General features: G+C 55.3%; 3 protein-coding genes and 6 long non-coding RNA genes across 17 annotated transcripts; 5 read left to right on the top strand and 4 right to left on the bottom strand.

The window, feature by feature from the left end:
* Positions 1–5,647: 5,647 nt before the first annotated feature.
* Positions 5,648–57,235, bottom strand: C2CD2 (C2 calcium dependent domain containing 2). The gene is made up of 14 exons (XM_045501308.1): positions 56,539–57,235; positions 47,389–47,487; positions 36,265–36,384; positions 32,317–32,425; positions 30,416–30,540; positions 28,883–29,006; positions 27,100–27,205; positions 24,682–24,746; positions 22,795–22,919; positions 22,122–22,296; positions 21,056–21,169; positions 18,922–19,049; positions 17,022–17,331; positions 5,648–9,431 (listed from the first exon to the last, which is right to left on the bottom strand). Exons 1-14 carry the CDS (start codon positions 56,809–56,811, stop codon positions 9,169–9,171), a joined length of 2,136 nt encoding a protein of 711 aa, XP_045357264.1. The 5' UTR covers positions 56,812–57,235; the 3' UTR covers positions 5,648–9,168.
* On the top strand, positions 9,986–12,194 carry LOC123610541. Of its 2 annotated transcripts, none has more exons than XR_006718183.1 (2): positions 9,986–11,029; positions 11,654–12,194. It is a non-coding gene; the product is annotated as an uncharacterized LOC123610541 (long non-coding RNA). The 2 variants fall into 2 exon arrangements; XR_006718182.1 differs by having other exon boundaries at positions 11,622–12,194.
* Positions 57,236–63,668: 6,433 nt separating the features above from the next.
* Positions 63,669–65,402, top strand: LOC123575990. Its single transcript, XR_006701120.1, has 2 exons — positions 63,669–64,530; positions 64,604–65,402. It is a non-coding gene; the product is annotated as an uncharacterized LOC123575990 (long non-coding RNA).
* Positions 65,403–83,730: 18,328 nt separating this feature from the next.
* ZBTB21 (zinc finger and BTB domain containing 21) lies at positions 83,731–107,248 on the bottom strand. Of its 7 annotated transcripts, none has more exons than XM_045501307.1 (3): positions 102,764–103,055; positions 89,727–91,327; positions 83,731–89,126 (listed from the first exon to the last, which is right to left on the bottom strand). In XM_045501307.1, exons 2-3 carry the CDS (start codon positions 91,312–91,314, stop codon positions 88,132–88,134), a joined length of 2,583 nt encoding a protein of 860 aa, XP_045357263.1. In that variant the 5' UTR covers positions 91,315–91,327; positions 102,764–103,055; the 3' UTR covers positions 83,731–88,131. The 7 variants fall into 7 exon arrangements, with proteins under 7 accessions (XP_045357263.1, XP_045357262.1, XP_045357259.1 ...); XM_045501306.1 differs by having other exon boundaries at positions 102,864–103,054; XM_045501303.1 differs by adding an exon at positions 97,726–97,793 and having other exon boundaries at positions 83,731–91,327; positions 102,864–103,053.
* Positions 103,455–120,065, top strand: LOC123610539. The gene is made up of 3 exons (XR_006718181.1): positions 103,455–103,650; positions 107,053–107,238; positions 119,500–120,065. It is a non-coding gene; the product is annotated as an uncharacterized LOC123610539 (long non-coding RNA).
* Positions 120,066–147,720: 27,655 nt separating this feature from the next.
* On the bottom strand, positions 147,721–150,164 carry LOC123575989. The gene is made up of 2 exons (XR_006701119.1): positions 148,791–150,164; positions 147,721–148,322 (listed from the first exon to the last, which is right to left on the bottom strand). It is a non-coding gene; the product is annotated as an uncharacterized LOC123575989 (long non-coding RNA).
* Positions 150,165–150,387: 223 nt separating this feature from the next.
* On the top strand, positions 150,388–224,719 carry UMODL1 (uromodulin like 1). The gene is made up of 26 exons (XM_045501300.1): positions 150,388–152,596; positions 152,794–153,154; positions 153,815–153,956; positions 154,629–158,168; positions 158,245–158,446; positions 158,715–158,883; positions 162,399–162,641; positions 169,563–169,724; positions 170,577–170,698; positions 172,733–172,919; positions 188,205–188,459; positions 190,197–190,309; positions 191,797–192,016; positions 196,212–196,349; positions 196,865–197,437; positions 197,951–198,208; positions 199,830–199,942; positions 202,633–202,846; positions 204,929–205,066; positions 206,100–206,437; positions 211,731–211,876; positions 212,629–212,865; positions 213,068–213,227; positions 215,417–215,501; positions 220,727–220,929; positions 224,401–224,719. Exons 6-25 carry the CDS (start codon positions 158,808–158,810, stop codon positions 220,906–220,908), a joined length of 3,960 nt encoding a protein of 1,319 aa, XP_045357256.1. The 5' UTR covers positions 150,388–152,596; positions 152,794–153,154; positions 153,815–153,956; positions 154,629–158,168; positions 158,245–158,446; positions 158,715–158,807; the 3' UTR covers positions 220,909–220,929; positions 224,401–224,719.
* LOC123610536 lies at positions 164,828–166,939 on the bottom strand. Of its 2 annotated transcripts, none has more exons than XR_006718178.1 (3): positions 166,620–166,939; positions 166,306–166,361; positions 164,828–165,501 (listed from the first exon to the last, which is right to left on the bottom strand). It is a non-coding gene; the product is annotated as an uncharacterized LOC123610536 (long non-coding RNA). The 2 variants fall into 2 exon arrangements; XR_006718179.1 differs by having other exon boundaries at positions 166,732–166,939.
* On the top strand, positions 165,510–166,568 carry LOC123610535. The gene is made up of 2 exons (XR_006718177.1): positions 165,510–165,928; positions 166,264–166,568. It is a non-coding gene; the product is annotated as an uncharacterized LOC123610535 (long non-coding RNA).
* Positions 224,720–248,859: the final 24,140 nt, after the last annotated feature.

The raw sequence follows: 248,859 nt of genomic DNA, 5'->3' as shown, positions 1-248,859 counted from the left end.
TCCCGGGGGCCCCTGTAAGTCTCTTCTGGTGGCTGCTGGAGCCATAATTTCTTTTCGGGGCGGGGAGACTTGGAAGAAAGGGTCGAATTTTTCTTTAAAACCTGTCTGAGATTTGCTGCCAGGTGGTAGTTCTGAAAAGAGCCAATAGTGTGCCCCAGTCCTCCTGGTCCACTCAGGGAACCCGCCCCGGAGCGCTTACAGTGGCCCAACAAGCTGGGGCAGTACCAGGAGGGAGCGTCTGGACCCGGCAGGGTGGGCTCTTGAAATACACACCTTGACCCGTGTGATGCTGGAAGGTTTGGGAATACCACCACCCTGGCCAGGGCAACTGAGGCCAGACTGCTCCCTGACTCCCCACCCTGGGGGCTCAGTGGCCTGCTGACTGACCTCCATCAAAAGTGCATGCGGGCGGGCGGGTGGGCACCTGGGTAGATCAGTCGGTTAAGCCTCCGACTCTTGATTTTGGCTCAGGTCATGCCCCCCCAGGGTGGTGAGATCCAGCCACACTTTGAGCTCCGTGCTGGGCTTGGAGTCTGCTTAAGATTCTCTCTCGCTCTCCTTTTGTCCCTCTCCCCCACTCGCCGGCTCGCTTGCTCTCTCTCTCAAAACAAAACCCCAAAACGTGTGGCCACAGAATGTTAGAAGGGACTAGAGGAGTCTTTTAGTCTCCGGAGCAGAGCAGTAAAACTGTCTTCTTCATTTCTGCCTGGCAGAAAGTTCCACTGATAAAGTGCAAGAAGGGACAAGCAGATGGAAAAAGGATTTGAAATTGACATCAGACAGGACTCATTTGCCTCCTACACGGGAAGCTCCTAGGAATCAACAGGAAAAAGATAAAGAACCCAATAGAAAAACGGACAGTTCCCAGGAGAGGAAATACAACGGCTCAGGGCGCCTGGGCGGCTCAGTGGTTAAGCCTCCAATGTCAGCTCAGGTCATGATCTCTCGGTCGTGGGTTCCAGCCCCGCGTCGGGCGCTGTGCTGAACATTCGGAGCCTGGAGCCTGCTTCAGATTCTGTGTATGTGTGTGTGTCTCTCTCAAAAACAAACAAACATTAAAAAAGTTTAAAAAAGGCAAGCAAGCAGGCATAGTGGCTCTTAAGCTTAAGCAAAGCTCTTCAACTGTACAAAGCAAAGTGGCAGCACAATCGTTTTCACCTGTTACATTTGCAGATTTGGCTTTTTTTTTTAAAAGCTTAATAGCATTATTTTGAAGAGAGTGTATAAAATGAGCTGTCTCATCCTTTCCTGGTGGGAGAATACTTTGGTATAACCCCCATGGGGGCCCTTGGTTAATATGGAAATTCTAAATGCATAGCGCCTACGGCACGGCAGTCCCACGAGCAGAAATGTGTTCTCAGCTAGACTCACTTGTATGAATGGGTATGTGTGCAAGCTTGGTGATAAGTGAGGGCCCATCGAAACGGCGTGGCAGGAGGGTAGAAGGCTGAGCGGCTGCCCAGGGAGCAAGCTGAGTGTGGCCGGGTGCCCCGAGCTTCTGTCTCCGCCCCTCCCTGACAATCTGCAGTGGCTCCCTGATGGCTTGTACTGTGGGGCTGAACCTCAGCCTGCCACACCTTTCTTTTTTTTTTTTTTTTTTTTTTTTTTTCAACATTTATTTATTTTTGGGACAGAGAGAGACAGAGCATGAACAGGGGAGGGTCAGAGAGAGAGGGAGACACAGAATCGGAAACAGGCTCCAGGCTCTGAGCCATCAGCCCAGAGCCCGACGCGGGGCTCGAACTCACGGACCGCGAGATCGTGACCTGGCTGAAGTCGGACGCTTAACCGACTGCGCCACCCAGGCGCCCCTGCCACACCTTTCTTGATCATCACCTCCACACCCTTCCCCTGTTCACAACTGCCCCCGCTGTGGAATCCCAACCTCCCTCCAGCCCTCTGTTCCTCAGTCACATCTTCAGGGTCTTTTGTACATATTCCCTCTACCTTGGAATGCTCTCTGGGGGCTTTCCGCCACCGTCTATCTCTTCAGCATTCGGGTCTCTGTTCAGTCCCCGAGAGCCGTAGACTGACCCCTGCAGCCTGCAGCTAACGCACACCCCTCCCCTCCCCCCGCCCCTCTAGTGACCTCACAGCTCTCGAATGCCCAGGTGGCTGGCCGCCGAGGCGTCTGCACATCAAACACAGATAGGACAGCAGAAGCAGAAGACCTGACCCCGTCTAAAGCCATTTCTTGTGTCGGTTTGTACAGCACAGGGTGGAATCGATATTTGCAATGGTCATCGCATCTTCAAGAGAATTCCCAACGGGTTCAGTATATTCCTTCCGTGAAAGGTGGAAGGAATAAAGCTGCCTTTTTTTTTTTTTCAACGTTTATTTATTTTTGGGACAGAGAGAGACACAGCATGAACGGGGGAGGGGCAGAGAGAGAGGGAGACACAGAATCGGAAACAGGCTCCAGGCTCTGAGCCATCAGCCCAGAGCCTGACGCGGGGCTCGAACTCACGGACCGCGAGATCGTGACCTGGCTGAAGTCGGACGCTCAACCGACTGCGCCACCCAGGCGCCCCTAAAGCTGCCTTTTAAGGCAGATTTATATCCAAGTTTTTTTAAGTGTTTATTTATTTGGGGGGCGGGAGGGGCAGAGAAAGGGGAGCAGAACGCAGAATCCGAAGCAGATTCCAGGCTCTGAGCTGTCAGCACAAGAGCCCAACGCGGGGCTCGAACCCAGGAACCGCGAGATCCTGACCTGAGCTGAAGTCCAACGCTTAACCGACTGAGCCGCCCAGGTGCCCCTATATCCAGAATTTTAAAGTTTTTTTTTAAAAACTTAAAAAAAAAACATTGTTTCTGAAAGTGTCAAATTTTATTAGTTTTTAAAACGTCTATTTGTTTTGAAAGAGAGAGAGTGAGTGAGCAGGGAAAGGGGGAGGGAGAAGATCCCAAGCAGGCTCCGTGCCACCAGCTCAGAGCCTGACATGTGGCTCAAACTCCCAAAACCACGAGATCACAACCTGAGCCAAAATCAAGAGTCAGACACTTAACCAACTGAGCCACCCTCAAATTTTACTCTTAAGAACAAAACAGTGCGGAAGCCTTGCCTAAAAAAAAAAGAAAAGAAAAGAAAAACCACGTGTAGAAGATATTCCTTGGGCAGCTTGTGGCCTCTGACTCTGGATAGCGGTATCGCATCAGCGTCCTGTTTCCCAAGCACGACAGCTACGGGGTGTGTGATGTGGAGACGCCGTCCTTCTTGGAAAATGCACTCTGAAGAAGTCAGGATGGAACACGATGTGTCCGCAATCGATCAGTTGATCGCTAGATGATAGGTAGGTAGGTAAAGCAACTATGCAAAGTCGGTGAATCTAGTTGAAGGCTATGTGGGTTATTCTGTAGGTGTGAAATTTTACAAAATAAGTCGGGGGAATTAAAAATAAGTAAGCAATAGAATTTCCGTTACATAATTTTCCTAGGGCATAATCACCATGCCCTGTCGTCACTCCTCCCGCCCTCCCCCCCCCCCCCCCGCCTCCACCCCTGCCCTGGGACGATGGTCTCAGCCCAGACACTGGCTGCCTTCCACGTGGACTAACATGGCTCATCAGCCCTGGTTTTTTGTTCGTTGACTCCCTTCATACTGGACTTCATACAACTAAATATCCTAAGTCACTTCTCTACACTACCTCTAGCTTTTCAGTCTGGCTAAGTGTTGCTCTCCAGATAAAGACAGCAATCTAATCAGCAAGTGACTTAATTCTCACTGCGTGCAAAGCATGGGATGTCACTTGATAGTTTTCTCGCCCATCGCAGGGAGCTGAAAGTTTAGAAAAAGCCGACATCAGGCCGTAAGTCCTTGGTCTCTGCTTTTGACACAAGGTAGCAGGGACTCTCCAGCCAGACAGCCTGGGCTCACGTTCTGTTTTCTGCCACTTATCCACTGTGGAATCTTGGGCAAGTTACTTAACCTGTCTGTGCCTCGGTTTCCTAATCTGTAAAACTGAGGTAGGTCATAACTCACGGGGTTTTCTCAAAGAGTGTAAGAGTCACTAACCAGCTCTGGCACATAGTAAGAGCTCAGTCAATACACTTACCACCATTGTGATTCCGAGTCTCTGTCCCGCGTCCGCGTAAAATACCACGCAGCCCAAGGCACCCCAGCATCCAACTTGATAAACGCTGATATCAGCGGTTGAATGCTTGGCACACGCAGGACACAACGGGACAGTTCGCAGCGTGGAGGGGTGGTGCGGAGCCGGGGCGGGCTGCGCTGTGCCCGTGGAAGTTGGTGCCTCTGGGGCGCCGTGGGAAGGGGTCTGGTCTGGCAGCGTTCCCTTCAGCGCGGGCACCATGCGAGGCCATCCATCCTGGTATCCGGGCCTCTGTGGTGAGCAGCTTGCCTTTTCTTTTTTTATGAACCATTTGCTGATGCGTATGTCGGGCACTCAGTACTGGTAGGCGACCAAGGTCACAACGGCATGGTTTTGTCATAGCCGTGCCCTCCTTGGCGGGCTCTGTCCCCTGACCCTGCGCCCGGATGAGGGGGGCAGGATGGGCGTAAGCAAACCTGCCAGATGTGCTTATATGGGGCTGGCTGCTGACCCTGGTCCTTGCTCCCTAGGTGTGCTGTCCTGAGCCCTGGGGATACGCCCAGGAGCCAGCGTAGGAGGCCGTGATCTGGGGTCAAGTGACAGGCACTTGGAAGAGGTGCCCCGTGCTCTGCGTCATCCTTGGTGGCCGAAGCTGCTTCACGGAGCAGGTGGGGTTTGTGTTCGGTTAGGTCATTAGAGCAGGGAGGGGTGCGTGCTGGGGACGAGGGGTGCACATTCACAGCCTGCAGGTGGTTGACATGAATTAATGTGGGCAGTGTGGACGGGATTGGTAAGAATACAGCATGTACCTCAAGGTGACCTGGTAAATCAGGGCAAGGCTGGCCTTCCAGCAAGCACATTTGGTCCAGCGTCAGCACAGAAAGGGCCGTGGTCTCAGACCCCCGGACGCCTCCATCCCCAACAAGACACGTGGCCACCACCTCGCCACGAGCAGAGCTGAGAATCCGAATCCGAGCCCCGGGACGGCTGGGGCTCTGCACAGGTAGACTGTCCCCCTCGACGGCAGAGGTATCAATCATCTGGGCCCCCACTCGGTACCCAGGAGGGCCACCCTGAGAAAAGGTCGGGGTCTGTGCAGCAGTTTCCCAAATGCCGCAGCACCCCGGGCACAGCGGGGAAGCAGCCCAGCTGCCTGCAGGGTTCGTGTGGGATCCGTCCATCTGTCTGTGCCCGGCTCCGGCCCCCGCCCCACCCGGTAACCACCACGGGCCCCAAGCCAGTGTGACACCATCCGTACTCTGAGCCCCACGCAGGAGCCTGCCCCACGCTCTCCCGGATGGGCCTCCGCTGGGGCAGCGAGGACCACAGGAGCCGAGGGATGTACACAAGACTGCGCCCAGAAGGCTGCGGGGCGTCCTGCAGGGTCACCTCATGCCAGCTTCCGCCCCTGGAGCACCCAGGCCGAGCCGACCCTGACGGGTAGCACCCACAACTGGCCAAGAGCAAAGCAAGGGGCGGCAGCAACGAGCGAAGGGCCCACGTCTTCTTTCACGCGGCCGACCGCGACGGGCGTGCACACAGATGGCCGAGCCCCCGACGGAACGTGACCCGGGGCGCAGCAAACACAACTCGGTGTCAGTGTTCCATGTGCACGTTTATTTCTCTCAAAGACCGTTCGTGTTCCAGCCACACCTTCCGCGGTTTGGTGCGGGACAGTGACGTGTTTTTATTTTTTTTTTTTTTAACGTTTATTTTTGAGACAGAGAGAGACAGAGCATGAACGGGGGAGGGTCAGAGAGAGGGAGACACAGAATCTGAAGCAGGTCCAGGCTCTGAGCGGTCAGCACAGAGCCCGACGCGGGGCTCGAACTCACGGACCGCGAGATCATGACCTGAGCCGAAGTCGGCTGCTTAACCAACTGAGCCACCCAGGCGCCCCAGTGACGTGTTTTTAAAGTGCTACTGCGGAATACGATCGCCGTCGGGCAGAACCATCACCACGCTCGATCGTCAAGCCAGACCCGGCCACGTGCCTGGAAAACCATGTGTTTTCTTGTTTTAAAAGAAAAATCTAGCTTTGGTGGGACACTGGGGTGAAACACCACAAGCCTAAATCACAAATGGTACGTTCCCGACCAGCTGGGAGCGGGGTGGGCGGGGCAGGGGGGCGCATTCCGGACGCCTCCTCATGCATCCAATGGGAGTGCTGAAGAAAGGGACCCGGAGGGAACCTGAGTGCTCTGCAGGAAGTGGCAGTGTGAGTGTGCCCGTGCCACATGCTTTGGTAATCAGGCCTGAGCAGGTTTGGGACAGTGGAGACGGGGGCCTGGCATCCGGGTCCACACCAGCACGAGACCCGTTTCCCACCCGGCAGAAACGTCCTGACTTGCAGCGGCTGCCGGCTTGTGCCGCGAGGCTTCGAGACTGTTACATGCGAGACTATTATGCGGAACCCACCCACCCCCCCCCCCCCCCCCAGCTGGTGGCAGGGACAGAAGTTAATCTGTCCCTTTCTGCTCCAGAAGAGAATGTGCCAGGCCTCTCCGGCAAAACCCATCAGAAATCTAGACGGGCAGCGACTGGCCAGGTAGCCACCAGCAGGAATCAAGGGCTGGTCTCCAACTTAAACTGGAGGGTCGGTTTACGTAAAGTGCTCTGTCCAAACCTCCTCCTTCACAGCCGGTTTTCAGCCGGGACAATGCGATCGCTGCTTTTGTTCTCGCTGCGCTAGTCACACGCGCGCGAGGCTTCCCTGCGTGCCTCTGCAAAGGTCACGGGCCCAGCCCCGGACCGGGCAGTGCCACCAGCGTGCCAGAACCAACGTGAGCACCCCAGTCCTGATGCACAGGTGCCCCACTCAGACCTTAGCGTCCAGAAGAAACCGCTTTGGACACGCCAGTCTGCAAAACAGCCCGGAGGCCAGCAAAACAAAAGTCCTCCAGCCGCTAACGCACAAGGGAAGGGAGGAAGGCTTTACGAACTCGTATGCGTAGTCCTCAGTGTGTGACCTTAATCGGTGTTTAAGTTCACAGCGTTCGCATTCGCATGAATCCCTACTCGGGAAAGCGCAGGCCTGGATAAGCAGCCACGGAAGAAGCGTTCACAGTATCCACAGGACCCGTTTTCCCACTGCCCGACCCTCACGCACGCTCCCGCCCCCTATTTTCTCTTAAACTCCCTGCTAAGTCCCTGTCCTCTGTGACTTCAGGAAGGGCCCTCGGCTGGAGAAGACGTGAGTGCGTCTTGAGGAGGGGCTTCTGGGCCTTGATCAAGTATACGGGGCGCTTGTGTGCCGGACGGACACACGGACCTCCCGGACGCCACGCTCCCCCTGTTGTGTGCCGGTCCCGCTTCACACACGGGACAGAAGCAGCCCGCCTGTCACTTGCCCGCGACCCGGGAGCGGCTTCAAGTCACCAGGAAGTGGAAAACGCAGAGCCCTTAAAAGTTAAAACGGTGAACAAAACCCTCGTGGGGTCAGTCAGGAATGGGACGTTTTCTTGTTTTGAGCGAGAAAGCTCCCGTGTAAAGCTCGGAGCCCATCGCGTGGCAAAGAGTTCATCTGAACTGCAAAATCAGACAGAAAACCGAGGACCGGAACATCGTCTTTAAAAACAGCATATGGTGAAGAAAGCCATTTTACAGTCCCTTGATTAATTCCTGGGACACGGAAAAAAATTTTTAAATATGTATTTTTAAGTAAAATTCTTAACGTAGTCTTCTAATCTCTCTCCCTCGAGAAAAGGGGGGGGGGAGTTCTATAATTTTGGTTTTCGAAGAGGTTTCTGCGTGTCAGTAGCTCTCTTACCCCTGAAACACCAGTGTCAGGAGAAACAAAAATGTAGGAAGGAGTCCCCCCAATTTCCTATCTGTGACAGAAGTCTAGGCTTCATAAATGGCCTTTTAAATCTTATTGGAACAAAGTGAATCTTATTGAACCATCAAAGCCTTCCACACAGATGACCACGGCCCTGACAAGCTCGTCCCCGCGAAGCGTGCATTCAGGAGGCACCGGCCAGCGTGCAGGCCCGTGGACAGACGCACGGGCGAGGAACGTGGTCTGAAGGGCACCCGGGGATACGGACACCGGGGGCCACGCTGATCTTTTCTTCCCACTGGAAATCAAAGCAGGTGTGCGTCCCCTCCAACACGCGTCAAGCACTGTTCACAGAATTCTGGAGAGCTCCCGGAAGCACGCGAGGCAAGTTTGGCCCATTTGTTACTATTCAACTTAACTTCCATCCCTAAGCCTCACACCTGAGACCTAGAATGATTTTTCTCTTTTGTCCCAGAAGTACTTTGTTTCAGCTATTGGCAACATTTGGCAAACTAACCTTGGACTAAAGAAAAAAAAAAAAAAACCTGGTTGTGGGTGGTCACCGTGTTCCGTTAGCGGTCACTTACTGCCCCGACTTCATTCCAGAGGCCCCTCCCTGCACTCCCGTGTGGCAAGTACCCCAGCAGGGCAGTGGGAAAAAAAGCCAGGAGTTGACGGCCCCGTGGGAATCCTGAGCGCTTCTGAAACCACAGAGGAGGCTGGACAAACCACGCGGAAACTCACAGGCCTCCCATTTGCGAAGGAAACACAAGAGTGCGCAGGACAGATCTAGTGTTGGCATACGTTTCAAGTTATATGGCTAATATCAAAGGCAACTATGCTCCTACCTTTGTCACAGTGTCCCCATCACCACCACGATGTCTCTACTGACCCCCAATCCCGCCTCCGTCCCACCTGCCCGCACTCGGGGCCAGCCGCACTGTGTTACTCTGAGCAGCCAGTCAGGACAGGTGACCCATCCGTTCCAGTCACAGTGACAGCACAGAGGGGGCACCTCCTCTTTGCGACGCGGTCCGGGCATGGACCCAAGGTAACACGCGTCAGAGCACAGAGGGGGTGAGGTGGAGTCCCCCTCACCGGCCCCGTCACTGTCCATCATTGGAGGTTCTCCAGTCCGCTATGCAAGTCTCCTAACGTTTGACTTCAGCTCTTTGACCTGAGCGCAGCCCTTTGGCATCTGACTTGGTGAGTTTTCTCTGGGGAAAGCCTCCTGGCTGGAGACGCGGATCTTCGTCCCCCTTTACAGGATGGCAGTACGACCCGGCCGGACGGGGCGGCCGGCTGACAGCTTGCAGCTCTCTTGCTGCGTCCCGGGGGTGCTTAGGGGGGCACGCGTCTTCCCGCGTCCTGGTGGGGGAGGCCGCCGGCCGCGGGGTCCGCCGGGGCCCCGTTCATGGCGCTCTTCCTTCTGTGCCTGGAGAGGAGCTTCTTGTTGAGGATCCTGGTGAGCGTCGCCCCCTTCCTCCGGGCCCCCTCCGGCTGCTGCAGGAACACGAGGTCGTTGTGCGACTGGCTCATGCCAGGGTCCTTCTGTTGATGTCGCCGGCGGAAGAACAGCTTTGCGCCCTTCCTTAAAATCCCTCCTGGAAGGGGAAAGCAGAGGGGGGCGGTCAGGTGGGCTGAGGAGGAAACGCCAGGGCCACTAATCCAAGTGGAAAAGACAAGCAGGGAGGTTCGAACTAGTCTAATGAGCAGTTTCTTCCTGTCACTATCCACACGGGAGGGAAACGGCCAGAATCTGGCCCGGACCATACATCAGAGTTTTCAGGATGAAAAGGCTTGGAGGGGCGCCCGGGCGGCTCAGTCGGTAAAGCGTCCGACTCTGGATTCCGGCTCAGGTCATGATCTCACAGATTGTGAGTTCGAGCCCCACACTGGGCTCTGTGCTGACAGCACGGAGCCGGCTGGAGATCCTCTCTCCCTCTCCCTCTCCCTCTCTCTGTCTGCCCCTCCCCTGCTCGTGCTCCTGTAGATCTCCCTTTCTTTCAAAATAAATAAGTAAACTTTATTTAAAAAAAAAAAAAAAAAAAAAAAAAGACTTTGAGCCGAGAAGCAGTGAGCTGGCCTGTCCTGTGCATCCCAGGGCAGGGACGTCCGTCACCCCCTTCCTAGTCAAAGCAGACGGCGGCAGGCTGTCCCTACCTCGGGTCCCCTGGCCACTCACTCTCCTGCATTAGGAAGGGTGTAAATGGTGAATGTGCCCCCGAAAAGAGGGTCCCGCTATTAAAACACAAAAACGGTCTCTGAGAACAAGGGTATCCGCTGTCTTAGGAGAGTTAAGGTCTCTTCTTTCAGGGAGTAAGATGTCGTTTCACTGCAGACCCCACCGTACGTGCCTCGGGCTGTCGTGAAATGTCTGTTTCGGGCTTGTTTCTGACTCACGAGGCCTCAACTTTGTGCGCCTCGACCTGCCTGCAGGATGTCAGCTAGCGGAACACGGAATACAAAAACGGCAACGGCAAGGACTCTTCAAAGACCCAGGGCGAGCTCGCGTAGCAACGGGGCCCGGAACCCACTACACGAACTGCCTCCAGCATGCTGCTGCCCGGGCCCCCCCCCCCCCCCCCCCCCAGCAGGGTCCGGGAGCCTTTCGGGCCAGCCTGTGGCGCTCCTCGCCTGTGCGTGTAGGCGTGGAGGGCTTCTGGAGGAGGAGCCTCGTGGCTCTTTGGCAGTCGACTATTTTCCTGACCGAGCCCGTGGATGCTTCGGTAGCCGTGACATAGACCAAAGCCACCGGTGTCTGTCCAGAGGGGACGAAGGGCGCCTGCTGGCTCTCCCACGTGAAACGCGTGTGGACGGCGGTGGAGTCTGGCCCCGCCCTGTCTGTGGACAAAGCAGCACGCCCGTGACTTTAAGGGATCTTAATTGGATCTGGGGCCAAGGGAGAACTTGCCCTTGGCTCTGTCCAGGCTCAGCCGCAGAACAAGGCTCGAGAGCCCCAAGGTATAGGCTGAATGTCATCTGATCGGAGCTGCCGGAAAGATCTTTTGGTTTTTTTCCATTTTCTCTTTGGATATAGTCAAACGGCCTATTGGGAAGAATCATGGGGACGTTTCTACAACTGTCTAACGCGGAGAGGCTGCGTGCGGGGGTCTCCCGGACCGCGGGAAGGGGAGTACAGACGTGTGAGCGGCTTCACTCCTGCCGCGAGCCTGAGGTGCCGCATCTGGGAACCACGAAGGTCCGTTCCCAGAGCTCTTCAAGTCCCCCTAAGAATGCAGCGTATCGCGAGAAGTCACCAGTTAGGGCGTGTTATTGCACCAACCGCGGCCACCAACCGGACTGGACTTTGGCCAGCGGGGGGCATTACACTGGTACCTGCTGATTAATTACCCCGGCATGGTGACAGGCTCCAGCCGGAGGGTCGCAGGGGCCGAGGAAGTGTTTCTGATACGGGGACCTGCTTTAGGTTAAGCGTGGGGTCCCTGAAGGGCATATTAATGTGAGCTCTCACCTGGAACAGAGGAGGGGAAGGCGGGATCTGTTCTGTTAGAGTGCTCTGACCCGGTCTCCCCAGGGGAATGGAAGCCCGAGGGGGGCCGGCTGGCCCCATCCCCGGGTCAGCTGGAGGCCAGCAGTAACAGGTGCTGTCCTGGAGGGCCCCGTCTCCTAAGCCCGTCCTAGGTGTCCCCATACTGGAATTTGGTCTGGGGTCTGGAGCCAGGGTCTGAGGTGTGAGCAGGGGTGCTGTTATGGGTGGGGTCGCGTCCCTCCAAAATTCCTGTGTTGGGGTCCTAATCCCCAGCACCTCAGAATGTGGCCTTATCTTATAGACGGGGTCCTTACAGAGGTGATTAATCCACAGGGCGTCAAGGCAGGTACTACACCAGCGTGGCCGTGCCCCTACAGAAAGAAGAGATGCAGACAGGCACACTCACGGGGAGAGTGCCAGGTGGAGGCAGGGATGGGGTGACGCTTCGATAAGCCAAGGAAGGCCAGAGACACTGACAAACACCAGAGGCCTGGCGAGAGCATCCTGGCCCACAGGAGCCACCAGCCCTGCCCACGCCTCGACCTCGGGCTTCTGGCCTCCAGAGCTGGGGGGACTGTCCATTGCTAAGCACAAGGCTGTGTGGATCGCAGGAGGCCAGCCCGCCCCGCAGGGCACAGCGTCTGGTTCTCGAGAAGCGTGGGTTTGCACCAGATTCCGAGGGAAACCTGAGCGCGGGGAGAGGCAAGAGGTAGGTGTTCAGATTCCCTCAAAAGGGAATCGGCACGCTGTCAAGCAACCCCTTTAACTCGTTTCAACGAAATCGCACTTGAAATAACTAAAATTCGAATTCCTGCCATATCACGATGGCATATCAAGGACCCCCAACCTGTGAATAAAACTGGAAAAGCAGAAACATCTGTGTGCCGTAGTCACTTTGAACGGTCCTGCCGGCCGTGGTCTGTCCCACCAGCGAAGGTCTGCTCCCGTGCGTCCCACAGATGGGGCCCATCACGGGGTGTTTTCTGTCCTTCCGGTCCCCAGGCAAGCTCCCAGAACAGGGCTGCTGTTTTGTTAAACAGGACTGTTCCAAATCAATACCAGAACCGATGATGTCCTGGGTCCCCTGGTAAAGTCACTTGGGGGACTCACCAAACCTGTGTCTTCTCTAGCTTGATAGGACTTGTCACGGCTTTATGGGGACGATACCTCCTGCTTGGATGGAAGGGTCATGTGAAAGGAGGGACTGAGGTTTGCACATCTATAGGCTGGAGCCCCGCTTCTGTCTCCCAGAGACCTCTGAGAGAGATCTCCTCCCCAGCGGTGACGTGCTCTGCCTCACTAAATGGGCCCCAGTGCAGAAAGCCTGTGTTCTCACACCCAGCTCCTCTGTGCTCCTAAGGACAGTGTCTGAGCTGGCCGGGGGGGGGGGGGGGGGGGGGGGGGGGGTCACACCGCCCAGCAGTGATCAGCACGTGTTTGGTAGAGGGCGCATCCGTGGCAGTCACCAGGGGGGCCTCCAGAGAGTGAGATAAGTCTCAGCTCCCAGAGGCGTCACAGAGCACAGCCCTGCGCTCCAACGCGGGCGTGGACAGGCTTTCTGGAACCACACAGATCCCGAGAGGCGTGCTGGTAGCGTGTGTCGGGCAGGACGTTTTACGGACACACGGCCGTCTCCAGACCCGCGGTTTAACTCCTCAAACGTGAGGAGAAACCAGAGTAAGCAGAGATCATCTCCTCTGCATTTCCAAATAAAAACGTCAAAGCCTGTTGAGCCTTGGGCACACATCACAGTTACCCTCGGGGTAAATAATGACAGAGGAACAAGGCCACACGTGTGGCACTGACTCCCGCACTCCGCGGTGGCTCAAGGGGCACCGGACTCTCCCGTCAGCTGAGAAGTCACGCCGTCTGGAGCTCCCTCACCTCACCACGGCCGTGCGGCTGTGTCTTCTGTGTCAAGGTGGCCAGCGTGCCCAGGGATTCAGTCAGACCCTCATCTGTTAGGTGAATGCACTCGGGAGATGTGGGGGTAACACCTGCATTCAGCTATCCCGGACTAAAGCACATTACCCCGGATGATGTGGACGGGCCTCCTCCAATCACCTGAATGCCTTAGGAGCCAACCCCGAAGGGCTCTGGGAGAAGAAGGGATGGTCCCCTGCCCGCCGGCCCCGCCCACAGATTTCAGACGGTCAGAGCCCATAATCGCGTGAGCCAGTTCCTTGAAATGTAGAACTGATTGGTGCCGTTCCTCTAGAGAACTCTGGCTGAGACAGTAACTAATAGTTTGGTATGTGACGCTTGCCTCTGGGCCCCCAGAACCCGTCCCCTTTGCTGATGGGGAAGCTCACAGTGCCCAGGCCAGAGGACCTGGAGAAGTCTGGATTTCATAAGCCCCTTTTTTCCAGGTTAGCTCAGCCACACCAGCAGTCAGGAGGCAAGACTCAGACCTCACCCACACTTTAAAGATCCCTTAAGAACAAAATCTGGAGAGAAGATGTACAATGTGAAACAAATAGCCAAACGCTTAAAGGGGGGGCAGAGAGGAGAAAAATCTTTCCCTGGTTCTAACAAGGTTAAAAAAAAAAAAAAAAATCACAAAAACACTGAAAAGTAAATAGGAAGAAATTTGAAAACGATTATTCCAAATTATAGCTTTACTAGAGCAAATGTTTGCAAATCTATGCTTGTCTGTCTGCACAGACCCTAACAGGCACAAATAGCTCCGTGAAGAATCCATCTCAAAATCTCATACGTAGGAAAGCAATGACCAAAAGCCACCTTACACATTGTAGTTTGCTGCCCAAAGAACAGCTTCTGAGTTCGAGCTAAACCCCACATAGTCTGTTTATAAGCAACTGCTTGTTAGAACCAGAGCTCCGCTAAGGGAAGGGGCGTATGCAAATCACAGCGAGCGAGGCTGTGTGCCCCCCATCTAGGGGCACAGCGCCCGCGCCCCACCCGCGTAAAGTGCTGTACCAACCCAACCAGGCCACTTCTACGGAGGCGACTGCGAACACACACTGGAGAGGGACAGGAAAATAAAAAGGAAGGGAAGGGAAGGGGGAGGGGGTCAGCTTCCAGCTGTTACAAAATATGCTACTCTCGTGGCGAAACCGCACCTGATTTAAAAATCCGTATATAAGACAAAAGTAACTTACTGTGTAGGCAATCAATTCTGGTTGGCATAGCGATCCTCTTAAGTTAGAGGGAATGAGCGCGAGGTGACGAGAAGGAAGAGGTCAGAGGTCAAAAGCAAAGTGCGCGGGAGCAAAACAAGAAGGACAGACAGTGAGTTCCAAAGCGCTGTGCCCCACGTGCGCGTGAAGTGACTGGGAAGGACGTCTGGCAAGAGTCTGGGGGCTTGGATTGCTTTTTTTTTTTTTTCTTTTTTTACTTCTTAATATTTATTTGTCAAAGTCTCCATCGATACTTTGGTTCTTACTCATGGGGGAATACACATGGTGTAACCTTGGCCATCTTGACCGTCTCTAAACACGCGGCCACGTTAAGTAAATTCACATCGTGCAGCACGGCCACATCGACACCGTTAAGCTAGAAACAAGCCCACGTGTGGGGATAAACTGGCTGCGACCTCACAAGATGGACATTTCCAACCTGCGGGGTTCCAGAACTCGAAATATGCTGGCAGTCTTAAAAATCTGTGCAAACCCACACAGGTGGTTCTTGGGCCAGAAACTAACCTTCAGTTATTTAATGTAGAAACGAGAGGAAACCCCACAGAGCCACTCCCTGGATCCCCAGTGCTGAAAACTGGTGCAACACAAAAGCTATTTGGCATCCGTTAACACATAACTGTCCAACGTCTCACGGAGATGCTGTGTCCAAGTCGCTGGCACTTAGGTCCCCAAGAGTGCCCTTCTTGAGGGGTGCCATCAACCTGGCCAGTGGCGGGCAAGGAGAAGGGCGGCCATGGAAGGGATCCCATGGGAAAGAACCTTCTGGAGGGAAAAGCAGAGGAAGGAGGAAGCGACGGGTGAGGGTAGGGTGGTCTCTGAATGGACTCGGGGTCGGCGAGGCGCGGCTGCCGGGGTTGACGCGGGAGGGCAGGAGGGCAGGCTGGGAGGTTGGGGCTCCGTGAGAACAGGCAGCAGACTGCTGGCCACCGGGAGAGGAAGGGGCGCCCCACCCTGCACTCGCGGCCTTCCTCCGGTCCAGGGGGGCTCCCTCGGGCCGTGCTGGCCCCAAGAGCAGGCGAGAGGGGTGTGTACGCGCCTGGCAGACCGACAGCCCGGAACCTGGGCTGCGCCTTCTGAACAGGAGCGAGGGAGCCGCCAGAGGGCAACGCACAGGTCACCCAGGCTCAGCGCAGGGGTCACTTAGCGGCCCGGGGGCCGATCTTCATCCCGTGGCTTAGAAATCCTGTCCTCCTTCCCTCTTTCCTTCTCCTGGCTTCCAGCCGCTCCCCACGTGTGCCCACCCTGCTTCGGCAAGCAGGGGCCTCGTGGGGACGCACGAGAAGCAGACGGGAGGGAGTGGGTAGGGATGAACGCAGAGGCCTCCAGCCGGGTTCTCAGCCCCGAGAGCACGGACACGGGGCCACGCACCGCCACGAGGCGGCCCATCCTGCACCCCACGGGGCTCCGAGCTGCACCCCGCCCGCTGCCTGCAGCACCCCACTCCCAGCTGTCTCGGGACGCTTGCCGGTGTCCCCTGAGTGGGGGGCACAACCACCGGGTCTGAGAACCACCGGTCCCGGCGGCAAGAACGGGGTGGGGGGGGGGAGCGGGGGCAGTGGGAGACAGCCACGGAGCAGCTCACCGGGGTCCCCGACCTCAGGAGTGACTGGGACGTCTGCGTTCTCAGCGGGGCAGGACTTGGCGCTGAGGTGCACCCACGACTCCCAGCTCGGATCGGGCACCTGCTCCCATCCTGTCTCTGCACCGGGGGCCCCTTACCACTGCCCGGGGGGTGGGCCCACCCTCGTGCACCGAGGAGAAGCTGAGCGCAGGAGGCGTGACGCCTCCCGTGGAGAACGGACCTCAAGCCCCCAGACTGCGTTCGCTCAGAAGGAACCTTTACGTCACCATCGTGCCGAAGCGCTAAGTACAACTGAGCACGCTGGAGAAACGTACAAGCTAAAGCCCCGATTTAGGGCTAATGGAAAACAACGGATTATTCTAATGATGTGATTCCTCGGCCCTACACACACGTTAAGTTGATGGTCGTCAACTTACAACTGACCCCAGTTTCTGGGGTATTCCTCTCGCCCTGGGCCCTAGCAGGTCCGAGAGGTGGGGTCTGCCCTGGTTTTAGCGAAGGGAAGGGATTGAGACGCAATGAACAGGTGCGCATCTGCACAGCCGAGGGAAGCCGGGTCTCTGGCGGCTACGTGTGGAGTCTCTTTGGCCCCACTGTGGGATATGACCCCCTCTAAATGCTCTAGATAGTTCTACTGGGCGGGGGTGGGGGGCAGAGAGAGAGAGGAAGGGGGCCTCTAGGCATGACCACAAGCTGTTCCCCCCAACCCCCCAATGCGGAGAGATGGAAGGATTCTTAGTGTGGCCCCTGCCCAGAGGCTCTAGTCAGGCCCCAACCTCCTGCACAGGGGTGCTCGCTGGGGTGGGGTGCTGAGGAGGGGGTGGGTTTGCGCAGGGGAAGGGAAGCGGGTGATGGGAACCGAAAGTCAGCTCAGAAACTGGCAGGAGAGATCAGCCGTTGGGTGGGGCGGGCGGCGGGGGGGGGGGGGGGGGGGGCGGGGAGGGGTGGGCGCAGGTACCTTTATGCTTCTTGGCAGCATCCGGCTCTGAGACACTCAGGGAGCTCTCCGACAGCTCGTCCCCATCGGGGTCCAGCGGGGCCTGGCTGTCCCACGCTGGGGCCTGTGACTCCTGGTCCAAGTCCCAGGAGCCTAGCTCGCGCTCCTGGGGCTCTGGGGCCGGCGGGGCCGGGGCCGGGGCCTCTTCCTCCTGCGGGGCAGAGACGGCTGCCGCCCCCGGAAGGGACGGGGGGTCCTCCTGCGGGGTGCCGTCCACGGAGGCCGCGTAGTCCAGCATGAGGGCGGCAGCATTGTCCTGAGATAGCGAGGTCTGTCCCGGGACAAGAGAAAAAAGCCAGCATGAGGGACAACGGCAAGGACACATGGAAGGAGGGCTGGCACGGAAAAGCCCGGAAACCTCTGTCCAAATATGCTGGGGGTGATTCCAAAGAGTCAGAAGACGCCCACGGCTTGTCTTCCAAGGGGGCGGCAACTGGGTCTCCAAGGGACTGAAGTGCGGTGACTATGGGTCTCCGCTCACAGCAGAGGGTCGGGGCCCCTGGTGCCAGGGGCCCTTCACACGTGGAGGGGCATCGAGGAAGCAGACACCCTTCTCCAGCCTGCGGGAGGGAGAGCACTTCCTTCTAGGAGGCGGACAGCCCGCTGGAGGGGGCGGTCACGGGACGTGGGCTACAGATTCCGTCTTTTCACACTTATCCTACAGGATTTGGTTTTCTGCCGGCAGAAATTGCTCAGCATACATGTCGTAGCCTGAGAATCCGGGGTGCTCCTCTCAGCCGCGGGGCTGGGTGGCTGCAGGGCGGGAAGGTGGTTGCCAGGGGCCTGGGGCGGGCCGCTGTCTGACGTCCACACCCTGCCGGCTTGCGGCGTGCCCACTGGCTCAAGATGGGACAACCTAAGCGTCCGTAAAAAAATCGTAACTGCAGGGGGTTGGATATGTTAAACGTGCAGACCCTTGGGCTCCTAAAGAGCCACAGAAAGCATAGAAGACATGGTCAGGAGACCCCGTGGGTCCCTCACATCCGGCCGGGACTCGGGAGAACGCAGCCTTTGGGCCTTGGCCCTTCTGGGGACGCCGTCGCCCCCTGCTGGCTGAGGCCGGAAGTGCACCTAGGAAGCCCAGAGAGGCCCCCACCTGGGACCTGGGGCCTCGGGGGCCATGTCAAGGCTGCCCAGCAGGCGTGGCAGCTGGTACGTGAGCACCAGCCACCGAGGCCCCAAGTACAACGTCAACACTGGTGACGCACCTCTGGCACCTGCCACGACCCACTGCAGCACGACTTCTAGACCCGTCACGCTCATGGCCTCCGAGCACCCCCCTCCGTGTTCAGAACGTCGTCTTCCTCGTCCCCCATGACTTCCTGGTCTCCCAAACGCCCCTCCGTGGCACACATTTTCCTGGCCCATCTGAGATGTCAAACTCGAGTACGGGGCTGTAGCGTGGCTCCCTGCCCTGAGGGGCCGGCCCCTCTGGCACCCAGCAGGGCAGGAGAAGGGAGGGAGTGGAGACCGGGGTATGTTTTAGACAATCTGCACGTCTCTCTGGTTGCAAAAGGCATAAACACTCGCTGCAAAAAAACTTAAATGGTTTGGAGGCGTGCGACGTGGGAAGTGGACGCTCCCCGTCATCGACCAGCGACAGGGCGGAGGCTCGGTCCCAAAGGGGCCCCCCCGGCCAGAGACCTTCGAGCTGCCTCATCAACGGGACAAGCTGCATCCACACGATGCCGTGAACGACGCACTCGCTGGGTCAGAAAGAGAACCTGCCATTTGCAGGCCCGGAACTTTCCGGACGTCGTCAAGAGCTCAGGCTACCTTCCCCAAGGAGGAAACCAGCCCGCTGACAGACGCAATCCGCCCATCCCCCCCCTCCCCGCCCCCCACCAGCGCATGGCCGCACCTTGGAGATCCCTGATATGATGATGGTGCTTTTCTTCCGAGGAGACTTGACCCTCAGCTTCGAAGACTCGCTGAGCTGACGGATGGCGACTTCTGCCACGGGGTCCGAGCCATTCAGAACCAGGAGCTCTGCGGGAGGGAAGGCAGCACTGAGCATGTGCACACACGCCCCCTGGAGACTGCCAGGCCTGACGGAAATGGTCCCCAGGCAGAGATCGGCAGATACCTTCTGGAAGGGGCCAGAGCCTAAATGGTTTAAGGTTTGTGGGCCGGCGGGTCACCGGGTCCCGGCCACTCACCGCTGCCTCTGTAGGGTGAGAGCAGCCAGAGCCCTGCCAGGCTGGGCTCTGAGGCAATTTATGAGCAGAACCAGGGCCAGATTTGGCTCACAGACCACCCTCGGTCCAGGGCTGCTTCTGGAAGGTTCCACGTACTCACTGACGCACGCTTCCTCAGATCCCTGCGTTTTCTTACACGCCAGTCATACCTCCGCAGGGTTGACGAGAAACAAGTCAAGGAGGTAGGCTGACAGACAAAAACACCTCTAACCTTGTGGAAGATTTGAACTCCGGGAGGCAATGAGGCTGCCCCTTTTCCCTCCCGAGGGACTCAGCAGCTAGCATTCACGTGAGCCAGTGGGCCAAGGCAGCTCCGTCCCGTGGTTCCTACCAACCCCACGGCCGGCCGTTGTCTGTGGGATGCTTAGCACCTAGCAGGTGCGGTACAAAGGGCTCCTTGCACATTGTTTCGTACAGCCATCCCGCGAACCCCAAGAGAGATGCCTTTTTTATCCCCACTGGAGACACGGGGGACCGTCAGGGAGCCAGGGAGGTGGCAGAACCGAGAGGCTCAGCAGGTCTCGGGCGCAAAGCCGGAACGCGTAACCTGACTGAAGCAGCTCCCCTGACGCCAGAGTCAAACGACGAGGCCATTAAAGGGGCAGGAACGTGTTCACAGGAACACCTGCCACCTCAGTTTCGGCTGTGGCCCGAGGACAATTCCAGAGGAAGAAGCAAAGGGCCAATGAGGCCAAGAGCGGCCTGGCCACGGACCCACACTGAGAAGGGAGAGGGTGACAAGAAGGGGTGGGGCGAGGATCCCCCCCACCCCACCCCAGGAGAGGGCTTCACTGTCCCGCCCAACACCCCACGCCAAGCCCGGAGGTCCTGAGCTGCCCTCCGAAGTCCCATCAAAGTGCCAGGGGCGCCCGAGAAAGTTACTAGGGCACCGGCGGCACAGGGAGCTGACCTCGGGGCCGGCCCCACGGCCCACGCACCAGATGGGGAGCCCACCATGGAAACGTCAGCCCGGGCTCCTTTAAAAAGGGACCCCCGTGCAGGTGAAGGTGTCCCCGCGGTCGCTGGAGCACACTGCCAGGGGCAGGGAAGGGGGCATCAGGAGCGGCCAGCACGGCAGGGACACTGCGTGCGTCTAGGAAGCTGCATTGGGGGAGCCCAGCGGTTTGCAGAGATCCACGGAAACAGGGACGGGGCTGAGGGACAACGAAGAGCTCCCTGCCCCTGTCCCCTCCTCCCTGTCCCCTCCTTGACCTCGGCAAGATCAGACACAGGACTCAGGGAATGGGGACAGGTGCCCACCTGCCCCTTCTCTGATGGCAGGTCACACCCGAGCCAAGGGAGAAAGCCTCATCCCCAGAGTTAGATCGCGCTTTGATCTAGGGAGACGGTGAAACCCACCTCTCCAAAGACGCCGATTACCTGAAAGTGACCATAAAAATGGGAAATTTGCAGGCAGGGGTCTGGGGGAAACCACTCCTAACAAACAGCTTTTCGGGGACAGCAGGAGACAAAAACAAAGCTGCCTTTACGCTTTCGCCCCTGCGACCTGCTTATTTTATGATGTTCACAGCACTGGCCCACGGGGCAACAGAAAAATAACGCTCGAAAGTTTTATAAACTGGGTTTTTACGTTTATTTTGTTAAAGCATCTGCTAAAACTAAATGCCACTCCTGGTCTCTGGCTGGCTTCCCTTTCCGCTTTCTCCTAGTTTTTCTCCTTTTACTGGAAAAAGCTCCTCCCAAACTCTGAAAAGGAAATGCTGACCTCGGGGCAGATGCGAAAGGCGTGAGGGAAGAGGCCAGGAGGAAGGAAAAGGCGGTGAGCGCGCCCGTTACCTGTGTCCGAAGAAGAGAACGTCTTACTGACAGGGGCGCCGTGACAGGAGACGGCTTGGACAGAGATGTCCTTCTCAATGACCTTCACCTTGACAGGTGTCTTCAGGGGAGACTCTGCCAGAGGAACATCCTGGTCATAAGAGGGCCCCCAAAGCCGTCTGAACCTACAGTTTCCGGAAAGTGAAATCACATCTCTCGCGCCAACGCCGTCCGGGCGGTTGGAAACGGCCAGGGCAAACCTTCAGATCGTTGCACGATCTCATTCTTTTTTGGGGGGGTGGGGGTGGGGTGGGGAGGGAGAACCCAGGTTTCAGTACAATTTCAGAAATTAAGCCAGAATTTCACATTCTGTTTTGTATTCACGAATGGGGCCAGGAAACCGATTCTGGGATGATAACACATCTGTGCGAACAGACGTACAGCCCGAATAAAAGTTAGTGACCCATGTATACAGAAGTTGTCCCTACGGCGGAGGCTGCGGGGACCGGTGCAGGATCCAGCTGGATCTAAAATGATGGCACATCAAGCCTGCGAAAAAACGATTTTTGGGGCGCCTGGGTGGCTCAGTCGGTCAAGCATCCGACTCTCGGTTTCGGCTCAGGTCGTGATCTCACGGTTCGTGAGTTCAAGCCCCGTGTCGGGCTCTGAGCTGACAGCATGGAGCCTACTGTTTTTTTATTTGTAATGTTTATTTATTCTATTTTTAAGACAAAGAGAGGGAGAGACAGAGTGCGAGCAGGGGAGGGGCAGAGAGAGGGGGAGACACGGAATCCGAAGCGGGCTCCAGGCTCCGAGCTGTCAGCACAGAGCCTGCTTGGGACTCTCTCCCCCTCTCTCTCTGCCTCTCGCCCGCTCACATGCATGCACGCGCACGCTCTCTCTCTCTCAAAAAATAAATGGATAAACTTAAAGACAAAAAAGCTAAGCAGAAGCCCTGCCAGTTCCCGCCCCTTCTGTGCCACGAGAGTGTCTTAACCTCGCTCCCTGCGGCACGCTGCTGGCCAGGGGGCCACGGCGCCCGTGGGGCAGCGTGACTCCAGGCCGGGGGCCTACTCTTCATTCTCACCCGAGCTCAGCGGGGACGCCCTCCCCGTGTCGACACGCGGCTTGGTTTTCACGGCAGTGACGGTAGTGACCACGGTCCCACAGGGCATCACCATGCGGTCTTTTTCCACCTTCGCAGCAGGAGCGGGCGGAGCGGTCTGCCAGGATTTTGCTTCGCCGGGCTCTACGTAAGAGAACTGCAGAGAAAGCTGGTTACGCGCTCCCTACGGCACCCGGCCCGGCGCCTGGATGGGGGTGGGGGTGGGGGGCTGCCTTCCTCTGCCATGACCTCTGCCTTCTTCGATGAATGTCACCTAGTCTCGGAACCGTCTGACGATTGACCCGGGGTTCCCCACAATGGACAGAAGGCGGTAAGACCCGCGCTCAAACCCACCCACTCGCCATGCAACAGCAGAACAGAGGCTGGAGAACCCAATGCAACCAAGTGGCCCTTTCCGGGGCCGGCCCACGTGACACGGCGTCGTGGACCACTCCCCACGTGGCAGGCGACTCGACGCGACCGTGGGCGGGACGTGGCCCGTCCGAGTCTGGAAACGCGCAGCGCGCAACGGGCTCTCGGGAGAGCGTCCTGCTTCAGGCAAGAGGGAGCCTGACGGGTGAAGACGTTCCTTATCTCAAGTGGGTCTCGAGCGGCTCAAGCCGGAGCGCGGCCACGGCGGGCAATGTCGTCGTACCTCTGCGGTGACCGAACCCAGCACCGAGCTGCCGAAGGAGGGGCCGCTGGTCAGCGTAAAACTCTGTGGCCCCGCAGGCTGCTTCTTGAATAAATCTAAGGGAATGGTCGTCACCGCCGACAGAGCTAGGGAAACAGGACACAAGTAAGGAACACCGTGGGCGTGCCTCCACGGGGTGCCACGGAAGCCACCACACCCAGGACGAGTCTCCGAGGCACTGCTCCAGACCACCGCAGGAGGAAAAGCCTGTGCGGGAGTCGAGAGTGACAGCCCTGAGGGCCAGGACGCCCGACCTGCAAGGCTGGGATGCAGACCCACCGATGCAGATCCAGGAAGCCGAGAGCTGGGCAGCGGACGTCAGGAGAACATCCTCATTCTCGGGAAGGACACGCCAAGGAGAGGGGGTGTGAAGGGCCCGCGCGTGTGTGTGTGTGTGCGCGCGTGCAGAAACAGCGTGTGCAAAACCGAGAGCGGCCACCCAGCGCGAGCACAGGTAACAGAGGCAATGGGGCAACATGTCAAAACCGTGTGGGTGTGAGTAAAGGTTATATGGTTGTTCTTCGTTCTGTTTTGTGTTTTTCACACGAAATTTCGTAGACCCCGCGAGGCTGGACAGGACTGAACCGCCAGCGGAGCAAACGAGCCGTGCGTCAGGGGTGGATTCGGAGGGGCTTCTCCGCAGGCGAACACCTGCCCAGTCTGGGGTCAAACCACACGCCTGCCCTTGGCACGTCGGGAGCGCCTCACTGCCTCCCCCCAAGACAGCAGAATCCGGGAAATGGGCTCCGAATTCTTGCTCATATAGAGCTTAAATGGCTTTTTCCTGGGTCTTGGTAACTTTAGGAGACATCCAAACGGCCCGGGTTTGTGGCAGGAGAAGCCAGGAGAGGGTCCCCCTCTCCGAGTTTGGTAAGTCTAAGGGCATCTCTAGAAACCTAATAAACGTTGATACTCCTGACCCAAGCACGTGTGCACTCACACCGGTCCGAGCTCGCTGTCGTGATTTTTACCTTTAATTGTCGCTTTCTCATCTCTAAAGCATGTGCCCAGTACAAGCAGCTGTGGATTATTTTACAAGGAAGAGCCGGTTGAAATCCACAGAGACAGAGAGTAGAATGGCGGGGGAGGGCGCCAGGGGCTGGGGGGAGGAGGGGACAGGGAGTTGTCCCAGGGGGACAGAGTCTCGGCTTGGGGAGATGGAGAAGTTCTGGAGACGGACAGTGGTGAGGGTTGCACACGGTGCGAATGTACTTAATGGCACTGAATGTTACCCTCAGAAATGGTTAAGATGGTCATTTGCATGTCACAAGCGTTTTACCCCAAGTTGAAACAAAACAAAACGGGTCAATTAAGGCTAAGAAGATTGAGAAGTGCATCTCTGAACCAAGAATTACTGAATAAAAAATTTTTGATATTTGTTTTAAAAAAGAGAGAGAGAGAAAGAAAGAAAGGTAAAAACCAGCTGAGTATATTCTTTTCCAAAATGTATGACCTTGGGGGCCCCAGGTGGCTCTGTCGGTTAAGCGTCCGACGTCGGCTCAGGGCATGATCTCACGGTTCGTGGGTTTGAGCCCTGCGTCGGGCTCTGTGCTGACAGCCTGGAGCCTGCTTCCGATTCTGTGTCTCCCTCTCTCTCTGCCCCTCCCCTGCTCATGCTCTGTCTCTCTCTCTCTCAAAAAAAAATAAACATTTAAAAAAAAAATGTATGACCTTGTCAAAAACTGAAATGGACTTTCGAGCCAACATTGCCTTCGGAACTCCAGCATGCTCTGTGGGGTCTCCCGCCCGCGCCTCCCAGCTTCTCCGGGTCCCTGTCAAGGCGGCTGGAGCACCACCCCTCCCCCCCTCCCCGGAGAGCAGGGCCTCCATCTACCTGCTGACACCCACCTCCTGATGACTGTTCTTCCTCTGAAATCTCCAAGTACAGCTCCTTCGACTTGGCATTCAACTCGCTGCAGGAAAGACAAAGAATTTTTAAACAAGCTCCATTAACTTTTTGAAACGGTGTTTTTTTTCTGGCTGTACGAAGAGATACAAATCACCATCAGTATAAAGATTATCTGCAACCAAACGGTTGCCGTTCATATTTGGTTGCTGGTCTCCCAGAATTCTCCGCGACTTCCTGGCTGATGACAGAAACGTTGTACACAGCCGCTCTCTGATACGGGGGCCACTGGCCGCAGATGGCCACCGAGAGCTCAAGGTAAGGCCAGGGCAAACGGAGGGCCTGAACTTAACTTTGTTTAAGTTTCACTAGTTGAAATTTCAAGAGCGACATGTAGCGAGTCGTTGCTGTATCAAAAAGTGTAGCTATATGGGCACCAGGTGGCTGAGTTGGTTGAGCATCCGACTCTTGCTTTCGGCTCAAGTCATGATCTCACGGTTCGTGGGATCGAGCCCCGAGTCGGGCTCTGTGCTGACAGTGCGGAGCCCACGTGGGATCCTCCGCCGCTCGCACGTGCGAGCTCTCCCTCCCTCCCCAAATAAACATGTTTTTAAAAAGTGTAGCTATGTAATTATCTAAAAACAAAATTATAGAACATGATAGACCTCTCTCTTTTTTTTTTCAATTAAGATACAGGACATCTTTCCATGTCAGACACTACAGAACAACGTCATTTCACTATGTGGCCTTTTATTTTGTCCGTTCCTTAATAACCAACCCTTAATAATTGTTGGTTGTGGTCAACGTTCCGTAATTATAAACAAGCGAAGAGAAACATCCTTATCCATACATCTTTGTAAACACTGTGCGATTATTTCCTTAGGGAAACTGTAGATCCCAGCCAAAAGGTATGTGCATTTAAGAGATTTTCTCTCCCTCTCTCTCTTTTTTTTTTTAAATTTATTTTTAACAGAGAGAGACAGAGCATGAGCAGGGGAGGGGCAGAGAGAGGGAGACACAGAATCCGAAGCAGGCTCCAGGCTCTGAGCCGTCAGCACAGAGCCCGATGCAGGGCTCGAACTCACAGATCGCAAGATCATGACCTGAGCTGAAGTCAGACGCTCAACCGGCTGAGCCACCCAGGCGCCCCATCTCCCTCTCTTTTTTATAATACGCCTGGAGGACTTCCAGAATGGCTATTCCAATCCACACTTCCACTGGCTGTTCTCACTCCCCTACTCTCTACCACCCCGTAAGGTGAAAAAATTCTCCCTTTTGTCTACACACGTGTATTGAACTACTTGTGAGACTGAACATCTTTTCAAAAGTTTCTAGCTACCTATAGTTCTTGCTTTCATATTTCCAGCTCATCTTCCCCCCGTTTTCCAAGGGAGCGCTCCTATTTTCATTGAGGATTTATAAAAGCTCTTCATATTATACGTGGGACGTCCGCGGTCAGTACTTTTTCCTAATGGTTCCTCGTGCAAGCATCAGAAAGCAATTGACTTCTGCAGAGTTAGCCACTTGACTGGAGTATTATTTATACCGGTTTCCTAATATTCTTTCTATCCTGTATCTATTGTTATTTCTGATAGTTTTAACTGATTTTCGCAAGTAGTCTAGACACGTAACCGTATCACCTCCAGGTAACGATTCGTGTTGTCTCTTCCTTTCCAATCCTTGAACATTATCTCCTTTCCTCATCTCACTGTACTACCCATACTTTTCGAACAAAAACAGTGGGTATGAGCCCAGCTGGTCTTGCTGTATCATCCTTAACGTGCCGCGGGGGTGCTGCTCGACAATACCTTGCTTGGGTTTCCCACACCATTTCTTAGAATTTCCCTTCGTCTGCTCCCTGCCAGCCTCTGGTATCAGCCTGAAGTTTCCTCCATCCTGCTCCAGATGGCGTGTGTATTTCTTTTTTTTTTTTTTTAATTTTTTAATGTTTATTTATTTTTGAGACAGAGAGAGACAGAGCATGAACGGGGGAGGGTCAGAGAGAGAGGGAGGCACAGAATCTGAAGCAGGCTCTGGGCTGTCAGCACAGAGCCTGACGCGGGGCTCAAACTCACGGACCGTGAGATCATGACCTGAGCCGAAGTCGGACGCTTAACCGACTGAGCCACCCAGGCGCCCCAAAGCGTGTGTATATCTAAAGAAAAGGGAGCCGGACCACAGTGCTCTCTGGTCACAGCAGGACGTGGGCAAGGAGGAAACCCACGCCCAGAGCCGCCTTCAGAAAGAAATCCACATTCAACGTAAAACTACCTCGGATGTTGGCGACACATTTAAGCGAAATTTATTTTTTAGTTTTAGTTTTTGGCGTGAACGGTGCTGCAAACCGACTGCCGGGTTGGGCAGCCTTGGACAGGTGTGGCTGTTCAAACCCCAGCCCAAGATAGCCAGGCTGTACGCACAAGGTGAATTCTTCTTCCCAGGTGAGGTCCGTAGCGTTTTTCGCGAGGGCGCTGAACTTCTGAACGGGATCGTTCAGCCAAACTACACACTGTGGGTTCACGTAGCCTGTAATCGAACAAAGGGGCATTTTTAGTTTTTAACCGCATTACACGTATACACATTTTGCATCTAACAGGCGGAATTAAATGCCTGAGCTCTTGGCTCACCCACTTCTGGGGGGACAGTTCTTTGTTTCCTTTGCCATTAGCAAACTCTCGAAGCACCTCATTGGAGGTTTAAGATTTTCTATCCCCAACTTGGTATCTATTGACCTTGGACAGACCCCAAGTGCCCCTGCTCCCTGCCCCGGGCGGGAGGGGGAGGGGGGACACTCCCCAGGGGCGACATCACTACAGAAGATGCGGCCCCCACTTTTGGACAAGACTAACTGCTTGCAGAAGGCAAGTCCTCTGGAACGACCCCCAAGTGTGGGGGGGTACCCCACAGGGAAGCCATGTCCCTACTTACAAGGGGTGTCTTTTTACACCTGACTCGGCTCAGTCAGACTCCTGTCTGGGGATCACTGATCCCCGTAACGGGACATCTCACTGGTGAACAGTTGTCGTCCCACGGCATGAAGGTGTGGACACACGGCGTAGTCAATCATCACCGGCACGCACGGACGCTTTACCACGTACCCCACGGTGCCAGGTGTTCTATCACATTATCTTATGAATCTTCACCATCACCGTGGAGGGGAGACACAGACCCAGATGTGCACTGCTGGCAGAGCTGAGGAACGGGGACCCCAGCCCTGGCCGACTGAGTCCAGAGAGAGATGCCCCTCGGCGGCTAAACACTGCAGCCCCAGACGGCAACATCCAAGTGCTTTTACCCGAACAATCACCTAGGACGAGCTTGGCACAGACTCTCACTTGTTAAATGCGGGCAGTCTGCGCTTTGGGGACCGGAAGGAAGTCCCTGCAGAGAAACAACCCCTAGTGTTCTCGGACAATAAAGAGGAATTCATTCCTGGTCTCAGCAAAATCAGATCACGGTGGAAAGATGTGTCCTGTCCCAGGCTGCTGTGCCTGTGGGGGCTCAGCAAACGTTCGGGAACACCTAAAAAGAATCATCTGTTTGGGGCGTCTGGGCGGCTCAGTCAGTTAAGCATCTTGACTCCTGATCTCAGCTCAGGTCACGATCTCACGGTCTGTGAGCTCGAGCCCCACGTCGGGCTCTGTGCTGACAGTGTGGAGCCTGCTTGGGATTCTCTCTCTCGTCCCCGCTCTCTGCCCCTTCCCGGCTTGCACTCTCTCTCTCGAAATAAGTAAACTTAAAAAAAAAAAAAAAAAGAATGGTCTGCAATACTTTTCACTCCGATAACAGCCCCTCCCAGCAGCGAAGCGTCCCCGATGGGCCAAAGCCCTTCTGACGCTCCCTAAACTGCCCCCGTGGCACCTCGGCTTCTAGAAAAGAAGGTGCCTATCGCCTATCAGTCAGGGATGCTTAACATGGGTTTACGCGTTCAACAGTTCAAAAAAAAAAAAGGATGTGCCTTCCAGACTCAAGAGAAGGACAAGGTTACACACGACCGCATTCCTTTCTGCCCTCAGCCTTCACGTATGAAAACCGGGACCGTTTTTTAACTGCCCCTCTTTGCCGTTATGCCTCTCAGGGGCTCTTTCTGCTCAAAGGCGGGGGTCACGCCGCAGACCCAACTGGAGGGTGCCACAGCGAAACCACAAATCACCCTGCGGGGCGGTCCCTTCTGGAACCAGCGGGGCTCCCTGCGCCACCTGCCTGAAGCACCAGGGTCGTGCAGCAGCGAGGCCCGGATGTTATTCACCGACAGCTTGAGTTCGTGGGCCCTTGGAGGTTTGGGAGGGCAGGATTCCTGAAGGCTGGGTGCAGTGTGCTGCAGGTTCTGTGAACAGAAGCACACAGGACAGTGACCTGCGGGGAAGAAGGGGCGGCCGCCCAACACCTCGACACCTGTCACCGGGGGCGGGGGGCGTCTTCAGGACCGTCTGCACGGGGCGCCTGACCCTGGGGTCTGCTCTGCGACGATTTTTCCCTTCTCGTGGGAAGGGAGGGTCCCAATCAACCAAAACCTCTTCCCTTGCAAGGGAGCCTTTTATGCCCAAATAAAGCAGGTGCGGGGGCGCCTGGGCGGCTCAGCCAGTTAAGCATCCGACCCACGGTTCCTGAGATCGAGCCCCACGTCAGGCTCTGGGCTGATGGCACGGAGCCTGCTTGGGATTCCGTCTCTCCTCTCTGTCCCTCCCTCACTCGTGCTCTCTCCCTCCCTCAAAAATAAATAAATAAACTTTTAAAAAAGTTTGTGAACCAGGACCCTGCTGATTGTGACCTGTAAGAAGTAGTCACAAAAGTCCTTAGGATCCAAGTCCATGAGCACTGGGGCCAGAGCAATCACAGGGCTGGGATGGAGGTAAAATATTTCAATCACATGTGCGTGACGGTTAATTTTATGTGTCAACTTGACGGGGCCATGGGACACGCAAGTATTTGCTCATTGTCCTGGGTGTTGCTATGAGGGTATTTTTGCACGAGGGTAACAGTTCAATCAAAAGACCAAGTAAAGAAGGTTGCTCTCCCTAATGTGGGTGGGCCTCGTCCAATCAGTTGAAGGCCTGAACAGAACCTTCCCTGGAAAAGAGAAGATTCCTCCAGCCTGACTGCTTTAAGCCAGGATATCAGTTTTTTTTCCTGCCTTTAGACTTGAATGGAAGTTCTTCATGTCTGCTGGCCTTCCGACGGGAAGTGCCCCCAGGGTTCTCCTGGGTCTCCGGCTCGCTGACTCACCCTGCAGATCCTGGGACTGTCGGCCTCTGTGATCACGTGAGCCCATTCCTTACAATAAGTTTTTGTGCATGTGAACAAATGTACATTTATATAAATACACAACTGGCTCGTGCAGTTACGGAGGGTATTAGATAAAGCCTCCTTGCTTCGAGGGCATGTTCTCATTGCTGACTGGGTTTCCCAGGTCCCACAGTCCTGGAAGGATGAGATCCGAGACCACAGGCTCTGAGGGGACAGCCAACACAGAAAAAGCAGAGGGTCAAGGCCAATTAGGGCTGGACCGTGCGGAGAGGCCCAGACACCTGTTCCTTCCATCCCACGGGGCTTTGGAACCCTGTGCCCTGAACTCGAAGCTCGTCCCTGACACGGTCAAGATCACCAGCAAGCAGCCGTTCACTCTGGCTCTCCCACGGGGGGTGGAGGGACAAGGGCAGCACGTGCAGATTCTCCAGGAGGGGGAACCCTGGTCCCAAAGGGTCGGGAAGCTCCGCCCTCCGTGGACTGACTTACCTGAACTTCCCTCACATCCACAGGCTTGGTGCTGAGAACCACCGACGGCGAGGCAGAACCAACCAGATGCTTCAAGATATCCTTGAGGGTTTCAGACACTGCTTCCGTCTCAGCCGCCCGCTCCTGCCGGAAGAAGACAAGCCACCCAATCATTTCATAACCGTCGCCGTGCAGCCGGACGGGCAGGTGACTGCTCTCCCCGAGGCAAAGCCCGCTGGGTGCGGCCTGGGCTCCCGGGAGGTCAGATTAGGACAGGTGACGTCTGGGAGACGGGGTCCTCCGATCTCACAGGTCATCAGGCCCCCTATTTCTAAAAACGGCAAAAGTAAAGACACGCGGCATACAGAAACATGCTGCTATTTCTGCGTAGACCCTTTCCGACAGATGGGTTTTTTCTGTCTCGCGTGACATTTTTTTTTTGAAGTTAAAAAGTATTCAAGTAAGTGAAAAGGCCCAAGAAGAAAAGCTTGTAGAGGAACAAAACTGGATGATTTGTGTTACCAGGGGTCAGCTCCATAGAGCTGTAATAATTCGCACCCAACAGAAACGTGTTCCTGCGTTCCAGAATGCACACAGCACCACTGTTCATAAAGCCCCAAACTGGAAACTCCCTAAGTATCCGTCAGTCGCTAAATAGATACGTAAACTGTGGGGCAGTCACACGGAGGGAGTGCCACACCAGCCCTCTGGTGTCCCTTGTCACCTCTGGGGTAAATGCCCTCGCTGTGGGGCTCCAGCTACCCCCACCTGCTCAGGGGACAGGACGTTTGCAGGAAAGACCTCCCCCAGGACCACAGACCCATGGAAAACCTCTGACTTGCAGGGTTGGAGGGATCTCAGGGATCGGTCTGCAGACGGCCGGCCAGGTCCTGCTCTGGCCAACTTAGTCCCAACGTGCCCATTAGTGAACATCTACTCTCTGCTAGAAACTCTAATAAGTATCAAAACAGCAAATACCCACGTCACTCTTAGGATAAGTCAGGCTCGATCCTAGGCGCTTCTATGTACTAGCTCATTTAGTCTTCGTGACCACCTTGACTATCATTGTTCCCACTCGAGCGACGAGGACACTAACGCACAGAGAAGTGAATTACCACGCGTAGGGTCACCCGGCGCGTGAGCGGCAGAGCCGAGAGCCAAACCCAGGCGTTAAGGCTCCGCGGTCTGTACTTAACATGTCGTCCCTTCCCTTCAACACGTCCTCGATGCACCGATTTTCTTCAAGTGAGGTGAAATCCGCAGGACATAAAATTCACCATTTTAAAGCAGACATTCCAGTAGCTTTGGGACGCTCTGCTCTGAGCATTGGGACACTCAGTGCTGTGCAATGACCCTCGCTCTGTCACCCGTACCCTGATCTCTCGCTCCCCGTGGCCACTCCCCCCCCCAACCAACTGCCCCTGCCGGCCACTGCTCTGCCTTCCGCGTCTACGGTTTGCCCGCTGCGACAGCTCCTAGAAATGGGATCGTAAACACGTGTTTTCGTGTCGGCTTGCCTCGCTCTGCTTGACCTTTTCGAGGTTCCTCCAGGTGGCAGCAGGTGGCAGAACCTCATTCCTTGTTTGCGGCTGAAAAAATACTCCATCGTACGGACGGACGGACCTCGTTCTGCTCACGTACTTGAGTCTTTTTTTAACCCCGCCCCCAATTTCTTGTCGCTTCACAGAGGAGGAGATGGGGTGCTCAGATGCCAGAGTTCATGCCCAGATGAGCAGCTGGGTCGGGCCGGCGTCAGATTCATCCAACGCCCTGCCGCGGCCGCCCCGTTCTCTGGGACGAGGGGAGAAGCCTGCCCAGGGAGGCGCTGGTCCGAGCCTCTGCTCCCCAGATCGGGCGCTGGCGACCTGTGAGCACGTTCACACACACCGATGGGGGGGGGGGGATCATAAAAACTCACGGACTGACCTCCACCGGTGCTTTGGGCTGGACGGTAACGGCCGTTTCTGGAGTGCTGACGAAGGACCACTTGATCTGGATGTCGTCTCTCTTGTCCTTCATGTGGAGCTCCAGCTACGAAGAAACACGGTTGTTGGGGAGCTGCCCTTCCCACCAAAACCCCAAGCGCACCCGTGCGCGCGTAGGTCTGTGTGTGCACGCGTGTGCGCGAGTTCATTTACGTTCTTAGACACCGCCTGGCCTCCCCTTGCCTTCTCAAAACGGTAAGGAAAACTCTAGCCACCCCCGGACCTCCCTGCGGCCCGGCCCCATCCCCTCCAGCGCCTTCCTCCGCCTCAACCTGCCACTCAGGGCCCTCAGCGCTGGCGGCTGAAGGCCAGATATCCCTCAACTCTGTAGTCTATCACATGAATAATTCCCTGGGCCCTGCATTTCTCCTCGGCAGCGTCACCAAGGCGCGAAGGAGAGGGAGGAACGGAAGGAAGCCAGAGCTCAGCCCAACCCCACACCCGTGCACTCTCCGCGGGCTGTGCACCTCCTCTCTTGCCTGGGCCAACACCCACCCTCTAACCGGACTCTGAGCTCTGGCAGCCATCCGTCGAACCCGCCCCATCTGTGGCGGCAGAATAATGCCCCCCCCATAGAGATGTCCTTGCGAAGATTCTCGTGACCTGTGACTACGTGGCCTGATATGGCAAAAGGGGGCTTCGCGGGAGAGACTAGGGTAAGGGCTACCCCCGTGAGCCCCGGGGAATCAGGTGAGCCCTTAGAGACGGGAGAGGAAGGCAGGAGAGCAGGCCAGCGAGGGGCCTTCACGACGGAGGGAGGATGCCAGGAGCTCGGGAATGAGGGGGCCCGTCCAAGCTGCCGACAGCCTCCAGCTGACCTCCGGCAAGGACACAGGCTCTCGGCCCTCCAGCCGTAAGGACCCGAATCACGCCGACAGCCCAGTGAGCAAGGAAAGGGGTCCCCCCAGAGCTTCCAGACCGACGGGCCTCTGGAACGGGGACGTGGGACGTTGGTGGCATGTTAAGCTAAGACTGCGAGGCCAATGCAGGCCCCCCGATGCACTTGTAACGGCCACAACAGAGCGCCCGGAGTATCTCCCGCCTCGGTCGTTAATAACCCAGCCACCTCCAGCAGCCCCCTGTGCTCCGAGGGGGAATCCACAGAGTGGATTCAAAGTGCGTTAAGAGATCGAAGATACAACTGTGCTCCTTGTGTCTGAGCTGCACGAAATGGCACGTGAACCATCTCGGAAAATGCCATTTCCTCGCCGGAGGTGGATGGGTGTGGCCGGACTCCGTCTGTTCCGGAACAGGCGGTGAACGTCGGGTAAGGGCATCCCAGACGTTGGAGGTGTTTTCCAGTTACACTGTCCAAAATCTCGGGGGCGAGCGAGAGGGCATTAGCCTCTGACGAGCGCGTGTTGTGACGCTCACCCCCCCTCACCTCTCAGAAAGGAAGGGTTGGCGGCTGGATCTCAGAAAAAGGCCATTTAGGTAGCCAGAAAATCTGGTTTGCCCTGGGTATGCAAAACCACGTCTGTGCAGGAAAAGCATGTGGACAGTGTCCTCCCTTGTGGCTGGGGGCGCTGGATGACTTGGGCTCATTCCCCACTTAGGCAGCCAAGCACAAGGACAGAGGAAAGGAAACCCACAGTTGCATCAGCAGGGACCCCTAGAACAGACCCAGAAATTTACAGCGTTCACACGCTAGCCGAATGGGGCGCCCGTGGACCCCCACTTCGCGGGAGAGACACACAGTTACTGACGCTTTGGGCACCCGGAGCTTGACCAATAAGCCTCTTATAATTACTATACGTGTCTCTACGTAACTTCTATACGTATCATCGTTAACGGTATGCAAAATATATACCAGCACACCTCACAGACACTGCAGGTTCGGTCCAGACCACGACAGAGCAGGTGTCACGAGAAAGAAAGTCAAATGAATTTGCCTGGCTTCCCCCGCCCCCCCCCCCCCCCCCCCGGCGCATAAAAGTTACGCCGACACGACACTCTCAGCGTGCGACAGCGTCACGTCTAATAGGTGACGGCGTATGTGCGTTGACTTAATCAAAACATACTGTATTGCTAAAAGTTGGTAACCATCATCTGAGCTCTCAGTGAGCTGTAATCACTGATCACAGATCTCCGTGAGAAACAGATTAAGGACAAAGTAGGACGTGTTACAGAATCACCCAACTGTGACGGAGAAACACGCAGAGGCCACCGCAAACCTTCGGTTGGTAAACGTAGTATCTACGAAGCACAATAAAACGAGGGAGGCCTGTACGAGTCTGTAATTATCATAATAATAAGCCTGTAATCAGAAAAACTACAGGAACACTCATCTTTTTTTTTTTTTTTAATTTTTTTTTTTTTCAACATTTATTTATTTTTGGGACAGAGAGAGACAGAGCATGAACGGGGGAGGGGCAGAGAGAGAGGGAGACACAGAATCGGAAACAGGCTCCAGGCTCTGAGCCATCAGCCCAGAGCCTGACGCGGGGCTCGAACTCACGGACCGTGAGATCGTGACCTGGCTGAAGTCGGACGCTTAACCGACTGCGCCACCCAGGCGCCCCAGGAACACTCATCTTTTAACTTGTAAAACATACTAAGAGTTCTTTTAAAGATCTTTCTCTTTTTTTTAAGTTTATTTATTTATTTTTGAAAGACAGAGCGCGTGCATGGGAGGGGCAGAGAGACAGAAGGGGAGAGAAGATCCCAAGCAGGCTCCGTGCGGTCAGCGTAGAGCCCAACTCGGGGTCCTAGCTCACAAAGCACAAGATCATGACCGGAGCCGAAATCAAGGGTCGGGACACTTAACCAACCGAGCCATTTTAAAGTTGATTTTTCCATGGGGCGCCTGGGTGGCTCAGTCGGTGGAGCGTCCGACTTCGGCTCAGGTCATGAATTAGCGGTTTGTGAGTTCGAGCCCAGCATCGGGCTCTGTCCTGACAGCTCAGAGCCTGGAGCCTGCTTCAGATTCTGTGTCCCCCTCTCTCTCTCTGCCCCTCCCCTGCTCTCTCTCTCTCTCTCACAAACATAAACATTAATAAACAAATAAATAAAGCCGACTCTTTCCGAAAGAGTCCGGCACTGGGTCCTGAAGCAGCACAGCTGTCCTCCACCTCAGATGCCACTTGCCTTGTCCTACCTGCCAACGACATCCCGGATTTGTGGACATGCCTTGAGAAATATCACATCTCCCAATTTCGGTGAATGGGCAACCTCTGAATTCATCGTGTGTGTGTGTGTGTGTGTGTGTGTGTGTGTGCGCGCGCGCGCACATGTCTGTGTGTAGATGTGTGCGTGCACATGTACATGCGTAAGTGTGTGCGTATATCTTTGCATCCATGTATTGTGCACGTGAGTGCATACACGTGCGCATGTCTGTGTGTGTACATGTGTGTGTACATATGTACGTGTGAGCATGCCGTACATGTATGTGCACGTGTGGATGTGTGTGTGCATGTCTGTGTGTAGATGTGTGCGCGCGTATGTGCGCGTGTGTGCATGTGCACATGTCTTTGTGCATGCATGTATGTGCACGTGTGTGCATGTGTGTATGTGCATACGTGTGGGCATGACTGTGTGTGCACGTCGTACATGTGTGTGCACATATATGTGTGTGCTACGTGTGCACATATCTGTGTGTAGATGTGTGTGTGTGCGTGCACGTGTCTTTATGCATACGTGTACATGTGCATGTGTGTGCGTGCATGTGCACACGTGTGCGCGTGTCATGCGTGTGCGCATGTGTGCGCATATACACAATACGCACGCTTTATTTCCTGCAGGTACAATATAATACAGAAGGTCTGGAAACCATGAAATGAATGATTAATAAAATCAGGGAATCACAGCCCCACGGTCACGCCACGCTTACCCCACAGGTTTACGAGCACTGTCTCCCCACGACTCACTCGATCTACCCACGCTTACCTGTAAATGAACCGGGGACAGCCTGACACCGTACAGCTGGCGCCCCGTGTCTCCCGGGGATGCGGGCCCCGCACTGACCAGGAACTGCATGGCCTCGCCCACCACGTGACAGGACACCACCTGGTGGAGGGACAAGGTATGACAGGAGAATTCGTTCCGTGTACCTCTTTTAGTTCATCGACTACAATACTCAGGACGTTAAAAGTTAGCAAGGACGAGAATTTAGAGTTCCAGACTTGGATAAATACCCAGACCCACACATTTTCTATTACTTAGTTTGAAAACTGGGAAGAGTGTCGCAAATCTCTTCTTCCCGATGCGTTTCTCCAGAGCTAACACTCTGTTTCGCCCAGCAGTTGTTATATTCTTTCCCCACAGGAAGTTTTCCCTTGACACTGTGTTCCATTTCTCCCCACCAGCCGATTTAAAATTCCCCAGACATTTCCATGTGCCTATGGAGTAAAAGCCATTAGCCGTCTCCGCTCACTAAAAATGAGCCTCAAAACAACACAAGTGATAGATGTTACAAGCACAACATTTAAAAATATACCCAGGACACAAGAAGTTGTTTCCATCTGAATAATTTTAAACCTATTATGGTTTTCAAAGACGCGGGGATAATTCAAAGGACATATAAAATATTAAACGCTTAGGAAATCATATGGCCTCAACAAAAATAGAATCATAGAGTGAGTTCGCTGAAGGACCTACACGACAAAGACAAGTAATCACACCAGGAATAAGCCAGACCGTATCCCCGATAAAAATCACAAAGCATTTCAGAGAGAGCTGTTACCGAACAGAGAAATACCGAGTTTCTGCCACAGATTCCCGCCACGGGAGAGGATCTTCTAGAATGGAGGGTCACCCCCACCCCGGAAGACTGCCGAGCAAGCCCCTGGGGATGACTGGGACCCATCAGGAGGCCGGGCGTAAGGCAGGAGGTTACCCCCCACATTCCCAAGGCAACACCGCAGGCTGTCACTTGGGAAGGAAAAGAAAATTCTTTAATTCTCTGGTGGATTTATCAGAATCTAAAATAAAATACCAAGCGGAAAGATTATCAAAACAGTTACTCTGTCAGGCCCGCTGTTTCACAAAGTTCAGGCTGGGACATCTGCCCCCTTCCTCTTTCCCAACCCCAGCTAGCTCCTCCCTCCCCAACCCAACGCCACCCCCCCCCCCCCCCCCAGCCAGGGCCTCTCCACCCCGGGCTCATCTGCCCCTCCCGCAAAGACCCGACCTGGACGCTAACCCTCCCCCCCACCCCCCAGCACAGGGTCCATTTCCAGCATCCACTGCGGAAGGCCTCGATGGCACAGAATGACAAAACCTCGCCTTTTCTCAATACTGCAGGCAACCCATGGCACCCACTCCGGTGGGTCGCTCTCGGAAGCCCGGTCTACACGGAGGAGTTTACGTATCCCCAGCCTGTTTTTGCCTCTCCCGAGTTCACAAAAGGTTGGAACAAAAAAATGTTTGTGCAAGAAATGTCGTCTATTCATTTCAAAAATAAATGCTCTGTAAACAATCCTTTCTGGAGGAACATAGCTTCGTGCCAGAGGAGTTACGTGCACAGATGACATGACGCGGAGAACATTCACTGTCCTTTGTCACAACAGCCCGGGCCTCCACGCGGCTTCGAGCAAAACACCGCAGGGTGAGAGCTTGACTCCTGTTATGTGTTTGGACCCGTCTCCACTAAGCTCACTGGAATTTTACCAATAAAACCCCATGGCTTCGGGTGCCATGAGTGGTTTAGTTGGTGGAGGATGTGATTCTTGATCCCAGGGTTGTGAGTTCAAGCCCCACACTGGATATAGAAATTGCCTAAAATAAAAAAAAAAATTTAGGGCCACCTGGGTGACTCAGTTGGTGGAGCGTCCGACTTCGACTCAGGTTATGATCTCGCGGTCTGTGGGTTCGAGCCCCGCGTCGAGCTCTGTGCTGACAGAGCCTGGAGCCTGTTTCGGATTCTGTGTCTCCCCCTCTCTCTGCCCCTCCCCTGCTCACATTCTGTCTCTCTCTCTCTCTCTCTCTCTCAAAAATTAAAAAAAAAAAAGAACAAATAAATCAACAAGCAGATTTAAGAAGACTTTAAAACTTCTCGAATACAAGGCTCCGACGGTCCCATTTACTATTCAAGTCACATCAAGAAAGTAAGTGTGATATTATAAACATGGGGTATCTGTAGGTCCCAAATGTCTTTGACCCAGACCAAGTGCAGTCTTGCCAGACCTATGGGTTCCGACCCCCTAAATAAAACCTGTCACACAGACAGGTGTCCCTGCCATATTACAGGTGGAAAAGCTAACGAAAGCAACAGTCTGAACCTGCCTCAACACTTCAGCATGGCCCAACAAAACGCGACTGGAGCTGGGGCTGCTGGGAGCCCAGCCGGAGGGACAATGAGCAGGGCCAAACCCTCGTCTGGGCCAGCTCCGCCCCTGCCACCCTGGGAATAATAATGCCCCATTTGTCAAATGGACAAGAACAAAATGGAAAGGCTTTCACAATAAGTAATCTTCTTTGAGTGCATTAAGGTGTTATCCACAATGGAGATTAAATTCTCTCAACCCCGGCGAATGGTGGCGAGCCTTCACCACCGCACAGGGGACCCCTTCCGGAGCAGCAGAAGGCAGGGTCGCCTGACCCGAGGTTCCAGAAACCCTTCCACCCGGTCAGCTTCCCCAGGGGCCAGAACGTCCAGGGTTGACATCCGCCTAAATAAGGACGAACAGGTAGAGACCCTGATCTTAACCCGGAGTCTCCCCACCCCCAAGCACACCCACGTTTACGAGGATCCCTTCGCAAGTTTTACAGTCTCGGTGCTCGGGCTGCTCACTGAGGTAGTCTGATATTGACGGTGGACTTACAAAGTTAGGGAGAAACTGGGGGCGCCTGGGTGGCTCAGTCAGCTAAGCATCCGACTTTGGCTCAGGTCACGATCTCACCGTGAGTGGGTTCGAGCCCTGCGTCGGGCTCTGTGCGGATGGCTCGGACCCTGGAGCCTGCTTTGGATCCTGTGTCTCCCTCTCTCTCTGCCCCTCCCCTGCTCGTGCTCTGTCTCTCTCTCTCCCTGTCAAATATAAACATTAAAAAAAATTTTTTTAAATAAACATACATTAAAAAAAAATATTTTAAGTTAGGGAGAAACAGTATCTAGTATCTGCGATGGGACCAAGCACTTCTCCGAGAACAGACATGAGCCTCCAGCCCCAGACCAGGACTCCACGAAGCCCTGATCTGGGAGCACAGGGAGGGGCTCCCTTGGACGCAGCCAGCCGCCAGCCCACCCGCTTTATGCCTGAGACATTTTTTCAAAGGCAGCAGACAACTCCTCGATTACATAAACCGTTTCAAAATCGCACCAACGAAAAGCTGCACCGTGTACCCCAGATAAAGCCCCCTCTTCTGCAGAAGAGAGCGTTTATGGGGGATGGACCTTCACGTAGTGAGGGTCCCAAAGGTAAAGGCCTGGTCCACTCCCATAGATCGAGGGAGAAGCCTGGGAGGGATGCATCACGGGAACGTGAGGGCGAGCTCACATCACCGTAATCTGCTCGGACAGAACAGACTGGGCGGGGGGGGGGGGGGGGGGGGGGGGGGGGGGCGGGGGGGGGTTTCATTCACTTTCCTGTGCTCTCTCTCTCCAGCTTCAAGACCACAAGCTCCAACAGTCACACGCCTCTGCAAATAGGTTCTTATCTTGAAACCGTATTCCTTTGTTTAGACTCGGGGCCAAAGGATCCCAGGCCTAGGCACCCCTGAGTTTTGCCAACGCTTGCCAGAGAAAGGCCTGTAATAGCTTCACATCTCAGGGCACTCTTCCCACGTTCCTTTCCAATTAAGCTTCCTGTATAGCTGCCTCAGCTCCTTCTTCTCTTAGAACACTCCAGAGAACTGGAAATAATGTAATTACTTCTGTCCCCACAAGAACCGGGAACACAGCCGTGAAAACGCAACGGGAAGGGCCGATGTCACTGGATCTTTCTCGCTGTGATCACGCTTTACAACAGCCTGAGGAATGAGCTGTAAATGAAATGCACGTAAAGCCCCTTCACCAACTTCACCAATCACTCGGAGCTCCCAACGCGGCTCTCCAGACTCCCCTCTGTAAATATTCTTTACGACGGCACCAGGCCGACGCGAACAATTATTTCGACCCTGGGGTAGAGACTCAATTTAAAAAGTAAAGTCCGTGAGGGGCGCGCCTGGATGGCTCAGTGGGTTCAACGTCCGACTCGTGCTTTTGGCTCAGGTCGTGATCTCGCGGTTCATGAGATGGATCGGGCCCTGTGCTGACGACGCGGAGCCTGCTTGGGACTCTGTCTCCCCCCCTCTCTGCCCTTCCCCCCACCTCAAAATACAGAAATCCACTTTAAAAAACAAAACCAGACCAAGCAAAACCCATTAGAGGTCAATATCATCAGAGTATCTATGAAGTTAATCCTGTTCACCCGGGGGAAAGACGAAAGACGCTGGAAACAAGATGGCAACCCAACCCGTGGAATGCTGGGCCCATGTCCTACTTGATGGTACTGATGGGCGTGCCCCGGGCCACACGGGCTCTGACACCCTACCCCAGGAGTACTCCCATGCCTCCTCTCGTTGGGACGCTTTCCGATGAACAAGGCTTTGCAGGAAGAATACGCCCCCAGGAAGTACTGTTACTACGTAACGCGGTCACCGTGGGCATCCCTTAGCTTAAAACTCTGTCCGGGAACATGCCATTCTCTTTCATCACCCCTGTGTATTACATGACACGTACAGGACACTCCCTTTAGAACGAAGGCAGGAGGCGGGCACCTGGGGGGCTCAGGAGGCTAAGCGTCCGACTCTCGGTTTCGGCTCAGGTCATGATCTCACCGGTTCGTGAGATCGAGCCCCGCATCAGGCCCTGCGCCGACAGTGTGGAGCCTGCTTGGGATTCTCTCTCCCTCTCTCTCTCTCTCCGCCTCTCCCCACTCGTGCACGGACTCTCTCTCTCTCAGAATAAATAAATCTTCTAAACAAACAAATAAAATGAAGGCCGGAGGGAATCGGGTCTTTTCTCAGCTGGCAGCCATGCTCCCTGTCTAGAGCAGCCCTGCTATCACACCTACCCCGAACGCTGCTTCCCAGAACTCCAACACGCCAACCAAGCTGCAGCTGGTCTGCGGGTCCTTTACCCGGAACCCCCGGGCTGGCTCAGCCCGGAACTCGGTAGGCGCGAACCCACACAGGTGCAGCTCCCAGGAGGCACGGCTCCCCGTTTCCAGGGTGGCGTCCACACTGGGTCTCAGAGGGTGGGGCCTCCGCTGAGGAATCTCCATGCCTGCCTTTGGAAAGACGTCGGTTCAAAACAATTTCACAACCTGCCAGCATTGTTGCGTGCATACGAGGCTAATGGGGAACCTGGAACTTCAAGTCACACGAAGCAAAATAATAATAATAATCATCATCATCATCATCATCATCATCAACCAGGCTTCTTACTTGCAGCCAGGGAGAGAACCACGGACAACCCGGACCGTGCCACCCTTGCAAACCGAGGGGCCCGCTGAGGTCTGGGAAGAGCACGGGGACCCCGGATGCTCTCAGAGTAGGTCTCAGTACACACACCGGTGACAGCCTCAGGTAGAAAGCACGGGCACGCACAGTGCACGACACACACCCCGGGCCGGCTGTGGGGTTGCCCGGCATGCAACGCGGAACAAGATCCTGGGGGAGAGTCCGCGCAGTTGTCTCAGTTCTGTTTGTTCTGTTTTCCAGAAGCAGAGGTGAGTTCTTGCCCTTCCCTCTCGCCCCCCTTGCCACCGTCTCTTTCGCGGCCGGGTGGGGGCGGGAGCGGGTGAGGGACGATGGCGTGCCGTGCTCCAGCCTGCTTCTGGAGGCTGACTGGGCTTCAACTCTAGCCTCTACTATTCGTAGCTCAGAGTCAAGTTGGCCAAGTGATTGAGCCTCTCTGTGCCTCGGTTTCCTCCTCTGGACAACGGGCGTGATTCTTGTTCCGGCAGAGAAGTATGGTGAACGCGAAGAGGCCGGGCCCGTGGCCCCGAGCGGGTGGCAGCTGATAGCATCGGGGGCCAGGGCACAGGCTGGCCCTCGCTCGTCCCACAGCCCTGCCGGGGAAGGATGCGTCCTTCGCCGACCCTACCTGCCTACGGCTCAGAGCGAGAAGGAGGCACCCAAACGAGCCCAGATCCAGCCGGTGTCTCCCGGGCTTCTGAGCTGGGCTTTCCTCCACGCTGGGTGGGTGATTACGTCGATTCTAAACTGGAACCTACAGATGATCATTATACCATTAGAAGCCTCTATTTATTTACGGATGGCGCTGCAGACAGGGATAATTAAGGCTTTCCACAGGACACCTGGCCTCACACCAAGAAAGCCAACGTGGCTCACAGCCTCCGAAGACGGCTTCCAGCACCAAGCGTGACCCTCGTTCTCAGCCGCAAGCCCCCCGAGCGGTTGTGTCCAAAGAGATACGCCACGCTCCCGGCAGGAATGCACGGCTCCGTCACTGGGTACCTGTCACGGCACGACTCTCAAAGCCTGACTCACACCGGAGGAGTGGCCACACGGCCCTCGCAGACCTCGTACCTCCACGGAACCCGGCGCGGCATTTCTAAATCCACGGACACGCCGTGAAAGGGCTATCGGGACGTCTCGCGGGGGAAGAACTCGCTCTCGGGCCACGTGCGCTGCAGAAACAAAGGCTCTCCTTTTCTGGGTCAGACGTTCTGCAGCAAAACTCTCCCAGGATGTGTGCAGAAAGAGAACGTAGGTAGAAACTCGTCGCTCTTGTGTAAGAGGGTAATTACAGTCTGGGAGAAATAAATATATTCAGTGCGTGTTGGGACTGGAAGAGAAGGCAGAGAGAGTCCCGGGAGAAAAGTTCAAAGGTGATGCCTTTGGTGCAGAGGGCCCCACGGGGAACGCCTGGGTCCGGCCTCCCGCCGGGGCCAGCCGAGCCCGCACACAGGGAGCCACAGCGACAGGGATGTGACAGAAAGATGTCCCGCCAGGCGAGCACAGGCTCCCTGAAAGGACAGAATTCCTGCAGGAAATTCAAAACCCCCGCAGGGCTTGGTGCTTGGGATAAACGTCTGGCCTTTGTCCCCGGCTCCCGGCTCCCAAAACCACTGCAGTCTCCCAAACGACGACGGTGTTTTGTGTGTGCCATGGAGATGACTGGTGGCGGGAGGTCCATGCGTCGCTGCGGGACGGGGGCCGGTTACCAGCAACGCCAGCCACGATCAGGGGGTTGGAACCTTCGGCCCCACTCCTGGCCTCCAGGGAGTTCAACCGTGATTTGCTAGTGATTTACTCAATCCCGCCTGAGTAACGGAACCTCCAGAAAAACTCCAAACGGTGCGATTTGGAGAGCTCTGGGTCCGCCCACACGACAGGGTGCTAGGAGGGTGGTGTGCCCGGAGAGGGGCCCCTTGCCCCAGCCCTCGCCCTGTGCATCTGTCCCCTCTGGCTGTCCTTTCCCCGTGATGTGAATACTAGGAAGTCAGCTGGTTTCCCGGAGGCCGTGAGTTGTGGCAGCAAATGATCAAACCCGAGGAGGAGTGGGAATCCCCGACTTTATGGCCCAGACTGGAGACTGGCATCTAAAGGGGGTAGTCGTGTGGGGCTGCGCCCTTCCCCTGGGGCCCTTTGTGGAATTCGGCTCAGAATGGAACCCAGCTACAAACACCCAGTTGGTTGTTGCGGGTTGGAAAAAGCCCACACCCCTGGCGTCCGGCCGCTGCAGGCATGAGGCGCACCTGCTGAGCCAAGGCCGGCCAGGGTGAGCGTTCGGCACCCATCACGGGCTGTGCAAGACGACTCACACCTCCCTAAGCTGAGCGAGACCTCACTCTCGGCGTGGGACGTGGCGGTGGGGCATTTGCCGATGAGCAAGACATCTGCCAAGGCGATTAGTTTGGTGCCCGGGGGTCTCCAGGGGTTGCAGGAAAAAGTCCAGCACCGGGCACCCTGAGAGCGGGTGCTCCTTGGTTCCTTGGTGGCCCGCAGGGACTCAGGGCCAAACACGAGTCGGGAAGGTGCTCACAAAGGGAGATCAGAGTCCCCGTTCGCATCTGGACCACCAGAGATGTGACTGCACGCTCGACCCGCTTGGTCCAGCCTGGACGTGTCCTTGTCATTAACTCAGGTGCCATCCCACATGTCCCTCATCAGGGCTGGGTCGGGGAGATGGGAAAGACACAGGCCGATCACACAGGGCGAGCTCAGGAAGGGGAGGGTGACACCCGCGAAACCACGCGTCTGGATTTCTTTCTAACCTTTGTTGGTGGGTCCCAAGTGCTGTCACAGCTTCTTCCTTCTCAAGAACCACGCGGGGCACGGAAGATACGTAGCGAAGCTGACAGAGGCTTCGGTACGTGTGAACATGTTGGGGGTTGGGGGGCGGGCAGATCCTAAGAGGAGGAGGACCCCATTGCTGTGAGCGTCCTGCCCGATGCAGCGGTCCAAGCACACAAGGTTCGAGGTCCCAGAGGGTGAGGAGAGACAGGCTCTGGCGTGTTCCCACCTCCCCTGGCACACAGGTGTCAAGAGACCTCCCTCCAAGGTCACAGCACAACAGAGACTCTGATGAACCTGCCTTCGTGACTTCAAACGCACCGTGGTCAGCCAGAAGGCTCGTCCGCCCGTCCGTCCGTCCATGAATGGGGAAGGCGGTGCGCAGGACCCTCGAACTGGGGGGTTTCCTACACCCAACCTCCCAGGGGCCAGGCAGATGCCAACAGGGCGCCCCCCCCCCCACTGGTCTGGGGGGGTCTGGGGGCCTGACACCTGACTGGCCGGCCAGCTGGCCCGAGGACAGCACCACCCGTAGCCTTGACAAGGCAATGACAGACTCCCATTTCCTCATCTGGCCACGAACACGTGGAAGTCAAAAGCTCGGAAGAAACTCGTAAGACGAAACAAGATCCTGTATGTGGTCTGCCACCTGTCTACAGTGCGTAAGACCCTTCAGAGAGTTCACTGGGGGCGGGGTGGGAGGCAGCGGCCCCTTCCCGGGGGGAGCAGAGGAAGAGGGCTACGTGCAGGGGACAAGAGGGCAGGTGTCTCTATTTTTTCAACCTTTTTTTTTTTTTTTAAAAAGAGAGAGACGGAGGGCAAGCAGGGGAGGGGCAGAGAGAGGGGGAGACACAGAATCCGGAACAGGCTCCAGGCCCCGAGCCGTCGGCACAGAGCCCCACGCGGGGCTCGAACTCACGGACCGCGAGATCATGACCCGAGCTGAAGTCGAATGCTTAACCGACAGAGCCACCCAGGCGCCCCATACACTGTTCCCAACGTTTTCATGAGCGTGCGCCATTTCTGTCGCTGTATTAAAATAAACATGGTTTCACCATCCGCTTCCTGAGGTTGCTTTTCTGGCACTAAACGTGAAGACCTTCGAAAATGCTCGATCGCTAGGTCCACCTGTCGGTTCCCTCCTCTACACCTCCGGGCCAGGCCTGAACTCTTCCTCCCCGACTGGGACAGTGTTAGATAGCACCAAGCAGAAACTGCCACCACGAAGGGCTTCGGTCCCTATCGGCCAATGACAGGGAGGGGGCTCCCAGAGTGAACTGCCCTCAGCCCCCCAGTGTCGTAAAAGCACCAGGCGCCTGCTTGCCCAGCCCCTTCAGCCCTCACGGGCCATGCTGGTCTCAGCACCCCGGCATCGTTACCACCAGCCTCCTCCTGTAACCCCGATATCTTCCAGAGACTTCCCCACCGTCGTTACAGGGAGAACACAGCACGAGACTCCAGCACCGGCAAGGGGGAGGGGGGTGGAGAGCCCTCCTGGGCCGCCAGGACGCAGCAGGCGGGGAACGGCGCTCTGGTGGCCAATCCTGGAACCCTTGGTCAAGGTGCAGCGGGCACGCCTACAACCCTGCAGCTCATCTGCTCGTTAGCTGTCCCCCTGCTGGCGCCTGAGGACTCGGGACAGTAACCCTGCCAAGCGCTACACGGGTTTGCTGTGCTTGTGGAAGACAGAACACAACTCGCTTATCCACCGACAGAAGATGAACACAGGGGCTGTGGTCCAGCCAGAAGCCTGAGCTGTAAAGAGAAGCAACCAGGCGCGCCCGGGGGGGCTCAGGCGGTTGAGCGTCCGACTTCGACTCAGGTCGCGGTCTCACGGTTTGTGGGTTCGAGCCCCGCGTCGGGCTCTGCGCTGACAGCCTGCTTCGGATTTTCTCTCTCTCCCCCTCCCCCGCTTGCTCTCTCTGTCTCTAAACAAACCAACCAACAAACCAACAGAAAGGGAACCCGAGCGGCAAACAATACTCTACAGCGGGGACGGGGAGCAGAATCCAAGGGGCAGGGCTCGGGGTCCGGCGATGCTCTCCTTCTCCAGCCACCTGGGCTCACGCAGCTGCCCCCCACTGTCTGCTAAATGGCGCGTGTGCAACTTGGCAGGAAAAGGTAGACAGACACGGGGGCGTAACCCTTCCATGTAAGAGAAAGCGTCTGAGGACTTTTTGCAGATACTTGCCACGAAAAAACAAAATTTCTGTTTTCACCGTTCACAGCATTCGACCCGTCTAATAAGTAATTTTAACGTGTGAACGATCACGGGCTGGAAGATGAACTCTCCGTAGCATCGAAATGGCTCAAATCTATGCCACCTGTATTTACGCACACGCCTAAATATATGCATTTTGTTGAGATGTTAATTCACGGGTCGTTTAACTTACCCGTCACCCCATAAAGACACTCTGCGCCTGTGGGCAGGCGGTATCCGTTGCCCCCCACCCCGTGCCCGGCGACCCTGAGTCCACGTCCCGTCTCCCTGGATGGATCCATCCGGGACACGCGACATAAGCGCCGTCACACGAGAAGCGGCTTCTTCACTCAACACCGTGTGTTCAAGGCCCGGGCACGCGGCATGCGTCCGACTCTCCTTCTTTTTTAAGGCCAAAGCACATCCCGTTGTGCTGATCGACCACAGCTTACGAATCCGTTCATCACAGGATAGACCAGAATTTTTTTTTTTTTTTTACGTTTTTAAGGTGCCCACGTTTTCAATAATCCTAAGACCCAATAACCTCCCCCCGACCCCCGCCACCTAGGCTTTACATTTGCTCCCTCGGCAGGTAAGGGTCCACGGCAGGCGCCCACGCCCCAGCTCACCTTCTCCTGGGCTGACCTGGCCACGCTGGAGACCCGGTGCACCTCCAGCCCCAGAGGCTGCCACAGAGGGTCCTCCTCGAAGGACAGGAACAGCGGGCCCTGGAACAGAGGGAGAAGCACGGTGAGGCCCTCCTTAAAACCGGCATAGTGGCGAGAAAGCTCTGCAAATCTGGGAACGTCATCTGACTCCTGTCACTCAAATGCGTGCTTCTAAACAGCAGCAGGGGTCACGGAGAGCACACGCCCCCGAGAACCTGCTCACGACGCGGTGTGCCCGGGGCCGGGCTTCGGTTCCCAGAGCGGGATGGCAAACAACCCAGGGAGGTGGCCCTAATGACGGCAAAGGGAACCCTGAACACCTGTGTTTACACGGGCAGGAGAGAAGCCCGGCTCCCGGGGCAGCGTGCTTGGGGTGACCCCGCAGGTCCAGCACCGTATCTGGCCAAGCACGGCAAGTTCAAGGGCTCCGTCCTCCTCTCCTGCCGAAGGCCAGCCTTCTCTCTGGTCTTAGAGGACCGCCTCTCCCCGTCCACGTGGTTGCCCGCATTGTGACTTCAGGTGCGGCCCCTTCCCCTCTCCCAGGGCCCGGCCGCCTCTTGCTGGAACTTGAGGTCCCTTGGCTCAGAATGAACCAGCCTGGCTGCTGTGCCCAAGGAGCGGGTTCCTGAGCCCCTGCTTCCCAGAGCTTTGGAGCCGCCGGGCTCCTAACCCCCAAGGTCTCCTGGTTCAACTCTGCCCTCAGCTCTGTGCACCTTACCACACCCCGTGAGTAAACCCTTCTGCGGCTTATCAGCCTAGGTCCGTTTTGGTTTTTGCAATTAAAAATCTCCAAATGAGGGGTGCCTGGGTAGCTTGGTGGGCTGAGCATCCGACTCCTGCTTTCAGCTCCGGTCATGATCTCACAGTTCGGGAGTTCCAGCCCCACATCCGGCTCTGTGCTGATAACACGGAGCCTGCTTAGAATTCTTTCTCTCCCCGTCTCTCTACCCGCCCCCCCCCTTCCCAGCCCAAGCTCACGCTCTCTCTCAAAATAAATAAACTTAAAAAAAAATTTTTTTTAATCTCCAAATGAGACATAGGCAATTAAATTAATATGTCCACAAGGCAGTAACACTGATGTTTTATAAAATAATAAATCAGGGCAGGGATAGTCAACCAAGTCTTGGCCTTTTCAATTTCTTATGTTTTTAAGTTTATTTATTTATTTTGAGTGGGGGGACAGACAGAGGGAATGAGAGAGAGAGAGAGAGAGACAGAGAAACCCAAGCGGGTTTGTGGGGCTCAAGCCCACGAACCGTGAGATCATGACCTGAGCCAAAATGCACCAAAGCTCTCCTGGCAAGCACAGGGCCATCGAGCAAGTGATGGAGTTCTCCCGGGGCTGTTTCTTAACAATTCCCGAGGACCAAGAGCGAAAGACACAGAACGTTCTCGTTAACGTGCTTCTAACCTCGCCCTGCTTTTAGTGACATCTACCTCACCCCCTAAAAGTCATCAGGGGAGAATCCAGTCTACTTCTCAAGAGAGATGCAGTCACGGCCCGGGCCCCTCTGCAGACACTCCCCACGGCCGGAGGCTGTGTCCCGTGTGTGCCCTGCTGGCCAGCGGCAGGTGCCCGCCGCGAGCTCGCTGAGCGCACAGAACCACTGGCTCAGGGAGCTGATTGATGGAGATTCAACATCATCACCTGCTGCCCCCAGATCAGTGGATGCAGGTTGTCCTCTCCCACCTCCGGCACCTCTGGGACTGAAACCCTGAGAAGGTTCCGCGGGGAGATTCAATGTCAAGCGGCGGTCTCGCCAAGGAAATACGGCATCTGTGTTCAAATAAGGACCCGGGGATTCCTTTTCCCTCCCACGCTGCCTGAGGCTCGGGTTCCGGAAGCCCAGCGAGCGCGCGGAATCGCTCACACCCTGTCCGTTGCAGAGTCTACAGGGCAAGACTTCACGCCCACACGGAGAAGCAACACACAGGCATCGGCAGGAGCAGGCTGAGGAAGGAAAACCAGGAGGAGGACCACCCAGCGTGGACACATGTTACGGAACCTTCGCGATTCAAACTGTGTGGTGCAGGTGCACGAACACGCAGACGGTCCAGGGGACTAGAACAGCCCGTCCGGAATACACCCCAATGCACGGACACACTTCGTATACGTCGAACGTGGCATTCCAAATCACTGGGTAAAAAATGAATTTTAAAAATCAGGAGCGGGGGGTGTCTGGGTGGTTTAGTTGGTTAAGCATCTGACTCTTGCTTTTGGCTCAGATCACGATCTCACAGCTCCGAGTCAGGCTCTGTGCTGATGGTGGGAAGCCTGCTTGGGATTTTCTCTCTCTCCCCCCCCCACCCCTCCCCTGCTCTCTCTCTCTCTCTCTCTCTCTCTTAAATAAATGAACTCTTGGGGCGTCTGGGAGGCTCAGTCGGTTGGGCAGCTGATTTCGGCTCAGGTCACCATCTCACAGCTCGTGAGTTCAAGCCCCGCGTCGGGCTCTGTGCTGACAGCTCGGAGCCTGGAGCCTGCTTCGGATTCTGTGTCTCCCTCTCTCTCTGCCCCTCCCTTGCTCACCCTCTGTCTCTCTCTCTCAAAAATAAATAAACATTGGGGCGCCTGGGTGGCTCAGTCGGTTGAGCGTCCAACTTCAGCTCAGGTCACGATCTCGCGGTCCGTGGGTTCGAGCCCCGCGTCGGGCTCTGGGCTGATGGCTCGGAGCCTGGAGCCTGCTTCCGATTCTGTGTCTCTCTCTCTCTGCCCCTCCCCCATTCATGCTCTGTCTCTCTCTGTCTCAAAAATAAATAAAGGTTAAAAAAAATTAAAAATAAATAAATAAACATTAAAAAAAAATAAAAAAAAATAAATGAACTCTAAAAAAAGTCAGGATGTGGGAGAAATCCCAGATGGAACACAAACACCAACAAACAAACCTACCCCTATTACAAATGAATGCCATAACCCCCACTCCCAAAGGGGTGGGAAGACACACATCTCACCTAAGAAATTTTGGATGACAACAGCCTGACTGCAGCAGGCATAACCTCGTCAGTAGGTGTGTTTCTCGTGGGTGCTAAGCTTAGCAATGCTGAAACGACTTTGTGCGAGTCCTAGAACTGACCCAGTAAGTAAATATGTTACAGACAGGAAGGGCCAGATGCCTCAGTCTTGGAGACGGAAGGTACAATTAAGGAAAGAAGGAGGCTGAACTCTGCGCTGTCGGGCTGCAATCCGAGCCATCAGTGTGAAGTCATGCTCTCTCAGAGGCGGACAGAAAGGTCCAGAATGGCCGACATGTGCAAACACACACTTATTCCCGAGCTCTGTGCACTGAAATGGTCTGGAAGGAATGAGACCCCAGCAGTAATGAGCACACACGATGCCCAGATCTTGGTTTCTAAACACCTCCCCAAGGAAAGGCATCAGCACTGCTGGCAGAAGTGGCTGAACCCAGGGCTGGAAGAGGGGAAAATAAAAAGCTGGAGAGGAGTCTAGAACAAACGTCTTGTGGAGTCACGAAGAAAGGAAGTGCCAAATCAATACATGTTTGGTATCTGGATGGAAGAACACAAGAGGCTACCGAGAAACATCCACGAGCCCGCACAAGTGCCGATCAGGAAGTGGATACGGACAAGGAGGAGACGGGTAGCTCTTTCTCGCAGTAGAATTGCAAAGAACAAACGCAGGAGAGAAGGAAACGGAGAACCATCAGCCACAAACTGTACGGAAGCAAATGTTGCAGACCAGCTACACCCCGGGTGCCAAAATCAGTGAGCTGAAGTTTGACAAGTGCCAGATTTACATTGTCTCCAAGTAGCTCCCCGAAGTATCTGTTCACCACAAAGGCGAGGACAGGACAGGAGACAAGGTATAAAGCAGAAAACCCGACAGAAACCATCCAAACCACGGGACAGAGGCCAACGTCCCAGCAGTAAGTACTCTGATACTGGCAGACTGGGTGAAATTCGAGGAAGGTCTTCAGCTAAAGGTTTTGTGCGGATGTCAATTCCTCCTATGTCCCACTGCTTGTATCAGGGCACTAGGAATTCTGGTAACATTGTGCCGATGTTAATTTCTTGGTTCGGATGCTATGTTCTGGTTATGTAAGGCTGGGCGAGGAAATGTATGGAACTCTGTTATTTTTGTAACTCTATCTAAAAGCAGCAAAAAGTTGTTTTGTTTTCTTTTTAAGGGCTTTGCAAGGAAACTGCCCACCTTTACTGACCCTTCTTCCTACCTGCCCCACACGGGGCCCATCTCACCCGTGGTGGGCCGTTTTCCAGGTTGAACCCCAAACTGTCCTCTTCTACCGAGGAAGCACAGAGAGGTCAGGCTTGCCCAAGGTCACAGCCCCAGAGCTGCCTTCTGGCCTCAACAGGGCACACACTGCTGTTCCAAGCCGTTCCAGAAGTCCCCTCCCTCCTCAGCAACCCACGGCCGGGCCGGTGGGAATGGAAGTTAGCTTTGGCCGCGTTCAAGTTGATGTACGCATGACACCCACTCTTCCTTCCCCCGAATTCCTGTCTCTTTAGGAGAACGGGTGAGCGCAAAGCCCAGCCGGAACTGGAGCCTCCTCCCGGGTTGCGGACTGACAATTTGCAAAGTCATCAGTGAGCCTCGTTTACTGTTGATTCTTTAGAAGTGAAAAACAAAGCACATGAAACAGCTTGTTTTGCCCAGGCTTGGCCGGCTCCCAGGGAGGGAAGGCCTGTGTCCAGACGGGGTGATGCACATGCCCCCCCCCCCCCCGCCCCGGTTCCTCCTCCTCCAGGGACAGGTTCCTACCAGGGCCTGACATTCACCCCCCGACTGCCACCTGCTCCAGGCCAGCCTTGTGCTGGGTGCAGAGGCGGCCGTGCCCGGAGGGTCAGGGGTCTGGACGGGCTCACCATCCCGGGAGCGGACCAGGGCACAAGTGACCACGAGGTGCAGGGAGCAGGGCAGGTGGCTGGGCTGGGGCTGGGGCAGCATCCTCACGGAACGGGAGGCCCGGGGGCCTCTGCGCTGCGACCTGGAAGGTTAATGAAGTGTTCCGGACGAAAGGAATGGCCCGTGGGAAGGCCCCACAAGGACAGAACCCTGAATGTTTGAGCAACAGAAAGACAATCGGTTCAGGGTGGGACAGATCCACGGCCCTGACCCAAAGTCACCTTCACGTTCTTACCGACTGACCTCCTATATTGTGGCCACGCACGCCGGTCACGGAGTTTGGATTTTTTGTGAGCGCCGCTCAAAGCTCGCGGCGAAAAACTGTGAAGTCTTGTCGCTTTGTTTACTTTTTCAAATGTCAAGGCTCATACACAAGTCAGAGCTATTAATAACACGGTTCAAGTTCACACGGCGTCTTTTTTTTTTTTTTTTTTTTTTACAAAGACCACAAATTGTCCCGCAGTGCTGGTCCTCTGCGTTGAGAACATTCCTCCGAAAAAATCCCCAGGCAAATGACTCAAGAGACAAATAGCTTTGGTGACCCTCCTAACTCAGGGCCTCAGCCAAGCTAGGCAGCCCCCTTCCATCCAAGTCCAGAAGCACCGGCCACGGAACACAGCCCTCGCTCTGGGCCCACCCCCAACCCCCCACCCTCCCCCCGTGTGGCCCAGCAGCGTCCGCCCTGAGAGGGACACCCTGCCCCGGCTGCCCGTCCACCAGCACCCTGGCCTCCAGGGCCTCCTGGCTGGGTGCTGGGGACACACAGCACCAGCAGGGCCGCTGACGCTCACCACAAACCACTTTGTAAACATTCAGGTAAGTGCAGGGGGGCTGGAGGGAGAGCGCCAGCTGTTGCCTTGGGATGCTGGGGTATTAGTTCCCAGGCCGGCGACTGAGCCAGCTCTGGCGGCTTTCTGTTCTCCGCGACTCAACCGCCACCAGCTGGATGGGAATCCCGTGTTTGCAGCACCAGGGGGGACGTGTGGCTGGGTGGGGGGGACCCTGATTGCCTGGTGGCCGGCTGAGGGACAGGGGTGTCTCTGCAGGCCCCTCACTGGTGAGAAGCTACCTGGGGAGCTGGGGACAACCACAGTATATGCTGCCTGCGTTTGGCCAACCTGCCGGGTCTGAACTGTGGGGCGGGGGAGGGGCAACCCGTCTGTGCTCCCCAAACCCCCGGCACCACCCCACCAGCTGGCCCAGCGGCGAGGCTTTCCTCTTGTGGCTCCCCGAGTCACCATCCCGTCTAATTTACAAATGCCTCTGGAGCGAGAGCCGGAATCCCAGGGGCGTGTCTGACACGAGCGGCCTGCACTGCCATAGTCACTGGTCATCCGGGGTCAAAGGAGAGGCCGCAAGTCACTGATCCGTCCTCGGACGCCAGAGATGCCCATTGTTACGATGCTAGGTCAAACAATCGCGCCCTTTCACCCTTTCCGGCTGTGCCTCAATCACGGGAACGTGTGGGTCTCAAAGGGAAACCTGCCATGCACGGCGAGCGTGACTCCAGCCACGGGCACAGCACAGGAACACCTGCCCAGGGGCTAGGTGAGCCCGGCCTCTCCAGCACACGGAAGGGGCTCTGCTACGAGAGTTTAGGGTTCCCTCCAGAATTAAAATTCAAAGCTGGAGCAGAGAGCTTACATGGGGAAGGACCACTGTCTCCGGTGACAGACAATTCCACCTGCATGGAAGATGCCAGCCAGTGTGTCCTCAACCCCCCCCCCCCCAGTGACGGGCTGAGAAGGGGCGTCCCAGGCCAGGGCAGGGGCAGGAGGGCACCACTAAGCTGCTGCTCTGGGGCGGAGAGCAGGCTCCGGGTGTCAACCCTAATCGGGGATTAGCGGGAACAGAGCCGGAGGAGGACGACAAGGGAAACTCCCGCGGGGCCGGCCGGCCACCAGGGTCGGGACAACCACTCACGCCACACCAACACCTGCTCTACCCAGGCCACCAGTCAGCGCGGGGACAGCGGTGGGCCTGGACAGGGCAGGGTACGACGACTCACTTACCCAGATCCTGTCTGCAAAACGTGCCATCTGAGATCATATCAAGCAACGCTTCCAGGCGTCGGGGCGGGCGGAGAAACACCAGGCACCCACAGCCAATCTGCACCTGACACCACGATGGCAAGGAACCTGCGTCCTCGCAAAGCCATCAGAGCAGATCTGCCCGTTTTCAGCTTGACCTCCCACTTCGAGGCAGACACCGGGGAAACACTGATGTCTGAGACCCCGCAGGTGTGGCCAGCAGCAGGTAGAGAACAGAGAACACGCAGGCCAAATCTCGGTCCCCGAACACAGAGCGCGGCCCGCTCCCACACAAAAAATGCGGGTGACCTGGGCAACACCTTCAGCTATTTCTTCGGTGTTCTCGGCTTTCCCTGGCCGACCAAAGACCAATTCCAGACCAGAGCGTTCCTCCTTTCTTCCTCAACGCTCCAGGCACGTGGGTAATCTGGAAGCATCCCATCTAAGGCAACCCTATTTTTTTTAGGCCAATCAAGAAACGTCAGGACGTGAAGAGCCACGACTGAAGCGGGGCCATCCCACATCTGCAGGACGCGAGGGTCATGCCTCTGCGCCGGAAGCTGTCGGGAGTCCCACGGTTAGACGTGAGGGGCGCCGCAGATCACGCGGCCCAGGCTTGCTCGAATTTGACAGAGACCTGGGAAGGGGCTCCCACCTGTTCACATCACCAGCCCAAAGTATGCGCGGCCACGGAACCCAGGCCCACGACGCCCAGGTCACCCGCGGGGGTCAAAGACAGCGGCCTCTTGGGGAAACGAATCCGTGTTTGCGCACATGCGTGAGGTCACATGGCTTTAAGTCCCCCACAAGAGGTGGGGTGGTTCCAGAGTCTCTGGCTGGCTCAATCAGGAAAGCTCGTGACTCTCGATCTCAGGGTTGTGAGTTCAAGCCTGGGTGTGGAGATAACTTAAGAGAGAGAGCGAGAGAGGGGGAGAGGTGAGGGGGTGCCCCTGAGTAGGAGATGTCCAGCTCTGGGCAGCTGGGGCACAGATTCTAGGCATCAAGACAGACGTCAGTCAGCTGACCTTGAGCTGTTTTTTTTTTTTTTTTTTTTTTTTTCATCTAAAAGGTACAGTTTATTTTTTCAACAGCTCAGAACACGGTCTTTTGAGTTGATGAATTTATATTCATTTACACTCAAAGACTCTTCGTTTTTTAAATCTCTGGCTGGGCATGTCAAGGCCAGGGGGAAAGACCAGCCAGAGGGGCCCCTAGGGACTATTCTGGAGGGTGAGGCATCCAGACACGAAGCGTTCACTCTCCTTAAAGCGAATGGCCACAAGCTTCTCCCCTGAGCTGCACAGGCAGGTGAAGGAGGCTGACAGCCAAGGGTGATGAGCAAAGACTGGGGGGTACCTCCCCAAACACACCAGGCCTCGATCCCTCTGTGGAACGCCTAGAAAGAGTGGACGCCGGGGGCTTGTCATCAAGATGTCTCAAGCGTAAAAGTAAGTCACCACATCATCAGCCACGGAAGAAACACACCGCAGGAGAACACAGGAGCAGTTACGTGATAAGTCCCTGAGCTTTGAGGGCGGAGGCAGCTGGCTCCCAGTCCCAGCTCGGCCGCCCACAGGCCGTGTGACCTTGGGCGGGTCGCCGAGCCTGTCTAGGCCTCAGTTTCCCCACCTGTACAATGTTGACGACGCCTCTGTGCCAGGTGTCATGAGGATCCAAAGAGCAGGTCGAGGTACCGAAAGCCCCCCGAACAATGTCCCACAAGTGGCTGGCACTCAGCAAACGGCCACCACCTCCATGGGTCAAGGAACGCAGGCCTTTGGGAAACACATTCTTGGGGGAAAATGCATTTCTACACAAGGGATCATATTGGGGTCACGGTTACTCATCCATCAGGTGCAAAAGCAGTAACTGTCCCGCTGGTACCGGAATCCACCTGGGACTCCAGAAGGGGCAGGGGAGCCAGGAGGGCAGTGGGCGCCTCCCACGAGTCCCTCCCGGGGCGCCCGGGGTCTGGCACACGTGATGTGTGGGGGGCAAGATCCAGCCGCTTTGTCTTGGTCCCCCATCACGGGTCCTTCGCTCTCCGGTCTGTCTCCTAACTTTCCAGAGCGCTCTGCCGCGGGGGAGGCTCACTTGCATCAGGCCGGGGCCGTGGCGAGGCTCCAGGGCAGAGCGCTGCCGCGACCGCCCGCACCCGGCCACCAGCCCCGCGGCCACGAGCCGCCCTCGCAGACAACTCACCCCTTTCCGTTCGGCCTCATCATTCAGGGCGGTCACCCAGGCGGCCTGCCACTGGTTCCTCCAGCTGTTCAGCGTCAGGATCCAGGCGAGCAGCGCGTCCGACTCGGGGCGCCGGCCCTCGCCAGGCTCGGCAGCCCGCCGCGGGGGCCGGGGTCGCGCCCTGGCCAGCGCCCACTGCGCCAGGTACAGGCCCACCGTGCCCAGGGCCACGACGAAGAGCGACACCAAGAGCAGCCACTGGACCTCACCGAGCCACCAGCCCAGGCGGGACATGGTGATGGCGCATACCCGGCGCGCCTGGCCCCAACTTCCCAGGGCAGCCCCCCCGGCCGGGGTGCAGGGCCGGCGGGCGGCGAGCCTAGGACATGAGCGCGCGGCCGGCGGGGCTCGCGGGGGGCGTGGAGGGGGGCGCGGCGGGGCCGGGGGTGCGCGGCCGGCGGCGCGGGCCCGGAGGCCGGGCGGCCGCGCGGGGCGAGCAGGAGGCGATGTGCGGCCGCGGCCCGGGACTGCGCCCCGGCCCCGCACACCTGGGAAATGGGGACGCGGCGCCCGGCGTTCCCGACCGGCGCGTCTGGGCAGGTCCCGGGCCGCGGCCGGCGAGCTTCCTCCTCCGCGCGCCGCCCCGGGCGTCCCGCCCGCGGCCCAGCAGTGGCCGGAGGAGGCTCGGGCCGGGGCGGGGCCTGCGGGGCCGGGACCGCCCCTGCGCCCGGGCCGTCCCGACCGCGTCCCCCCCCCCCCAACCCCCCGCGTCCCGCCCCACCCTCGGCCCCTTAAAGGCCCCGCGGCCCGGCGCCCCGGTCGGGCCCCGCCCAGCCACGTGCGCGCGCCGCTCGGCCCTCCGGCGACCGTCGCGGGCCGTGGCGGGGAGGGGCGGCGGGGGCCGGCCTCCCCCCGCGCGGACGTGGCCCCGGCGTGGCGCCGCGACAGCTCGGTGCGCGGGGCTTTCCAGCTGGGTGGACCCCAGGGCCGCCGCGGGGCCGGCCGGCTTGGCTTCCGTGCGCGTGTGTGTGCGCGCCTGTGCGCGTGGAAGGGTGGTTTCTAGGATCACCATCTGCCCAGCGGCAAGACACTGTCTGGCTTTAACGGACTCGGAAAGTCCCCGGAAATCCACGACTGATCCCTGAAGTCTGGAGGGCCTGGAGCCTGGCCTCACGGGCTGCGTGCTCCTGCCCCAGAAGGTCTCAGAAAAAAATGCCCCAACTTCGTGTGGGTGTGTCGTTGCGCGTTGTGCGCGTGTGTGTCGTGTGTGTGTGTGTGTGTGTGTGTGTGTGTGTGTGTGTGCGCGCGCGCGCGCGGCATGCCCCCTGCGCCCCTCACCTGGGAGACTTGGCCCCCATTCGGAGGAAATGCCGCAAAACACTAGTCCCAGATTCTCCAAGGCCGAAGGAAAGGCCTAAATCACGAAGTAGTGAATCGCAGGTGTTTTCTGCAGCTGTAGGAGGCGGATTTGACCTTGAACGGGGTTGGCCAGACCCAAGGGCTTAGCCGTCGCTCACCTAGCCAGGGTCAGCCTGGTTGCTAACATCACTGGGGATTCTGGCTCTGGGGTTGCAGGGGAGGGGTCCTCCCTGCTTCCCCCTCAGCCCCTCCCTGCCCCTGCGCTGGGAAAGTGAAGCCTTAGAAGCTGGCTCCGAGGGGAGTTTGCTAAGGAGACAGGCTAGTTTGGCAGATCTGGGATTGGGGCCTAGATCTGGTCCACAGGAGAGTGGCATTTTTGATATTTACTATGCAAGAGCCCTGGGAACAGTGGAGCAAAGAGAACCACGGATGATGTGCCAGATCTGTGCTGGACACCAGGTGTTAAAGACAGGAGTGAGGTGCCTGGCTGGAGGCAGGGGGGGTCAGCACAAGGGCATATGAACAAGTGTGTGTGTGTGCGTGCGCACGCGTGTGTGCATGCAAAGGCCCTGAGGCAGAGAGGGCAAGGGGGTGTGAGAGTTGGAGGCAGTCGGGAGGTGGGCGGACGCTGGAACTGGAGCCCCCCAATTATGGGTACTGGATTGTGCCATGGAAAAGAAGCGGCAAGCTGTCTTAATGAAGCACAGAGCGGGGGGAAAAAAATGGAATTTTACAAATGTCACTGCCAGCAGAAGGTGGAGGTCCGGTCGGAAGGAAGCCGGAGGGGGCAGACAGGCCAGCTAGAAGGTGACCCCAAGCATCCAAGAGAAGGGTTTAAATGAGGCCTAGTGCGTGGCCGGGAGGGAACAGGCCCTTACAGGAGATTATTTCTTGCTTAGAGGCTCCAGGCCAGGAGAGACGAGGGTGAGTTTGAAGTTGTGGGCAGGGAGTAGCAGAACGATGAAGGAGTTTACACCCCAGGGGCCTTTCTTTGAGAAAGAGGAAGGGATTGGGAGGCAGCTGGTCCAGGAGCCCTTGTGGGAAACAGAACAGGAAGCTGGCAGGGAGTGCCCAGGTGAGCTGGGGGCAGGGGGCGGGGAGCCAGCCCTTACTTGGCAGGTCTGATATTAGAAAGAGGAAGCAGAATGATCCTGCAAGCTTCCCGCAAGCTACCTGGCCATTAAACATTCCCCTGGGGGGAATGGGGGGCGGGGGGGGGGGAAGAACGCTCCTTCTTTAAGAAATCTCTCCTTATTTGGAGGAAACACCGAATTATGTTCTGACCTGTAGCCAGATCCGTGCAATTGAATAATTCGGGTACTGCTGCCCCCTTACCAGCATATCAGGGATAACTAGATACCTGGGGCTCCGCGTCTCCCTGTTCTGGCTGGCTGTGGCCTTGTCCCAGGTTACCAGACGGCCAGTCCGGTGTGACTGGTGGAACCAGTCTCTTTCCTCCACCGCATACTCGTCCCCATACTCGTCCCCGTCTCCCAGGCATACTCGCCCACTGGCTCACTTAGAGGCTTGAAACAAACTGTAAACTAACAACCAGCCCTTGGTTTGGAATTTGTCACCCGGCTGTAAGTTTTTACAAAGGGAATGTAAACAGGTAGATGGTGACTGACTTCGGTGTAGAAGAGAATTGAGGGGAAATGAGGGGTGGGACGTGGGACGGGCGACTGGGAAAATGCAGGTGGCCAAACCATGCGACAGGAACAGAAACATCTCGGAAACCTGGGAGCATGCCAGGCTCCTTCCGCCTCTGCTCCCAGCCACTGTCCCCCTGCACCCGGGCCCGTTCATCCCCTGCGTGGAGGACCTGGCCATCAGCACCCCGGCTGGCGATACCCCCCGGTCTCGGCACAGTCCCGTCTCCGCCACCCCGAATCCCTTTAGCCCAAGGAGCCGGGACGCTGCTCTCTGCCCAGAAAGGTCTCTCCTCGCCACCAAACCTTCCAAGATGTGGTGGGCTCCAGCAAGTTCCCAGAGCTGGTGTCAACCCCGCCTGAAAGAGAGCCAGGCTGCTTTGAATGGAGCTTCTGTGAGCGGCTGGGGTGGGGGCGGGGGGCCTCAGGGCGGGGCTGGGGCCCTTGGGTCCCGGCCACCCTTCCCGAGCCAGGCTCTCATACTGCCGCCCCAGGGAGACCGTCTTCACGTGAACCTACAGGACCCACCAGAGACAGCAGCCTACCTGGAACTCTCTAGAAGGCATCACTGTGACCCTCGGACCAGGTGGTCCCACAGTGGCAGGGAGGCAACAGTAAAAGCTGGGTTTTCAAAGTCTACTGCAGAACGTTCTGCTGCTTGTGAGACAGACCATAGGCTGTGGCAGAAAAGGCTCCATTGGTCCCTTTTTTTTGTTTCACGTAAAGAACATTTCCAAAATGTAGACACACATGGCCTGCTGGGTGATCCCCATCCAGTCCCTCATTTGGGGGGACTCCGTGCATCCCAGGAGGGAAGTATTTTGACGTCTTTTCCCGCCAAACCAGGAGGTTCCGCGATGATGTTACATTTTAAAAAATGAATGTGTCATATGTGTTTCCTATCTATAAACAAAGTTACACATGTTAACATTTCAAGTTGTTCGTTGCCATTGAGCCACCTGTCCTTATGGATTTTTGAAAGTGCTTAACCCAAAAAATCAGGATGTATAGACTTATTCCCAAGTATACTTAATCCCAAGTAATTATGCTAAGTTTGCAGAAGGGGAAAGGAGGAGGTCCTGGGAGTTGTAGTTTGTCTGTAACTTGGTAGAGAAGTTCCTTCTTCAGTTTGCACGGTTGTGATCACCTCTTGAATCATCTCGGACGACCGCAGCCCTGGGCGGGGTGGGCCGTCGTGGGCGACCCCGAACTCGGACAGACAACCCCGCATTACAAACGTGCAGTTTCCTCCAGGGGCGCTGCACGGAAGACATTCCCAGAATTCCCTCTCGGCAAAATGCCTTCGAGATTTGGCTCCAGGGGCCTCGGCAGTGGGGTCTGAGGGGACACCTGACCGTCTCCTTGGCTACGTTCACAGGGCCCCGGTCATTTCCACAATCCGGAGGCTCGGGGTGTCTCAGGCTGGCTTCCAGTCTTGCCATGGTGGCTACGGGGCACCTGTGAACCCTGTCAACACCAGGTGCCTCAGTGGGTTAAGGGTCTCTTGATTTTGACTCAGGTCATGATCTCACCGTTCACGAGTCCGAGCCCTGCGTCGGGCTCTGTGCTGACAGCATGGAGCCTGCTTGGGATCCTCTCTCTCTCTCTCTCTCAAAGTAAATATATAGACATTGAAGGTGGCCCACGGCCAGAGTCAGGCTCTGTGCCAGACAAGGCTTCCCTCTCCGTTTGACCTTGACTTCTCCTTCCTCCCCATTCACAGGACTGGCTGACGAGCTTCATCCTGGCGCGTGACCCCTTCTCTGGGGGGAGGGCGACAGTCCTGGCAGGTGCACTAACTCCCGCAGCACAGCACGGAAGGGCTGGGAGCCACCCCCCGGCGGGAGTGACTGCCACAGAATCGGCCCCGGCCTCGCTGCACGACCCCGTGGTGGGGGTCCCTTCGATGCCCTGCGTGTGGCCGGGCGGCTGGTGGACAGAGGCCGTAGCTGGCGCTCGGCTGGACGGGCTCACTTCGTTTTCAGGGCAACGCGCAGAGGACAGCATCATCCCGTTTTCAGAGTGAGGAAGCTGAGTTCAGAGAGGCTGAGTCACTTACCCAAGGCCACACAGTGAGGAAGGGGCAGAGCCAGAGGCTGACCCTAGGGAGTATCCGCCCCAGAGCCTGTGCTCTTTCCCTCAGCATGCTACGAAAAGAGGAAAACGTTAGAGGCTGGAAAGGAAGGGGTCCCGTTTCTCGAGTGCTTGGGCGCAGATCCGTCCAAAGAAGATGAATCGCCTTTTGTGCTCTGAAGTCCAGGGGGCACGGACTCTTTCACAACCAGAGGGGAAGGAAGTTCATCGAGGGTTCATTCGAGGGACTCACAGGGAGCTTCTGCTCTGGCCCGGGCCCTTCCTGGGGAAGACAGATTCCTGTCGCAGAGCCTGCTGGAGTGACTGGGTAACCAGATCACCGTCCGGCAGATGCCCACCAAGGAGGGTCCGAGGGGCCATCCCCCCACCAGCAGGGCCTTCCGGGCCCCCCACCTCCCACCCTGAGGGTGAGCTGTCAACAGGATGTGCCCCCAAATCCCAGCCTGGCGATGGACCCGTCGAAGAGCCTGAGTCATGCCGCCCTGCAGGGAGGCGGGGTGGGGAGGGCTCGGGGCCAGAGGCAGGGCTTGGCCGCCTACTGTGGGCCAGCCGGCCTGCCAAGAGCCTGCCCTGGGCCACCCTGATGAATGCGGTCCCTGCAATTCTGCGCCCACGCCGGGTGGATGCAGGAATGTGACCCAGATGGCAGGCCGCATCCCTGCCAGGTGGCCCAGTTAAGCCTCCTGCACGATTGCCCAACGGCAAGGTGACAGGGCAGCTGTGCGTGCACGCGAGGCCGGGACCTAACTGAGGCACGAGAGGTTCAACCTTGCATTTTTAAAAACTCTCTGGTACGCTGAAAAGGTCCTTCTGAGGAGGCAGTCACCTGAACTGTGTGTTCTTCCTCACTCACCCCGTTGGAGAGTCAGATACATCTGCCGTATAGACGTCGGGTTCCTAGGGGCTCCTCAGGTGGCAGTGGGAGCCTGGCGAGAGGACAGGCTGAAGAGAGAGAGGAAAGCACTGGGGACAGAGACCCCCCCCTCCCCTTGTTGGGACTTTGCTGTGGCCTGGCCTGCATCAGAGGCCCCAACAGAGGGTGGTCGCCATGGGGCCCTCCTGCTGGGGTCAGCCCCCTGGGCCACACCAACGAATGTGTGCTACTCCTAGCTTCTCAGAACCTGCCCCATCCACCCCTGCAATCCCCCTGGTGTTGCCACTCCCAGTGCTGACTTGGGAACAACACCGGCTTGATCCAGGGGATGGCTCAGCTAGAGAAGGGCATGCTCAGAGGCGGTCAGCCGGGCCCCACAGGCCGGAGGAAGGGCTCAGCCACCCGATGTGGGACTCCGGAAGTCTCCTCCTGCAAATGTAATTAATGTCTTAATTAATTACATTTAATTTATTAAATGGGGGGCATAAGGATAGAGTCAACTAAATACCTGGAGAGGTGGGGTGGCTCAGTCGGTTAAGCATCCGACTTTGGCTCGGGTCATGACCTCACGGTTCGTGGGTTCGAGCCCCGCGTCAGGCTCTGTGCTGACAGCTCGGAGCCTGGAGCCTGCTTCGGATTCTGTGTCTCCGTCTCTCTCTGCCCCTCCCCCACTTGTGCTCTGTCTCTCTCTCTGTCTCTCAAAAATAAATAAATGTCAAAAAATTTTAAAAATATCTGGAGGGGTATTTCACCTCTTTGAGAGTTAAAGGACACCACCATCAAAGCACCTTTTTTTTTGTTTTTGTTTTTTAAAAGTACTTTTAAATGTTTATTAATTTTTGAGAGAGACAGAGAGTGTGTGTATGCACAAGCAGGTAAGGGGCAGGGAGAGACAGAGGGGGAGACGCAGAATCAGAAGCAGGCTCCAGGCTCCGAGCTGTCAGCACAGAGCCCGACGCGGGGCTCGAACCCATGAACCATGAGATCATCACCTGAGCCAAAGTCGGATGCTTAACCGACTGAGCCACCCAAGTGCCTCTAAAGGGCCTTTCAAACATCCCAGGAGCACCTGTTCACCTACAAAGTCATTCACGTGCTCATCACAAACGACAACTGGCCCAAATAACCCAATAGGACAAAGCGAGCAATTTTGCTGGTCTGGAAAATCCTTCAGCGTGGGCACAACCAATCCAGCGATTACAGGGGGCAAGTGTGAATGCCTTCCGTGTGTGTGCACTTTACAGTAATTCCTGTAATAAGCAACCCACCGGGGACAAGGTGGCCCGGGGGTGGCGGAGACAGACCTGGAATCCGCGCGTTCCCTGCCATGACCCTACACCGCGCAGCACGTGGGCACGAGCCTGCAGAGTCAGAGAGCAAGTCTTCACCCGGATTTGTCGCCGTGTCTCATTTTTCGGTGATTCTGATGGAGTCATCGTCACCCTCACCCAGTGCAAGGTGTAACTGTACCCGTGCACCCCTGGGGTCACCGCACCCATTCTCTCGGCGCCTGGTTTCCCGGGGTGGGGGGGTACCAGCTCCGTCTCGGGGACCCCATCCTTGTCACTGAGCTGGGAGGGGGAGGAGCCAGCAGGGCAGGGGGATGCCACCTGCGGGCCCCAGAGTCCCTCCGGCTCTGCCTCCCCGCCCGGTCTAATCCGACCTTCCCTAGGTTGAGGGGGCCACAGACATGAAGCCAGGAACTCCGTGGAGGGAAGCAGCCCAGCCTGAGTCCTCGGGGCTCTTCCCCAGGTGACAGAAAGAAGGTGGCTGCTGGGTCCCAGGGTGGGGGGCGGTGACAGCAAAAGGTCCCCCTTTAGCCCTCCCCTTTCTGTGTGTTCAAGCACCCAAGGATCCTTCCTGGACACGTTCCTGATTATCCACACGGGTATCGTCTGAACTGCACGCTTCTGTGTCCGCGAAGATGGGGGACGAACCCTGCCCCCACACCCGTCGGGCCCACATGCCGCGGGGGTCACGCCAGCAGCCTTGCTAACGCTCACTCGATCTTGGATCTTCGCTGGAGGACAGCAGCAGGTGCAAGGCCTCCCCGAGGGAACAGGAGTTGGCGCAGGATGGTTTCCAGGGGCTCGCGTCCCATTGTTCCCAGGCAGGACAGAGCGGTGCAGGCTGGCTGGTCTTTGTCACCGAGGAGCGGGACGTTCGAAGCCAGGGGCCAGCAGATGAAACACCAAGCGGCTGGAAATGAGACCCCCACATTGAACAGACCCCTTCGAAAGGCACTAGAGAAGGGAATGTTCCAGGGGTAAAGGGGGGGTGTCAAGGAAGCTGGTCCTCACTGACGCCGGCTGCACGACCTCAGAAAGTCCAGGCCAATATTTGTATGAAGGGGGTAGCAGGCTGGGAACACCCAGGGCTCCCGCAGAAGTCCCCCTGCAGGGCGACAGCATTCACTGTTACCCCGGAGGCCCCTTGGCCACACTGCTTCGTGGGACACGGATGCCAGGCTGCCCAATCTCCAGGGGAAGCCGGCAGATGAAGCCACCTAGGGTCTTGTCAAAAACCACAGCCCCCGAGTGGTGTCACTTTGGCCGGGTGACTTTACGCCTGACCTGACCGTGGGTCGAGCCTCCCGCAGAAATGTAGTCTCAGCCTGGGAGTCAGGAATTCTCCGGTGGGCCCAGATGGGGTGACCGGTCTCCTGGACCTTCTCCACTGCCCCCGCCCCAGGAAGAGGAGGGGATCTGCGGGATCAACCCCCACCCACCCAGGGAAGGCGACCCGGCCTGAAACAACCCTTCCTTTCTCTTGCTAGCAACTTCCTTGTCCCACCCTCCTTCCTACAAAAACCTTCCATCTTGTTGGGAATCGAGCCCCCCTGTACTCGCTGGATGGGGCGCTGCCCCATTCGTGAGTGGCTCAATAAAGCCCGTCAGATCTTCAAATTACTCGCTTGCATTTTTTTACCAGTCTTAGCCAATACAACTGAGTTCAGACAAATCAGTAAGTAAAAATAAAGGGAATTAAAGGGAATTCAAAACGTGCAATTTTTGGATTTAGCCCGCAACGTGCCATGACACGGTCCAATTGGACAGGACTGCCCCTGGTAGGGGCCCGAAGTCCAGAAAGTTCTGGAACTCCCCGAGAGCCCCCTGGTTATTACGGACACCGCTAGGGCTAACACATGCGTGGTGCATACTGTTCACAATCCCTCCTGAGCTGGGAGCAGCCTTCGTAAAGAAGAAAAAAGGCCACCCTGCAGCTCAGCGTCCTTCTTGACGATTCTCTAAGGCCTTGGTCCCATCAGAGGGGCCTTTGGAAATCATCTGGCATTTAGTCCAAGCAGTTGTAGAGGGCCAGGTGACATTACTTGGTGCAGTAATAAAACCGTGCATATTCACTAAAAAACATCATGGCTCCTCTGTGATGAGGTCTTTTTGGGGTGACAGTGGGGTTCGTGAGGTCCGGAGCCAACGGCCGAGAAAGAATTCTTGAAGTTGCATTTGGCGCAAAAAGGTCCTCTTATTGAAGCCCTGGGACAGGACCCAAGGCAGGAAGAGCTGCCCCGGGAGCAGGAGCGGAGACTGGTTTTATACTGTGGGGTTGGGGGAGGTAAAGGCCAGAGGAATTTCCAGAGAGATTTTCCTATGCTAAAGAAGACTTCCAGGATCCTGGAGGCCTAACTATTGTCAAACTAGGGTTGTTTGCCCTCTAGCAAAGCGTTAGCAGTAAGACAGTAGAGAGTTCCTGGAGAGACCTTTTACTCTGCCGGCCTCAAGTAGTTGTCAATGGGCTGCAGGTTAGAAGGAAATTTAATTTTATCTGCCATTTCCTTCTGCCTTTGTTTCCCACGTCACCATGGAGGGGTGATGTTGGGGCTCCAGGAAACGGAGTCTATAGGTTTCTGGAGATTAGCTATTGATAAGATTGCCTCTTTCTGGTGATTTACTAAGATATTTGTAAATAGATGGAGACTCAGGTCGTGCGGGTCGATGATCTCTATCAGTTAACCATTTGTTTCTCCCCTTTCCTTTGTTCTCAGGCAGCCAGGAATGCCTGAGGAATGTCGCACATGTCCCACGGTGGAGGGAGGGGGTTGGGGTGGGGGGTTCGGCCTGTCAGCGTGCCTTAAGCTCCCTCATCACTCTGCAGTGGAAAATAAGACATATCTGGGGACGCCTGGTGGCTCAGTTAGTTAAGTGTCCGACTTCAGCTCAGGTCATGGATCTCACGGTTTGTGGGTTTGACCCCCGCGTCGGGCTCTGCTGACAGCTGGGAGCCTGGAGCCTGCTTAGGATTCTGTATCTTTCTCTCGCTCTCTCTGCCTCTACCCCGCTCGCACTCTGTCTCTCGAAAATAAAGAGACATTTTAAAAGAAAAAAAAAGACATGTCCAGGCCAGGCCTCACCCAGGCCTCCAACGGGCAGGCTCCAGATGCTGGGGCTGTGTGTGCCCGGCCGTTGGTTCAAATGCGCTTAGCCACCTGGCTCGGGGAGAAAATGGTCTTTAAGAAACAACTGTTTTGTCTTAAAATACATTTGATCTAGGAAGTTAACACAAAAGTGAAGGAACGGGAAAAAGACGGTCGACATGAAGTTCAGTTGGTGCCGGAGATGCGTCTAGTGCGGGAGGGGCAGGCGGGGGGTGGGGCTGTCCTGCTCCGTGTGGGCCGTGACCCTGAGCCCTCCCCCTCCCCCCACCACCCACCAGCCAGCAGCGCATGGGGGGGGGGGCGCTCCCGGCCCCTGGGGCATCGCAGGCTGGGGACAAAGCAGACACAGAACGTGTCTCCTCTCTGTCTCTCTCCCCATCTCCATGAGGGTGTCCTCTGGGAGGTCCGGAAACCGGTGGAGGTGAGTGACCCAGATGCCCTCTCCTCACCAAAGCTCCTCCCCCTTCCCAGACAGTGTGGAGTCAGCGACATAGATGGCTTCCTGCCTGCGGCGGGTTTGTGACTTACGCACAAGTCTAGGGAGAGGTGGGGAGAGCCAGCCTGCCAACACCGCAGGTGACAAATGAGAGTCCAAACAGGGGACGTGCAGAAGGCCATTAGAGGAATTGTCCTCGTGCCCAAGGCTGCTGCTCTTGCTGGACTGCCCACGGTACCTGATGACTCTGTCACCACAAGACGGGGAAGGGGGAGCCAGGGAGGACAGGAGGTGCCAGATGAGCCGGGGAGGCGTCCTCTCCTACATCCTGGAGCTCTGGGCACAGCCACCAGACTGCAAGATTCCGCTGACAGGAAACGTCCAGAACGGGCAAGTCCCTGGAGGCCAAAAGCGGATTCCTGGTTGCCGGCGGCTGAGGGGAGAAGGGGGTGAAGACAATGTCCTGGAACTAGATGGTGGTGATGGTCGCGCAACACTTTGAGGGTACTCAATGGTTAAGGGGCGCCTGGGTGGCTCTGTCAGTTACATGGTGACTCCTGATTTTGGCTCAGGCCGTGATCTCTCAGGTCATGAGTTCGAGCCCCGTGCTCCCCCACTCACACTGTCTAACGTGGAGCCTGCTTGGGATTCTCTCTCTCCTTCTCTGCCCCTCCCCCACTCACACTGTCTAAATAAATAAGGAAAAACATTAAAAATGGTTAAAATGGTCACATTTATGTTACGTGCATTTTACCACAGTTCTTTTAAATTTTTTTTTTTCAACGTTTATGTATTTTTGGGACAGAGAGAGACAGAGCATGAACGGGGGAGGGGCAGAGAGAGAGGGAGACACAGAATCGGAAACAGGCTCCAGACTCTGAGCCATCAGCCCAGAGCCCGACGCGGGGCTCGAACTCACGGACCGCGAGATCGTGACCTGGCTGAAGTCGGACGCTTAACCGACTGCGCCACCCAGGCGCCCCTTTACCACAGTTTTTAGAAGGGAATCGACTGATTGATTCAACAAACACTGGGAGGGGCGCCTGGGTGGCTCAGTCGGTTGGGCGTCCGACTTCGGCTCAGGTCATGATCTCACGGTTTATGAGTTCAAGCCCCACATCGGGCTCTGTGCTGACAGCTCGGAGCCTGGAACCTGCTTCGGATTCTGTGTCTCCCTCTCTCTCTGCCCCTCCCCTGCTCATGCTCTGTCTCTCTCTCTCTCTCTCTCTCTCTCTCTCTCTGTCAAAAATAAATAAACACTAAAAAAAATAAATTTAACAAACACTGGGAAGAGGTCCCCTGAGTTCACATTAATGGTACAGATTCTGCTCTTAATAAGGCCCAATATAAAGATGATTCACTTGAAGAACATTCCTGGTTTTTTGAAAAACATGGAAGACTTTGGTATTTGACAAGGAGCCTTCTGGTATGTGTGTAATACCCCCCCCACATATGCATTCATACACACACACACACACGCGCGCGCGCGCGCGTTCATACACACACATACATATACACACACATACAAACACACACACATACAAACACACACACATACATTCACACATACACGTACACACATATACGCATATACACACCAACACAGACACATACAGACACACATAACACAAATACACACATACACGCACTCTCCGCTGGGTCAGCTCCCAGGTGAACCTATTACACGACCGGGTCAGGCGTCCACGGGCTGCTTCCTGCTGCCTCTGGGCTCAGAATGAAATCAAGCTGCCCCATCTCACAGGTTTGTTCCCCACTGGTTTCGGATCGGTCCTTGGGTTTTCCATCATTCTGGTCGATATTTCATTTACTTTGGTAACATCCTTGTAAGAGGGGACTCCATCAAGAGGTTTGCCTATAGACCAAAGCGTTTGCATTATCGTGAAAAATAAAATCAGATCAGCGCAGATGTTTGCTGGTAAAGGGGGTGCCCGGGGCCCTTCTCACTTGGCACTCGGTGTCCTAGAGTCTCAGGGGTCACACTGTGCTGACGACTCTCTTGTCGTCCGGGGAGAGGAAGGGGGTGCATGGGGCACTGGCCGGGGCTACGAGGGCCGAGCTATGACAGCCACCTCCAAAATAAGACACCTGGAACTATTTTTAATTTTAAGGTTTCATTTCATAGGTTCATATTTCCAGCTTCTTAGGAGGGAAAAAGCCAGTGTTGGCTCTCTTTTCTCTTTTCCCAGCGGCATCTGGTCATTTTCCGGCCTACTGCATTCCTGTTCTCTCTGCTTCCATCCAAGCCGTCACCCCAGCGTGGTCCACCCCAGCACGCGCCGAAATGCGCCTCCTCACACACGGCCGCCGGCAAACAAGTTCTAGAATTTCGGCCTGTTCTAACTTCCTACCCAACGCACGGAGTAGTTTCACAGAGTCCTTTCTCTGTCCTGCTCCCCACTAAGTGTTTCTTCCTTTTTAATTCTGGCCTTGCTCGTCATCTCTTCGATATCCTTCCGCCTTTAATTTTATGTGCAGATTTGATCAATGTTAGTATGACTTCCAGGCCTTGGTTCAAGAAATGGGTGTCAAGCCCTGGGTGAGGCACGGGAGAGAGGGTGCAGGGGGGTCAGCCAGGAACGGCCCAGGGCCTCCTGGGTCTTGGTTCTCGAGGCTGGCTCAGCAAATGCCTGTGGGGCTTGGAGCTCTGTGCTCTGTGTACATAGTCCCTGCTCTGGGCCGCACCTCCTGTCCTTGTGACCTACATCTTCCCTCAGCCCTGCTCTGGCACCCAGCTGTGGCCAGGGAGAGGCTGGCCGCCCTGTGCCCCAGTGGCACCAAGGATCTCTGCCCTGGCTTCTCTGTCACCTCCACAGGGACTGGCACAACCTTCTGGAACACAGGCAAGTCTTGAGACGCCAGAACGTGAAGATACGCTCGGTGAGAAGACGAAGGCAAATTCCTGCTCCCTGGTGTCCTCGGCCACGGGTCTAGAACCAGAGATGTTCACGGGCCGTTCACGGGTTTCAGGGAACTGGCTGGCTTTGAGTCTTTGCTGCTCGCTCAGTTTTTCGCAAACCACCTGCTTAATGATCCCGTGTAAAATGTGGTCAGGGATCAATGTCCGCATTCCCGGATTACTTTAGGATCTCGGAGGGAGGGGGACCCCCGGAAAATAGCACCCTCCTCCTCACAGGGTTGCTGAATCCGCTGGGGGTGGAGTAATGAGCAAGCCCGGCTGTCACCACGGGCCCCTGGGAGCGGAGTGGAGGACTGGGCCGGAGGCCCGTCGGCCGGGATGGTGTGTTCGTGCTGAGCCCCCCAGATCAGGTAGATCCAGGCACCAGAACACAGGCAGGGCTGAGGGGGGAGGGGGTTGTCTCCTGCAGGCGGTTCTTCCTAATCGTGCTGTCTGTTGCTCCGATTTGCCCGCCAGAGAGCCACACGCCCTTCCCGGGAGGCCGGGGCTCACAGAAACGGGCCTGGGACGGACAGCCGCTTGCCTACTGCACGCCTGTGTCCGCTCACTCAGCCCGGGGACAGTGATCCTGTGGTCACAGCCACAAGGTCTTTGTGCCCGAAGCGCTGACCTGGATGAATCGGAAGGCGGTCCTGCCCTGCTGCTCCAACACTCCCCAACCAGTCCCACTGTTCCCACTTTGTTCCATGAGGGGGGGAGAGGCAAAGCCAGATAGAGATGGGGCCCCCAGGGCGGAGGGGAGGGCTGCTCCCCTGAGCCGTTCCATCTGGGGCCCCAGAAGGCTCTTCCGTCCCCAGCTGCCTGGAGGGCCTGAGGCTCTGCTGCGCCTTCCTGGAGAGGAGAGTGGGTCTCTGGGGTCCTCACCCCGTCATCACCCTCTGCTTCTCCGGGGCAGGGGTGGCCGCGCCCACAGAGCTCGCCGGCCCTGAGCCCCCGCCACCAGCTCTGACTGTGCTCCTGCCTTTGGCTGACCTCTCCTCCTCTCTTTGCAATATTATATATTTTTAAGTAGCTTCCGAAACCCCTTAAGCCAGCACTCTCATTTGCAGAAAAGCAGCGAATTCTACAGAACTTCTCATCATCCGAAGAGGCGACTGGGGACTTAACCCGTGTTTTTCGAGTCTGCCTGAGAATCAGGGGGTGCTGGCTAAACTCGCAGGTGCCCAGGCTCTCCTGGAGGCTGATCTGGCTGATGCTTGGGGCGCGGCCCCGGGTCGGACCCCAGCCTCGCCTGGCAGGGAGGCTGTTCTAACAAGAACAAGATCGCAGAATCCTGGGCCCCGCCCAGACCTCGGAAAGCGGGGCTGCAGTTTCACACGGTGCCCGCGTGACTTGCACTCACATTAAAGTGTGCGAGGCGCTGCTCTCAATCAGCTGTTCGCGACCTTGGTGGCACCATAGAATTGACTGGAATCGGGGCTCACCCCCAGAAATTCTGCGGTGGGGCCTCTGGCTTGTAGGTGTTGTGTTTACTGTTTGAACATCCACCGAGGTATGATGTAAAGTGCATGAATCACGTGTTCAGATCAGTATGTTTCCACCAGTGGGCCACACCCATGGAACCCCGATCAAGAATCTAAAGGTGACCCACAGACTCCCTGGGTCACTACCCCTCACCCCCTTCAAAGATAGCCAGATAATGATTTCGTCTCCTTCTTCTTTTTTAAGTTTATTTATTTATTTTGAGAGACAGACAGAGAGGGAGAGACAGAATTCCAAGCAGGGTCCACACTGTCAGCGCAGAGCCCGACGTGTGGGGCTCGATCCCATGAACCGTGAGATCATGACCTGAGCTGAAGTCAAGAGGCGGACGCTTAACTGACAGCCGCCCAGGTGCCCCTCAGATAATGGCTTCTAACAGCGTAGCTTTGGCTGGCTTCTTTACACAAGCGGGCCGTATGGCCCGTGTGTACAGGGGGTTGCCGTGTCCTCGTGGCTGCCGACGCCTCTGCGTGAGCACACCCCTGTGTCCATCCTGCTGCTCACAGGGTCGCGTTGCTTCCCCTTTGGGACTATGTGTTTCTCCACAGTCCCTGTGGTTTTAACACAGAGCCGGGTCTCAGAGCCACTGGCCCCTCGTGGTCCCCAGATGCCGCTGCCACACCTGTCAGAGAGCAGCGGGCACCTTTGCGACAACAGAGCCTTCCCCGTTCCCACGGGCAGCACCTTCGGGGCCCACGGGGTCACTGCTGTCAGCTGTCCTTTCTTGTAATCTCCGTGTCCGGCTGCCTAAGGATGACACGTGGTCATTTCTAGAAGCCTCTGTGCTGTCCCAGGACATCAGGAGCTCTGATAAATTTTAACGTCCAACCTTATTTTCTTTCAGCAAAGCGCTCCGGTGAACAACGGCGTGGCCTTAACACCCACGAGTCTTCAAACACGGCAGGTGGAAAGGCTGCCATGTGACTTCTGCCCTGCCTTCCTGCTCCAGGCAGGTGGATGGCTCAGGATGGAGGTTGGGCCCCAGGGCTAAGGACAGGAGTGCGAGAAGGGGTCACTTGCCCGGGCTCCAAATACTCAGTGGTGAACACGAATACAATTTTAACGCAATTATTTTAAAAATCTAAATTAATGCAAAAAAATTCTTGATGAACAAAATATCAACATTTATTTATTTTTTAATGTTTAGTTTTAAGAGAGAGAGAGAGAGAGAGAAAGCAGGGGAGGGGCAGACAGAGAGGAAGACACAGAATCCGAAGCAGGCTCCAGGCTCTGAGCTGTCAGCACAGAGCTGGACGTGGGGCTTGAACTCACAGATCGCGAGATCATGACCTGAGCCAAAGTCGGCCGCTCAACCGACTGAGCCACCCAGGCGCCCCTATAACATTATTTTAAATTTAAGTTTTTACTAACACTATAAACAGACTTCATTGTAATCATCATTAGTACGTTCAAGATCTACCTTTATTTATCTTATTTTCAATTCAGATAACTGCTGTGTCTAGCAATTTCTTTTGACCAAGTGATGATCCCAAATGATTTAATAAATTAGTATAAAATAAATTATGAGATTAATATTAAATATTATTTCAGTATTAAATAACATCGAACGTCAAATATTTTAACAACATTGAAATTACCTAAATTGTCACTGGATCAAGGGAAAGCACGACACGTGGCAATTCTCTCATTAACATGAAACATCATTGTTATCAGGGGTGCCCGGGTGGCTCAGTTGGTTAAGTGTCAACCGACTCTCCATCTCGAGGTTGTGAGTTCAAGCCCCGCGTTGGGCTCTGCCGTAGGCGCGAAGCCTACTTAAAGAAAATATCATTGCTATCAAATATTAAAAGTAAACAGTATGAAACATTTAGTGTTTTTGTAACATTAAGTTCTTTGAGAATTGTCACTTCGCTGCCTGGGGTCTGGCGTCTTGAGGACTGTGGGCTCCTATATTTTGTCTGGTGTTTTAGGTGGGAAGGCAAACCGGGTCCCTCGTCGGCACAAGTAGCATCTGGTGGGATCCGTTTCCCGGTTCACAGACCCGTCTTTGTGCCGCGTCCTCACGTGGCGGGAACGGCGAGGGCGCTCTCTGGGGTCTCTTGCTCGAGGTCCCTGATCCCCTTCACGAGGGCTCTGCCCTCGCGACCTACTACTCACCTTCCACAGTCTCCACCTCCAAACACATCACATTAGGGATTAGATCTCGACATAAGAATTGGGGGAGGACACAACACTCAGTCCGTTCATTGGGTTGTTTTATTTCAAATCATTTCTGTTTCTCTTCTAGAAGTTTCCAGTTGTTTCTTTTCTCAAGTCTGCCTGTTCACTACTGATAACGTTGAGTTATTTCTCATCGTACCCTTTCACTTTTTTTTCTTTCCGTGTTTCATAAACACGCGCCGTGCGCCTGGCAGCTGTTAACGCCTGCTGCTCTCGGTGCTCTGACTCTGGTTGTTTCTGCTACCCTCGCGCACCTCGGGGCTGGGGCTGTTAGACTCATGCACGCCTCCACTTGGGGTGATTTCATACAGAGAGGACTGTTGTCTGACTCAGGTGTGCTTTTTAAATTTATTCAGTATTTATTTATTTATTTATTTTAGTTTTTAAACATTTTCATTTATTTTTGAGAGAGACAAAGAGACAGAGAGAGACAGAGCATGAGCGGGGGAGGGGCAGAGAGAGAGAGGGAGACGCAGAATTGGACGCAGGCTCCAGGCTCTGAGCCGTCAGCCCAGAGCCTGACGCGGGGCTCGAACTCACAAACTGCGAGTTCATGACCTGAGCCGAAACCAAGAGTCGGATGCTTGACCGTCCGAGCCTGATTCAGTTGTGAGCCAGAGGTGGCAGGGACTTGAAATCATGTGTTGGGGTCCCCCAGGCCACACCTCAGGCTTGGTGATTTGCTGGGACTCACAGGACTTGGGACATAGTCATTCTCGTGGGTATGACTCATTGCAGTGTAAGGACACAAAGCAAAATCGGTCCGGAGAAAAGGTGCATGAGCTGGAAGCTGGAGGAAGCCAGGATCAGGCTTCCAGGAGCCCGCCCAGCGGAGTCGCGCCGGGGTGTGCTAAGTTCCTTCAGCAACAATTGGTGACAACACACGTGCGTTACTGTTTGCCAGGGCAACTCACTGGAGACTTGGTGCCCGTGTTTCTATTGGGGGCTGGTCACGTAAGCACCTGCTACCTAGCAGGCAGCGAAATTCCAGACTCCACACAGAGACCAGGTGTTCAGCACAAACCCCATCATCTGCACAAACAGTTTAGGCGCGGGGAGCTACATTAGGGAAGAGTGAGGACTCGCCCCAAATCCACGTTCTCAGACACCGGCCAAGGGCCAACCTTGCAAACTTTGTTGATTTTTTTTTTTTTTGAGTCTTTTAAATTTAATTACATTAATTTATTTATTTTGAGAGAGAGCGAGAGCGAGAGAGAGAGAGAGAGAGCAAGCAGGGGAGGGGCAGAGAGAGAGGGAGACAGAGAATCCCAGGCAGGCTCTGCACTATCAGCAGAGAGCCTGATGTGGGGCTCAAACCCACCAACGGTGAGATCATGGCCTGAGCCGAAATCAAGAACACGTTTCCGCACACTCCATCAGCCCCCTGCCCCACAGGGTCAGGCTCTCCCCGCTCCTCACTGTCCCAGAGCCTACTGTTCCTGGACAATGATGCCAGGACGTCCACCCTCGGGCAACCTGACTCCTGTCCAGCTTTCGAGTTTCGTGTGCTTCTCAGGGGTGGGCTGGGAAGGGGACTTGGAAAACACCCCTACTTCTTGTGGGTCTGGCAATTCGTTAGAAAGCGAAGCTTCTTGAGAATCCAGTGCCTCCCAAGTGGGAAACTCCTTAGAGCACCTAATTCATCATGTATCAGAAATGAAAGTACCTTATTTTTAAAATAATTTTTTAAAATATTCATTTGAGAGACAGAGAGTGAGCGCATGAGTGGGAGAAAGACAGAGAGAGAGAGGGAGAAAGGGAGAGAGAATCCAAAGCAGGCTCTGTGCTGCCAGCACAGGAACCATGAGATCATGACATGAGCCAAAACCAAGAGTCAGACGCTCAACTGACTGAGCCATCCAGATGCCCCTTAATATACACACACACACACACACACACACACACACACACACACACACATATATATATATATATATATATATATATATATATATATATATATATATATTCTTTTTTTAAAATCCCAATAAGAATTCCTAATTTTGGTTATCAGGTTAAAAATAAACATAAATGTTGGGAGGTTGCCATGCACTGAATAATGTTCCCACAGAAACTTTGGAAACCCAAGCTTCCATTGGTCTATCTCGGGACCTGCTTCTGGCTGCCTGGCACAGTGTGGCCTCCCTTGTTCCTTTAACGAGGGCCGACTTGTCCATTAGGCACAGTGTTTAGGGCTTATGGTACTTTCAGGGAACCACAGAAGTGTTTTTTAGGGACCACAAAAAGGAAAAAGTTTCCAAGTTGTATGAATTATAAGACTCTTCCTGAGCTCTGGTAACTTTCAACCATAACTCTTTGGACCAATCAAAATCATTTTCCATGGAATGAGCTTCACCCCCTGCATTGTGTAAAGCCTTTCCTTAGCAGCAGGCCACAGTCGTTTCCAACCACTCAGTCTGACAAATTGGGAAAAGTTCCCTGGATGTTTCTAGAATTATGCGGGCAGACAGGGGCTAGAAGTGGAGCGCAGCCCTTCTTAGAGAGCCAACATCACTTGGTATAAATTTTTTTATTTTCAGTGAAAGGGCCAGTAGGGTATTTTGTACTTTTTCATTTTCCTTTACTGAGAAATCAGACAAAAATGACAACAAACATTACATACTATTCCATAATCTATCTTTGGTCTTTGAATTTGTGAACAGAAACTGGTTCTTAATAAACTCTATGATCTCAACTTGGAGATCCAACTTTAATGCCTGTGAAAATCTCCTTTTCATCACTGAGATCATTAGGACCAAACCTCTGCTTTCCTACACACAAAATTTCTATTTCTCGTGGTACAAATTAAGATTTCATCCTGACTTTCCAATGTCGTTATCTCATGGTACTGAGGTGAACATAGGCTTCTGGGGACCTAAGGGTGAGTTGAGGAGGGGATAAATTTAGTTTTCATTTAGTGAGATCTGTATGTGATTTTTTGGGGGTCAAGTTTGAGAAAATCTCTATTGAGTTCCTTCATGCTCGGACTTTGGAAAAATTTCCCACAGGCAAGATTTTAGAGTACAGGCATGGACATCCAGGGCTAGATGCTTTAGGACACATTAGCAAACCTATTGGTTTTAAACTAATAAGCTTCAGTTCTACTTCTGACCAAAATGGAGGAACAGTGGCTGGATTTACCATCCTCCATGAAACAACTAAATTCCAGACACAATATGTGAAAGAACGGTTTCGAAAACGTTGCACATCAGACGACAAAGAACAGTGACCACTGAGAGATGAGAAAGAAATGAGGTGAACCAGCAGTCCCCACACTGAGCTGGAACTGGGAGTCCAGGAAAGACAGTGGCCAGGGCTTCAAGAGTAGGGTACCAGGGAGGAGAGAGCTGCACGGAGAGAGGCCTCTTGACTCCTTAGGTACCAATCAATACATGCGTGTGAAGGAACTTCCTGAGGCTGGGGAGAGGATCCCCTGAAAGGATTGCAGGGAACCATCCCTAGAGCTCACACAGTGCTTAAAATAATTTATGGGACGTTGGGTAGAAGGAGTGTGCTTCCCTCGGTAGTGGAGCAAAGTTAGCCCTATATCAAATGCTGCTCCAATCCCACTTAACACAGTTTAAAAGCAAAATCTAAAAGGATAGAACTGTTTCTAAGTAAGCTAATTATATCCCCTAAACAAAGTGCTAGAACATTTATAGGAATACAAAAATACCCAGCACTCAACAAGTTAAAATTCACAATGTCTGCTATCCAACAAAAAATTACCAGATATGCCAAGAAGCAAGAAAATGTTACCCAGAATCAGGAGGAAAAGAAATAAATTGAAGCCAACCCAGAAATAGAACAGATGATAGAATTAGTATATAAGGACATTTTAAAAAGTTGTTATAACTGTATTCCATATGTTCAAGAAGTTAGAGGAAAGATGGAACCCAGTAAGTATAGACACAGAAGATATAAATAAGACCCAAATCAAACTTCTAGAGATGAAAACTACATCAGCTGGTCAATTGCAGATTAGACTTTGCAGGAAAAAAATTAGTGAATTAGAAGTATAGCAATAGAAAATAACCAAAATGAAACACAGCGCGGGGGGGAGGGGGGAGGGGAGAAAAATTCAGTAGAGCAACAGTGATTTATGAGATGATTTCAAGTGGCCTAATAAATATGTGATTGGAGTCCTGAAAGGAGAGGAAAGAGAGGGTAGGAAAGAAAGAAATAAAATTGAAAAAATAATGGTTGAAAAAATTCCAAATCTGATAAAAGCTATGAATTCAAACATCTAAGAAATTAAATGAACCCAGGTGTATATGGGTACACACACACCCCATAAAAATTACACCATAGTACATCATAATTAGATTGTATAAAATTGGTAATAAGGAGAAAACATTTCTTTAAAGTTTATTTATTTTGAGAGAGAGCAACAGAGCATGTGAGTTGAGGGGCGCAGGCAGAGAGAGAATCCCAAGGGGGGCTCAAACGCACAAACCATGAGATCATGACCTGAGCTGAAATCAAGAGTCAGATGCTTAATCAACTGAACCATCCAGGAGCCCCAAGGAGAAAAATTCTACAACAGCCAGAGTAAAAATGATACCTTCTGTATAAGGGGAAAAAGACAAGGACTGAAGATTTATTGTTGGAAACAATTCAAGTTGAAACAGTGAAGCAACATCTTTAAAGTACTAAAAGAAAGAATTATCCATCTAGAATTCTATACCTAGCAAAACTATCTCTCAGGATTGGCAACATAAAGACTATAGCATACATAAGCAGAAAAAATTCAGCAGCAGTAGACCTACACTACAGGAAATACTGATGTTAATGTCCTTCAGGCAGAGGACAATGATACCATATGGAAATTTGGATCTGCAGGTGAAATGAAGAACACCAGAAATGGAAATTTACATGGGTAAATATAAATACTTTGTTTCTTATTAATTGAATTTCTTTAAAATTTAGTTGATTATTTAAAGTGAAAACAATAGGGGCGCCTGGGTGGCTCAGTCGGTTAAGTGTCCGACTTCGGCTCAGGTCATGATCTCACAGTCTGTGGGTTTGAGCCCTGCATCGGGCTCTGTGCTGACAGCTCAGAGCCTGGAGCCTGTTTTGGATTCTGTGTCTCCCTCTTTCTCTGACCCTCCCCTGTTCATGCTCTTTCTCTCTCTGTCTCAAAAATAAATAAATGTTAAAAAAATTTAAAAAAAAATAAAGTGAAAACAATAAAAATGCATTGTGGGTCTTATGCCATACACAGAAGTGAACATCTGACAATCATAGCACAAACACCAGGAAGGGAGAAAAGGAAGCACATGCCATCCATTCTTATGTCATATGTAAGGTGGCAGGATATTCCTTGAGCATAGACCATGAAAAGGCAAAGACGTATACTATAAACTGTAACATAACCACTAAAATAATAAAACAAAGTTATAGCTAATAAGCCAACCAAAGAGAGAAATGGAATCACAAAAAAAAAAAAAAAACCCAGTTAATTGAAAATAAGAAAGAGAAAGAGAAAACAGGGAACACATAATGGATAGACAGAAAATGGATAATAAGATGTTAAATGTAAATGTAAATGATCTAAATACTCTGATTAAAAGGCAGAGAATGTCAAGGGCGCCTGGGTGGCTCAGTCAGTTATGTATCCAACTCTTGGTTTCAGCTCAGGTCATGATCTCATGGTTTGTGAGTTCAAGCCCCATATTGGGCTCTGCACTGACAGCTCAGAGCCTGCTTGGGATTCTCTCTCTCTCCCTCTCTCTTTGCTCCTTCCCCACTTGCGCTGTCTCTGTCTCTCTCAAAATAAACTTAAAAAAAAAAAAAGAGAGAATGTCAGATTGCATTAAAAAATCAGTGCCCAAATTCATGCTGCCTGCAAGAAACATACTAACTATAATAACACAAATAGGTGAAACAATGGAAAAAATATACCACGCTAAAACTTGTCAAGAGAGAGCTGGAGTAGTTATATTAATACAAACAAAGTAGGTTTCATGGTAGATAAAGAAGTTCATTTATAAATAATAATGGATCAGCTAATCACTCCTGTACAGTATGCAGTTAATATCAGGTATTCAACTACAGAAACACAAATGGGTAGAAGTGAAAGGAGAAGAGAGACAAATAGACAATTACAGTCCTTCCTCTCTCCCTCCCTGTCTTCTTTCCTTTCTCCCTTTGTTAAAAAGCCATTAGGTAAATCCTGTGAGGTTGGTAGTCAGCTTGCATGTGGAAGGCAGGTCCCAGGGGCTGGAGGTTGGCTACACACAGGGAGACCGAAGCCATGGGAGCTTGGTTTTTCACCATCAGAGAAGGAAGGTATAAACGTACAAAGAGGGAGTCATGGAATGAACCATCTGGTGTTGGATTAGAATTGAAGCTATTGGTGATTTGCACATATCCAGATAGGTTTAGAAGATTCAGAGATAAATCCAGATGTCGGTGTGTGTGTGTGTGTGTGTGTGTGTGTGTTCCCTTTAAGCCTGCCTACTGAAGGACCCGGCACATCCACACCTTGCATCAATGAGCACACTTAATGCCCAGATCCTGGTCTCCAAACAAAAGTCTCTACTAAAAGGAACCAGAATCTTTAGAGAAATGCCTGATTTGGGGGCTCTGGCAGGGAAAGGACAGGGTGAGTCTGGAACACCTTGTTGAGTGAGAAGCAAGAAAGTACTCAAAGAACGAGGGGGACATGTCACAGGTCAGGGGAGCCAGTCTGAAGCTCCCACTGGCTTTGAACATTGAAACTGAGAGAATGATGGCGACTGACTATAACCCATTGAACAGACTAGGAATCCCTGAGTTCACAACACAAAAGCAATGAGCATATTAGTGGGCATAACAGCCATTTTTTCTTGCAGTAGAGAGCCCACAGATAAATGAAGAAGGCATGAAGGTATGAGAAAATCTCCATTTGGCAACAACTATAGATAAGTAATTCAGGGGGCGCCTGGGTGGCTCAGTCGGTTGAGCGTCTGACCTCGACTCAGGTCATGATCTCGTGGTCTGTGAGTTTGAGCCCTGCATTGGGCTCTGTGCTGAAAGCTCAGAGCCCGGAGCCTGTTTCAGATCTGTGTCTCCCCCTCTCTCTCTGCTCCTCCCCCACTCATGCTCTCTCTCTCTGTCAAAAATAAACAAACATAAAAAAAATTAAGAAAAGTAACTCAGGCAAAAAAAGCCAACGGATGTTAAAATTAGCGGGTAAAATTGAGACGAAAAATGGGATTCTACATAGCCTGAAAATATCTCCCCACAAAATAGTTATCAAAGGGGGAAAGCATGGAGGAGAAATGGTACAATGAACACCACCAGTGTCAGGGCAGACAGGCACTGCCCGCCATGCACGGTTTGAAAAGGAAAGAACGCGGCCTCTGCGATGTTCTGGTACAAAAAAAAAAAAAAAAAAAAATGTAACTGGGGTCTGATCGGGAGGGGATGCCAAACTCCATTTAAGGGGTGCTCTCCAAGATGGCTGGTCCATAATCGTTAAAAGTGGCCAAGGCCATGAAAGTCAAAGAAACACCGAGACACGTTCCAGACTGAAGGAGACGAGAGGCCTGGGGTACGTGAGCTTGGGAAAGGGAAAGTCAAACCCAAATGGAGGAGGAAAGCGAGCTTGGTACTGTTTTACACGTACGTCCACACACACGTGCGCACGCACCAGGAACTCAGCGGAGGGGCGCCTGAGTGGTTCTGTCGGTTAAGTGTCTGACTTCGGCTCAGGTCGTGAGCTCACGGTTCGTGAGTTCAAGCCCTGCGTCAGGCTCTGCTCTGACAGTACGGAGTCTGGGATTCTCTTCTCTTCCCAACCCCCCCTCAAAATACATAAATAAATACACTTAAAAACAAATAAAAAAAGAACTCAGTGTAGTTACTACTACATGCTAGTAATTAGCTATCACTCTTCTTAGGTTGACAGAGTAGATTGGACAACCCACCACCACACCAGGGTGGCCTAATGGGCACTGGGGCAGGGCCAGGGACGCTCATACAGCCCGCCAGACACCCAAAACAATGAGAGCAGCACAAGGGTGCGCGGCATTTACAAAGGGCAAGGCACTCATCGATCTGAGGCCAGCCCTCTGGACACCTCCGCTCTTCCTCGGGCTTACTGAGAACTGCGTAAAAATTAAATGCGCTCTGAGTCTCTGAGCGGCTGAATCAGAATCTGGGGGACATGTGCACAGAGACTCAGCGGGCTGTTCTAATACTGCCTGAGAATAAATGGACTGGCCGTGTCTAGCCTCTGACAAGATTTCTTTGCTGGACTTATCAAACACTTAACGTGCCCTCCTCTTGGCCAGCCCTAGAAACGCGAAGACGAGAAACAGCCCTGCCCTGGAACGTATGGGGAAAACAGAAAGGTGGCGGGGTGATGAGAGTGTTTGGCTCTTCAGGGTTTGATGGGAACACTTAGGCACCTTCTTTGGGCAGGGGTGAGGAGCAGCTGGAGAGGGGTCAGGAAGCGTGCCCTGGAAATGCCAACACCAGTAAGTGGGATCTAAGACATTCCGCCGGGCAAGATGCAGGTGTGCTAATGTGGTGTCAGAGGACCGACCGAGGGACCTACCTCGGAGGACGGGGTCGAGGGTTGATCACAGGACCCCCAAACTCATGCTGCAGCAGGACTGCACCAGACTGTAATTATTTTAATTTTTTTAATGTTTTATTATTTATTTTTAAGAGAGAGAGAGAGCCAGACAGAGTGCGAGCAGGGGAGGGGCAGAGAGAGAGGGAGGCACAGAATCCCAAGCAGGCTCCAGGCTCCGAGCTGTCGGCACAGCTGTGAGATCACGACCTGAGCAGAAGTCAGATGTTAACCGACTGAGCCACCCAAGCGCCCCCAGGCACTTTTTTAAAGTGCCCCTGTGACAGCACGGGGAGACTCCCTCTCCAGACATACACCTTGTAGGAGCCTGTCTGGTCACTCACCCGTCAAGAGCTCACAGAGCCCACGTTCTTACCAGAGCCAAGGCTGGGCCTCTCGTGGGGGGAAAGCATGACACGTTGGAGACGTGGTTTTGTCACCACAGGCATTTACCGTACTGAGTGTGTGCTAAGACCGAGGAGGACGCCACAGGCCTGCAACAGTCCTAGACCAGAAAGGCCGGTCATCACTGCGAAGAAAAGGGCACAGTAAACACTTTAAACAAAAGAGTATCTGGTGGCCAACTGAGCAGCACAGCTAAAGCCGATCGGGACAAAGAGGTTATATACTGTTCCTCTAGGTGCAGCGTGACCACGAAACTGTTGGCCAGGGGCCCCCAAGACGGGGCCAGGGGCTCTGGGGAGGAAGAGGGCTCGGGGCAAGCCGGGTGCGAGCCTGGCTACCACTGCGGACAGGCTCCTTCCCTTCCCGCAGTCAGCCTGGCGACCACGACTCATACCCCCTGATGGGGAAAGCTAGTGACATAAGAAGGCAACCTATCTTGGCATCACGGAAGGGCCTCGTTGAGGATGGCAGACGATGCCACAACCCGGAAGCCCTGAAAATTACTGCTGACGCGTCAACCTGGAGTAAACGTGCTGTCCGTGCATTTTACCCGGTCGGCATTTCAAAAACTAACGTGAACAGCAGACGAAAAGGTAGATAGGCAAAAACTGCTGCTTATGTGGTCTAACGGTGCCGTATTTGGGGCGCCCCAGTAACTGAAGCTTCACTGCCAGCCCCGTTCCACAAGCAGCCTGGACGCGCTGGGGAAACCAGAGCTCTCACAGCCCTTGGCGGCCCCTCCTGCTACTCACACAGAACGGCTTCGTCTTTACTTTCAGAAACGGATACGCTGCTGATCAAGGTCGTCAACGCCCAAAATATACCAGAGAGACCACGACTCCAAACAAAATACAGTACAAATTTATTGACTCCAATCATTCTTAGTCAAGATTTAAGCAAAGGAAACAGACGATGGAATTGGATACAGAAAAAGCAATGGATTAACATTAGATAGAAATCCTATTTTACCATGAATTTTGAGTTCCGAAAAGCTCATTCCTAAATAAAATTGAACAATGATTTAGTCTGCTAAGGCGTCTGACAACAAAATACACGCAATTTGTTTATAACCACATTTGCTTAATAATAAGCATTTATTCAATGGAAGATGTTGAAGCACTGGATTAATGTCAATAAGAAATTATCGCCTTTTGAAAATTAACATTAACCGAGGAGAAACTTTGTGGACAATTTGAGAACAGCACTAATAAATGATGAGGGAGTACTCAGGTATTTTCAAGATTTACAGTCAAATACTTTGGTTCCCAAATGATGGTCTCTGAGAGGAATTTAAGAAACCTGCCATTCGCCCATGTTTCCTCCTCCAGCAGGTAAGCACGGCTGCTCAGGGTCCCCCAGGCGCGCGGGAGGAGTGCTCGCTAGAGCACACGCAGAGAAGCACCTAGCTAGCCCGTGACAAATTATGGAGACATAAAACTTCTTAAAGTGCTAAAGCCACAAAAGAAAACCCTATGTTTTAAACTTAAAAAAAAAAATAATAATAATAAAGCCAGTGTTAAAGAACTTACTAACTGTATTAGCATTATTTAAATAATAATGCTTTTCACAATTATTACAAAAAAACATCAATGAGAATTCAGAAATTGACAAAACAGACTTGTAGGGTTCCAATATGAATTAGTGCAATTTATAAAGAAACCTGTTCTACATGAACTCTATTTTTGTAGTAAGAAAATTCAAATACCTTTACTTCCTAAGGTTCTGGATTCTGGTCATGTACGCGCGCGTACACACACACACACACACACACACACACACACGCACAGAGGGAACGAAGGCCAACTTTAGACCAGTGAGTTCTTGTCTGTCCCTCACCCGCAAGGACCGCTGGCCCATAGAGGAAGATACCCCCTGCCTCCAGGAAAGGGCATCTTCTTCTGGCCCCCCAGCTTCTACCCTCATCAACACCAATGGCTGCTGTGTGTAGATACAATCGCCACTGGTTAGTAAGAGCTGGAGTATATTATTTATTTGTTTTTAAACATTTACTCATTTTTGAGAGACAGAGTGTGAGCGGGGGAGGGGCAGAGAGAGAGGGAGACACAATCCGAAGCAGGCTCCGGGCTCTGAGCTGTCAGCACAGAGCCCCATGTGGGGCTCGAACTCACGTAAGTAACCGTGAGATCGTGACCTCAGCTGAAGTCAGACGCTCACCTGACTGAGCCACCCAGGCGCCCTTGGAGTCTATTTTTAAAAAGGCTGTGAACGATCCACTCCAAAACAGAAAACCAAGAACCACACACATGTCCCCACAGATGCAAAATGACCTCACGGTTGAACTCTCAGTTGTGTATTTTGATAAAAATAACGAACGCACACTAGCCATAACTGGTTTTAAAGGTGAATATTCTATTAGGTTGAAATATTAACTACAAAAAAACACACACCATTTGTAACCTCCACTGCTTGCTTTGATAAAGAGGTGTTTCAGGCGGCTCCTCCCGCCCTCTCCCACATGAAGAAAATGGTTCAACACAGCAAGTTCTCAGATTAACAAAGAATATATTAAGACATCTTACATTCTTTCCACAACTGCATAAAAAAAGGCATCCTGAATACTTACAAGGAATAATGAGCTTTCTACATTTTCAAAAATTAATTCTAATCAGAAAAAACATGTTCAACACTTTTATGAGCTGGAGATGGAACAAGGAAAGACCCACTGGTCTCACACCAAGTACCTGCCTGCTGTCTGAGATCGACATTCTTAAATGAAGCGATTCACGTGTCTGTCATTACTCTGCTTCCTAACGTTGAAAATAGTCACGTGAGAGGAAGCGTAGTTTACTTTCTGACCACCAAAATAAACTCTTTCTGCCTGACGCTTTGAAGGTACAGTATAAAAAGTAATAGAAAAACCAGAACTGCATTAGAAATGTTTTTGGTTCAAAATTTTATTTGAAATCTTACGCTCCTTGCCTAGACAAAAATGGGAACTAACAAGACAAAACACTGGCAATTTTCAAAGTCTAACAGATACGCTGAGCGTGTATTTAGATCAAAAATATTTTTTACTGATTAACATTATCAAAAAATCTTCAAAAATGTAGCATAGAGGTTCAAGTCCTGGGATATTGAATTTACAATGCCAAGATGATGTGTGCCGTGGAACTGTCACACGTACTCTTAACAGCCAGAAGCAGGGACTACTCTGAGGGAAACTGTCCTCTGAAGAAGTGACAGCTACCAAGGTGCTCCGAATAAGAAACGGCACGTTACAAGGGGGACTCATTCAGTGAACAACAATCCATCCTGATGTTTTGCGTAAAATCCTAGGCTTTAGTTTTATCTTTCAAATGCATAGATTTCTTCCAGAAAATATAAAGATGGCAACCGTCGGTAGCTGTGACTTCATTTTATTTTTCTTTCTCCATCAAATTTAACTAAGAACAAAAATAGGAAGCGACCACTCAAAAATACTTTGGGACTTAGGACAGTTTTCAAATGGAAAAGGAAACAAAAAGGCAAAATTTCATACGCAATTTCTCTCATCTACAAAGTCCACTACTGTTGTATAAAAATGCTTGTGTATGGATAAAAAGTTAGGCGTGTCTTCCCTCCCGCTGGTCCGGAACGTGGGTGACGAGACCGAGGCCAGAAACCTTCTCTGTGGCAGCGGGATACGGGGAAACACTCAGCAAATTGTTTCTTAGCCACAGTCTCTTTTTTATCTGAAAGAACAGCTTGCAAAAAAAATGAATAAACTTGGGAGACTTCATCCATAGCACTACCTGACAAGGATCTCTTTTGTAATTTCAATAGTATTTCCACTTGTACGTACCTAAGTACCTGCGAGTGAGACAGTTTTCCCTTTAGAAACACCCACTGAACTCGGGTGGCCCCTCCCAAAAGCCTTTTATTTGCAACTCATACAAAATAGGAAAAAGAAGAAAAAAAAAAAAAAAAGGCAGCCCAAACCCTGCGGGCCTTATTAGGTAGCGGAAACTCCTTTTGGACCCTTGATCGCGCTTTCACGCAGATCCCTGAGACACTACAAGCAGTGACTCAGAGCAGAATGATCGCACTGAGGACATTTGACCACAATAAACTCCAACAAATTCTAACAGAAATCCTCAGGAGACAGAGGCAGGAAACCGAACGCTGTAAATACCGCCGTCGAGGGCGCATGGAGACCGCGGCGTGGGGTTTCCCTGGCTCCCCAGCTCCGGAAGTCGATGCCGACTCCGGGCTCAGGGCCGCTGCCCCGCACGGACCCCGGGGCCTGGGATCCACGAGCGTAAATGTGAGTCCCGACCCGATCTGTTACACCAACGAGGTTAAACTCAACATCAGTGAGCGCCTCGTGCCACCTTTGTTTCCTGTCCCAAACGCGCTCGGATTTTCCCTCTGTGGCAGCGGTAAGTCAGAGGACGCCAGATGCTTCGTGTGCCCGGCGTGGTCAGAACGGAAAGCCGGGATGTGCACACGCAGCCCGGAGCGCCAGCTCTGGCCACAACGCCTAGCGCCACTGAAGTTTCTGTAAACTTAGAGGCCTTCTAGAAATCCTGTTTTCATTTCCCAAGTCTCCCGTCCTTAATTACATTAAGTGACCCAAGAGCAAATTTTGTTACTTTATAAAAATCTAAGTATTACTATTGCTGATTTAAATTCCTCACAACTTTCATACAAAAGAATGTCTACGTGACCACAAAATACCAAATATTTATTGTTATCAAGTGTCAGGATAACTTATTACAGTTGAGGCTTATCATTGTTTTATTGCTAAAGTATCCTAAGATCTAAGTCAACACTGCAGACTACTCTCCCCTTCCTCCTGATACGCTGCGGACTCCAGGACATGGCTGAGGCTTAAGTAGAACTTAGGTGTCTGCTATAATCGAAAGAAATACTTAAGTAGTATTTCACGGGCTGCAAATCAGTAAAAAACCAAAACAACCTCCAGTAAAAGAGTATACTGACACCGTGGAATGAGGAACCATGCAAACAACCGGGATCGATCAAAATTTCAACATTGATGAAGTCCAGTCGTGGTGTGACCGTAAGGTCCAGAGCACGACGTAGTTTAGTTTTTCTAAGCTGAGTAAGGACTTTGCTAATTAATATCGATTTCCCTCGAGCTTCTATTCAAGCGTAACAATTTCCAACCTTTATTATTCCTTCTCTTCAAAAAATATTTTGTTTCTCATGCGCGGCTCACAGTTTGGGTTGAAACCTGGGGACCGCCTCCCCTTCCGTAAGGGGCCGAAGGGGCCGGCCCTTCAGTTGTGGCTTTGTTCGTGACTCCAAAGACTGAAGGCAGTCTTGAATGTCCTGTGGCACAGTTTACACATGAACTGTCTTTTGAAGGTGATTGCCGAGAGGGGCGGGGCGTGGTAGAACAGCGTGTCGGATTCCTGGGGCACAAAGAGTTTCTCGGCGGCCGGCGCGGGGTTCTCGGCCACGCCCGTCGGGCTGTCGGGCTCCAGGGGCTGGATCTTGGGCAGCGGCGGGGGCGGGGGCAGCGGGGGCGGGGACGGCGAGTTTGTGGGGACGGGGCAGGCTTCGGGGTCCTTGTGCGCCGGCTCCTCGGTGGCCTGGGACATGTGGGACTGGAAGTGGCTCCAGAGGCGGAAGTTGGTGCGGAAGGCTTTGTTGCAAACGTGGCAGATGAAGGGCTTCACGGAGCACAGCAGCTCCTGGTGCCGCTCCAGCTGCTTGTGCGCCGTGAACGTCTTGCCGCACTTCTCGCACGGCCACAGGCTGCTGTCCTTGCTGGGGCCCGCGTCCTTGGCGGCCGCGCGGGCCTCGGGCGCCTCCTCCTCGGCCTCCTCGGCGGGCTCCTCCTTGACGTGGATTTTCAGCTGCTTCGAAAGGCTGAGGTCCTCGGGGAGGCAGGAAGAATCCTCGGAGTCGAAGTTCACCTGCTCGGAACAGTCGCTGAACGCGGCGTCGTCCTTGGCGGCCACCGCGTGGTTGGCTTTCGGAGGCTCGGCCTGCGCCTGGGGCCTGGAGGCGGCGGTCGCGTCGCCGTTGTGGTCCAGGCCGGGCAGGGAGAAGTGCTCGGCCGGCGCCATCGTGTTCTGGTTGTGGACCTCGACCTGGTGCCGCCAGATGCTGAAGGAGGACTTGAAGGTACGCATGCACTCGAGGCACGTCAGCTTCTTGTACTCGCACTTGCCCTCGTGCTCCCGCTTGAGCTCGGGCGAGAAAAACCTAAGGCTGCAGTAGGGGCAAACGGTTGCGTTTCGGCACAGCCGCTCGTGGCTTCCTTGCTCTAGAAGAGAAGAGAGCTTAGCATTACAGAGGCGGCACTGGTAAACCTCCTTGTTCTCTACCGGGCTCTCCAGAGAAACATGCTCCCTGGGCTTAGCAGCTCTAGTGACGCCAACGGGCTTTTCTCCCGGGTGCATCTTTACGTGCTGCTTGAACTGCGAGAGAAAGCGATAGGCCTTTCCGCAGTAGGTGCAAACGTACGCTCCTTTGGCTCGGGACCGCAAGTTCCTCTTGATGGCTTGGGCCTGGGAGCTAGTCTGCGCCTGAAAAGCGGGCTTGCTGCGCCTCAGCTTAAAGATCAGGGCCTTCTTAATCTCTCGCTCTCTCACTATGTCAATGAGCTTTCTCTGGAACTTCTCGTCCAGCACGGCGTGTGAGCTAGAGGCCGGCGACGGGTTCCTCACCACGCCGTGCTGGGTCTGGCAGTGCGTCCACACTTTGAAGTTCGTGTGAAAGCGCTTGTGGCAGATGTCGCAAGCATAGGGCTTCTCTGGGTTGTGGTACATGTTAATGTGCCGGTGAAGGCCTGCTGTGGATCTAAAGATCTTAAGGCAATGTTTGCATTTAAACTTTTTGTTTGGTCTCGTTCCCTCCAACTCACCAAATTCCTCTTTATTCAAGTCAGAGTCTGGAAAGTCGGCATCGGGCAGAGGAGGGCTCGAGCCCTCCTCCAAGTTCTGTTCGGACACCGGAGACCCGTGCTCGCCCTCCTTTACCTTCTTAAACGGCAGTCTTCGGTCCGCCTGGAACCTCCTTTTGGCCGGGAGTCTGCTCATGTCTCTTTGGTCGTCTTCGGTCTTCAGGGAGAGCTCTCTCGTGACGGACGACGCGGCCGCCGGGTCTCCCACGGTGACTCGGATGATGTCGGAGGGGTCCGACAGCGGGCTGCGGGGCTCCGTCTTGACGCGCACCTCGGCCACGGCAGGCTCGCCCTCCCTGTCCGTGGACTGAGAGGCGCTGAAGGACCGGAGGCGGTGCGGCTGGGGCGCCGGAGTCCGCTCGTCGAGGGCTGACGCGTCGTCGCACTCTTTCACAGACGGCTTTTGAGACAGAGCACAGAACACGTTGGCGGGCACCTCCCCGGACGCTGCGGAGGGCCCCTGGGAAGACTTCAGGTCTATGGCGGGCGAGTAGACGGGAACCTGGCTGTCCATGGACAACGAGCGCCTGAGCAGACTCTTCACCAGCGGGCCGCTTCTGTCGATGCCTTGCTTTCCGGAACCAGGGCCGCCGGACGGGACCACCAACCCCAGCTTCGAATAGTACAGCAGGTTCCTGTCTTCGCCCGGGCCGCCTCCTTTGCCGGTTTCCTTCAACACGTAGGGGGTCTCCGACGCGCTTCGAAGAGACAGGACGGGCGGCCGTGGTCTCTTCAAGGCCAGCTCTATGGCTTTTCCTTTGGGCAGCTGGCCGCTCAGACACGGTTTCTCGTCCGTCCCCTCTCTGTCCTGCAGCGGTTTGCCAGGCGGCACCGCGTTGCTCTTCGCTAAGCTGCTTCTGTGAGGGTCGTCCACAGAGCCGGGACGCTCGAGGGACTTCGCGCAGCCCACAGGGCCATCTCTGGGCCAAGTCTTTTCGGCTACTGGCGACGCGTGAGGCGCTTCCGCTGGCTTTGGGACGTGGGGCTTCCCGGTGCCGGTCTTGACCGCGAGGCCGGGCGAGGGCCGCGAGGTGTGGCTCAGGTCGGGCTGATTCTGACCGACAGTTTTGCCTTGTGCTTCGTTTCGGCTTTGACACACGATGACACTTCTCTTCTGAGAACTGCTTTCGTCCTCTTCTATGAATATCTTCTTCCTGTTGGGACACGTTGGAAAGGGTGCCTGAGGTGTTTTCGAGACGATGTTCGTCAGAAAGGAAATCCCGAGGCTGTAGCCCAGCTCTTGGACGGCGGCGAGACTGCTTTTCTCGACAAATAAGGACGAAGAATAAATGTAATTCAAAACATTATCAAAAGCATCGGGTTCACAAAAATCAAGTTGAAATACGGTTTGGGCCTCGTTCTCCTTATTCGTGAACAGACTCTGAAAATATTCGCTGCTGGCAGCCAAGACATTTTTATGAGCTCGAAACTTCTGGTCCCCGACGATCAGCAGCACGTCACACAGCTGCCCTTTGAGGCGCTCCTCGTTGAGCGCGCTGAGGAGGGAGATGGCGTGGGCCGGGTTGATGTAATGCAGCAACCCCTCCATCGCGTGGGCTTATCTGAAAGACAAAGCGCAGAATCATCATGAAAAACGTGCCGAAAAGCTCGCCCTGAGACGGAAAGCTCCTCGAGGGCAGGGAACGCTAGCTGTCTTTTCCTAGGGGCCGACACTGAGCAGACCGCAGGCAGACCAAAGCTCTCCCTTAAATGCCACGGGAAACAGAAGCGAACCGGCCTCGTGGCTCCCGGAGACCAGCGATCACTGAAGCGGAGCAGTTTTAGGATCGAAGACCGTACCACCGTCGGAAGGCTGCTGGAACTCGGCAGCTACGCAGAAAGGCACCACTTGAAATTGAAAGTTTGTTACCTAGGGTTCTTCATCCGATGCTTCGTTCTATCCCTTTTACCTCTGAGAGTAAGTATGAAGTTATCAGGACTCCCGAGCCCGTAATTTGGGAAACAAAGTCAGTCTTGCTTTTGGGCATACTTATACATGACGTGAACTGTTACAACTGGGTCGCAAAGGGGTGGCCTTACCAGACCTTTAAAAATGGGCAAGAATCGGGGCGCCTGGGGGGCTCAGTCAGTTGAGCGTCTGACTTCGGCTCAGGTCATGATCTCACGGTTTGTGGGTTTGAGTCCCGCGTCAGGCTCTGTGCTGACGGCTCCCTCTCTCCGCACCTCTCCCCCCCTCTCTGTGTCTCCCTCTCTCTCCGCACCTAACCTACTTGCATTCTGTCTCTCTCTCAAAAATAAACATTAAAAAAATTTTTTTAAAAATGGGCAAGAATCTGGGGCGTCTGGGGGGCTCAGCCGGTTAAGCATCCGACTCTTGATTTCAGCTCAGGTCACGATCCCAGGGTCATGGGATCGGGCCCCACGTCTGGCTCCTTGCCGAGTGTGGAGCCTGTGTAAGATTCCCCCTCTTTCTCCATCCGCCCCTCCCTCATGCGTATGCACGCTCAGGCACTCTAAAAAAATTTTTAAAGGCAAGAATCTGTAAAGAGGTAAAAAAGTCACTTACTGATCACTACCGTATCAGTGCTTAACAATGGTTAGAAATGTTAAACAACAGAAGAGCTTGGGTTCTGTCTTATGTTAAACACCCTACCGTCTCCCGAATACAATTTTCTTATCAAATCACATTTTCGACAGCAGCACAGAGGAAACTCTGGCCTGATCTAAACTTCATTATTACTAATTATAAGTTAAAAGGTCTGGATTCAGATCTCTCTGCAAGTCTCTAACAACCTAAAGGTGAGACGAGAAAAGGCCTAGCGGCTGGGCGCATGTTCGGGCAGAGACACGGGGTGAGAGGCTACCTCCTTCCTGGCGGTCGGCTAGCCCCTCTGAGCACCAGGTCCTTCACATGAAACATGGGGGACTGTGCCCTTCTTGAGGGCTGTTGCGAAAGTTACATGAGCTAGCATCTCATACACGGTAACCATTTAATTCAGTGTCAAAGAAAAGGGCCCATATTTGCACCACCCATGCTCTCGATGAAGGGAAAACCATTTCATATGCAGACAACGCAATCAAAGCTGACCCTTCACTTGGGCTGCTGTCACTGTAACACCTCTGTGGTTTGACTGCAGTGTCTTCTGTAAAACAGTTATGATTTACAGATGCTGGCGAGCATGTGGAGAAACAGGAACCCTCCTGCACAGCTGGTGGGAATGCAAACTGGTGCAGCCGCTCTGGAAACAGTGTGGAGGTTCCCCAAAAAATTAAAAATAGAACTACCCTATGACCCAGCAGTTGCACTGCTAGGAATTTACCCAAGGGACACAGGAGTGCTGATGCATAGGGGCACTTGTACCCCAATGTTTACCGCAGCACTTTCAACAATAGCCAAATTATGGAAAGAGCCCAAATGTCCATCGTCTGCCGAATGGATAAAGAAGACGTGTTTTACACATACAATGGAATACTACTTGGCAACGAGGAAGAATGAAATCCTGCCGTTTGCAACAATGTGGACGGAACTGGAAGGAATTATGCTGAGTGAAATAAGTCAGTCGGAGAAAGATATCCTATGTTTTCACTCACATGTGGATCTTGAGAAACTTAACAGAAGAGCATGGGGGAAGGGAAGGGGAAAAAAAATAGTTATAAACAGAGAGGGAGGGAGGGAAACTATGAGACTCTTAAATACAGAGAACAAACTGAGGGTTGATGGGGGCTGGGAGAGGGGAAAATGGGTGACGGACATTGAGGAGGGCACTTGCGGGGATGAGCACTGGGTGTTGTATGGAAGCCAATCTGACAATACATTATATTCGTAAAGATAAATAAATAAATAAAATAGTATGATTTGGGGCACCTGGGTGGCTCAGTAGGTTAAGTGTCCAACTTCGGCTCAGGTCACGATCTCACGGTTCGTGAGTTTGAACTCTACGTCGGGCTCTGTGTGGACAGCTCTCAGCCTGGAGCCTGCTTCGGATTCTGTGTCTCCCTCTCTCTCTGGCCCTCCCTCGCTCGTGCTCTGTCTCCCTCTCTCTCAAAAATAAATGAACATTAAAAAAATTAAAAAAAATAGTTACCGCATTTATTTTTGAATGGATTCAGAGTAACTCGGATTGTTTGCGACCGTTTCATCATTCTGCAGGGGGCAGGTTGTAAATGTACCAAACCTGGCACGCAGCACACTGGCAAGTTCTCCTCTGGTTTCAAAGGATCAGCCTCTGCTGGTCAACCAGCATGGGGGCTCCTCAGAAGAGCCCACAAAGAGTTTGCTGGGCCCCCAACCTGGGCTCAGTGAACACGGCATACAACTGCTTTACCACTGTTCTGACTCCCTTATGGTGCTGGCTCAATATAATGGACTCAGAGACGTGCCTGCTCCCAGAGATGGTGCCTGGTAAGCAGCCTGTCCCCAAACACATGCTTTGGTCAGAGTGTACGGAGTTTCCGTTCATTCCTGCCTTCCAACGTTCCGTATTAACGGCAAATTTTAATTCCTCTATCTGTGACTGCTTGATAGAGACATCTCCCTTCCTCTTTTCTGTTAGCCATTTTAATTTCTTCCCTAATCCTACTGTCATGTCTTAACATCATGCATTTATTTACACAGACCCTTGTCATCTTTCACAAAGGTCAGCAGAAAAAGAAAGAAACTTGTAATGTCACACTTACCAACTCAGCTATGCAACGAACACGGTCTTTAGCGCTAATAGTTTTTGAGAAACCTAGCTCAGGAAAGCAACAGACGCAGCATTAAAAGCACGGACAAGTATTTTTCAAAAGCATTTCTTAAAATCAATTTAGTGGTTTGAAACCAGCAATTAATAACAGATAAAACGACGGGGACAGAGTAGAAAATGTCCGCGTGGCTCAAACACAGTAAGGCTGCGATCTCCTGACACCTGTGTTTCAGCCTCACGTGCTCACATCCAGAGACGTAAGCATGTGCGATGTGCTCCTTCCCGCGAGTCCGGGCCAAGACAGGGCTCCGGGCTGCTCAGTCTCTGGGGCTCAGTTTCCCCCACTGCAAAATAAGGACAACAGCGGCTGCCACACCCTGCAGTCGTGCGGATTAAAGGAGAAAACTGTGCTGCCATTTACGGAGCACCCACAGCACACTGCAAACCGCCAGAGCTCCACAAATCAGTCATTCACTCACTCGACAAAATGTCACTTGAGAAGGTCTGAAGAAGGCAAGGAGCCATGGCAGTCACCGAGGGAAGGGCAGCGCGAGCGGCACGGGGCGCAAGAGGCAGCAGGGCTGGAGCAGGGAGCCGCCGACTGCAGGGCTGAGCGAACCGCAGGCAAACTGAGCTTTCTGCCGGAAGTGAAACAGAGTCACTCCAAGATTCTGGGCAGAAAAATGACAATGACTTGAGTTACGTTTCAAAAGGATCCCTCCGGCGACATCGTCGAGAAGAGAGCACGGAAGACAGGAAAGGTAGAAGCTGGGAGGCCAGCTGGGAGCCCGCAGCAAGGAGGCAGGGGACAGGTGACGGCAGCCTGGACCAGCTGGCAGCCTGCAGCAGTGACCCAGGGGAGACAGGACGGTGGGGGAGCAGGGTGGTAGCAGGGGAGCCAAGGCAGTTAGTTACTAGGACGTCTAATGGACTGACTGCAGAGGGTAAGGCGGCGAGGAATTCAAGAAAGCTCCACGAATCCTACCAGAACAGCTGGAAGGGTGTCCTTACCGGAGATGAAGTTTGATAGAAAAATTGGCTCGGGTTTTTTCAGGAATTCAGTCTGATTTTCCAAACGTGAGCACACACCTGTTGCCGAGTGTGCCTTCTACGGGCGCCCCTTCTCGCTCCTCGTTCCCTACGACCTCCTGTGCTTCCTGGGATCACTTCCCAAGCAAACATCCACTCTGCATTCCCGTCTCAGGGTCTGCTCGTGGGGGAATCCAAACTTAGACACCCAGGGATGAAACCACAGGCACACGCTGAAGGGGGGCGTGAGGACGAAACCGCGGGAGACTTCCATGTTCCTGGCCGTGCGGCAACTGCGACCCCACACCGTCCGTCCCCCACCACTGCATGCCACAAACGACGCTGTTCAAAAAAGTGTCCTTCTTTTGCTTTTCTCAAATGATCGTGATCGCTGTTTTTGTTCCAAGTCCCTACTTCTAATCCCTTGAACCACGGGCTCCTATACTCTTTGAGCGAAAACGTTCGGGAATTAGGAAAAGAATAAGTCACTCAGAGTGAGGCCTTAAGAGAAAGAGTCGCTGTCCCCGTGAACTGCTTAAACCATTCATTTGGCTACAGCCGCATTTAGAGCCCCCCACGAGACCACTGGCTCGGAAAGTGGCCGGGCATGCGCAGTCCTGGCACGCAGTGCGGGACGCAGCTGCGGCATCTCCCGTCCCACTGCCCTGAGCGCTAATGGACACCCACGAGTGGCTCGGATTCGTGTGCCTGCTCTGCCACACGTGGCGTCCACATGGCGTCAACATGTTTACGCCTTAACTGTGTACCTACAGCAACCCTGGGAGGTGGGTACTCGGTTATTTTAGAGACGAGGAAACAGGCCCAGAGGGGCAGTAACTTGGTCCAGGTCACGCGCACAATAAACAGCTGAGCAGGACTCACACCAGGTGACCTGGCTCCAGGGGCCACGCTCTTTAACCCCTACGGCGCTCCTGTCGCTAGTTTCCTCCCTTGATTCCCACACTAACATCTGAGCTGGGCACCGTGCAAACCCCTGTCCTATACAAACGAGGACACGGAGGCACTGAGAAGTCACGCACTGTACCCAAGGTGACTCAGTGAGAAGCAGGGCCAGCTGGGAGTCGGGTCCCAGAGCCTGGACTGCGTCATCACATTAGCCGCTTCTCCTAGCCCGGTGCGTGTCCAGGATGTACTGGGCCCGGCTAGACGCGGAGGACGGAGGCCTGGGAAGCGTGGTCCCGTCTGAAAGACTTGTGTGGGACCAGGACAGGTCAGTCCGTCACCACGCATCAGCGTGCTGAGCACCACGCAGGACGGGGGCGGCGGTCCGGACGCGGTGCAGGTGCAGCCGAGAGGGAGGGCAGGGGAGGCATTCTACAGAACGAGCAGGAGTCAGAAACCTGGGAGGAGCCAGGCAGGATGCGTGAAGGGCATTTCAAGGACAGGAGACAGAGCGCGTGGCTGGAGCACGGGCTGCCTGCAGGGAAGGCGGGTGATGGGGCTGCAGAGGGGAAGGAGGCACGAGGGCCCCGAGGGCTAAACGAAGACCAGCCAAGATCCTAAGAGAAGCTGGATGCCTTCTGTCCTGTCCAGCGGCCCGGGACAAAGCCTTGAGATGTGTGCAGCGCGGGCCCCTCACCTGCCGGCTGAAGACCTTGCTTTTACCTTTGTAATTACTGAAACTCAAGATCGATGGGCCCTTTCCCGGTCTAGCTGCAAACAATTAACAATCTTTGTGTTTTAAGGACAGTAGGTATCTTCATTTACACCCTGTTTAACAACATGACTGAAAATATAAAATGCTCCATTAGGAATGCAGGCAAAAGGGGTGTGGAAATCACAGCTGCTGAACTTCCTGAGATAACCCAGCCAGACCCTTTGTGGCTGGTGGGTGTGCGGACTGAATGTCCAAACCCCTTTGCTTTTTCGGCTCTTCAGCCCTTGTAAGGCCAGCTTTGCTGCTGAACGGACTGCCTCCTCCACAAATCTGCGGGCTCATCAGACTCCAACCTCTCACGTACGTTTTAATTATGAATGACCAGGACCTCGGACTCACTGAAGACAGCGTATCACAAATCTGAAAGCTCTTACATGTAAATGCACACTGCCACCACGTCCACCCCCACGCCCTTCCCATGGCTTATCTCCACCTGACTCATCGGTGAAGAGTTCCTGCTATCACTTTAGTCATAGTGAAAACCTGGCGCTCTTGAAAGGAAAGTGGGTGAAATGTGGACGAAAAGAGCCGTTTATGATGGACGGAAAGAGCTGAGTGGAAATCCCCCAAGGAAAACCAGATTCTGAAATAGGGCTGGCTCGCTTACCACTTGGATCCTCGCACACAAAAATCTTTCCAAACTCTGCCTGAACTGTTCCTATTTCATGCGGTTTCCTGCAATTTCAAAATGAGAATCTTTATGCTTAACAATTCATGGAAGTCCCAGCTCCTGGAAAAGACGTTCACATCAGTTGGTCTCCAGTCCTGGCTCTGCCACTGATCAGGCATATACCTTGGTAAAGGTCACTTGACCTTCCTGAGTAGTAGCTTCCTTAACCTGTGAAGTGGGGCTCACCCTGCTTACCACGTGGGAGTTTTATGATCAACAGAAGACACACTATGTTCGCAAAGCTCCCACTGTATGTAGCGCTTCCTCCACGGCAAGCAGGCATTTTCCTTCCTTCCTCTCTTCCCTTCCTGAATGTATGTGGTCCTGAGTGTTATAAAGAGTCGCTGGCCTGTTGTCCAATAGCTCACGTTCCCACGGGAGGACAGAGACATACAAAATTAAACAGGGTGAGGGATGCAAACAGTGCTACAAGAACACCGATTTCAGGAAGCACTTAATTTGGCCAGGAGGTGGGAGGGTGGGTGGACGCACAGTGGGGACATCAGAGAAGACCTGGGACTCACGCTCGACTATCGGAACGGCAAAGGTTCCGTTCTTCCAGTTTTTACTACAGATACTTTTCAGAAACACACATCTGATTGCGTCAGGGCTTTAAACCCCTTATGGGGCGGGGAATCCAAGTTCCAACTCCCCAGCATGGCTACAAAGCACTCTGCAACTGAACTGCAGAAAATTATTTCATACCAATACCTCAGATTCCCTAGGTACTAAATGCCACAAGAAGCGGGGATTCGTATCTTAATAGAAATTGATTCAATACAAATAATTTCCTCTTTATACCAATGTTAGTGGAAGGGATTAAGATTGTTAAGGGGATGGAGGGAAGGTAGACGATTTTGGAAGAGAGCATTCTTGTGACGTGGACCGAAGACAGCAAAGCACAACAAAGCCCTGGTATAATGGGCACCAGGAGGCGAATGAGGGGCCCAGGAAGGGAGAGGGGAAGGGACCAAGATAGCCCACTGATTTTCACGTTTTGGAGACTAAAACTCAGGCTGGTGTCAGAGCTAAGATACATTACAAATCAAATTCCCTGCTGGACTAGCCCCTAAGAGCCTCGGTACCAGTTCTATAGGAAAAGGTCTGTTTACATCCACACCTGAATCGAACTCTGGGTGCACAGTCCCTTGGAGCGTTGGGGACCGCTTCCACAGTCCCAACCATTACAGCAGACAAGAGAAGAAATGCACGTAACACAAAGCAAACAGTCAGAAGAGCAAAGCGTCTACGCTTGACTCTGGAACATGAGCACACACGTACCACACAACCCCAAACCTTCGCCGCTGGATTTAGGCCTGACTCCCCACAAGATTTTCTTACTCGAAGGAGACCAGAAGTGCTCTCAGTTGGCTGTTATCACTCCCTCAGTGACAAGACAGGTGTCAGAAATCCTCCAAAGCGCCTCAGATTGCAGAGCAAGTCTTACTTAATCCGACCCTCCCGGGCAGGAGTGCCGCTCCCTTGGGGCCCCCGTCACCCTGTTTTCAGTCTCCCGGGGAAGGGCTGGCTCTGGCTGAGGATGTGCTCCCTTCCACAGCACAGCTCCGGCCCGTGCGGGGCACCTCGGTCAGCGAGCAGCCTGCCTGCTTCTGCTTGGGCCTCCTGCTGGAAGAGGCCCGGCTGTGGGTTTGGCTTTGAAGACCACCCCCGCCCCCCGCCCCCCTTCGCCCCAGTGAGTGAGTGTGCTGTGCTGCTCTGTCCCAGCTCACGGGTAGGCACGCAACCAAAGCCAAGCAGATCAGAAACTTTCTGTCTGGAATACGGGCCTGCGAAAACCAATAAAGGCAGCAAATGAGTGGAGAGGATTTAGCACAGCAGTGACCTAAAAATGCAGTGTGCCAGTGCCCACTATGCCCATTCCAGCCAGTTACCTTCGTTTCCGTACTTCCTGGCCCAATTCTTTAGCTTTTTCTTAAACCTCTGGAGCAATCCTGCATCTTTACAATAAATTCCTTGTTCTACTCAAGCTAGCCTGTCAGTTTCTGTTCTTATTCTTAAAGGACCCAAACTGATACATTTCCAAGTGTTACTCACTCTTCCTGCCGCACTCTCCAAGTCCATCCTTTACAACGCTGCTGCTGCACGGAGCTTCCTAAAACGAAGTTTCAAGCATCCATCAGGCATACACGTAGCTAATGCTACTACTAATTTATTTACTGAGCTCTTAGTATGTGCAAGGTGTGTTTAGACATGCCTGAAATATGGGCGCACGAAAAAGATGAGGCCTCCGAATTCTAGTGGGGTAAATCAGATAATGAGCAAGGAAACAAATGAAAAAGGTAACTTCAGATTACCCTATGTTAGTAAACAGAGGGCCATACCTGGGTGGAGAAACGGGGTTTGGAGAGGGAGTCTAAGAAATGCCTCGTGTGACATTTTAGCTGAGACCTACAAGTTGAGTGAAAATACGTAATGACAAAAACAATGGTTATCTGTGAAAACACAGAAATTTAAAAACACAGACTCTATAGCTCTGTAAATCTGGTTTCAAACCACTTTTTACATTTTCTTTCCCTTCATTATTCCCGTGTGACAACTTCCTGCTTCAGATGCTGTGTCTCTGAGACAGAACCCGAATGTCCTGCTTCCTCCACTACCAGATGTGAAATGTCCAAGGCACCCCGTGGAACCTTCCCCTGCATGCAACTCAGCTGAACATTAATCATCTTTCAAAGCTCAGCTCAAGTCCAATCACTCCATTAAGCCTTTGTCATGGGCTGGACTGTGTCCCCCTCTCTGTGCTACTCACACACTCAAGTCCTAACCCTCAGAACCTCCAAATGCAAGCAGATCTGGAGACAGTCTTTTTTTTTTTTTAATTCTGAGACAGACAGCACAAGCAGGGGAGGTGGGGGAGGGAGACACACCTGACACATCTTTCCAAGTTCCCTTGGCCAGCCTTCCCAGAAAGATCTAGCTCAAATGTCACGGTCTCTACAAAGCTCCAGTTGCTGTGCCCGTAGCCCGTGGCCCAGTCCTACCTGAGCTGCCACAATACTCCATCCACATCTGTGGTTAACGCAACTATTTGGAATGATCTGTGTATCCCTAACGCTCAGCACAGGCCTGGCAAGCATCTCCCGGGTAAAGAGAGAAATCCATCCGTATACTCCAGGTTCAAGTCCCGCACCCGCTCACGGTCACTGCTCCAGCATCTGCTAGAGCTTAGCACGTTGGCAGCCCTGCTTCTCGCATGAGCTCTCGGGGCTTGAAGGCCCCCTGGACGAGGACAGCCAAACCCGCATCTCTGCTCAGACCTGCCCTTGGGCCCACGGGGCTCACTGAACACTTACTTCCATCACAGCACAACCCACGTGCCCGGGGCAGTCCTCACGCCCCCACCCCCCTTCGCCCCTACCCCACATCTGCTTGTCCTCACACGTTCCTTATTTGGTTAGGTATGCTGACAACCACCAGGTCTCCCAAACCAGAAACCTCTCTCCTCTGCAGCCCATCACCAGGACCTGGCAAACCTCACTGGTAAACAGCTCTAGAATCAGCTTTGGGGACCACGAGAATTGTCCCTTCAGTCATCCCCCGCTCACCCAGAGACTCCCTGGTTACACATCCCTTCCCGTAAACACTGTTAAGGTTCCTGAAGGACTGGGGTTCTATCCTTTCCACTGTTCACCGCACACAATGAAGTGTGCGCCACCTTCAAGAGCGTTGAATGAAATGAATGAAACATGATGTTACTTTCACGCAGACCAGTGCCCCCATGTCCACTTTCTTTCTGTTCTTTCACATTTAGGAATACTTAAACAGTAATGACAATTAGACGTTAGACGTGGAAGAGGTTATTTACTCCAAGCATCAGACGGGAGAAGAGCTGCCAATGGAAAATCCAAAACGGATCAACCCGCTTTGTCTTTTTAAACGAGGTGCACAGACCACAATGCAGGCCCCTTACTGATGACTCGGGGTCATCATCATGGCAATCACTGGACTATGTTGTAATACAGCGAGGCCCTCAGATGCCAGAGGGGAGCTCCTGCACTACAAGACCCCAGGAGGCTGTACTACGCGGGGGGTCTGATTAACCTCTGCCCTCATGGACCCTCGTCTGGCAATCCCGAGGGAGAACCAGTCTCTGAAAACACCCCATCTCCAAACGTGCCGCTCAAGTGGCATTCTCCAGAACCACGCAGCCCTGTGAAGGGCTCGTGCCGAGGGGCTCCCCCACGCTCCAGGCGTCTACAGGGCGCTACTGAACTTGGTCGACCTAAGCGGTCCGGGCGAGAGCACACGAAAAGATCACGGGGATTCCCGCCAGCGGAGGTCTCTGGGCCGGGCTCTCCAGAACCGCTGGTCCCAGCCCACCCCCCTTCTCCCCACCGCCTCCGGCCGCAGATTTCGGCCGGGGCCTGTCTCGAGTGGGAAACCACCCGCAACGGAGCAGAAACAGGTCCTCCAGGGGCTCTGGAGGGAAACCAGTGCGCTCCGGGGTCCACGCGTCCGGCAGAGGGCCGGCCAAGGAGGCGGGCTGGGGCGGGGCCAGCAAAGTCCACCCGGGCTACTGACTGGTTTTGCCTGCGGTCGCCGGGAGGGACCCAGGGGCCACGGGGCGCTGGCCACGGCAGGTGCGGGGTCCCACTGCCCCCAGCTCCCGCGCACACTCGCGCCCCCCGCCCGTCCCCACGCCTGCACGGGACTGCGAGCACGTGCCCTCAGCCCGGAAGGCGTCCCAACCGCTCCGCGCAGGTGCGCGCGCCAGGGCCGGGCACGTCCGGCCCAGGGGGCACCTGGCCGGGCGAGGAAAGACCAGCCGGGGACGGAGCGTGCGCAGTGGCGAGGGCGAGGCCAAGTGCGGGCAAGGAGCATGCGCAGTGTGAAGGCACAATCGGCTACGTGGGAGCCTGGGGCATGCTCGGTGAGAGCCCGGACCCGGCGCACGCGCAGAAGCGCTCGGAACCCGCAACCCGCTGGTGGAGAGAAAAAAGAGGAGAGAAATCACCTCAGAGTTACGTCAGGAAAGGCCGCGTTTTGCGAGGAGGCTGTGGCCTCCCGCGGGGCCCCGCAGTTCTTCTAGGGCGAGGGGCGTGACAGTTACTCACCGGTCTCCAGCCCCGAGGCAGACGCCGGGCCCCTTTCCGCTCACACTCGGCTCGCGCGCGCCGCAGCCGCCGCTGCCGCTGTGATTCCATCCATCTTGAATTTGACGTCATCCCACACCAGGGATGAGGTCATCGCAGGCAGCGCTCGTCACGTGCGCGGCGCTGTGATTGGGCGGCTGGCCCCGGGGGGCGGGGCGAGGGAGGTGCGCCGCGCCGGGGGCGGGCGAGGGCGGGCCTGACGGGAGCGCCGCGGGCGTCCGCGTCCTTCCGCGCCCCGCGCGCGCCTTCCGCCTGGCGTTCCGCGTCCGCCCGCGCCCTTCGAGCGCCAGTCCCGCGCCGGCCCCGCGGCTTCCCCGGCTCGGGGCGCCGTTCCACTGCGGGCCGCTCTGAGGCTGCGGAGGGAGCGGGAGGCGACTCGCCGCGGTCGTTCGCCTCTTTCGGCCCGCGCGGCGCCGCGGCGCCGCGGCGCCGCCGCACGACCCTCGGGGGCCGGTCCTCAGGCCGGGGACGCTCGGCGCGCGGCGTCTCCGTCGGAGCTTCCGCAGCGCCCGCGCTCGGCGGCCTGCGCGGAGGTGCGCGGGGTGCGGGGTTCGCAGGGCTGACCTTGATCGCCCACCTGTGCCCCAGCCGCCGCCCGGGCTGCGCTGCAGGGACCGCCCGGGATTGAGCGGGGGACGGGCCTCCCGGTCGGTCCTGCGCTAGCGGAGGAGGATGCTGCCCTGGTCGCCAGCTTCACGTGGCTTCTGCTTGTCATTGCGTGGCCACAGACCGCCTGCAGCCCCAGTCGGTATTAAGTGATCGCTCTGCACCTAACTCCGTTCCTCCCACGTCAGTGCCCATGTCAATTCGTTTTCTTGCACGAATGTTGTAATTGGGAAGCTCACTTCACTCGCAGTCTGGACCAGAAATTTGTTACTACAATTGCCCAACTCTAAACACTAACTCTAAAGAAATGTTCTGTTAGACAAGCTCAAGATCAGTCTGGTGTATTCCCCAAAGCCAGAGGGGAGGAGATTGCCAGGTGGGGGAAGGTTGCCTTCTAAAGCGGTAATGTTAGGACAGACTTAAATTCTGGAATTTAAGTCGTGGTTAATACCAGGGCACCTGGGTGGCTTATTAAGCCTCCGACTTTCGGCTCAGGTCATGATCTCATGGTTCATGAGTTTGAGCCCTGTGGTAGGTTCTGTGCTGATAGCTCAGAGTCTAGATCCTGCTTGGGATTCTGTGTCTCTCTCCCTGCCCCTCCCCTGCTAGCACCCTATCTCTCTCTCTCTCTCTCTCTCTCTCTCTCTCTCTCAGTCTCTCACTCAAACATAAACACTAAAATAATATTTTTATGTTTATTTTTTTTAAATGTTTGTTTTAGAGACAGACAGCACAAGTGGGGGAGGGGCAGAGAGAGCTGGAGACAAAATCTGCAGCAGGCTCCAGGCTCCAAGCTGTCAGCACAGAGCCTGATGCCGGCCTGGAACCCAGAACCATGAGATCATGACCTGAGCTGAAGTCGGACACTCAACCGACTGAGCCATCCAGGCGCCCCTAAAATAATATTTAAAAAAAACATTTTTTTTTCAACGTTTTTTATTTATTTTTGGGACAGAGAGAGACAGAGCATGAACGGGGGAGGGGCAGAGAGAGAGGGAGACACAGAATCGGAAACAGGCTCCAGGCTCTGAGCCATCAACCCAGAGGCTGACGCGGGGCTCGAACTCACGGACCGTGAGATCGTGACCTGGCTGAAGTCGGACGCTTAACCGACTGCACCACCCAGGCGCCCCATAATATTTTTAAATAAAAAAAAAAAAATCATGGTTGATACTTTTAAAATGTCTGTTAATCTTTTAATGTAATTTTTCATTTTTTTATTAAAAATTTTTTAATATTTATTTTTGAGAGAGAGACAAGAGTGTGAGCAGCGGAGGGGCAGAGAGGGAGACACAGAATCCAAAGCAGACTCCAGGCTCCATGCTGTCAGCCCAGAGCCAGACTCGGGGCTTGAACCCACAAACAGATCATGACCTGAGCCGAAGTCAGACGCTTAATGACAGAGCCACTCAGGCACCCCTGTAATTTTTTATTTTCAATCTTTAGTTTCTTTAAGATTTTATTTTTAAGTAATCTCTACACCCAACTAGAATTTACAACCCGGAGAGCAAGGGTTACACGCTCAACTGACTAAGCCAGCCAGGCACCCCTAATTTCATTTTTTAAGCTTGAGTTGATGCACATGACCCTGGCTGAAATCATTTATGAAATGTTTGAGGAGCATGTGTAACAAATAATCTTGTCTTAGCGTGATAAAAATTAAAAATTTGTTCCGTTGTAACAGCTTTATTGCCAGTTATCTTAGGTTTCGCTAGTTTTAAGAGGATGCCCTGTCTCAAAGAATGTTGCACCTGAAAATTTTCTCCTACAGCTATTTCAAACCTTTAAGAAGTGTCTGTATTTTGAACTGAATGGGTAGCAAAGAGTGGTTTTGGACTTAAAAGAAGGCAGAATACAACAGTGATTGTAGGGCTTTTAAAGGGTCTTGAGTTTTAGGGTCCCCTGGGATTAGTGTGAGCGAGCACACGTAGCTACCCCCGTTTGGGGGTGAGAAAACCAACACCGTGCTAGGTAGCAAGAGCCAGAGCTAGAAGCCAAGTTCTTTGGTTACTGTTCTATTCCAAACACCGAAAGCAATCTCCCTCAGATTACCTTCCACTCTAGCTGCCTCGGGAGGACACGTTTTGGTGCCTGCACCCTAAGCCGTGTGGTCAGGCTCTTGCCCTCACTGCTTCACTGACCCTGGGCTTGACGGACACGTCCAGCAGAAACCTCAGTCTGTCAGTTGACCTCCTAGGTTTGTGGCCCTGAACCTGACCCCGTGGTTAACGCTCACCCTCTGTCGGCTCGTCACGTCTGTCCCTGGGACAATTAACCCAGGTGCCTGAGCTGGGAAGTGGGGCACCGTGTCCTCTCTTTCCTCAGGTCTAGGGTGCAGCCTATCACCAGATCTGATCCGTCCACCTCCTGAACATTTGTCTGATCACATAATGGCCTCCCACCCCCAATCACTTGTAGATGGCTCTCCCAGCTTCCAGATTTCTCCCTTTTAATCCACCCTCGATTTGCAATCCAAGCGATGTTTTTAAACAACAAAAGGTATTGCGCCACTCCCTTAAATTTTGGATGGCCCTCAACTACTCGGAGGCTAACTTTCAAACTCCATAACGTGACCCACCAGAGCCACGACTTGGCCCTCCTATAATCCCATCTCCCCCTCCCCACCCCCCACCCCCACCTCTAAACAAATCAGTCCCTGTCTCTCGCCTCTGGGCATTTTGTGTGTGTGTGTGTCATCTCCCCCTTCCACACCACCCCCAGGCACCTCTAACCTTGAGCTTTTCATCCCGTTGGCTCAGATTACTTCCCACTCCCTCCCCCGCCCGGGATTCCGTCACCTCCGCCCTCACCTCCTCAGCCTCCCTCTGGGTCTGGGGCTCCCTCCGGTGCTCCCACAGCACCTCTGGTAGTTGTTACGTACCACCTGTGTATATTCTAGTGGCTCTGCCTGCTGGGACCCTCTTAGCCCCCAGTGGGCCTCTTCACCTCTGCCTGTCCAGAGCCTAGCACTGGCCTATAGTCGGAGCCCAACGTGTGTGTGTGTGTGTGTGTGTGTGTGTACACACACACAACTAAAATATGGATATATATGTATAACTAAAACATATATATCAACTAAAATATATATCAACTAAAATATATATCAACTAAAATATATATAACTAAAATATATGTGTAACTAAAATATATGTATAACTAATATATACAACTAAAATACATGAATGACTATATAACTAAAATATATATAACTAAAATATATGCCTAAACTAAAATATAAGCTAAAATATATATCAACTAAAATATATATCAACTAAAATACGTATCAACTAAAATATATATCAACTAAAATATATACAACTATATATAACTAAAAATATATATATAACTAAAATATATGTATAACATAACTAAAATATGTGTATGACTAATATATATAACTAAAAAATATATAACTAAAACATGCATATGACTAAAAATATATAACAAATATATATATAAAATATATGTATAACTAATATATATATAACTAAAATATATCTGTAACTAAAATATATAGGTAACTAATATATATGTATATGACCAGGCTCCTATCAGACATCACCGTCCGGAGAGGCCACAGCTACCAGCCATGACAGAGTCCTGCCAGTCTGTCTCTCGGGCGCCCCTTTGGTCTGTCCTCACCTGCCCTCTTGCCGTGCTCCTGGCCGATCGTTGTAGGCGCTGCACCAACGTCCTCAGGTTTGCACCCTCCCTCCCCAGGCCAGTCCAGGTGAGTCACATTTATGTCTCTAAACGCAGATCGGATGGGTGCAGCCTCGGTGTGGGCATGGCCTACCACGTGGCACACGGGTGGCTTCTGTATGTTCCTCCGCTTGGCCGACTGCTCAGCCACACAGCTGGCTCATGTACTGGCAGGGATTCCCTTTTCTTTCTCCAGCTGCTGGCAGATCCCTGTCTGTCCTTCAAGAGCCACCCTCCTGCCTCTGTGCTTCAGCCACACTGCTGGAACATCTATCTATTCTGTTTGTGGTCTGCTGGCAGGCCATGGGCTCCCCTGATGCCAAAACCGTGTCTGTTAACCCGCGTATTCTCAAAGTTTGGGGCCTGTGTCCTGGGCCGTCTGCTTCCCACGGCCAGGTTTCCCTTAGAAACTGTGTTACGATGGGGGCGCCTGGGTGGCTCTGTCGGTGAAGCATCCGACTTCAGCTCAGGTCACGATGTCACGGTGTGTGGGTTCCAGCCCTGCATCGGGCTCTGTGCTGACCGCTTGGAACCTGGAGCCTGCTTCGGATTCTGTGTCTCCTTCTCTCTCTGCCCCTCCCCCGCTTATGCTCTGTCTCTCTCAAAAATAAGTAAACATTAAAAAAATGTTTTTTAAAAGCATTAAGCCTCTACACATTTGGAAGTGGGAAGTTTCAATCGGCTGCAATTCTCTTAACCATCTGTTGCATTTTGAGCATGCATCTAGAGGTCCAAATCTGCCCAAACTGTAGTTTAAAAAATTAGGTTGGAGGGGCGCCTGGCTGGCTCGGTTGGAAGAGCATGGGAGTCTTGGTCTCAGGGTCATGGGTTCAAGCCCCACGTTGGGTGTGGAGATTACTTAAATAAATAAATAAATAAATACACTTAAAAGAAAAATTAGGTTGGGGTAGAGGGTGACGTATTCATTTCCTATTGTTGCCGTAACAAATTACCACAATCTTGGTGGCTTAAAGCAGCAGACATTTACTGTTTCACGGTGCTGGAGGCCAGAAGTCCCAAATCTGTATGGCTGGGCTGAAATCATATGCTCTCTCTGGAGGGTCTAGGGGAGAACCCTTGCCTCGCCTCTTCCAGCTTCTGGTGGCTACTGGTGCTCCTCGACTGGGGCCACGTCCCTTCACCCTCTATGGTCACGTTGCCTTCCGTGTGTGTCACCCGTCTTGACTCCCTCTTACAGGGACACTTGCAATGGCATCTAGGGCCCATTGGGGTAATCAAGAATTCTCTCCGTGTCTCGGGGTCTTTAACTTAATCACGTCTGCAGAGACCCCTTTTCCAGAGAAGCTCGAATTGCAGGCTTCAGGGATTAGGACCTGAACTGGTGTCTCTGGAGGCTGCCGTTCAATCTGCTACAGGGGAGGGGTCGCGGATACCTGCTGGCAACAGGGGAAGTTCTTTGAAAAGCCCTTGACCGAGAACGAAGAACCAAAGGGAACGTGGCTGGGAAGTGGTAACGTATCAGGGCGCTGCATACACCATGCTTTACGACGGCCCCTGCCCAGCGAACGCTACGTCCAAGCCTCAAGTAGGCCCAGAACGGGAGCGGGCCACAGCCGTCTTGTCGACGGGGTGGAAATTGGGCCAGGTTACGTATCACTCCCATCGGGTGCTCACAGTGGAGGAGCCTAGTCTTTAAACATTATCACGAAGGGGGCGGGGACGCGGAGCCGAAATTCCTCCCCAACACGAAGCATCTGCCATTGTGCTCGTGTTTTCTCAGAAGGGTCCGCTTGCCTCCTCGCCTCTCTCCTCACCACGCCGGTCCTTGAAGACCTGGGACACCTCAAGGTCCTCCAGGTTGGCTAGGAAGTGGATGGCATCCACACAGTTTCAAGCAGCCCTTTGCCTTAGGCAGGATCGGGGAAGGACGCGTGAGTGCGCGTGCGCATAACAGCAGTAGTAATTCTGGATATTGGATTATGAACCGCATACAATAAGGAAACGGACGTGCGTGGGGTTGGTTTCTTTTTCTTTTTTTGTTTCTTTATTTGTTTTGAGAGAGAGAGAGAGCGCGCGCACGAGCGAGAGAGGGGCAGAGTGAAAGGGAGAAGCAGTGTCCCAAGCAGGCTCTGCACCATCAGCACAGAGCCCGAAGTGGGGCTCAAACTCACAAACCATGAGATCGTGACCCGAGCCGAAATCAGGAGTCGGACGCTTGACTGAACCACCCAGGCGCCCCCAGAAGGGATTCCTTTTGTGCCTTTCTGTAAGTGGCCGTCATCAAAGCTGGTGAGGATTACAGGTCCCTTAAAATCTGCACCATGGGATTCTTTGGGTGAATAAAAATGGATCTACATCCCCAAAGCATCACACTGGGGTGAAGAATGACAGCTTTTGTTGAACAAGTGTCTGCCCTCCGCTGTGATCTGACCTGCACAGCCACCCTGCTCTCCAGGGATGGTAAAGCTGTCCACACCGGGAAAGTGAGGCTCATAGGGTCAGGAGGTGCAGGAGGGGGGTTGGAATCACGTCCGACAGCTCTGAAAATATTCCAGATGTTTAGGGTAGAACTCCTTAGCTGTTCGGCCCTTTATCTTCTTTTTCTCCTAATGGGAAGGGGTGAATCAGGAGCACAGAGCTTCTGTTAGATGATTTGGGAGGGGAGAAAGGGGTGTGCAGATGGGGAATAATCTGGCGGGCAGCAGGAGGCGGAGGGATTCATACCCCATGGCCTGTGTTCGGTGAGCCACTTATTCCATAAACAGTGAGGTATGTGGGGTGTGGATCAGATCTGAATCTTGGACGGCCTCCTTTTCTCCCACCCTGCCTCCAGCATTCTGATGTCTGTGCCTGCCATGGCCCAGGCATTAGGATTGCAAAGATGAACACTCAATGGTCCCTGCCCTCAAGGAACTGTCATCCTCTCTGGGGAAAGAGACGGGAACCAAGTGGTGAATGCTACGAGACTGGAGACTCGTGTGTGCTCAGGACGGTGAGGGAAGGCGGTTCCGCCTCTCCTGGGGACCCAGATGTCGGATGGGCCTGATGGTGGAGGCAGCCCACCTCCATGGGCCCACAGCTCTTAGGAGGCCTCCTAAGAGCCACAAAGATGAACCTGGAATCAAGCAGTAACCGCCTTGCCCTACAAGAGCCACACAGCAAGAGGACCCAGCTTTACCCCTGACATTGACTGTGCTGATTCCGGGACAGGCAAGAGGGAGCTGACTGTCATTCTGGATTTGTAGGTGGAGACGCCGCCTTGGGAGAGCTAACAATGAGCTCACCAAAGGGTGTTATAGGCTGGGCCGCCCTTCCCACACAGCAGCTTATTCTGTGTGTCTGTAAGCACACTGGCATCATTTCCCACCACGACATTTCAAGACAGCCGGGCACATTTGTCCAACGTGACATCAAGCTTTACGAGGTTCTGTGCATGTCGTGAATAGGCGGCTAAAACGTGGACTCCATCTATCTATCTGACCCTGAAGCTATTCTTAAAAGAGTAGAGATGAGGGGCGCCTGGGTGGCTCAGTTAGTTGAGTGTCTGACTTCAGCTCAGGCCATGACCTCATGGTTCGTGGGTTCGAGCCCCGCGTCGGGCTCTGTGCTGACTGCTCGGAGCCTGGAGCCTGCTCCAGATTCTGTGTCTCCCTTCCTCTCTGCCCCTCCCCTGCTGGTGCTCTGTCTCTCTCTCAAAAACATATACAAATGTTAAAAAAAAAAAAAGAGTAGAGATATGATTGACCTTTTTTTTGTCTTTTGTTTTTTAAATCCTGGAGACTTCAGAGATTCATCCCTTCTCTTTGGGTAAGAGTCAGCCTTGTTGACCCTGGTTCAGAACATGAGTCACTCTACTGGAAAAGAAATATGAACGTGCATTTAAACTTGATTGGAAAAATACTTACTGTACTAAATCATCTCCGAGATTCATTTGGATGCTTGGCGTGTTCTGTGCTAGAAACTTGACACCTGTCAACATCTTAATAAATATTTCCCCCCAAATTTATGTTAAAATATCAAGATTAGAACTAGACTTGGTAAAACGTTACAGAACTAGAGGTTTACTTACGAAGCGCTCTGGTAAAAACTGGGTCAAGCGTTTTAATCTGTCAGCTCCATTAGAAAGCAGTCCCCCCTCCCCTCTTAAATGTGACTCAGTTGATTTGGGACACCGCCTGGTTCCCTGATATCTGTGAAATTACTACTTCTAAACATAGATGTCCTGTTCTTTGTAAGGTTTCTTTCTTTCTAAGGTAGGCAAATTATTGTCAGCGTTCTAACACTTTGAAAATGGATGGGTGGTGATGATCAGTGACCAAGAACCATCATGATGTCATCTGAAGTGTGGCCAAGACTGCATATTTAACCCATTTGACATATCATTGGCTATAATAAGCCTATGCTTTTCGAACATTGCCTAAGACTATTCCCAAGAGTTTTGACTTACGAAAATCAACTAAATTTAGAAAATAAGACGTTTGGAGTATGTGATAGGGAGGCAAAGGTGAAAAATTGTTTGGCTGTCCCTCGGAAATCTGATTTCCTTTTCAGATGTAGTTCTCCCCCCTTGTGACCAGTAGGCTGGAGTGATTGGTTTCATCACGATGGCAAGGCTATCAGGGTGATATTATAGTGCCACTGTACTGTCAGCAAGGTAATAGTTATTCTGAAACTCACTGGTGTGCTCTTTCTCCTGGGATTGAAGTTAGCTCATCAGAATTCTGTATTAAAGGGAAGCAGGTGGGGCTCCTGGGTGGCTCAGTCAGTTGAATGTCTGACTTTTGATTTCAGCTCAGGTCGTGATCTCTCGGTTCGTGGGATCGGGCCCCACGTCAGGCTCTGCGCTGCCGACGTAGAGCCTGCTTGGGATTCTCTCTCCCCCTCTTTCTCTCTCTCTGCCCTTCTCACACTCATGCACACCCTCTAAATAAATAAATAAATAAATAAACGTTAAAAAAAAAAAAAAACGTGCGCCTGTCCCAAGGCTGGCTCCAGTCAGTCATAAAGAAAAGTCAATCGCGATTATAAAGCAGCTTCAAGATTCCAAACTCAGTGGCATTTCACCATGTGGTTAAACTTGGCTTCTTACACAACCGACAGAGCAGAACAGAAGACAAGCCACACAACAAACAAGATAACAGAGGGTGAGAGGGTGTAGGAAGTTAACGAACCCAACGCGAAATCAGCCTGTGGGCGAGCGGTTGAGATAAGGCCTCCGTCGGGTCTGGGTCGGCGCTCAGGGCTCACCGTTTATTATGTCCAAGCAGCGGAGGGTCTCTGTTCCTGTTGGAGATGAACCGGGCAGAGTCTTTGGCCGCAGCTGCCTTTCTGAGGTGGTCAGACACAGAGGGGTCACGTCCGAGGAGGCTGACAGTTTGCTGCAAAAACCCGCCCTTTTTAAAGGGGTGTCATCAGCCTTGGGCCCCTGCAGGCCTCCCCTGCTCCTGCCGGTTATCAGTTCCGGGGTGTCTCCAGCCGGTGCTGGTCTTGGTACCGTACCCCGAACTGCTTGCGTCATTGCTTGACCCAGGCCCCTGCTTGGCGTGACTGAGTCCATCTTGCTCTCTGCAGGTACCCTCACTGCTTCCCCTGTCTTTTACTGGTCAGTAGGTGAGCGGCCTACCTTAAGCTCAGGCACCGGACAAAAAACCTCAGTGGCCCCCGAGACAACAACGTTTTAGGAAAAACCTATTGCTTCAGTATAAACTAGCCTTCAGGATAGCATTGCTCAGCTAATGTTTTAAACAGGCCCAAAGATGTACAACAACGCAAAGAGACAGTAAGTAAAACTTGTGCCCGTGACCCGTCATCAATTGGAAGAACAGAAAGCCACAGAGCAAAGCTGAGCTTTTGCTGGAGAATGTTAATTGAAACCAAAACGCCTTCAAGTCTGAGGGTTGATATTAATCATACAGTAGAGGAAGAAGCTTCCCTCAATGACTGAGAAACCATGGTTTAATTCTGCAGTTAGGAAAGATACACAGAGAAAGTTCCACGAGGGACAGGGAGTGTGAGGGCAAACTCGAGCCGTGGTCGTTCTGCTGGCCACGACTGGTGTAGCTGAGCCACAGCCCCAAATACACACGTGGTGCTTATTTTCGATTTGATTTTTGATTCATTCTTATAAAGGTGGGCGCCGGGAGGCAGACGATTCGAAGCTGAGAGCAGGGGGGCGGGGACCAGTGCCAGCTTTTCAACTTAGTGACTGGGTGACCTCGGCCAAGTCACATCACCTCCGAAACCTGCCGCTTCCTCCTCCCCCCTCACGGTCGCCTCGGGAATTTCCACCTCCTGCAGGTCAGGTGTGAATAGCAAGTGAGATAAAGGTCAAGTGCTTAGCGCTACGTGGCATGTGCTAGGGATTCAACAAGACTTAGAGGTTATAGCCATTTCCGCTCCTTGCTCAAATAACTGCGTGGCAAATTGAAAGCCGTTCCAGAGAAACATAATCGGGTCTGGAGTAAGTATGGCCAGGAGTGGTCCTGGAGCGGCCGGCCTCGGGGACTTACCGAGACGCACAGGATGCCATGCCATCGGTCTGGGAAGATGCTGTCTGGGACGAGACTGAGTGTGAGCCGAAAAAAAAAAATCCCGCAGATGGATAGAAAAGGCTATAAAGTTAAGACAGAGTCCCTCCTGTGATGTGACCCACGTGATGATACACTGATAGAAATAACTTGCTCAAAACTCTCCTACGTTCCCATTTGAAACTAATCACGGCGGTATGAAAGCCAGGGACCGTGAACACCGGTGCAAACAGAAAGACGCGAAGCAATTCCGCGCACATTTATAATAGTTTCAAAATAGAATGTTGGCAAAGGTTGCTAATTAAAGAGCTACTAAATTTGGGCAAGATGGAAAGTTGAAAAACGTGTTCTGAGCAAAGCTGTGTTAGGGAGCCGGTTGCAGGATGGACGGAACAGGAGGTTGGCGGCGAGGGCGCGGGGCCAGCCGTGACAAGAGGCCAGCCGCCCGGCTGCCGGTGGCATCCCGGGGAAGGCCCAGCAGCAGGTTTTGTGGGTCAGCGGTGCCGGCAGGAAACACTTCTCTAAGGCATCACCCAGTGAACCCCGTCACTGGCTCACCAAACACCTCCACGTTATTTTTGGTAGTGAAAACCTTACCGAGTTGTAGGAATTATAAAATCGACCATGGGGGAAACAGATTTGAAAACAAAGTTAATTCTAGATTAACTTTCAAGGGTTTTGCAATACACTAATGACCCAAATGCTTTTTTGTTGTTGTTTGTTTGTTTTTTATTTGGAGACAGAGAGGGAGAGAGAGAATCCTAAGCAGGCTCTGCCCTGTCAGCACAGAGCCGGATGTGGGGCTCGAACTCATGAACCGTGAGATCCTGACCCTAGCTGAAACCAAGAGTTGGATGCTTAATAGACTGAGCCACCCAGGCGCCCCTGGAGCCCATCTTTCAAAGGCCAGGTTGAGTGTTGCTTTGTAGCCGGGGAGCAGGGGTCCTAAGCAGACCAGCCTGGGTCACTCATTGCTGACAAAACCCAGAGACAGTGAACGAAGAAAGGAAGTTATTTCAGGGAGGCCAGCATGGGGAAGACGGTGGACGAGGGTTTCAAAGACCGTCCCCAAAGTGTGGGAAATACTCCAGGTTTGGGTCAGGAAAAGTGAGGGAAAGGTGGTAGGTCCGTGCAGGTGGTCAGGTCCGTGCAGGTGGTCAGGTCCGTCACTGTCTTGGGGTCAATCATGCTGGGTCTCCCCAGCTCCCGGTGCTTGTTGCCTGAGGGGGTAGTTGGGGCTCCCACCAAGGGACACTTCACCCTCAGGGTCTTCTGCCTGAGCCCAGAGACCCACTAGAGAGAAGAATCCAACCAGAAAGTTTGAGGTCAGAATGGAAGCAACCAAGCCCCTTTTCAGCCTTTCTGGTCATTTCAGTGGAACAACCCCTGGGGCCCTGGACAGGCATCTCCTAAGGGTTGGGTGGGAGTGTTGGTTTCCACCCCCATCTCCACCCTGGGGGTGTGGACTCGCACATCTCTGTCACTCACTCACCTCATTTCTCAATTCCCAAACACCAGGCAGGTGGGGACCTGGCCTCAGGTCAGGGCTCTGCTAATATTTGTGGATTGAATGGGGCTCTCCTTTCAATCTTTCAACCCAGCAGACTCTGGGCTTCCTTCTGAGCCTCCTTCCCTTCCACCTGTTGTGGGAGGAAGACCTTTCTCTGCCCTTCAAGGTCCTTGTGGCTGGGCTGAGAGTCAGATTGACACCAGACACATGAGCAGGAGGAAGTCAAATGGAGTTTGGTGCCTACGGGGAATCCACAAAGACGTGGACGCTCCAGAGACAGTCAGGCGACAGGAGGCCAGTAGGACGTCCTGAGCCCGGGAGGCGGTGGGCTCTGGGGGTCCCGAAGGGGGAGGACGCTAGCAGGAAGGGGAGAGGAGGTGTTTGGAGACAGCGTCCGCCCCGCTGTGCAGACCAGTCCCTTAGGTGCAGAGGAGCGTCTGGGAGAGCTCGCTTCCTGCTCGGGCTCTGCCTTCCAGCGCGAATGTAGGCAGTTGTGGGCGAGGTGAGGAACGTTCCCGAATCTGCTGGGCTTCGATTGCTTTTGACTCAAAATAGTCTTCAGGTCAAAGTGGCCCTTCTTGGGGCTGCGTGCCCTGGGCCCCCGCACCCCCAGGCACTCAGAAGAACTATAGGTCTTGCCTGCCCCACCCCCAATGCCCTTTGATTAGCTAAGACCATGTGACTTGTTCTAGCTGCTGGGTTATGAGCAAAAGTGATGTTTGTCACCTCCTGCTTGGGCAACAACTTTATTCAGTAGTTCAACGAACATTTATCGTACATGTGCCAAGTGTAGGGGAACATTGTAAGGGGGGGAACTGTGCTGGTGGGCCGTGTGCTGGTGGGCCGTGTGCTGGGGGGATCTGTGCTGGGGGGACCTGTGCTGGGGGGACACTGTGCTGGCGGGGGACCTGTGCTGGGGGGGGACCTGTGCTGGCGGGGGACCTGTGCTGGGGGGGGACCTGTGCTGGGGGGACACTGTGCTGGCAGGGAACCTGTGCTGGGGGGGGGACCTGTGCTGGGGGGACCTGTGCTGGGGGGACACTGTGCTGGGGGGGGACCTGTGCTGGGGGGACACTGTGCTGGGGGGGACCTGTGCTGGGGGGACACTGTGCTGGTGGGGGACCTGTGTTGGGGGGACACTGTGCTGGGGGGACCTGTGCTGGGGGGGGACCTGTGCTGGGGGGACACTGTGCTGGGGGTGACCTGTGCTGGGGGGACACTGTGCCCGGCGGGGGGAGGGCGCGGTGTTGCTGGGCAACCTGTCCCTGTGCCCCTGCCTCCCCATCCCCAAGCCGGGACTGGCTGGCACGTGAGGTCCAGCGCTGCCACCGGGCACGGCCCCGCTGGCCTCAGATCGCGGTCTACCTTGCAGGAGCGCAGAAGAGCCGTCTGGGTGGGGGGTGGGTGGGAAGCAGAGGTGGGGAAGCACCCGGGAACCATCCGGAACAAGCAGCCTGGGGGCGGAACGTAGGTGGGGGCGTGTGGAATTGTGGCAGTGGGTGTTGGTGACATCACTCCGACCTTAGCAGGATGTGCAGGGCTGGGCTGGTGCGGCCTCAGGGCCTACAGGCCGTGTAGCCTCCAGGTAGAGCTGACCTGCAGCCAGGTAGCTCGTGTCCCCTGTCCTCACCTCCTTCTTCCGGGAGCGCCCTCCTCATCCCTCAATACAGCCAGGGCGTCACCGCCTCTGGGGCCTCTGGGGAGCCCTCCTTGACCTCCGCGGACAGAGCTAGGGAGTTTTTCCTTGCTGTTCCTTTGGGATTCCGTGCATTCCCGGCACAGCCCCTAGAGTCAATGACTAGGGTGCAATGACAGGTGCCTTCTCACCCGTCGCACGCTTCGTCCTGCTCGCAGCCCCAGGGATTAGCCTCGCGCCTGCACACAGTGGGGCTTCATGCTGGCTGAGCGGGCAGGCGGGGCACGAAGAACAAGGAGGAGGGGTGGGACGTGGGGGTGGGGGGAAGACGGGCGGGGGCGGCATGGGTCCGAATTCCGCCCGGGAGGCCGTCGCGAGCTGTGGTGGCTGCGTGGTCAGAGATGTGGAGGGGACGGGGCGTTCGGCCACGGGTGCGGGGCAGCCGAGAGCGGGTGGGACTGGACAGAGCGGGGAGCTGTCGGGGCTGGGAGGCGCGAGAGGCCGGGCCGGGAGGAGGGAATGGCCGGGAGCGGTACCGTGAGCTCAGGACCGAGGGTTCGTGGTCCCGCGTGGTGACTGGCCCGTGCTCAGTGCTCTCACTGACCGGCCGTCGGGGGAGTGAGCTGCCGTCTCTCCCTAGTCCTCACACTGTGCCGGGCGGCAGACTCACCGGGAGTAACGCCTCCTGCAGAGACCAGTGCTGCCTAGAGGATGCTTCTGGAAGCAGAGGCTCGGATGCGGGCACGGAGAAGCCACACCCGGGGCAAGCTCAGAGGCGTGCGGCTCGTTTCCCCGAGGTCCCGGGTCACCGGCCATCTCTGCTTCCCTTGCGCGTGCTTGCGGGTGGCTTTGTCAGGTGCCCCGGTGAGCGGACCCCAGCCTGGCCCTCGGGGAGCCCTGGGGAGACCGCTCTGCTCCCTACTCACTGGCCCGTAGCACCCCCGAGGACGCAGCATTCCCAGGGACAGTTGAGCCCTTAGTGGGTTGAATTGTGTCCCCAAACATGTCGACTTCCTAACCCTCTGAACTTGGGAATGAGACCCGATTTGGAAATGAGGTCTTTGCAGATGTAATCAAGAGGAGGCCATGCTGGAGTAGGGCGGGCCCTAAATCCAGGGACCGGTGTCCCTGTAAGGGGGAGAACCCAGAGACACAGGGGACAAAAGGCCATAGAGCGACGGGGGTGAGACTGGAGTGAGGTGGCCCCGAGCCAAGGAAAGCCAAGGATCGCCAGCAGCCAGCAGAAACTGAGACAGACCCAGAGGATTCTTCTCGAGTCCTCAGAGGGAGCACGGTCCTGCGGCCACCTCGATTTTGGACTTGTGGCCTCCAGGACTGTGAGACGGGACATCTCTGTGGTTTTAAGCCACCTGATTTGTGGTCACTTTTTACAGTGGTCCCAGGACACTGATGCAGGCTGTATCACTCAGTGCTTAAGAAGAAGGTGCTGGTCCAAATTGAGTTCTATCTCGACCCCACCAGGGATGAGCTGTGTGTGTGGCCAGGAGTGACTCACTTGGCCTCTCTGTGCCTTGCTCTCCCCCTGGGTTGTTGAAGGGCCGAGTTAACGAGTCTGACGTATCAGACGGTGGACAGGTGCCAGCATGATGGAAGCACCCTAGGCATACCAGTGATGGAAGGGGTCACGTTTCAGGATGGAAGTTTCCGCTGCGTTCAGCCTCAGTGCTTGCTCCTGGGGCACAGACTTGTTCTTGTCATTATGACACCTGTACTCACATCTGTAGGACCTCAGAGCAGGCGGCTTAGCCAGCAGCAGTTTACTCCCTCACAGTGTCCAGGCGAGAAAGCCCACAACCCAGCTGTCGGCGGGGCTGTGCTTCCTCTGAAGCCTCGAGAGGAGGGGCCTTCCCGCCTCTCCCACCCCCCCGGGGGGCCAGCAACCCTTGGCTCGTGGCCGTCCCGCTCCAGTCTCTGCCCCTGGCGTCTCCTGGCCTCCCTTCCCCTGTGTCTGTGTCCTCTTGTCATAGGGACACCAGTCACTGGACTGTGGGCACATCCAACTCCAGCATGGCCCCGTCTTAGCTCGATCACGTCTGCAAAGACCCTGTTTCCCGATGAGGTCCCGTCCCCCGGGCATCTGGCTTCGGACTTCAATGTACGTTTTGGGGGAACGCAATCCAAGCCGTGACAAGGTCTCTTACGAGAACTTCTAAACATTGCGGGGAGCCATTTTCGTTTCAGACACTTGGGATAACAGATTTTTTTTTTTTTTAATTTTTTTTTTCAACGTTTATTTATTTTTGGGACAGAGAGAGACAGAGCATGAACGGGGGAGGGGCAGAGAGAGAGGGAGACACAGAATCGGAAACAGGCTCCAGGCTCTGAGCCATCAGCCCAGAGCCTGACGCGGGGCTCGAACTCACGGACCGCGAGATCGTGACCTGGCTGAAGTCGGACGCTTAACCGACTGCGCCACCCAGGCGCCCCGGGATAACAGATTTTTAAAACCTGTGTTTCAGAAAGAGCACGGAGCAGCCACGGAAGCACGTGTTAGAATGGGTGCTGAGGGCCGGCCGCCTCGTGAGGTCCCATGAGTCGCTCGGGAGAGTGAAAGGTTACAGCCGCGCGTGTGTGCGGAGGGACTCCCTTTATTTGACCCACAGGGATTCACTCACCGGTCTGTTCCTTTAACAGATACTTGTGACGTTCTTTTGCATCCTGGGACCCGCGCAGGACCACGTAGGGGGTAAGGAGCCGGGCCTCACCCCAGCAGCACCTCCTAGGACTGCCGGTCACATCACGCGATAGGGTGCTCTTTGCCCTGCGCTCGCCACACTTTTCACCTGGCGCTGGTCCAGCTCAGCTCTGGCGTGAACTTGTCCTGAGCTTTTTCCTCCTCAAAACCTCCCATCTTTTGCTGCACATCAGGGTGGCTTCCCACCCCCTTGTCCCTGTACCCAGGAGGGGGCTGCACACGATCTGAGCTTCTGTTTACTTCGTGGAAGCAGCGGACCAGACCCCATGGTTATCGAGCCCTGGTCTGGGTAGACAGCACAGCCATTCTCACCATCGTTCTCTGGACACACTCACCAGTGCTGGTTACACAAGCTACCCATGCCTGCGGGTGATGCAGGTATCGATGAAATCCAGAGTCTTCGCGAAGGAAAAGTAGCCAAAGTCATGTGAATAATGCAGAGTTGAAGAATCAGCCGTTAATTAACCTGAGTTTCATCAGCCATTCAAAAATCTCAGATGAGTGCCATTTTATAAGAACACTAATAAAGATGGCATGTTAGGGTTCTCCAGGGAAGCAGAATCAACAGGATGCGTGTGTGTGCCCGTGCACACACATACACATCTATGAATATTCATATGCATTTACAAGGGAGAGAGAGAGAAATAATCGTTTTAAGGAATTATTGTACGCAATAATGGGGGGCCGGCAAGTCCAGAAAGTTCAGGGTGGGCCGACAGGCTGGGGACCCAGGAAAGAGTTGCAGTTCGAGCCTCCATTTCGTCTTTTGGCAGAATTCCCTCTTCTTTGGGAGAAGTCAGTCTGTGTCTCTGAGGCCTTCAACTGATTGAACGAGGCCCACCCACGTCACGGAGAGCAATCCGCCCCACTCAACGTCCCCTGATTCATTGTTAATGTCATCTCAAACATGCCTTCATAGAAACATCTAGAATAACGTTTGACCCGAAGCGGGGTGCCATAGCCCAGCCAAGGTGATGATCACATACAAAATTTATATGTGATGATGCATCACATGGAAAATTAACTATCGCATATGGCCAATCTAGTTTCCAATTTACTTTTATTTAAACAAATCAGTTTTTCTAAGCCTCCAAATTAAAACGGTGTGAAAATGAGAAAAAATAAGACCTCACCATGAGAGCTAATGTGTGGGTTTCTCAGACTCGACGCCTGGAGAGCCGGCCACTGTGCAGGGGCTTGCTAGCCTTTGATGTGACAGTTGTAAATCTGTCAGAGGCACGCTTAAGTCTGCAGTCCCATTTATGTCAAATCATTGGGCATATCCATTATTCATGCCTTCTTCATTTGTCTTTGCCGTTTTCCTTTTTTCCCGGTGAGGATAAAAATAGAATGGAACTAATGATAACCCTGTAGTTCCTGAGCCCTGCAGTGACCCAGAATGCCACGGTGTTAGTGACACCCAAGCACGAGACACGTCCGTCATTGAGCAGAATGCCCGTGGATCTGAAGCAGAAAGTGTCCGTGCTGTTGACCCTGGGGACTGGATCCTTCCTGGGTGTGGGGGGCTGTCCGTGTGTTTCTCAGACACCGAACCAAAGACATGACCACACATTGCCCCCTGTCCCCTGGTCGAAGGGTGGCAGGGTTGATCTGGCTGCAGAGCACTAGCTCAGAGCATCGGGTGTGGGCACCAGCTGCATGGGGGGCAAGGGGAGCCCGGGGTGACGACAGGCTGACGCTAGGAGGCCACACAGACGGTGCACGGAGAAAAGACAAGCACCTTGGCATAGGGTAGCAGCCGTAGCCAATGCAGATGGGGGCTCAGGAGCCGCGAGGCACGTCGCTCTCATGCCAGGAGCCTACCTGCGGTCCCAGAGCCCCGCTGCGATCCATTCTGGGTCCAGCTCTTCTCTTCCCATCCAGTGCTGAAGGGTGACCTGGCCGCACGGCCCCAGTTGCCCTCGTGGGTGTGAGAACTTGGTTAAGACAGACAAAATCCGGCTACCCCCAAGGGTCCAGCACCAGGCAGGCTTCAGATTCTGGGGGGCACTGCATGTGCCAGCTGCACGGCCACCACGCTTTGTCTCCCACTCAGGACAGCTTGCAAATACAGAATCGGAGAGGCCCTATATGGAACCTTCCCTACGGTGTGGGTCAGAAGACAGCACGTACCTCCCATGTGACAACGTGCTCCGAGTACCGGGATCTCTCACGTGAGGAAGCTTCTCAGGGTGCCGCGTGTGTCCTACAGGACCTCAGGGCCCTCCAGGGCGTCATTAGCGGTCCCGTGGAAGAAAATGATGGAGACCAGCACGTTGAGATGCCTCCCGGGTGCCCCCTCCCACCCCACGTTAGCAGCTGGGGCAAGAAAATGCAGAACCTCCATTTCTGAAAGTGTGCTGAGCCGACGCTTCACCAAACGAGAGACACGGACCCCAAATAAACACATGAAAAGATGCTCGACATCGTTAGTCATTAGGGAAAACGGACATTAAAACGATAACGAGATACCGCCACATTCCTGTTAGAACGGCTAACGTGAGAAGTACCAACGATATCAAAGGCCGGCAAGGGTGTGGAGCACCGGGAAGGCTCATCCACAGCTGGCGGGAAGCGGTGCAGCCACATGGCAAACAGGCGGCCGTTTCTCATGCAGTCACACGGAGGCTTTCCTCTGCGACCCAGCAGCGCCCCTCCCGGCTCTTTACCCGAGACGGAAGAAAACCTCTAGCAGCTTTTTCACCCAAACCGGAGACGACCCACATGGTCAGCTGGCACTTGGATGAAAGAGGGTCACGTCCACGCACTGGAACACCATTCGGCGAATGAACGGTGTCTGAGCTCAAAAGCATTATGCTAAGCGGAAGAAGCCAGGGGCTGAATGCTACCCACTGTGCGATGCTGCCCTTACGACATTCTGGAAAGGGCAAAACCGCAGGGACACAAATCGGGTGCTGAGGGTGGGCGGAGGTGACTGACAGCAAAGGGGCACGGAGGAGCTTTTGAGGAGATGGCGTGCCCCGGGTCTCGATGGTGGTCGTGGTAATGTGGCTCCTGCATTGCCCACAAGGGGGGCTGCACGCCTGAAAAGGATGCCGTTTTTTGGAGGCGTCGTAATTGACGCATCACCCTGTATTAGTTGAAGGTGTACAACATGATAATTTGGTTATAAACAGACATGCTTTTATTGTGAGATGAGAACGAATTCATCGTATGTTCATTTTATCTCAATAAATCCATCTTTTTTATTTTTAAACATTTTTCATTATTTAAAATTTTTAAATGTTTATTTTTAAGAGAGAGAGGGAGAGAGAGAGAGAGAGAGTGTGCACCACTGGGGGAGGGGCAGGGAGAGAGAGAGAGGATCCCAAGCAGGCTCCGCACTGTCAGGGCAGAGCCTGGCCCGGGGCTTGAACTCATGAACCGTGAGATCCTGACCTGAGTCACAATCAAGAGTCAGACGCTTCACGGACCGAGCCACCCAGGTGCCCCTCTAAATAAATACGTGTTCAAGAGAAAAAGAAACAATGCAAAAAACAAACTCTTCTTCAAAAGGGGTTGAAAGCTTAAGTTCGCAGTCCTGGATCTCTGAAACCTTGCTGTGCTCCCCCCAGAAAGCTGAGAGGACGGCAGAATTTCAGAGCGATCCTTTCTGGATCATTTTAGTTCTGGGTTTTAGGCTTGGGGCATAACCCACAGGCTCTCTTTAATTTTTTTTTTTTTTTTTTTTTTAGTGTTTTATTTATTCTTGAGAGAGAGAGAAAGACAGAGCACAAGCAGGGGCTGGGCAGAGAGAGAGAGGGAGACACAGAATCCAAAGCAGGCTCCAGGCTCCGAGCCGTCAGCGCAGAGCCCGACGCGGGGCTTGAACTCATGAACCGTGAGATCATGACCTGAGCCGAGAGATCATGACCTGAGCCGAAGTCGGACGCTTAACCGACTGAGCCACCCAGGCACCCCTACAGGCTTTCTTTAACACTAAGAGGTGACGAATCTTTTCATGCCTCTCCATCTTCCTTCACGCAAGGATCATTCTTAAGACTCTCTGCTGAGGGGCGCCTGGGTGGCGCAGTCGGTTAAGCGTCCGACTTCAGCCAGGTCACGATCTCGCGGTCCGTGAGTTCGAGCCCCGCGTCGGGCTCTGGGCTGATGGCTCAGAGCCTGGAGCCTGTTTCCGATTCTGTGTCTCCCTCTCTCTCTGCCCCTCCCCCGTTCATGCTCTGTCTCTCTCTGTCCCAAAAATAAATAAACGTTGAAAAAAAAAAAAAAAAGACTCTCTGCTGAACCTTTAGTACAGGACTCTTTCTTTTTCTATCCACAAAGATATTAGGAAACGGTATTTTTGGCGAGGCTTGCTTACGGAGACTTGTTTTCTCCGGAATATTTCTCTGAGCAGAAATGTGAATGGTGAGATCAGTCGCTGGTTCGGGAGAGTAGTTCTGAAGCGAAGAGTCAAAACTTTGACCGATGCTGCGATCTTCATACCCCTTGAAACAAAACGTTACTTGGGATGCTACCTCCATCTTGAGGTCCCCCACGGGCCCCACCACGGAGCCCCCCGCGGTGGGGGAGGGGAGCAAGGTGGCTGTGATTGTGTGTGGGGGTGGGGTGGGGAGGGTGCTGTGCCTGCTGAGTCTCCCCGTGGGTTTGAGTCTTTGCCCACGCTCCTCGACACTGCCCAGCCCCAGCGCACATGGGAAGAAAGGCCCATTGGGGTCACCCCTCCCCACCAGAGAAGTGCACCTGCTATGGTACTTGAGCCCCCACTGACGCACCCTCGGCACCCAGAGCCCACAGCTGACAGTGGGGCTCGCTCGGTGTTGCTCGTTCTGTGGGTCTGGACGAGGCCATGACGCCGCGCATCCGCCATTATGAATGGTACAGATCAGGGGTGCCGGGCTGGGGACTCAGTTCCCGAGTTCGAGCCCCACGTCGGACTATGTGCTCCCGCTCTCTCTGCCCCTCCCCTGCTCGTGCTCTGCCTCTCTCTCTCTCTCTCTCTCAAAAATAAATAAACATTTAAAAAAATGGTACAGACCAGCTTCACGGCCCGAAAACCCCTCTGTGCTCTGCCTGTTCGTCTCGATGGTCTCCCCAAACCCTAGCAACCACTGATCTTTTTACCGTCTCCATGGTTTTGCCCTTAGTTTCTCTTCTAAAATAGCGTTTTAGATGGAAGTCACTTGAACCTCGCAGGGAAGCTGGAAGTTACAGAAAGAGTATGAGGTTTCCCATGTGCCCGAGACCCCAGACCCCCTGCCCTGTCTGCTAGAACTTCTGCTACACTGCTCTGCGTGGGTCCACATATGGATCTGAATTATTCGAGAGTACATTGCATACGTCATGAGCCTTGCTCCAAAATACCTCCGTGCGTATTTCCTAAAAATCAGAATACGCCCTCACATAAGCCCTGGCTCGGATTCTTGGTGGGGGATCGGTGGAAGGCTCCTACCCCATTGGAAGACATGCGTCTCTCCTTCTCCATTCTGCTTCTTTCCTCTAGGAACCTCGTTCCGTTCCCAACGGCCTCTTCCGGGGTCTGTTCCGGTTCCCTGTTCTGTGCCTCTGACTTCTCACAGTCGGACGGCTCTTCAGCCTGTAGCCCTGCGGAACTGCCCTGTACTGTTGTGCAGTCTGCATACTGCATAAAGGCTCCAGGTGAAGGGGGCTGCCTCGTTCTGCTCGTGGGCTAGATGCTCCCAGAACTGCCTCTGCCCAGAGTGTTGGGTTTTCCTAATCCCTAGTAAGTCATCCTATGGGCCAGATGCGGTCGGTAACAAATTGTTCTAGAAGGTGGGAGTGATCCACAACGTCCAGTGCCGCAGAGTCAAGCAAGAGGCCAACTGGGGTGTCTGGTTCAGTCAGTAGAGCATGTGACTCTTGATCTCAGGGTGGTAAATTCAAGCCCCATGTTGGGCGTGGCTCTGTCGGTTAAGCCTCCAACTTTGGCTCGGGTCATGATCTCGAAGTTCGTGGGTTCCAGCCCCGCGTCGGGCTCTGGGCTGACAGCTCAGAGCCTGGAGCTGCTTCCTATTCTGTCTCCCTCTTCCTCTGCCCCTCCCCCGCTTGCACCCTGTCCCTCTCCCTCTCAAAAATTAATAAAGCCATGAAAACAAACAAACGAACAAATAAATAAAATCTTGAAAGAAAGAAAGAAAGAGGCCAGCTAAGAACTGAGCACTGCATGGAGGAATGGGGTTGTCACTGGTGACCTTGAGAATTGTTTTCGGGGACTGATGGGGGTGGCATCCTCATTAAAATTGGCTCAAGAATTCAAGGAAAGAAATTAGGACAGCAAGACTATGTGCGTGCGCGTGTGCGTGTTTGGGGAACAGAGAAGGCAGGATGGTATCCAGACGGTGTGTGATGTGAGCGTCAAGCGTTTTGCGGTTTACATAGGGGAAAGAGCCTAACTGTTGGGTGATTATTTTTAGTATTTTGACAACACATGAAAAAGCACTTTGCGCTGCGCTTGGCCCACGGAGAGGCTGAGTGAATGGGAGTTGCTATTGTTACAACCGCACCAGCAGAAATGTTGGCAGCTCCTTCTTGCCTACACGCAGCAGAGATCAGAGGGGCATCCCCCCCCCCCCCCCCGCCCCCAGGCTTCCCCTCTCTTGCTCATTAACAGCGGGTGGCACGGCTGGTGGCCAGCAGGGAATCTTTCCTTTGGTCCACGGCCATGGCATGTGGCTTTTAGCCTGGAGGAGAGAAGCCTTTGTTCTTCAAGAGCCTCCGAGGTAGGGTTGAGGGAGCAGAGGCCTGAGCACCGGGGCCAACTGAAGAGAATTCTAGTCCTGCTGGGTTAAGGACAGAAAGGGGTCTTCCCGGAAGACTAAGCCAGGGGGCCCGAGAGACGTGGCGCCCCCCTCCCCCAGTACCGCATGGTGGTTTGAGTTGAGAGTTGAAACGTTTTGAGAAAATGCCCGTAGTCTGTAGAACTTGGACTTCTTCCATGCCTCCGCCTCCACACCCCCCGTCACTTACCGGGCCTGCGGGGTGACCATAAACTCTGGGCACACAGGTGGTGTCGCTCATACGTCTCGCCGCTGAGGGTGTCCTTGGCGACACTCTCTGTTCTCAACCTCTGTTTCCAGACGTGACGGACGTCCTGCGCGCAAGGGTGTGTGGGGCATGACTCCTTGGGTTATTTTTGTCTCCTTATTCATTGTTAAACATCTTTTTACCATTTTAACTGTGCAGACTTAAATCCTTTTTCATATAATAATTGTCTGAGCTCAGACGAGCCAGTGGTGTTACTCATTGCTACCGAAACCCGGGAGGTATTTTTATTCTGTGCTCAGATTGGTTTCTGTGCCTCTTTCCAGGCCCTGTAAGCGCCTTAAGATTTCCATGTATCGGGTCAAGCTGTTCTTTAATCAGCCAGAAATTGCAGGACACGCGGGTTTCTTAGCCTCTTCCAAAGTGAGATAGATAGAGTTCGTTTGTGGTGTTTTTTCAAAGCGTATGAATTTGTGAACATTTTAAGGAGAGGCAAGAAAAGAGTCCTCTCTCAATAATACTCTCCCTGTAGCTCACATTTTGCTGGATAACTGTCTGCCCGTGGCTGAGGAAGACCGACGTGCTGTGAGCTGCACGTCTGGGCCTTTGCTGTGGGCGCGGCGGGGACAGGGCCCCAGTGGGACGCGCCAGCTGTGGGCCTCCTGGGTTCCAAGGGCACGGTTGTACCCCGCAAGGCTGGTTAGCCAATCAGGTCCTCTGGGTTCTCAAGAACAAGTCAGAGGCCTTTGGAGATGGAGAGAGCTTGAGCCCTTCTAGGTTTGCTCAGGTTTCAGACGGGGAGCCCAGTGCGTGCGGGTCTGGACAGCGTCAGAGTCAGAAGTTAGGCCTTTGCCTCCAGGACTCTCTGCCCCAAGGATAGGAAAGGCTGGGGAGAGCGCTGCCTGCCTCCGGTCTTCTGGGCAAAGCCCTCTCTGCCCTGCGGTGAGGCCGTTGGTGACAGGTTTGAAGCAGGGACCTTCTCGTGGGAAGGTGATTCAGAGGGAGAGGTCACGAGGCCAGGTCTCGGGGCGTGGGCCAACCCCGTCCAGCACTTGGCTTCTCCCTCCTCCGCTCTGATGTCTTTGCAGACACTGGTCCTGGTGCCACCTGGCCCCAAGCATTTGGCATCAATGAAAGGTCCTACGGATGCTGGAAGCTTCAAGGTCAGGGCTACCTGCACGAAGTGACTGCTGGTACACGCCTGGTCACCACTGACCAGTCAACGGATGGGGCCGTGGATGCAGAAAGTGAAAAGCGAAAAAGAAAGTCACACCCTGCAATGCTTCTCCCCACCTGCTCTGGCTTTTACCACCCCCCCCCCCCCATCTACCTTGGGGACAGTGCCATCATCACCAACTATGACTGACTCCCTCCCTAGGTTAGCCATGGAAGTAGAGGAAGAAAAATGCCACGACGGCAGCCTATAAAGACTTGCTTTTCGACAGGGGACTAAGTGCCCGTGTGAGACTGCTGGAACCCACCCGACACCCACCCTCCCCTTCCTTCTCAGTAATGGGAGTCTGATGGTACTCGGAGTGGCAAGGTACCAGTTAAAGGACTGCCCCTTCCAGACTCTTGACTCTCTTGTGATGTTCTGCCAAGAGATATCCGTGGAAATATGTTTCAGGAGTTCTGGGAAGTCTCCTTCAAAGGGAGGGGGAACTGCTCTCCTTCCCCCTGCTTCTTTCTTTCCCTTGCCTGGAATGGGGGTGTCATGGCCGGAGCTCCGGCAGCCATCTTGTTTCAAGAGGGGACTTGGAGGAGAGAAGCAGAACGGAAAAAAAGAAGCATGGTGTTCTGATGACCTCATGAGGTTGCCGCATGTGCCCTGGAATGCTGGCTTTCAGACTTCTTCCATGGGTGAGAATCCAACTTTTCTGTTGTCTGATCTTTACTATATTCGGTGGTACCTAATCCTAACCTTTTCTGTGGTTCAAGATCGAATGAAGACTTCTTAATATAGAGGCTAAAAAAAGTACATGAGTATACACTTGGTGACTACAAACACCTTTTCTGCTAACCCTGTGGAATCATAGAACCGTTGAATTATACGGGTTCGGTGAACTCAGATCAGTGGGGCACCCCTCCTTTCCCACATTCACAACATGACTTTTTCACGGTCCCTGAGGGAAAGGGAAGCCCTGGTGAGCAGCCTCAGTTGCCCCACAGAGGAGCCTTTGACACCCAGGCAGCCCTGCGTCCCGCCGAAGCAGTGAGAGAGCGTTGCCAGGAACGAGAGGTAGCTTTTCCTTTCCTCGCGTTCTGGTTTCTTGGCTTTCTCTCCACTTTAATCCTTGTCGGCATTTCCACATATTTCTCTATAAAATGAGTAACTTTGGAAGTCAGTTGGAGTTTGGCGGTTTGGAGAAGCGAGTGGGGAGAAGGAGGAGAGGTGAGCAGGGCTCACACCACCCCTGCGGGTGGTCCAGGAGCTGACTCCCCCCCCACCCCCCCACCAGCACGTGCAAGCCCCGGATGGGGTGCAGGGCCAAGGAGAGCCCAAAGGCATCCAGAGGGTTGGCTGTACCGCTTCCCGTGGTGTCGCAGAGGCTCACTGCGTATAACAGTGGAAAATCTGGGGGAGGCTGGTGGGGGCTCTTGATTTCTGCTCAGGTCATGACCTCACGGTTTGTGAGTTCGAGCCCTGCTTTGGGCTCTGGGCTGCTGGTGAGAAGTCTGCTTGGGATTCTCTCCCTGCCCCTCCACCCCCCTCCCCCTCTCTCTCTCTCTCTCAAAAATAAATGAATCAACATTAAGAAAAAAAAAAAAGGAGGGGTGCCTGAGTGGCTCAGTTGGTTGAGTGTCCAACTTCGGCTCAGGTCATGATCTTACGGTTTGTGAGTTCGAGCCCCGCATTGGGCTCTGTGCTGAGAGCTCGAAGCCTGAAGCCTGCTTCGGATCCTGTCTCCTTCTCTCTCTGCCCCTCCCCACTTGTGCTCTGTGTCTCTGTCTCTCAAAAACAAATATGTGTTAAAAAATTTTTTAAAAAAAGAAAAAAAAGGAAAATCTGGCCCCGTTCCAAGTGGGAGGGGCCCCTTGGCTTCAAAGAAGGGCAGGGCCAGAGCCGTGAGCCCCGTGGGCACTCACTGAAGTGTTGTTGACTCACTTATGGTGTTTGTGGGCAAATTGGATGGCTTCTTCCAAAGTGCAGCCTGACCAGGCACAGCTGGGCTTTTCATCCTCAGAGAGGCTCTCCTTCCCAGTCTCTGGGGGTTAACACCCTTCCAGGGCTTCAGGGACCTGGAGGCCAAGTTGATCCAGAGTTTTCCAGGGGATGCTCTGGTCGGGCCATGCCCCAGGGGTGGGGATTTGAGAGGTGAGGTCCAGGGAGGTAGTCCCCGGCCTCAGGTTCTCCTCCGGGGACCCCTGTCTTGGTGGCGGGTGAGCACTGGGGGCTGCCTGTATGTCCAGCCATCCCATCCTGCCCGGAACAAATTAGACCTCACAGCTTGCCCAGCACGGATGCAGGGGAGAAGCTCTCTGCTCTTGGGCGTTCCCGGGACCGGCATAACCTGACAGGTAGGTGCGGTGCCTTCGTGGGAGTGGCTCGCCCTGAACCTGCCTTCCTCTCCCCGGAGGGCCGCTGGCGTGGGCCTCCGGCCTCGTCGTCCTTGCGTCCTCGTCCTCACCTGCCCTGCTTCAGGCTAACCACCCGGCCTTCAGTTTGGGAGCTCATTTTAAAGCACAGAGTCCTACAGAATGACCAGATGTCACTGATTTGTGGAGTTCACACGCTTAAAAAAACGAGCTCACAGCCGGCCAGGAGCCTGCCGAGCACCTCCAGGAGCGGCCCTGCCCAAGCCAGTGGGAGTGGAGGCCTCGGGGCCGCAGTTCTGGGCCTCGCCCTGGCAGTGATTAGAATCGCCCAGGAGCTTTCCCAAAACCTGATGCCCTGGCCTCGCCCAAGACTAGTCTTCCCCGTGGGCTGCGGCTCCTGGCGACCCCAGGCCCGGGGCCTCTGCTGGACGGCGGCACAGAGCACGGCTGGGGCAGGTGGGTATTGGGGAGCTGTCCCCCTGGCAGTTCCCGGCCCGCCCCTTCCAGCCGCCCAGCCTGTGGGCTGGGGTCTGCAGCCAGGAGCCCCAGGCCCATCCGGGGTCTGCAGTCATGAGTAAGCCTAGGTGAGTCCCTGTCTGAGCCAGGGTCACCACCTGTGCCCCGGGGGACAGGGCCCCTCCCACAGGCAAGTCCTTGTCTGAGCCGGTCCTCGCCTGTGCCCCAGGCTTACAGGACAGCAGCCAGTGCACGTGGACGTGCAGACCACTTCCGTTGTGAGGTCTGCTCTGGCTTCTGGGTGAATAGCAGGTGCCCTCGGACGGTGCCCCCCAAGGCCCCCTCCCCCTCTTATGTTCCGGTCTTGGCATGGACCCCCTGGCTCCTGGCAGCACGGGTTTCTTGCGGGAGTGCCCCTTTCCTCTCTCGGGTCTCCGTCCCTGTGGCCGTGCTCCTTCCAGCTGGTGTGGCCACCTCCCAGCGCACGCCCAAGGCGCCTTGGCGGTTGTCTCTGGTGTCTGCTTGACCACCCCCGCTGACATTTCACATTCCCCGCCACTTAGATTTCCTTGCAAGGTCTTCCCCAGTCTGCGCCCCTGTCCTGCTGCAGCGGCCAGCCCGTTTTAACTACCCTACTTTTCCACTGATTTCCTTCCAGGCTGTTCCGCACTCCCCACTTGCCAATCTCCGGCCCACGTGACTTTGGTTTTTCTCCCTGTGTGGTTCCATCCGTGGGGCTAAAATACCCTAGTGGCTATGACCTGGTGGGTCACTTCATCGATGGTCCTCAGGACCCACTGCCCAAGGGTCTCTGGGGGGCCAGACGGACAAGTCCGTGCCACACACGTGCGTGTGTGTGTGTGCGTGCACGCCCGTGGACGTGTGTGCGTGTCTGTGTGTGCATGTCTGTGTGTGCATGTGTGCGTGTTGCAGTCTGTACTTTGCACACCGCGAGCTGTTTCTCCCCTTTCACCTGCCAGCGCTCATTCCCAGTGGGCTGGGTAAGGCAGTTTTCGGCAAGACGAACACCGATCTCCCAGCAAGGGAGCAGAAGAAGTAATACATTGATTTCAGTGGATTTGGCCCAGGAAAAGAAAGCACAAGTGAGAATTTTACATTACTCTGCTCCAAGGGAGGGAAAGATTTGCTCCAAGAATCTTATAATGATAGTGTTTGGGTGTGGGCACTGCACCCGGGAGCATAAATCATGATGTTTTGATCGGGGGGGGGGGGTGTTACAAAACCAGTTCTCGAGTTTGCAGACTTTAATACTCTGTCCTGCGGGCCCTCAGGGCCAGTAACACCGGGGGTCACGGTCAGGTCTCCTGAGAAGACTGGGTGGGTCTACAGGCGATCTGGACTGATGCCCAGGCCGTCGGTGGCGGGAACATACACTCCGACCATACACTAAGCAGGGCAATGCTGGCCACAGTTTCCAAGAGCTGCGAGCCTTGGGGTGCTCCATGGGGAGCTGGCGTGCTCCCTGCAGCTCCTGCCTAGGGAGACAGAGAAGGGGTCACCGATGGCACCGCCTGAGCACTGCGTCCATGTGGAAGGGACCCCATCCCTTTGTGAGAAAGCAGAACTCCGGAAGGAGGGGCTGTGGCGCTCTTGTCAACAGCCGAGAGGTAGAGACGGGTACGGGCCCCTCAACGCGTGAGCGGGAGACACAGTGTGGTCTCTCGTACTGGGGAATATCATTCAGCTGGAAAAGGAACGAACAGCGATACCTGCAGCGACGCAGAGGAGCCTTGAAAACATTCTGTTAAGTAAAAGAAGCCGGACGCAAAAGGCCCCCCATACTGTGAGATCCCGGCTAGACGAAACGTCCAGAATGGGCAAACCCACAAGGACAAAAAGTAGATTAGTGGTGGCCCAGGGCTGGGGGGTGGAGCGGGGGGGGGGCATGGGGGAGACAGGGAGACAGGGGAGTGGATGGCGGAAGGCTGTCTCTGGGCGTGACGAAAATGTTCTGGAAACGGCCGTGGTGAGGGTTGCACAACTCTGCGGATGTGCTGGAAAGGATTGAACTTTACACTTCAAATGAGATCCCAGGCATGGGAATGGCTCAGGTGGATTGCCCAAGGCTGACTTGGGAGCCCTCCTGCTTCCTGGACCTGCCGGCTCGGCTCCCTCTTTGTGCCGCTGTCGTATTTCAGAACACGTCAGCCCTACTGGTTAGATTCTCGTGCTGTCCTGCGGTCCCGGGACAGTCCGTTGTGATGCCCTTTGGCAACAGCTCTTTCTGGCAGAACTGGGTGGATAAAGAGGCCCCTGATGATGGTGGGGGAGGGGGGGGAGGGGCAGGTCAAAGGTTTGCATGGAGCTACGGCCGGGTCCTTGCAACTGAGTAAACCGGCAACAGGAGTGTAGACAGGCACAACATCTCAGCATCGAGGCTACTCAGGAGCGCGGATCCACATGCCAGCGGGTTTGTCCCGAACTGACGTGCAGCTTGGCCGATCACGTCAACTCTTGGCATGAATCTCATTCTTTACCTTTGGAGCCACATGTTCTGGACCTCAGAGCATGCAAACGGGTGTCATGGCTCTAAATGCTGGGAGGATTCTAGCCCCTTCCTCACACGGGATATTACTCCCATCACCATGATGTCTGGAGAGATGATGTCCCAGTGGGTTGAGACACCCTTCCAGAATGTTTTCCAGGTTGGAAAACAGAGGCTATGTGTTGGCTAAACCACGAGCCATCTGTCAGTTCTATACAGCTCCCCGCCTGCTGTCCCCTTCCATGTATTGGTATCAGGCTTCCTTGTCCTTGGGGCTGTCCTCTGGCTGTGATGACGGAGGCCCCTTGGATTTTCCTGCCAAGCCCGCTCTCAGGTCCCCAGTATTGGAGCTGAGGGACACTCCCCCTGCTTTCTCTGTTCCGCTCTCCCCAAAGAGGCCCACATCCTATTCCCTGGAGCCGGTGAATATGTTCCCTTACATGGCAAAAAGGACTTTGCGTTATGTGATTGAGGGTCTCCAGAGGAGAAGACTGTCCTGGATGATCCAGATGGGCCCTAAATGCGATCACGGGGGTCCTTGCAAGGAAAGAGGGAAGGAGGAGGGTGAGGGAAGGAGAAGAGGTGCTGTGCTGCGGGCCTTGAAGATGAAGGGGCCGCGAGCCAAGGACGCCAGGTGCCTCTAACTGCCGGAGAAGACAAAGAAACAGGTTGCCCCCGAGAGCTTCTGGAAGGAATGCGGCCCCACCCACACTCTGATTTTAGACTTCTGACCTCCAGAGCTTTGCGGTACTCGATGGGTGCTGTTTTAATCCACAAAGTTTGTGGTAAGTGTTGTAGAAGCAACAGGAAACGGATGCCTGGTTTTACTACTGGCCAAGCAGGACGCGGGCAAGGCTGAACTGAAGGAGAGCCGTAGCAAATCCTAAGTTACCGGTTCCTGTGGACGCCGGCCTCCCCAGTAGGCGCCTGCCCCGGTCTGTTTTCCCCAGCTCGTTCTCTGCCCCTGTGTTCCAGCTTATCCAGGAGTCCCCAGTGCTCACCGAGGGGCCGGCCTTGCCAAACCCCGCCCAGTTTGGAGCTTGGGCCCGGTGACCTTGACCTGACCGCGTGAAGCCCGAGCTGGGGGTGGCCTCACCGCTTCTTCTGATGGGATTCTCACACGTGCAGTGACCCGTCCCGACCGCGACCCCCAAGCCCTGTCCTGAGACCCTGGGTTTCCCGCACACCTTCCCAGCGTGCCGTGGGTCCGGCCCCCCGGCGGCCCACCTGGCCCTCTGGATTTCCTCCTCTGTTGCTTTCGGGCTCTGCCGTGACCTGTGGCTCTGGGTCCCTTCCTCCACATGCCTCAGTCTGTTTGGAGTTTGCTTATCAGCTGCATAAGGAGGCCTGCCGTCTCCTCAGCCAAGGCTCCGCTCTGTCATTGGTCCTAAACTGACGTCTGGGCAGAGCCACCCTCCCTGGTCTGTGGGTGACAGGGCAAGAGCCGATCTCCCTGTCCAGCTGCCTAGAAGCCCCTCCAGCCAGCCCCGCAGGCTCCTGTCCCTTCTCTCTCGGAGCCCACACGTCTAAGAGCGTATCTCACCCCTGCCGGTGGCTCTGAGTTCTCAGCTCCCGGGAGCACCCAGGTCCCACGAGAGCTGGACGAGGTCCCCCCAGCTCTGGGGGGGGGGGTGGTGGCAGACCGACCTCCTCAAATCCAACGCGTTCTTGTACCTTTCCCCAGATACTGTGCTGCCTACCGCTCGGTACCAGGAGCTGGGGAGTCTGGGTATCTTGGCCTTCAGGGAGTTGGCGGTCTCATGGAGAAGACAGATGATCACCAAATGCGCAATTATACAGATCTCTGATTCTGCCGTGACCGGGGGTCTGATGAAAGAGGTTGTTTCAATGAGACGCCCGGTGCCGTCAGAGCCAGAGGAAGCGTCTGGGAGTAAGTGACGTTTAGGCTGAGAGTTGCGAGGGGAGTGGCGGCAAAAGGCTGCGTGTGCGTGACGGTGGATCCCAAGTGTGTCTGAAGGAGTGGCGTTCACTCACGCCCTCGTTTATTCACTTGGGAAATGCTTACAGAGCTCCCAGGCATCAGGCCCGCCATGTGCCGCGTGGACACACTGGCGGTGGTGGCTCGTGTCCAGAGCGGAGGCACGGTATTGTGCGGGCCAGCGTGGCAGCGGGAACAGAGGCCCATCAGAAGAAGACTCGGGAAGCCACATTCCCAGGACTGGAGGCTGATGGAAAGTGCGGGATGAGGGCCTGGGGCGGGTCATGGTGACCCCTGTTTTGTGGAGCATGAGCCACCCGTGGGTTGTGGGGTCCTCGAAGGAGAGCAGAGGGCACAGGGAGGAGGCGAGTTGTAGGGGGCAGAGAAATGCGGTTCCTCCTTGGATGGTGCACACCTGTCCGTGCACGTGGCCCCAGAGGTGGGACAAAGGTTTGTGGGGTGCGGCAGGGGGAAGGGGAGCCTTTCTGGAGAACCCTGGTGGGGTCGTCGGGCAGCAGCAAAGTTCTTTAAACCCACACACAAATGCAGGGGACAGAAGCACACATGCTCCTCCCTTGGCGGCTGTGGGTGCCCAGCCACATCCTGGGGCCCCTCCCCCCGAGGTGCCTGCCTGCTGGTGGTGGTGTGGGGGATGGGGAACTCATGAACATACCAGCAGGGTCCTGCTTATGTCTGTGTGCTGACAAGGACGTTCTCTGGTCTCAGGTGTGAGCCTGTCCCGCCCACGGGATGGGCTGAGGACGGTGAGTTGGAGTGACCCCCAACCAGTGGGGACCGTGGTCGGTGGAGAAATGCCTCAGGCCCCTCTTGCCTGCTTGGGACAACTCTGCGGTGTGTCCTCTTTGGTCTGTCAGTGGGGCCCGGGAGGACGGACCTGCCATAAAAGTCCCTGTCTTCCCTCCTCTCCTGTGCTTCCAGGGACCATGACCCAAATCACCTGTTTGCATGCAGATCCTCGCCTGAGGGTCTGTTGTGAGGAAAGCCAACCTCAGGCATTCGTGAAAGTTCCCCTTGCACACGAGGGTCAGTTATGTCCACTGGGGAAATTGATAAGGGTGTGTTATGTCCATTTCACTGAAAAATTAATGAGGGCATGTGATTTTTTAAAATGGGAAATGTTATCCCGGCAGTAATGCTGTGCGATGCATTTCATTCCGATACAGAGTCCAATTTATTCACCGTGGTCGTTGGATGATAACAACGCGTCTGGAGTTAGGTTTTGCGGACACTTAGAAACTTGTTCCTGAATGAATTTGCCCTCTGAAGTTGGTGCAAAGCTCCGTATGCCCATCCGACGCTGATGGAGCTTGGGGGGAGGAGGGGGTCAACCCAGCCCAGATCTGTTTGAGGTGGGGTGACCTTCCCACACGTTCGATCACCGCGTGGAGAGGCCGTCGGCTCGGCTGAGCCTGCGCCCAGAGGCAGCTCTCGTCTGGGGCGTGAACACGACCCTTCCCTCTGTTACGCCCCCGCCGGGTTCCAACACGTAGGGAGCAGCTGCTGTGGGGAAAGCTGGTGCCTCCAAAGGCCCTCTACCCCGGAGCCCGAGGCTGGCAATCCACACGTGTTGGGCCCAAAACATTTCTAATCCGCAGCGGGGGTGAAGTAAGAAGGCAGGTGCTTTTGCCGCGGCCCCGCTCGGAGCCAAGGGCGGGCAGAGCTCAAGTCTTAGCCTTCCTGTTGACGCTTCAGGTCGTGATGTGATTGCAGCCCGACGCAGAATCCACCGTAGGTAGCTGGACAGAACATCGTTGATTGCATTTTGCCTGAAGTGGCCATTGACTGATGGTGGCCGGTCTGGTAGGCAGCACGTGGGCGCCTGCTGGCCACCCCGCTGCTCACCTTCCCTGGCGACGGGACAGCAGCTCACCCCTTGTGGGGTCCCAGGTGGGTGGGAGGGCGGCGGGAGAGGCAGGGGACAGCAGGTCGTACAAGGCGACAGAGAATCCCAGATCATCCGTTTGTCCTTTTGTTAAGGGCTGATGGCCCCACCCCCCGATGAATATTATTTATTAATAAACAATAAAATTATTTCTGTATTTTAAGAGAGTGTGCTGCTGTCGCAGAGCCTGACGTGGGGCTCGAACCACGAGCCATGAGGTCACGACCTGAGCCGAAATCAAGAGTCGGATGCTTAACCAGACTGAGCCACCCAAGTGCCTCCGCTCAGGTGCTCTTAACCTGTGTGGTCCCCCGAGCCTGAAGAACAGGGTAGAAACCAGCTTGTGCTGGAGACTGTGTGCTGTGTGGTCTCTGCAGGACTCGAGCCATTGAGGGAGTGGCCTCAGAGGTGCTCTGATTTCCTGGCAACCGGCTTGGCTGTCACCAGGGTATCTCGTGACAACGTTATTAGTATTTCCGACAGCATCGAGAATGAAAGTAATAACGAGAAGCACTCACGTTTTTGTAAGGTCTCCTGACATCCGTGGTTCATGTGATGCCGGGAATGACTGGCTGGGTATCTTTGTCCTCCGTTTGCCCACGATGCAGCTGAGGTCCGTGGACGTGAAGGTAGACGAGGAGGCTGGGCTCTGCCTCAAGTCCTGGTTCGGAGCCCACTTTGGCGACAGTGGCTCTTCTCCCTCGCACTGTGCATGCAGGGAACAGTAGGCATGGGAGCCGGCCCGGGGCTCCCCCCCCCCCCCTGCCCAGTCCTCGGCTGGTCCCCGAGAACCCAGCATCAGGTGGCCAACATGCAGCCTTGGGGTCCCTCCGCCATTTCATCAGAGGCTCACACAAACCCCCAGCAGGGGACTTGCAGCCCGCCTTGTGCGCCCCATTCCATTTGCCTTCCCAGGCAGCCCGCCTCACCTCAGGGGTCTTCTGGGCATCTTCTTCCAGCCTTGGCTGCCCCCCTGGGTGCCCCTGTGCTGTGGCTTCGACCCCCGGAATAGGTTTCTTTGGGAGCTGGCGTTCCCCAGCATTGGAGGCGTTCATAAGGAAGCTGGATCTCCCAGATTCTGCCATCACACAGATTCTGTGCACCTGCTATGGTCGCAATGTTGGTGTGTCCAACCCCCACCCCCATTCGTATGTTGAAATCTTAATGCCTGATGTGGTGGTGTCGGGGGCGGGGGCCTCTGGGAGATGATTAGGTCACAAGACCAGAGCCCCCAGAGCACCCTTGGGCCCTCTGCCACCTGAGGACCCCTCGAGAAGCGGCCACTATGAGCCAGGAAGCGGGCTCTCCCCAGACACCAAATCTGCCGGAGCCTTGATCTTGGACTCCCGGCCTCCAGAACCGTGAGAAATGCGTGTCTGATGTTTATAGCTCTCTGGTCTGCAGTGTTTTGTTAGAGCAGCTCGAACTAGACCAAGATAGTACCTGTTTATCTCTTCAGCCTGGGGCCCCGCTTGGTGGGAGGGACAAAGAAATTGACCTTGCGAGTTGATAGACCATGGCAAAAAACGGGGCTATTTCCCCCTCTCGAACTTTGAGGCCCTCTTCTTGGTTACAAGGCCTGGGATTTATGCAAATACACACAGGGCCAGCCTCTCTCTGCCCTCATCTGCCTGAGCCACCTTCCCGGCTCAGCCCCACCCCTCTTCCTCTGTTCCGCTCTGTTCCCATCTCTGTCTCATCGGCGGGGGACCACTGGGGACGCCGGGGGGCTGGGGTCTGAGCCACGGGACCTTCTCCTGTCTACCTCGGGCCGTTTCCAGGTTTCACTGGGCCCTCTGAGGTCTTGGTCCTGCCTGTTTTGGGGTGTGTGTGGGTGCAGGGGGACCCTCAGGGGCTGGCCGGCAGGGGCCGCGGGAGGGGCTATGGACGGAGTAAAGGAAACGCCCCAGGAAGCAGAACTTCCGTCTTAAATCCTCAGGCTTCCAGGCCAGCCAGACACACACCCACCACTGAAGTTCCCGTAGCTTCTCGAGAAGGAGAGGACCCTAAACGATGTGTCTGCAGGCACAGGGCGACGTCGTGGAATTTCCCACCTTAAGACTTTTGAGATCCATGCGGCCTAAGTGCTTTGACCACCCTGCCCTCTCCAACCCCGGTGTCCACCTTGGGAAATTCCTCTTTCCTGCACGTCTGCTCCAGAACAGTGAAATCCCGGTGGTCCCTGAGGCCCGCTGACGGGTGCTGGCGTCCGTCGGGAAGCAGCGTGAGCCCCGGGGCCTGGCAGGAGCACGGCCCTGGAGAGGTGGCAGGGCTGGGAACGCAAAGCCAGCTTCGCTGGAGTTGAAAATGGAATCCACATGAAGCCCGCTCTTCTCGGCAGTGGGGACTCGTGGCAGAGAGCAGGGCACAGGTAAAATAATGATCTGTTTTGAATGCAGCCTTTATGCCCAGTGGCGCCACATTCCCGACGGTATCTGACCCGGGCGAGGATGGCCCTGTCTGTCCTCCGGAACATGTCCAAGGGGACACAGTCAGAAGACGGAGGCGTGATGGGGGTGGGGGGGGCGGGGAGGTTGTCAGTTCAGCTCGTGACATGGAGACAGGACAGCGCAAGCCGACTTGTAGGCGGACGGGGACAGTTCCCTGCAACTGTGACTCTTCCTCTCTCTCTGTGTCACCAAGTGCAAAGGAAAAGCCACCAGCCATTTCGGCAGATTCTGGGCAAAGGCCGGGGGTGGGGGTGGGGGGTGGAAATCATCATCATGAACATTTGTTTTTCAAACAATAAGGCACGATTTGGGGATTGGCGGCTGACCAGCCTGTGTTTATTTGAAGCGTGGTGGAATCTTGAATGCAGCATTTATTCAAAACCTGTCTCGGCGGAAAAAAAAAATATTTGGTTAACCGGGGGCCGTGCTGGGGGAGGGAGAATTCCAGGAAACCAAAACTGGGTTTCGACATCTCTAGTCCAAACGGTTGGGGAACCACTGGTTTCGGCGTCTGTCGGGGACTGCGTGACCTCACTGTGTTGGATGCGGTGTGACCACACAGCCGGATGCTTTGTTCCTTGGGGGAGGAATCCTCGCTATTTCTTTACCTGGAGGGAAGACACCCATTGCACATCTTAGAATTTAGAAGGTAGGGAAAGCAATCATCGAGATGTAATACCAGACTTTAGGGAATTTATGGTGGTCGACTGGAATTTATTTGAAGACTCTGAATTCATCAGCATCGTCCTCTCTTTTCTGACCAGCGTGCCCTGTCTTGGAGACAGAGACGCCTCGCTGCCTGGTTCCAAAGCCCCGACGACGAAAGCCAGCCGTGAGGTCACCGGCTGGCTGCTCCCAGGGGCAGATTTATAGCCCACGCGGGGACCGCTTAATTCAGATCTGTCACCCGGCTGCATGAGCACACTCACTGATCTCACGCTGATGTTTTCAGCGCACAGGGTGCTGGGTGAGGTCCAGGGAAATGGAGCCGTGAACGCCGTGGCCAGATAGTGGCCGCTCTAGGCTGGGGGTTCAGGAAAATGACCTCACTTGTTTTCTTTCCTCCTCGGTGACATTGGGGGGCATCGGCTGCTCTGGCAACTTGCTTGAGGGCGTCCAACACACCTGTCAGCTACTTCTCGGATGCCCGATGTCCGAAGGGAGGCGGAGGGGTTTTGCGGAGGAATCTCGGCATTCAGACTTGCAATTGACCGTCTCCTTGCTCCCAGGCTGACGTCCTTGGTTAGCACTTCCATGGCCTTGCATCCCCAGAGCAAGCGTGCCGTAAGCCCCTCGCTTCTCAAACACTCTGTGCACAGGAGACACCTGGAGACGCCTTGGAAAAACCCCAACAGTTCCAGAAGTCCGAGCGACCGACGAGCTCCCTGCGATGCCACGGTTGCTGGTCCGGGGACCTCACTCTGAGCTGCCAGGCCCTAAACCCCTTGGACTCCAGGAGACTTCTAGAACTGGCTCCTGATACCGTTTCCTCGGTGACACAGTGCTACACCCACACTGGGTGCTGGGAGACACTTCTCTGTGCTCTGACAGGTCAGCATATAGACATAACCGTCCTGGCCCAGATGATCGTGGCAACGTAGGCAGGCCAGGTTTGAGGACCCAGAGGGGACCCCGTACGACCAGCCAAGAGGGTCCTTCGCTATGTGTAGGACAGAAACCAAATGCGACCTGGGAGGGAATGAGAGCAGAGGTTATTGAAGATACAGAGAGAGAGAGAGAGAGAGAGAGAGAGAGCGTGCGAGCAGCTAGAAACAGATGGGCTGGGAGACTCCAGAAAGGAAGAGGAGAGAGAGTCTCCGCTTTGTTTGGGGTCTGGGGTTTTTACTGAGGATGTGGCCTGGTGTGTGTCCTCTTAGGCACCCAGGGACTGGTTAGAACAGGGACAGGAGTCCAGGAGTCCTTCATAAGTCACCTATTCCTCGGGGCCAGGGCTCTTGGCATAGAGACGTCTAACGCCCGTGGTCTGGAATGGGCATATGATGGCTTCGTCCGGTCCTCCTCGCCCGCCCTTCCTTACACGTCTCTTGCGTTAGAAGACTCTAAAGGAGTCATTAACTCCTCATTCCTCACGAGGAGGATGTACATGATTTGCCTTCTGGGGCATGTGTGAAATGGGGCTGCAGGTCCCAGAAGGATAGAAGGAGGAAAAGGAGACAAAAGATTGTTATGGAGTCCTCAGTTTCCCTATCTCAGTAGAAGCCCAGATGGAGGGCAGGGTCCTATTTGGAAGGAGGGAAGGAAAGATCGACTGACCCATCAGCTAGGAAGGCAGGATAGGGGACTGTGACATCCGGAGGCAGGAAGCCGCAGAGGGGAAACTGAGGCTGAGAAGGCAGAGTGAGGAGCTCTGTGCACAGAAGGTGGAGAACAGCAGGTTCCACCCAGGAAGGGGAGGAGAGGGGTGCTTGGGGAGCTGCGTGGGGAGGACCAGGCCAAGAAGACCTTGCTTCCTTGGGGACCCCCAGGGGGTCCCAATCTGTCACCACTGTACCCAGGGGCTGGCGGCACACGGCAGATACTCAGCCAAGGCGTCTTGAACAGATGCAGGGCAGCCGGAGCAGGAATGTGACACGAGCAGACCCGATCAGCGTGTGAAGCTCGGACCAGCTGGGCGGCGAGCTGGTGCCCGTCGTTAGAGGGGGACTCTGTGACTGGTTCTCCTCATGCCGGAGTTCTGCTCCCAAGCAGGGTGATCGTAGGACGCCTGGTGGAGAGAAGGCGTGTGGCGATTGGGCTCAGTGTCTGGGTCTCTGGGTGAGCAATCGTGGTAGGGGGCTTGGTGCAGACGCTGGGGGCTATCGGCTGTGGAGCCCAGGGAACGTACCCCAGCTTTGGGGGGGTTGGGCGGTACTGGGCTTCGAACCAGGCGGCTGGCCCCTCCTGGGTGTGCGAGTCCAGATACGTGGTCGGAGCTGCTGCTGGGATGGCCCGGGGCACCTGCAGCCTCCCCTGGGCCTTCATAAACTGGGGCACCATCGTGAGGACGGAGAAAGCTCGTATTGTGGGGTCTAATTCCAGCCTTCGGGAAAAGTGCGGAGAATAGCACAGAGAAATTCCTGCCCCCTTCGAGTGAGTCAACGGTTGTTAGAACTTTGTCCTATTTGCTTGACATCTTTTCTGTCTGGCATAATCTGTCTATACATAATCTCTACGTATATTTTTTCATATATGTTTCATCTTTGTATGTATCTTAGAGATACGGAACAACCTTTGGCTCTTTACATGTCTGTTCATATATATATAGTGTAATCTATATACTATATACAGTATATCTATGCATATCCCGTATGTCTTTTCTTAGATGTTATATAATCTGTCTCTATATATTTCTCTCTATATTATACATATACAGTATAATCTCTATGCATATATCCATATATATATATATAGAGAGAGAGAGAGAGGGAGAGGGAAAGAGAGAGAATAATATATATGTTTATCTTTCCACATGCATAATATGACCTCTGTGCTATGGTCTGAATGTTTCTGTCCTCCCCAGACTCCTATGTTGAAACCTGATGTCCCGTGTGATGGCGTCTGGAGGTGGGGCTGTTGGGAGGTGAGTAGGTCAGAAGGGTGGAGCCCCCCTGAGTGGGATTAGTGTCCTAATGAAAGGGATCTCACAGAGCTCTGTCTCCCCGTGGGGACACAGTAAGAGGGTGTCCCTGCTGCCTGTGGACCAGGAAGCAGGTTCTCACCAGACGGCCGACCTGCCGGCACCTTAATCTGGTCTCCCAGTCCCCCAAACAGTGGGAGATACATTTCTATTGTTTTTTTTTTTAATGTTTATTTATTTGGAGAGGAAGAGAGAGAATCCCAAGCAGGCTCCGGGCTGTCAGTTCAGAGCCCGAAGTGGGGCCCGAGCCCATGACCATGAGATCGTGATCTGAGCCAAAATCCAGAGTTGGATGCTCAACAGACTGAGCCACCCAGGCACCCCTACATTTCTATTGTTTGTAAGCCAGTCTGTGGTACTCTGTTACGTCAGCCTGAATGGACCAAGACACTCTGTCTATATATATGTATATATCTGTCTCTGTCTCTGTACATCTCTATGTGTGTATATGTACATGTGTATATATATATATATATATATATATATATATACACACATACACACATATGTGTATGTCTCTGTATATCTCTATATATGTATGTATATGTATATATCTGTCCCCGTCTCTGTATATCTCTCTCTGTGTGTGTATATGTATACATATGTCTCTGTCTCTGTATATCTCTCTCTATATGTATATGTATATATATGTCTCTGTCTCTGTATATCTCTATATATGTATGTATATGTATATATGTTTGTCTGTATATACATTTGTATATGTATATATATGTCTCTGTGTATCTCTCTATGTATATGTATACATGTGTCTCTGTATCTATATATCTTTATATATGTATATATATGTGTATATATGTCTCTGTCTCTGTATATCTCCATATATGTGTGTATATGTATATCTCTGTCTCTGTATATCTCTTTGTGTGTATATGTATATACATATATACATATGTATATATGTCTCTGTATATTCTCTATGTGTATATATGTATATATATGTCTCTGTCTCTATATATCTCTATATATGTATATTTATGTCTCTGTCTCTGTATATCTCTCTATATGTATGTGTCTGTATACATATATATATATCTGTATATCTCTCTCTCTATGTATATATATGTGTCTCTGTCTCTGTGTATCTCTATGTATATGTTATATATGTCTCTGCATATCTCTCTATATGTATGTATATGTATATATGTCTCTGTCTCTGTATATCTCTATGTATGTATATGTATATATATATATGTCTCTATCTCTGTGTATCTCTCTCTATATGTTTATGTTATATATGTCTCTGCATATCTCTCTATGTGTATGTATATGTACATATGTCTCTGTCTCTGTATATCTCTCTATATGTGTGTGTCTGTATACATATATATACATCTGTATATCTCTCTCTATATGTATATATATGTGTCTCTGTCTCTGTGTATCTCTACGTATATGTTATATATGTCTCTGCATATCTCTCTATATGTATGTATATGTACATATATCTCTGTCTCTGTATATCTCTATGTATGTATATGTATATATATGTCTCTATTTCTATGTATCTCTCTCTATATGTTTATGTTATATATGTCTCTGCATATCTCTCTATGTGTATGTATATGTACATATGTCTCTGTCTCTGTATATCACTGTATATGTGTGTATATGTATATGTATATCTCTGTCTCTGTATACATCTTCACATATATGTGTAATATGTCTGTCTAGTATCTGTTTTCATTCCCTCACATCACCATCGTACATTCATGAAAATTGGGAGACTTTACTGCAACCTAGCCTCTAATCCTCTGTCCATATTCAAATTTAACGCCCCTTGTTAAAGCTAAATGTGGTTAGTATTTAGCATGACTCCCTGACACAGTTGAGTTACCACTTCAACCATCGATGAACTTGCTCAAATAAAAATGGTGGTGGGTAGTCACATGACCAGGAGGACATGAAGGGGCCAGGTTCTCTGTGGCCCTTCCCCCCGTGCATCAGTGCAGCTTGATGTTTGGTCCCTGGTCACTGCCCTCGGGAGTATCCTTCTCGGGACAAATACGGGAGGCTCTTTGCATGTGTCTCCCCCATTGAAAAGATCTGGAAGGTTTGAAAAGCTTGGAAGTAATTACTTGTCCAGAGATTACTTCCTTTGGGGAACAGAAGGACGCTTTTTGGGGGAAGATGTAGCCACTGTAAAAATAAGATACAGTAAAAATAAATGTAAAAATACAGTCCTACAAGTGAGCAGAACTTTCTTGTAGTTTATAAAAGAATGTCCTTTATGGTTACCGTGTTTTCCAGTCCAGGATCCTTTCCAGGAACGTGGCATTCACTTGTCATGACCACAATGATATAGAGGGGGCATTCTTTTAACTTTCTTCGGTAAAGCATAAAACTAGAACCAGCCGCTGGCAGGAACATCTACAGACGTGGAGTCCCCGGCTCCTTTCCATCAGTCAGCAAACCAAACCCCAAACCACCTGACCTGGGCCAACGGCACGTGGCTGGCTGGGAGCAGGGCTGCGAGGGGCTGTTTCCAGGTCTGCAGTGACCAAGCACTGCCACCCCTGACCCCAGCCTGCCCGGAGCCTGGTATTCCATAGCGCCCGGTTCTCTGCTCCTGAATCTGGTTTCAGACTCTGCTCGTGTGGTAAAAGGCAGAGTTCTGGCCATGCTCTTTGACTGTGAGTTTAATTATAAAATTTGCCCTAGCTGTGAAGGAAGGAAAGCCTCCCAGCTAAATTAAAGTCAGGTTTCGACTGGGTCAGCCTGTCTACCCACAACTGAATAGTAATTCTTTGTCCAGAGTGATTCCGGTCACCCCAAGCTCAGAGCCCTTTGTGGGGCTTCATCTCTGCAGACCAGTGTGGGGCGGATAGGGCCCGTGAGCCGATGATGGCCCGGCTACACTCTGGGCCCTGAGCCAGGGAGGGATTTAGACCAGAGCCTCCCGCTTGACCTCAGGCTAAGAGCTCCCATGTCCTGGTCCTCCGGCTCAGGATCACGAGCAAGATGGAGACGTGTTTTTAGCCTGCCTTTTATCTGAGAAGAAAAAACAAATTTTTTTAGGGGCGCCTGGGTGACTCCGTCGGTTGAACATCCGACTTCGGCTCAGGTCATCATCTCACGGTCTGTGAGTTCGAGCCCTGCATCGGGCTCTGTGCTGATGGCTCAGAGCCTGGAGCCCGCTTCGGATTCTATGTCTCCCTCTCTCTCTGCCCCTCCCCCGCTCGCACTCTGTCTCTCTCTCTCTCTCAAAAATAAACAAACATTAAAAAAATTGAAAAAAAAAAAAACCTTTTAAAATGCTTATTACACTTTTTACCTCCCAGGAAAATGCCCCAGGTGCTTTGTAGGTAACTAGGAGACACTAGCAAATTAAGTAAGCCTGGCTTGGGTCACCCACTCGATTTTTCGACGGGCGGCCTTACAGGTGGTCCCACCTTCCTAAGGGTGCTTTGAGAGTGGTAATGAAAACAAACATTCCCGCAAGACAAGAAGGACAAGAAGGCAAAGCTCACCGTGTGGAAGAAGTCAGCTGAGGTGACCCGGCTGGTGAGGGGACCGGAGCCAGGCTGTTTCGGAGGCCGCCTCGGAGGTCGCCATCCCAGAGGTCACCACCTCAGAGGCCAGCATGGTAGGACGTGGGGAAAACCTCTAGCCGGCATCCCTAGTTCCAATTTTCGACTTTCTCTCACATAAATCTGTGCTGCTTCCCCGTGACAGACTTTCAGACTCCTGGCATCGGCCACCACACCTGCTTCTGTCCTCCCTGGGGGAACCCTTCCCAAACGCGAGCTCCAGGCCTGCCCTGCCCACCCCTCCCGAGCACATCCACATCCCACCGGCTTTTACCCATTTGCATCGCTGTCAGCTAATGAGCGGTGGGTCCGCAGGGAGGATCTGAACTCGAGCTGGTGCCAGCCAGAGTGCAGTGGGCATCCAGGGTGGAGGGGGGGACCGTGTGGCAGGCAGCAGAAGGTGGCCAGGGCTGCTGGCGGCGGGGGTGGGGGTGGGGGAGCGAGTGGTGAGGGGCAGTGGGGGTTGTGCATCTGGGCAGGCAGGAGCACGCTGGGGAGTTCGGGATCAGGGGAGAGGACCCCCAAGAAAGGTCGAGTGAAACCCTAGTTCCTGCCTCACAGCCCTGCCTGGGCATCCCGGCACCACCCTGGATGGCCCACAGGCACAGGTGAAACCACCCAGAATACCACCGGACAGGAAGTCCCATCACTCGGACTTCCTTCCTTCCTTCCTTCCTTCCTTCCTTCCTTCCTTCCTTCCTTCCTTCCTTCCTTTCTTAATGTTTATTTATTTTTGAGAGAGAGAGAGAGAGAGAGAGGCAGAGAGAAGAGGACAGAGGATCCAAAGCAGGCTCAGGGCTGACAACAGAGAGCTCCATGGGGGGCTCGAACTCATGAACCACGAGATCATGACCTGAGCTGAAGTCAGATGCTTAACTGATTGAGCCCCCCAGGTGTGCCCCCGTCACTCGGGACTTTCTGTGTGTGGGGAACCCAGGGTCGAGAGGCCAGATGCAGCCCTGCAAAGGCCTTGCCCCTCCTCGCCTCTCCCTTGTCTCTAGGGTTCCCCGGGGGGGGGGGGGCGGGGAGGGACAGGTGGTGGGAGGGTCTCCTTCCGGTCCCCCCCCCACCCGCCGACCTTCTCCGCCAAGCTCCACGCGAGGCTGTGACAGGTCTGCAGGCTCCAGGCCAGAGCTGGGCCCACTGAGGCCCTTCCTCCCTCCTTCCCTTCCTTCTTCCCCTCCATCCATGCAAGAGACGGCATTTCCAAGAGGATCAATCGAAGGATCCAAAGGCCATTGTATTGCTACTCTATAAACACTGAGAGAAGGAGGATTTCAAATTATTGTGCATCTCTGGGTCTCAGCTCTGGAAGGAAGGGCGGGAGGCCGTGGCCAAATCCCTCGGTTGCCGGGTGGACCGGCAGGCCCCGTGTGCTGGTGTCGCTGTGGCACGGCGGGGCCTCGCCTGGGATGGCCCTACCCCACCCAGGCCACACCGCCCTTCTCTGACCGAGGCGTGCAGCGCGAGGCCAGAGGGACAGGCGCCACCTTGCCCCAGCCTCTGCTCCATTGTCAGCGTCCATCCTTCTTCTCAGTTCGGAAACCTTGGGGGCAGATCACTGAAATGATCTGTACTGGTCGTTTCTCACACCCGGAGGCACGATCTTTCCGGAACCAACAGATCTCGGCAGGAGAGGGATTCCCAGCGTTGTGGTTTGCCCGCGGGCGCGCACTTAACCAAGTGTCTACGCGAAGACGTCTCCAGACCCAGAGTAAGCAGACCCGGGCAAAGATCCTGCCTGAGCCCCGCGCGACCCTTTCCTTTCCACTTGTCGCAGCATCCTGTGGCTGCTGCAGGAAATCACCATAAAATCTGTCGGCCTGAAACAACAGAAATGTATGGTCTCGTGGTTCCGGAGACCAGAAGTCTGAAATCCAGGATCGGGCAGGGCTGTCTCTCTCTGAGGTCCTGGTGTGTGTGTGTGTGTGTGTGTGTGTGTGTGTGTGTGTGTGTGTCCTGCCCCTGCCCCTTCCCGCTGCTGGTGTCGGGGGCTGGCACTGGTGGTCTTTGGCTCGTAGACGCATCTGTTCAATCTCTGTGTGTTGGGGGGTGTGTGGCGTTGGATTCAGGGCTCGTCCTGATCCACGAGGGTCTCATTCTGGAGCCTGAACCTTAATCACATCTGCAAAGACCCTCTTTCCAGAAAGTCACGTTCTGAGCTTCTGAGTGGACCTGAATTTGGCGGGGGCGGGGGGATACTAGTCAACCCTCTGCATCTGCTATCCTGGGTTATCCCTTCCTTGTCAGGGCAGCCCCGACCTGTGCAAACCCTCTGCCGAGACACTTACACGAGGCCCACGCTGCGTGTAGCGTTTCTCCGCGACTCATGCCTCAGAGGTGCTGGAAACACAGTGCTATCTTTTTCCTTCTGGGATGGAAAAATGTCGGCCACGGCCCGCCCCCACCCCCGCCAAGGGAGGCATTCCAAGCCGGTCTTTCCGTTTGGACTTTCTCATCGGTCTATCTTTTATTTATACAAGCCCCAAACCACGGAACGCTGCTTGGTAAACACTCAGTTATTTGCTCAGCGAATGCTGGGCTTGCAACCCCAGGCCCTCCCTCCCCCCCGAAAAGCCTCAGCAAAGTCACGGAGCGCCAGTGGACTTGCTTCATGCATGTTTGAGGTTTGCCGAGAGACCGTTCCTCCTAACCCCGCTTCCAAAAACCCCGTAGCCTTCGGAAAATAGAAGAGGGCTTGGTCATCAGGAAGGAAGTACCCGGTTTTAAGAACCCATCACCAAACCTTCAGGGTGACTGTGGCCACCTTACTCTCCTGCCCGTTGGAAGGCATCCCCCTGCCTCGGGCCTGAGTCTCCAGTGGAAGGTTCCACACTGTTATGATGTTGTTGCTGTTGGTTTAAATGCCCGCCTGCGGCTTTCCAGCGGATATTCTTGCTTGCCAGAAAGAACCGCCTTGCGGGGCCGGCCCTGAGTCAGGTTCTCCCCAGGATGGCCCGTCCGCTCGCTTGGAAAACCAGAGCAGCCAGGACGATGAAGTCTGGGGTGCAGACTTCACCCTGTCCTGGGGTGCGGCGCTCCGTCTGTCCTTGGTCAGTGATTGTACAGTGGTAGAAAGACGCGCAAGGTTGTGTGGAGGGAGCGGCCGCCCCTGTAAGAACCTGAGATACCTGACAATATTAGATTTCAGTGGATTTCTAAGACCGGTGCACCTCTGAGCATCAGTCTCTCTCACCTGGGAGTGACTTCCCCTTACTCTTGGATTCCCTCGCCAGGAAGCAGGTGCGGAAAACTGCCGAGAGAGGAACTTTCCACTCTGTGATCTCCCAGGATGAGGCGAGGGCGAAGGGGTCTGAGCCCTAACCACCAGAAGAAAGCATTTTCCTGATGGCCCGCATGCCAGAGCGGTTGTGTTTGTCCTGGGAAGCATAGGCTGTCTGTGTATCTAGCATAAGTTGCTCCTGGAACATAGGGTAGGGAAGGCCACCTCCCTTTTGGTGACCCCCCTAATGTGCCTGACGGCTGACCCAAGGCCATTCAGCCGACAAGCATTTATTGAGTACCTACTGTATGCTAGACAAGGGTCTGGGTACCAGGAAGAGGCAGTCCTGGCCATGATCCCTCCCATGGTGGTCCCCACCGTCTATCAGGGGAAAAATCTTTAAAGAATACTCATGTGGGGCACCTGGGTGGCTCAGTTGGTTAAGTATCCGACTTCGGCTCAGGTCATGATCTCGCGGTTTCAGGGGTTTGAGCCCTGCGTCGGGCTCTGTGCTGACAGCTCGGAGCCTGGAGCCTGCTTCGGACTCTGTCTCCCTCTCGCTCTGCCCCTCCCACTCACACTCTGTCTCTCTTTCTCAAAAATAAATATTTATTAAAAAGTTAAAAAAAAAAGAACCCCCCCCCCCCCCCCCCCCCCCGCCAAATAAAGTATAAAGGGGCCAACAACCCAGGGGGAGGGGGAGGGGGCCGGGATGGGGTGGGGGGAAGTGCAGACAAACTCAGTATTTGAGCTGGGGCCAGTTGGACCAGCATTTTATTTGTCTCCTCGTTGGCCCACCCCTGACCCGATGGCCCCGCTGTCCTCACAAGCATTAGCCCCCCAGGCCCGGCCCCTTTGTGAATCCTGACCTTGGCCTCCCACCTCAGGCCAGCTTGGACCCCGGACCCGGGCCTGGCGCTCGGCTCTATGCCTGTTAGTGTTCAGGTTGTGACGATGTGCTCGGGGCTCCCCCACCCCCACCCCACGACAGCCCTGGCCATTTCCCTTCTAGGGGCAGCAGTGTCTGGGCCCAGGGCCAGCCCTGCCACTCCTGGTGGACCTCCCTGAGGCCGGCCACCTGAGCCCTGGCCCTGGTTCCCTGTCTGTGTCGTCCTGGTGCTCACGACTCACGCTGTCCTGGCGGCCACACTGTCACCAGTTGCCTCCACCCTGACCAGCTGCTGCCCGACCCCCTGGCCCCACCCGGGATGAGCGTTCCCTGCCTGTACCCCTCGTGGGGACCGGCCAGCTCCCCTCTGGGTCCAGCATGGCTAGGCCCTTGCTGCCTGCCTGTCTGTCCCCAGGTGACCTGGGGGAAGGAGTCCGTTTGGCCCGCGGGTCCCCCCCCCCCCCCGCCCCAGACAGTGACTGGAGCTGACATTGCACAGCCCTTTCCGTGTCCAAGGTCACCTCACGGTCACTCGCGTACTTAGCCTTCTTAAGGAGGGAGGGGGGACGCCGGCCTCGGTGACGCAGCGATGAGGGGTGGCCTGCTGTCTGTTTGCAGACGAGGACGCAGCCCAAGGGCCTCCCCAAGCTGCCAGCACGTGAGTGCAGGGTTAGGGTCGGAGCTGGATCGGGAGCTGGGCCCCCCTTGCCGTGTACCCCGCTGCCCGGGGCTGAAGCCTCCCGCTGCTGAGCCATGACCTCAGACGCAGAGGCTGGAGGTGCGCGGGATTGTGGCCCTGGTGGGGCGCAGGGGTGAGGGTGGCGGGAGCCCCACCTCCTCTGGCGGGTTCACCCAGAGCCGGCCTTTTTTTCACGACAGCGCTCCAGATAAGGCATTCCAGGGCTTAACAGGCCTCGTTATCTGACCCAAATACCTCCTGAAATTAAAGACTACCTCTTCTGACCCGGCCCTGAGGGACACGGAGGCCCCTTCTCATGCCCCTGAGGGGTCAGCACCTTGCGCACAGGTGCAGGGGTGATGCCTACTCCAGCAGAGGCGCGGGCCACCGATGCCACGCTACCCCGGGTGACGGCTGGAAGGACGGGGACTCCGGGTTGGGGCGGGGCCTCGCCCCGCCCCCTCTGAGCCTCAGGGACCGTCCCCCCCGACAGGTTCCTTACAGGAGCCGAGGTCCTGGCCCACAGCCTTCGCGGGCCGTGTCTGCTCCCCGCAGGTCTCGGCGTTCATCCGTGGCGACATACCTACCGTGGCAAATGACTGCTTGGGAACCTGTTCAATGTCCGCCTTGGGCGTCACACTTTCTCCGGATCACTCCCGCCAGGAAAGCACCACAAACCAGGGCAAATGTGTTCTTTCCCAGTCTGGAGGCCGGAAGCCCCGAACCCAGGTGTCACAGGGCCGCGATCGCTTCTGTGGGGCTAGGCTCTTCTCACGGCCATCCCCGCCTCTGTTGTCACACGGCCTTTCCCTCTACAAGGACACAGTCCGGTTGGACTTAGGTCCACCCTAAGCCAGCATAACCTCGTCTTAGCTCAGTTGCATCTGCAAAGGCCCCATTTCACAGGTACCCGGGTAGGCTTGACCGTTGCTTCCTGGGGGACGCGGCGTAACCCACAACTGACCGGAAGGCTTTCTGGGTCTGGGTCCTGAGCTCCCGGGGTGTCCCAGAAGGGCGTGGGGACGGCTGGGGCGTGAATGCGTGAACAGGTGAGGAGCTGACTCTGCAAACAGGTTGTCGGTGAAAAGACCCACCATCCAGGACATCCAGTGTTTCATGCTGCCGATTTGCCTCTCGTGTCCTCTCCTTTCTTGTAGCTTTGATGTTCTCATCCGCGAACTCTCTGTATCGACAGCACCCCCTCCCCCCTTCTCACTTCCTGTTTCCGGCCTCTGGCTGAGCAGTGTCGGAAGCTGAAGCCGGCAGGGCTGGACGTGTCCGAGAGAGAAGGCATGCGTCTGCCCACGTAAGGAACAGTGACCTCGCCCCGGCCCCACACGTGTCCCCAGCAGCTTCCGGTGTCCCCTGGGGCTGCTGAGGAACCAGGCCCCGAGCTGCTCACAGGGACAGGGGAGTGACATGGACCCACGGAGGCTGGCAGTGTATGCTCATGGTGCCTCTGAGGCTGGCTTTGGCGTTGACCTCGGGCACTTTCTCCTCCAGCCCAGAGGCTCTGAGCGCATCTCTGGCCACTTCTCACAGAACCAGCAAGACCGATGGCATTTGAGGGGCACAGACATCCAGGCCTCAACGTGCACGAAAGGTTTTTCGGGACCGATCGTGCACAGAAAGAAATGCTGTCACACTCAGCTGGCGGAGGCCGCAGCTGGCAGAGAGGCGGGGGGGGGGGGGTGGTGGCTGGGGCCACGTTGGGGCCTGAATGCCCCGATGCTGGCCCTTCTGGCACTTTCCCCCCCAGGCCCTGCTCCCAAGCCGTGCTGAACCCAGGACTCGGGACAAAAACAGCACTCTCTGAAACCACTCACAGTAGATGGTACATGAACGAGAGGATGGGAGAGATTTTGTAAGTGAAAGTGGTGAGGTTTGCAGAGAAGCCTTGTGGGGCAGGCCCAGTGCCCGTGACCCCGTGGGGAGCCGCCCAGATGTGGCTGAGATAACAGATTCCTGCCAGAGGAGGGGAAAGGCGCCTTTCTGGTGGGGTGAAGTCGTTACAGACCCAGTAGATCAAAGGGAGGGAGTTTTCCTGCTGTGGTCGGCAGGGAAGGAATGCGAGCTGGGCAGTCAACCACACCGAGAAACACCTAGCGTCGTCGATCACCTTTGGAGATGTTTCCCGAAGGTTTCCCTGCAGCCCTGCAAAGGGCAGAAACCCCTGAGCCTGGAAGGGGTGGAAACCCGACCATGTTATTTTAGACTGATGGACACACTTCCTGCAGCGATGATGTCATTACCCACCCACGGATCCCATGCATGCCGTCTCTTCCCGTTCGCCCCCAAAATCTCTGCCGGAACTGGGGGGCCCACGGGGGCGGGGCAGTGGGGGAGGGGGGCGGTAAGAGGGCCAGGCGGGGGGCGGGGGGCGTGATGAAAGACGTGGGCAGGGGCGGTTTCTCCTGGAGGCCCAGAGGGAGGGTCCTTCCTCGCTTCGTCCGGTCTCCAAGCACTGCCACCAGCCTTGGCTTGCAGACCCCTCCCTTCGACCTCTGCCTCTGTCCGTCCACAGCCTCCCCCTCTGTGCGGCTCCCGTTGGCCCCCCTGCTCTTACGAGGACACCCGGTCATCAGATTTAGGACCCACCCTGGATCCAGGAGGACCTCATCCCAGGACCCTTCTGTTAATCGCGTCTGCAAAGACTCCACCTCCAAGTAGGTTTACATTCACAGGCACCGGGGGTTAGAACGTGGACATATCTTTTTATGCCCCCTCACCGAGGGCACCCCACTTTTATTTCCTTATTGGCAAATCGTCCAGGGTCTGGACTGGGTCACCGGCTGTCAACCTTGCTGCCCCTTGAAATTCCCCCAGGTGCCTTAAAGAAAGGGGTCCTCTCCCTCCCCCAGAGATGCCGGGCCCCTTCCCTGGGTTGGGAGGTGGGGGCTGGAATTTCTTAAAGAGCTTCCCAATAGTCGACACACTCATCCTGGTTTTCACGGGGACTCCACGGTGTTCGTAGCGGAAGTCCCACATGCCGAGAGTTGCCTCGGTCCCAGGCAGGCCGGGCACCTGGGTGACACTGTCCTTAGGGCGGGCAGGGGTGAAAGCCACAGACTTGACCCGCCCCCTGGTGGGGGCCCTCTGCTTCTGAGAATCCTCTCCTCCGCCCCCAGGGGTGGCTTCGCCCCAAGTAGGAGGTGCGTGTGCACAAGGCCTCTCGGAGCCGTAATTAAAGCCGAAATCTTTCCGGAAGCAGGCTGGTGGGCCGCAGTGCGGACCACAGGCCACAGGACACCTGCTCCCCGGGCCGCCCGCCCTCTATCCAGCATCCCCGAGTTTCTGGGCGGCTCGTTCTTATTCTGCACCCATCTTCCTTCCTTCAGACCCTTCCTCATGGAACATCTTTAGAGCACGGCCCAGGGCAGTGACCAGCCACAGCCTCACAATCAAGCTGGGCACCGCAGTGAGGTCAATCGTGGCCAAAGCCACAGTTTCCGGATCCCACTCCCCCAGCACTGACCCCAAACCCCCAAGAGCACTCTGGAGGGTCGTCACAAGGGCAGTGAAGGCTGGCACTTCTCGCGGAGGGGGTCGCTCTGCTGGGATGCCCTCTGCAGAAGCAGCGTCCTCACCTACCTCCCCTGTGTGCCTCCGTGGCACCGGAGCTCCGTGGGGCAGCCTTACTCCCTGGGCCACGGGGATCTTCCCGCCGTAAGGAGAGCATGGCTTCATTCAGGCTTGGACAGAAAGTGTGCATCCTGATCGACAGGACTGGGGTTCTGAGCAGCAGCATCTACGGGATCTGCAACGCTCAACACAAAAGGAAAACGTAAGGCAAGGATAAAAAATGCGTGTGTGTTTGCGTGTAGATGCCCGTGGGACGAGGAAGAACACGGCCACAGCGAAAACAAGGGAGGCCCTGAGAACTCTTCAGAAGGCTTTGGGGGCTGTCACGCGGTGGGTGGTGTCATTTTGTTGTCGGTTCTCCGGAGGGGTGGGTCCCGGGGAGGCCAGCTTCCCTGCCCTGTCCGGAGCGATTTTCTGGCCGAGCCACCCCCGCCAGAGGGTCCTTGGGTGTTTGCAAGGATGTCGTTGGGGTCCTCAAGCTCTCACCTGAGTCCCCCCTGGGCCGAGAAGTTACCTGCGTTTTCAAAAGGCCCCTCCTGGGGACACCACGCCCCCAGGAAACACCATTCTGGGTAACACAGCCTGGGTTGGATCCGAACCTCTGAACCCGACCTTCTTACAGCATCACTGGGCTCCTCTCCAGCCCTTGACCCTGGAGGTAGCCCCGCCCAGCTCCCCTTAGAGCCGAAGGCGCCTCCCCCTACCCCCAGCGCGATCCTGACAATTGGCAGGGAACAGAGCAGACCCCACGCCGCCCCTGCCCAGAGCCCCCAGTTCCCGCAGGGACCTGACCCTGCAGCCGGGACCCCGGGGGGAGGTCCCAGGGCGAGCCCCCACGCCCGCAGGACACCCTGCCACCTGTGTGTCCCCCCGCACTATCGTCCCCCCAGCCCGAGGCCGGGTGAGGCAGGGAGGCACGTTCCACCAGATAGATGGTCGTTGTCAAGGCTACGTGTTGAGCAGGATTCCGGAAAGGGGGCTGTGAGCAATGTCACCCCTCGTGTCACCCCTGCCCTAGACCACTGTGGCGAGCCCCTCTCCCCGGGGCCGCTCGCACCATCCCTTGGGACGAGATTGCCGCGTCCTAGGACAGCGCTGGGGGCACATGCGTTTTGGCCCGCAGGGTAACGACAGTGGTGATTTTGTGGTGGGGTCTGTTGTTCACAGGACGAGGGACCTCAGAGCCTGAGAGGAGAAGGTGCCGGTGAGGTCCGTTCACCCTCTTCCTGCAGCTGGAGAGGGCGGGGGGGGGGGGGCCCAGCTCGGGCGCCGCTCACGTCCTTGGCACACGTTCCAGGGACAGGAAGCACATCGGCCTCCCGTGGGTGTGTGTGCCCGTGTATGAGCGAGCAGGCGTGTGTGTCGGCACGTGCGCGTGCACACACAAGCGCGAGAGCGTGCAAGCAGGGGGCACGTCTGCACCCGCTCACGTTAGAGTGTGAGTGTGCAAGCACCTGGGAGTGTGTGCGTGTGCACAGGCAACAGGATGAGCGTGCAAGCACCCGCACTGTACGCGCACACGCGAGTGCGAGCGAGTGTGCACGGGTGTGCACGTGCGTGAGCGCACGTGAGTGTGAACGTGCCTGTCCACACACGTGCGTGTGTGTGTCTGTGTGTGAACGAGCATCACAGTGCACTAGCAACCCCCCTGAGATCCCTAGTTCTTGGGCAAGGTGCTGGGGTTTCCTCGCAGGGGCCCCGCCTGGGGACAAGGGGCCTGGGGGCGGGGGCTCTTTGCCGGGTGGACACGTGACCAGACCCTTCTTGAAGTCATGGGCGTGACGTCCTGGAGAGACTCCCCTCTCCCCGCCACGTTACGGTGCGTGGTTATTTTCTCCTCAGAGCGTTTACATGGAAAAGAAGAACGTGGAAAAACCCTGCGGCCGTCATGCAGAAAAACATGCGTAAATAGTAGCTGGAAGGAAATACCTCACTGCGGATGAAGTGAAAAGGGCGCCCATGGTTTTCTTTTTGTGCTTGTAAGAAAAGGAGGGTGAGGGAGGACCCAGCTCGAAACAGATGGTCACTTTTGAGAGTTTCTTAGAATCACGTGAGTTTTGATATAAAGGGAAAGCACGCTGTGACAACGTTTCGTGGACAATTCCAAATCAGCACGAAGTGCTCAGCCGGAGAGATGTCTTGACCTCGCTCGGCTCTCTTGGGGCCTCCGGCTGGGCGTTCTCCCGGTTGGAACCCTGGCCAGACAGGGAGTGATGTGCGAAGAACTCGGGCTTCAGGATTGAGTCTCCCAGTCACTGGCTGTGTGGCCTCTCTGACCCTCAGTTTCCGTATCTGTGCAATGGGAGCAAGGGATCCACTCCACACAGTAGTAGTTCTGAACGTGCGAGAAAATAGCACACAGGACCACTTTCCAGTTTTAGAGTGTGAAGGTGTGACCGCACCTTCCTGTTTTATAGACGCTCTTGTCCGTGACAGCGGTCACGGCTCTCAGAAATAGAAGAATATCGCAATACAGATTCATCTCACATATTTAAACGTTCAGGCTTTTTCATTTATCGCTGGTGCTGATTAAATTCTGTCTTTTCTCGACTATTGTGTTATAGCTCCAAGACGTATTCTTTTCATATTGAAGCTTTTTTTTTAATCCCAGCGGTTTCTGAGTCAATCCTGACTCCCGGCTTTCTGCAGAGGGCACTGCCTTCCAAGACGCTCGGGCTGAGCCCCTCCGCTGCCTGATCGTTTCCACCTCCTCTTTGTTGTTGTTGTCCTGGAATCTGTCCTGTAACCACTAACCGCGCAAACGCGGCCGTCCGTCATCCTAGCGGTTAACCTACTGGGGACAGGAGGTGTAGCAACGGTGCTGTGGGAGTTAGGCTGGATGGTCCCTTTCTGGAAGGCCTGTGTTGTGGTGAGAGCGCCAGGGGAATAACACCTCTGAACGCTCCGGCCGAGGCGGATCTTGGTTACCTTCCCTGAGAGTCTTCTCAGCGGAACTAGTGAGGTCTTGACCTGGCGCTAACGGGCTCCCGCTTCACTGCCAACCAAGCAGCGAAAGACAGCCTGACGGACGACGAGGACGGCGTCACCCACGAGAAAGTACCTCGTGTGAAACTTACATGCCGAACGCACACACCGGGCGTGGCGGCCACCGAGATAAAACGTAGGTGGGCTGAAGCCCCATCACCCGCTCCGTTTTTCACTCCTCTGGCTCCCCTGTTCACGGGAGCGAACAGAATTGTGTCCTCGTGGAGATGGCTTTGTGGGGACCGTTCTGACTTTACGCCGTGAGCTGCTGCACCGCCATCTTCGTGGCGAGCCCGCCGGGGTCCGTGTTGGTGCGTCTGGGTGCCCGGTGATGAGTTACGTTCCCGCTCTCCCGTGGTGGCCCATTTTGACGCTTGTCCCTTTTAGATGCTGACCGGGAACAGACGTCTCTGAGACTGCCGCTTCGCGGCCCTCAGATCACCCCTCGGGAAGAGGTCTCTGGGTTCCGGCCTATGAACATTTTTATGGCTTTGATCCGTATTGTCCAGCGGTGTGAAGGACGCTTTGCTGAATCTGATGTACCACTTTGATTTGGTGCTGTTTTCTCCTGCCAGTTTGCGACGATAAGGTAAGAGAATACCTTGTGCTTGATGGAGGGAGTCAGATCTGGGTCTGAAATGTGTTTTCTGCGTAACAACGAGATGGGCCCTAGCGATGCCGCCTGGCGGTTGGGTACTCACCTTTCCCGAAAGATGCAATCTGTCTGCTGCGAGAATGGGCTGTGCCACGCGGGCCCCCCGAGGGACACGGTCGCGCTGGTGGCGGGTGTTAACAAGCAGGCATAAGGGACCGTTCCCCCGGAGCACGCTCTCTGAAGCCATCGCCACCGCTAGCAGGAACAGAAGGGCCCTTTCTCCAGGCCCCGGTGGCCCAGACCCCTTTGTGTAGCCGCCCAGGAGAGGCCTAGAGCCGCACTGCCTCCGACGACCATGCTCGGGACCCTCGGGCTGGCCCTGCTGGCTCTGGTCAGCACGGTGGGGCCGAGCCAGGCCAGCGGCTTTACAGGTAAGGGCTCTGGGCTCAGCATGGGGGATGCTGGAGGAGCGGCGGGGGGGGGGGGGGTGGCGGCTCCCGGGGAGTGGGTCTCATGAGGGCGGCGGCCCCACAAAGACGCATCTGCTTCGAGAGGTGGTGTCGTTTCCATTTTGCCAAACTTTCTGGTGACCACAAAACAGGCAGTGTGCATGCCCCTGAGTCAGCTGGGCGTCGGTAGTGTTTAAATACAGATTCCGAGTCGGCGGGTCTGGGGTGGGGCCCAGAACTGTGCATTTCTGCTGCGGGTCCGCAGGCCACACTGACGGGTGCGTCCTTAGAGGCTCGGAATCGAAGTCTCCCGAGCCTCGGAGGGTTGGAGTCCCCTACTCGCAGGTAAGGAGAGGGAGACCCAGAGCGGTCAGGGACTCGCCCGAGGCCACCCAGCTGGCAGTGAGCTGAATTGCCACGGGCCCTGGCTCGAACCTTCTTCCCCTGCCAGGCAGGCTCGGGTTTGTGAAGTGGGCTCTCACTGCCAGGTCCCCCTACTTGGGCTCCGCCAGCCCCAGTTTCCTCCTCGGTCCACGAGGGTGCAAAGGGGCCGACGGGACAGCGAGGAGCCCAGCGAGGGCACCTGCCCCCAGCGTTTGCCGGGCACACGTTCCTGCTTGAGGCAGGTCAGGTTTTTGAAGCCCAGGATTTTGGAGCCGTGAGATCGCAAACCTTTGAAATCATTTGCTTTTGAAATCTGTCTTACTCAGCTGGGAATTCACACAGGCTCCACAGTCAACTGCGGCTTAGCACTGGTTTAAAGTTTGTTCCGCCACGAGCAGAATTTTGGGTGGTGATTTCTTTCCCTTGACTTTCCCTGCGGACTGGGTAACGTGTGAAGGCTGCAGCTCAGTCGCGGTAAGAGCGGGAGGCTCGAGAAGCTGGAAATGACCGGAGGGACTTCACGGGCCCCTCCCTCACGGTGCCTGTGGGGACCCGGGGCAGAGGGCAGAGGCTCAGTGTCACATCAGGGCTGCTCAGCCACCTGCTGTCATGTGCCACATGCTGCTGTTACAGGCAAAGTTCTATTTACTTACTTCCGGGGGGCGCGGATAGTATTTGACCATGGGATGGGGTCACTGGGAGGGCGTGAAACGAGCTCAGAATCACACAACTGGGGTTCGGGGAAGCCGGTGCGAATTCGGATCTTCTGACCCCAGGGTGACACTCACTCCAGCGTGATAAGGTTTCCCACCTCTGAGACTAAAACCCGGGACCCCCGACTCCCATGCTGGTGGCTCCTGGAAGGATTTACAGAACAGGGAGGAATTGTTCTAAGGTTTCTCCTCTGGACTCTGCCAAGGAACCAGGATTCAGAGGACCTGGTGTCCCCTGGGAACAGGCAAAAAACAAAACAAAACAAACAGATCCCAAATGCACTTTCGGGGGAGACGTGTGTGTGTGTGTGTGTGTGTGTGTGTGTGTGTGTGCACTTTTGCGTGCAGGAAGGCTCTGCTGATGCTCAGCTGGGACCTTGTCACGACTGGATGGAGACAGCGGCTCTCTAGAGGCTGGGGAAATGTAACCTTCATTAGTGGTTGGCATCTCCTCTTTGGTTTCAGATGCAAAACAAAATCTAGAGCCACCTTGCCAAATTCTTGGTGCAGGAAGCCTCGGGCTCTGTCTTGCTCGGCACCATCACTCGCTGAGTGGCCTCTCCAGTCCCTCATCCAAATGACATCCAAGCTCTGGGCCGTTACCTGGCCTGGGAAGCTGGTTTCTGCTGCCCAACCCCAGGTACGAGGGCCTCCCCATTCCTCTCCAAAGCGCGCTGTAACCGATCCCTTTGGGGACAAGCAGCAGCAGGTGATGTCCTTTCTCAGAGGCCCTGCCACCCGCAGTGCCGACTGGGAAACAGCCCCTCGGCTCATGTGGCTTCGGAGTGGGCTCGCCCTGGGTGCTGGGATTCAGCACCGCGTTCTGCCCAGAGTAAGGCTGCAGGCTCCCTCATCAGCCTGAGCTGGACGGCTGGCTCGGCCCCATTTCTCCCCGGGGGTCACCAGCCCTCGAAGTCTTGCTTTCTGCACGCTCGTGGGATGCTGTGAGGCCAAGGAGGGAGTATTTCGGGTGCTGTCCTAGTGTTGATGATGCAGGTTATTTCTGCTGCCATCTCGCAGCTGCTCCCAGGAGCCCAGCTTCTTAAGGAGGGGTAGACGCTATAATATTGAGCGCCTCCCCTGCGGCTGCACAGTTGCACAAAGCTTAGAGCTCAGAGGTTAAGTATCTGATTCCTTCCTCCTACTCGGAGGGCTCCTGAGGGCAGAGCCCCAGGCTCGCTGCTAAGCGTTAGCTCCCTGGGGTTGCCCCGACACAGCGCCACAGTGGAGTCTCAAACAGTAGCGATTTAGTCCTTCCCTGCTCTGGAGGCCAGGAGTCCGAGATCAAGGCGTGCTCAGGGCTGGGTTCTCCGGAGGAATCCACTCCATTCTCTTCCCCGCTTCTGGGGGTTTTCTGGAGACCCTGGCACCCTTGCTCGGTCGAGGTAGCACTCCGATCTCTGCCTGCGTCCTCACGTGGCGCCCTCCCGTTTGCGTGTCTGTCTCTGTGTCCAAATTCCCCCTTTTGTGAGGACACCAGTCATCATGGATTGGGGCCACCCTACTGCAGCATAATCTCCTCTTAACTAAATATATCTGCCAAAACCTATTTCCAGAACTTCAACACATGAATTTTGGAAGGGTGGGTGGGGACACAATTCAGCCCGTAACAATTCCTGCTACCACAGAGGCTCCGTGGGCACACGGGCGCCCCACGACCCAGGCTGGTGAAGGTAAGGGGTGCCTCGGGGTCTTGAGGACCCCACGGTCCTGCAGACGGAGGGACAGGGGCCACGGGCGTCTGTGCGCAGCAAGGGGGCTCCAGGCCAGAGACACAGAGAGCCAGCCGGCAGGTGGATGTCGTCCTCCAGGGGGCGCGGTGCTCTCATCTCCCATCTGCGCTAACTTGCCACCTGTGAACTTCTCAAGTGTGCTCGAAGCATCGTTTATGTACCCTTCCACCCCATCCCAACTGTCGCTGCCATCTGGGCCTGGCGAGGGGCAGCCCTTCATGCATATTTACCGGGGGGAATGGGCGTGCGTGCGTTTCACGTGCGGCATACCCGGGGCTCGTGGAGATTCAGGGGCGATTCAGGACGCTCCAGCCCGCTGAACCAGGGGGCGTGGCGCATGAGCCCCAGAAGCCGGAGCCCCCCACTCCATGTCTTCGGCGTGTGGTCAGCCCCTGGGCTGCAGGAAGCATGGATCAGACCCGGCGGCATCTCCGGGCTCTGCAGAGGGGACTGCTGGGCGTGTAGGTCCCCCTTACGCCTCGTTCCTCCCGCTTCACGCGATTGCCTGGTGGGCAGGCCCGGGGGCTCTGCCGGTGCCCGAGGTCCTGATTCCCTCGCTCTGGCAGAAGTGGAGGACTTATCCAGAACCCCTCCTAGCGAGTTGATTCCCGAATTTTCTCTGTTGTCTCCCTCCATCCCTGCCCTCCTCCCCCCCCCCCCCCCGCAGAGAATGGCCTTTCCTTGCTGAGTTTCCAGCTGTGCAACTACAGCGTGACCCGAAACGTCCAGAGAGTGGAGGCCATCCACACGTCACACGTGACCTACGCTCCCTGCGGCGGGTGGATCCCGTGGAGGAGGTGCCCCAAGACGGTGTACAGAACTCGGTACCTGGCCGTGGACGTCCCCCAGCCCAGGAACGTGACCGACTGCTGTCGGGGTTACGAGCAGCTGGGCCTCTACTGCGTCCCGCGTGAGTCCAGGGCGCCGGTGGGTGGGGGGAGGGGGGAGGGGCGGCTCCCTTGTCCTCTCCCCAGGACTCCTGATGACACTCAGGACGGTCACTGTGCACACCGTTAGCCCTGAACCTACTAGGTCCTTCTGGAACAATGGTCCCCAAGCTGAACCTACTAGGTCCTTCTGGAACAATGGTCCCCAAGCTGGGGCGTGCATCAGGGTTGTCTGGATGGCTCGTCCACCCCCAGATCTTGGAACCCGTGGGTCGGGGCAAAGTACAAGTTCCCAGGTGGTACCGATGCTCCCTGGGGACCCCGCTTTGAGAACTTCTGTTTGGGCGCAGTGGCTCTCAGGCCTGCTGCACGTCAAAGGCCCCTGGGCAGCTTTAGAAACGCTGATGGCTGGGTCCAGTCCTCAGAGATAGTTATGGAGTTGGTCTGGGGCATCGCTGGGGCATTGGAATTTTTTTTTTAAAGCTCTCGATCAATTTGAACACGTAGCTGAGTTCGAGAACCAGCACTGCAAATCTCCTCTATATTGACAGCCAATCTTTTCCTTTTAACTTTTTTCAATGCTTATTTATTTTTAAGAGGGAAAGAGAGAGACAGAGTGTGAGTGGGTGAGGGGCAGAGAGAGAGGGAGACACAGAATCGGAGGCAGGCTCCCAGCTTGGAACCATCAGCACGGAGCCTGATGTGGGGCTCGAACCCATGAACCGTGAGATCATGACCTGAGCTGAAGTCGGACGCTTAACCAGCTGAGCCCCCCCCAGGCGTCCCCCGCTTTTTAAAATTTTTTTTAATGTTTATTTATTTTTGAGAGAGAGAGCAATCTTTTCTTTTTAAAAGTTGCAGTGGAATGTTTCTTTAACTGAAACCCTAATCCGAGCCTCCATGTGTGAAAGAGACAGAAAGGTCCCCTCGGCCCCTCTCCCCCCCCGGGGCCCCCAAGTCCTCCTCCTTCCTCAGGGCTGTTGGGAAGATGCTTGGGGCAGTTACCAGGGTGCGCTGTGTGGCTGTGTCCCGCCACTGTCTGAGCCCTCCCGACACGGAGGGAACGTTCTAGAAGACCTCTTCCAGGGGAAAGGATGCAGGCATGTGTGCATGGGTGGGTGGCAGTGGCTGTTACATTTGAGTCAATACCATATCTAAATGAGTTTCTGAGCCTCATAAGGTCTCCCCGGCCCCACCCAGTCAGGGAGGGGAGGTAGGAAGGATGTGGCTCCAGTGAGTTTCGAGGGGCCACCCCAAGGTATGAGGTCTGCCGCCTCCAGCGGGCACCCAGCGGCAGTCTAGGGGGTCTGGGAGGGGCACCCCACGTGACCCACCCCCAGGGCCCATGGCCCGGATGGCAGCGGGCTGGGGCCTGGACGCTGCACCCAGGGGCACCGGCCCCCTCCCCACCCAGGGGCTGTAGGACGGAGTTGGGGCAGCCCTTCCAGAAGGCTGCGTGGGCTTGGCTCCCTGAGTCATCCCGAGCATGCCGTTCTCAGGTCGCCCGAAGCAACCTCATGGGCATGGCTGATGCTTGCCCACCATCACCATGCTGCCACCACCAATAAAAACCAGGTGGGGATGTATGACCCCAGGGCCCCCAGCCTGGTGCTACCTGGCTGTTCCCACTGGCGCCCTAAACGTCCCCTGGTGTCCTTCCCAGGTGCTGGATCTGGGGAGTCCCTTCCCGTGCAGACACTGGCCCGTTTTCCGCTTTCACTGTCTTCCAGAGCCACGTGCACGAAGGGAGCCCCGCGGGGAGCACCTCTCTTCCTGGGGGTGGTGGGGGACCCAGTGTGGGTACCTTGGCACGGAGGCTCAGGACCCGGTGAGGTAGCGGGTGGGTGCAGCCCTGCTCTGACCATTTTCACCTGGGAAGGCCACACTCTTCCCACCTGCTCGCTGTTGTAAGATCACTCGACTAGTGAGGTCACCTGTCGGGGGGGCCGGAGGAGCCCCGCCCCCCCAGCCCCCGTCCTGCTGACTGGTGTTTTCTGTGCGGCTGCTCGCAGAGGGAGGGCTGGCGTCCCCTCCCTGCCACCTGCTGTCCATCTGTCTTGCCTTCGACAAGCCAGCCCCCAGGAAATGCCTCTAGTGGGACATCAACCCCACTTTTGGAGTCTCGGCGCCTTTAACTGGGAACTCACCAGGTGTGGAGAGGGCCAGAACATTCCAGCTAGAGAGTCCCACGGGCAGGGCTCTCTGGGAAGCTGCAGGTAATGGCGGGGCTGTGGCGGGGGACACACGGGGAGCGGGACGAGGAGGATTCCCTGCCGGGTTGACCAGCAAACCCTGGGGCGGCGGGTGACAGATTACTCCAGACCCCTGAAGCAGAGAAAGGAGAGGGCGAGGGGGCCAAGCGCTCTAGGGGTGACGCCCCGAGCAAAGCTCTTCTACGGTTTTTGCCGAGAATCTTACCAGTACGTTTCAAGGGGTGCAGGGGAAAGGGACGCGCAGTTTCAAAAGCAGGGACAAAGCATACTCCTAAGTGATCCAGGGCAACAGTGAGATCAGGGTAGTGATGTGCAGACAGCGAGGGGAACGTGACGGGGCGGTGTATACGTCACAGGAAGGGGGCTGTTTTACTGCTTTTGATTAAGCATTTACAGGGTGAGAAAACATGTTGACCCACAGGCTGCTTCCAGCCTTGACCTTTCAAAGGAGACCCGTTTTCCTGGTCTGCTTTGCTGCTTCTCAGCCAGCCAGCCGTCTCCCGGGCTACAAACATTCCTGCCTTAAATCTTAGCCGGCCAGGCTCTATAGGCCTCCACAATTCCCCTGGAGGACTGGAGGCCCCTCAGAGGTGACTGAGTGCGGTTGGGGTCCCCCTGGGCCTTCGAGGCATCATTCCAGCAGCAGTGTAGAGAGGAGGCCGTCAGGAGCCTGCAAGGAAGGAGAAGGGGAAGGGGGCCTTCCGTGAGTGTGTGCTTTGTGACAGGCCAGCCGGGCAGATTCCTGGTCACCAATGGCCAGGAGCATTGCCTTTATGCAGAATGAGTCACAGACGGGGGAGGCAGGTGACTTGACCGAGGTGGCATGGACTTGGGCTTTGGGCTCCCCACCCCCCCCGTTAGATTGGAGGAAGGGGCCGTGGTGGTGGTGGTGGGGGTCAATATGGCAGGTGCAGGTGGGGGGGGGGGCGGACGCTGAGCTCGGGCCTCTTCCCCAGGAAGGCCCCTGTGTGGTGCCAGGGCCTGGTGCCACCCCGCAGCTGGCTGTGCGAGCACCGTGACCTTCTCCACGCTTGCTCGGCTCCTTGGATCAAAGTTGGTCCAGAGGTGCCTGGTGACAGGCTGGTTCTTCAGAACAAGTCTAAGTGACCCGGGAGCCCCGCTGGTTATTTGCACAGAACAAGGCAGGGCCAGTGCCTGTGTTAGCCAGGGGAGGTGGGGGGGGGGGGGGGGGAGAGCAGCCTGGGGATTTGGGGAGGACACGCGGGCAGAAGGTACTTCCCTCCGAGTGTGGGCTGACTTGTATCTTCGCAAAGGGCTGGGAGTCCTACCCCCAGGCCGCAGCAAAACCTCAGACCTGTCTGCTTCTGTCCCCTCCCACCCAGCACCCGACCATCTAGAAAGGGAAGGCAGGTAGAGTACACGGGCGATGTTCCCTTCAGTCTACACGACTCTTCCCGTTATTTCTTTTAAGTCCAGCACCGGGGAGGCAACGATAAGTCCCGCATGATTTTACTTCAGTACAATTGTTAACACAATTACGGCAGTGAATACACGAGCCGCGCAGAAAATCTGGAAACAGAAAAGAACAAAGAGAAATTAGCATTAGCCCACTGCCCGCAAGTGACCACCGTCAATATTCTCTTGGAGTCTTCATTCGGGGCAGACATTCTAGAAAAGCATGGTCACCCTGGCCGAGACTTTTCGTACTGTGCTCTTCCCGCTTAGCAATGTATCTGGAACATCTGTCCTGTCAATAAATATTATGCTGCAGCATGACTTAATGGCCACATGGCATTGCCTCATATGGATGGATGTATCAGCACTTACTAAGCAAGCCCCTGCCACCCCACGTCTCGTTGTTTCCAGCTCTTTATTATAAAGAACGCCGTGATGAGTATCATATGCTACAAACAGTGCTGTGGACCGATGCGTGACTCACTCATGATGAATTCCTGGGAGCGTCTCCACCGATGCTCGCCAACTGCAGAGACGGCCCCGGTTCCCGCAGGCTCACGGGAAAGCCCAGGACTCCAGGGGGCCGGGAGCCTCCCCAGGCTGACGACCAGGACCCCTTTGGGGAAGGAGGTGTCCGAGGAAGGAGGCCGGGCGGGACGATTATTCCAGAGCCGATCGGATTCCGAGCCCTGGGGAGAGCTTCAGTGCCGCTGCCCAGACGGAAAGCTCCGGGCTGGCTCGTTGAACTGTAACTAACCCCGGGTTGCCAGGCACTGGACAGTCCTGTTTCATTGTTTGTGTTGAGTTAGTGGAAGGAGAAGCAGATTTTTGACTTTCCCCCAAGTTGGAATTGTTGAGTGTTCTCTTGGGCTCTCAGCAAGCCGTCCAGCTCTGAGGACGGGGGGTGGGGTGGGGGGCAGCGGCAGCCCATTTAAGATGGACTTCAACTTGGAATCACTTCTGTTGAGATCAGGCAGCCATTTTGGGGAGCCAGTTTTTCTTGGTGGCCCCTATTTTCTTTCCATGTAAATAAACCTCTCAGTTTAGGATAGCTGCAGATTTACAGAGAAGGTGGCAAGAGAGTAGACAGATCCCACACAGCCGCCCCAGCTCCCCTGATGGTAGCGTCTTTCATTACCATGGTGCATTTGTCCCAACGCAGGAACCGACACTGAGCATCACTGTTAATTCAACGTCACGCTGTTTTTGGATTTTGCTTTTTTTAAAAAAAAAATTTTTAACGTTTATTTATTTTTGAGAGAGGGAGAGACAGAGACAGAGCACAAGCGGGGGAGGGGCAGAGAGAGAGAGGGAGACACAGAGTCTGAAGCAGGTTCCAGACACAGAACCCGACGCGGGGCTCGAACCCACAAACCGTGAGATCGTAACCTGAGCCGAAGTCGGATGCTTAACTGACTGAGCCACCCAGGCACCCCGGATTTTCCTTTATTTAAATTATTTTTATGTTTTTTTTTTACATTATTTTTGAGAGACAGAGAGACAGAGCACAGCAGAAGAGGAACAGAGAGAGAGGGAGACACAGAATCCGAAGCAGGCTCCAGGCTCCGAGCTGTCAGCACAGAGCTGGACGCGGGGCTCGAACTCTCGAGCTGCGAGATCATGACCTGAGCCAAAGTCGGACGCCCAACCGACTGAGCCACCCAGGCGCCCTGGATTTTGTTTTTTAACCTGATGTCATTTTTCTGTCCCGGGAGCTCATCTTACATTTAATCTCCTGTCTCCTTAGCCTCGAGAGCATTAGTTTTTACGATGGGACAGAAAACAATGGACTTGAGGTCCTTGAACGGTGGCGCTACAGGGATGCTGTTATTCCCACCCCAGCGAGGACCTCAGGCTGTGCCACAGGCCCACCCTCCATGCCCCCAAAGCCAGACCTGGTGTGGCAGTGCCTCCAGGACTTTAGACATCAGAACAGCCACCCGGAGCCTGGGAAGCGGCGAGGGAGCCAGGGACAGCGTGGAAAGGAAAATGGTGTTGAGAGCGAACTTCGAGCCCTTGCTCAGCAGCGTGGGTCCGGCAGCAGGCGGCGGCCTGGCTCCGTGAGAAGAGCAAACACAGACTCTCCTCTGGGCAGTTTTGGCTTTCTCTTCCCCTCCTTGGCTGGCACAGCCGCCCCGGGTGATGGGCTCCCACGCAAGGAGGGGCCGCCACCTCCCTTCTGTCCGTGGAGCATCCTGCGGAGACCGCGGGGGAGTCCCGAGGGCTGTCCCTGGGACTGCAGCCTCTCCGGCTTCCCTTCCACGTGGGACCCCACGCGTCTCCCAGGGGCTCACCTTCCCCTTTGCAGAGCCTGGTTACCCGCTGGCCTTCTCTGCTCTCCCTGGAGCCCAGAGGGCCCAGAGCTGCTCTTCCAAAGGCCCGGCGGGGTGCAGGGCCTTAGATGAATCCGGGCAGAGCCGGGTGGGCCTGTGTGACAGCAAGGTGGCTGGAGCCCTCATCCCCGGGGTGGGAGACAGGAAGGCTGTGATCACACGGGCCTCTCCTCCGACACCTGCACCGGGTCGCACCTTCCTTGTGCCCCTCCCTGCCGCCCCCCAGCCTCCTTGGTCCCCAGCTGCACCTCTGGTGTGCGGCCCCGTGAGCTGTGGCGGGTCCTGCCACGGGAGTGTCCCCAGCACAGCGCCTCCCTTGAGGGCAGCGCCCTGGCTCTCCACTGGGGTCAGGTTCTCCGCCCTGCTCTTGAGTTTTCTATCATCCTGAGCACCAGCACCTTGACTCCTGGTCAGTCCCCTCGAGCCCACAGATTCTCCAGGAGTTTCACCACGTCTCGGTCTTCAAAGGCCCCGCGTGTCTCCTCTACTCCTGGGCCAAGTTTCCACAGGTCTATGTGCGTACTGGCCTCCGCCCCCTGGAATCCCAGTGTCCTGAAGGTGGGGACTTGGCCTCCGGTCCACTGCTGGATCCTGGGCACCTAGCACATGCCCGGCACATAGTAGTTGCTCAGTAAATGTTGAGTGAGTGAGTGCGTGCGTGAGCCACTGGGACACAGAGCAGCAAGGGGGCCCCTAGGGGGGCGGTGCAGCCCCTGCACTTGGCCTAGAAAGGAGACCCCCAGGGTGCCAGTGGACACTGTCCTCCTTCCGGGAAAGATGGTTAGACTATGTTAAAGTCAGAGCGAGCGGCCCTCGGTGGTGGCTCTGCAGGATGTGGTGAGGCGATGCCCAGCCCAGGACATGGCCCTCGAGTGGGTCACGCTGTGCGTCTCCGGGAACCGCGGGTCGAATCCGGTGCCCGAGGTGCCTGGACGCCGTGCCCGCTGCCAACATGACTGATGGTTGATCCCTTTCCCTCCAGCCCTGAATCGGTCCAGGGAGTTTGCCTCGAGACCCGGGGTCTGCCCTGCGGTGGGGCCAGAAGCACCCGCCTCGCCGTGCACGCTGGACACAGACTGCCCCGGGCTTCAGAAGTGCTGCGTCTCCCCCCGGGGCCACCACTGTGTGGCTCCCGCTCCCCAAGGTAGGGTCGAAGCTCTGGTCTGGGTGAGGTTGGAGCAGCGTGGGTTTCTAGCAGCCGCAGCTCCGGTCTTACAGGGAGCCTGCAACCCTGTGCACGGGACACGTTCTGCTCCTCGGCAGTGTCTTTGTCCAAATCCGGCCGCTGAAGTCTCAGGCGGGGAGAGCTCACAGGCGCCCCGGGGAGGGGGGATATTCCCGCAAGAGCAGTGACCCCCATCTCCCGAGAGTGCCCGAGGCAGCCCGGGGGCTCGGGACGGTACTCGCCGGCAGCTGGGCTGCGTCACGGTGCAGAGGCGTAAGGCTGGTGGCAGGTGGCTCCCGCAGCACCCCAGGGACCCAGGACGCTGTCGGAGCACTGGTTTCGCGGGTGTGTGGCCCGGCCCTCAGCACGCACCTGTCAGATCTGGAAAGCTCTGCTCTCGACCGTAGGCTGCCCCCAGGGGAGCGGGCTGGTCAAGGCTCAGAACTAGGGAAACGTACATAAATGATGCGTACGTGTCACACATAACGTATGTCGTAGCATCAGTAGAATATGTACTATCTTCGTGTGGTTATGTGGTAACAGGTATACATAGTATAAAATAGTATCAGTGTGTGTGGATTACGCTGTTACACTGCCTACATGAGCGTAAATATTACACATACTACATACCGCATGCCTAGCGCACGTTGTGTGTGATAATAACCTCCATGGTATACGTAGGATTACGTATATTACAGCGTAAGAGAAGGGAGCTCAGCAGGTGGGGAAAGCGTCCCACACTGTCCCTGGCAGCAGATTTCTTTCTCTGGGGCTCCGTTGGCCCCGGCCTGCTCCCAGGCCTGCGGCTCACCGGCGTGCGCCCTCACGCAGCTCCAGAGAGGGACCCGGTGACCTTCTGGTACGACGTGACCGTCCTGGTGAAAATGGCCTTCAAGGAGCTGGAGGAGGTGGACCCCAGGCTGCTGAATCACATGCGGCTTCTGTACTCCATGGTAGGTGGGGGCACAGAGAGCCCGGTCGGGGCTCCTTTCCAGGGCAGGCGGCCCGGGCTGACACAGGTGGAGACACTGGGTGGGAACCGAGGGTCGCGGAAGGTCCCGCCGGTGACCCCGGAATGGCTGGCTCAGGACCGAATGTGAATTCTTAAGTTGTTTTTTTTTTTTTTTTAACGTTTACTTAGTTTTGAGAGAGACAAAGACACAGTGTGAGCGGGGGAGGGGCAGAGAGAGAGGGAGACCCAGAATCCCAAGCAGGCTCCAGGCTCCGAGCTGCCAGCACAGGGCCCGACGCGGGGCTCGAACCCATGAGCCGCGAGATCGTGAGCTGAGCCGAAGTCGGACGCTCAACTGACTGAGCCCCCCCAGGCGCCCCCCAATGTGAATTCTTAACTAAAAAAGAGCAGCTTGCAAGACGTATGAATCGTGTGCAATAAAATGCGCACGGGGCGGTGTTCCGAGGGGGGCCCGTTGAAAGGCACCCCCTCGTGGTGCGGGCTGTGGCTGCTATGGAGATATCCACCTGGGGGCCTAGGCTGCACCCCTCCTGCGACTGGGAGTCAGGGGTCAGTGTCAGAGTTGAGTCCCTCTTCGATGTTGAGACCGGCTGGAGGTGGGGGGGGGGGGCCCAAGACAGACGGCGCCCACACTCCCCTTGCTCCGGGCCGTCCGGTAAAGCAGCGAGGCAGGCATTCCAAGCCGTCGCCTTCACCTGGAAGCCTCCTTGCCTGTCCCAACCCGAAGTGATTTTTGTCCCTTGATGGCCTGTGGACAGGCTGGGCTGGCCAGTCGGCCGTTCGAAACGTGGCTCAGAAGCCAGACCTCCCAGCAAATCCCGACACGGTACTCATTGCTGTGTGACCTTGGGCAAGTTACCTGACCTCTCTGTGCCTCAGATGCTTCCATTAAATAGGGATCATTATAATCCTACCTGAGACGGGGTTTGAGGTTTAAAAAGCACACGTGAGGAGCTTACGGTGGTGCTGATGACGTAGGTTGTGAGCTGTGGTTGTTGGCATTTGGAGTAACGTCCTGAGTCACCCCTTTTCTCTTATGAGTGGGTGCTGCCCCTCCAGGCACACTGTGACCACCTGCGGGGGGACCTGCCTCCCACGGGCTCCCGGCTGTGGCCAGCACAGGCTCCCTGATGCAGGGACTCCCGCGAGGCTCGAGCCGGCACCCTGTTCCACCTCCCACGTTACAAGCTGTGTCCCTGCCCCCGTGAGGGGTGTTTCCGGTCTGCCGGGGACCCGGGCTCTAGCGCCCCCCAAACCGCCTCTTGGGTCAACGCTATCTTGGGGTCTGGAGACACGAGGACGGGGAAAGACGAGTTTGTATGAATTGAGGAAAGAGGTCGTGACATCTCAAAAACAAAGCAGAAAGTGAGACCCAGACGCGCACGACAGGAGACCGGGGGTTCCCTCCCTCTGATTCCGCGCCTGATTCGGGGCACGGGTGGGGCTGGGGGGCCTGGGGTCAATGTTTCCCGTGGGGCGGCTGTGACACAGGTGGGGCCCACACAGCACACGCGTCCCCCCGCTCATTCTGGAGGCCGGGAGGCCGGCACGGAGGTGCGGGCAGGGCTGGCTCCTGCCGAGCACCGTGAGGGAAGGGTCCGTCCCAGACCCCTCCCTCCCGGGCCTGCAGAGTCCATCTCTGTGTCCAGGACACCGGTCGAACTGGACAAAGGGCCACCCCAACGACCTCGTCATCAGTAATCACATCGGCAATGACCCTACTTCCAGATATGGTCACGTTCTGAGGTTTGGGGGTTAGGACTTCAACCCCGGGGTTTTTGAACGGGACACGATTCGAGCCATGACAACCGTGTCATAAAAGTATTTAGGGTCTGGTTTGCAGGACGTCTGCTGGGGTGATGACAGATGTAGAAATGTTGCAAAGGGTCTTTTCTGCAGAGCAGCGTGGTGTGTGTGTGTGTGTGCGTGTGTGTGTATACATTTGGTCTGCACCCCTCCTGGCCTCAGTCTCCCCGTCTGTCCACTGAGTGACGCTCTGACTCTGGCTCCACAGGTCACCAGTGCCTTGCAGCCGCTGCACCCCTCCGTCCACCACCTGCAGTCGGCCAGTGGGGACCCCTCGACCACGGTGTCACAGCTCCTGCTGGGCCTACCGTGGCCCGTGCCCGTGGCCAACGTCTCCGCGACGCTACACAGCATCGTGCAGCGCGTCTACGAAGTGATCGACATCCGGGTGCAAGGTGCTGCCTTTCCTCTCCTTGGTGGCCGTGGCGGGGGGCGGGGCTGCAGGGATGACAGTCCAGCAGGTGGGGGGTGGTCCGACCTGCGTTCAGCTCATCCTGGCTCAAACCGGGTTTAAACTCCGAGCTCCAAAGTGCGGGTTCCAGGAGGGTTTCGCCCTCGCTCTGCCCTCCGCCCCCCGTGTCTCCCCCACACCGCCCAGGGTCCTAACACCCCAGTGCCGGTCAGCAAATCCCAGAACAGATGAACCCCAACCTGTTCCGTCAGCTCTCGGCTCCCTCACCGTCCCTCTTGCCTTGGGAGGCCCATCCAGGACAACTGTGCAAAACCGAACTTGGTGAAGCACACAGAGGTGGTCTTGTTTCTGGAAGAAACTGTCTGTATTTCTTCTTGTGTGTGGGAGGGGTCTGTGTCAGGGGTCGGCAAACATTTTCTGGAAAGGGCCACACAGTAAATGTTTTGGGCTGCGGGCCACGTGGCTTCCGTCTCCACGGCTCAGCTCTGCCCTCGTGGCCCGGAAGCAGCCGTGGATGGCATGTGAGCGGAAGGCTGAGCCCCGTGGAATGTTCCCGCCCGCGGGAGGCAGCTGCCCCTGCTGCTCCCCAGCTGCGGGGCGATGGCTGCTCTTGCCGTTGCAGCTTCTGTGACACCGAGGGCCGCCCTAAGGGGGGTGCGCCAGGGTCTGGAGGCCGCCGAAAACTCTGGCGATTGCATTCTACTCCCTTCGATACCCACAGATGTTCTTGAAGACTGAGCCGAGCCGTGCCAATAGGAGAAGAGCCTGTGTTGTCCGCTCCGGCAGGGCCCTCGGTCACAGACCACGGGAGGCACCTGTAGTGTGCATACAGGGTTTGCGACTCCAGGCCGCGAGATAAGGCACAGAGCAAGGAACTCGGGGCCGTCCCGTAGGGGGTCAGAGAGAGTCCACTAGAGGACAGTGTGGGGAGAGACTAACGAAGGGGGGCTTGGTCTAGGCTGGACATTCTCCGTACATCTCGTCTAGAGGGAGGCGGACGCCAACACCGAGAGAAGCCGTGATTGGTCAAGAGCGAACAGTCACTCATTTGGCCAAGGGAGTGGGGTGGTGTTCCGCAGGTGACTCGGTGGTCCGTGTTTCCCATCTGGCTTGGGTGGAATGTGAAGCGGCCTCGCTCTGTCCCCCTTTGTCCTGGCTGCTCCGGGATCGAGTGGGTATCCTCGTCTGAGCCGCTGTTCCATGAGACTGGCCGACGGGAGAGTGGCAGGTGCCTTCTGAATGCCGGAAGCAGTGGCTCCTTTCTGGTCCAGAAAACTGCTCGTGTACGAAGTTTGTCCTTGGGCAGGAGGCTGGGACCCCATCACTCATGACCCTTCAGACGACACAGCCCCAAAGCGCTTCTCTCAGGCAGCAGCAACCACCTGGACACAGGTGTCCCTGCAAGGGGAACTTGCCACATGCCTGACACACGGGCCACCTGCTTGGATGAAGGCGCCTGGTGGGCCCCGGGGCTGTCTAGGACAGGGCTCCAGAAGTGACCCCGGGACCCCTCCCCATGGGACTCCCATCTGGAGGTTAACGTGGGGACTCCCTTCTTCAGCCCATGGGACACCCGTCTGGAGGTTAACGTGAGAGACCGAGTGGTCATGGCTGTGACGAGTGTCCCCCCTGTTCTGCTTGTCAATAGATGTCAGTGGGTGCTTCTTGGATGAAGTCGATGCCTCCTCCAGGGAGGAGCAGCGTTTGAACGTGGAGGGCTTGTAGCAGTGCACCAGTCACCCCTAGCCGCTGACCTCATCACCCCAGAAGCTGAGCTGCATGAATGGGGGTGAGCCTCCCGGCCCTCCCAGCTGGGGAAGGCATGGCCTAAGGAACCTTTCCAGCCTAGAGGGCCCATAGGCCACAGAGCCCCTCTGGTCGTGCACGGAGGAAAAGGCTGGTTTATGCCCAGGGGAGAGTCAGTTCCTTCCAGCGTACCTGGTCTCAGAGCGGGCCATCCGCCCTTCGATGGAGTGAGTGTTCCTTTACGTGCGTTCACCCTGCTGGGTGCGCGTGCAGAAAGGTCTCAGCCTTTGCTCTCGGGAGACTCAGTAGAGAACACGGCCAGATGCGTGCCAGGCACAGCATGTAAGAAGATGCCTGTATAGCTTATTGTGTAAACCGGGACCCTTCTGAGAGCGTAGAGGCATGATCAACACTTAAATGGGCCCACGGGAAGGACCTGGACTGTCCCTGTAACTGCACGGTCAACCCAGGTGACACCAATAAGCAGGCACCTAGCTCTGGTCCAGGTGGGTCAGGGGAGTGACAGGTGCTGGGTGTTCTAGTAAGAAGTGGCTGTGTTTTGAAAGTGCTGTGGAGTCGGTCACCAGAGAGCCGGGATCTGCATGGCGGAAGGCGGTGGGGAGAGGCGGGATCAAGGCACCCATGGAGACAAGCACTTGAGACTTACGGATTAATTCGATGCAGGGCAAGAAGAGGGGAGAAGGCAGCAACTGTTGTGCAGGTTAAACCACGAACAGGTGGGGATCCCCAAGTGAGTCCAAAAAGGCTACGGTTATTCGCACTGATGATAATAGTTTAAATTGAGATGGAGGTGAAATTGAGGACCCATGCCAGGTGCTGACCGAGCTGGGTGTTTGGTGCGGGAACCCCGAGGGGGCCACGCTGCAGGTGTAACTCCAGGGCGTCGGCATCCAGGTGGCACAATACGGCCAGGATTGGGAGAAGGGATGGGGGTCTTGGCCGAGGGACACTGTTATTTAGGGGTCCGTGCCAGAGCAGGTGCAGACAAATAGCCAGGGGGAGGCAGGAGGCACGGCAGGGAAGAATGAAGCATCCTTCCCAGATGTGCACCACGAAGGGGCTCAGAGAAACCAGGCCGACCTGGAGGAGGCATGACTCTCAGGAGGGGCTTTTGAAAAGATGGGAGACACCAACATACATTCGTGTGCTGGTGGGGAGAGACCCTGGCCTATTCCTGAAGCTTTGGGACCCACTTCGAGCCTTCCTACTCTGGGAGGCCACCCTGGGAATGTCTTTTCCCACTCCCCGCAGGGCTTCCCCAGCTGGGGGTGATGGTCACCTGCAGCTACTCTGCTGTGTGGCTCGGGGTGGGGGTGGGGCACGGAGCTGGAGCCTGCTGGGCTGTCTGTAGGTGGCGAGGCAGCAGGTGCAGGTGCCCGGTGGGCAGCTGGGATGGTGACCGGAGATGAGCAGCTGGAACTGCAGCTTGCATGGAGGGTGGTGAGGGTCAGGTTAGCCTTCGTTCATCCATCCATCCACCCACCCATCCATCCACCCATCCATCCATTCATTCACCCATCCATCTATCCATTCATCCATCTATCCATTCATCCATCCTCTAACCATCCATTCATCGATTCATTCATCCATCCATTCACCATCCATCCTCCAACCATCCATCCATCCACCATCCATCCTCCAACCATCCATTCATCCATCTATCCACCATCCATCCACCATCCATCCATCATCCATTCATCCATCCATCCCATCCATCTATTCATCCATCCATCCATCCATCTATCTGCCATCCATCCTCCAACCATCCATCCATCCATTCATCCATTCCATCCATCTACCATCTATCCATTCATCCATCCATCTACTCATCCATCCATCCACCCACCATCCATCCATCCATCCATCCCATCCATCTATTCATCCATCCATCCATCCATCTATCTGCCATCCATCCTCCAACCATCCATCCATCCATTCATCCATCCATCCTCCAACCATCCATCCATCCATTCATCCATTCCATCCATCTACCATCTATCCATTCATCCATCTACTCATCCATCCATCCATCCACCATCCATCCATCCATCCATCCATCATCCATCCATCCTCCATCCACCATCTATCCATTCATCCATCCATCTATTCATCCATCCTCCATCCATCCATCCATCCATTCATCTATCGCATCCATCCATCCATCCATCCACCATCATCCATCCATCCATCCATCATCCATCCATCCATCCATCCATCATCCATCCATCCTCCATCCACCATCTATCCATTCATCCATCCTCCATCCATCCATCCATCCATCCATTCATCTATCGCATCCATCCATCATCCATCCATCCTCCATCCACCATCTATCCATTCATCCATCCTCCATCCATCCATCCATCCATCCATCCATTCATCTATCGCATCCATCCATCCATCCATCCATCCACCATCATCCATCCATCATCCTTCCATCCACCCATCCACCATCCATCCTCCAGCCATCCATCCATCCATTCATCTATCCCATCCATCCATCCATCTATCTATCCATTCATCCATCCATCTATTCATCCATCCATCCATCCATCCATTCATCCATCCATCCACCATCCATCCTCCATCCATCCATCCATCCATTCATCTATCGCATTCATCCATCCATCCATCCATCCACCATCATCCATCCATCATCCTTCCATCCACCCATCCACCATCCATCCTCCAGCCATCCATCCATCCATCCATTCATCTATCCCATCCATCCATCCATCTATGTATCCATTCATCCATCCATCTATTCATCCATCCATCCATCCATTCATCCATCCATCCATCCTCCAGCCATCCATCCATCCATTCATCTATCGCATTCATCCATCCATCCATCCACCATCATCCATCCATCATCCTTCCATCCACCCATCCACCATCCATCCTCCAACCATCCATTCATCCATCTATCCACCATCCATCCACCATCCACCCATCCACCATCCATCCACCATCTATCCATTCATCCATTCCCCTGTGCGGCACACTCTAATGAGTGTCTGCTATTCACCAGGTACTCTTCTAATGGACCCTTCAGTGCCCAAGAGCCCTTGCTGCCTTGGCTCCCATTTCAGTAGGGAAGATGACACAGGTGTGGACAAATACCAAAGGTGGGGAAGTGGTTCAGCTACTGAGACTAAGGAGAGTGATGGGTGAGGTGAGGCCTGCAGGGGGTGGGGGGGGGAGGGCAGTCTCAGGTTGCTGTGGCCAGGGCAGGCCCCTGGACAGGATGACCTTTAGGCAGAGACCAGAGTGCAGTCGGGGGTAAGCTGGCAAGGAGGATGTGTGACTGAATGATAAACCCCAAAGATGTCTGCATCCTGACCCAGGGCCTGTGATCCTGTCCCTTACCCAGCAGAAGAGACTTTGCAGATGGGATTAGCTAAGGGTCTTGAGGTTGGGGGGGCGATCTTGGATCATTTGTAAGGGCAGAGTCGCCACAGGGTCCTTATAGGAGGGGGGCAGAGCCAGGGAGAGGAGATGTTCGAGGGAGACTCCCCTGGATTCTCCAGAAAAACACAGTCCTGTCCACCCCCGCATCTTAGACTTCTGACCTCGGAACCTAAGAGTGGATTTCTCTTGCAAGCACCACGTTTGTGCTCATTCATTATAGCAGCTCCAGGAAACTCAGACCCAGGGTGAGGCCAGGCCCCAGCAGAGGCACGTGCACGGTGGAGTCCAGGAACATGGAAGTGGTGGGGATGGGGCGCAGTGGAGGGGTTGGGGACAAGGGGGCAGGACCTTGTGCCGGTGTGGTAAGGCCATGCAGATTCTTCAGTCTTTATTCTGGAAACTTGTAGACAGGTACGAGCACAGAGAGGAGTGTGATGAAAATCTGCTGTTCCCCTGGGACCCTTTCTGCTCCGTCTCTGTCCCTATCGGCCGCTCACCCCCACCCCATTATCCGGAACCCTCTCCACCATATCACTTCATCTGTCACTGCTCCAGGATGTATCTCTAGGAGATGAGAGTAAGAGATGCTTTTTAATTTTTTTAAATGTCTCATTTATTTTTGAGAGAGACAGAGTGCATGCAGGGGAGGAACAGAGAGAGAGGGAGACACAGAATCCGAAGCAGGCTCCGAGCTGTCAGCAGAGCCGGACATGGGGCTCAAACTCACGGACCGCGAGATCATGACCTGAGCCGAAGTCTGATGCTCAACCGACGGAGCCACCCCGGTGCCCCAAGAGTGAGAGATTTTAAAAAACACCCAAATACCATCTCATATCATCCTTAAAAAAACCAAAACAAGGGGCCCCTGGGTGGCTCAGTCAGTTAAGCGTCCGACTCTTGATTTCAACTCAGGACATGATCTAACAGTGTGTGGGCTCAAGCCCCGCATCAGGCTCTGTGCTGATGGTGCAGAGCCTGCTTGGGATTCTCTCTCTCCCTCCTCCTCTCTCTGCCTCTCCCCTGCTTATGCTCGCTCGCTGTCTCCCTCAAAAATAAATAAACATTACAAAAACAAAAACGAAACAGGAGTTCCTTAGTATCAAACATCCAGGCTGTTGAGATTTCTGATGCCCCGTCATTCTCCCCATCATTCTTTAACAGTCTGTTTGAGGTGCAATCTGGGGTTTCCCCTCCACCTCTCTGGGGTCCACCTCTCTGGTCCCTTTGCCCAGCTGAGTTTCCCCTAAGCTGGGATCTGCCGAGTGGCATCCGGGAGGAGCTGCCACGACTTGTCCCCTCCTCTGAATTTTCTAAACCACAGCTGGTTCTCCCTTTAATGGTGCCCGGATCCCTGAGCATTTGGTGAGGCCAGTGGATCCCGTCACAAAATGTGCCCAGGTGCATCAAATGCACAGGATGACGAGGCAAACTGACCATACGGAGACACAGTTATCAAAATCTTATGACCCCGAATGGTGACACAGCTGTCCGAAGCCACACTGTCCCCTCCCATCCCTTGGGTCCCCTGTCCATTGCTGGGCGTGGCCGCTCTGTCTCCCCACCGGAAGCCTTCACAGGAGGGGCACGCCTGTGGCCTCTCGTCTCGGAGATTCCCGAGGGAGTCAGGTGGTTGTCTATTCTGGAACCGCCTCCGTAGAAGACACTTCCCTGTCACCTTCCTTTCCCTGTGTCCCCACTCTCCTGCTCCAGCTTCCCAAAGTAGCTGCTTAGGAGTCCTTGTCTCAGGTCCTGCTTCTGGGAGAACCCAAACTGAGTCGGAAGCTATACACAGCCTTGTGTACTGATTAAATCGTGCAGTTTAACCGTTGAAATGAGGAGCCCAGAGGATGCTAGAAAAGTGCCAGACTGTGCTGTGGTAGGCGGCTTCTGTGGTTTCTGTGGGTACCAGAGCCTCGACCGAAGGAAGGACTACATTTTATTTTATTTTATTTTATTTTATTTTATTTTATTTTATTTTAACTTAATTTAATTTAATTTTATCTTATTTTATTTTATTTTGTTATTTTATCTTATCTTTTATTATTTTATTTTATCTTATTTAAAAAATGTTTACTTATTTTTGAGAGAGAGAGAGAGAGACAGAGCACAAGCAGGGGAGGGGCAGAGAGAGGGAGACACAGAATCCGAAGCAGGCTCCAGGCTCTGAGCTGTCAGCACAGAGCCCGACACGGGGCTCGAACTCACGAACCACGAGATCGTGACCTGAGCCGAAATCAGATGCTTAACCAACTGAGCCACCCAGGTGCCCCAGGAAAGGCTGCATTTTAATTAGACGCTAGCAAAAATAAAGATTCTTTGTCTCACCTACATTCTTGGAGCCCTGATGTCTGCCTATGATCCCCGTCCAGGGTACGAACCCCTGATGTAGACGCACCATCGGATTCAGATTCAGGTTTGACCCTGTTTTGGCAAGACTCCTTCATACTCCACAGGTGGTGCCCCTTTCTTCCATGATACGTGAGGTCCCGATCCTATGGCTTCAGGAGCAAGCAGGACGTTGCTGTCTGTCCTTGGAGTCAGACCAGACTCTGGAGGGCGCTCAGCGGCAGATGGGACGATATGACTGCACCTGTGTTCAGGCGTGCTCTGCTGTTGGGCAGAGAATAGACCAGAGGGGTCGTGGCAGACCCCAAGCCCGGTCTCTCCTTCCTTAGTGACAGCACTTGGAGTGAGCTTTGTGTGGATGTGTGCCCAGCCACAAAGACCACTTTTCCCTACCTCCTTTGCAGGTAGGGTGGCCCATGACTCACCTTAGCCAATGAGATATAGCAGAAGTTTCCAGGGGGGTTGGGAAGACTGCGTGAGGGCACCGGCCCCGCTGAGACCAGGGTGGGCCTGGGACTAAGATGGCCAAGGCCGTGTTCACGTGGTGAACACGTGGTGACTTTGAGGATAGACCCTCGGGACGGAGGAGCACAGACAGCGAAGGAGCCTGGGCCTGAGGTGGCTCAGACGTTCTCCACGTGAGGGGGACACCTGTGGGCCCAGCCCCGTTCCGTGGGCTTTCCCACCACGTGCAGCGGCTGACCCTGCTGTAACTGAGCTGGGCAGGGTGCAAAGCGGGGTACGTGGGGGCAGCGGCTGGCGGGGGACAGCGGGCGCGCTGGGGACACACGTCAGCGGGCGACACCAGGCCTCGCGACCGGGCACGAACTGCAGGCAGGGGCTGGCAGGAGAGGAGGGTGCAGGACGGGCTGTGACGGGCTTGGCACCTTCGCTTTGGACTTGGCCCACCGCACGCGGTCCCGTCCTTCCTCCCAGAACCTGATGTGTTACTTTAATAGCTTGTACCTACAGAGGAAGGGCAAACGCTGGTGTCGGTGCCCCAGCAACTGTTTCTGTCTTCTTGGTCACTCCCGGGTTTTTGGCGCTGTTTAAATCCTGCCGTCAATGCGGTTTTGTGCCTGGCTTCCCTCACTCACCATCCTGTCACGGAGAGTTTTCCAGGACGCAAACCGGTCTTCACGAGTATGGTTTCCGATGGCTGGGTTCACATAACTTTCGTTACAGAATATTGTTATGATTCTATTTTGTTGTTATTGTCGCTACTCTCTCCCCGTGCCTGACTTAAAAGTTGAGTTTTATCACAGGGACGTATGCAGGAGAGCACAGAGTATGTGAGAGGGTGCCGTGCCATCCGTGGCTCAGGCATCCGCTGGGGCTCTTGAGATGTCCCCCCCCGCGGAGAAGCGGGGACCCCTGTGATCACCTTCCGCAGCAATGATAGGAGGCTCTGGGCAATCTTCCTCATGGGGGGGCACTTAGTTTGCTCCCAACATTCTGCTCTGCAGACCAGAACTTCCACTGACTCTGCGAAGTGGTTAAGGAGAGTGTTGTTATCACTGAGCATGAATTGATTGGCAATATAATTCAATGCCCTTTCCCCTTTAAAGGAGCATCACAGTGAGGTCCCTCCCTTTGCTCATAATAATAACACGGCCAAGAGCTGCTTAGCACTTAACTCACCCTGGCTTTGTAATAAGCTCCTTATGGTCTCACCTCGGTTAACCTGTAGAGCGCCCCCAGGAGGCACCTGCCCCTATCACACTTACTTTCAGAAGAGAAAGTCCAGGTAAAGGAAGGTGACCATTGGCACAAGGTCTCAAAGCTGGTTCTCACGGACAACCCGGTCCCCGTCTGTCACCCGAGGCGACCTTTCCTAGCAGTGTTCTGGCTGGAGGACACCTCTCCGATTTTGAATGATCTGTTCCTGACCCAGAGCCGCCACGGGGCATCCCACTGGCCGTGTCCCCGTGTGTAGGGTCAGGAGTGGACCAGCACTCTAGGGCGGTGGGATTTTTCTTTGCTGATGCAGGGCCAGACTGGGGTGATAATTGAAGGTTTTTATTTACTGACTCTTCCCGCTCTGCTGTGGGTAAGGGGCAGAGGCTGTGAGCCCCTGCTGGGGAGGGGGCTGGTCCCCAACACCCCTCAAGGAGCGGGCGGTGTGCAGTCCTCTCCCACTGGAATGTTCCATCTCGTGGCAGATGAAATGCCACGGGGCCGGGAGGCTCGTTTCCTGGTCACTGCCAGTGCATCCCTGTGCTTGGCAAACAGGAGGCACTCAGCAAGTGTTTATTAGGGGGTGACTATTCCTCGGGTCCCCGGATGTTAAAAAAAAAATGCACCTGCCAGCTTCACTTCCGGCCACAAAACGCTCCTCTGCTGTGCTTCCCGACTCTGGGGTCTGATTCGACATCAGCACCACCCTCCACGCGCAAATGTGCCCGCTAAGCCTCGCACAGAGCCTCCCGCAGACCATCCTCTGTCTCCTGTACTGTGGCCTCCGGGGGAGAATCCTGTCCTTCGGCGAGCACAGAAGGTTGGAATACGGTCACCGAAAATCCTCTGGCTAGTAACCTGAAAAGACAGCAGATCCCACTCACCGTGAGGGATGCCGTCAGCCAGACTCTGCCAGGCTGTTCGATGCCGTGAGCGACAAGATTCCCTCGAGATCAAGGGCCGCTCGAGAGCGAAACACAAGTGGGAAAAACTCGGCACCGCCCTGACCTCACCTCTCGCAGGGCAGGAGAGACACAGGCGGCGTTTCCAGACCGGGAAGGCGGAGTGAATCCCAACTGCACATCGCTCAGGGAAGCGGCATATGTTTTCCATTTAGACGCTGATATAAATGAGCAGTCTACTGGAATGGTTTGGAGGTACAGACCCGTGGAAAATACGGCACGAATCCCCGATGCTGTTCCTGTGAAATTAGTCATCCAGTGAGTGACGCGACGGGCGGCTGGATTCTTGCACAAAGCAAGAGCCATCAGAAATAACCTCGCGGTGCCTGCTTCTCTTGCGGGAACACGATCTGTTTTCGGGACCAGGTGGAACTGTATTCAGGGTCCCCCAAACTCCCTCCCACACTGTCTCCTTCCCAGCTGGTGCCTCACAGCTGTTCAGCTCCATGAAGAAACGTCTCGCCAACCTGTGGCCTGGCCAGCGCAGGGCTGCTGGCTGGAGAGGCGGCCGGGGCTGGCGAGAAGCAGCCTTTCAGGTTCACGGACGCCAGCGTTCCTCATTGGCGGCCAGGCTTCCGATAACCGGGCGCTCAGCATCTTGGCTGGAGTCCTCCGCATTTCCACCTTCACAGGGTGACACCTTTTCAGGTGGCAAGCTGGCAGGCTGGAGGGAGAAGAGGAACAGAGGTGGACCCTGGGGGATCATGGGAAAGGGGGCGTTCCCGGTACCACCCGATCTGCTTCTCCAGAGATGGGTCAGGGTTGCCCAGAAGAAACGCGGTTCCAGACCCGGGGACGCAGGGAATCTGCTGTGTCACCGGGACAAACGTCAGGTTCCAGATCTGGCTCACGGCTGTAGGATGGCGAAGACGTGAGGGCAACGGTACCCTCGGATCACGCAGAGTCAAGAATTGGGCATTGTGTTCTGGGGCCACATTTTCAGAGGAGTGTTGGAAAGCTCTAGGGTGATGGGAAGGTGTCCTGCTAGTGAGGGACAAGAACCCAAGTTATTGGGAAGACAGAGGGAGGGGGTAGAAGGACCGTTTCCATTTGAAACAGCTCCGGGTCTGTCCTAGGGAGGTGCGATCAGCCTTCGACTGTGAGATGTGCAGCAAAGCATATAGGAAGCTTCCCATAAGCAGCACTGTCCAGCCGGCAGTGGCCTGGAAAAGCGGTTTAAGAAGAGGCCACCTCCTGGATGGCTGTGGCAAAGAGCCACAGACGAGGTGCCTAAAACCACAGCCGCTGACCCTCTCACGCATCTGGCGGACCTGGAGGACGGGAGTCTGGTGACGGCATTTGGCGTCAGCCCTGGTGATCCAGGATAATCTCATCTCAAGATCCCCAACTTGCTCTCACCTGCAAAGACCCTTTTCCCAAAGAAGGTGGCATTTCTAGGTTCTGGGGATTAGGACCTGCTGTCCTGGGAGGTCACTATGCAGTATAACACCCAGGTGGGATAGACAGCAAGAGAACGTCGTCGTTACTTGTTGGACAGTGTTGCCGTTGACTGCCTCCTTGACCTTTCCGGGCCTCAGTTTTGTCCTCTGTAGCATGGGATCCCAGTAGAGTCATCATGTAGCGTTGTTGGAAGGACTAAACGGGAAAACCTGCCTGGTGCCCACGGCACTCGGCAAATGCTGGCTGTACCCGCATCACTGACAGCTCGCACGGCGGCATGACCGGTGTCGTGGGAGAGGGAGCTCAGAGCTCCCCATGAGCGTCCCCACGGTCCAAGTCCCTGGACGTGGGCCACGCTGGCTTGGTCATTCGGGCGCGCGTGTCTGGCACGGCAGTGGGCTTTCATTCAGCGTCGTTTCCATCAGTGTCGGTGGTGAAGCTGAGCGTGCAGTGATGTTCGATGAACGTCGAACCACGCGAAGTTACCACGGTAGTTGGTCAAAAATGGTTGAATGTGGACAAGTGCAAATAGCTCTGGGTGTTCAATGGGAGAAAGAGCCACGTGAGTGCTTGTGGTGGCGTTCATTACCCCCGGGGAGGGGGCTCCTCAGGCCCCCAGACTCTCTCAGCGGCGGGAACATTGGACCCACGGCAGCACGGAAGGTTTCACAGCATTCATAATGGCCGGGTCGGCAGCTTCTTGGCCCAGGGACCTAGGGACCGACAGCATCTTAACTGAAGAGTGACTGAATCTCCGGCCAGCCCGGTACCTTCTAGACTCTTCCTGTGCCCCATTCATCAGGTCATTTCACAGATGTAGCGACAGCCTTTTTCATTTTTTTAAAAATTTTATTAAAACTGTTTTTTTTGTTTTTGTCTTTGTTTTTGTTTTTTTTTTTTTTCAACGTTTATTTATTTTTGGGACAGAGAGAGACAGAGCATGAACGGGGGAGGGGCAGAGAGAGAGGGAGACACAGAATCGGAAACGGACTCCAGGCTCTGAGCCATCAGCCCAGAGCCCGACGCGGGGCTCGAACTCACGGACCGCGAGATCGTGACCTGGCTGAAGTCGGACGCTTAACCGACTGCGCCACCCAGGCGCCCCTAAAACTGTTTTTTTTTAATGTGTGTTTATTTTAGAGAGAGACAAAAAGCCCAAGCAGGGGAGGGGCAGGGAGAGGGAGACGCACAATCCGAAGCAGGCTCCAGGCTCTGAGCTGTCAGGACAGTCATGTGGCCTGCCTACGTGGGAACATTGTGCTTTGAGCAGATTTGGGGAGAAGGCGTGGTAGCCCTTCCTTGCTTTTCCCACGACCCCTTTGTGGCTGAGGGGCAGACTGACCGCCACGTGGTTGTTGGAAGGTTGGGCTGCAGGGGCGTGTTTTTGATTTCAGGGTTCCAGTGGCGGGGAGGTGGGGTGAGACCCACAGTCTCAGGCTCCAAGACCTGGCCGCCCCCCGGCCAAATCACATCTTCCTTTTCTTGCCACAAAAGACGACATCGGGAAGGATGTGAAACTGCGTCCCTGTCCGTTTGCGTGACAAACGCACAGAAAAATACTGGACAATTCGGTGAAAAAGACAGGTGCGTCTTCTTCAAAGTATGCGCCACCTCCCATCCTAGCAGAGTCACCAGGAACAGTGAGGCATGAGATGGGCACCGATCGTGGGCGAGAATGACGGCGGAGGAAGGGCTGGGCTCACCTGGCATGAGCGTCCAGTGGTTTATATCCACCTGCTTGGGGGCCCGGTGGGGGCTCAGTGGGGAAGCACACTCACACAGGGCTCTGTGATTTCAGGACATGGCAAGGCTGGGCGAAGGACAAGAGTGGGGCACGAAACTTGATTCTGAGCCTCCTGGCAGCCAAGGCAAAACAGGCTGAATTGTACCAGCGTTTATTTTTGACTGAGAGGAGGCATACACATTTGTCCAGAAAGACAGGACTTTGTCATGCTATTGGAAAGCATGTGTCCTATGAATCCTTATGTGAAGGGCTTGGGGGAACGTCAGACACTTTTTAATTATTTTTTCTTTACTTTGGATTTTCAAAGATTTTTTTAAAAGCCTTCATGGCCTTTTTTTTTTAATTTTTTTTAACGTTTATTTATTTTTGAGACAGAGAGAGACAGAGCATGAACGGGGGAGGGGCAGAGAGAGAGGGAGACACAGAATCGGAAGCAGGCTCCAGGCTCTGAGCCATCAGCCCAGAGCCCGACGCGGTGCTTGAACTCACGGGCCGTGAGATCGTGACCTGAGCTGAAGTCGGACGCTTAACCGACTGAGCCACCCAGGCGCCCCTTCATGGCTTGTTTTTTTATAGAACTCAAATTCTGATGTAAAAATTATGGTGACTAGACCAAGGGCCGTCTACTTTTTATAGAATTCCTATTTCCCAAAGAGAGACTGACTTCTGTTTGAGTATTAAAACAGGTCTTGGTTGTTATGTTAGAGTACTGCTCCCTGAAGCAGGTCTTTTGACAGGGACACGCGAGGATCCCCAGCCTGGCTCGTGACTCTGGCTTCCCTCCGAGCCATAGCTTCCGAGTGATGAGCGATCCCGGCGGAGGTCCTTGGGCAGATGACCACAAGCGAGTGAATCGGAACACTCGGGCCCTGCGAATCGGGGTCGAGATCACATTTATAAACATAGCACAGAAACAGCACACCCCGTGTGTGTTCATCTGCTCAGGCAGCCCGAACAGAGCACCACAGCCTGGGCGGCTTAAACGACAGAAACCCATTCGCTCCCAGTCCAGGAGACTGAAGTCCCCGATCCAGGCGTGGGCAGGGCTGGCTTCTCCTGAGGCCTCTCTCCTGGGTGTGCAGACGCCGTCCCCTCCTGTGTCCTCACCTGGTGGTCCCTCTGTGTGTGTCTGTGTCCTGATCTCTTCCCATAGGGACACCGGTCAGATGGGAGTAGGGCCACCCTCACGGCCTCACTTTAAATCACCTCTTTAAAGACCCGATCTCCAAACACAGTCACATTCGGAGGTGCTGGGGGTTAGGGCTCCAAGAGATGAATTTGGGGAGGACACAGTTCATCCCCTGACGCACCATCGTGGCCACAATGCAAACACTTGGGTTGCTTTTGTGTTGGTTCTTGTGAATAACGCTGCAATGAACATGGCGGGGGGGGGGGGGGCAGGTGCCGGTGTCTCCCAGAAAGTGTGGTTTCTTTGGTTTGAATACACGCCCAGAAGCGTGGGGTAGATCTAGTTTTAACTTTTTGAGGCATCCGCATCCCGTCTCTGCCGTGGGCTCACCACACCCCCACCAGCGGCGCACGTCCGCCTCGGCAAGCGCGTTCTCTCTCGTCCTTCTGATAACTGGCCACGCTGACAGGCGTGAGCTCGTGTCTGCGTGTGGTTTTGATTTGCATTTCCTGACGGTCAGTGACGCTGAGCATCTTGTCCTGTGTCTGTTGGCCGTGTGGACGTCTTCTTCGGAGATCCTCTGCCCACATTTTAACTGGATTGTGGGGGGCGTTTTTGCTGCCGAGTTGTAGACGTCCTTGCTACGCCTTGGATGTTGGCCCCTTCTCGGACACGTGACTTGCGAACATTTCCTCCCGTCCTGCGGGCTGATGGTTCCCCTTGCTGTGCAGAAGTGTTTTATCTTGGCCTGACGGAGTACCACTGCTGGCTTTTCGCCTTTTCGTTGCTTCTCTGGTGTCGCCTCATCTTCCTCGTTCTTTTCTTCCACAGACTGCCCTCCCATCCGGGACTACATGACCCTCAACGTCACCAGCAGCAGCTTTCGGGTGTCTTGGCGTTTACATTCTCCCTGGCCCCGCACTTTCCACGTGCAGGTGTACAAGGGGGAGGAGCTCCTCCGGAGCGCCAGGACCGCGGGGAGGAGCCTGGAGGTGGCGGGGCTGGAGGCTGGAGAGCTCTACGTGGTGCGGACTGGCTACCAGGGCTGCGGGGCCAATGTCACCGCCACACTGGCCGTCAGAACCGGTAAGGGCACGCGTGCGCGCTCCGCCTGCTACCTGTGGTCTCCCCTCGCGCCCCTACATCACATCTTGTCCGGGGGGCTCGCTCTCCCACCTGCAGTGAGGAGGGTCCACGGGGAGCCCCGCGTTCAGGTTGGAAGGACTGAGAAAGTAGAGAAAGCGGGGCGGAAAGTGTAACACAGCAGAAAGGGTAGAGATTCGCACGCGCGGAGAGACTTCCGCGCGCCGAGTTCTCGGGGCTGAGTCTGTGACTCCCCCAAACTGCAGCTCACATCACCTGAAAGCCTCATGGCGCTGCCTCGCTTCCCCCGCGACGCACTCGAAAAGCTACCGTGGTGCCCGCTACGTGGGTGCCGTGAAGGGGTTTTCTTGCGCCTAAACCAACATGTTATAGGTTCGAGCTGGGGATTCAGCTCCAACAGGGCAGCTGGCGTGGCCCGGGGGGGGCGGTGCTCTGCAGGGGGCCGACCTCACCCCACCCCGTGACTCGATGCCCTCTGGCCCGGCCAGGCGGCCCCTGGGTGGGGCAGGCCCCGGTCACGTTGGTGGCGGGAGCCGTGTCCTAGGCCGGCTGCTGGCTGCGGACGTGGCTGCCAGGGACGGTAAAGCTCCCTGACACGGACACAGCTGCACGCAAGACGCAGCGGGGGCCTGTCCCGTGCGGGGCTTAGCGCCGGTGACGGTGGCAATGGGCAAACGAGGGACGGAATGAGCAGGCCTCTGCTGACATCGGCCTCTACCCTTTAAAGGCTCTATTGAGTTAGTTCGGCCGCGTCAGGAGCCACTGGGAGGTGGTGGGCATTCTCACGGAGAATGCAGATTCCCCGGGCGCAGGTGGGCACTGACCTTCCAGGAGGCGGTGCGCCGTGGGGAGGGTCGAGGCTGACGTCACAGGGACACCTGTTTCCTCTGAAGATGGGCGAGGGTCCAGAGTGGCACGGCGCGCAACGCAGGTGACATTTCTGGGGCCCTCGTGGTGTGTGCACGCAGCAGTGGTAAACGGCCCCTGCGAGCCGGGCTCGCTAGCTGGGGAGGGGAGAGGCTGCTAGGTCAGCGGCCACGCGGCCACACAGCAGGCTTGGCCATGGACCTCGGTTTTACGCTCAGGAAAGGAAGAGCTGGGGTCACCCAGTCCCACCTTACTCCCCCAGCTTTTCTTGTGTCCGAAGAACAGGTGCCTCCCTCGCGGGTGACCGCCCCTGCTGCTTGGCCTGGGGCAGAGTGTGCTTTTACGTGGGAATTTCGGGGCACAAACCCGGAAGGCCCCGGGTGGATGGGGCGCATTGGTCACGTTAGTACTGGGGCCCTGGGTGGGTCCGGCATGAGGACCTGGCTGGCTGGCTGTGTGTGTGTGATCGGGCTGGGAAAGTGGCAGCCATGGGGGGTGATGGATGACCGCAGGGGCCTTCAGACCCTATGTGTGCCGGCTGAGAGCCGGTTCCCGCGGCAGGGCACGCCTCTGCCCCTGTCCCACCCGTCCCTGCCCTGGTGTAGAAGTGTGTGTGTGTGTGTGTGTGTGTGTGTGTGTGTGTGTGTGTGTGTGTCGGGCGGCTCCTGCCCTCCAGCACAGAAGTAAACCATCCTTACATCAAGTCCCCCAACGCGGCTCCCCGATCCAGCAGCTTCTCTCTATCCTCCAACAAACGTCCCCTCAAAAGAAGAGGCTTCCTGGGAAGCGGTGCTAGCAAAGCACGTGACTTTTGATGGCCAGCGTCCGCTACTCTGTCCCCCGCTGTTGCAGATGCCCGGGTATTCCAAGTCACCGTCAGGGTCCTCAACCGCAACATGACAGGGGCCCTTCTCAACCGCAGCAGCACCGAGTTCCGGGACTTTTCTCGACAACTGCTCCACGAGGTAAAGCCAAAGTGCCACCACGGTGCCCCATGGTGGGGGGAGGGGGCGTCTGAGCGAGCCTCCCGCGTGCACCCGCCCCCGCGCCGAGCCCCTTCTCTGCGACGGCGCCACAAGGGCGCGTCCCCCCAGCCCAGATCCCACGGTGATTACCCACAGGCTCCCCGCATGTGGGGCACTCAATCTAGATTTGGGGCCAAAGCGTCTCTGAAGACCGTGCTTTGATTCAGACGGGCTCTGTCACGTGATGGTGCAGCCGGGCTTTCTGTGGAACCTTCCATCCGGGGGACCTGGGCATCTGCCTCCCGCTCCGGGGCGCCTTTGCTTGAAAGGCCTGTAGCGGGGGTGCCCGTACCCATCCCTCTCCATGGCTAACCGGAGCCATCAGCCCGCGGCCGGGGAGAGCCAGGCCAGCGGGGACCCAACTGGGGAGCGAAGCAACTTGCTGAACCGTCCAGAACCATGATGGGCTGAGATTTTCCCTTTCCTGCAGACCAATGACTTAGCCTGTTTCTGTCGGGAGGCGCCGGTCGAAGATGAGGGATTCACAGCGCAGCAGGCAGCATGAGCCTCAGGCTGCCTGCCAGTTCCCTCTGGCCCACGAGTCCCACGGTGGTGACACGGAGGGGCCGGGGTGGGGAGGGACACACACACACAGCGGTCTGTGTCTCAGCTGGGCAGCCCCGAGCTTAGGGAAACGGGATCTTGTAAGGGGCCGAAATCCGCCTAAACGTTGCTCCAGGGAGAGAGACACTATCTTTACGGGATCAGACATGAACAAGTCTGCCCTTTGCTCTGGAGGGACCGCTGTCTCCTCCTACGCTGTTCATCCTACAGACGTCTTGGAAAGAGACCCTGCAGCTGAAGGGCAGTTAGCGCTTTTTGCTTGCAGGACGTGTAGACGTGGGACGGACGGAAGGAGGGTCCACATTCTCCTGCCTGGAAATCCTCTCGTGTGTGCAGGCACGGTGTGGGGGGGCACGGGGCAAGGCTGGTGTCTCCCTTGCTCGGCACGCTGGCCTCGGCACCCGGTTGCCTGTGTGTCTCCTGGTGGATGCAGCCAGCGAGGGGGGCAGCTCCAAATAGCCATGGGATCGTCCCTCCGGGGTCCCTCCTGTCAGTCAGTCTGTCCGTCCACTCCCAGGGTCTGTGTGTCACACACCAGTTTTCGGGTGTGCACACAGAGCGGATGGGGCATCTCATGTTCCAGGTGGGGACCCCGACTGCAGTGGTTTTCGCGGACTCGCGCAAGGCCGACGGGGCCCGGCCTGGCCCGGCTGTCCCTGGGGAGGCCCAGCTGGGGTGCAGGGCCCTGGGGTGCCTCGGCTGGCCCCAAGGGGCTGGTTTCTGGGCACCTCCTCTTGGTCGTGAAGGGGACACGTGGATTCTGTTCACCACCTGTCGGTCACCTGGGCCCCGATGAACGGTTTTCTAAGACGCTAACGGAGGCCTCTGCTCTATGTGAGTGCCTGTCGCCTCTTCTCGGCCAGGTCGAAAACTCCTTCCCGCCAGCCGTCTCTGACCTGCGCAGGAGAGGGAAGCTGAGGACACAGATGGTCTCTCTCCAGGCTGGAAGCGTGGTGGCGACGCTCAGGCTGACCGTGCAGGACCCCGAGTTCCCAGTGGGGGTCTCCACGCTGGCCCCCATGCTCCCGCCTCTGCTGGCCAGCACCGTGTTCCAGATTGATCCGCGGGGGACGCTCGTGCAAGGTCAGTTCTCCTCCACGCCCGAGCCTGCCGCCGGGGCACCCCAAAGCCCTGGCCCTCTAAAAGGTGGATCGAGTACGTGAGATGTGAATCCTCATTCTGAGTCTCTCAGTGGGATCGGGGAGCCTACCCGCGTCTCACATCTCCTTATTCCGGGTGGGACGGGGACCCCAGAGCCCCTGCAGCTCACTGCCACAGATGGCCAGAACACAGGGTGGGTCTGGGCTGGAGGACCCTCGAGGGCAAGGGCACCGGGGGCTGACTGTGTGTCAGGGCCCAGCACCACTGTGGCCGGGCCACCTGCTAACGTAGGCGTCTATATCTATTTCATTGGCCCAAACGTAATGTAATGTCACTTCATGTTGCCTTGAGGCAGGAAGTCACAGATCAGGGCAGGGGAGAGACCTGGAGACAGAGGGGCGGGGTGGGGGGGAGGCAGGGAGGAGAGACAGAGGCAGAAATAGAGGTACAGATGAGAGAGGCAGACTGAGACACAGAGATACAGAAGCAGAGACATAGGCAGAGAGACAGAGACAGAGACATAGAGACAGAGACATGAAGAGAGGCACAGAGACCGAGAGACAGAGACATACAGAGACAGAGACTTAGATGGAGACAGAGACATGAAGAGAGACACAGAGAGACCAAGAGACAGAGACAGAGATATACAGAGACAGAGACATAGAGACAGAGACATGAAGAGAGACACAGAGAGACGGAGAGACAGAGACAGAGATATACAGAGACAGAGACATAGAGACAGAGACATGAAGAGAGGCACAGAGACCGAGAGACAGACAGAGATATGCAGAGACAGAGACATAGATAGAGACAGAGACATGAAGAGAGACACAGAGAGACCGAGAGACAGAGACAGAGACATACAGAGACAGAGACTTAGATGGAGACAGAGACATGAAGAGAGACACAGAGAGACAGAAATAGAAACAGAGACAGAGACATAGAGACAGAGACATGAAGAGAGGCACAGAGAGACCAAGAGACAGAGACAGAGATATAGAGACAGAGACTTAGATAGAGACAGAGACATGAAGAGAGACACAGAGAGACAGAGACACAGAGACAGACAGAGACAGAGAGGCGGAGAGAGCCAGCCGACATGTAAGGAAGGTCTGGCCGTTCGAGCCCAGGGACGAGGCTCCCTGCAGGGAGAGCGGCTCTAGGCTCAGTGTCCGGGAGCCTGTCTGGGGCTCCGTCCGCGGAACGGGCGTCCGAGAGCCAGCTCTGTCCTCTGCTCTGAGCTCGGTGGCATTCTGGCTTGCTGTTCCAACCTCCCCCCCCCCCCCTGCCCACCCAAGGATGCAGGGAAGGCCGTGGGACTGTCACATCTGAAGTCACACCTGGGAAGCACCCGCCTGCTCAGCCTGGGGTGGGCTCGTCACGCCCCCCTCAGGGACGGAGACGGCAGGTGTCCTCTGCACCCGGCGGGCCTCACCTGGGCTCCGGGGGCTCAGTGCAGGGAGGCACAGGGTGCCCTGCGGGTGGGTCCTCAGGGTGCACCCCGGGGACCCATCTGAGACCAGAGCGGAGCCGTCCGCAGGCGGCCCAGCCAGCCCTCGTGGGCTACTTGCCAGCTCTGTCCCTGTGCGCCAGGCGTCAGGCTCTGCCAGCTCTCTGCCAGTGTGCTGAACGGTGGCCCCCAAAGACAGGTCCCCCGAGAACTTCAGACCTTGTCTGGGAGGAGGGTCTTTGCAGATCAAGTAAGGATCTGCCATCATCCCGGATCGGGGAGGCCCTAAATCAGAAGACACAGAAGAAGAGAGAACCAGAGACACAGGGGGAAGGCCACGCGGAGGCAGAGGCTAGAGCCAAGGAGCCCGCGGAGCCGCAGAAGCTGGAAGAACCAGGGAGGACCCTCCCCCAGAGCCCCGAGGGGCTGAGGCCCTGCCCCCCTTGATTCTGGACTTCGGCCTGGCCTCTCGCAGGGACAGGGAATGAACTCTGTGGCCTCCGGCCAGCTGGAGCACCTCACAGAAGTGTTGTAGAGGAGGGAGAGGCACCCCCACTGCTAATATTCTAGGGTTCTCAGCAGGTTGTGTTATGTGTCCCGCCCTGCAGCCTTCCTGCCCGACAGCGGCTGTTTGCTTAACCCTGGACCCTGAGCGGTGGCTGTGGGGGGTCTCCCTTCCGCCCAGCCACGAGGAGGCCTCTGCTGTTTATCTGGGGGGGTGGGGGCCCCCGGCCCCGTGGAGGCTCCTCCGACCCAGTGACCGCTGGCTTCTGTCAGGAGAGCCTGCAGACAGCCCCCACTCCGAGAGGTGGCCCCACGGCCGGGGGACCGGGAAGGGTATTCACTCTCACTGCACACAACACCAGCAAGCTGGCCCCAGCACGGCGAGCTCCCGTCCCCTCTGCTCACACAGAGACGCTTTTCTTGGTGCCCTCGGAGCGTTCCTGCACGACTCGGGGGCTCTCGCCCGCCGTGAGTCAACGCGTCCCCACGACGCGGTGGGGGGAGGTGGGGGGGAGCTGGCAGGGTCAGGGTGCAGCCCCCGCAGGAGAGATGGGACCCGGCGGGACCTGGCAGCCTGTTCTTGGGTCTCTCCGACCCACTTCTGGGGGGCCAGCTCAAGCGGGAGTCCCAGCTGGGCACAGGGGCTGTCTCCTCCTCTGGGGACACCCTCTGCCCGCCCCCCCCCGCTCAGCCGGCTGGTCCGGAAGGTGCAGACGCCACCGGCAGCTCTCCCTGTGGACCTGCCTCCTCCCTCTGAACTGCACAGCTGCCCGGCCTGGGGCTTTGCTACAGGACCAAATGAAGCTGCCCCGGCCTTGCTCCGGGCTCGCTTATGAGCTGCACACTGGGGAGGCCAGGTGACTCACCACGACTGAAAAGAGCCACCGGGTGCTGTGGTCTGAGCCCGGGTCTCAACTGGGACCTCTGCTCTCCGCCGGGCCCTGCCGCCTGGCCAGCCTGGGCTCCACCCCAGGCCTCCAGCTCCCCGTGAAACTCCGGGAGCTTCCTGCAGGCTAGGGGGTCGGGCGAGCTCCAGGAAGACCCGCGGGCCCGGCCACCGGGGCCCTGTCTGCCGAGGAGCCCCGGCCAGGGTGGAGGGGTAGCTGTTGCCTCAGCTGACGAGCCCGCGGGTCGAGCCCGGATCGGGTGCTTCCGCTTTGGGCTCTAGAGAATCCCGTGCAGCAGGACCTCGTGACCGGCCTTGACACGCACCCGCCTTACCGCCCGGGTCACCCCTGGCAGGTACCCTGGCACCTTCCTCCTCAAGAGACAACTCTGCTTGGAGCCACCTACTCCCCTGGGGCCGGGAGGGACAGGCAGTGATCTGAGGGCTGGGTTCTGGGGCGTGGGAAACCTGTGCCCCTCCTTCCCCCGACCCCCCCCCCCCCCCAGCCTGGAATACAGCTTGAGATGTTTATTGCTTGAGGTTTACCATGAGTATCACATACAGCGCTTTATCCTCAGTCACATGTCAAATGCATGAGACGAGCAGGTGTTTCCTTAGAGCAAGTATGAGTGGGGGTAGCAGGCCTGGGGGTGGGGGAGGGACGACCGGAAGAGGAGGTCGGAGAGGACGGGGAGGGAAGGGAATGTGGTCCCCACGAACCTTGTTTCACAGTCTGGCCGATGCTGGTCCTGGAAAGTGCCGGGCTGTGTTGGGCGTGGTGGGCGGCCAAGCACTGGGGGACCCCGGTGGGGGGGTGGTACTGACACACTTACCTAGCACTCTTCCTTGCTCAGCTCAGAAGCTGAGGTGACATGGTGTCTTTGGGATTCTTAGAGTGGTTTCCCAGACTGGGGAGGAGCGTTCCAAGGCCGCGTCACCGAAAGTTCAGGTCGCACTTAGCCGGACTCCTCCTGGCTCGCTCGGTTCTCTTCGTTAAAGTACTAAAACATTAGGCGATGTTGGCGCATCAGAGAGAAGGGAAGGCACCCTGCTTTTTGGGGTCTGGCGACAAAGAATGCACGAGAGAGGAATATAGCCACACCGGTGGGTGCCAACTCAGCCCCGTAAGCAGATGCTGAGCCTGCGGTCTTGGTTCAGGGACAGGCTTCTGGGGAGGGATCTGTGGACCGCCTGCCTCTGGGGCCGCTGGATGCCCAGGGCACTTCCCCTCCCCCGGTGGGCTGCAGACATGGTTGAGAAGATCCCTGTTCTGTTTCCTAAGTGCCCGCTGGCCACTTCTCACGGGCTCTGTCCTGTTCCTCTCCCGCCCCCGGCAGATTGGGACGAGTGTGCAGACAGCCGGGGGCACGACTGCTCACCCGCTGCCCAGTGCATCAACGTCGAGGGCTCCTACACCTGTCGGTGCCGGACGGCCAGGGACGCCAACCCCTCCCGCGCGGGCCGGGCCTGTGAGGGTGCGCCCCACCCCCTCCCCCAGCATTTCTGGGCCACACCCTCGCCCCCGGGGACCTGATATCCCACGTCCTTTCTAACACCCGCTGGCCTCTGTCCCGCATTCTTTCCTTAGTCATGTCCCGTCCAGCAGGCTGATGTCAGTGACCAGCACCAAGCCCCACCCTGAGCACAGATCCAGAGAAATTGCCCCCTTTTCCCAAAGGCCCCCTGGGTGCGGGAACCAAGCCCTGCACTTAGGTCCTGGCTGTGCAGCCACCAGGTGGAGCCCCCCTCCTGGTGTCTCAGAGCCTCATTTATCAGATGGAGAGGCCCTGCCTCACCCTCTGAGAGCACGCGGGAGGCCGTGGACACGGGCCCCCCTAAATACTCATAATGCCATAATCCCCAACGAGACTGCCTGTGTCCCCACTTGGGGCCCGCCTGGGAGGCTCTCGCCTGTGGGTGGCATCTGGTGGGTTTTGTTTAGGTGTTTTAGGACCAGACGTCTCCTCTCAGAGTGGATGTGTCTCAGCAGGTGACGTGGTGAGCCCCACGGGAGGGGTGCTGGCTCCAGCAACAGGGGTTACGGCCCCAGCTCTCAGCACAGAGACAGCAGCCCTTGGCCCGGAGACGTCTGCCTTGTGGCCCAGCCCTGGGCGACCGGGGGGCACCCCTGCAGCAAATCAGGCCCAGACCCCGGGACCCCCACCCAGGAGAGGGGGCAGCGGCCCGGCCGGGAAGGACGAGAACAGCACGAGGCAAGGCCTGGAGGAGGGAACACCCAGCAGGGCCCCAGGCCTGGTGACAGGCCGGTGGCCAGCCAGCACGGCTCCTGGGACAACCCACAGCTCCCCTTCTGGGCCCACGAATGGCTCGCTGAGCACCCCTGGGTGGTTATCAAGAGACTCGAGCACGGAGCGGCCCCTCTGGCCCAGTCCTACCGAGGGCCCCACAGACCACATCGTCTGGCACGCCAGCCTCCCCACTGGGGACGCAGCACCAGCAGCTCTGGACCCCACAAGGCCACAGAACTTGGTCCCCGGACCCTCCGGCTCCCCGGACCTTCCCTCGGCCCCCACCCCTGAGTCTCTGAAGCTTCCGGCCTGTGGTGAGTGCCTGGGATGGTATGTCCTGGGGACACGTGGCCTGAGGCCTGAACACACTGGGAAAGAGTTGAGCTCCAGTTGGCAAAGCCTCATGCAGACGTTGAGTCAAAGTCCTGTGAGAAATACCCAGGTAGATTGCTCGTGGTAGGCAGGGCTGGGCCAAGTGGGGTACCGCGCAGCCCGGTCGCCGGTGGCAGCTTCTGGGCTTGTTAGGACAGCAACCTTTCTCCAGAGTTCTCTCCTCCCTGTTCCCAAGCGTCCCTGTCTCACCCAAGGCTGGAGCAGGAAGTCGAGCCCTGGGGCCGGGGGTGGGGACCTTGTACCACGTGCTCTGCCTGCAGAAGGGGACTTTGTAGGACTTCCCTGGGCTGGCATCCCCCCTCCCCGCCCCCCAGGCCCTCTTGTGTCCCCAGGCCGTGTGCTTGATTTTTGCGTTTGGTGAGGCTTCTCCTGTCCTGTCTCCTTGGAACATCGGACTGATTTGAATCTTCTCCGTGTTTCCATCCGCTTCCCAGTTCCCGTCCCCATCGAGAGGGTCACGGTGTCCAACGTGAGCAGCACCAGCTTTCACGTGGCGTGGGCGGCGGATCTCACCCCGCACCCCACCTTCCAGCTCACCCTGACCTCCCCGCGGAGCCCCGCGGTGTACCTGGAGACCCGAGACGCAAGCCTGACGCTGTCGGGCCTGGAGCCTGGCGTCCTTCACCTGGTGGAGATAGAGGCCAAAGCTTGCGGGAACGGAAGTGCCAGGGCCCGCCTGAAAGTCAGGACAGGTGGGTGATGGCTTTCAGAAACGCTTGTCCCCACTTGTTCTTAAAGGGCGGGGAAAAGTACGAGAATGACTTTTAGCGGGTTGGGGTCCGGCAGAGCTGGATGCGTTGGGGAGCGGCTGGGTCTCTGCCCTCTTATCGGCCTGGCTCAGCTCGCACGGGGCTGGCCGTCAGACGTCAGCGGGGAGCCGGCGTCCTCGGGCGTCCGCGGCAGGAAAATGCACGCGGCGCTGCTGGACTGAGCGTTGTGCACTCGCTCTGATGTCCCCGCTCTCAGAGGGCCTGCACTCGGCTTCCGGGGAGGACAGGTGGACGGTGGGACGTCAGACCGTCGGACAGCTCGTCTGTCGGCCCTGGTGCTTGTGACAGTTACGTGTTCAGATCAATCTTGTGTTTCCTCCTTCCTACCGGATGTTTTCCCGAAAGTCTAACTTGCCCGAACAGCCGAGGGCCGGCCTGACATTGCAGATGGGTCCCCAGATCTTGGGCAGCTGTCCAAGAGCAGACGGCCGTGTTCCCCGAGGTGGGGTGCACAGCCCTTGGGGGTGTCAGAGCTCCTGTCTGCATACTTTGAAGTACCGATTAACCAAGGACCGGGGGGTGAGAGGGGAGACGGTGTGCGGGGATGCCCTCAGGCAGGCTCGTGGCGAGCTGGAGAAGGGGTGGTCGGTGCCTCTGAGAGCCAGTGTGGGGCTTTCCGCGTCAACATGGCCTCTGCAGGTCTCACCTGCCGGCAGGAGAGGCCACCCGTGGGCGTGTGACCCATGCTGGGGGTGGGTCCACATCCCTTCTCACCCATATGCTCATCCGTCCCGCTTCCCGGGCTTTTCCACCAGGCTGCATTCTCCAGCTGTTGTGTCTGGACCGGTGGCCCTCAGGCACAGCGACGGGAGTGATCCCCAGGGCGTGGTTTTGGGGGTCATCCAGCAGTATTTCCTGGGATGGCTTTGGGGTTTGTGGGGGCAGAGGAACCTTGGCCTTTCCCTCCACTGCCCGGAAGGCTGGGCACGGAGCAAGAACCCCACAGACATCTGGTGGAGGACTGAACGAGGGGGCTGCTGGTCCAGGAAATATTCCTGGACCACATTCTCGTCCCACAGCCTCCAGAGGCCCCGCGTGGAGGGAATAGACTCAGATGGAAAAGACCAGTGCAAAAGCAGGGGCTGCCCTTAACGTGCGGCGAAACAGTGCTCTAGGGGAGGAAGGAGAGGGTCAGGACCTCTGGCCCTCTGTCCTGAGTTGTGGGCGCTGAGCAGAGGCGGGGCGAGGCCACCCTCTGTCCTGGCTTCTCCGGGACGCCCAGTTGTGCACCTGTGGCCCCGGAATGAATAGGGACTCCTTGCACTCTCAAAGTAGTGCCTACCGTTGAATCACCTGGACACCTGTGCACAGAGAGAGAGGAGAGTGGCAGGGGCTGGCCTGGTTCTGCAGCCTCCGGAAGCTTCTCTCTCTGTGCCCAGGCTGTGTGCCGGCACCCTCTGGGGTGGGCTGGGCTGTGTCTGTGCACGCAGGGCACTGACACGACAGTGCCATTATCAGGACGCGTCACCTAATACATCACCTAACGCGTTTACCGTTACCTACTGCGTTACCGCTCCAGACGTGTTTATTCTCTGTCCCGCAGCGGCCCAGAAGCTCAGAGGGAAAGTCAGAATAGCCAACGTCAGGTACGTGGAGCCCTTCCGGAACGCAAGCAGCAGGGAGTATCAGGACTTCCTAGAGCTGTTCCTCAGGGTGGTAAGTTGGCGAAGCCAGTCTCTGTTCCCTTTTGGGATGTGCGGGAGGGAGGGGGGCAGAATCTCAGTCCCAGTCGAGCAGGACTTGTGCTTGTAGGGGCCTGGGACCCTCATTTCTGAAGGAAGCTGGGCGTCTGGCTCCAGCGTGGTGCCTGGCGTCCCCGGGGTCTATCATTAGATGCTGAGTAGCTGCCTCTGCTGCCTCCTTGCTTCAGAAAGAGAGAGACAGAGAGAGAGAGAGAACAAGCACACGAGCATAGGGAAGGGGCAGAGAGAGAGAGAATCCCAAGCGGGGCGCGATGCCACGACCCCGGGATCATGACCCTAGCCGAAATCAAGAGTCGGACACCAAGTGAGCCACTCCAGCGCCCCACAAAGAAAGTTTTAAAAAATTGAGATCTATTTCACAGATCCTAAAATGCACACTTTAAAAGTGCTTCGCGTGGGAGCAAGTGACCTACAGTGTAGGGTGTAGATTCAGAAGTGATATTCCCTCGGGGCGCCTGGGTGGCTCAGTCGGTTAAAGTGTCTGACTTCGGCTCACGTCATGATCTCGTGGTCTGTGGGTTCGAGCCCCGCGTCGGGCTCTGTGCTGCCAGCTCGGAGCCTGGAGCCTGTTTCGGATTCTGTGTCTCCCTCTCTCTCTGCTCCTCCCCTGCTCGTGCTCTGTCTCTCAAAAATAAATAAATGTTAAAAACTAAAGAAAAAAAGTGCCTAGTGCAATGGTTTAGATTTTATTTGTGAAATTGTACCACCGTCACCGCCGTCTAATTCCGGAACATTTCCATCACCCCCAAAAGACGCCCCTCTCCCATTCTCGGTGACTCTCCACACCCCCCGCCCCTGCAACCACTAATGTGCTCTCCGTCCCTGTGGGTTTGCCTGCCGTGGGCATCTCACGTGCGCGGAATCATGCGATACGTGACCTTTTGTGTCTGGCTCATCTCCCTGAGCGCGTCTTCAGGGTTCGGCAGTGGCTCACCGCTCTTTATGGCCGGATAACGCTCCACCGAACGCAGAGGCCACGTTTCGGTCTCTGATGCACACTGGGTTGGGTTCACTCTCTGGCTGAAGTGACTCCTGCGCTGCTATTATGTTTCCTGATCTTTCTGAGGCTTCCCCTGTCGTCCCACTGACATCCCTAGAGACGGCGTGTTGTTACAGTTCAGTCTGGGCGGCCGTCTCCGTGTTCTCTCTGCTGGCGCTTAGATGCCCCTTTGAGGAGAAGAGAACGCGCTTGTCATGGTCTCACCGTCTTGCTTACACCTCGTCCATTTCAGCTTTTCCTGACTCTGGGGTTTAAGCAGAATGGCGCCACCTCCAGGCCGAGCGTGCTAACATGCTAGCCCCCTGGCTCGCTAACTGATTCTGCTCTCCCCTCACGGCATCACTGGCCTGGAAAATGGGTCTCCCGCCTCCGGGAAGTGTCCCACTGGGACTCCTTGGGACCTGGGGTTCTGCCTTATTTATCCTGGGGTCCCCAGCTCTCGGCCCAGTGCGTGGACTCGAGAGTTGTTGATGGCTCCATTCACCCTCTCCTGTAGGTTCTGTGATTGTGACACACGACGCTAAGCCACAGCCCCGACCGCCAGTCCTCAGGGCTCCGGTGGTCCCTTGAGGCAGCCCCTTTTCCACTCACGTGTCTGGAGTAACCTTTCCTCTTCAAACCATTCCTCGCCTATTTCTGGGGACCGTTGTTGGTTTGTCTAGAATTTCAGGATAGCCAGTAATGGTGCGACTTATCACGTACGTAGGACTTTCGGACCAACTTTGGGAGGTGTGGGTTAACACGACGCCTCGTTCCTTGTCACTTCTTAGCAAGGGGGCCTGGAGCTTTGCTTTGAGACTGGTCGGAAATGCAACCCAAAGTGACTTTAAGCCAAGCTTATGACTGATCCCTCTCTGGACATCCCAGACAGAAAGAGAGAGAAAGAGAGAGAGAGAGAGAGAGAGAGAGAGAGAGAGAGAGAAAGAGAGAGAGAGACAGTCATTCCAGTGGTTATGATGGTGCCCAAGTGACAGCAGGGTGACAGCACGTTTGTTCACGTTGGCTGTCCCCCGCTGGGAAGTGAACCCACGAGCCTGTGCCTTGGGCCACCACACCCGGCAGGCTCTGGATGAGGTCAAACCCTAGAAGTGCATTTTTCCAGAAGGCTGGCGTTCTATGGACTGTCTACAGCCGTCATGAGGCAGTGTGCATCTCTGGGTGTTTGGACTGTGAGGGGCTAGGACAGAACGCCACAGCCTGAGGCATCGTGGTAGCATCAGCAGTAAAAGGATTGTTCTAGAAAACACAGTGAGAGAGACGCCCCCCCCCCCCCCCCCCCCGCCACGACCACTTGTCCGGCCTGCGCCTTCCATGGCTCTGAGCTGAGGAGAGCAGGTTCTAAATGCCGTCATGAGCCCTCCATGAGTGGCGTGCCCCCCGGGGTGGGGCTTGTGCGTCTCGTCCACACTGGCCAGCAGACGCACTCTGGGGGAGCAGGGCTCTTCTTGGGGCTCAGGACCCACAGGCACTGGTGCTGGACCTGGGACACAGCTCGCTTCACCAGACCGGGCCCAGAACTGACCTTTGGCTTGGACCAGTCTGCTGCCGGCCAGAATCCCAGGAGGTGCCCCCCCCCCCCCCCCGGGGACAGGCACCTGCTTCCTCCCGGTGGGTGGCCCTTTACCTGTGCGGTTTCTCTAAAGGTGCGGGATTCCTTGCCGGCCGCCATGCTTCGGCACGTGGACGCCGGTGGGGTCCAGATGGAGGTGACCCGCGTCGCCAACGGCAGCGTCGTGGTGGAGTTTAACCTGCTGATCATCGCAGACGTGGATGTCCGTGAGGTGTCTGCTGCGTTCCTCGTTGCCCTCCGGAACGCCTCTCTGCTGGAGGTGGTCGGCGAGGACACCTTCATACAAGGTAGGCGGAGGCCGGGCCCTCCGGTCACTCACCGTGTTCCAGAAGCGAGGCGGGGAGAGCCCAGCACGTGGGTCTCTTCGGGGTCCCCCTGCAGGAGATGCCAGTGTGGAACACACAGGCCCCTCGTCTGTCTTATGGCTACTGTGCTATTTCCGGAGGTTTAAGGGCTCAAAACATCCTCGGGTGAAGCCGTGCGTGCAGCTGTCCGGAGACGCTGCTCCCTTCCTGGGCTGCGTCCCCCCCTGGGCCTCCTGGGCCACCCACATCACTGGGCCGGGGGCAGACGCATCCCTCTCTGCAGCCACACTTCCTCCCAAGAACAGTTTCCAAGGAGATCCTGGTAAAAATAAATGCAAAGGAAAGCAGGGAGAAAAGGCAATTTAGATTCTCTTCTCTAAATCGTATTAGTGGGCAGCTGTCATAACCAAACGTGGCGATAGAGAACCAAGCCCCCAGGGGGAAAGGCCAACAGGGGCGACTCCATAAAAATGTAAATGTTTTATACCAAACCAAATAGAGGCACCCCTGTGAAGGCAGCAACAGACCCAAACAGGGTTTGAATAGTTTGACGAAGGATTACATCCCAAAGCGAGAGACGCCGTGCGTCGGTCGATAAGAAAGTGCTAAGGACCTGCACTTGACTTTATTGCGAAGACAAACACACCCCAGACCTGAACAACGTGTGACACAAGAGTTGCAAATGAGCCACAAAGAGCGATAATCACGGATGTTCCCGCCGCCGCGGGCTGCTCTTGTCCACGCAGGAGCGGTGGTGCTTTAACCAGAAATACCTAACACTGACCCCAACAGCACCAAGCGGGTGCGGGCCTCGCAGGCGGGGACAGGATTTGCTCACACCTCCCGGAGATCAATTTGACCGTGTTCATCAAGAGTTTTAAAGCTGTCCACCTGCTCTGGTTTTGGAAGGTCACTCACAGGACTTCACCCTTCAGACATAGACCTCAGTTCGGACCACAGTTTGGGTGAAGAAACCCACCTTCAGTGTCACTTTAAAAGGAGGAGGCGCCTGGGTGGCTCAGTCCCTTAAGCGTCCGACTTCGGCTCAGGTCATGATCCCGCGGTCCGTGGGTTCGAGCCCCGCGTCGGGCCCTGCGGGGACAGCTCGGAGCCCGGAGCCCGCTTCGGATTCTGTGTCTCCCTCTCTCTCTGCCCCTCCCCTGCTCCCAACTCTGTCTCAAAAATAAACGTTTTTAAAAAAAGAAAAGACTGGGGGTGCCTGGGTGGCTCCTTCGGCTAAGCGCTGCAGAACCTGCTTGGGATTCTCTCTCTCCCTCTCTCTCCGCCCCTCTCCTGCCTGCTCGCGCGCTCTCTCTCGAAATAAATAAGTAAACTTAAAAAAAGAAAAGGAAAAGATTGGAAGTGGTCGACAGCCCCGTAACAGGGGAGATATTAAGTGTCTTATGGCACACCCATGCCATGGACTTTGATGCGGTCATTAAAAGCGAGGCGTGTTGAGACAGAAGACATTCCTGAAATAAGGGTTGGGGAAGGAAGCGGGACTCCCACGCAGATGTAAAGCACGGCCCGAGCTGCGTCGCAGTCTGTGTTTTAAAGGGCCCGAGGACATAGGTCACCGTGAGAACCCTGTTGTATGTGGGAGGTGGCCTTAGGTGCGGATTGTACCCATTTTCTGCAGTAAACCCGTGTCGCTGTGAACAAACTGAGTGACGGAGCGTAGAGACCGGAGCGAGCCAGTGGGCTGAGTGCCTTCCCTGGGGATGGCTCGCTGTGGGCGCGCCTGGGCCCGAGACGAGGGGCCGGGGGCCTGTGGTCCTGTCTCTGCGGCCCCTCTCAGCCCCGGGACCAGGACCCCTCCTTCTGGAGCAGCCCCAGCGGACGTCCTGACACCGGCTCGTGTCCCCATCCTGGCTGAGAAGTGGGTGCCTCCCTGTCCCCCGAGTCCCCCAGAACCATCCACCTACGGTGGCACTCAGTGATTTTCAGCTCTGCTGGCCGAGACGCCCGTCCCCCCACAAGGCGTGTGTAACAACGGGCACAGAAGCGCCCCTCACCCGCGGCCCTCGAGCCCCGTGACAGTGTCTGTCTTCTGATGTCGCGCAGATTACGACGAATGTGACAGCCAGGAGCACGACTGTGAGCCGGGCGCGTCCTGCCACAACACCCTGGGCTCCTACACCTGCAGCTGCACGGGAGGAGCCCCCCGCTTCCCTGTGGAATTTTCGGGAAGATCCTGTGACGGTGAGAGTCTCATAATCCCTTCTCCTGAGATACCGTCGGGTAATCTGTTCTTTGAAGGACTTTCGTCGGCAAAGCGTTTCTTTTCCAAACGAGGTCGGCAGGTTTTTCCGTCCTGGATGAGTTTTCTAACGTGTGCGTCTGTGTGCACACGCGTGTATGTGCACACGTATGTGTCCCTTCCCATTCTCCATGCATCTCCAGCCTCGCGTCTCCCAAGTGCCTGTGATGGGAAAATCCGTTTATCACAGTGAGGCCCACCACATTCTCTCGGGTTCTAAACGACGACCACACAGAGCACGCAGCCCGTGTGATAAGCAGCACGGGAGAAGTGCCTCTCCTGGGGCCCTCCTCCCCCCCCCCTCCCCGCTACTTTTCCCATTAAATGGGGCCTCAGGAGATTCAGCGCTGACGCTGAGGTGACCCCTGCCAGCCAGGGATCCGTGGTCAAGTGGTGCAAGACAGACGTTTATGCGAGTAAACACTTGTCACCGGAGACAGGATGTGCTCTGCTGGAGGTAGAAGCAGGGGGCTCACGGGGACTGAGTTCCTGTAGCCCCACGAGTGCGGTCAGGGAGGGCTTCCCGGAAGAGGTGTCTTAGAGCGAGTCTGAAAGGACAGCAGCACAGCACCGGGCAGCGAGGGCTGCAGTGGGGCGGGGTTAGGGTTAGGGTCAGCTGCGGCGCGGGCCCCTGCAGGGAGGTGGTGGGAGAGGGTGGGTGCCAAGAGGCGGGTGAGGCCGGTCGAGAAGGCATGAACGCCACGAGCCGGGGTTTGGGCTGCATGTTGGAGATGAGGGACCTCGGTGAGGGGGCAGAGCAGTGGGTGAGCCCCACCTCGGGATAAGAGAAGGCAGGTGCCAGGGTGGCGGGCCCGGGAGGGAGCCCCCGGACAACCCTGAATATCTTTACAAACATCCAACACGCAGCAGGGGCCTGTGTGGGGCTGCGGCCGGGACACGGGGTCCACGTGTCCGCTGCCGTCCCTGTCTGTCCCTCCGTGTGGGCCTCACGGGCCACCTCCTTGTGCCTTGCAGGTGACTCTCCTGGAAACACAACCCAGGCTCCCGGCCCCCCTCTGGCCACTGGCCCCGAGCAGGCCCCCACCCCGATGGGAACCGCGGCTGCCATGGCACCAGGTGCCGGCCCGGGTCCCCGGGGCCTGCCCCCGCGACTGAACCTGACCGAGGCGGTCAGGGTGCTCTGCGACATTGAGAAGGTGGCCATCGCCGTCCAGAGGCGCTTCCTGCAGCAGGAGTCCATCCCCGAGTCCTCCCTGTACCTGGGACACCCATCCTGTAACGTGAGCGACCACAACAGCACGCACGTGCTCCTGGTGGCCGGGTGGAGCGAGTGCGGGACCGTCGTGCAAAGTGTAAGGGCTGGGCGGCCAGGGTGGGGCGGGGGGCTGCGTGTGGGGGCCGGGGCAGCGAGCGTTAGCGCCATATGGGGGAGGGACCAGGGAAAGCTGTGCACCCCAAGGTCTCTGACTCTAAGCAGGGGGACCCAACAAAGGGGGACAGGGCAAGTCTTCACCAGGGACCAGACTGTGCCCTGGAATCAGGAGGGAGTTTTGGGCTCTCGCCCTGTGAGATTCTGGTGCAAAGGGCCTGGGGTGGGTTTCAGGGTTTGAAGGATGCTCCCAGTGATGCTGAAGCATAGCAGATGGAGAGCCGGTGGGAGACGAAAAAGGCAGGAAAGCTACGTGTGTTAACGTGAGTGTCCAGGTGTGCCAGTGTGTGAGAACACGTGTGTGTGTGTAGGTGTGATTGTGAATGTGTGTATGTGCGTGTGTGCGTGAGTGTGTGCGTGAGTGTGCACACCGGGCAGGTGGCCTGGTGTGATCAGAACGACCCGGCCAGAGGGACTGTGGTCCTACCGGGATTCGTCTTTACCGCAGTCTTTTACGGCCACAGGGTCGTCCCTCTACCGGCACAAAGAGGCTCCCGGTCAGGGGGTGGGGTCGCCCAGCTGGAGGCCACTCTGGGCCCATGTGAGCCTCTCTGGTCTGCTGCACCCCCCCCAGTTTAACCAATGGGACTGGGAGGTTCGGCAAAGTCAATGGGGGGGTCAAGGTCAAGGTTGCCCTGCCTCCGGGGACCAGCCCTACAGCGTCCGTGATTCTGCCTTTCCAGGGGCCTTCAGGGGTACAAGGAAGGCAGAGGCCCTCAGATGATTCTGGCTGGAGCCTGGGCCTTGCTCCCCAGTGGGGACACCTGGGCCCCGGTCACTTGTAGGGGCTGAGCTTGTTCATGGTGCTGAGGGCCACAGGCCCGGGGAGGCGATACCAGCAGGCAATATCCTGCTGGGCAGGAGGCACAGATGTGGACAGTGGGTCCGGGGGCTGTCCCCGGGGAGGGAGGCAGGGGCTCTAGAGGCTGGTGAGGGACACGGCGGGAGACTTCTCGGGGGAGAGTCTGGGCCAGAGGAGAGATGGGGCACGGGTGGAGACGGCGGTGAGGTGTGGGCCTGCCCGGGGCCAGGCGCTGGGGCTGCGGGGTCAGCGTGGATGTGTTAGGTGGCCGGGCGGCTGTGGGGTCAGTGAGCACTCAGACCTGTGGGGGCCCGACAGCTGCAGGGTCATCGTGGACACTTGGTGGACCAGGTGCTGGGGCTGCGGGGTCAGTGTGGACCCGTGGGGGCCGGGCAGCTGTGGGGTCAGCGGGCACGTGGGTGTGTGGGAGCCCAGGCAGAGCAGCGCCCCTGCACGCTAAGCCTGCTTGTGCGTCCACCCTCCCTGGGGGTCCTCAGACCCCCTCTGGGTTGAAGGAGCAACCAGGACATTCCGGGGACTGCAGAGCCTTTGTCGGCCCCCCTCCAGCCCTCCAGCCAGCACAGCCTAAACATAACGGTGGGGCTTTACTTCTCGAGGATCCCCGACGGTCTCGTGGAGGTACCCGACACGGAGACGGGGTAGCAGCTCCTTGGCGCCTGAGCCCCAGAGTCTGTGGGCACAGGCTGGAGGGTGGGCAAGCGCACAGCCGCCCTCAGGGTCTCGGGCCCAAGTTCGCGCACCGCAGGCTTGCCGAACAGGAGGGAACGATGCTGAAAGTAACGCGGTCAGCGCAGCCGGGCAGCCTGTTGGGGCGGAGTCTCCTGCCGATGGGCGGGGCCCCGGGGGCGGGGCTGCGGGACTCTCCGCCTGCCCTGTTCTGAGCCGGCCAGGCACCTGCTACAGCCGGTCCACTCAGTAGGGCTCGGCCCGTTCAGAGCAGAGGGGATTCATCTCTGATAATCATCCCAACACTGGAAGCCACAAAAGTTCTTGATGTTTCTTGACGTCTGTCGACAACTAAAATTTCCTCGAGGACTTGCTTATACGAGTACAGTGGAGTATGTACAGTTAGCCGTCTGCCTCCTGGTTTTGGTTAAGCAGTTTAAGAATTCAAGCCTGTGTTCAAACAATTTTTTTAATGTTTATTTTGAGAGGGAGAGAGAGAGAGAGAGACAGAGACAGAGACAGAGCACGAGCAAGGGAGGGACAGAGAGAGAGGGAGAAACAGAATCCCAAGCAGGCTCCAGGCTCTGAGCTGTCAGCACGGAGCCCGATGCAGGGCCCGAACTCGTGAACCGTGAGATCGTGACCTGAGCCAAAGTTGGATGCTTAACTGAGCCCCCCGGGCACCCCAGGAAGTTTAAACTTTATTGAGCTCCTGGGTTTTTGGAAGAAGTTGAATTTAAGGCCTCCCTGCTAAGTTTGATGCGCTGTATACAGATCATACAGAGAGGGCCCTGAAGACACATGAATTGATCTACGCCCCAGAAGATTCAGCAGCGTCCAGAATCATCTTCATAAACACTTCTAAAGTTCTTGTAGAGACAGCAGGGGGCTGTCCAGGTTGTCCGTGGCTCTTTTCAAAGCGATTTCGTTAAGTTTATTTATTGTATGTATTTATTATTATTATTTTTTTTTTTAATTTTTTTTCAACGTTTATTTATTTTGGGGACAGAGAGAGACAGAGCATGAACGGGGGAGGGTCAGAGAGAGAGGGAGACACAGAATCGGAAACAGGCTCCAGGCTCTGAGCCATCAGCCCAGAGCCCGACGCGGGGCTCGAACTCACGGACCGCGAGATCGTGACCTGGCTGAAGTCGGACGCTTCACCGACTGCGCCACCCAGGCGCCCCTGTATTTATTATTTTTTTAATGTTTCTTTTTGAGAGAGAGAGACAGAGTATGAGCAGGCAAGGGGTAGGGAGAGAGGGAGACACAGGATCTGAAGCAGGCTCCAGGCTCTGAGCTGTCAGCACAGAGCCTGACCGGGGGCTTGACCTCATGGACCTTGAGATCATGAGCTGAGCCGAAGTCAAATGCTGCTTAACTGACTCAGCCACTCAGGAGCCCCTATTTATTTATTTTGAGACACAGAGAGAGTGTAGGGGAGGGACACAGAGGGAGAGGATCCCAAGCAGGCTCCACACTGTCAGTGCAGAGCCCAGTGAAGGGCTCAAACCCAGGAACTGTGAGATCGTGACTTGGCTGAGCCACCCAGATGCTCCACAAAGTAATTTTCAAAGGCACCTTATGTATGCCATTGGGAGCAGACACTCTGGACTGGGCGCCTGGAGCACAGGCCTTCAGAGACTTGATGTTGCGTCCGTTACAACACTTCACGTACTGAGTTTCTGCTTCTTAGCTGGAAAAAGCCACAAGGCCCACAGGCATCATGTAGATAAATTCTCCACAATACAGAGATAGAGATACGAGCACACCCGGAGACGGGTATTAACGAAAAGTGTTTCAATGCTTCCATTTTGGATACTTCAGTGAAGAACTGAGGCAGGTTTGTTCTCAGAAGCAGAAGCAGGGGCGCCTGGGTGGTGCAGTCGGTTGAGCGTCCGACTTCAGCTCAGGTCACGATCTCACGGTCCATGGGTTCGAGCCCCGCGTCGGGCTCTGGGCTGATGGCTCAGAGCCTGGAGCCTGCTTCCGATTCTGTGTCTCCCTCTCTCTCGGCCCCTCCCCCGTTCATGCTCTGTCTCTCTCTGTCTCAAAAATAAATAAACGTTTAAAAAAAAAAAGGGAGAGAGAGCAGTAGCATGACTAGTCTCTACTAAGGAAGGTGAACTCCAAGAATCAGGGTGGTTTTCAAGAACTCTAATTTCACCATTTATATAAAAACCCAGAGAGACCAGTCATTTCCAGTAGGTTCCAACATAAGCTAACGACCCTTTGCTGCAGTCAGCTTACCAGTGTCTGCCCTGCTGTGTTTCATACGTGAAATTACACATGCTGTAGTTTCTTATAAAGCAGCAGGTAAGAAGTCGATGTAGGGGCTGGAGAAGCAAAAGAACATTCAAAACGTCTTCTCTGCGGTGACTTTCAGCCCAGGACCATCTGAAAACAGCCACTTCCCCGGTTGGCCGCTGGATTCCGTGTCTCTGTCGGATTCATGGGTGCCATTGGTGCTGCTAGGCTCTGAATTTCTATTTTCGACCCATTCTGCCCTGGAAGCCTTACTGTGGCCCGATGCCCTGTTTTGCGGCTCACAGGGGCTCTGCCCCGCTGCCCACGTGGAGTGGATGTGTGCTCCCGTGGACGCTCATCAGCACGTCCTCATCAGCACAAATTTAAGCCCCACCCCTTGCTCCCCCCACGTGGATGGTCCGGCTTGTCTGTTTCACACAGATGCCCTTGTCTCTTGGCTACTTCTAAACGGCTAAGGCCGGTGACTTTAGCAGAAGCCGGACGACACCCGCCCCTCCACATCAACCACGAACAATCCGCAGCTGTCCTTGGCTGGCGCCGGGCCCTGTGCTGGTGACGACGTAGGAGGTGTCCGTGCGGGGCTGCCGATCTTGGAGAGCCCACCACCGTGCCAATCAAACTCCAAGCCACGAGCCAGCAAAGCGCTGGGGACAAATGTAACTTGGGGCGTCCTGCCAAAGGAAGACTTGGTTCGACTTCAGTACAACGATGGTGGTTTTCCCAGAAAGATCTGCCCAACTCAGATGCTCCGGCTCTGTTTTTGGCGCTGGAGAAATCCTGGAACTCTCGTGCGCCAGGGAAGGTACATCTCCGTGCACTGGCGCGCTGCCGTCTGGAGGGTCTGTCCTGCCAGACGTCAAAAGACAAGCCACTAGTCTTCACGCTTTGTCCTCGGGCTTCCCTTCCCAGGCACGAACCCGGTCAGCGTTTTCCCTGGGGGCTTGGGTGGAGAGTGTGCTCACACTCCCGGAGTCCCCGACACGATGACGTTCACTCTCTGGAGCTGGTCCTCTGGCCCCTGGGCTCCCAGTCGTCCCCCCACCCCCACCCCCACGTGATGGCCCCCGGAGAGGATGCTGGTGGTCTCGTGCAGACTTTAACCAATTGATTTTAGCTCCATTTCTTCAGGGAGCACATCGTGCCCTCATTTTCAGAAACGTGCTTGGGGGTTATTTGGGGGAGGAATCCGATCTATTATTTGGGGTATCGGCTGACCCGGCTTGTCTCTGGTTCTCTTCCAATGAGGAACGTGGGCATAGGACGCAGGCTAAACCAGGGGTCGGGACATCACACTCGCTTTGGCATTTGATGTTAGGAAGAGATTGTTGGGTTTTCTTGTTTTGGGGACAAGCGTTAGAGAGGAACCACCCCTCCCCCAACACTCCTGAGCCACCAGTCTGCCGTCGTGTTGGGGGCCTGCTGGGGTCCAGGAGCGCACTGACACCCTGTTTGTGTTCAGAACGTGACGAATACGGTGGTGAGGACCACCCTGAGGAACGACCTGTCCCCTGAGGGCATCATCCACCATCTGAAGATCCTGAGCCCCATCCACTGTGCCTTCCAGAACGACCTCCTGACATCGTCAGGCTACACCCCAGAATGGGGGTGAGTGGAGGGTCTCTCCCCACCCCTCTCCAGCTCACTGTCCACTCTAGCGCCTTTACTTTGGGTTTCTTTAGGATTTTTTTTAAATGTTTATTTTTGAGAGACAGAGACAGAGTGTGAGCAGGGAAGGGTCAGAGAGAGAGAGGGAGACACAGCATCCAAAGCAGGCTCCAGGCTCTGAGCTGTCAGCACAGAGCCCAACACGGGGCTCGAACTCATGGACTGGGGGGTCATGACCTGAGCCGAAGTCGGACGCCCAAACGACTGAGCCATCCAGGCGCCCCAGCTTTGGGTTCCTTTAGGATTTTAGTCACTTGGGGATCCTTTTGTGAGACTGAATATAGAAACGGACAGTGGCCAGGACTTGGTTCGTAACCCCCAGCGCCCCTAATACTTGTCCTCACTTCCAACTTAAGACCAACCAAAGAAAGCCAGATACGCACCCTCGCCAATCCCATAGGACACTCCAGTGCTGGTGAGCCCACCCACGGCTTCCCCATGACACGCCTGGGGCGCCTGGGGCCTCCCTTTCCCTCTCTGAGGATGCCCCTCCCCTGTCTGTCCTTGAGTCTCCTCCAAACTCAAGTTGGGGGGCGACACACGGCTCCAGCCAGCTCAGAATCGGTAGCCTTGCCTGTTCTCATCTGGGCGGTCTTCCTTTATTTCCGTACTTCTTTGGAGTTGCTTTTTGGGGAGCAATGGGAACGGTGGGGTCACAGGAGCGCACCTCCTGAAACCACTCACTCTTGCAGGGTCTATACCATCATCGAGGACCTCCATGGTGCTGGCAGTTTTGTCACCGAGATGCGGTTGTTTATTGGGGACTCCCCTATACCTCGAAATTATAGTGTGTCTGCCAGTGATGATGTCAAGATCGAGGTGGGGCTCTATAAACAGAAGAGCAACCTCAAGGTGGTCCTGACCGAGTGCTGGGCGACACCATCCAGCAACGCCAGGGACCCGGTCACGTTTGGCTTCATCAACAACAGGCAGGTGTCGGGTGTGGGCCGCCTCCCAGACACGCACGGATATGGGGGCCGCGTCCCTGGGGGACCGGACGGTGGCGGTCCTCACCTCCCATGGGTGATGGCAGACACGGTGTGTGCAGTCAGAGGTACTGCTGGGAAGCTCATCTGGGACGGGGATGGGAGGCCGGCTCCTCACTAATGAGCCACGTTCCTTCCTTCCCAGCTGCCCCATCCCCAACACACACACGAATGTGATCAAGAACGGGGACTCCAGCAAGGCCCAGTTTAAGCTGAAAATCTTCTCCTTCATCAACAACTCCATCGTCTACCTGCACTGCAGGCTTCGTATTTGCATGGACTCCCCTGGAAGCACGTGCAAAATAGTAGGTGTTTTACTTCTCTAACCTTGTGTCTGACTTGTGCCCCTGATCACCCTGAGGAGGGCCACTCTGTTATCTGAAGCCCAGGCTTTGGGCGGCTCTGGGGCCCGACCTCTGGGAGCAGACTCTGCACAAGGTGTGAAATGAGGCGTGGATGGCAGGCAGCCTGTGGGCAGAGGACTCTGCAGCTAGCTGGCTAAGCTCCATCCTTCCAGATGCCGTACCACATGTTGGCCATCCCATCCCATTCCCATTCCTATCCCATTTCCACTCCTATCCCATTCCATCCCATCCCATCCCCATCCCATCCCATCCCCATCCCATCCCATCCCATCCTCATCCCATCCCATCCCATCCCATCCCATCCCATCCCATCCCATCCCCCATCCCGTCCCTATTCCATCCCATCCCATCCTATTCCTATTCCATCCCATTCCCATCCCATCCCTATCCCATCCCATCCCATCCCATCCCATCCCTATTGCATTCCATCCCATCCCATCCCATCCCCATCCCATCCCATCCCCATCCCATCCCTATTCCATCCCATCCCATCCCATCCCATCCCATCCCATCCCTATTCCATCCCATCCCATCCCATCCCATCCCATCCCATCCCATCCCATCCCATCCCATCCCATCCCATCCTTATTCCATCCCATCCCATCCCATCCCATCCCATCCCATCCCATCCATTCCTGGCCATGATGCAGTGGTGCTTCTCCTCCAGGTGCTTTAATGCATATTCAGGTGTAAAAACTTTGCTTTAATTCAGTATTATTTTTAGTAACATTGAGGGAACACCACTGAATCCCAGCCACTGTGATATTTAATAAGAGGGTTTTTTTTTTTATTTTCATGTGCACGAATTTGGGATAATGAATAATTTTACATTCCCATTTCCGTAGACCTTTGAATGTGAAATATGCTTTGCAGTCCTGAGTTTTCAGAGCCCTTGTTCACACTGCAGACAAGGATGTGAGCTCACTGTCACATGCGGTCTGCTCCCAGGACAGTATAGAGAACTCTGCTGGCCTTGGGTTCAGGGGCTGTGTGTTTGCCTCATCTCTGGGCGATGGGCTTGTTTCTGTGCTGCTCACAGAACCCCTACAGTCCCCCTCCCCACCCCCAGGTCACCAGCCTCCGAGGATCCACGGGACATGCATAGGAGAAAAAGCCCAAGGAACATCAATTTTGTTAATGTCACTTTTTCACACACAGTAGATCTTCCAGAAAAAAGGGTTGAAAGGGACACAGACCCCTGGATGACTGTCAGCTAGGGGCGTGCATGACCCTGCACCAGGCTCCAAGAGCCCCTCAGACATACTAAGAGTTATTAATAGCCACAACCACCTCTGTAAGGAGGGGCCGGTTCTCAGATTCTTGATAATATGGCTTCAAGCCTTCCTTTCCCAGCTTTCCTAGGAGAGGCATTGACTGCTTTTCTGTGGCTGCAGCTGTAGCTGAGACATCAGTAGTGCATTCTCTCACAGCCTGGAGGCGGGGAGCCCAAGATCAGCCTTGGGGCAGGGCTGGCTCCCCCTCAGGCCACGAGGGAGAGTCATTCCAGGCTCTCCCCTTGGGGTGCAGACCCAGCTTCTCCCTGTGTGTTCATATCTTCCCTCTGTGCCTGTCTGTGTCTGTATCCAACGTCCCCTTTTCCCAAGGACACAGTCATGTTGGACTAGGTACCCACCCTAATGACCTCACCTTCTCCTCATCTGCAAAGACCCTATTTCCAAATAAGGTCACATGCACAGGTACGGGGGGCTAGGGGGTCAACATCTTTTAGAGGGGCAGAATGCAGCCCATAGCAGGTGTATTCTAAGAAGGTTCCACCGTGTCCCTGAACCTTCGTGCAAGGCAGAGGCATTGAAAGGAGCAGGCGGCTGCAGCTGGCCACGGCCATGGAGAACGCCAACATGACTCAGCGCCGACAGAGGGCCTGAGGGGCCGAGGGGCCAGGGCTTGGAGGCGCAGTGAGCTGCTCTCTTGAACCTTGATTCCTCCTGTGATCCAGGCGGTCCAGGCCCCCAGGTCCCTCCCCTGTCTGAGCTCACCCACCCTCGACTTGCTGTCTCCAGCCAGATAGAATGTACGGATCAGGGTACCACCCCGACGGTCAGGACTTGTCTCCGAACTCAGTAGTTCTGCTCGACTAACTCGAAGTTTCTTTTCTTTCAAAACAACAGAATTGCAACGACGTCAAGTCCCCGAGAAGCAGCGAGGCATCCACCATACACCAGACATCCTGGGGACCCCTCGTCCGGTCTGAAGGTTAGTTGGTGACTTGGTTTAGACAGTCCTGAGTCCCATCTCACCAGCGTGGGAGCCACAACTCTGCCCCCCCCCCCCCCCCCGGGAGCCAGAGCACCTGGGATGTTCCGCAGCAGACTCGGGATCCGGGGACATAACAGCTGCTGGCCGCTGAGAGCGACTTCCCCGGGTTGCATTGAGTCCATCACCTACAGAGTGTGGCCGGGAGGGAGGGGCCATTGTCATACCCACATTGCAGAAGAAAAGGCTGGGGCTTCAGGATGTCAGCACACCCTTAGATAAAGCAGTATTTCGAGCCATGTGTTTATGTTGGATAAACACACCGAATGGGTTGTTGGGCCACAGGAACTCAGGCGATGCCTAAGCTGTTTATTCTGGGCTCGGCTAACTCGGAAGATGCAAAAATAAAAAAATGACATCGCTTTCTCTCTTGGTATAAAACTTCCACAAGCCAATTACATTCCATGTCATTTCAAAGGCTGCCATCATTTTTCCAGGAAGACATTTTATTTCCTTTGAGATTGATTTCATTATTTTTTCAAAAAAAAAAAAAAAACTGGTTGGGGGAAATGGCGTGCTTTGGGTACAAAGACAGAAATGGCTAGCTGTCCCCTAATATCTGTTCGCCCCTTCATCCTAATAGAACCCCACACCCACCCCCAACCCACCCCATTTTTAGCTGGCTGCCAGGAATGAAAACCATAATTCCCAGTGAACCTGGCTGTTGAGTGTGGCCCTATGAGTAAGTTCTGGCCAATGAAATGCAAATGGAGGTCAAGTGTCAGCTCCCCAGGGCTCAGGCCATTGTTTTCCCCTTTCTTCATCATCCCCCTTCTCAGACTCCAGGGGAGGGCCATGGGGACAGGAGCCAGAAGGAGCCCCATTTCCAAGGACACCTTACAACAAGGCAGCCAGGTCAGGCCAGACCTCCGACCTCCAAGTTTTGCGCCAGAAAGACATAAACTTCCACGTTCTTTGTCACTGCTATTTGGCTTTTTCTCCCGTTTGCAGCTAAATGTAATCCTAGTTGATTTTCCTTTTTTGTTGCTTTTCTCCCTATTTTGATGGCCCTCCTTGCCTCTCCATATTTTCCTGCACAAGAACTTCTGGGCTTTGGATGCGGGATGTGAGCCGGGGTCCGAATGCTGATCAGGGCTTAGAAAGAAAGATGAGGGAGTAAGAGAAGGGCCAGCGATTCTCAACTGTTGGTTCTCATCCAAGTATTTGTGAAATCTAAAAGACCCCAGGTTTGGGGGCGTGTCCTAGGCCCACTAACTCGGAGTTTCTGGAGCTGGGCTCCCGGCTCTGGTGTCTGCACTGGTCATCAGGCAGCTGAAGGGCCCATCCTGGGACCACATGCTTCTCCTACCCTCCTCATTTCTTAACCTGCTGAGGGGAACTGGTTGACCAGGAGCCCTAATACGAAAGACAATATGTGTGAATTGCATTCTCGTTTATAGAAATGGGATTCCTATTTATTCACAGATATTATAGATAATGTCGAAACTACTGGAGTGGAAAAAGCACTGGGCTTGGAGTTAGGAGACCTGAGTTTGAATGTGGACTCTCATGCTTCTAGTTGTGTGGTCTTGGGAAAATTCCTGAGTCTTCTGGATCCTATCCATCCAACCATTATTCCTCCATACATCTACCTGCCTACCCACCCATCCACCCACCCACCATCCATCCATCTATCCACCCATCCATCCTTCCATCCATCCAGCCAGCCATCCTTCCATCCATCCATCCACCCACCATCCATCCATCCATCCATGCATCCATCCATCCATCCATCCACCCACTTATTCATTATTCCATCTATGTGGCGGGCATATATCCCTACTATGTGTCCAGCACTCTCCTTTTTGTCTGCAGCATGGGCATACTACATTGTGCCTCATTTCCCTCATCTATAAAATGGGAACAGTACTCATTTCTACTTCATATAGTGCCTTGTCCATAGAAATTACCGGATAAATGCTAGTTGTTATCATTTGTAGCCAGTAGAGCACCAACTAACAACCATTGCAGAGAACACCAAATATAATGAGAGTATAAATTGCCAGGCTCAAAAACAAGGATCATTCCTTTGGTGCATCGTTCTTTCTCATTGTGTTATTAGCTCTTGTGTGCTCCATAGTTGTGCCATATAAATGTACAGAAAAGTCATTTCGAAACATGGAATCTCCTGGTTGGTGGAAACTTTGCATTTTAATTGTGTATATGAACAGAAATACTGTTGGGGACTGCAGGGGTGGGATAGACTGGCAGACAAATCTCTTCGGGATTGCCCCCCTCCCACCCTGTGCCCACATTCTGTCCCCTGACTGTGCACCCACGCTCTGCCCCCCGCCCCCCCCCCCCATGTTAGTTTTCTGGGCCTGGTGCCACAGGACACTAAGTGCCACAGACTGAACACCTCATGGTTCTGGAGGCCAGAAGTTCAAGATCAAGGTGTCGACAGGTCTGGGTCCTGCTAGGGCAGTGAGGGAGAATCTATCTCCGGCCCTCCCAGCTTCTGGCATTTGCTGCTGTGGCTCTCCTTGGCTGGCAGGATCTCGTTACCGGAGCTCTGCCTCTGTCTTCACGTGGGGTTCCCCTGGTGCCTCTGTGTCCTCACATGGCCGTCCTACAAGGACATGGGTCCTATTGGATCAGAGCCTCTCCTGCTTCAGCACCCATTAGGAGTCCCTCACTGATTACATTTGCAAGGACCATCATATTCTGTGGTAGTGGGGGTCAGGACCTCAACGTATCTTTCTGGAGGACGCACGTAGCACTGCGCATTGGTGAGATTGAGGAGGAATCCGTGGGCATCGTTCCGGAATGCGTGCTGCCAAGACATCTTATGTTAGCATCGCAATATTCTAATTTCCTTCCGGGAACTCTTCCGTGGCCATTTGCTTCGCGAGATCACTCATTAGTCCTCCCTCGCTAGAGTTGCTTTGTACAAAGAGGGAGAGAAAGTTGAGGTGATGTCTGTCGGATGCACAAATGTCCCGGAAGGAAGGGTCCGGAATCATCATTGAGGCAGCCCGGAAGTGAGGAGCTGGGGGTTCCCTACATGTGCTTAGAGGCTCTCCATCACTTTCCCACAGCAGGGGCTGTGTCCCCATCGCCGAAGCATTGATCACTCAGTGTCTTTGCAAAACGACTGTTTGTGTGGGTTACCCCGAGTGACCATGGCAACCGTCCTGCCCGCGGTGCAGGCTTCTCAAGCCATCCTGGTGAAGGGCCAGTGCTTTATTAAGAGATTGACAGGTGGTCCGACTGTGGGCCCCGCATGCAACTCCCGCCACGTGACCGGTCTCTCCTGGGCAGGTAGACACCCCCTCCCATGGGGGGGGGTCATGTCTTGCTCTCCATTTTGTGTAGACTGGTAACCACGGCGGGGCCACAGCAACCAGTGGACCGTGCTGGCCCGTGGACCTCACCTAGAGCAGCTCTGGGCCGGTGGGTCAGGTGGGAGCGTTCAGCTACAGGTGACGGAAACCCAGGGAAATAGGCAGCGAGCAAACAGGTTCATTTGTCTCTGGAGGCTGCATCCGGGCTCCGCCCTGGGCTCCACTGTGAGCGGGGTCTACCTCTCTCCTGCTGCAACATCCTCAGTGTGGTCCCCCTGCTCGGGCTAGCACCGCGGCCCCTCACGGAGGACGGGAGGAGGCCAGGCGCCCGCTATAGCACCCGCAGAGGCCGGGTCTAGGGGCCAGCCCTGCAGCTGTCGGGGAACTGGCCGTCCGGTGTCTGGGCGCCTTGGGAGGTTACGCGGCTCCAGCACGCGTCCCCAGGAGCCTCATCCAGCACACCCTTCCCTCTGGAGGACATGACTGCCTCTGTCCCAGGCAGCCAGGAGGGGTCCCCAGTGCCACTGTCGGACCACTCTGCATACCTGTGCTACGCCCTGGAGACCCAGAGTGACATCTACCTCGGCAACCACGCAGGAGACAGGCTCTCGCGTGTCCCTTGTCACCCAGGTGGACACCCCCAATGCAGGGGGACTGGACGGAGGTGAACGTGGTGCAGGGGTGGTTTTGGCTCCTGCTGCGGGTGCCCTGTCGTGGGTCCCACTCACTCTCACTGCGCTCCACGCACCCCGACTTCCTCACGGGGCTGAGCAGTTCTCTCCCCTGGGGGTGGGGACGGCTGGTGGCCCCGCACCGATTAGGAGTCCCTCCCCGTCCCCTTCCTTCAGAGCCGGGCACCAGTCTGCTTTCTGCCTCTGGTTTTGCCCCTCCTGGATAGTTCTATAGACAGGGTCCTACTGTGTGCCGTCCCTTGTGACTCTCCCCTTTCGCTAGGCATGATGTTTTGAGGTTCCTTCGTGTTAAAGCACCCATTGGGACTTTGCTCCTTTCTATGGCCAGACGATATTCCATTGTGTGGATGGACCACATTTGTTTATCCATTCATCCTTTCTTTTTTTAATGTTTATTTATTTTTGAGAGAGAGAGAGACAGAGTGTGAGTGGGGGAGGGGCAGAGAGAGAGGGAGACCCAGAATCCGAAGCAGGCTCCAGGCTCCGAGCTGTCAGCAGCCCAGAGCCTGACACGGGGCTCAAACCCACGAACCGTGACATCATGACTTGAGCCGAAGTCCCACGCTTAACCGACTGAGCCACCCAGGCGCCCCTAACCATTCATCCTTTGATGAACGCTTGGCTTGTTTCCGCCCTTGGGCTGTTGTGAATAATGCTGCTATGAACATGGGTGCCTGAGTATTCGAGTCCCCATTTCCAACTTTTTTGGGTCCGTGCTTTCCTGTGTTTTTACTGGCCCTCGGGGTCCAGGGAAGGCCCGCGCTCCTCTCCAGTGCCCAGCCGGGTCTCCACGTGCAGCCGAGCTCTCAACCGCCCCGCACCGTGGGCCCTGTCGCTCCCCGGGGGGCTAGGAGTTATCCAGAACACCGGGCGGGCTGAGCTGTCCTGGCTGATGCCCGCTCTCTCAGGCTTGGGACACCTGCTTTGTCCCCTTCGGAAACCCACACGTACACGGGCCCGTGCGGAGCCTCACAGCACGGTGCTCCGGGTCAGTCAGATCCAGATAATAAGGTTACCGAGCGGCGGACTCCGTGGCGAGCGAGCTCCATCGCCAATCCGTCCTAAGCCCTCCGGTCCACCCTGACCGTGAGGTCGCAGGGCTGGGGCCACGGGTGATGCACGGCCCACGGAGACGCGTCCCTCCCGGTCTGGGCGGACCTCACGGCTGTATCCGTCTCGTTCCCTGCAGGTGAGCGTCCAGGCGCGGAGCCGGGCCTGGGAGCCGGTTACCTGGTCCTCATCGTGGTGGCCGTCTTCGTCGTGGTGGCCGGGGCGGCTGCCCTTGTCCTCGGGCACTACCAGAGAATGACTGGCAAATACAGCTTCAGAGCCGGGCCGGACGACTTCGGCTACCGGGTGTTCTCTGGGTAGGCGGTCCCGGCCGGCCCGCAGGTGAGTGAAGAGCCACGCGCCTCCGATGCGCGCGTCCTACCCTCGCCACTGGCGGAGACGACACGGCGTGTGCTGGGGGCTTTGGAGAACGGCGGGTGGCCGGTGGCACGTTCCGTGCCCCTTAGCGGAAAGCCCCCGAAGCTGCAGGAGGGGAGGTGGGCCATCGGTTGTCCAGGTCAGGTTCTGTCCGTTTGCACAAGGGCAGGCCTCGCGGAGCCCCCGGGGGGTGCAGTGAGACGAGAGCCGGCCCCGGTGCCCCTCCGAGGCCAGCCCTGTGCCCCCCGCTCCCGGGCGGCCCCAGGTGAGGCCCCGAGCCCCTGGTGCCTTGGTTTCTTCGTTTTTCCTCCTTTGTAGCAGGGCCGGGTGACAGCGGTACCACACGCACAGAGGGCAGGAACCAGGTGAGGACAGGCAGACCCCTGGCGGCCTCTGGCACCTTGAGTGCTGAGTGAATCCGCGACTCCTCTCTGTCCCGTGTCCCCACAGCCTTGCCCTCGCCACGAACTGTGCCTCGTGTCCCGGATGATGTGATGGGCACACGCCTCTGCCTTGCCGTGTCCTCTCCGTGATTTTAAGTACCTGCACCCCCGAGCGTGAAGTGGCTCTTTTGAGCCATGACGGTCACGGGTGCCTGGACCTCCTTCTGGGCCCAAATACAGCTCATCACAGACGGGTGACGCTCGTTCCGGAGGAGCGCCGTTTTCTTAGCGCACGCCTGTAGGGGGGATCGCCCAGGCCTGTGATTTCTGTAAAGGCTTTGAGATTTAGAGAGAAAAAATCACAGGCCACGTTTGGCAGCTGTCGTTTGCTGCCTCCAAACACTGTTGGACTCCATGTGGTTATAGACGGGACGGTGGCCTGAGATCGGCTCTGGGCCCTGGGGCTGCCCCAAGGCATCTTGGGTACCACCCTTCCCCGGCACCCCTTAGCCACACCCCCTACCTGTACTCCTCACCTGCTCCCCTCCCCTGCTCCCCTCCCCTACACCCTTCCCCTGCATCCTTCCCTTATGCCCCTCCCCTGCACCCTTCCTCTGCACCCCTCCCCTACACCCCTCCCCTGCACCCCTCCCCTGCACCCTTCCCCTACGCCCCTCCCCTGCGCCCAGTCCCCTGCGTGTCTCTGGCCCCTCTGGCCTGCTAGGGAGCTCCCTCCCCTGACAGGAGTTAAGGACTCAGGAGGTGGCCCCGAACAAGGATTTCAGGTTATCACTTCACCTCTCCCAGCAGGGGACATTCACCTCTGTCTCGCTCTCTCCCTCACAAACCCCATCACGTGAGAAGAGCCCACTCCGTAGGAATTGCCAGTGGGAAAATGGCAGATTCCCCGGTGGGACTGACTTGCCCAGGGCCACACTGAGTCCCCGGTGCTGGGGGACGTCCCACAGGGAACCTCAGCTCCCCCTGACCCCCGGCCTCAGTCCTGCCTCGGCACTGGCCTCCCTGCCGGGCACAGTGTGTGATGCCTGGCTTGGGACGGCCGCACCAACACGTCCTCATCGGCCCCCCGCTGGCTGGCCGGAAGGATGCTTTTCTGCCCTTTCAATGCTCAGGACCCTGATCCTTCCGACAGCAGCTTCCCCCCAGACCCAGTGGGGTTTTCTGTCCGCACACTCCCCAGACTTGAGCTTCGTTCTCCCCATGCCCTTAGCAACCCCATAGCTCCTCAGGGTTTCTTTCTCTGCCCTCTCAAGCAGGCTCTTGGGGAAGGACCCTGTTTCTTACCGATATTAGCAAATACCCAGGAGTGCTGAGCGTGTGGGTGCGTGAGAACCCTTCCTAAACACTGTAACTAGTTAACCCCCTCAGGTTCCCAACAACCGCGTGAGGCTGTGTTATTACCACTTTTTCAGCTGGGGACCTGGGGCAGGCAGGTGAAGGCATGTCCTGGGAACGTAACTAGGAAGGGACAGAGCTGGGGTTCGGGTCTGGGGTCCATTCTTTTAGCCACGGAGCTCCAGTAACTTAGACTGGCGTGCACGTGACTGGCAGGTATTTAGAATGAGGCCCCTTGGCTTTTCCTTTCGTTGGAGACCCGGAGACGTTGTATTTTAGCAATTATCTGAGAAATCCACAATTCTCTCCGTGGGGCTCCATGGTGCCCAGCAGTGGAGGGAGCAGTGTTGTGGTCCGAAGGAAGAACCCTCCTGGGGCCCTGAAGCCCGTGGGGACGCAGGTGCTGCCCCCACTGGTCAGGGCTCTCTGCCACCCCGAGGGCCCCAGCATGTGGGTGACTGGCAGTGGTTCAGGTTCAACGACACTCGATTATAACTAAGACTCTTTAGCACGGTGCCTTCTAGTCTCTCTCTGGTTTGGGGCCCCCGCAGTTTGAGTCATGGAGAGCCTTCTGCTTACTGACCCATTGCGTCCTGTCCCCCATCAGGGGACACTGTCGTGTGGACATGCCCCTGTCTCCTCAGGCTCTTCCCCAGCCAAGGCCACCTTCCCCACACTCAGCTCTTTATTCTCTTGAGATAAGACTTTGAACCAACCGAGCAAAGTGTGGTTGATAGCAGCTATCCTTGAAATGAGGAAATCGGGCCCAGAGAGCTCAAGTGAACCCTCTGAGTCACACAGCGGAGGCCAGATTAGCACACGTCCCCCACGGGGCGACGTCCCTTTCCGCGTGACTTCGTCTTCGTTAGAGGAGCTCCGGGAGCTGGTTTTGCAGGGATCACGCCTCTGCTTTGCCGCGGCCCCTTTGCTCCAGGACCTGATAGCATATGTGCACATTATCTAAGTTCTAGGAGCCACTGCAGTTCAGATGGGCAGAGTAAGACCGGGGCCAGCACACGAGGCCAGTCACCTCCCTGGATAGAGTTCCAAGGGAATTTCAGGGAATCTTACTGAATACTTAGCACGTGAATCCCAACAAGGATGCCAGCGTTTGTCCTGCTCAGTTTCTGAGGACATCTGGTATGTGGGGGCAAGGTGACTCTGGACGTCCTCCCCACCTAAAATGAAAAAACACCGGAGGGAAAATTGGCCTCTCATCCTTTCTTGCTCCCCCGTGGCTTCTGTTTCCCAAGTGAAGGACATCTCTAACTGGGTCTCGAGTTCCTGCAAAAATGTGCTCTGTGAAAAACATCAAACAAACCGTCCCCACCAGGCTGGCACTCGGCGCGGCCCTCGGCACCGGGAGCCCCGCGTCTCAGTGTGTCCTCCGCAGACAGGACAATGGCACAAAGGCCCCGAGGGTGTGGTCGTCCGGCTCAGGCGCACCTATGTGCTGCCATTCACCGGAGCCCCATTCACCGGAGACCAGTCCAGCCGCCATGGTCCCTGTTCCTCTGTGCCTTCTGGGAGCCGCTGCCCTTTTATTTGGGCACAAGCTCTCACCATCTAGTGAGCATAGAAGTCCTGTCCTCGGGGTGATGGTCACCCTACACTACCCAGGCTCGGGGGGTATTCCTGCACGAACCTCTCCTTTCCGGCGTGCGCGCTGACCCTGGTCACCTCCTTCTCCATGCAGGTGGCTGTGAATCAACCTCGGTTCTTAATCCATGAAGCATCGACGGAAACCTGCTCTGTCCCACATCCAGAGCTTGGATGAGTCCCGGGGGTGGTGAAAACACAGCCTCTGACTGACCCAGGAGACCCATTGTCTGTGTAGGTCCCAGATAAGCAGTGCCCACCAGGCGGATGTAAGAGCTTTTGGAGTAGGAGGTGGGGTGAGGGGTATGCCCCAGGCATGGGGATCTTCAAACAAGCTTGGATACAGCCTTGCCGTCACCCAGATCACCTCCACCGCCCCAGAGCCCCCAGACTCTTTACCCTCCTAACTGGCTCAAGTGGTTTCAAAACCAGTCCTTTCTGGACCAGTCCTGGCTCAAAACCAGCCCTTTCTGGTTTTGCTCACCACTGACATCTGTCACCTGCCACCCATCCCCCCATCCACTCAGCCACGTAGCTACCCATCCATTCAGCCATCCAGTCATCCCACGCTCTGTCATATATATATTTCACATTTTCAAAGATATTCGACGGCGCACTTGGGAGTTCTTTTAACAACAGGTCAGTCATAAATGCACTGCTAATGTTATTTTTGGTGGACATATATGCTCTTTCACATCTGCCTTTCCAGGACGTTGTTTTTATTTACACAACAGGGACTCAAAAGACACTCCACTAATATGAAAATCTTTATAAGTAGAAATAACATTATATACATACACATACTCACTATTTGATATTTTTCCCAAGTATTTTCACAGCCATTTAAAAATATAATTTTACCCCAGGAGAGGTACTATTTATCCATTGCACAATGGGAAAGCAGAGAAGAAATGGGTGAGTCATTTTCATATGGTCACAAAATGAATTAATAAGAAACTGGGTGTAGAACCTAAATTTTTATCTTAGAATGTTCTCCATTACACCATACTGACGGATCGTGCTTTTTTACTTTAGGTGAAACAAATTGGATTGTATTCGATAGCTAACACCTGAAAGCATCGCGTTTTTCCTCGATGAACTTAGAATTACAATGTGGTCATGGTCTTTAATTCATGAGATGACTTTTGTTGAATGTAACTAATTGGAGATTAATTTTGCTGAGTGTAACTAACAGCGATTCGTATCTGGAGAATGCGAGTGTTTTGATTTAGTGGATATTCTCGAGAGTCAGTAAAGCATTACAATATGTGGCTAACATTACAACATGTGGCTAGACTGATTTTGCGCAAGTAGAATAAATCGCATGTGACATTGAACTGTGGCCGTGCCGTTTGCTCTGTTTGGTTCAGTCGCCTCCCGGGCTTACCCGGCATCACTGAGTCCACGGTGCTGTGCGGGGCACTCTGGGGACACCAGGAACGTGTCTGCGCCCATTTGTCGTGATATCGACTCGGTACCTGTCACTCACCTGCCTTGAAAAGAGGCAATAAACGTTTCAGTCAGTCCAGGTTTCAAGACCCGTGACTAAGTGGCTCACAAGCCTCCCACGTGACTATGTTCACTTTACAGCCAAGGAAATGGAGACATCACGTGACCCTCCCGCAGTCAGCTAGGAAGTGGGGTCCTGGCGTTAGACCCAAGCCTGTCTGGTTGAAAGGTCGCCGCTCCTGCTCTGCTCCTGCCGCGGGCTGCAGTGGGACCTGAGCATGACCGCGAACGTTCTCCCCTTGTCCATCTGATTGTGGCAACAACCCTACGAGTTACGAGTCCCCGGTCCCGTTTTACGGACAAGCAAACTGAGGCTAAAATTTTAAACCGCCGCTCCAAGCAGCTCACAGTGGAAACCCAGATCTTCTCCCTCCTAGTTCAGGCTCTTTCTGCTGCCCCGGAGAAGACTTAGTTGGTTCACTGGTGAGGCAGGGGAGCCTTCGAGGACCTGAGAACCGAGTCCCTCTGAGCCGTGGAGACAGCACCCAGGAGCTCGGCAAGGTGGGGGGCTTCGGTTGGCTCAGGCTCTGGGTCCCTAGCAGTTCTCACATCGAGACACCACCTGCAGCCCCGCGTCCTTCCCAGCCCGGGATCCAGGCTGTGATGCCCTCTCTGCGCTCAAGGGTCAGGCGAGGTGAGAACCACCTGTATTTCCTGTGCACCCTCTACCCGGCCTGCACTGCCTCATACCGGCCACTAGATGGCGCTGCAGACCAGGGCGGGAGGTCCCTTCGTGTCTCCTGCAACCAGAGCCCTGGTTCTCGTTTGTTCTGTTTTTGCTGGGTTTGAGCCTTTTGCCTGCAAACAAAGGGGAATCTGAAATCGTTCTGCAGGGCTTCGGGGTCCTAGGACACGATTCTGCTGGGGTGGGGCCGGGGGGTCCCGGAAACAGCTTGGGAAACGGCGCCGGTCTTTCAGGATGGACGCCGCCGCCTAGAGAACGGTTATTTCCATGCGCTGGCCCTGCGCCTGTGGGGCCCCGGCCCGAGGGGACCCTGCTTTCCACCAGGACCGGCTGAGGGAGGGGACGCCTCCTCTCCTCTCTTTCTCTGTGTCTGGGAGGGAAAAGACAGCCACACCAGGAAACGGTCTGTGCAATGGAGCCCCCAGGGAATGAGCCAGTGGACCAGGCTTCCCTGGAGACTCCCGGGTGGGGACCGGTGGGGACCACGGTGGCCACTTCCCGCAGGTTCCCGGGACTCCAGCAAAGCCGGAGAAATGGCCGAGTGGGGGAGGAAAGCCTTTGTGCCACAGAGTAGAAGTGCTTCCGGCCTGAACGTAGCCTGGACATCTTTCCAAGTCTAAGTGCTGGGGAGGTTATGGTCAGGCAGGGCTGGGGGCCTGTGGAGCGTGGAGGAGAACCGGGGTGCCCCAGGCTGGCCCCACAACTCAGGATGCCGGGTCTCTGCTGGGTGGGGGAGGGTCATTCCCAACTCCAGGGGCTGCAGATTCTTACTCTGTGAGCCCCGGACACCAGAGTGATTCCGATGGAAAGAAATAGATGGTAGGGACTTAGCGGGGAGCTCTTCAACGCAAGGACTACCTAGAGTTTGCACCCCACAAGGTAGCGCGTAACCGTGGGAGTCAGGGTGCTGTTGAGGTTACCGGCGCTGCCTCTCCCGCATGGGGCGTGCCATCTAGCATTGGTCGGGGAGCTTTGGGCTCCGAGTAGGGAAACATCAACTCCAACAGGCTTTCACGATAAAGACGATTCCTGGCCTCTTGCAAATGGCAAGTCCAAGGCAGGGTGGGCTTCAGGTGAGGCTTGCTCCCGCAGCTCTCAAGGACCCAGGTTTGGTTCATCTTTTTTGCGTTCCTTCCGTGGTTTCAGCTTCAGCCAACAGGTCCCTCTTAGTCCCCCGGTAGCTGTGAGGGGTGATCAGGATCAGGCACTGCTTCATTCCCGTAGGGCCAAAGGATGACAGTGTCTCCCCTAACTATCGATGAAAGGAGCTGGGATGACGTCCGGGTTGAAACATCCTGGGTCCTGTCCCCACCCTGAGCCAGTCACTCTGGCTAGGAGGGTGTCCCATTCTGCCTGCTGAGACCCGGGCCCAGGCCACTTCCATCAAGGGGGCGGCCTCCTGCTGGTCAGTTTCAGCCAGCCAGAGACTCCCGGTGCACACGGGAGAGACACGGGGTCCACGTCGTGATTCTCACCACCAGGGCCTGGCCCCCAGGGCATCAGTCACCCCGAAGGCTGAGGGTGGACACACATGGCGTGACACACACATGGACACACGCTACCTTGGGAGGCCCGTGTCAGCACCCTGAAACCGTAGGAAGAGAACAGAGACCCTGAGTCATTAGGGACCTGCCCCCGTTCGAGCAGTCGGTTCAGGAGCTGGGCCAGATTTCCCAGAGCGTGGACTGCAGAGCATGAGTCCCACGGGCGTCACCGGGTGCTCCGAAGTTGGGGGGGGGGGGGCTTATGTTCCAGCACATGTGAGAACGCCTGGCTACGACTCCGGTGGTTTGTGACAGGGCCTCTTAGCTTGCTCGAGTACGCGGTGGCCCCGCAGGCATCCCAGGCCTGGCCGCGCCGTGCCCTTGACCTTCACACTCCTTCTCGAACCCCCCAGGGGAGCAGCGGAGAATATTAGAGACACGACACGGGGTGGGGGAGCACCGTGCCTGGCCCCCGAGGTGGGCTTGGGTAAACACTAGCCCCGTGCCCGCCCTTGCTCCAGAACTTTCCTCCTTAAGGTGGACCTGGGCTCACCACCCGCCATGACCGAAGGGGCTGGGACCCTGGGGCAGAACCTTGAAACAACAATCCCCTCGGTCTCCCTTCGCCGGCTGTGTCAGAGGCCCCGAGACTTTGCCTTCCCGGGACCCCTCGTCACCTGGCTGGAGAGGAGGGCGGCCACGGAGCCCTGGTGGCTGGGGGGAGGGGGCACCTCAACGCTCACACGGTGCAGGAAGCTGTGTCGCCGTCGTGGCCTGTGTGGCCTCCGACCCCCGTGGGCTGGCCGGCCCGCCCTCCATCTGGGGAAGATCGGCTCACCCGACGCCCATGAGCACGGGGGTCTTAGAGCCGTCAGCTCTTTGCTTGAGGCAGTCCTCCCTCACACTCCTCCCCCACTTGACCAAGGAGGGCCACGCCGATGTCCTCTGGCGGGTCCCCTACCTGCAGCCCGAGCTTCAGCTAACATAATCCAGCTCTCGGGGGCCACAGAGAGCTCCCCACCCCCCACCTCACCCCCAGACGGAGACGATGCCATGGGCTGCAGAGACCTCTCCTCCGGAAGCCTCCCTTACCTGCAGCCAGGTGGGTTCCCCGGGGGGAGGGGCAGGAACAACGTGGGGGTCGGCGGGAGGAGGGGCCTCGGGATCAAGTGTACTGTCCCCGGGCGTGCCCACTGTCCCGCTGCGGCTTCCTGGCCCTCGGCTCCCAGGACTTCCTGGCTGCGCCCACCGGGTGCCGACCAGGGCCCATCAGGGGGCTACTCTGCACAGGGAAAGGGGGGTCGGGGAGACGGAGACCCAGTCTGGCATGCCCCTCCCCCATCCCGGCCCTGCTGGGGGAAGGCTGACAGGCAAATCCCTCTCTCCCATAAAGGGCAGGCGTCATCTGAATCCTGTTCCAATGGAGCCACGGGTCAGGGACATTTTGGGGGGAAGGAGGATGCGCCAGGGGTCCCCCAAGACCATCTTCATGTCCGGTGACCTTTCCAAGGACTCACAGGACACCCGGGCTTCGTTTGTTCGTAACACAAGGGTGCAGATGACAGTCGGCAAAGGAGGAGACGCCCAGGGGGGAGGCCCAGAGAGACCGGAGCAGGAGGATCACCCGAAACCCGGAGCTGGACTCCGGGGATGGGTGGGGGGCTTGGCCCAGGGCCGCCTGCCCCGGAGCGGGGAAGCTTCCCTCGGTCGTTTTGGCCGCCTCGTATTTTACTCATCCCTCAAGTGTTTATAAATCCTCTCTTTAGAGTAGAAGAAGTTGCCATCGCTCAGCAAAATAAACATGTTGGTAACCATGGTGATTTGGGTATTTCCGTACTAGGCAGAAACGACCTCGGTTTAATACGTTTATCCAAGAGTTTGGTTCAAGGCAGAATTGATGCGACTGAAAAACTTTAGCCTCTGGGGACCAGTATTTCTTTTCTCTTTCTCTCTTCTTCCTTCCTTTCTTCCTTCCTTTCTTCCTTCCTTCCTTTTTCTTTCTTTCTTTTTCTTCCTTTCTTTCTTTCTTTCTTCCCCTTTTCTTTCTTTCTTCCTTTCTTCCTTTTCCTTTCTTCTTTCTTTCTTTCTTCCTCTTTCTTTCTTTCTTCCTTCCCTTTTTCTTTCTTTCTTTCTTTCTTTCTTTCTTTCTTCCTTTCCTCCTTCCTTTCTTTCTTCCTTCCTTCCTTTCTTCCTTCCTTCCTTCCTTTCTTTCTTCCTTCCTTCCTTTCTTCCTTTTTCTTTCTTTCTTTCTTCTTTCTTTCTTTCCTTCTTTCTTTCTTTCTCCTCCAGTTAGCTATCATACACTGTAGTCTTGGCTTCAGGAGTAGAACCCAGTGATCCATCACTTACATAGAACACCCAATGCTCATCCCAACAGGTGTCCTCCTAATGCCCATCCCCCATTTAGCCCATCCCCCTCCCACCTCCCCTCCAGCAGCCCTCAGTTTATTCTCTGTATTTAAGAGTGTCTTACAGTTTGCCTCCCTCTCTGTTTTTATCTTATTTTTCCTTCCCTTCCCCTATGGTCATATGTTAAGTTTCTCAAACCCCACCTATGAGTGAAATCATATATTTGTCTTTCTCTGACTCGTTTCGCGTAGCATAATACACTCTAGTTCCATCCACATTGTTGCAAATGTCAAGTTTCATTCTTTTTCGTCGCTGAGTAGCTCACCTTTGTATATAAACCACCTTCTTTACCCTTTCACCAGTCAGTGTACATTTGGGCTCTTTCCATAATTTGGCTATTGAGGAAGGCACTGCTATAGACTTTGGGGTGCAGTTTATAGCACTGCGGGGACCAGCATTTCTCACCTTCCTGTGTGTGTCTGCCCTCATTTCACAGCCTCCGGAGCCCCAACAAGCTGTAGCTGCCGGTGCCCCGGCCCGGCTCCCGAGGCCACCCCTGGCGCCCCAGGCCTGCAGGCTCTTCCACGGTGGCTGATGTCCTGTGCATGGCGCTCTGGGCCCCCTTCCCCAGGGCCCGGCCCCGCCAGGTGTGGGGTTTCTTTCTCACGAAGCTGGTGCCCAGAAGCCCAAGTATGGCGAAGGTCACAGGCTAACTCCAGTCTTATCCCTGTGGATTTTGTGACTAAAGGAAAGAGAGAGGAGCGGGAGAGAGAGAGAGAGAGAGAGAGAGGAACAACAGAACCCCAAGGAACTAAAAGTAAGATAAAACGTAGTCAGCTTGCCGAACTTTCAGTGGAAAATTACCCCCAAATCACCGACCACACACATCTCGATTTTGGAGCTGTGTCTACGAGCATCTGTGAAAGTGAGGAATAGACCCCGCCCGTGTCGCATCGTCGTGGGTTCGGGGAAGGCCTCCGAGGAGCAATTCCAAGCACGGAGCCATGTCTGTATTAAGATGCAAGGTTGAGTCCTTGGCCCTGTAACGGGACATGGGTGAGGAGTGCGGAGGTGACTTGGGAGTGAACCTCCCATCCCCCCCATTCCCCCCGCCCCCGCCGCCCGGTCGGGTGGAGAGCCCTCACCCCCCCCCCCGCCCCCCCACGGAGGAGGGGCTCTGCCAGTGGCTGCTCCGAGGGATCCGGTCCCTGTGCGGGCACACTGTTGGTAGCATTAGGAGTGTTTTGTGACAACCACGTTAGAATATTTAAAAAATTCACAAAAGACCGTATGGCTCCCTTCCTGTGGCTTTTCTCTCCTCGTCCAGCAGAGTCCAGAAGGTTCTGTGGTCTCAAAAGGGAGGGGTGAGGCTGGGTGCCCGGAGGCTGGACACACCGGGAAGGAGCCTGACAGGGCCAGCCTGTTGGGTGCTCCTAGGGGTCAGTGACCCTCACAGGTCACCCGGGGCTGGGATCAGGGCAGGCGTGCGGGAGAAGGGCCTGGAGAAAAGTCCCAGACGCTGGTGCACCCTTCTACTGTGAAGTGTGGTCACAGGCTCCGTGGGGACTGTGACCTTGGACCTCAGTGCCCAGCAGGGAGCTTGGCTTTCCTGGAGGCCCCTGGCAGGTGGGCAGCGGGCAGAAGACTTTGCTGGGTCCGGGGTCTGGGTCTGGAGTCCGGGGGAGGCACACAGGTTGCACCTGAGTCGGGGCCCCGTGGGGCCAGCCTTCTGGCCTGGGAAACGGCTGGAATGTGCCGGGACGCCATCGGAGCGCCCTGAGCATGAGTGACGGGAGAAGGGTTTTCCCCAGGCTTCCCGAAGCACCAGCATCCGGGGGGTGGGCATCGCGGGTTCCCAGGCCCCCCCTGCAGAGGTTCTGATTCAATAAACCAGGGGTAGCCTCATCTTTCGCGCATGTTTCTTCAAGCTTCAGCCTACCCGCCCCGCTTAACCGACGGCCCCGCTGCTCCCTGCCCATCTGACCCAGAACCCTCGAGCCCCTGGACTTTCTCCCTGGGCAGCCCACGAGCACGCAGGACCCTCAGAGAAATGGCAGTTTCGGGTCTCCCCCGCTGCCTGTGACCACCTGCTCCATGGCTGACCGTCTGTATCGTCTGCAGGACTGAAGAAATGAGCGGCCTCGAGCGGCCCTGTGATTCTGGACACTGTGGACACTGCATGGGGCCCCGTGAGCGCACCTCAAACCCCGTCCCTCAGGGTCATACAGCCCAACGCGCGGGCGGCACTGCCGGGTCCTCGGCCACCAGGGTCTGACTTCCCGGGAAGCACACACGAGAGCTTTGCCCTCTGTGGACCTGCCCCTGCCCCCGGCCCCGGTCCCCAGCCCCTCACACCGGGGTCTTGAGCTTTTCCGCTCGCTCCAGGAGCCCCATCTGGGGTGCTGATAGAGGGACGGGGAGAGGCAGCAGCTGGCACCACCAGGCCAGGGCGGTGGGAGGATGGCGGGGGGCCTGGCACCCCAAAGGCACCCCAACCCCCTCCTCGTGCCCTTGCTCTGCTCCCCGGGCAATGAGTCAACTGGACTTGGAGGCCAAAACCCTTGAGGCTGGAAGGGCTCGGGGACCCTCGGGTGCGGGATGAGACGGTGAAAGACAAAGTCTGCGGGGACCTGGGGTGTCGGGGAGCCTCTACAGCAGGTGTCCCCCCCTTCTCTCGGCACGTGCTTTGGTAAAACTGCGGTCTGCGTCCACGTCCCAGCCCCGCCTCCCTGCACCTGCTCTCAGGTGAGAGGCAGCTGGCGCAGCTGGGCAGCTGGAAACCTGAGCCTTGGGCTCCGGAGGTGGGGGTGGGGCGGTGGGGGGAGGGGGAGGGCCCTCCTCCCCCCAGCCCAGCTGTGCCCGAGAAAAGAGGCATTTTCTGCTCTGCTGATCTGTCTGAAGGACACAACGCCCAAAGATGGCTTTCTCCCAAGTCATTAAAGGACAAAGGCAAACAAAAACACCAGTGGCCTTGCTGGCCCGGGGCCACGCCGCGGTCAGGAATTAGGCATTTTCTGCAGCTGCAACTGTTGGGAAACAATGCACAGCGGTCGTTGTCCCCAGGACGTGGGCTAGTTCCCAACCACCGCTGTCTCGGGGGGAAAGAGCACCCAGTCTTCCCAGGGAAGCTGGTTTCGTAAGGACTCAACCCTCCCCGCGCCCCGTTTTCGCAGCGGTTCCAGGGTACCCGCACAGAGCGTCACATTCATAATCCTGATTAATCCTCATAAAGGCCCGATGTGATCCATCCCGCTGCCCTCCTGCCTCTTTGAGTGAGGCTCGGTGACCCCCACGGTGGATCCCGGGAGTCGGGGGCCAGGGGAGAGAAACATGGCAGGTGTAACAGGCTTCCACAAGCTTGGTGGCTTAAACCCACGTGAATTTATTACCTTGCACTTCTGGAGGCTAGAAGCCTGGCACAAGTCTCGCCGGGCTGATTCCGGGTGTGGGCAGGGCAGGCTCTTCTGGGAGGCTCGTGGGGGAGGTGGCCAGCTTCCAGAGGCCACCCCGTTTCCTGGCTCGGAGCCTGTCCTCTACCTCCACGGCAGGGCGTCAGGGCCAGGCTCTGGGCTCACATCGCTCTGAGCTGCCCCTTGCCTCCTCTGCCACACTGAAGGATCCTGGGGACTCTTTTGGACCTTTGGGTAACCCAGAATAATCTCCCTATTTTTTTAAGCAAATTTTTTAAAATGTTCATTTATTTTTGAGAGAGAGAGAGAGACAGAGGGAGCACTAATGGGGGAGGGGCAGAGAGAGAGGGAGACACAGAATCCGAAGCAGGCTCCAGGCTCCGAGCCGTCAGCACAGAGCCCGACGCGGGGCTCGAACTCACGGACCACGAGATCGTGACCTGAAGGGAAGTCAGATGCTCAAGCAACTGAGCCACCCAGGCGCCCCTGGAATAATCTCCCTATTTGAAGGCCGGCTGATTAACATCTTCAGTTCTGTCTGTTACCTTAATCCCTTTTGCCAAGTAAGAAATAGGTTCACAGGGTCTGGGGTTGGGACCCAGGAGCGGCACATTCATATCTGTGTCCTCCTCACTCGGACTGGCCATTCCTACTCTGAGGTCCGTCTGTCCCTACAGGGTGTGCTGGTGCCACCTTGTACTGGCTTTGGGAGCCCAGCATGAGCTGGTATTAATAAGCCACATAAATGCACAGTTAAATAAATTATGTATTAGGGGCACCTGGGGGCTCAGTCGGTTGAGCATGACCTCCGACTTCGGCTCAGGTCGTGATCTCACGGTTCGTGGGTTCGAGCCCCGTGTCGGGCTCTGTGCTGACAGCTTGGGGTCTAGAGCCCGCTTCGGAGTCTGTGTCTCCCTTTCTCTCTGCCCCTCCCCCACTCGTGCTCTGTCTCATAAATAAACATTTAAAAAAATGAATTCTGTATTAAAATACAGATAACGAATGCTCAAAAGTCATCACTTTCCTTTATTTTATTATGTGTTACCGTCGCCTGCGTTCTGTGGTTATTTGTGTCTACAGGCCCAGAATGGTGGAAATGCTGGCACTTTGCCGACCGCACATCTCGCCCCGGCCCTGCGTTCCGTGCTATCGTGGTGATGGCTTGTGGTTGTCCACAACTGGGCAGTGAGCGCCGTGGACACGAAGAAACACTGTGCATGACAGTGCGGGCGGCACTGACATTTTTTGCTGATTATTTAGACTTGAGAAACGTGATGGAGAACGTATTAATGCAGATGAACTGAATGTGCCTCGTCTGTAACGGCTGCATCGTGAAAAGCACAAAAAGTCGTCCAATCGAAATCGAACCGAGACCAATACCAGAGTTAGGCACCGTCATCGAGAGCGTTCTGCGTAAAGCCATTGGCTCTGTGGGATTTGCAACAAAAAGTGCTATTTTGTTATTATTGGCAAACGGCTCGCTGTGCTCCCTTTACGCCAATGGAATGGAGAGGAAACGGACGTACGCGGCTGTGGGCTGTGGGCTCACCCTCTTAACCGCTCAGTCTTTCCAGACGCTTCTCTGCTCATACACATGCTGTTTGCTCAGTGTGGCGTAACCCACCCCACCCCACCCGTCCAACGCCCGGCTGACCCTGCTGTTCCCATGGGCACAGCCCGGGAGCCGTCTTGCCCAGGGGACTGCCTTGGCCCTGGGGGGTTCAGTGGCCCTTCTGTGTTCTCATCACCCGCAAGTCCCCTATCTCCGCTCACACCACACCCCACAGAATCAGACTCACTTCTCCGTGTTTATCCCCGGGCCTGGCTGTGCACAGAGTCTGACAGGCCCTACGTGGCAGGTGCTCAACGAAACCCACCCCAGGACTGTTTCTGACTCGGGGAGGCCTCCCGGTCTCTCCCGGGACAGAAGGAAACAGGAGAGGGAGGACCCGGACTGATGCAGACGTAATTCTGAAGGCAGCGGAGGGGGCTTCTGGGCACATGGTGGGGTGGGGGGGGGTGTCTGGAGGGAGGACCCCAGCCACCCCCTCGAACGCCTGCCACCCCTGACAAATTGTGGATTATGCGGATCCACGGGGACAGGAGCCCAGGACTCCGGGCAGATTAGCCGCCTCCCCAGGGGGGGATCCTGGGAACCGAGATCCTCCCCAGGTGCGCTAGGAAGTGAGGCAGTTAGTAGGGACGGAGCTCCCAGGGGAGCCCCTGGCACAGTCGGCCCAGATGTGGGGGCCGTCCACACAGCCCCCTTCCTCCACCCGCGTCCGGGCTCAGTGGCGAATGGCAGGAGGCCCTCACAGGAGGCGATGCGGGCCTCACGGACGGCTCGCTGCTTCCCACGGCTAGGACGACGGGGCGGGGGCGCGGGGGAGACCAGACGGGACCCAGGAGAGACGCCAGGTCAGGGGGTTGTAACGGTGGCCGCGACGGTGGGACCCTGCCTTGCCAGACGCCGGGCCAGGCCCTTCCGCTACAAACAAGGCGGCATCACCCCGTTTTGCGGACGGGAGATGGAGGTTTGCACCTGGTGAACGTCAGGGCCAGGACAGCTTCTTAGACCCGAGCCCCGAGACCACCACAAAACGCCTGCCAGCTGTGGCCTTAAAATACTTGGTGCCAGGGCACCTGGGCGGCTCAGTCGGTTAAACATCCGACCTGGGCTCAGGTCATGACCTTGAAGTTCATGGGTTTGAGCCCCCCCCCCCGCCCCCGCCCCGCAGGATCTCTGCTGTCAGCACAGAGCCCTCTTTGGCTCCTCGGCCCCCCTCTCTCCGCTCCTCCCGCACCCTCTCTTTCTCTAAAACAAATAAACATTAAAAAACTCTTTAAAAAAAGTACGCGGTGCCGTCTGCAAATTCCTCGCCTGGCCTGAGGTTGCCGAACCCCCCCAGGGGCACCTGTCCAGCCCTCTGGCCTCACCCGCTAGGGGCTCCTCGCCTGTTCCGGCCCAACCCCGGCTGGAGGCACCTATCCCGGTGCCTCCTCTCCTTGGACTTGGAGTTTGGAGTGAGCAGACGCCACCGGGAACGCCCGGGGAAAACTTGGCCTGGGCAGGTAGGAAGGAGAGGCAAGGAGACGCGGCCTGGCCACAGAAGGACGGGGCAGCCGGGGGCAGGGCGGCGGAGCTCGTGGCCTCGGCACCAGCCGTCTCCCACGGCTGCGGCGTCTGCCGGGACTCTTTCAACGACTCCCGGGCGTGGCCAGGTTACTGTGGCCCACAAGGAGCGACGTTCTCCTCCAGGCCGCAGAATGTCCGGACGATACGGGAGGGCCGGGAAGCGTTCCTGGGGCGGCTCCAGCTGGGAACGTGGCCAGAGTCTTCAATGACTTTGTGGCGAGAGAACTGCTCCCGATCAGGCAGGTGGTGGGGGGTGGGCTTCACGGTGCTGCCGAGGCACAGGCAAAGGCTCCCCGGGGTTGCTCGTTTGTTTTACCCCAGCTGCTCACACCCCCACAGGGGCACACACACACACTCACACACGGGACACGCGAGGGCGCACAGAGCGCCCCCAGTGGCCACGGGAGGGATGTGCTGCCCCGAGTTGCTCCCGTCTGCACACTTTCAAGCATAACGTCTTCCAACGTTTCTAATCCCTGTTGCCACCATAGCCTCCCTCCAACAGTCTCCCGAGGAAGGCTGCGTTCTTCCCCGTTCACGTTCTGCAGGGGACCCGGGCGAGGAGGGGTGGGGTGAGGAGGGAGGGAGGTGAGGGGGCGAGGGCTGGGGCTGCGGCAGGACGGCAAGTGGCCTGAGCCCGGACAGCAAATGCAGGTGGGCCGGGAGTGAGCGGGCGAGCCCAGGTGAGAAAGTTCCATTGACCAGGCTTGTGTCCAAGCCCCACCCTCGGCCAAGGGGGAGGAGCCCCACGGCTGACGGTCCCCTAAGCCTGCCCACGGTGGTCAAGGGCCGCCTCCGAAGTCAGGGATCTGTGACACTAATCTGACTCCCCAGCCCTTGGTTTAGTGTTGCACAGAATTGTTGGGTGGAATCAGAGGCCATGGATTGCAACGAGATTCAAATGACAACCTCGGGGTAAAGAGCCCGTGGACACAGGTGTGTTTGAGGATGTCCCGCGCTGGGCCCCGTCCGATGTCGTGTAGACAAGCTCACGGTGCTGAAAACGTGTGACTCTGAGAGCGGAAAGAACTTCAGCTCCCTGGGATTGTACTTAAAGTCAAACTGACATTCGGTCTGTGTCTTACTGTCGTAAAACCGAGTCACTACCAGCAAAGCAGCTTCCCTGTGAGATTCTACTTACACTATGATGGTTTATTTTCTATGACTCTGGGCCTGGAGACTGTGATGCCCGTTGTGCTTATCTGTGCTGAGAAATTCTGTATCGTCACATTTTGTTCGTTATGGGAAATTGGATTTACTCATCGACCTCATTGTATTTAACCCACGGACTACCTTGTTTTAATAACCCCGGCAGCGAAATAAAAGAATGGCCTTGGATTTTCTCTAAGGACAGCATCTGGTTTCGCCCCTATGTGGAAAATGATGCGGTGAAAATGTAAATGGCGCAGAGCGGATACACCTAGTAAAATGCCCTGCAAGTCTTCCCGTCTAAAAAACAACGGTGGTCTACGGGTGCCGGTTGGCTCAGTTGGTTGACTGTCTTGACTCCTTTTTTTTTTTAATTTTATTTATTTTGAGAGAGGGGGGGAACAAGAGACAGGGGAGAAAGAGAATCCCAAGCAGGCTCCATGAGGTCCGCACAGAGCCTGACGTGGGGCTCGATCCCACAAACTGTGAGATCATGATCTGAGCCAAGATAAGGAGTCGGACGCTTAACTGACTGAGCCACCCAGGCATCCCTGAGCATCTGACTCTTGATTTTGGCTCAGGTCATGATCTCATGGTCTTGAGATCATACATACAGGGTTGTTGTTGTTTTTTTCTTTTCAAAATTTTTTCAAAGTTTATTTACTTATTTATTTTGAAAGAGAGAGACAGAGAGGGAGATGGGCAGAGAGAGAGAGACAGAGAGAGAGAATCCCAAGCAGGCTCCACGCTGTCGGTGCAGAGCCTGATGCAGGGCCTGAACTCATGAACCATGAAATCATGACCTGAGCCCAAATCAGGAGTTGGACCCTTAATCATCTGAGCCACCAGGCACCCCATACATATAGGCTTTGAAGGCGAGCATAAGAAAAGGTTTGGGGTGGGGTCCTCCATATATCAAGGCACAAGAAATGTCCTCAGACTCTCTGGATCCCTGCAGGCATAGCCCACACACCTAGCATCTGACGATTAACCTTTTGCCACATGTACATGTTCTAGAACGACTGGATCAGTAGAGCCACGCAAGCCTACAAAGAGAACAGATGTTAACTGCAAGCAATTCTATTTTCCAAACTATTTGCGCGATTTGATTCATATCTGATTCTTTCCAGCAGGCAGCAAATTCGGAGGACAGAAGTGACCTTCATGTTGTACATGCTTTTATCTTAGAGCGGTCGTCCCTCAAATATTTCTTCAATTACCAGTTCAGATCCTCGCAGTAATCCTTGCCCTTAAGTAGCTTAGCATAATAAACGAGCAAATGAGCCTGCTTAAGATTCTCTGTCACCTCCCCCCCGCCCCCCCACCTCTAGTGCCCGCACTTTCTCTCTCTCTCAAAAACAAAAACAAAAGCCAGTGGTCTAAGTCAGCACTCCCCTCTCCCTCGAGGAAGAAGAAGGAGGACAGTAGCATAAAGTCTCTGTGATGAGGCGAGGCCACCCACGAGACCTCCGCCAGAAGACGGGCGGGAGGGATAGGAAAGCAGTGGCATAGGAGGGATGGAGACAGGATCGCGGCCAAGGGAGGGTCTCTCGAATGGACGGGACAGGTGAGGCTGGTGCGCGGGCACGGGGAGCTCCCCAAGTCCGCGTTGGTTCTGGGAAGCAGAGCACGTGGGGCGGGAAGAGGAATTACCCGGAAGCGTTGTGTGGACGTGGCACCTCATCACAAAAAGAGAAAGTGGAATCTACAGAAATCCGAGCGAGGGAACTATGGTCAAGGGCACGTCAGGTCATGTACGTCAACCGGATGAACTTAACAACGAAAAGCCCCATTCTCTGCCCTATCTAGGAGGCACTGCTCGTCCCGGAGACAGAGAAAGGCTGAAAATCCGAAGGAGGAGCGAAGGCACAGGTGGTTGATGTTGGCCGAGGCGGAGATTAGGTGCAGACGCGCGGAGGAGCGGGACCAAGATGGGCTCCTTAGAATAAAGAATGCAGTTCGTAACAACTCAGCCCAGCTGTGGATGCTTACATACCAAATATGCTCCCAGCACGGACGGTGCAAATACTACAGGAGAGGGGGTGATGTGTACACAGGGTCACGGTACTAACAGGAGGCTTTTACATATGTTTTTTAAACGTTTATTTATTTTTGAGAGAGAGAGAGAGAGAGACAGAGTGTGAGCTGGGGAGGGGAAGAGAGAGGGGGAGACAGAGAATCCAAAGCAGGCTCCAGGCTCTGAGCTGTCAGCACAGAGACGGATGCGGGACTCGAACCCACAAACCGGGAGATCGTGACCTGAGCCGAAGTTGGACACTTAACCAACTGAGCCACCCAGGCACCCCAGGTGCTGGTCTTTCTACCGAAGAATAGGACTCCGCTGTTAGGTGAATGCCACGGTTTGTTATTCTCCTGATGACAGTCTCCCAAGCTGATTCCAGTGTTTGGTTGGTGTGGATCAAGCCGCTGTTTCTGGTACAATCCTTCTGATGCTTTTTACTTCCCTTGGGTAAGCACCGATGAGTGGAAGGCTGGCCCAGGGGGCGGGTGTATGTTCAGTTTTATAAGACCCTGCCAGGCATTTCTCCAAAATGGTTGCACCGCTGTCCCGTGCGCCCCCGCCGCCAACCAGTGGATGAGACTCGAGCTGGACCACGTCTTTCCCAACATTTGGTGCTGCCATTCTTTTTAATTTTAGCCACTCCGGTGGGTGTGGAATAATATCTTGTGACTTATTTAGGTTTTCCTGATTACTAATGATGTTGAACATTTTTGGGGGTGCTGTTTAGACATTTATCTGTCCTCCTTTGTCAAGTAAAATAATAGATGGATGTCTACCAGGTAAGTATTTGTGTATCAACATTTATTTGCTCACAGATGAACATTATAAGACTAAAGATTCTATTTTTTTCTGTTTATTTATCTTTGGAGAGAGAGAGAGAGAGAGCATGAGTGGGGGAGGAGCAGAGAGAGAGGGAAACGGAGACTCTGAAGCAGGCTCCAGGCTCCAACCTGCCCGCACAGAGCCGGATGTGGGGCTTGAGCTCATGTGAGATCATGACCTGAGCAGAAGTCAGGCGCTTAACCCACTGAGCCACCCAGCTGTCCCTAAAGATTCTATTTTCTGACGCTGGGACAGTCAGCGTCATTCATTCGTTTTCCAAAAAAGTGTGGCTGTGTCCCTGTCCCCTTCATTGCCTGCCGAAGCTTTATAATCAGCTGGTCAATTTCTACAAAAAGAGGCTGCCGGGATTTGGGGGACGAATTTATACAGGGTCAAAATTACTTCTTCCTAAAATGTTTAGTAGAATTCTCCAGTGAAGCCACCTGGGTTTAGAGTTTTCTTTGAGGAATGTTCTTAAGTACAAATTCAATGGCTTTAGTAGATACAGGGATAGTCAGGTTGTCATTTGTTCTTGAGTGAGTTTGGGGATAATTTGCATGTTTTAAGATACTTGTTGATTTCAAGTAACTTGTCAAATGTATTGGCGTAAGTTGCTTGTAATATTCCTTGGTTATTTAAAAATTTTTATAGTATCCATAGTCATGTCCTCTTTATAATCTCTAGTATTGATGTAGGCCTTGACTTTTTTTAATTTCTGATTTTTCTGGCTAGAGGTTTATCAGGCACGTCGATCTCTTCAAAGAACTTAGCTTCACTTTCACTGAATTTTCTGTTCTTTTTCTATGTTCCATTTCACTGATTTCCACCTATTATTTCCTTCCTTCTTAATTTGGACTTGATTCACTGCCGTCTTTTTCGTTTCTGAACTTGTGAAATGAGATCATTGCTTTGAGGCCTTTATTCTTTTCTTACCTGAGTATCGCAAGCTATAAATACCCTTTCAAGCACTATTGTATGGCACCTCACCAATTTTCATATGTTGTGATTTCACTTTCATTCAGTTTGCAATATTTTCTCATTTCTTTCGTGATTTCTTCCTTGGCTTATGGGTTATCTAAAAGTGTGTTATTTAATTTCCAAATATCCGGGAGATTTCCCACCTCCTTCACTGTCAACTGATTTCTAGTTTAATTCTTTTATGCTCCGAGAACAGACATTACATAATTTGAGCCAGTTGACATTTATTACGACTTGGTTTGTGGCCTGGCACCTGGTCTCCATTGGCCAATGTCCCCGTGCCATTGGCAAGAGTGGGTCTTGCAGTTGTTGGTGGAGGGTCCACAACTGTAAATCAGGCCCGCTGGCTGATGCTGTGTTCCTGAGCAAAGGCGATCCTGTTACTATTTTTGTCTGCTTGTCCCGCCAATTACTGAGAGAGGAACACGGAAATCTCCAACCAAAGTTGTTGATTTGTCTGTTCCTCCTTTTAGGTCTGTTAGCTTTTCCTTCAGGCGCTTTCGAAGCTCTGTAATCGGGCGTGTACACATTTAGGACCGTCCTATATCTTCTCCCATTCCTGTCCCTTTCATCAACCTGTGTCACTATATTTAGAACAGATTCCTTGCAGAAAACATACATTGATGTTCTGCTCTTTGGTCCCCCTTGATCATCTCTGCCCTTTAATTGGAGTGCTTAGCCCATCTGTGTTTGAGATGATTTGGGGTATAGTCGGGTTTATACTGTTACATTGTTTCTTTTTCCATTTTTTCATGCCACGTTTTAATCAGCTGGGCATCGGGTATTTTTATTGTCGTGGTGATTATAACATACAGAACACGCATCTGAAACTGAGTACTGTTAGCGCTTGGTGTCATCTCCGCAGTGGACATCGCCACTTTGAACACGTACTAGCTGTTGTGCATTGCTTTGTTCCTCAGCCGCTCCTTTGTTTTTCGTGTGATGCTCTGTTGCATCTCTAAGGTGCCACTGTCCACCGTCAGTAACACCCAGCACTGGGCCACTTCACCTGAAGAGCTTGAGACCTCGCAACTGAAAGTGGGGACTTCTGTTTGCCCATTCCTTCCTCTGGGGGATTGTTTTCACACATTCCTCTTTTGCACACCGTAGGAATCCCATAATACGTGCTGATCGCTTTTTAAAGCTGGTCTTTTAAAACCACAGTGTGATGTGGCGGGGGGGGGGGGGGTGGTGAAATTTCAAATAACAACATCATTAGCATGAGATGCCGAAAAGACACAGCAAGCGATTGCTTCTTCCTCTTGCGTGCAGAGCGGACTGTCTGTACTGCGGTTGCAGCATTTTCGAGCTGTTGTTATTTATTTGTCTTTCCCCCACATTAGACAATAAAGTCCTTGAGAGCCAAAACAGAGTCTATTCATCTTACAGGCTTAGCCTAGTGCCTGGGGCTTCCAACAAACGTTGGACGACTCACTGATTTCCTCACTGGCTTACTCAGCGAAGGATGCCCAGACGGCTGCAATAGAAATACTAGACACAGGTGGAATCCCTCCAGCAGGCAATAGACATATACACCAGCTCCTAATCACTTTTATATATATTTTGGCCACCTTTGTCCCCGCTGTCACCATCAGCCTCCCAGCCACAACCTGGCAGGCGAGAAGAGGAACACAGGGACCTCAAAGAGGTAAGAGCTGAAAAGGTCACCGATCAGGACTCAGGGTGGAATCCGACGTTGGCCACCTTCCAGCAGCTGCCAGGCGTGGCCCCGTTGGGTACGTCATTGTGTCTGGAGGCCTCAGATGTGCTTATGTTGTGAACAAATGTGACCCTGGGTGGGGTCTGGGAATGGAGTGGGCCACCGGATCGTGCTCTGGCTGGCCTGGAAAGGGGCCCAGGCATCCAATGCAAAGGGTTCTCTGCAGCTGCACGAGGGCATTGACCGCTTCATAATGATGGTATTAATCACCTGAGGTGTGGACATTTCGTGCCTACGGCTTCGAAGTTATATACTGACTCTTTGCTAGAATGGTTGAGTGGCTCAGGAAGAGTTAAAGCCAACTCACAATGGGCAACAGTGAGTCCTGAAAATGTGGATGTGGAAATATTTCTCTTCCAGCATTTTGAATTCGGAACAATCAGAGCATTATGGATTTTACTCTGCTTTGCTGATCTTTCTCTCATTTTCTAATCCTTGAAATGTTGAGAGGATTATAAAAATGTTCACAATGTGCTTTCAAGAAAATTCTACGTTAATAAATAGCAAACCAAAAATACTATTTCCCCCTTCCAGCTAGTTTTAACCTGCTGTTATAGGGGAGAACTTATTTCAAAGAGGGATCTTTAATATATACATAATTTTTTTAAAAAAGAAAAACTAAAGAATTTTCTTTCAAATGTAAAATTCAGCTTTAAGTTCAACAATCTTCTTGTTTCATATTTTATTTACTTAGCAGTACGTGCTGAGCATTTACTGATGGGGTGAGGAAGGTACCGTGTGCCCACTCCTCGGTGGGGCTGTTCCCCACAAATGACCTCCGATTCTCTCCAGATTTATCTTTGTCTCTCTGATGCATTTGTGGATTAGCCATTGGGCTCCCTGTTCACTGCATCTCAGAACTGGAAAGGCCTTTAAGGATAATGGACTGAGGTGGATTTCACACCTTTTTTTTTTAATTTTTTTTAATGCTTTTTTTTTTAAATTTATTTTTGAGACAGAGAGAGACACAGCATGAGCAAGGGAGGGGCAGAGAGACAGGGAGACACAGAATCTGAAGCAGGCTCCAGGCTCTGAGCTGTCAGCACAGAGTCTGACGCGGGGCTCGAACCCACAAACCATGAGATCATGACCTGAGCCTAAGTCAGTCGCTTAACCGACTGAACCACCCAGACGCCCCCCCTTTTTTGGTCAAGGAGCCCCACTGCCCAGTGATTCAGATAGAGCTGGGACTGACTGCCTGGCTGTGGGAGGGGTGGGGGGTGGCAGACTGGCTGCTCTGCCCCCTCCCCACCAGCCCTCCCGCCCCACCTGAGGCTTGGGCCGTGGACAGTTGGAAACCACCGTCCTAGTTCAGTCTGTCCACTTACACACAGGGAAGTTGCCATCCAGGGAGGCTCAGTGACTTGTCCAAGGCCCCACAACCCCTGTGTCAGAACCGTCCTGGATTATGGGGTCTAGTGACTCCTGGGCGGGTGTCGCCAGGTTCTCAGAGCTTTGTCCCTCTGTGGTGGCCAGGGGAGTGGGTGAGGAGACGAGGGGCTGCTCTGGGAGGTGGCTGGCACCTCCGGGCGCCCGATGGCTGCAGCAGGGGTGCCTGGCTGAGTCAGTGGCTGGACCTCTGGCATCCAGGCGGCCTTGGAAGCAGGAGCCTCTCTGAGCCTGAAGGCTAGTCCAGGATCTCACGAAAAGCCCATTTTGGGTCGATTTGGGCCCTGGCCGGTGTAGAGAGCTGCTTACGTGTGGTTGGCAGGGGTACGGGGACCTCTAACCTAGACACTGGATGGAGAGGTCAGTGAATCCCCAAGGGGAATCAAGGTAGGGCTTTTTCCTCAGGAAGCATTCTGTGTGGCCCATGGGGGAGCTCCAGAAGAACTTTCCAGAATGTCACCTAAGGCCCCAAGGGCTCTACACACACTCCCAGTGGCACCACACAAGACGGTGCCCATATCTGCTTTGTATTTAAAATGGCCGTCTATGGCTGGAGCTCAGAATTTTCTGGAACTAGCCAGCTTGGTTCAACTATTCAAAAACTGCTCCAAGAAAGTGAGCCAGATGTTTCAGAAGTTCCACTAACTTTCTAAAATGCTAAGGTGCCCTTCGGTAAATTACTACTCTCTAGTACATAAAGACATCCTAGCAACTGGGAAAATTGATTTCATCTCATAACACTCTCTGAAAGGTGTGTGTGTGTGTGTGTGTGTGTGAGTGAGAGAGAGAGAGAGAGAGAGAGAGAAGGAGGGGAGAGGGAGGGGAGGGAGAGGGAGGGAGAGGGAGGGAGAGGGAGGGAGGGAGAGAAAGAGAGAAGGAGGGGAGAGGAGGGGAGGGAGGGAGGGAAGGGGAGGGAGAGGGAGTTTGGGGGAAATACTGTATAAACACAAAGGTTTATCAGTACCGCTAAAATGTAGATCATTTCTCAGTGGCCTCAACTAACAGGCAGTTCTATTTCTATTCTGGGCAATTATTAGCTGTAATTTCCTTAAAATGCCACTTTAAAAACCATTATCATAAAAGGCTGGATTAGCCAGGAGTCTTTCTGAGCTGCAACCACCCCAAACCAGCCTGATCAGGGCAGGGCGCTTACTGGTTCACACGGGTGAGGGGGGTCCAGGCGCACAACAAGGGCTCCTGGCGGCACTCGGATAAGACACCTGTCCGGGATGCTCTGCAGCCGTAGCTGGCGGAGCCTTGGCTCAGTATCAGGGCACCGGGACCGCGTTCCCACCAGCTCCAGGAGCAGAGGCCAGGAAGGACTCTGATTGGTCCAGCCCAAGTCACATGAGCACGTCCAAACCAATCCCTGAGGCTGGGAAGTAGGGGGCTCTGATTGGTCAGAGCGAGATCACATGGTCGACAAGGTGTCCATCCTTTCTGGGTCAAGCGGAAACGCAGGGGTTGGTCCGCTCTAGAAAGATGGGGAGGGTCCTGGCCACACAAACCCCACCAGAGTTGGACCCTGTTTTTCAGACCCCAGTTTGTCCCTTAAATTAGCTTTAATCTTGATAGGTCCACAAACAACACCTGTTCTACCCCCCGAGTGTTCCTGGAGCGAGGCTGGGTGTCAGAACATACGTGTGCAACCACACATCGTGGTTCATTTTAAAACCTTGCTGCCTGCTGTGCCTGTTGCTAGGGCTTTAATTGTAGCTGGCTTCCTGGGTTCGTTTTCTCACATAGAGCCCGTTGGTTCCGGCAACGCATTTCCACCTCGACTTCAAGAACTCAGAGGTTTAGCAACATCCCCAAGCTGAGAGCTTTTAGCGCAGGAACGTCTTTGCAATTTGTGCTTTTCCACCTGCTGTCCTTGGCCGCTTGAATTCCCAGGTGCACAGACCTTCGACCTGCCAGGAAGGCCTCCCCTGGGGAAGGATGATATTCCTGCTGTCTCTGGCAATGCTCTTAAAAATGTCGGTATGTTTTCCTGATGGCCTTGATGGCCTTTCTAGCATTTGCTTGCACACCTTCACCCTGGGCCGTCCACATGCTGCATGGACCTTGTGATCAGCTCACGTCCCCTCACAGCTTCCGGGCTCTGCGTGCCTTCTCTTAGCTGCCATGTAGATATTTTGATCTGTTGGATTATCGTGAGAAATGACCTCGAATTGCAGGCTTGAAGTTGGCTTTATAAAGCAGTGAAGAAATGCTGTAGATCCTCAAGGCAAGGGCCCCCGTCCTTGGCCAATTGGCAATAGGCCTCAAGGACTTCTTCCCTCTACATGATGGGCCTGTAACTAATCCTGGCAAATTTAATTCCAATACACGCCTGACACATCTCTACCTCTTTCTAGAAGCCTTCCAGCTGCCCCATTTCACGGGAAATACGTTCCTCTTTGGGCTTCTACAAATCACTGATGCTTAATCAAATGCTGGTTAAAGATTTGTTATGTTTTGGATGCATGTGGGCGTGTGTGTGGGTGTGGGTGTGTGTGGGGGGGGGTGGGTGTGTTCATATGTGCATTCAGGCATTCACAGAATTTAATTTGTGAGCTTGAGTTGGGGACCGAGTGTCCCACAGCTCCGGACTCCTCCCAGGGTCTACCTTGTGTGATGATTCACGTCATAGCAGATGTTCAGTAAATGAACTATTTCAATGTCTACAAAGTGCCTTCTTCTGTGTCCTCCCCAGCTTTTCACACCTGCCCTAACAGATCGTTGCTCCTCATCCCCCACCCATCAGGCTGCTCCTTACACACCCTCGGCCCCCAGAGCCACACAGTTGCGGTGGGTAGGGGTGGGGGGTGGTGGAACTGCTTTCGCACATCTTTCTGGAACCCCAAAGTGGCCCCTCCTTTAAGGTTCAACATCGGAAAGCACAAAATCCAGTGCCGAGGTATCAGCGCATCTCCTGGACGTTCTCAGTTTACTGGCGTCTCCCCCTCCCCGCCCCCGGGTGCTCTGCTCCCCCAAAGGTGAGAAAGATCACCAGGTAGCTGGGAAGGCACGCCCGGGTCTCCCTAAGAATTCACAGTGAAACAGGAGAAATGTCAGGTGATGTCCTTCGTCCGTAAAATCAGAAGCTCAGCGTGACGACCCACGTGTCCCTTGCAGCTGAACAGCCTGACTTGGGAGCACAGTAGATGTGTGCAGGACTGGGGAGGAACGATTCCTAAAAGCGGTCCTTTCCACGCTGCCACTCACCCCAAGTCCAATTCAACTTCTTAGAAACATGGAAGTCCTCCGGCAAAATACCCTTGGTTTCCTTTTACAAAACAGGCCATTTTTCAGCGGTTAAAATGTTCCTGGAAACATTTTCACATGATTGCACTGGATGCTTCGGTGTTAGCATTAAAGCTAAAAATACACCCACTGTTTTTTTTTTTCCCCTCTACTTGAATTTTGACATCCTTTATATCGACACATTCAAAGAGCTGACATTTGACGGTTAGATCTTCTATTGGGATTAAATACTTTGGAAGTTTTTCTTTCTTTTTTTTTTTTTTTTTTTTGTAGTCATGAGACAATCATTTGAGTGAGAAAAAATCTTGATTTATTAAAATGTTCAAACGCCCTTAAGAGATGAATCACCACCGTACATGATGGTTCTCCGCATTTGAGAGGCGAATGCCCGGTGGACAGAGCCGGGTGCCACCACGCACTGGCCACGCAGCCAGGACTGCGTGCCTCCTTTCCTTCAGCTTTGAAAAGAATCAGGTTGTAAAGAACACGAAATTTCGAATTCACCAAATGCCGCCCCGTTGCCCTCCACGGTAGTTGGACCATTTTTGGCGCCCCACGGAAGGTCCGAGAAGTCTTGCCTCTCCACGTGCTTGGGGACACTCGTCATCGACAGACTTCAGGTATCCGCCAGTCCGAGGAGCATGAGGTGGGGTGTC

Source organism: Leopardus geoffroyi, chromosome C2 (genome assembly GCF_018350155.1).
Source record: "Leopardus geoffroyi isolate Oge1 chromosome C2, O.geoffroyi_Oge1_pat1.0, whole genome shotgun sequence".
NCBI lineage: Eukaryota > Metazoa > Chordata > Mammalia > Carnivora > Felidae > Leopardus > Leopardus geoffroyi.
This window is presented reverse-complemented; position numbering and strand designations above follow the sequence as displayed.

Excerpts from the sequence above, each read along its gene's own strand:
- C2CD2 (XM_045501308.1), bottom strand. The coding sequence starts at position 56,811 with ATGTCCCGCCTGGGCTGGTGGCTCGGTGAGGTCCAGTGGCTGCTCTTG. Across the intron at positions 36,385-47,388 it reads CCAGGTCAGCCCAGGAGAAG|GTGGTGTCCTGTCACGTGGT; the intron begins GTGAGCTGGGGC and ends TCCCTCCACCAG. Across the intron at positions 30,541-32,316 it reads CAAAGCACCGGTGGAGGTCA|AGGAGCGGGCGGCTGAGACG; the intron begins GTCCGTGAGTTT and ends TCTTCTTCCGGC.
- UMODL1 (XM_045501300.1), top strand. The coding sequence starts at position 158,808 with ATGCTCGGGACCCTCGGGCTGGCCCTGCTGGCTCTGGTCAGCACGGTG. Across the intron at positions 170,699-172,732 it reads TGCGGCTTCTGTACTCCATG|GTCACCAGTGCCTTGCAGCC; the intron begins GTAGGTGGGGGC and ends CTGGCTCCACAG. Across the intron at positions 188,460-190,196 it reads CACACTGGCCGTCAGAACCG|ATGCCCGGGTATTCCAAGTC; the intron begins GTAAGGGCACGC and ends CCGCTGTTGCAG.
- ZBTB21 (XM_045501305.1), bottom strand. The coding sequence starts at position 91,314 with ATGGAGGGGTTGCTGCATTACATCAACCCGGCCCACGCCATCTCCCTC.